This window comes from Rhinatrema bivittatum, chromosome 2, assembly GCF_901001135.1.
Source record: "Rhinatrema bivittatum chromosome 2, aRhiBiv1.1, whole genome shotgun sequence".
In the NCBI taxonomy this organism is placed as follows: domain Eukaryota; kingdom Metazoa; phylum Chordata; class Amphibia; order Gymnophiona; family Rhinatrematidae; genus Rhinatrema; species Rhinatrema bivittatum.
Window position 1 is genome coordinate 414,189,964 of NC_042616.1, and position 274,142 is coordinate 414,464,105.

The window sequence follows — 274,142 nt, forward strand, 5'->3', positions numbered from 1 at the left end:
AATGCTATTAGTGCTACTATCATAAGTGAATTTTAAGTTTTCATCCAATGTATTGATCCATGTCATAAACATGTCCAATTGTTCACCAGATACTCGCCACACAAAAAAAACATCATCGATGAACCTATACCAATGATTGATGTACCCCCACCATTCGGATGTATATATGAATTTAGCCTCAAAGTTCGCCACATTTATGGGCGCACATGCAGTTAAGGGAGAGATACAGTACAGAGAGTGAAATTCTTCTAAGCACAAAAGAAAAGTGGGATATGGGTATGAGTGTATCTGCTGATTTTAAGGTGGCCAAACAGGTGGATAAGATGATGACAAAAGCCAGAAAGATGCATGGGTGCATAAGGAGAGTAAAGGTCAGCAGAAAAATGGAGGTGCTAATGTCCCGTATAAGTCCTTGGTGTGCCGTCATTTGGAATAGTGTATACAGTTCTGGAGGCCACACCTTCAAATGGATACAGACCGGTTGCAGTTGGTCCAGAGGGTGCTTACTAAAATGGTTAGTAGTCTTCATTCTAAAGCACATGGAGACAGATGTAAAGAAAAGATCTAAATATGTATACCCTAGACCTAGAGGAAAGGCAGGATGGGAAGATATGATAGAGACATTTAAATATCTCAAAGGTTTCCATGCACAGGAGGCAAGCTTCTTTCAAAGGAAAGGAGGCTCTAGAACTGGGGATCAAGAGATAACAGTGAAAGTGGGTAGACACGGGAGTAATCTAAGGCAATGTACTAAGTGAGTCCAGTAAAAAGGTGTCACATATAGCTTGTTTGTGTTGCACTGGAGGTGGACCCTTGGCCCGAGGTGGGGTTGACGCTACCCGTAGGGAGGCAAAGCAGATTAGGAGATGGAGGCCGACTGGAGCTTTGCCAATACCAGTCCACATTTCCCGCAGGTTGAGCCCTTGGGAGCCGGGGCCGGCTGGTCTTAGGCGGGCTTCCATCAGATGACTCCCAGTGAATTTTATTGCAGGCAGCCAGGGACCAGCAGAGGTATCGGAGGGACCGAGGCAGGTCCGGATGAGACAGGTATCCAGAGACCCGGGCGCCAAGGATGAGCCGGGCACAGGAACAGATGACGCCCGGGTAGTAGAAGGCCGGAACCTGAGATGGCCAAGTCCAAGGTGATACCGAAGGCGTAGTTAAGAACAGGCTGGAGTTGGGGCAGGCAGCAGAGCTAGTCAAGGTGCAGAGGTCCAACAAAGCAAGGGTCAAAGCCAGAAGTCAGTCCTGAGTGTGGTCCAAACGTAGCAAGGGTCAAAGCCAGAGATCCTGAGCGTGGTCCAAACATAGCAAGGGTCAAAGCCAGAGGTCAGTCCAAACAAGGCTAGGTAGGAACCAGGAACAGAGTCAGGAACTGGAACAAGCAATGAGCACACGACAAGTGTGGAGACCTGTTGCCAAGGCAATGAACAAGTGGCGGGCCCTGCCTTAAGTAGCAGGGCCCAATGATGTCATCATCTGGGGCCGCGGGTTAGTTTCCCGCTGTGGCCCTTTTAAATGCCAGCAAGGCACGCACCTAGGAGAGGCAGAGCGCTGGACGGCGGTGTCTCCCTGCAACATGTGGGGAGATCCGCTGGGAGCCAAGGAGGTCCGCAGAGGAGCCAGGAACGGCCGAGGAGGCAACAGGGGTTCGAGAGCGCAGGCGGCTGTCCACTGCCACTAACAAAGACGGGCCGGGTCCTGGAGCTGGATGCCAGAGGTAAGTGGGTCTGGTTGCGGGTGGGACACGCAACAGTTTGTTGAGTCTTATTCCCACTAGATGCAAGAAATGACTGGCCCTAGTAATCGCAGCTGCATGAAGAGTAACATATATATCCAAGATGTGCTGATTTAAGGAAAATCAATACATTTTGGTGTGTACCAAGACCTTGTGGGAGATTTAAAGTGTTAGAAGAACATAAACATGATTATGGAACATTTGTTGAAAAGTGTGGTATATCCCCCCATCCCAAAAAAAAAAAGATTTCGAGTGGCCAATCTGGTCCACAGTTTGTTTATATTTATCTACATATCAAAGGAAGTTATACCTCTCATTATTTAGACACCAAGAAAATATTGATGGATAATGTTTTTGGATTAGTTACATTTATTTCTACTTGTAATATTCTGCATGTTTTAAACAAGAAAAAAAAGTAAAGAAAAATTGGTTGATACCTGCTAATTTTCGTTCCTGGAATACCACAGATCAGTCCAGACTCCTGGGTTTTGCCTCCCTTCCAGCAGATGGAGACAGAGAGAGTTTTACTGACACTGGTACATAAGCCAAGATGATGATCACACTAAAACTCATGAATGCCAACTCCCACCAACAAACAGGAGGATGGTGAAGCTGTAACCAATTTGGAACTCAAAACCAAGTAAATAAATTGTTGAGAAATCACTAACAACTCTGCATTATTCAAACCATCAGTACAAGCAGCAGACTCTCCCTCCTTCCAATGGGTGGGTTTCTGGATTTCTCTGTGGTATTCCATGAAGAAGATTAGCAGGTAAGAACCAATTTTCCTTTCCTGTTCATACCTCAGATCAGTCCAGACTCCTGGGGTGTACCTAAGCTCCCCTATACAGGTTGGGACCGGAATCCTGACATCTAAGCGATAATGCCTGGCAAAAGTGTACAGCGTCTTCCAAGAGTCACTCTGCAAATCTCTTGCAGAGATACCTGCTGTGATTTGGCCCAAGAGGTCGCCTGAGAACACATCGAATGCACCCTCAAGCCCTCAGGCACAGGTTGAGTCTTAGATATATAAGTCAAACCAATCATCTCTTTAAGCCAACATGCAATTGTAGCCTTAGATGCTTGACACCTCTTCTTTGAATCACTCCTCAGAGCAAAAAATGATTTGATGTATGGAACTCATTAGTAATCTTCAAATATCTCAATAATGCATGCCTCATGTCCAAGAGCCTAAGCTCCCTTGCATGAGATGTGGAGGAATCCAAATCCAGAAAAGCCGGAAGTTCTACAGTCTGACTAAGATGGAATGCCGAAACTAGCTTTGGTAGAAAAGAGGGTACTCTATGTAAAGATACCCCTGACTCTAAAAATTGCTGACATGGACCTCAACATGACAAAGTCTAGAACTCTAAAATTCTTCTAGACGAACAAATAGCCACCAGAAACACTACCTTATCAGTCAAGTTCTTTACGGTCTTCTCTTCAGTTGTTCAAACAGAGCCCCACACTGTCCTCTAAACACCAGATTAAAATTCCAAGACGGACAAACCTTCCTCACCTGAGTACACAAATTCTTTGCCCCCCCCCCCCCCCAAAAGAAAACATATACCATCCGGGTTACATCGACAGGAATTATACCTGTACCTTACCTCGGAGAAAGCCCAATGCTGCAACCTGTACTCTTAGAGCATTAAAAGCCAGGCCCTTGACTAATCCCTCCTGCAGAAACATCAAAATTTGCGATACAGAAGCTTGGAGAATCTAAACTTCTTTAGCAATACATCAGGACTCTAAGAACCTCCAAATCCTCACATGTGCTAAGGATGTGGAAGGTCGCCTGGCCTGCAACAAGGTGGTAATAACAACCTCAAGGTAGCCCCTCTGTCTCAAGCTTCTCCTCTCAAAAGCAAGGCTTTTAGACAAAAGCAAGCCGCCTGATCCAAAAATATTGAGCCCTGACGGAGTAGATTCGCCAGATGGCCAAACCTCAGCTGTCCATCTTTGGCCATGTTGATGAGATCTATGAACCAAGGATAGTGTGGCCACTCCAGAGCCACCAGAATCATGATGGCCAGATGTTTCTCTGTTTGCCATATCACCTTGCCCACCACTGACCATGGAGAAAACACAAAGAAGAACATCTTGAGGCCATGGTAAAACCAGAGTGATGATGCCTTCTGTCCCATTTTCTCTCTGACGGCTGTAAAAACAAAATGCCTTGGCATTCTGTCTGGTTGCTATAAAGTCCATATGAGGAGAACCCCATCTTCTGTAAATGAGATGCATTGCCATCTCTGACAGCTCCCACTCTCCAGGGTCTAGTTTACTCTGACTGAGAAAATCTGCTTGAACATCATCCACCTCAGCAATATGGGAAGCTGCTATCTGCTCCAGGTGTAGCTCTGCACAAAGAATCAATTTCTGGGCCTCTTGAGCCACAGCCTGACCCTTGGAGCCACCCTGCCAGTTGATGTAGGCCATCATTGTCACACTGTCTGATAGGACTCGCACTAGACAGTTGTGTAACTGTGACACCACCCTCGTCTCTAATTGATTGATAGACCATGAATTCTCTTTCCTCGACCATTGGCCATGAACCAACTGATCCTGACACATCACCCCCCTAGCCCAAGAGGCAGGCATTGGTGGTGAGAATCACCCAACCTGGAACTTCCAGTTGCACACCACGTTCCAGATTGGCACAAATAAGCCACCATGAAAGACAGTCCCTGCTTTTCCCTCGAGTGGAAGAAGAAGATGAAACTTCTCTAATTCCAGCTGGAGAGAAGAGCCTTCTGAAGAAGCTGCATGTGCATGAATGCCCAAGGCACTAGCTCCAATGTCAAAGCCATAGATCCCAGAACCTGTAAATAGTCCCATACTCTGGGCATTGACAGCTCCAACAGGCATCGCTTTGATCTTGTAACTTCAAAATCTTCTCTTCCATGAGAATCGAGCCCCCAGATACTCCAGAGTCAGAGAGGAAACAAGATGACTCTCTGCTAGATTCACCACCCAGCACAGTGACTGCAACTGTCACAGCATCTTCTGCACCGACTGTCGAAAGAGGTCCTCTGACTTCGCTCATATGAGCCAGTCATATAGATATGGATGCATGAGCACACCCTCCCATCTCAAAGCTGCCGTCACTACCACTATCACCTTGGTGAACATACGCAGAGCTGTTGCCAAACCAAACAGGAGAACCCAAACTGAAAATGTACCCCTAGGACCATGAACCTCAGAAACTGCTGGTGCTTCTGCCAGATGACAATATGCAGTTAAGCCTCTGTCAGATCCAAAGATGCCAAAAACCCCTCCTTCTGCACTGCCATGATGACCAACCTTAGAGTCTCAATGTGGAAGCAAGGAACCTTGAGGGCCATTTTCACCTTTTTTAAATCCAGAATTGGTCAAAATGCTCCCTCTTTCTTTGGTACCATGAAATAAATAGATTACCTTCCTGTTTGTTCCTACTGTCAAGGAACTGGCATTATAGCCCTCAGACGCCGCAAGCAGTTCACCATTCCCTGAACAGCTACCTACTTGGCGTGAGGAGTGCAAGGGATGAGGAAATGTCTCAAATGGGACAAGCAAATTCTAACGCATAGCCCTCTTTTATCACATTTAAGACCCACTGGTCCATGGTAATTTTGGCCCACTTCTCGTAACAGACCATCAAGCGCCCTCTGACGTCTGGAACCAAAGAGTGGACCATCCTTGCTTCACTGCAAGGACTTTGTTTCCCCTGCACCCGTACCAGAGTTGTCTCGGGATGGCCACTGACCACCTCAAAAAGACTGACTGCTGCGGAAGTGGACCGTTAGGCTGAGGCGGGGTTGGCATAACCTGCAGAGAGGAGTCCTGCAGGTTCCCATTGCCAGCAGGCAGAGCTGGCTGGTGCAGAGGCCCAACTGGAGCTTCACCAATACCAGCCCTCATTCCCCTTAGGTTGAGCCCTTGAGTGCCGAGGCTGGCTGGACTTAGGCACAGGCCTTTGTGGCAGTGAAGAGCCGAAGCTTGGTAGATGAGGCAGGCCAGCATTGTGGGGAACACAGATGGGTCAGGCCACAATCTGGGCAGGTGTCTGGCAGCGGTGTCTGGATGAGGCAGAGGTCAGAGGCAGGCAGAGTTCAATCGAAGATGAGGTACAGGCTATGGTCAGTGGTAAGCGGAGGTCAAGCAGCGTCAGAGTCCAATCCAAAGTCAAAGCCAGAAGATGAATCCAAGGAGGATGACGAAGAAGAGAAAGACAAGAGACCACAGGAACACGAGGAGACACTGAAGCCAGAAGGTCAGAAGACTAACCACAGACAAGGAGTGCAACACTGACCAAGGCTGAGCTCTGACTGAGGTTTGTCTCAGGCCACAAAGAATATTTGGCTGGTGAAACCTATTGTCTCAAAAATGTGCCAGAGTAGGAAAAATCTTTCTGCCCTTCGGGCCTATCTTCTGGCAACTTACGCACTTTGGAGTCTCCCCAGATGCTTCATTATCTGCTCCAGGTCCTCTCCAAACAAGACCTTGCCATTAAAAGGAAGAGAACCCAATTCATATTTAGATCATCCATCCGCTGTGCTGCTGCTCCTGATGTAGCTTGCGTTTCCTGCAATTTCTGAATCCAACACAGACATGCCGTCTGCATCAGACTGCTGTAAACCGCAGCCCTTATGCTCAGAGCCGAAATCTCAAAGATCCTTTTGAGATTAAGCTCCGACTTGTGATCTTGCACAACCCTTAAAGCAGCAGAGCTCACCACTGGAACGGTGGTCTTTTTAGTGACTGCTGACACCGAAGCATCGACTGTAGGGAGAGCTGGCAGCTACAACGTATCCTCTGGTAACTGATAAAGCTTTGCCATAGCTCTGCCACCCTTAAGCTGGACTCTGGAGTGTACCACACCCAAACTACCAATTTCTTCACTGATATGTGAAAGGGACCTTAGCTGTACCAAACAATAACTCCAACATGGGATCCGCTCCCTTTAAGTCAGATTCTTCCTGAGATACCTTGACTCCTAGCTCCTTAAGAACCTGCAGAATCAAAGGCCAGAACTCCTCTCTGCGAAAAAGTCACATCACTTCGGCATCATCTCCCTTGGTCACGGGAACCTTCTCTGGATCCCCATCCAAGTCCACTGCAAACCAGTAAAGTGCCAATGTCCGGAGAGTCCTACGTTGCTGCTTCGGGACCCTCGGCATCATCCGTGCCCCCCTGCTGATGAGCAGATGGTGAGGAATGCGCCAACATATGCCGAACGCCATCCTTATGGTTTCTCTTGGATAGAGCGGATCTGGATTGAACCATGAGCAAGAACCTGGACCTAGATTGATCCCCTGCTGCTTTTCTGCACAAAAAAGCCATGTGCATGAGAAAACCAAAATCTACTGAAAAGACTTGGGACTAATCAGACTCCTGATCTTCTGTCTCAGTCCCCCCAGTCCAGGGGAAAATTTTCAATATCTGAGCCCGGGACTCCCTAGGGTTAGCCATAGCAGGAGACATTTGCAGTGGGGATCCTGGGGCTCTTCCGATGCCACTGATAGCCCTGCAGCAGGACACAAAATGTCCAACTTTCCGCGCTGAGAGGAACGGAAGGCTCATCTGCATACTGTACAGTATCAGTAAATCTGCTGGCAGGGGTGCAAAACCTAGGAGTTTGGACTGTTCTAGGGTATGAGCAGGAAACTGAGTTGCTTAATGGATTATTCATATGCTCATTTCTATGTCAGTTTTGCTGTGACGATCAAATGAGGGCAGCTCCCATGGTCTTGGACCACAAAGGTTGGCCACTGGAGGAACTGGCTAGTAGCCATCTTCCATGGCCAACTGCTGACACCTTCCCCACTGTGAGGAACCTCATAAGATTCATTAGACATTATAGGGGCAATAATCAAAGTACTCACATTGGTGCAACAAAGCATTATTTTGAAAACTTAGCCAATATGAAGCTGGTTATTTAGTGCAAGTAGTGGGAGAATGTGAAATGTATGAAGTCTCCAGAATTATTCTATATATCCTATTTGCCATTCAGTTACATAAATCTCTCAGAATCACGATAGGATCATGTGTAGGGCTTTAGTAGCCATATTGGTCCTGGAGAAAACTGGAATTTTTCTAGGTTGTGGTATCTATTAAAAGACCAAAAAGCTTTCTATGTTTCACAGGCCACTTCTTCAGACAGGAAGGTGGTGGCATTTTCAGGACTGATGCAAGAGTATTTGGCACCCTAGTGAACCTTCGGTTATGCATCTCCTCCAGAGCAGCCAAGTTACCCAGTTCCAGGAGGGAGATTTTAGGCCAGTCCTGGATTTCTGACAACCCCATTCTGATGCATTGTGGGACCTGCAGCACTGATTTCAATTGGTAAAATCAGGGACCATGGCACAAATAAGAGAGTACTGCTTTAGAGATAAGCTCAAAACCAGGACTAGACTGAAAGTCACATGCCTGGAATTGGGTAACTTGGCAGCTCTTCTGCTTTCCCAACTTACCTACTAGTGGCATCTCTAGTACAGCCCTCCTGCTTACTGGCAACAAAGGCTCCAGCCCAGTGTTCCCTTCTTTGGCGATATTGTTTCTGGCACAGCACCTCTCTGGGCCTCGCACTGTTTGGATTTTGCCACCCCCAAAACTCTGGCTCTCTAAGCGACCGCCTAGCTTGCCTAATGGAAGCACCAGCACTTGTGGCGTAGCCACGGGGTGGGGCCTGAGTGAGCCATGGCCATCCATTTTGGCCTCAGGCCCAACCAACCAGGGCTGTCTGACACTGGAAGAGGGCTGGAGCAGCAATGCCGTTGCAGGATCCCATCCCTGCAGTGCCATCGTGGGATCCCATCTCTGCGACAGCGAAGAAGAAATCCAGAGCTGCAATGCTGCTGTGAGATCCCATTCCCGTGGTGGGGGAAGAAGGAATTTGGCTGTGCCTAATGAAAAGGCCCCATGTATATATATGTATGTGTGTGTGTGTGTGTGTGTGTGTAGGTGAGAATGGGAACTTGAATGTGTGTATATGGGTGAGAATGGGAACTTGAATGTGTGTATATGGGTGAGAATGGGACCCTGGGGGTGTGGGGGGTGAGAATGGGAGCCTGGGTGTGGAGGAATGAGAATGGGAAGCTGAGTATGCATCTGTCTGTGGGTGAGAATGGGAGCCTGGTTATACATCTATGTGCATATAACAATGGGAATCTGGGGGTGCATTTTTGGGTGTGAGAATGGGAGCCGGAGGGTTGGGGGTGAGAGCTTGTGCTTGTGGTAGAGCATATGAGAGTGAGAGATTGTGTGCATGTGTATGGTAGAGCATGTTTTAGTGAGAACTTGTGTGTGTAAAGAATGCGAGAGTGAGAGCTTGTGTTTATGGAAGAGCATGAGAGAGTGGGAGCTTGTGTATGTGTGAGCATGTGAGTTTGTGTGTGTGTGTGTAGAGAATGTGAGAGTGAGAGCTTGGGTTGGGGGAGAGCATAATGAGAGTGAGAGCTTGTGTGTGTGAGGGAGTCTGTGAGAGAAAGCATGAGTGTGTGTCTGTGTGAGGGAGGAAGGGAAGAAGACAGTAGGAAAAGAAACAGAACAAGAAAGGAGACCCTAAAAAGGAATTAGAAAATCACTGACAAGGGAAAAGTGGGAAAAAAAGAGACTGGGACTAACTGATTAGAAAAATACAAAGATCAGACCACAAAGGTAAAAACTATTACTTTGAGATGTTTAGCAATTGGAATATACCATCTTTGGAAATATGCATTACTTATATTTTTCTCTATCGTCAATATTAGTGTTCAGAGTCTAGTTTATCAGGCTATTTTATTTATTTATTTGTTTATTTATTTAAAATCTTTTCTATACCGTCGTTAAGCTAGGTACCATCACAACGGTTTACAACAAGGCACAAATATTAATGTTGGTATATGTCTTGATTTATATCCACTAAACAGGTGCCATCAAGTTACGGTAACATAAGTTTCATTATAAATACTCATTGGTGGGTGTGATACATCATGTCCTTTCTTATCTGTGACAGCTTTAAATAGATTAATCAAAATATCTTATCATTTGGTGTTGAACGAAAAAATAAAAAATACCGTACACACATATATAACTTAGGGTAATGTGCTTGGGTGTTCTACAGACCGCATCCTATACTCCTCGGGTTCTGCTCTCCATTCTCTCTGTAATACGCTTGTTTAAATAGCCATGTTTTTAAATTTTTTCTGAAGGTTTTGATTTCTCTTTGTAAATGGATTTCTACCGGCATGGTGTTCCATAATATAGGTCCTGCTAAGGAAAGTGCCCTTTCCCTCACCTGAGTTAGTCTTGCTGTTTTGACTGAGGAAATAGTAATGCTTTATTTGCTGATCTCAAGTTTTCTGTGAGGGACGTGTAAAGCGAAGGGCTGTGTTCAGCCATTCAGCTTTTCATTATGTATTAACTTATGTATGGTACATAGGGTTTTGTACTGTATTCTTTGCTCAATGGGTAACCAGTGTAGTTCAGCTAGGGTTTCGGTGATATGGTCTCTTTTGCTTTTACCAGTCAGAATTCTTGCGGCAGTGTTTTGTAGTAACTGGAGTGGTCTTATCATGGTGTATGGTAAATCTAGTAGAAGGGCATTACAGTAGTCAGTGCTAGTGAAAATCAGAGCTTGTAACACTGAACGTAAGTTATTAGTTGTTAGTAGTGGTTTTAGTCTTCTAAGAGTCATGAGTTTGGCGTATCCTTCCCTTACTTTTAAAGATATGTGTTTTTCAGGTTAAGCTCTGTGTCAATTATCACTCCGAGGTTTCTTACTTTTTCTGCTAATTCTATTTTTTTGGTTGTTTTTGATTGTGATTGGGTTTTGAATGATTTCAATGTTTTTACGTTCTAAGTGTAGGAATTCTGTTTTCTCTATATTAATAACTACCGTAGTTGCATTTGGTTTAGTAGCTGTTTGATGATATCAAGATACATGTTAGCTATGTTTAATGTTTTTTCTATTGTGTTTATTTTGGTTTTGTCTGCATGTTTCTAATTCTAATTTGTAGTCTCTTATTTCTATATTAGGTAAGGGTTGGTCTCTGTTTTGCCTGTGTGTGATTGAAGTGCACTATTTCTGCTAACATGTAGTTTCTGGGGGTCACGTGGGGTGATGTGCTGAAGAGGACGAGTTTCCCTTCAGCTCCGAGCACCTCGCGCTTCAACCACCGGCTTTGACCTAAAAATCGGCAAAGCGCACACAAATTCGGGTTCACAGGGCTCCAGCACATGTCTATAGTCAAGTACATGAACAAATCGCCGCAGTTGATGGCCTCAAAAAGCAGCCATAAGGAAAAGGAAAAGGACAAGGGAAGAGCAGGGGAGGCCAAGATGGTGGCGGTAGCTCCCGAGCTGAAACCCGGCCCGCTGAGTGCGATCACCATGGAGATGCTGAGGGAAACTATAGCAGCTACCCTAGATGAAAAGCTAGCAGGCATACAAGCTACACTTACCGAGATAAGCGAAGCGCTTTCCGACTTGGGCCCGCAGCTCGACCACGTGGAGAATAGGGTAACGATGGTAGAGGAGGAAATGGCGGCGGTAGCGGCGAAAATTCATGCAAATGAGTCCGCACTAAAAGACTGTCAGGAGAAACTTGAGCTTGAAAACAGGTCGAGGAGGGCAAATCTCCATTTTCTAGGGCTCCCAGAAGAAGTGGATGAGAGAGGTTTGGGGGACTTCCTGGAGGAATGGCTCCCAGAATGGTGGACCTGCCAGAGCTCAAGGAGGTCCTATCTATTGAACGGGCTCACAGAATGAGCCCTAGAAAAATGTCTGATCAATACCCGAGAATCGCCATCGCTAAAATCTTAAATTATGCTCACAAGCAGAGAGTGTGGCTGACTTTCAAACGTAAAGAACTGTCATATAACACTCACAAAATACGCATTACACAAGATTACTCCATCCAGGTGTCTCAGCTCCGGAGACAATTCTCAACAATTTGCACCCATCTTGTAGAAAAAAATACAAAGTTTGCACTCCAATTTCCAACGACTTTAAAGATCTGGAAAGAGGGCAAAGTACACACCTTCACTTCGCCGGAGGAGGCAAAAATTGCTTTACAACCAGGCGCCAAATAAGACCATGAGCCTGCTATGACCCTTGAATTAAACACACAGGATTACAGCTGTTGGTTCCTGGTTTGTTTTTTCTTTTACTAAACATCCATATTAACTGGTTGTCTGCCTAGCTGCAGTGGCTCCTCTGCGACTAAGGAACAACGCTGGTCCAGCCAGAGTGGGCTACAGCACTTAGGGACTCTACTTAACTGCCGTTTTGGAGGGGGGCAGGAGGCAAAGCCACTATGGAGGGTACCTTTCAGGATGTACACCCGCCACAGAGCACCAGCTATGGATCGGACACAGCAAAATCGGGTTAGGTACACCGCAGAAGTTCTGCTAACCGGACATCATGAAAGGCTGATCCAGGCTTCCACCAGTGAAAATGCGCAGCACGATCGATAAGGGGTTGCAAGGTGCCCGTACATCCGGACACTGAGCCTCAACTCCCATCTGCGTGCAGAGGGAGTAAGACTGTGTGTTGTTGTTGAACGTTTATGTTGGTTTTGGGGATGGAGGGGGGGGGGGGAGGACATAGCATGGGGCAATAGGAGGGGCACTTCTGGGACAGGAGGAATGAGAGGGCTGGGTGAAATATTAGGAGATAGGGAACAAAGGAGGGAGTTGGGAGGTGGCAGGGTTGGAGGGGTGTGGGGGCTGGGCACCCCCTCCAAATGGTTTATGGATTGCAACTGCTGGCATATGGTACGTGACATCGGTATCACGTGAATACGTTTTTTTCTTGGAATGTTCACGGCCTGGGCACGCCAATTAAGAGGAAAAAGATTTTAAATCACTTAAAAAACATGGGGGCAGAAGTAGCCTGTTTACAGGAGACTCATCTAAATGAGCAAGAGAGCCAGAAGCTGAAACGGGATTGGGTGGGGAACTGTATCTTTGCTCCAGCCAATGGATGCAAAGCAGGGGTCGCGATCCTTATCCACAAAACGTCAGACTTCCGTATAAAGCAATCGGTAGCTGACCCGGAAGGTTCGTCTTAGTAGCAGGACGCTGGAAGGGACAAATGGTGATGATATGTAATGTTTATGCGCCCAGAAACCAATTCCCATGATTTTTTGTAAAACTATTGAATGTGATAATCGTCCATGTGGAAGGCTCGCTAATCCTAGCCAGTGACTCTTAAACTGTCTACATGACCTGAGCATGGACAAATCCCCAGCGGGACCAACACAATTGAATAGAACTCCTACTGGGGTGGAATTCCTTTGCCAAATCTGGACTTAATAGATGTATGGGAGAGTCTTGCACCCAACAGAAAGGGACTTTTCTTTTTTTTCCAATCCACATGGGTCAATGTCAAGAACTGATTACATCCTCATTACGAAGTGGCTCTTTCCCCTAGTCAACAGAGCTGATGTGGAACTCCCGGTTATCTCCGACCACTCCCCCTGTATCACTTACGCTCCGGTTAGGGGTCCAAGGGACAGGAGACAAAATCTGGAGATTTCTGGCTGGCTTAGCGACGGATAGAGATTTCCAGACCTATGTACAAGAGAAATGGTTGGAATATAAATCTCATAATGAGCAACACAATCTCCTCTCCACAACTGTTCTGGGAGGCTGGAAAGGCGGTACTCAGAGGTGACATTATCGCCTATCTCAGTGCTAAGGCAAAAATTCTACAGCTCGAAGCCCAGTTGAAACACTCCAAGCAGAATTGGGTTGCTAACCCATCTGAGATGAATAAAAAAACTTATTACAGTACTATGGGACGGCTCAATACAATTCTACACACTCTGGCCTTCAGAGAGTTACAAGCTGCAAGCCACAATTTTTTCAAATTTGGCAATAAGATTGGCCGGCCCTTGGCTAATTTAGTCCGGAGCACGAGATAACACTCCCTCATTCATAAAATGCAAACTAGCATTGGAACTTGGGTCACAAAAATGGACGAAATGTGTGAAGTATTCCACGCCTTTTATGAGACTCTATACACAGATGACCTGGATCCGAAACAAAGCCAGGAGAAGGTTTTTTTCTCCGATATAAATCTCCCCAAATTATCAGAGAGCCAAAAAGAATTTCTCAATAAACCCATCCAAACATACGAAGTCCTCCAAGTGATAAAAGGGGTGGTGAAAGGGAAATCTCTAGGACCCGATGGGTTCTCATATGACTTTTACAAAATACTACAGGAGAAAATTACGGTCCCCTTAACGGATTATTTTCTGGACAGCCTCGAGAAAAACAAGTTCCCGGAGGAGTTTAATACTGCCCATATCATTGTTCTAATGAAGGACGGGAAAGATCCATGTTTCCCAGCATCGTACCGGCCTATATCACTTTTAAATAGTGACTTAAAAATTTTGGCAAAAGTCCTTGCAGTACGATTAAACACCCTACTCCCTTCTTTAATTTCAGAACATCAAGTGGGTTTCGTAAAGGGCAGGAGAGTTACAAGTCACATACTTAAACTGATAACCGCTAAGAAGATATCTCAGAGGGAAAAAATCCCGTTGTTGGCAGTAGGATTTGATTCTGAAAAAGCATTCGATAGAGTGTCCTGGGGCTACTTATTTTCTGTCCTCCAAAAATTTGGCTTTTCAGGAGGCTTTCTGAAATACATTGCTCTGTTATACGATCAACCGGTTTTTAGAATACTAGTCAATGGGAAAAAGTCTGCAAAATTTTATCTCCAGAGAGGGGTCAGCCAAGGGTGTCCTCTGTCACCACTTTTGTATATCTTATCCATCGACCCATTGTTGCGAAAAATAGAAGGGCACCCAGACATCAAGGGCTTTGTACGAGGAAGGAGGGTTTTAAAGTGGCGGCATTTGCTGATGATGTTCTGGTTTTTTTGACACATCCACAGAACTCACTCCCTACCTTGTTAGACCTTCAATCCCAATTTGGTTCGTTTGCCAGACTTAAAATTAACTGAGATAAGTCAGAGGCTTTGGACATCTGTCATCTGGTACGGCAAATGTGGTTGGGCTTGTTTCCCTTAAAATGGGCAAATGACAGGTTAAAATACCTAGGAGTCCTAATCCCCTCTGACTTGGACACGATTTATAAGATCAACGTCCAGCCTAAACTCAAGGGCATGATAGATTCGCTCACAAAGTGGAGATTGCTACCCCTATCGTTAAAAGGACGTATCCATCTTTATCAAATGGTAATTCTACCAAAATGGATATGCATTCTTCAAATGCTTCCCATCTGACTCCGATTCCGATATCTACAGGTCATAAACCAAGCTCTGTCCACCTTTTTATGGGGGGGCAAAAAGGCACGAATCTCTCTACATATCTTATAGTGACCGGAGAACAAGGGAGGCCTGGAGTGCCCGAACATTTTTAGAAATAGTCTGGCTTGCAACCTTAGAATCCTTCACGACTGGCTATATGAGGCAACGTTTTTCACACCAGGCCCCCATCTCAGGGAGTGGTACGGGGAATTTTCTTTAAATGTGCTTTTACATGTGCAGCAGTGGGAGCTTCCCCATCATCTAAGGAAGTATGTCTGCAAAAAGCTAGGGCTGAAATACGACCAAACGCCCATTGCTAAGCATTCACATAACACCCATTTTCCCCCTGGCCAAGGAACATTTGTTTTTACAAGATGGAAGAGCGGGGGATTAATATACTTGTACCAAATGGTACACCCGGTCACAGGTGTCTTGTACACCTTCCAAGACCTCCAAAAAACCTACTCGCTTCCTAAGTCAAATTTTTTTGCCTATTTGCAACTCCGGCACTTTCTGAATTCACTCGGAGATGACCAAATGTATTGGCAAAAAAACAATCTCTCACTAACCTCATGATGGCACGGGTTAAGAAAGGCCCAAGCATCTCTGGCTTCTACAGGGAATTGTCGCAGAACCCGGGCACCGATACTCTTAGACCACTGTACACCGCGTGGATATCCTGGCCTGCATTCCATCTATCTGTGAAAGACTTTGAGGCCCTTTTCTCCCATATCAAGGACATCACCGCTGAGCTTCTGAGGGAAACAAAATGTGGGCAGCAAGACGGGTCCTTTACCCACTGCTTCTGGGTAAAGGACCCAGAAAGATATTCTGGAAGGATATTATATAAACATGCACGAAGATATGGCAATGTCCACTACCAGAGGACCCCTGCTACCTAGTTGTTTGGGGTTTTGCTGGATGACTCTTCAGTTAATTCAGATCTGCTAGCATTTATAACAAAGGCAGCAATTTGGGGAAGAAAGTTATCTTGGCCGGGTGGCTTACGGATAAAGCGCCACATGTCGATCACTGGTTCCAGAGGCTGCTGAATCTCAGCTCCCACGAATATCAACTAGCTCAAAATTCAACTGCCAAAACCAAAGATAAAATGAATAAGATCTGGTTACCATTCTTCTCTCATATCATGCCGTCAGTAACACCTCAGTAATACCCTCGTATCCGTCAGACAGAAATGCTGTATCACAAGAGCTGGTAACCATGCAAGAAGGCTATTGTGAATCGCTTACCGCCAGGAACCCCAGCCACATCACTCCGCCAGATCCCAAGGGGGGCGTTCGACTGCGTGGGGTTCCCTATCTGCTTTGTCCACAATGTAGAGATCTCCTGCTACGGAATATAAAGGAAGGCCACCCTCCTACAAAATGCCAATTAAGGACAATGGGGAAGGATGGGGGGGGGGGAGGGGGCAGGAGGCAAGGGACACTAATCCCCCCCAAAGCACAATACAGGGAGTAAAATATGGTCCCCGGGGGATAGGGGAATTTCTCCGTTACGGGTTGGGTAATAATACAAAATTGAAGTTACACACGTGAGTGCTGAAAGAAGGAATGTATACTGTTACACCTTAAAGATGTATTGCTGGTATTTGAATTTCAGTTTGTGGTTATGTGTTCCCGTTTTGTAGTACTGTTTATCATTGTATGTTCAAGCAACTTCATAATAAACAGATGGAAAAACAAAGCAAACGTAGTTTCTCTGTAGTAATCCAGCTTGTTCTGTTACTCCAGTAGGTGATGTATTAATATTCTAGGGCCTATTGTAGTATTTGTATTGCTGCTTTTTCATAAGGTTGCTGTTATTTGAGTCCTAAGGGTCAGTGCTGTGACTGTTTGGTATGGCAAGGTTCTAGATGTCCCTTTTTTTGCAGGAGTTTGTGTTGTTTCAACATCTATCTGACTCCTTTATGTTGGCTGCTTGGCCTTGGGGTACACTATAAATTGTATGCTGATGACATATAATTTTTTCCCCCTCAAGGATATTTGGCATCTCACAGAGCAATTCATCCCATCATGTCTTACAACCTTTCATGATTGGCTTTTTCAAAACAAACTTGCCTTAAACATCCTGAAAACCGAAATTATGATTCTATCTTGGTTCCCTCTTTCTTATGTTCCTGAAAGAATTGTTTTAAAAAATCAAAATATACCCATATCCAAAACAGTTTGTAATCTCAGCATTCTCGTCAATCCGTCTCTCTCTTTGCATGCTCATATCAAGGCCCTTACACAAACTTAATTTTTCAAACTGTGACTCTTACGCCATCTAAAACCACTTCTGGATCCTCCTGATTTTAGAATGGTTCTTCAATCGCTTCTTTTCTCTGGTTTGGATTATTGCAATGCACTTTTCACTGGTTTGCCTGCTTCTTCAATTTACCCTTTACAGATTATCCAAAATTCTGCTGCCAGCCTTTAAAGGGTACACACATACGCAAACACATCACCCCAGTTTTGCAACTATTACATTGGCTCCCAGTTTCATTTCAGATTCAATATAAGCTTGCAGTTACTATTCATACCCTCATTCATAATATTCCTTTACCGTGGATTGCAGCAACACTAAAATTTCATACTCTGTCCAGAACATTACACTCCAGTGAGTGCCTTCCAGATACGTTCTCTCCTTCGACAATCCACCTTGAAGAGACTAGGGAACGTGCTTTCTCCATTTCCAGCCTTTTTATGGAACTCCCTCCCCAAAGAGTTACGTACAATAGCAGAACCAAAGTTTTTCCATATTGCTCTTAAAACCCATTTATTTCAAAAGGCATTTTCCATCTCAGCACTAAAAAACATCTATATTGACAATAGTTGGGTATATCACACTGTCAATGTGATTTTGTTTGATTTTTGCCATTGTTGATTGATTCTTTTGTAATTTTATGTAATTTTATTATGTGTTTTCTTGTACCCTGCCCTGAAAGTAGGAAGGGTGGGTAACAAATATTTTAAAATAAAATGTTTAGAAGTGGAGGGATATTTTTTGCTGAGGTGACACCAGAATTTGAATTTTTTTTTTTCATGTTGGTTGTAAAGTGAATTGTCCTAGCTCTGCTCTGCATCTGTTCTGATGATTAATGATAATGTATTATAGTTATGATGATTTCTGGATTTTTGCAGAGGATTCATGAAAAAATACATTGATTTTTGTTTTATTACATGTTTGATTGGATGTTTATTTTCTTTGCCCTTTACATTATATACTTGTGCATTTATAAACTGCAATAAATATAAATTAATACAGGTTAATAAGAAATATTTATGCTGGTGCTTGAAATAATCATAGCTGGGAACTCTCAGGATTTCACCCTGATTCTCAGGGAATTTGAATCAGTTGCAGGGTCTCAAGGGAAACACTAGAAATCTCAGGGACTCTCTGTATACAGCTCAGCAATTCCCCTTCCTCAGTAAGCCTGCTGAAAACAAGAGAACTGGGGTGAGTCCGGAGCAGACACTAGAAGCAGTATGTGGGGAGAAACTGGAAAGGGGCTGCAACACACAAAAAACTAAGTCTGTAGCTGTGATTCCAGGACTTGGGATGCATTCAGCCAAGGGTAGAGTGAGGATGCATAAATCATGGAGCTGAGACTTATAGGGGGTGGATGCAAAGACAATGCTGGGGTCAGGAAGAGAGGAAGTGGAAATATACTGGGTTATCTTTGGAGGGGGACAGGTGATAAGTGGTGGATGGAAGAGAGAAAAACTGTGGGGATGGAAGGGAGAAAGCTGGGGGGGGGGGGGGAGTGGAAAAGAGAAAGCTGATACATATTATTCCATTCCTCTCCCCTCCCCTCCTCTCCTCCCCCCAATCAACAGCAATCTCAGGGTGACCACAACTCAAAAATTCCCAGGGATGGAAATAATCATACCTGGGAACTTTTGACTTCCAGTCACTGAGATTACCATGCATTAGCGGGGGCAACGGGGCGAGGGCAACTGCACAGTGGGACCGGATGCTCACAAATTTGCTCTCATAAACACTCTTACATGTTCACACTTACTTTCACTGCTCATTCTCTCACATTCTCACGTCCATTTACACCTTTACTTCTGCCATTCTTCCACCAACACACACACACTCACGTCTCTCCCTCTTCCATACACACATGCCCATTCACTTTCACACCCATGCTCACTTGCACTCAGCTCTCTTCTACTCACCTACATACACTCTCAGATCTCTTCTTCCTATACAAATACGCACACACTCTCACAGACATGCTCATTCATTCTCTCTCCCCTCCTTTCAAAACACACTAGCCACACCAGACTCTAACTTGGGCTCCTGCTGCAGCAGCCTCTTCCTTCTCTCCCTGTTTCTTACTCCTCGTTTGATGCACGGGCAGGAAATTGCAATGTCGATTGGCCAAGGCAAACAGGATGGGGCAAGCAAGTGGCTGGATATAGGAAACATGGTGTGCAGGAGCAGGTGGTGTCACAAGGAAGCAAAGTTAAGAGTTAAAAAATCCAGAGATTGTAGAAATCACTGTCGAGTTTCTCCTTTTTCAGCCACGCAAGACCAATGACGTTCCTTTCTTCTTTCTGGGTCCAAGCACATTGATTTTGCTGCAGCACCCAGAGATCTCCGGCTCAAATCCAGAGAGTTCCCAGGTGTGACCATGACTCATGGATCCCTAGTGCTCTCCCTCCCTGACTGATCTTTGGCTCTCCAGTCCTTTTCCTATATCTTCCCTAGCAATGCTCCCCATTCACTTGTGCCACATTGACCAAGAGCTTTGATCCGGCTTCTTCCCCCAGTTGCCGTCCCAACCTGTGCATATGCTCATAGAAAAGGTATATGCCACTTCTATATACCCACATTTAATATTTAATTTTAATTTTATCCATATGTTACAATGTTCCTTATATTAATTGTTTAATCAACTGTTATCTTGTTACAATGTAAAAATAGGGCAGTTCCGGCTCTATTCAACCTGTTATCTGGAAACCGATGTGATATCTCGATCGAATGTCGGTATACAAAAGAAATAAATAATAATAATAATATTGATCCAGTCCTCCTCCCCAGGCCATTTATCACCATCATTAATTATCATTCATATATTCATAATCATTATTTAATCACAAATTCATCACTATTATTCAGGTCAATATCAGTATCTATATTTAATATTAATCATCAATTCATCAGGCAGACCAATGAAACCCTGAGTTGAAAGTGTGCTCTTACTGTGGTGTATATATAGTCACCCTGTTTGCCTTCTTACAGTTCTCTCTCTCTCTCCCCTTAAAGTTTCATGCATGATGCATAATGGATGTTGTAAACTACTTAGAAAGCCATTGCAGGGTGCAGTATTTGGCATTATTTATCAATAAAAATACAATTAGTAGGTCTCAGACCTGCATGCCTATAGTCCACTCAAAAAATCAGTTCTGACTACCTACTGACCAGCACTGGGTATTATGATTGATTTTTGTGTATTTTTTTAAAATGTAGTTAAGCTTGGAACCTTCACAATCGATGTTACTGCTGGCAAGTTTCAAACTTGCCCAGCTCAACCCCTTTGCCCGTATACAGCTTCCAAGGAATCTTTGGGGGATTGATTGGTCGAAAAGTTGTTCTAACACTTTCCTCTATGAAACACTCGGGCCAATCAACACAGAGCATTCCCCACGTTCTGACCACGTGTCCCAGGTGTGTTTTTTCCGCCTTATTGGGAGTAACTCCTAGCCCTGTTCTTTCCTGCTTCCATCAGATGTCGCTCTATCCGCATAATCACATCTCTGTGGTCCATTTTCTCCGTCTCTACGGCAACCCCCCCTCCCTTCCTCCTTTTCCGTTCCTGCAGAGTATCGTGAAGCGCCGTTTTGCACTTCCAGCTTCGCCCCCCCCCCCCCCCGCTTCTCTCTCTCTCTGACTCGTTATAACAGACTATCTACCGCGCGAGCCCAGAGAAAGAATTTTTTTTTCTCGAGCACCCTAAATTACGAGTGACCGGAAAGCAGCAACCGTGGCAGTCGGAAGTGACGCACGACAGTTGGTGAGAGCCGCCGGTGAGGGGTGAGGTGGGCGGCAGGTGTCAAAGTCGGTCGAATCGCGGCAGGTAAAGGGTTTAGATATTCGGCCTTTACCTGCGGGAGCAGAGGCAGCGCCGCCCGGGGGGAGGGAGAGAAAGGGGGGGGGGACTGGAGGTGGAAGAAGGGGAGGTGGTGTGCGCAGGCGCAGTTGCCACCGGTGGTGACAGGTAGAAGTGGCTCCGAGCGGCGCACGGTGAGTGTGTGGGTGATTTGAACGGTTCAGCAAAGCTACTAAGATCTCCCCCTTTTTCTGTCCTGAGTTTTATTTTAAGGATAAAACATTCAATAACTTTTTATCTAAAATTTTATTTTTTTTTCGTCTGGTATTATTTAGTCCATATAAATATGCCAAATGAGTTACTTTTCACTGTGCGGTTGAGAACCAAGCTTTGCTGGCTTTGCCATAGAATATGAAACCTTGCCGTACGTGCATAGCATATTTGCCTTATAATTTTTGTAAGTGTGACTGTACACTAGTACATAGCACACACTAATGTTTTAATATTAATATTCAAGTACATTTGAAGCAAAAAGCATATGTAGGAGTCACTTGGGCCCCTAGCTGCCCAAGGGGCAAAGAGGGTGCTCACGGGAGAAGGAAACAGCAGAAAAACGGAGTGAATTCTTTGCCTCAGTCGTTACAGAGGATGCTGGGAACATACCCATGCCTGTATTCTTTAATGGTGGAGATTCTGAGCATCAAAACCAAATATCTGTGGTAATATAGAATGTAATAGATCAAACTGACAAACTAAAGAGTGGCATCACCAGTGCTATTAATAATCTGTAATATTTCATTTAAAACAGCCATGTTTCCTGAAGACTGGAAGGTGGCAATGTAATGTCAGTTTGTAAAAAGGAAGCCAGGATGATCATGGAAACTATAGACTGGTGAGCCTGATAGTATCTGGCAGAATGGTAGAAGCCATTCTTAAAAACAAAATCACAGGCTTTGTAGATATGCAGGTAGCTTAATGGAGAAGTCAACATGGTTTTAGAAAAGGGAAGTCCTATCTTACCAATCTTTTAGAATTTCTTGAAGGTGTAAATAAACATAGATAACTATGAGCCAGTTGATATAGTGTATTTGGTCATTCAGAGAGCATTGGATAAAGTCCTTCATGAGAGACTACTTGGGAAATTATAAAGTAATGGAACAGGAGGCAGTGTTCTATTCTGGACTGGTAACTAGTTAAAAGGCTGGAAACAGAGGATAGGACTACATAATTTTTCCAAATGAAGTACCACAGGGATCAGTATGGGGCCATGTGCTATTTAACATATTCATAAATGATCTGGAAAAGGGAACAAGCGGGGAGCAATGTTGCAGTTGCGTTAAAAGCATCAAAGCATATTGGTTAAGGGTAGTAATCTCCATGCCTTCTGCTAAGGGTAGTAATCACCGTACCAGCAAGTTACCCCCTGTACTTTTTTTTTCATTTCTGTCCTCTAGCTTTTAGAGATCCACAGTTTTTATCCCATTCCCCTTTGATTTAGATTTACAGGTGATACAAAATTATTCAAATTTGTTAAAACAGCAGCAGATTGCGTGGTACTGCAGAAGGACCTTGTGAGATTAGAAGACTGGGCAACTGAATGGCAGAAGAGATTTAATGTGGGAAAGTGACGCACATAGGGAAAAATAATCCCAACTACAGGTACACAATGCTATGTTCTGTTTTGGGAGATGCTACCAAGGAATAGGACCTTTTGGAGTCCTTGTGGACAATAAATTGAAATCTTTGGCTCAGTGTGCAGTAGCAGTCAAAAAAGCAAACAATATTAGGAATGAACTGAAAAGAAATGGAGAATAAAATGGGAAATATCATATTGCATCTATATCAGTACACAGTGCCATCGTACCTTGAGAATTGTGTTCACCCCATCTTAAGAAATATATACAGACTAAAAAAGGTGCAGAGAATGGCAACAAAAATGGTAAAGGGGATGGAGCATCTCTCCTTTGAGAGGCTACACAGGCTAGGACACTTCAGCTTGGAAAAGAGGCAGCTGAGAGGTGACATGGCAGAAGTTTTATAAAATCATGAATGGGGGTGGAATAGGTCAATAAAGAATCATTTATTCTCTCAAATATTTCTAAAACAAGGGGACACTATGAAACTGACAACCAGCAGATTCAAAACAAATTATATAAAGTACTTTTTCATTCGGCGCATTATCAAGGTGTACAATTTGTTGTCAGAGGACATGATCAAAGAGACTAGCATAGTGGAGGTTAGGACAAATTCCTGAAGGAAAAGTCCATAGCACATTATTAGCCAGGTAGACTAAAGAAAGCTTTTGCTATCCCTGGGAGTGAGTAACAGAAATTAGATCTTCTTTATGTATTAGTCCTATTATTGTCATAGAAATGACAGCAGAAAAGGACCAATGGTCCATCCAGTCTGCCCATCAAGCTTCCCATGGTAGTATCTGCTGTGCTGTGTAGTCACTCCTATGTATCAGTCAGTTTTGCTTGATGAGCAAGCAAAATGTAGAAGCAATCCTGTGTGTTTTCCTTAATGTCTGAGCATCAGTACCCCAGAATGTTTAAAAAAAAAAAAAAAAAAAAGTCATGGCTTGTGTTGGTTGTCTCTGCATCCAAATTTCTCTTTCTTTTCATCCCCCTCTTTTGAAGCAGAGAGTGATGTTGCAGTTGCATCTAAAGCGTTAAGGGTAGTAATCTCATTCCTTCTGTTAAGGGTAATAACTGCTGCTCTGTGCTGGTTACCCCCATGTTCATCAGTTCCATAGATCGTAAAAGTTGGAGCTCTCGTTGGTTGCTGTCTAAATCCAATTCCCCTTTTCCCCTGCCGTTGAAGCAGAGAGCAATATTGGAGTTCCATCAAAAGTGTTAAGGGTAGTAAATGCCGCACCAGCAAGTTACCCCATGCATGCTTTCTTCATTTTCTTTAGGACTTGGCCATAGAAGTAATTCTTTACCTTTTCCCTTATGTCTAACAGTATCCCAAACCATGAAAGTTGGGGCCCTCGGTTGTCATCTGAATACAGTTCCTCTTGGCCCTCTGCTATCTAAGCAGGAAGCAATGTTGCAGTTGCGTTAAAAGCATCAAAGCATATTGATTAAGGGTAGTAATCTCCATGCCTTCTGCTAAGGGTAGTAACCACCGTACCAGTAAGTTACCCCCTGTACATTTTTTTCATTTCTGTCCTCTAGCTTTTAGAGATCCACAGTGTTTATCCCATGCCCCTTTGAATTTTGTGGCTATTTTCTTTTTCACCATCTCCTCCAAAAGGCATTCCAGGCCTCCACCACCCTTTCTGTGAAGAAATATTGGTTCTGAGTCTTCCCCCCCCGGAGTTTCGAAGTCTATACATTGTGGAAACCTTTTAGGTATCTGAAGGTCTGTACCATATTTCCCCTGCACCTCCTCTCTTCCAGGGTATCCATATTCAAATCCTTCAGCCTCTCCTCATGGGTCTTCCGATACAGACCCCACACCATTTTCATCACCCTTCTCTGGACAGCCTCCATCCTGTCTCTTTCCTTTTTGAGATACAGGCTCCAGAACTGAACACAATACTCCAGGTGAGGCCTCACGAAGGACCTGTACAAGGGGACTATCACTTCCTTTTTCTTACTGGTTATTCCTCTCTCTGTGCAGCCCAGAATTCTTCTGGCTTTAGCTATCACCTTGTCACATTGCTTTGCCATCTTCAGATCCTCAGACACTTATCATCCCAAGCTTCTTCTCTTGGGCCATGCACATCAGTCTTTCACCCCTCATCATTTACAGCTCTTTTGGATTACTGCACCCCAGATGCATGACTCTGCACTTCTTGTTATTGATTCCCAGCTGCCAAATCCTTGACCACTCTTCCAGTTTTTTAAAATCACTTTTCATTCTCTCTACTCCTTTAGGCATGTCCACTCTGTTGCAGATCTTATTATCTACAAATAGACATACCTTACCTTCTGTCCCTTCCACAATGTTGCTTACAAAGATATTGAACAGAACTGGTCCCAGCATTGATCCCTGAGGCACTCCGCTTGAGATGGCTCTCTTCAGAGTAGGTTCCATTTACCATCACATGCTGTCTCCTATTAGTCAACCAGTTTGTAATCCACAACATCACCTTGGCACACACTCCCAAGCTTCTCATTTTATTCACAAGCCTTCTATGCGGAACCGTATCAAAAGCTTTGCTGAAATCCAAGTAGATCACATCAAGTGCTCTTCCTCCGTCTAATTCTCTAGTCACCCAGTCAGATTTGTCTAACAGGATCTTCCCCTGGTCAATCCATGCTGCCTCGGGTCCAGCAACCCATCAGATTGTAGATAGTTCATTATAGTTTCCTTCAGCAGCATCTCCATTAATTTTCCCACCACCGAGGTGAGGCTAACCGGCCTATAGTTTCCAGCCTCCTCTCTGCTACCACTCTTATGAAGATGGGCCACCACAACTTCCGTTTCCAGGGATCTATTGAAAAGGTCCTTCAGCGGACTCACCAGCACATCTCTGAGCTCCCTCAGTATTCTGGGATATACCTCATCCGGCCCCATGGCCTTGTTCACTTTGTTTGCCTAGCTCTTCCATACATTCTGTTCCGTAAATGGAGTTTCATCTACTCCAGCCCCATCTACAATCTTGTCTACCAGCAACTGTCCTTCTCCAGGGTCTTCTTTAGTGAACACTGAACTGAAGTATTTATTTTAATATTTCTGCCATTTCTTTGTTGCTCTGCACACATTGTTCCTTGTTCCTTTCTATTTCACTATAACACTATGGACATTTCTTTTTTCTCTCATATATATGAGAAATGTTTTGTCACCTCGCTAAACCTATTTGGTAATCCTTTCTTCCACTTTACCTTTTGCTTTCCTTATTTCTTTCTTCGTCTCCCTCAGTTTTACCAAGTATTCGTCCTTGTGTTCCTCTTTTTGGGATTCTTTATACTTCTTGAACACTGTTCTTTATTTTTTAATCCACTTCCTTTAGAAAACCAGATTGGTTTCTTTTTCCTCTTACTTTTGTTTACCTTTCTAATATATAAATTTGTTGCCTTTGTAATAGCTCCTTTCAGTTTGTCCCATTGTTGTTCCACCTCATCCATTTTCTCCCAGGCTTCCAGTTCTTTCTCAGGGAACATTCCCATTTTACAAAGTCTGTATTTTTGAAATTCAAAATTTGGATCTTTGTGTATCTTCTCTGTATCCTGTTTGCGATATCAAACCATACCATCTGATGGTCACTGGTGCTCAAGTGGGCACCTACTTGGACATTCAAGACATTATTCCTATTTGTGAGTACCAGGCCAAGTATCACACGCTCCCATGTGGGTTCCATTACCATTTGTTTGAACAGAGCCCCTTGGAAAGCATCCACTATCTCTCTACTTCTTGCAGATTCCACAAAAGGGATGCTCCAGTCCACATCTGGCAGATTAAAATCTCCAACTAGCAGCACTTCTCCCTTCCCTGTACGTACCCAGATCAGTCCAGACTACTGGGTTTTGCCTCCCTGCCAGCAAATGGAGACAGAGAAAGTTTCACTGACACTATACATAACCCAGTGTGCCACCTGCAGGCCCTCAGTATTTCTCTGTCTCCAGAGAATAAGGAGCTAGATAGAGGAATTTGTGCAGGAGCAAGGTTCCAGGGGGGGGAAGCTACCTCAGCAGCTCGGGGAGCTCAGCAATTGGGTTTTTCAGCAGCTTTTCTGCCTGCAGAGGAGACCAGGTGTTTGCTTCGTGGCGCTGAGGGACTGTTCCCTTGCTTGCCGTTGAGATGCTGGTGGTGCTGTGGGTGCGGAAAGGAACAGCATGTGCATGCAGCAAAAGCATTCGCGGGTCTGCGTCAAGCATGACCGCACTGGTAGAACATGCTTAATGGGTGACGGGTCTAGCACTGAGGCTTTCCCCGTCAATGTGGAAATGGCAGCCATTTTTGATTCCCTAGCAACGGGAGAGGCAGGGGAATCCCCTCCTCAACTATCGCTGGCAGTTCCCTGTCCCACAAAGGCACTTACCAGAGACGACAACTCAGTGTTCTGGTAGAGGTCTTCTGCTGGTTTTATTTGCTTATGCGCAAAGTGTGTTTAGCACATTTAAAACTAATCGGAGAAAATTCTTTTTCACTCAACGCACAATTAAACTCTGGAATTTGTTGCCAGGGGATGCAGTTAGTGCAGTTTGGTGTAGCTGGGTTTAAAAAAGGTTAGGACAAGTTCTTGGAGGAGAAGTCCATTATTTGCTATTAATCAAGTTGACTTAGAAAATAGCCACTGCTATTACTAGCATCAGTAGCATGGGACAGACTTAGTTTTTGGGTACTTGCCAGGTACTTATAGCCTGATTTGGCCACTGTTGGAAACAGGATGCTGGGCTTGATGGACCCTTGGTCTGACCCAGTATGGCATGTTCTTATGAGATGCTGGCTCTTGGCCCCAGTCTCCATGGATTCTCAGCCAGTCAAGAGGCTTGAGCTGTTGAGAAGCTCTTCAGGCCGATGATTTTCAGTCCTGGATGTTAAACAGATCTGGGCCTAAATATGCTGAAGGTGCAGGTAGGTTTTAGTTAGTCGGGTGGTAGGCCACTGCAGCAGTTCTTTTTTCGCGTGTGTAGTCATGTGCGAACATTCTCAATGCATGGCGGTTGCATGTGCTGGGTCCTTTGCGCTTAAGGCCACGGCCTAGATTTGAGCGTGTACATCTGCAACCTAGACTTGAGCACTTATTTGCACAGGTACTTGAGCATGTATTTATGCGGGTACTTATGCGCATATGACTATGGCCTATACAAGTGCATATTTGTGCATGTACTTGTTCACATATGACTGCGACCTAGTCTTGAGCGTGTATTTGCATGTGTCCTGGCGAGGCGTGCGTGTACGCCCAGGTGGCATTGGTGTGTGCCAAGAAGACAGCCTATAGCCGACGTTCAGGAGAGCTAGGTGCCAGGTATGACCAGGTCCAAGCGCCTTGCTATCTGTGAGGCGTGCCGTCTGATGGTAATTCAGTCCTTGCTCTCTCTCCATTTGTATAGAGGCTCAAAGCAATTTGACTACTACAGCTTTTGCTCATGTTGGGACATCTCCTCGGCCTAGGGTGACTCTGGAGGGGGGAGACGAGGCAATGGTCAGTTCTCCTCCCTTGTTCCTGAGGGCAGAAGCTTTCCTGAGAGAGGTTGGAGAGAGCAAGGTTGGGCCTATGGACTCTGGTATAGATCCATCCTCCTCCTCCTGAGTGGAATGTTTCCAGGACCTGCAGACATTTCTGCAGGGGTGCCCAGTGAAGGCAAAGCAACCTACTATGTAGGGATCATGGGCTTGTTAATTTCTTCACCCACTTCTTGGAAATGTTGGTGACATATCAATTTCGGTTTGCCACCCTCATCCTCTAGTTTAAATGCCTTATGATGTATGATTTGAATTTTTCACTTAGGATCTTTTTTCCTGCCACCGACATGGACTCTTACTGTCCCATACACAGCCGCAACCCCTAATATATCCAAAACTTTCTTCCTTACTCCTGGTTTCCTAGCATGTAGGCAGATGGACTCAGGATCAGTGGATTATGCAACTCTGCTAGTAGATGGAGACGGAGCAAATTGACATCACAGTGTATATATATACTCCTGCAGCAACATCAACCCACCAGTATTCTCCGTCTCCAGCAGATCCCCTATGGGGATTGCTTCATATTTTATAAAAAGAGAATTAAAAAAAAAAAAAAAAAAAGGCCCACTCTCCTGTGGTGATACCAGATGGTCCCTCCACCATATTCCTTAGGTGATTTCCATGGTCTCTCAGATGTGTGCCTTGGTTCGATAGCTGGTTTTCCGCTGGCCTGGACTTAGCTGATAGTACAGCTTAAAGGCAGCGTGTGCAGGAAGTCGAGCGTGGCGGTGACAGCAGATGCCCTCTCCCCCTGCAGCCGGAGACCGTCTCTGCACTGAGCCGGGAAGGGCAGAGCTCAGGTAAGTTTAAAAAAAAAAAAAAAGTCAGTTAGTGTAGAAGGGTTTTGTAGGACTTCCTCTGGTCTCTATGCTTGGTGCTCCATTCCGACGTTCGTTCCCACTCCCGTGGGGTTAAAGGAACTGGGCAGTGGCGCAGGTTGAGGAGCCCGGGTGGGCTAGGCCCTGTTAGGCTTTTTCCTGCGCGTCGCGTGGTAGGCCACTATGGCATTTTAGCACGCTTCTGTGCATGTTTCACTGTCCTTTACAGGAACGTTGGCGTGTGCAGTGCATCTGGCTTTGTGTACGATTTGTGCTCCCAGTTTTGGATGGACTTCCTGTGCGCACATTTTTTAATCATATTGGTGGTGCACCCAGATTTTGCCGCACTATTTGTGCATTTATTTTTTTAGTGGCGCATAAACTTTGGGTGCCTAACTTTTGAACGCGTAAAATTTGTGCGCTTGAAATTTTTAAACACAAGCCAGCTGGACGCACATTATCAGTTGACTGGTGAACAAGAAATCTAAGCGTCTTTCTCTCTGTGTTGCCTGTCCTATTCGGGCATCTAGCCTGGAGTGCCCTCTAACATGTCAGCGCTGCTTAGAGACTCGGGGAGAATTATCTTCCTCTGATTTTGCTAAGCCTGGTTCTTCCCAGCCTGATGATGGTGTGGCTAAGGTTTCCCAGCCTGATGATGGTGTGGCTAAGGTTTTTGTCTGGAGGTAGGCTGGACTTTGGAACTCCCTTTACTGGTTCCTCTGCAGGAGATGGCAGCTCAATGGGCCCTGCTCCAGTACCTTCTGGTTTTGGCCTAGATTATTCTGCCTTTTCTTGGGTACAGTGTTTTCAAGGATTGCAATCCTTTCTTCAGGCAGTCTTCAACTTTGACTAATCCTGTCAGATCAGATCCTCAGCCGGTGGGGCCCCTCCCTCTTCTAGTCCTTTGTTTAGGCGCCGAAGCACACCTTGGTTAACTTTGGGTATTCCCAGTAGGAACCCGGATGGCACTGATGATGAGGCAGATCCTGACTCCCTGGAAGATGGGGAAATTCCTCAGGGACTGGAACCATATCAGAACTGAAACATGGTCCTTCATGGTGGTTGTAGGAGGATCATTTGAGAAAGGGAGTTTCCCTGACGTCGCCGGAATGGTTGATACTCACGACAGATGCGACTCTCCAGGGTTGGGGAGTGCACTGTCAGGAACTAACGGCGCAAGGGCGCTGGAACACAAGTCTCTCTGGAGCATCAATCGCCTGGAAGCCCAGGTGGTCTGGTTGGCGTGCTTACAGTTCAGTGACAGACTGCAGAGTCAAGTGGTCCGAATAATGTCAGACAACGCAATGACAGTGGCTAACATCAATCGACAGGGAGGAACCAAGAGCCCAGTAAGTGTCGCTGGAAATAGACCAACTTATGGAATGGGCGGAAGGGCATCTCCAGGTGATCTCAGCCTCTCACATTGCAGGAAAAGACAATGTAAGAGCAGACTTTCTCAGTTGGGAGAATCTGGACCCGGGAGAATGGGTGTTGTCGGACAAGGTGTTTCAGCTGATAGTGGATCGCTGGGGCTTCCGTTCCTAGACCTGTTGGTGACTTCTCACAATGCAAAGGTTCCTTGCTTCTTCAGTTGCAGAAGAGATTCAAAGTCCTTGTGTATTGATGCTCTCGTACAAGCCTGACCAGAAGACAAGCTGCTGTATGCCTTTCCTCCATGGCCCCTGTTGGGCAGAATAGTTCGCAGGATTGAAGGCCACAGGGGCATGGTGTTCCTGGTGGCACCGGATTGATCCAAAAGACCATGGTATGCGGATCTGCGAAGACTCGTGGTAGAGACTTCCCTTCGTCGTCTGCTGCACTAGAATCTGTTGCAGCAGGGGCCTGTCCTTCACGAAGATCAGACTCTATTTTGTCTTAAGGTATAGAAAGGGCTTGTTTGAAGCGTGGTTATTCTTCTGTGGTGATTGCCACCTTGCTACATGCTCAGAAGTTCCCCTCTTCCTTAACCAATGTGCAGGTTTGGCAAGTGTTTGAGGCTTGGTGTGAGGATCAAAGTGTTCTTCCTCGCTCAGTGAAGATCCCGCTCATTTTGGAATTTTTGCAGGATAGGTTAAATAAGGGGTTGGCCCTTAATTCTTTGAATGTACAGGTTACGGCTCTTGCCTGTTTGAGACCCAGTCAGTGGTGAATCCTTTTAGTCTCATCCTGATGTGGCTTGTTTCTTGAAGGGAGTGAATCATCTTCATTCCCCCTTGCGGTTACTGGTTCCCTTGTGGAGTCTTAACCTGGTGTTGGATTTCTTGGTGGGTCCTATGTTTCGACCACTGCGTAGCCTTTCCTTGTAGCTATTGACCTTGAAAATAGTGTTTCTGGTGGCAATACGTTCTGTGCACTGAATTTCTGAGCTGCAGGCCTTGTCCTGCTGGGAGCCGTTTCTTTGGGTGACTCCAGGAGTGATACAGCTGCGTACTGTGCCCTCTTCCTTGCCTAGGGTGGTCTTGGATTTTCACTTGAATCTGTCCATTTCCTTGCGATCCTTGGATAAGGGAAAAGATCCGGAAGAGTATCGCTTGTTGCATCCTTTGGATGTCAAGAGACATGTTGTGTGATATCTGGAGGTTTCTAAACCTTTCCGAAAGACTGATCACCTGTTTGTCCTTCATGGTGAAATGAAGCAGGGTGAACCAGCTTCATAGGCTACAATAGCTTGCTGGATTAAGGAGGTAGTCACGGCCGCGTATGTGGAGGCTGAAAAGCCGTTACCTATTCGGACTAGGGCTCATGGGCGGAGCTTAGATTGTCTTCTCCCATTGACATTTCTTGAGCTGCGACGTGATCCTCCTTACACACTTTTTCCAAGTATTATTGTCTGGATGTGCAAGCCTGCAGGACACAGCCTTTGCATATACGGTTTTGACTGGACCGCAGACAGCCTCCCACCCTAATCAGGAGTAGCTTGGGTACATCCCACTGATCCCGAGTCCATCTGTCTACACACTAGGAAAGGAGAAATTACTACTTAACCTGATAATTTTGTTTTCCTTAGTGTAGATAGATGGGCAGCTTCCTGCCCTTGGCTGCCGAATGGTTTGGTTTAATGGTCCTCCTGTGGGGCAGTGTGTTCCAGGGGTTTGCCGGTAAGTGTTCATCCAGTCCCCTAGATTGGGGTACATACATTTATTACCTAAGTTCACTGTTTCCTGTTGAGTACAGTAGTGATTCTTTTTAATCAAGATTTGCTAGTCTGTTCACAGTTGCTTTTGAAGAGAATACTGGCGAGCTGATGTCACTGCAGGAGTATATATACTGTGACGTCCGCTTGCTCCGTCTCCATCTGCTGGTAGAGATGCATATCCCACTGGTCCTGAGTCCATCTACACTAAGGAAAACAAAATTATCAGATAAGTAATAATTTCTCCTTTTGAGCCATGAATTGAAATTATTTATATGGCTTAGCCTATCCTTTCCATTTCCATGAACAGGTAACATTTCTTAATCTACTTGCCCAGAATCTGAAAATCTTCTGTGCGGCTTGGATGATGATTCTAGCAAGATTATTAGTTCCAAAATGGAGGAAAAGGTCAACTTCAGAGTCCTTCATTTCTTCATTGATTGCGTCGAGTATCTGGTTAGCATTTCTACCTCATGAGGAACCTGGAAGGCATTTAACTATAGCAGTCCCCTCAAGAAGATTTCCCAAATTAGTTCCTCCTGATGACTGAGTCTCCCAACACAATGAGCTGCTTCTTATGGATTTTGGTTGTGTTATGGAATTTCTGCGCACATTTGGGTTTCTTCTTTCCTTTCTTATCCCACATCAGTCTCCAGTACTAGAGCTTCTTCATTTTCCAATACAGAGAATTAATTTTGTACTTGTGTCACTTAAGAGAGTGGGTATCGCTGCATAATACATCTTATCCTACCAGAACCCACTGTAATCCATTTATTCTTGGGTTTCAGGATGCTCTGTATAAGTGGAGGAGGGCATCTGGGCTGCACTATTGTGAAGAATGGGTGACTTTGGGTCACAGGTCTTATCTTACCTGAGCCAACTGTAAACCCTTTGTTTCTGGGTTTCTGACTCTCCTATGGTAGTGGGGGAAAGATTCCTGAATGCTGTAAAGTGGCTCAGGCTTCATTGGTAGTTGCTAATTCCATTTTTTGTAGCTAATTCAGCTTTAGTGTGAGCTAACTCCATTTTCATTGAGAAGAGTTGTGAACAAAGGGCGCAAGCCTTAAGCTTTCAGATGGTTTGCATCAAGATAAAGGCTCCACAGTTATTACATTGAATAATAGTAATTTTGTTTGTTTGATTTGGTAGAGAACTCCTTTAACCTGATTAAAAAAAAAAATTAGCAAATTATCGTTACCAATTATGTACCCCGGCAAGACTATATTAGAAGAGCAACCTCTGGGGTAGGTGGGCATTTACCAATTGAGATGATCAATGATCAAAATATTCCTTAACATGCACTTATTCCGAGTTTATTAATCCACTGAAAGTTAGGGTTTTTTTTGTTTTGATTTTTTTTTTCTCAACCCCAGAAAAGCAGTCTAGATTGCATCCTTCAGTTAAAATCTTCCCCCTCCTAAAACCACAGTATGCAATTATTCACAACTTCTATACAAGGCTCAAATATATATTAAACAGTAAAAGTTCTCTTAGCGATTCTGGAAGCCTTCTGAATCCAGGATTACTTGCAGACAGAAGACTGTTCTTCTTCTACACACTAGTCTTATGGCCAGGCATTTCAATTAGCCCCACCCCCACTAGATATAAAGCTAGCAGTAAAGGTGGTTGTTTTTTCTCAAACCCAGAAAATTAGTCTTAATTTGCACACTTTTTGGTTTCAGTTAAAATCTGCCCCTCCTAAAACCAAGGAACACAATTATGCAGTTATACACAACTTCTATACTAGGTTCAAATACATACATCTATTTTTATGTAAGTTGCTGTGAACTTCCAGACTGAACCTGTGAGTTATAAGAATTTTTTAAATAAATACATTTATTGGCTCTGCCAGGGTACTTGTGTCCTGGATTGGCCACTGTTGGAAAGGGGATCCTGTGCTTGATGGACCTTGGTCTTGACCCAGCATGGCAAGTCTTACGAAAGCTTCTCCAACGAATATTTGTTTGCATTGGGATTATTTATGTTCAGGTGTGAAGATACATGGATCTGTCCAAGAAGAAGTATATGTCTGATGCTGTGTACCAAACATTTAAGGAATTTTCTCACAATAGGAGAAAAGAGTTGGTGTCTGTGTAGGGCTGGAATTTGTTTTCAGTTTCACAGACCTGTACATAAGAACATGCCATACTGAGTCAGACCAAGGGTCCATCAAGCCCAGCATCCTGTTTCCAACAGTGGCCAATCCAGGCCATAAGAACCTGGCAAGTACCCAAAAACTAAGTCTATTCCATGTTACCGTTGCTAGTATTAGCAATGGCTATTTTCTAAGTCAATTAATAGCAGGTAATGGACTTCTCCAAGAACCAATCCTTTTTTAAACCCAGCTATACTAACTGCACTAACCACATCCTCTGGCAACAAATTCCAGAGTTTAATTGTGCGTTGAGTGAAAAAGAACTTTCTCTGATTAGTTTTAAATGTGCCACATGCTAACTTCATGGAGTGCCCCCTAGTCTTTCTATTATCCGAAAGATTTAAACACCTCTATCATATCCCCCCTCAGCTGTCTCTTCTCAAAGCTGAAAAGTCCTAACCTCTTTAGTCTTTCCTCATAGGGGAGCTGTTCCATTCCCTTTATCATTTTGGTCACCCTTCTCTGTACTTTCTCCATCGCAATTATATCTTTTTTGAGATGCGGTGACCAGAATTGTACACAGTATTCAAGGTGTGGTCTCTCCATGGAGTGATACAGAGGCATTATGACATTTTCCGTTTTATTCACCATTCCCTTTCTAATAATTCCCAACATTCTGTTTGCTTTTTTTGACTGCCGCAGCACACTGAACCGATTTCAATGTGTTATCCACTATGACGCCTAGATCTTTCTTGGGTACTAGCACCTAATATGGAACCTAACATTGTGTAACTATAGCATGGGTTATTTTTCCCTCTATGCATCACCTTGCACTTGTCCACATTAAATTTCATCTGCCATTTTGATGCCCAATTTTCCAGCCTCACAAGGTCTTCCTGCAATTTATCACAATCTGCTTGTGATTTAACTACTCTAAACAATTTTGTATCATCTGCAAATTTGATTACCTCACTTGTCGTATTTCTTTCCAGATCATTTATAAATATATTGAAAAGTAAGGGTCCCAATACAGATCCCTGAGGCACTCCACTGCCCACACCCTTCCACTGAGAAAATTGTCCATTTAATCCTACTCTGTTTCCTGTCTTTTAGCCAGTTTGTAATCCATGAAAGGACATCGCCACCTATCCCATGACTTTTTATTTTTCCTAGAAGCCTCTCATGAGGAACTTTGTCAAATGCCTTCTGAAAATCCAAGTACACTACATCTACCGGTTCACCTTTATCCACATGTTTATTAACTCCTTCAAAAATGTGAAGCAGATTTGTGAGGCAAGACTTGCCTTAGGTAAAGCCATGCTGACTTTGTTCCATTAAACCATGTCTTTCTATATGTTCTGTGATTTTGTTGTTTAGAATACTTTCCACTATTTTTCCTGGCACTGAAGTCAGGCTAACTGGTCTGTAATTTCCCGGATCTCCCCTGGAGCCCTTTTTAAATATTGGGGTTACATTAGCTACCCTCCTGTCTTCAGGTACAATGGATGATTTTAATGATAGATTACAAATTTTTACTAATAGGTCTGAAATGTCATTTTTTAGTTCCTTCAGAACTCTGGGGTGTATACCATCCGGTCCAGGTGATTTACTACTCTTAACACTGGTAGAATGTTTTTATAGAGTTTCCCAGTGAAGACATTTTAAACTGTTTGTTTTTTTTAATTTTTTTGTAGGTGGAGGTTCTCAAATTGTTAGTTTTTTGAGACCAGCAAGATGTTTACCGACCCAGATTTTGACATCGAGGAAGACAAACTGTGAGTAGACTTTCAGTTTAAGGGATATGGCAATGAATTGATACTGTGTAGTTTATGTTGATGTTTCTCAGCATAGCATCTAAAACGTGCACTAATTTGCTGGATCTCGTAATCCCTTCTTTCCCTCTTCCTTTCAGAGGAATTCCCACTGTTCCTGGGACTGTGATACTGAAGAAGGATACCCAGAATTTAATTGGAATTAGTATCGGAGGAGGAGCCCAGTATTGCCCATGTCTTTACATTGTTCAGGTAGGCCTTTGGCTCCCCCTTCCATTCTGAAGTAGTTTGGCTGCAGTGTTAGTCCACTTGAATGCAAAGAAATAAAATGTTAATAAATAAAACAAAATATATATATGTATGTAAGGTAGTATGTTTTTATTGGACTAATTTAATATATTTCTTGACTAACTTCCGAGAGCTAATACTGAAGAAAATAGTATTAGTGCTCAAGAAATGTATTATTAGTCCAAAGGTGGTCTTGTTCTTTCATTTGAATTAGTTGGTGGAGCTGCCGCCTTCCAGGACTAGGATTCCAGAGAGCTTAGACACCTCGATGTCAAGTGCATCCTCCTTCGATGTCTGGAGGCTACCAATGCTTCCATTTATTGGATCACCTCTTGTCCTCTGGAGTGGTCCCCAGAAGGGAAACCAGGCTTCTAAAACCACCATTGCCCGCTGGCTAAAGGAAGCAATTTCTACGGCATACGTTGGTGCTGGGCGTCCACCGTCCGGTATAAAGGCTCATTCTCTCCGAGCTCAAGCAGCCTCCTGGGCAGAAAGCCGAGCGGCCTCTCCGCAGGAGATTTGCAGGGCGGCTACCTGAAAGTCATTACACACATTCGCGTGTCACTATCGTTTGAATCTTCAACCACAGATCGTGGGCTCCTTTGGGGCTCAGGTCATTCAAGCTGGGCTATCAGTGGCCCACCCTACTTAGGGAAGCTTTGGTACATCCCACGGTCTGGACTGATCCTGTTATGTACAGGGAAAAGAAAATTATTCCTTACCTGCTAATTTTCGTTCCTGTAGTACCATGGATCAGTCCAGACGCCCACCCTACGGATTGTTGGGGGTTCTTTGGCATAATCTTTCAGCTCGACTGTGTAATTATTTCAGGATCGGTTTGGGACTGATTAAGAGTTCAGGTTGCAAGTTTTTTGCTTAGACTTGTTTACCGTTGATATTCAATTTGTATTGATCCATCCAAGGTGTTTTTCCTTATTGCTTGGATATTCTTAATACTGAAGGTTTACAGAGGGCGCACCAGTTATGAGGGACCGCCCTCTCAGTTTTTGCTCTTGACTCCATCTGCTGGAAGGGGGACATAACCCACGGTCTGGACTGATCCATGGTACTGCAGGAACGAAAATTAGCAGGTAAGGAATTTTCTTATTCAGCTCAGGAGGTCTTGGCTTTGCATCTGTAGGCGGCGATCTGTGGCAGCCTTGTGCAAAAAGGGTCTGTCTGCACTGGATGCAGAAGGCTCAGGAGACGGAGTCTTTCCCTTCAACCGATTCCAAGCAGGCGGCCTGGTTGGAAGCCAGGGTGACCTATATGGCGGATGCGCTGTTTGATTTGGTTCAGACGTCTGCCAGGAGCATGGTCTCGGCAGTGGCAGCATGGATGCTCCTGTGGTTGCGTAAAGTGGTCAGTGGACATGTGGTCTTAGTTGCACTTGTGCAGTCTTCCTTTTAAAGGAAAACTGTTATTCGGGGAGGACCTGGAACAACTGATGAAGCACTTGGGGTAGTCTCTTGGGAATACGTTGCTGAAAGATAAGGGCAACAAGAAAGCTTCCACATCCTGCTCCTGCTTCCAGGAGATGAGGATATTTCACTCCAGCAAGAATTTTTCGGCTTGATTGCAGAAGCAGGACTCAGGAGGGCAGCAGTCCTTTTGAGGTAAACGGAGATATCCCAGTGGGAGTCTTCAGTCAGGGGGCTGGGGGAAGAAAAGCCTCACAATGCAGTCAGGCTGACCCATTTTTTCTTGGAAGCCATCGAAGGGAGTCTAGCCCTCTTTTACAGAAAATGGACCAAGTTCACATTGGATCACTGGATCCTAGAGGTGATAAGAGACTGCTATGCTTTAGTACTTTCTTGTCCGGTCAGGGTAGCCTTCAGGGTATCCCACTGCACATCCCGCATCAAACGAGAGGCAGTCTGGGATATGTTGCAGGTGTACTAGTACTGCCGAAGGAACTTGGTTGAGGGAGGTACTCGATTTACTTCGTAGTTCCTGAAAAGGCGGGTACCTAGTGGTCCTTTCTGGATCTCCAAAGGGTCAACGCGGCACTTCGGGTTCCGCATTTCTGGATGGAGACATTGCAGTCCACAAAGATGAGTTTCAGGCTTCGTTTGTTTTATTTGCACTTCCCCATACCATCAGAGCATTAGAGGTTTCTGCGATTCATGGTGCTAGGACAGCATTTTCAGTTTCAAGCTCTTCCTTTCAGATTAGCAACAGCCTCACGGACTTTCATGAAGGTGTGATGGTAGTTGTGGCTGTGGCCCTGAGAAAGGGATGTGATTCTAGTTCACCCGTACTTGGAAGACTGGCTCCTTCGGGCGAAGTCGGAAGGGGTGTCATCAGTTGATTCGGTGAGTCATGGAGGTGTTGCAGCCTCTGGTCAGGGTGGCAAACATAGCAAGAGCAGGCTAGTTCCGTCCCAGTCAGAGTACCCGGGGGCACAGTTCGATACACGTGTTGGCAAGGTATTCCTTGACTCTGAGAGGGCAGTGAAGTTGAAGTCTCAGGTGCTTCGACTACTGCAGTTTTCGGTGGCTAGGGTCTGGGATTATTTGCAGGTTCTGGGCTTTATGGCATCTATGCTGGAATTGGTGCCTTGGGTGTTTGTTCATATGCGACCACTCCAGAAGGTGCTTTTGTCCCATTGGATTCTGCTATTGGGGGAGTCTCACTTCCCTTTACCACCTCAGGGGGCATCCAGATCCAGTCTCTCGTGTGGGGGCTGTCTTGCCCCATTTTGAAGAGAGGAGTGAATCTAGAGGTTCCGGTCTCTGTGTTGGTGACCACAGATGGCAGCCTGAAAGGTTGGGGAGCTGTTTGCCAAGGGCAGACTGCTCAAGGTCTATGGTTGGCAGTGGAAGCATCCTGGTCTATCAGTTGTTTGGAAACGAGGACTGTGCTCAAGGTGATGCTTTCCTTCCTTCCACAAGTCCGAGGCAGGACGGTGAGAGTTTTCTCGGGCAATGCAATGACATAGCATATATTAATCGTCTGGACGGGACGATACTAAGTTGCTTAGTAGTTCAGGAGGCCCAGGAACCATTTGTCTGAGTGGAGCAGTATCTGGCTGGGATAGTGGCATTGTATGTGGCCTGAGTGAACAATGTGCGGGCAGATTATCTCAGCAGGCAGCAGTTGGACCCGGGGGAATGGGAATGGTCGGTAGAGGCCTTGGATTGATGGCGTCACGAGGCAGTGCTTCGGCGGCTCAGTTCTTCAGTTGCAGACGAGAGGTCGGGTCCGAGGGGAATGAAGCTCTGGTTTTTCCTTGGCCAATGGAAATCCTGCTTTATGAGTTTCTTCCATATCCCCTCATTGGCCCCGTGTTTGAACGCATAGAGAAACACCCAGGAAGGGTGGTTCTGGTGGCACCAGAGTGGCTGCGTCGCCTGTGGTTTGCAGTTCTGATTCCTCTCACAATAGAGGTCCCATCAGATTAGCTCTTCTGCAGGGGTTACTTTGGCAAGGGCCCATTTTCTCAGATCGGGCGGATCGCCTTTGTCTCACAGCTTGGCTTTTGAGAGGAGATGCTTTCAATTGAAAGGGTACTCAGAGCTGGTTATTGCTACCTTGCCTTAGGTTAGGAGGCCATTCACATCTGTAGCCTATATCCAGGTGTGGAGAGTATTTTGATTCCTGGTGTTTGGAGGAAGGTCTGGAGTCCTTGGGTGTGGACATTCCTCCGATTTTGACCTTTTTGCAACAAACCTTAGCAAACGGGCTGGCCTGTAATTCGCTTTGGATACAGATGTCTTAGAAGTAAGCTACCCCAGATGAGCCATTGGCCTGTCATCCGGACGTTGTACATTTTATGAAGGGGGCGAAACATTTACACCCACTGGTTCCTAGGATGTGTCTGTCATGGATCCTTACCTTGGTGGTTCAGGTTCTGTGTAGACCTCCATTTGAGCGTTTGTGATGGGCATCTTTTGTTAAAAAAAAAAAAAAAATAAATAAAATTTCCAATACACATAAATCACATAGCTATCTATATATCTGTATGCTGCATCAGGAAATCGTTGACAAATATAGTAAGTAGCATCAGTCAGAGAGTCCCCCATTAAACAAAACAGTAATCAACTAGGTTGTTAAAAATCGTGATAAGGATCCCAGATCTCCTGGTATTTAAAATGTTCATTTTTAACAGCAAAACATATATGTTCAATATCTGCTATTTCCTTAACCTGATCCCGCCAATGTCTTAAGTCTGGACTAGATTTCCAAAAGGTAGCTATAGTGAATCTCACAGCCAACAAAAGTTGACCTATTAAAGGGCGATATTTTCTGGGAGCTCAACAATCTTCCAAGTAAAACCCAGTGTGGGTATACTAATAGGAAAACCCAAGATATCAACAATTGTTTTGTGTTACTTGACTTCAAAAGTGGCACACACTTTGACACTGCCACCACATGTGCAAATATGACCCCACATCACCACAGCCTCGCCAACACAGTGCTGCAGCATCTCCATATATTCTCCCATAAAAATGGGGCATTCGGTAGGTTCTAGTCAACAATCAGATCATGAACTCCACATGCTTAACACAAAAGGAGCTATGGTGTGCCATCAGCCACATATCTCAAGTGAATCTTTGAGGTCTTGGCCTTGGGAGTTCGGGCGACTATCTGCAGCAGTCTCATGCAGCGGGCAAGCCTTAGGTAGGTTCAACAATTGCTCAGCACCCAGGACCTCCCGTCTGCAGAGGCAGAGCAGGCTGAAAGGTTGGTAGACGCTATAGCTTATGGGGCGGATGCTCCTCATCCAGGCAAAAGCGATGGTTTCAGCGGTGTCGGCTAGACGACTTCTCTGGCTGCGCAATTGGTCGGTGGACTCTTCTTCCAAGTCACAGTTGGGCACACTTCCTTTTAAGGTTAAGTTGCTTTTCGGTGAGGACCTGGAACAGCTTATTAAATCCTTGGGTGAGAACAAGGTTCATAAGCTACCTGAGGACTGCCCGAAACAATCGAGGTCTTTTTTTTTCCCCACTTGTTCCTGCTTCCAGGGCCAGCGAAGGTATAATAATCGGGCGCGAGGGGCTTTTTCCAGAGGAAATCCCTCCAGATCTCAGTCCTGGTCTCATTCCTTTCGGGGCCGGTGTGCCTTCCGAGATGGTAACCCACAACATTCCACCGCTAAGCCCGCCTCTCAATGAGATCCGGCTGGCCCATTACTCCATTCCAAGCTTAGGTGGTTGTCTCCCCCTGTTTTTGGAGAAATGGGTCAAAATCACATCGGACTGGTGGGTCCTCAAGATAATAGAGAACGGTTACGCTTTAGAGTTTGCTCGAGACCTGCCGGATCTGTACATAGTCTCTCCTTGCCGACACAAGAAGCGGCCTGCCATATGCCAGACTCTCGCCAGACTCCAGGGACTGGGGGCCATAGTCCCAGTCCGGGTGGAAGAACAAGGCACTGGCCAGTATTCCATCTACTTCGTGGTGCCAAAAAAGGACGGTTCCTTCCGCCCCATTTTGGACCTCAAGAGAGTCAACCGGGCCCTCAAGGTGCCCCATTTTCTGATGGAAACCCTGAGGGCGGTAGTAGCGGCTGTTCGCTCTTGAGAGTTTCTGGCCTCTCTTGACCTGACGGAGGCTTACTTACACGTACCAATCCGAAGCGAGCATCAGAAGTATCTCCGCTTCAACATCTTGGGTCAGCATTTTCAGTTCAGGGCTCTGCCCTTCGGTCTAGCCACAGCACCGCGCACATTTACCAAGGTCATGGTGGCGGTGACCGCTCTCCGGTGAGAAGGGGTCCTAGTCCATCCTTACCTGGATGACTGGCTCGTGCGGGCCAAGTCTGAGATCCTATGCAGGTTGGCAGTCGACTGCATCCTTGCTCTTTTCACCTCTCTTGGGTGGATAGTCAATTTTCCCAAGAGCAATCTACAGCCCTCCCAGGTCCTGGAATTTCTGGGGGCGTGCTTCGATACTTGAGTCGGCAAGGTATTCCTTCTGGATGCTTGGGCGTTCAAGTATGAAATCTTCTTTTGCTGCCACTCCCTACAGCCTGGGACTACATCCAAGTTCTGGGGACCATGGCTTACACTATCGATCTGGTCCCCTGGGCGTTTGCGCATATGTGACCGTTACAGAAAGTTTTGCTATCCCGCTGGAAGCCGGTGTCGGAACAGTTTCGGACGACTCTCCGCTCTCCGAATCTACCATCGCCGGCATACAGTGGTGGCTCTCACTGAAGCACCTCCTGAAAGGAATCTCCCTACGGACTCCGCAGTGGATTGTGGTCACGACAGATGCCAGCCTCCGGGTGGGGAGCAGTCTGCCAGTCTCAAGCTACGCAGGGATACTGGTCCCTAGTCCAGTGCCGCTGGTACATCAATCGCCTGGAGGGTTGGGCGGTTCGTCTGGCTCTCGGACAATTCCACCACAGTGGCTTATATCAATCGACAGGGGGGCACCAGGAGTTGCCTGGTGGCCCTGGAAGCTAGCAAGCTCTTCGCCTGGGCGGAGCGCGATCTGGAGCGCCTAGCAGCTTCTCACATAGCTGGCAAGGAGAATGTGCAAGCCGATTTCTTGAGTCGCCAGAGTCTCGATCCAGGCAAGTGGGAGTTGTCTGGGGCGATTGTCAGCAGGTGGGGTCCTCCTCACCTGGACCTGATGGCGACCTTGGGAAATGCCAAAGCTCCCAGGTTCTTCAGCCGCTGCAGGGAGCACTGCTCGGAAGGAGTAGACGCTCTACTCCTTCCTTGGCCCCGCAACATCCTTCTGTACATGTTCCCTCCTTGGCCCCTAGTGGGAAAGGTTCTCAGAAGAATTGAATTCCACAGGGGTCCGGTCATTCTCGTGGCACCCGAGTGGCCCCGCCGACCATGGTTTGCTGATCTGATAAACCTGATGACAGACGGTCCTCTTCGTCTCGGTCATCTTCCACGCCTGCTACTGCAGGGTCCCGTATTTTTTGACCAGGCAGATCGCTTCTGTCTAGCGGCCTGGCTTTTGAACGTCTGAGACTAAGAAAGAAGGGATATAAGGAGGAAGTTATATCCACTTTACTGCGCGCCCGCAAGACTTCTACTTCCCTCGCGTATGTCCGGGTCTGGAAGATTTTCGAAACTGTCTGTGCGGAATCGGGTGTGTCGGTGCATTTGGCCCCGGTATCGCTGGTCCTTTCCTTCCTTCAGAGAGGCCTCTTCAAGGGCCTACCATTCGGTTCGCTTTGGGTTCAGGTGTCCGCTTTCGGCTCCCTCTTAGGCAATCTTGAGGGTTACGCGGTTGTGTCTCATCCCGATGCTGTCCATTTCCTCAGGGGCGCCAAGCATTTGAATCCACCTATCTGTCCCACTTGTCCTTCGTGGAGTCTCAATTTGGTCCTGCGGGCTCTCTGTCAGGCACCCTTCGAACCTCTCCATCGGGCTAACCTTGAGGATCTGATGCTTAAGACGGTTTTTCTAGTTTCTATCTGCTCCGCCAGAAGGGTGTCGGAGATCCAAGTGTTGTCCTGTAGGGAGCCCTTCCTGCGTTTTTTCTGATTCAGGAGTTTCTCTCAAGACTGTACCGTCTTTCTTACCAAAGGTTGTTTCTTCTTTTCATGTCAATCAGTCGGTGGAGCTTCCGCGTTCTCTCCTGAGGATATAGTGAGTACGGTCGGGGGTGATCTTCACCGCCTTGATGTAAAATGCGTTTTACTACGTTATCTTCAGGTTATCAATGATTTCCGAGTCTCAGATCATCTTTTTGTTCTGTGGAGTGGCCCAAATAGGGGCAACAAGGCTTCTAAGGCTACGATTGCTCAGTGGTTGAAGGAGGCGATTTCTTCGGCCTATATCTGTCAAGGCCAAGTGGTCCCAGAGGGCCCAAAGGCTCATTCCTTGCATTCTCAGACTACTTCTTGGGCGGAGAGTCAATCGGTCTCTCCGCAGGAAATATGTAGGGCAGCTACGTGGAAATCCCTGCATACATTTGCTCGGCATTACCGCCTTGATGTAGAGGCACCAGTGTTTGGTTCCTTTGGTAGGCAGGTGCTTCGAGCGGGACTGTCTCTGTCCCACCCTATGTAGGGAAGCTTTGGTACATCCCACGGTCTGGACTGATCCAGGTACATACTGGGAAAGGAAAATTAGTTCTTGCCTGTTAATTTTCGTTCCTGTAGTACCACTGATCAGTCCAGACACCCTTCCCTGTATTTCTTTTCTGCCGTCCTCTCGAAGCTTTATTTCATCTGTGATTATCCTTAAAGGGAAGCATCTGTGTTGATGACTATGGATAATTATGCAAGAGCGTTCATATACAGAGTCCATTCAATGTTTTTCAATTGTTCAGCTTTTCTGAGTTTTCTCGTTACTATATCGAGTTCTCTTGTTACTTGCTTGATCTTTTCATGGTTATCTCTAATCTGCTTTGACAATGGTTATACTGAAGGGCTGTAGAGTAGGCTCTGTCCTGATATAGGATACCCTTTCAGTTTTGGGCTGTCTCCATCTGTTGGACAGGAGGCTCAACCCATGGTCTGGACTGATCCGTGGTACTACAGGAACAAAAATTAACAAGTAAGAACTAATTTTCCTTTGCTTCAGTGGTTTATAATGCAGAACTTACTATGTGTATATATGACAAGCCTTTAGGATTGAAGGTATTCAGTTTTGTTGTTACAGGGGCTCCAATTCTTTGTTTTCTATTCCCCTGGAGGGGGGAAGTTGACTTGAGTTTTGTGAGTCTCACTGTATCTTGGCTTGGGTACAGGTCAATACTGAGAAACTGCAGGTTGCACTCTGCTATGTAGCAGTGCCTGAAAAGTTTTTATTCTCTACTTCCATCTGCTGGTAGGGAGGCAAAACCCACTTGCCTAGACTACCTGTGGTATTCCAGGAATGAAAATTAGCAGGTAAGAACCAATTTTCCTTTCTGGTTAGGATAACAACGGCTTTATTGGCAGCTGACGTGTATTTCAGCAAGATGATACATAGCGCTTTGCTTTACTTCTTTCTACATTCCTATTCCCCTTTTCCTAATCACCTCTGTTGTTTTGCAGGTGTTTGATAATACACCCGCAGCCCATGACTGCACCCTGGCAGCTGGTGATGAGATCACTGGCGTGAATGGAAAGTCTGTCAAAGGGAAAACCAAAGTGGAGGTGGCCAAGATGATCCAGAATGTGAAGGTTAGCAGTGGTGTAGGGCTGTGCAGCTGTTGGGGGTGGGGGAGGGCATGTGTGAACTGTCATATTCCTCGGAAGAGGAAAGTTAGTAGAATGTATTCCTGGCCTTCTGCATTGTGAGCTTCCTCGTTGTCCTGCCAGACCAGTCCAGACAAGTGGGGTAATGTCATGTCTTCCTATATAGATTGGTGTAGTAGGACAGAATGCCTGTAGTTCTCTGCCTCTAATAGATAGGGATAACTGGTCTAGGATAGCAGGAAGAAGATCTTTTGCTCTTGGGTCAGCCTGGTGGTGGGTCTCTCACTCCTTAATACTTATTTATAAAATTTTTGAATCGCTTTCCAGATTTTACATTAAAATCTTCCAAAGTGATGTACAACAATGTACAAATGACAAAAAATAATACAATTAAAACAAAATAAAACACCCCAATTATAAAATAAACTATAAAAACATTTATCCCAATCTAATAACTTTCTACTAAGATTAAAATTAAAAACAATAATTCACTGCTAGGCCCAGCTCAGTCATTAATTTATAACTCAGAAACCATCAGTCAGGTCTTCAACTTAAAGCAAAACTGCATAAGATTAGGTTCTTTCCTGATAGATAAAGGAAGATCATTCCATAACTTTGGTATGGTCATGGAAAATGACCTGTTCTGTAATCTTTCATGACAAAAAATCCTTAATAGAGCTCAAACCATGACAGCCAGGACTTCCTTCTCTTCCTTCCTTGGAAAATCCAGTTCCCATTTAGGCCTGGTATTGGCTATTACGGTAGCTGACAATTGCATAAATAAACAAAAAAGACAAAATGCAGGCAGAAAAAAGAGGCTGGCAGCAGGAACCGAGGAGCATACTCACTCTGTTCATACCCCCCCCCCTCCTACATGACCCCACAGGTCATGATGGTTGACAGATGGTCGACACAAACCATCTACAAATCCCACCTCAACTCCTACAGGAATACTATCCTTAGAACAAAGAAAGAATTCTATGCAAAAAAAATACACAACTTCATTTTCGACTCAAAGGCCCTTTTTTCTTACGTCTCCTCTCTAACCAAACCATCTCCTCTCACGATCCCAGACCACCAAGCGCTCAACAAAGCTAACGAGCTAGCCAACTACTTCAAGACAAAAATCACTAACCTTACCCATTCAATTACATCCAATAGCCCCACCTTAACACACCATCTAACAACAGTGCCGCAACAAAACACAAGCTTGGACTCATTCGAGCTCACTTCTTCACTGGAGATCGAAAATACACTCAAAAAACTAAAACCATCCTCACACCCATCAGACCCATTACCAACAAATCTCCTCATTGCCATACCAAACACCATCTCAAAACCAATAGCAGAAATTATCAACACATCCCTGTCTCAAGGCTCAGTTCCTAACCAGTTAAAATTGGCAATCCTGAAACCGTTACTGAAGAAACCAAATGCTTCTCCATCAGACCCAGCTAACTTCCGACCGATTGCAAACTTACCACTCATCGCCAAACTGATGGAAAAAATTGTCAACAAGCAACTGTCAGAATATCTGGAAGATCATAACATTCTATCCCCAGCTCAATATGGCTTCCGAAAACGACTAAACACCGAATCTCTCTTATTATCGCTCACTGATACCATCCTCGTGAACCTGGAGAAAAAACAATCTTACCTGCTGGTTCTACTTGATCTTTCTGCGGCGTTTGATACGGTAAAACATACTACACTTATAGACCAACTAACTAATATAGGGATCAAAGGCACAGCTCTCAAATGGTTTCACTCCTTCCTAAGCAACAGATTCTACAAAGTAAGGATAAACAACAAAGAATCGCATCCAATCCTTACAGAGCAAGGAGTCCCGCAAGGATCCTCACTTTCTCCCACCCTATTCAATATCTACCTCCTCCCTCTCTGCCACCTACTCTAAACCTCAAGCTTACCCATTACCTCTATGCAGACGACATTCAAATCCTTCTCCCGATTACAGAATCCCTTCAAAAAACCATCACTTACTGGAACGAATGCCTACAGCCCATTAAGGAATTACTCTCAAGCCTCAACCTAGTATTGAATGCCAATAAAACCGAAATGCTCATTGTCTCTCAGGATCCACTCACAATCTCTTCTAGCTTCTCTCTACCAAACGCTAATAACATGTTCTCACCGGACGTCAGAAACCTTGGAGCATGGCTTGACAATCATCTTAACCTAAAAAAGTTCGTAAACAATACCACGAAGGACTGCTTTTACAAACTGCAAGTCCTCAAAAAACTTAAACCCCTCCTTTATTTCTCCGACTTCAGGCTAGTACTTCAATCCATAATATTATCAAAGCTCGACTATTGCAACTCCCTGCTACTAGGTCTACCCAACAACACGATCAAACCATTACAGATGGTACAGAATTCTGCTGCCAGAATTCTAACAAGCACTAACAAAAAAGATCACATCACCCCAATCCTTAGTAATCTACATTGGCTTCCCATTAAACAAAGGATACTCTATAAGGTACTCACAATCATCCACAAAGCGACAAACAAAATAGCTCCCATCACGTTAAGCTTTCAACTCCAACCGCACACATCTTCCAGACCTATCAGAAGCGCTTACAAAGGATCACTGCATGCCCAACAAGTAAAATCATCTCTGAGCAAAAGAGCGCTATCCTTAGCAGGCCCCCACCAGTGGAACATGCTCCCCCCAAATCTAAGACTTGAACCCAATCATCAAGAGTTCAAAAAAAGGCTAAAGACTCTTCTTTTCCAACAAGCCTTCCCAGACTCACAATCCTACCAAGACGGAAAGTCTTCCAAATAAGAAGTATCCCCTAATTATGGTCACCATACCAAGTCCTACCTTCAGGTCTCTGCAACTGGACAACAATCTTTGAGTTCTAAAAATTAATCTTATTTGTATTTTCCTCTGCAACTGGACTACAATTTCTAAGTTCAAAATTCATTTTATCTTATTATTTATATTTGGCATGGTTAATATGTCACTATATCCAAGTTAAATATTTAAATTATACAGTTTATATTACATAATTTTATTTTTTATTAATTACAAGTAAAACTATTCTATATTATTTATTATCATTATGTTAAATTGTCATCCAGTTATAATGTTCCATATGTACCACTGTTCTATGTAAAGCCCCCTTATCTCTGTTGGGCAGTTTATCATTATATGTAAACCGGAGTGATTTATAGTCTCTATAAGAACCTCGGTATATAAAAATTAAAAATAATAATAATAATAATAAATATCAGTTGTGCGGGAACCGTCAGCAGTGTTGCATCACAGGTTCATTTTGCAGAACTTGTGATACATCGGAGGCCCCAGAGGGAATGCAGATGTCACAAGAAAAGCCCACGTTCCCTGTAAGTACCCGGATCAGTCCAGACTCCTGGGTTTATTCATCCGTACTAGCAGATGGAGACAGAGAAAGTAAAACTGATACTGCTTCATATACACTGGTGCCACCTGCAGTTTCTCAGTATTTCTCCGTTTCCAGCAGATGGTGGCTGGTGAAAAAAGCCTGCAGTTTCTTTGTCTGCCCAGTTGTTTTGTTTTGTTTTTTTTCTAATTTTTTATCCTTTTGGGCCTTTCTCCCAGGGGTCGGGGATCCTAGTGAGGGATCCCTACCCTGTTTGGTTGGGGTGGACGGGCTGGGGGGTCGGTGACCCTTTTGTATGCCTGGTCCTGTGTTCGCCGTGGGGTGCAAATCTGGTGGTCCAGATTCCCCTCCTCCCCCCCACGAGGCCACTGCGGTAGCTTTTCCTTGGCTCACTCTCCAGTTTTGGCCTTTCCCTCTCCCTTTCTTACAGGTCTATCCAGTAAAGTGCGGCCGCGTTTACCCCGCTCCTAACCTGCGTTCTACTCACTTCCCGGCCGCATTAGCCCTTCCTGCGATCCACAGCCCCCTTTAACCTACTCCTACCGTGTCCTAAAATCCCCGGGCAACCCCTTCCGCACGCGGCATGTATATTGCATGCAAACGAGCGAATTAGCTATTCCCTACCATCCAGTAACGCGCGCCCCGACTATCGCTATTGTACCCTGCCGTTCCCTGTACATACCCGGATCAGTCCAGACACCTGGGTTGTGACTCCGCACCAGCAGATGGAGACAGAGCAAAACTTGACGGGCTCCCTACATATAGTAAGGTGCCACCCACAGCCCCTCAGTCTTTCTCTGTCTCCAGCAGATGGGGCAGGTCCATCCACAGTCTCGGGGATCCTTGGTTGTTTTTGGCTCGGGGTAGTCAGGGATCTATTTGTATTTAATCCTAAGTAGTTAGGGCAGTGTGTCTTTAAAAAAAAAAAAAAAAGAAAAGAAGAAAGAAGACATAAAGAAGATAGAAGTCTCCCGTCGGGGGAGCCTCCCAGGAGGGTTGGAAGGTCCTGAGAGGACCATCCCCTCCAGGTCGAGGCCGCTGCTGAGGGTCGAGGACCCGGCCTGTGCTGGCAGCAGCGTCGGGGGTGACACCGGGGAGCCCGGTTCACTCACCCCCGCCGGAGCTGAAGACTGCAGGACCTCGGCTAGCGCCTAAGTATAAAAAAAAAAACCATAGCGGTTTCTTTGAGTTTGACCTTGCGGCGCCGGCTCTCTCTCCCTCTTCGCCGTCGTTTCGCCGTTCGGTGCGTTCGCTTCGCGGAAGGGGGGCGCGGGTTGGGGAGCCCGTTCGTCGCTGCGGATGCCGAGAGGGTCAGCGTGCCGCGCGTGCGGCTCTGTGCGCGCGCGTCTCTCCCGGGACGGGGTCTGTTCCAGCTGCGTCACCGGTGGCGAGGGCTCGTCGGGGGTCGCCCGGGGGGGGGGTCGATCGCGGGGTGCCCGTTCGCCGTCGCGTGCCGGAGGCTCGGAGGCCGCGTCCTTGGATCCGTTCCCGCTTAGCGTGGGAACGGAAGCCATTTTGTCCAGTGTGAGGGATGCCATGAGGAGGGCACTCCAAGATGGCGCCCTGCCTCCCTCGCTGTCGCCACAGCCCAGGATTTCGGGGGGAGAGCCCCCGGGACCCCGTGGGTCGGGGAGCCCGAGTGCTGTGGAGGGGTCCTCCGGATCGGAGGGCTCATTTTCAGAAGATTTCTCATTGTTGCTGCAGAAACTCGCAAGGTACAAAAAGTCGCGTCTAAAGGCTGGGAAAGCTTCCGGGGGGAAGGAATCTCTCTCCCGGTCCCGGAAGAGAGCCGTTCGGACCCGGGACGCCCGGGGTGGGCCACGAGAAAAGAGACAGCCGCGTGGCGACCCACAGGAATCGGAGACGGCGTCCACCGCCTCCTCGGACGAGGAAGCGTTGTCGGGAGCCCCTGAAGGCCAGGAGGGACATGAGGACGAAGGGCAGGCCCAGCCGGGAGCCGGCAAGGGGCCGCAGGCGGCTGAGGGTGATGACCCCAAGGTCGTCCGCCTGTTTCGTAGGGAAGAACTTTCTCCCCTTATCCCGGCTATCCTGGATGAGATCGGCGTGGATCCTCCACCTGTGGAGTCCCGGCAAGGGGTCAAGATGGATCCGGTGCTGCTGGGCCTGGCGGGCCCTGCGCTTGCTTTCCCTTGGCACTTCTCGGTCTCAGATATCTTGTTCCGGGAATGGGATACCCCGGACCTGGGGCTGAAGGTGAGTAAGGCTATGGACAAGCTTTATCCCCTTCCAGAGGACGCTCTGGAACTGCTGCGCCTTCCACGGGTGGACGCGGCGGTGTCAGCAGTGACGAAGAGGTCCACCATCCCCGTTACGGGTGCTACGGCCCTCCGGGATATCCAAGATAGGAAGCTGGAGGTGCAGTTGAAGAAGATCTTCGAAGTGTTCGCACTGGGAGTGCGGGCAGCCATGTGTAGTACCTTTGCACTGCGAGCGGGGCTCCGGTGGGCCCAAGTCCTGCAAGTGAACGCCGACCTCTCCTCCGGGGAGGCTACTCAGGCGGATAACTTGGAAGCGGTGATTGCCTACAGCGCTGATGCGATGCACGATTTGCTCAGAACATCGGCCAGAGCGATGGTGTCGGCGGTCTCGGCGCGTCGGCTCCTCTGGCTTCGCAACTGGGCTGCGGATGGGGCGTCCAAGGCCCATCTGGGTTCCTTACCCTTTAAGGGAAAGCTCCTGTTTGGTAAGCAGCTGGACGACCTGATGCAGTTCCTGAGCGAGAATAAGGCTTTTAAGTTACCGGAAGATAGACCCAAGCCTCGGTCGTCCTTCTCGGCAAGAAACAGGTTCCGGTCTAACCGCCGGCAGCGGCCACAGAGGGCGACCGGGTCGAGCCAGTCCTACCGGTCCGGATCGGCTAGATAGTCCTCCTGGTCGCAGTCCTTTCGAGGGAAGAAGTTCAACAGGACCGGTGGACCCTCGTCCGGCTCGGGGTCCAAGTCGGCCCAATGAAACGAGACGGGTCCATTCCTCGTTGCCGCCAACCCTCGTACCTTACGTGGGTGCGAGGCTCACCTTGTTTTACGAGGCATGGACCAGAATCACTTCCGACCAGTGGGTCCTCGCTGTGATAAGAGGCGGTTACGCGTTAGATTTTGTTCGGCTCCCGGTGGACAAGTTCCTCGTCTCACCCTGCAAGGCTCTCGTCAAGCGCGCCGCTGTCCGGACCACCCTTCGGCGTCTAGAGGACCTGGGCGCAATTACGCCCGTGCCGCAGGATCAGCAGGGCACGGGAAGGTACTCCATTTACTTCGTGGTCCCAAAGAAGGATGGAGCTTTTCGGCCCATTCTCGATCTAAAGGGCGTCAACCGGTGCCTGCGGGTGCCGCGGTTCAAGATGGAGACGATCCGCTCGGTGATTGCCGCGGTTCGTTCGGGCGAGTTTCTCGCTTCTCTGGACCTTACGGAGGCGTACCTTCACATCGGGATTCAGCCGGCTTATCACCGGTACCTGAGATTCTGCATCCTGGGCGGCCATTACCAGTTCAGGGCTCTTCCCTTCGGCCTCGCCACGGCTCCACGCACTTTCACCAAGGTGATGGTGGTGGTGGCTGCTCAGCTCCGGAGGGAAGGGCTGCTGGTGCATCCTTACTTGGACGATTGGCTCATCCGAGCCAAATCGGAGGCTGAGTGTCGGCAGGCGATTGCCAGGGTCCTACAACTCTTGCGGTCGCTCGGTTGGGTGGTCAACTTGTCCAAGAGTCATCTGCAGCCTACGCAGCGGTTGGAGTATCTGGGGGCCCTGTTCGACACCGAGAGGGCCATGGTGTCGCTGACTCAGGAGAGAGTGGTCAAGCTCCAGCGACAGGTGCGACATCTCTTGTCCATGCGGTGCCCGCTGGTTTGCGATTACCTGAGGGTCTTGGGTTCCATGGCGTCGACCCTCGCGCTGGTCCCTTGGGCTTTCGCTCACCTGCGACCGTTACAATCAGCGTTACTTTCCCGCTGGAAGCCGGTTTCGGAGGAGTTTCATCTGCCGTTGCCTCTCACGCCCTGTGCCAGGGCCAGTCTGCTCTGGTGGCTCTCCCGAGATCATCTGTCAGGCGGGGTGTCTCTCGTCATGCCCACCTGGACGGTAGTGACGACGGATGCCAGTCTGCTCGGCTGGGGGGCGGTCTGCGGAGGCCGCTCGGTCCAGGGGCAGTGGTCGAGCCAGCAGTCGAGGTGGTCCATCAACCGCTTGGAGACCAGGGCGGTGTCGTTGGCCCTGCAAGCGTTTCTTCCGTGGATACGGGGCCAGGCGGTTCGAGTGCTCTCGGACAACGCAACCACGGTGGCGTATATCAATCATCAAGGGGGCACGAGGAGCCAGCAGGTAGCGGAAGAGGCAAGGCTGCTCATGATCTGGGCGGAACAGCACCTCAGCGGCTTGGCGGCGTCTCACATCGCAGGTGTGGACAACGTGCAGGCGGACTTCCTCAGCCGGCATCGGCTGGATCCAGGCGAGTGGGAGTTACCAGACATGGCGTATCGCCTCATCTGTGCCAGGTGGGGAACGCCACGCCTGGACCTGATGGCCACCGCTCACAACGCAAAGGCCCCACGGTTCTTCAGCCGTCGGAGGGAACGGGGCGCAGAAGGAGTCGATGCTCTAGTACTTCCCTGGCCCACGGACGTGTTGATATATGTGTTTCCCCCGTGGCCTCTGATCGGCAAGGTTCTTCGCCGAATCGAGTTACATCCGGCGGACGTGATCCTGGTGGCGCCGGACTGGCCAAGGCGCCCGTGGTTCGCGGACCTCATTCAGCTGGCGGCGGAGCCTCCGCTTCGGTTTCACGGGGCCGCATCTCTTCTTCGACAAGGACCTGTCTGTTTGGAGGATGCGGATCACTTTTGTCTCGCGGCATGGCTTTTGAAAGGGCGTGCTTAAGGACTAAGGGGTACTCTGAGGCTGTGATTGCTACCTTGTTGAGGGCTCGAAAACAGTCTACGTCCTTAGCCTATATGAGGGTGTGGACGGTTTTTGAGGACTGGTGTAGTACTCATGAGGTGGACCCTGTACGTCCCCCGGTGCCGGGGGTCCTCGCTTTTCTTCAAGAGGGCCTCTCGAAGGGGCTGGCCTGGAGTACCCTGAAGGTACAGATAGCTGCGCTTGGTTGTCTGCGCGGTAAGGTTCGCGGTGTGTCCTTGGCGTGTCATCCGGATGTGGTGCGTTTCCTTCGCGGGGCTAAACATTTACGCCCTCCGGTACGGAATCCTTGTCCGTCTTGGAATTTGAATTGCGTGCTCTCGGCGCTTGGGGGAGCACCGTTTGAGCCTCTTAAGCGGGCGACGCTGAAAGATCTTACCTTGAAGACCGTGTTTCTAGTAGCCATTACGTCTGCTCGTCGGGTCTCGGAGTTGCAGGCCTTGTCCTGTCGGGAACCGTTCTTGCGATTCTCGCAGGGCGGAGTTTCTCTGCGGACTGTGCCGTCCTTTTTGCCTAAGGTGGTGTCCTCGTTTCACTTAAATCAGTCAGTGGACCTTCCAGGTTTTGAGGTCGGGGTTCAGATGGACAAGGGGATGAAAGAGTTAAGGAAGCTCGACGTTCGCAGGATTCTGCTTCGGTATCTGGAGGTTACGAATCCTTTCCGGGTTTCCGACCATCTGTTTGTTCTCTGGTCCGGGCCTCGCCGGGGGTCTGCTGCGTCGCGGGCCACCATTGCGCGTTGGCTCAAGGAGGCTGTTAGCTCCGCATATCTTCTGCGCGGTAAGGTGGCACCTAGGGGGCTTCGTGCTCATTCCACTCAGGCGCAAGCCGCGTCCTGGGCCGAGGTATCTCAGGTGTCCACGCAGGAGATCTGTAGGGCTGCGACGTGGAAGTCCTTGCATACTTTCACTAGGCATTACAGGCTTGATGTCCAGGCGTCTGAGCCGCCGGGGTTTGGAGCGAGTGTCCTCCGAGCGGGACTCTCTGCTTCCCACCCTCGGTAGTTTGCTCTGGTACATCCCAGGTGTCTGGACTGATCCGGGTACGTACAGGGAAAGGAAAATTAGTTCTTACCTGATAATTTTCGTTCCTGTAGTACCACGGATCAGTCCAGGCTCCCGCCCGTCTGTTTGGTACGATGAAGAGAGAGAGAGTCCGCTCGTTTTGGTTATTCGTACTGCAATTGTTCCAGTTCTTGGCATAATGCCGCTTGCCTCTGGTCTGATGTTTTCGGTTTTCAGCCAGGGGGTGTTTGAATTGGTTAAAATTGTTCTAGTTAGTTAGTCGGGCACTGGTTTACTTTGACAGTTCGTTTGACTGAGGGGCTGTGGGTGGCACCTTACTATATGTAGGGAGCCCGTCAAGTTTTGCTCTGTCTCCATCTGCTGGTGCGGAGTCACAACCCAGGTGTCTGGACTGATCCGTGGTACTACAGGAACGAAAATTATCAGGTAAGAACTAATTTTCCTTTTTGCCCCGCGTTTAACCTGCTAACTTACCGCCTACCCCTACCCCTGCGTTAGAGGCGGGGTAAGGGTAGGCGGCAAACTTTCCCCCAGCTCCCGCTCTCCTGCCCTGGCCGCGTCCATGGGTGCCGGTCCCCGGGGCAGCTCCAGTCCTCTCCCCTCCTCCCGAAGCCAAAAAAAAAAAAAACGAAAAAAAAAGTTGCAAGAGAGAGAGGGGAGAGGACGGGCAACCCTACCTTCGGGATTGCCAGTCCTCCCTCCCCTCCTCCCGAGGCAGGCGCGAAAAGCAGCCTTGCTCCGGGAGGAGGGGGGAGGGGACTGGCAGTATAAAGCGACTTACTTTTGCAGCCCCCCATCCGGATATCAGCGAACGCGACCGCGGCTCCCCTCTCCTGCCTCCAGCTGCTCAGGAAGATGGACGTCACGTCTTGAGCAGCCATCAGCAGAAATGGATCGCGGCTCCCCTCCCCTGCCTCCCGGCAAAGATGGACGCCTGCACGGGGGAAAGCGGCCCCTGTGCCCGCAATTGGCCGCTCAAGACGTGACGTCACATGCCGTGACGCCAAACGTCGTGACGTCACGTCTTGAGCGGCCAATTGCGGGCACAGGGGCCGCTTTCCCCCGTGCAGGCGTCCATCTTCGCCGGGAGGCAGGGGAGCCACGATCCGTTTCTGCTGATGGCCGTCTCCTCCGGAGGGCTGCAAAAAAGGTAAGCAGCTTGGTCGCTTCACACTGCCAATCCTCTCTCCCCTCCTCCCGGAGCAAGGCTGCTTTTCGCGCCTTGCCTCGGGAGGAGGGGAGAGGGACTGGCCATCCCGAGCTTAGGATTGCCAGTCCTCTCTCCCCTCTCTCTCTTGCAACTTTTTTTTTTTTTCGCTTTTTTCGCTTTTGTTGCTTCGGGAGGAGGGGAGAGAGGGCTGACAATCCTGAGCGTCGGAGAACTGTCCACTTCCTGGTACCTGTCATTTCAAATGACATTTGAAATGACAGATACCAGCGCTCTATACAGTAAAACGGGTTGCGCGGGCCTAACGCTTCACGGACGCTTCTAAGACGCAGCTTGCATTAGCAAGCTATTTACATACAGGATCGAGCGGTAGGTGAGCTGCACTGTGCGTGCGGCAACCGCGGGTGCACCGGGCACTAACGCAGCTCTTCCTACCGCTCGGTACTGGTTGACCTGTTAGTTTGCTGAATTGAGCTGGACAGCTCTCTTCAGTGCTGGGAGCAGGGACGGTAGTGAGGCAGCTTAAAGTTTAATTTAAAAAAAAAAAAAAAGAGAGGAAACAGGTTGTCGGAGCAGGTAGCAGCGGTAAAGATGGCTTTCTCTTCCCCCCTCCTCCCAGCTAGTTTTATTTTCTTGGGGTGTTTTTTTCGGCACAGGGCTAGCAATTCTCTCACGTTCTGATAGGGAAGGGGTTGGCTTGTTGCACGTGTGGGCCAGCTTCTGTGCTGCTAAATCACCGCGGACTTTGTACTGCCTGCGTTTCGGGAGGGAAGGGACCTTGCAATCTCCCGGTGCCTGCTAAATGGAGGAAATTTGGGGCCTGCGCAGCAGCCGCGAGTTCAGCAGGCACAGACCGCATGCAGCCCTCAGTGCACATATCCGCGGGAACGGCAGCCATATTGGAATCCACGTCAGGCCTGCCTGCGCTTTTGGGGGTCGATGGGGACCTTGCTCTTCGGCTTTCCCTGGTCCACCCGGATCCTGTTGGGAGACAGGGGGGACATAGTCCTCCACCTGCATTATTACAACCGCAAGCTCTCCTCACGGCTCCTGTCCCTTCTTGCCAGAGTTTATCCTGCTCCTCCATAAGGCCTATTTCCCTGTACGTACCCGGATCTGTCCAGACTCCTGGGTTTTGCCTCCCCTCTAGCAGATGGAGCAGAGAAGTTTTGACAGACTCTGCCCTATACCCTGAGGTGTCACCCACAGTCCGTCAGTATTTCTCTGTCTCCAGCAGATGTTGGAGGTGCAAAATTCACAGTCTGTAGGGGTTTACTTAGTTGGCTTTGAAGGATTTAGTTAGAGATAGGTTTGTTGCAAAAAAAAAAAGGTGAAAATCTCTTCAGCAGTGAAGGATCCTTTAGCCTCCCAGGGGGTTGTCAGGTCTTGAGAGGACTATCCCCCCTGGTATTGCAGGCAGCTGTGGCTGGGGATTGAGGACCCTATCGCTTTTTATACAGCAGCACCTGGGGTGATATCGGGGAGCCCGGTTCACTCACTCCAGGAGGGACCAGGACCCGGAGGAGGCAAGTTGGTTTAAAAAAAAAAAAAGTAAATTTAATTTCTCAGTGCTCAAGCAGCTAGTGCTCATTGTTAATTCTTGCAGGATATTCTCCCTTCCCTCGCTGCTGCGGGTTGTTTTCGCGCCGTTGTTGTTTTTTAAATCCCTGCCTTTCTCTGTTTGCTCAGCGGCATGTCGAGACGGTCTTCCTGCTGCGTGTGTGACTTGGCACTCACGCGGATGTCCCAAGACTGCCTCTGCTCGGGCTGCCTGTCTGGAGTTGAGGGTACTTCGGCAGCAGCTGGGGGGGTTGTTTTTTCGGTCACCTTGACCTCGCACGTGTTCGGAGACTTGCCTCCTCCATTTTCTCTCCAGTTCCTGCTGAGCACGGGAACGGGTGCCATCTTGGCTCCTGGCACTTCAGCGGCACAATTTACAATGGCGGGGGGGGGGGAGATTCCCCCCACCTGCCCTATCTCTGCAGCGCCTGGCTCCGGCGAATCAAAAACATTATTAGGGCTGCAGCTTGGAGTGGTTTCTGACCCTGTTGATCAGGGAGCGGACCCCGTGGGGGATACCATTGACGAAGACTCCTCATTTTCCTCTGATTTTATTTTGTTTTTGCACAAGGCTTTTAAGGCTAGGAGGGCTAATAAGACTTCTGAAGGCAAATCTGCTGGTTTGGAGGTGCCTGCTAAGTCCAGAAAGTGCCCCAGGGCTGATGGGTGCGTGGGGGCACCAAACTCAAAGCGTCCCTTGAGGTCAGGGGCGTCGCAGGGCAGGCAGGACACATCTGATTCCACAGACACGGATGAACAGGATCTTCCATCCCAGCCCCCGAGGGGGGGGGTGGTGGAGGGGGATGGCAAACCGCAGAAGGGTTCTCTCCGGGAATCACATGGCATTGAAGGTGACAATCAGAAGGTGGTCTGGCTCTTCAGAAGGGAGGAGCTTGGGCCACTCATTCCCACCATATTGGGGGAATTGGGGATCGAGGCTCCGCAGGAAGATTCCAGGTTAGGAGCTACCGATCCGGTGTTGTTGGGCCTGAGGGGCCTACTTCTCTTTCCATTTTTCTGCTACAGACCTGCTGTTCTAGGAATGGGACACCCTGGATCTGGGATTGAAGGTCTCTAAAGCAATGGATAGACTATATCCTTTACCAGAGGAGGCTTTAGAGCTCCTCAGGGTTCCAAAAGTTGATGCTGCGGTTTCGGCGGTTACAAAAAAGACCACTATCCCGGTTATAGGTTCCACGGCCCTGAAGGATTTACAGGACCGGAAGTTGGAACTGCAGCTCAAGAAGAATTTTGAGGTTTCGGCTCTGGGGGTCTGAGCTGCGATGTGCAGCAATTTTGCTTTGAGGGCAGGTCTTCGCTGGGTGCAGCAGCTGCAGGCCAGTGAAGCGCTATCTGAAGAGGAAGCTAATCAGGCGGGTTGGCTTGATGCTGTAATTGCTTATAGTGCTGATGCCCTTTATGATTTGTTGAGGACGTCGCCAGGTCTATGGTTTCCGAGGTCTCGGCGCGTCAGTTTCTTTGGCTGAGAAACTGGGCAGCGGACGTTTCTTCCAAGGCCCAGTTAGGTTCTCTGCCCTTTAAGGGCAAGTTGCTGTTTTGAAGGAGCTTGAGGATATGATTCAATCTCTTGGGGCGAATAAGGTTCATCGGTTTCCAGAAGATAGACCCAGGTCAAGGGGTTCCTTCTCTTCGTGTTCTCATTTCCATGGGAATCGGAGGTCTTGGGCTCTTCTCTCGGCGGCTACCTCTTTTAGGCCGAACACCAGTAGACCACAGACTTGGTTGCAGTCCTTCGCGGGAGGCGTTTCAGCAGGCCGGGCGGTACCTCTTCAGCGCAGGGAGCTAAGACTCCGCAATGATGTGCGGCCGGTCCATTCCTCAGTGCCGGTCGTAGGAGGCAGGCTTTTGCACGCCGTCCCCGGCACCAGTTTTTGGTCTCCCCGTGCGGTTACACAGCAAAGCGTTGGGCGGTGAAAGAGAACTTGCAGCGTCTTCTCGATCTCGGCGCAATTGTACTGGTTCCCCCAGCGGAAGGGCCGATACTCCATTTATTTTGTAGTACCAAAAAAGGAAGGAACATTCAGGCCCATTCTCTATTTGAAGCGAGTCAATAGATGTCTTCAAATCCGTCGCTTCCGCATGGAGACTCTGCGGTTGGTCATTGCTTCCATACACACGGGGAATTTCTAGTGTCTGTAGATCTGACGGAGGCCTATCTGAACATCGGAATTCAGATAGACCACCAAAGGTTTCTGAAGTTCTCCATCCTCTGCCAGCATTATCAGTTTCAGGCCTTGCCTTTCGGGCTGGCTACTGCGCCCAGAACGTTCACCAAGATAATGGTGGTGGTGGCTGCTCAGCTACAGCGGGAAGGATTCCTGGTACATCCATACTTGGATGACTGGCTGATTCGGGCAAAATCGGAAGAGAATTGCCGGTTGGCTATACACCAGGTGCTACAGTTGTTGCAGAATCTGGGCTGGGTAGTCAACTTCGCCAAGAGTCGCCTGATTCCCTCCCAGTCTTTGGAGTTCCTGGAGGCTCTGTTCGACACGCAGTGGGGCAGAGTGCTTCTCACGGAGGATTGTATGGTCAAGCTATAAGGTCAAATTCAAGTCTTATTGTCCAAATGACCCCCGCGAGTCTGGGATTATTTGCGGGTCCTGAGTTCCATGACATCTACTCTGGAATTGATCCCGTGGGCCTTTGCTCATTCGGCCTGGCGACAGCCTTGCACACCTTTACCAAGGTGATGGTCGTGATGGTAGCGGCCCTCCGGCAAGAAGGGGTGATGGTTCACCCATATCTCGACGATTGGCTGATTCAAGCCAAGTCTGAAGAGGACTGCATGCAGGCGGTACACCGGGTGACCCATTGCCTTCAGTCCCTCGATTGGGTGATCAACGAGGTGAAGTCATCTGACCCCCTTCCTGGTCCCTGGAATATTTGGGAGGCCACTTCGACACCTTGCTGGGCGGGGTGTTCTTGACAACGGACAGGATGTGCAAATTGCAGCAGCAAATGCATCTTCTACTGCATCTCCCAATCACCAGAGTGTGGGACTTTCGGCAAGTCCTAGGGTCCATGCCATTGACATTGGAGTTGGTTCCTTGGGCCTTCGCTCACCTGAGACCATTGCAGAGAGAACATAAGAACATAAGAAAATGCCATACTGGGTCAGACCAAGGGTCCATCAAGCCCAGCATCCTGTTTCCAACAGTGGCCAATCCAGGCCATAAGAACCTGGCAAGTACCCAAAAACTAAGTCTATTCCATGTAACCATTGCTAATGGCAGTGGCTATTCTCTAAGTGAACTTAATAGCAGGTAATGGACTTCTCCTCCAAGAACTTATCCAATCCTTTTTTAAACACAGCTATACTAACTGCACGAACCACATTCTCTGGCATTCTCTGGCAACAAATTCATTAAACACATCTTCCGTCTTCATGGGATGCCCAAACATATACTATCCGACAGAGGAGTGCAATTTACTGCAAAGTTTTGGAGAGCATTATGTAAAAAATTTGACATTGCCTTGGATTTAACCTCTGCCTACCATCCTCAGTCTAACGGCCAGACTGAGAGGATGAATAGGACGCTGAAACAATTTCTGCGATCTTATGTCAACTCTAGACAGAACGACTGCGCTGAATTACTGCCATGGGCAGAATTTCCCATCAATTCACATACTGCTTCTTCAATGGGGTCTTCCCCTTTCCTATCTCAGTGGAATCCGGTGTCGGAGCAGTACCAATTGCTGTTGTCACCTCTCCAGGTCCAGCCTGGAGTGGTGGCTGTTGAAAGCCAACTTGCAAAAGGGAATGCCCCTCGACGTCCCGGATTGGGTGATCATGTCGATGGATGCAAGTCTCCAGGGCTGGGGGCGGTGTTCCTGGGTCATGCGGCCAAGGGACAATGCCACCACGGTGGCTTATCTGAATCACCAGGGAGGAACCAGTAGTCTGGCCATGGCACAGGAGGCTCACCTCCTGTTTGCTTGGACCGAGCTTCATCTGGAAGGAATCGCAGCCTCTTATGTAGCAGGTTAGGACAATGTGCAGGTGGACTTCCTTAGCCTTCAGCAGCTGGACCCTGGGGATTGGGAGCTGTCCCGGGAGGCTTGGAATCACATTTGTGCCAGATGGTGAGCCCCCCAACTGGACCTCCTTGGTGACTCGCATCAACGTGAAGATGGATCTGTTCTACAGCCAGAAGAAGGAAGTCGGGGCGGTGGGAATGGACGCTCTGGTTTGCAAATGGCCAACCGGAATCCTCCTGTATGTCTTCCCACCCTGGCTGCTGATTGGTCAAGTCCTGCGGTGCATAGAAGATCATCACGATCTAGTAATCCTGGTGGCCCCGGAGTGGCCACCGAGGCCGTGGTTTGCGGATCTGATCCAACTGGCAACTGAAAGTCCGTCACGCCTGGCTCATCTCCCGGACCTCTTACGTCAAGGTCCCATCTTTTCGGATCGGGAGGATCGCTTCTCTCTCACGACCTGGCTTTTGAGTGGCAGAGGTTGCGAATGAAGTGGTATTTGGAACAGGTGATTTCCACCCTGCTGCAGGCCAGACGGTCCTTGACTTCTATGGCTTACGTCTGGGTGTGGAAGGTGTTTGAAGCCTGGTGTGATCAACAAGGTTTTGGCTTTTCTGCAGCAGGGGTTGTCTAAAGACATCCAAGGCCTCCTTGGCTCACTGGCTGAAGGAAACCATTTGCTTGGCCTACATTGGCAAGGGGCGATCCGTTCCAGCCGGATTAGAAGCTCACTCGACGAAGGGCGCAAGCGGCTTCTTGGGCGGAGTGTCAGTTGTTGTCGCCTGAAGAGATTTGTAGGGCCGCAGTCTGGTCCTCCCTGCATACCTTTACAAGACATTACCGTCTGGATGTCAGGGCTCCAGACCAAGCGCTTTTTGGAGAAAGTATTCTACGAGCGGGTCTTTCAGGTACCATCCCACTGTTCTGGACTGATCTGGGTATGTACAGGAAAGGAAAATTTGGTTCTTAGCTGCTAATTTTCGTTCCTGTAATACCACAGATCAGCCCAGGGACCCATCTGGGTTCTACTGCCAAAAAACTAATTTACCTGGATCTTAGCCACTGTACATTTATTTATTTACCTATTTATTTGTTTATTTGCCTTATTTATGTTTTCAAAGTTGAGCTTAGTTTGTTTTCTACTTTATTATAGATCAATTGTTTGATATGTTCCATGTAAACCGCCACCCGGCGGTAGTTATCTCTGTTACCTGTGAACCGGAGTGATATGTATTTTATACAGGAACTGCCGGTATATAAAAACCAAAAAATAAATTTATTTATTTATTTATTTATTTAAGGCTTTTCTATACCGAGTTTCTTGATACAGATCAAATCAACTCGGTTTACATCGAACAAAAGTTTTAACAATAACATAGCCAAGAAACATATTAATATGAGGCAGAAATTGGCAGAGTCAAAAGTTACATTTTAACAAGGGCGAGCAACTGGGGATAAGGAAAAGAGAAAGGGAAAACAAAAGTATAAAAACGATAGGATACTTTATACAGAGAGTGAGGGTGGCTGATATAGCCAATCTCTAAGGTTACTTCTGAAAATTATGACATCTATATGAGTTAGAGGGTTATGTGAAGCGTAACGAAACAGTATTAAAGTTCAGTGATGTAAATATGGTCTAGGCGCATGGATAATAATAATAAAAATAATAGGAAATCTATCAGAATTGATATATGCCAATTTGGTGATAAGAACCGTGGTTCGGACCTGGGGTTTTCAGGTTTGAGGCTTTTTTTGTTGTTGTTTCTGACCCTTGAGGGGATTTCTTTCATGTTTCCCTTTTTGGGGTGTTAAATGGTTTTTTGTCTGTCGTTTCTTGGCTTGGGTATGGATAAATACTGAGGAGCTGCAGGTGGCACACTTGGTGTATACCAGCGCCTCAAAGTTCACTGGTATGGACTGATCTGTGGTATTACAGAAAAGAAAATTAGCAGGTAAGAACCAATTTTCCTTTCTCTGACTCCAGCAGATGGTAGAAGTGCAACCCTGCAGTCTGAGAGAGAGAAATTGAAGTAGGAGAATTTCGGAGAAAGTTCCCTGAGGTGTTAGGCTCCTTGATAGACCAACCTTCAGGTTGGGCCAGGCATCCGGGGGATTGGGAACCCTTCCTTGTGCTCACCTGCATCGTGCTGGGGGCCCTGAAAGCCAGGGAACTGATTCCCGCAGGGCTTGCAAAGCCTCTGTCTGCAAGGCCCCGGAATCAGGGAAGTACCCCTGTGAGTGTGTTTTGCCTTTGTATTTGTGATTTTAAAGTTAAAAAAAAAAAAAAAGAGAAAGAAAGGAGCAGAAAGGCAAACAGTTGGTTGCTGGGGGGGCAGATGGTACGGCCATGAGGCAGCAAGGGCTGCAGGCCTCGGCAGATAGAAGGTAACTACTGCACCGGTCCATTTGTGTCCCGGGAGCTGCAGCATTGGCCAGGCCTGTGGTGGAGGAGGCGCAATAGCAGTTGATGCAGCCACTTTTGTTTTCCCACATGTCCCTAGACTGTACTGGAGCTGGAGAGCAGTGGTCTTTTCCATGGCGGTGCCTGGCTGATTTTTCGCACCGCAGGATATGGCGCAGCATGGCTTAAAAAAAAAAATGCGCACGCCAGAGTGTCAGTTGAGGCCGGCGGTGTTTGCAGGCCACGGGGCGGCTATTGGTGCGGGAGCGCATGGTATGATGCCCAAACCGTGCAGAAAAGTATGCCGTGCATGTGGGCTGGAGTCTACACGCTTGAATTCTTGCTCCCTCTTCCTGGTTGTGCTTCAGGAGAGGAGGGTTCCTCAGCAGGGTGCATCAGCTGAGGGATTCAGGGGAGCCCTGCGAAGTGGTCGGGTCTGCAGAGGGCCATGGGCAGGAGTCCTTTTTAACTAGGGAACCCAGAGATTCCCCTCCCCTGTTTTCTCCTGTGGTTCAGGGGGACTCTGAGGGGGGATGCCGACGACAGCCTGGAGCAGGGACAGATGGCCCTCAGGGATTTTCGCCAAAATTTATCCTCTTGCTGCATAAAGCCTTCCTGGCAAGGAAGTGGGCAAAGGGGAAGCTGGCGAGAGTCAGCCCTCCCATATCCATGATGAAGAAGCCTAAGAGGGCTGTAGGTGGATCCAGGGATCTACTGCATCATCTGGGACTGCGTTGGGTGGAGTCAGAGGTGGACCCAGTGACTGTGGCACTGGGTGTGGACCCGGATGTAGCTAAGGGTGATCCAGATCCAAATGAAAGATCGGAGGGGGATGATCCTCGAGTTGTCCGTTTATTCCCCAGGTCTTGGAGGAATTGGGGTTAAAGTGACTTAGGAGGAGTCAGACAGCGAGGGGGTGAGTCCGTATCTGGATGGGCTGAGGGCCCCCCCACCCCCGAGTGCCTTTCCCTTACCTAAGAAGATCAGGTTGGGAAGCTATATCCCCTGATGGAGGAGGCTTTGGAGATACTGCGGGTACCAAAGGTGGATGCTGCAGTGTCGGCGGTCACTTAAAAGGTGACCATCCCAGTGGCGGGGGCTGCCATTTTGAAGGATGTGCAGGACCACAAGTTGGAGATTCACCTAAAGTGGATGCTTGAGGTCCCTGTGCTGAGTCTTTGGGCCGCCGTTTTGTGCCAGCTTAATGCAGAGGGCCTGTCTGTGTGGGGTGCAGAAAGCACAGGATCCACCTTCAACAGGAGATGGTGCCCTGCAGTCAGCTCATTTAGAGGCTGGGGTAGCTTATGTAGCTGATACATTCTATGATTTGGTTTGCACGCCAGCCAGGAGTATGGTCTCGGCAATGGCATTCCCACAGGCTTTTTGGCTGCACAATTGGTCAGCGGACATGTGGTCAAAGGCTCAGCTATGTCAACTCCCTTTCAAAGGGAAGCTTCTCTTTAGGGAGGATTTGGATTAGCTGATGAAGATGGGCGAATCTAAGGGTAACAGGCTGCCTGAGGATAAGTGCAGTAGTAAGAAGGTGTTTCCGCCTCAAACCCATTTCAGGTATTGGAGGAGATTTCGGTCTGGTAGGACCACCTCCAACACATTCGTCAAGCTGTCGGGCAACCGCCAGCAGTCTTTTCATGGAGATCATAGAGGCTCTAGCGATGGTGCCGGTCAGGGGGGGCCGGTGGTGGAAAGTCAACACAAGGAAGCCAGGGTGTCCCACTCCTGCATAGAAGCCGTAGGGGCATCTTGTCCAGCTTTTATGTGGAATGGACCAGGATTACCTTGGACTGTTGGGTGCTAGAGGTCATAAGAGACGTCTACACTCTCTTGAATTTTTGTGCCCAGTTAGTGAGGACTTTCTCAAGTCTCACGTGGTCTCTCGCAGCAAGCGGTAGGCTGTGTGGTGGACGCTGCAAAGGTTACTGGATCTACGTGCCATAGTGTCCATGCCACGGGAGGTACAAGGGCAAGGCAGGTACTCCATTTACTTCATGGTTCCCAAGAAGGGAGGGTACCTTCCTTCCCATTTTCAACCTGCAGAAGGTGAACAGGGTCCTTTGAGTGCTGCATTTTCGTATGAGGACACTGCACACGGTTGTGGCAGCAGTCCGGAAAGGAGAGTTCCTGGCGACCCTGGACGTGAGGAGAGGCATATTTTCATATTCCGATTCGGATGGACCATCAGAAGTTTCTTTGTTAGATAGTGCTGGGTCAACATTTTCAGTTTCGGGCCCTTCCTTTCAGACTGGCGACAGTGCCACGAACCTTCACCAAGATGATGGTGGCTGTAGCCCTACACAAGGAAGGAGTTCTGATTCATCCATACTTGGACGATTGGCTCATTCGAGCAAAGTCTGAGGAGGAGTGCGAGGGGTAGCTTCTGCGGGTGATGAGCACCTTGCAATCACTAGGTTGGGTCATAAATATGTCAGAGCCATCTGGTTCTGATCCAATCCTTGGAGTATCTAGGAGCTCTATTCCATACTAGGAAGGGCAGAGTGTTCTTGTCGGAAGACAGAGTGAGGAGGTTGCAGGCACAGGTGATACGCCTGCTTCGTCTTACATTGCCAGTGACTTGGGATTACTTTCAAATGCTCTGTTCCATGGCATCCATGTTAGATTTTATTCTATGGGCATTTGCGCACAGGAGACCTCTGCAGCATGCTCTGCTGTCCAGGTGGAACCCATTGCTGGGTCAATATCATCTTTCATTACCCCTGCTGCGAGAATCCAGGTCTAGTCTCTATTGGTGGCTGTCTCAGCGCAATCTGATGAAGGGAATGGACCTGAAACCCCCGGCCTGGGTGGTGGTCACCACAGATGCAGGTTTGTGTGTTTTTGGACAATGCGACAATGGTGGCGTGCATCAGCTGTCAAGGTGGGACGAATAGTCGGGTGGTAGCTGTGGAGGTACGGTGTTTGTTCAGGTGGGCAGAGCGCCATCTCGAGGGAATAGCAGCCTCTCATATTGCAGGGGCGGAAAACGTTTAGGCACATTTCCTCAGCAGGCAGCAACTGAACCTGGGGGAATGGGAGTTGTCCCACGAGGCTTGGAACTGCATTTGTGCCTGGTGGGGTGTTCTCCAGCTGGGCCTCAAGGCGACACTGTTCAACGCAAAGATAAAGAGGCTTCTCAGTTGCATAAGAGGTTGGTTTAGTGGGCCTGGATGCTCTAGTGTGCCCTTGGTAATCGTGGATCCTACTGTACATGTTTCCTCCTTGACCTCTGGTCGGTCAAATTCTGAGGCGCATCCAAGTTCCGTGGTGTTGGTAGTGCCTGAGTGGCCGCGGTGTCCGTGGTTTGCAGATCTGGTGCATCTGGCAGTGGTCGGATTCCTTCGGCTGGCTCATCTATCAAAGTTGCTGCATCAGGGGCTCATATTTTTGGATCGAGAGGATCACTTTTATCTCATGGCTTGGTTTTTGCAAGGTGGCAGCTGTGCCTGGAAGGTTATTCAGAGCAGGTTATCTCCATGTTTCTCCAAGCTCTTTGACCTGCCACTTTGGCATATATTCAGATCTGGAGGGCGTTTGAGTCTTGGTGACATCAGAGACGGGTGAATCCCCTGTCAGTGGAGGTTCCTCTCATCTTGGAATTTGTGCAAAAGGGCTTGTCTAAGGGTCTCGCCTACAGTACCCTTTGCATTCAAGTGTCAGCTTTGGGCTCTCTTAGGGACAAATGGCAAGGCAGGTTTTTGGCCTCGTGTCTGGATGTGATTCGTTTCTTAAGAGGTCAAGCATTTGCAACTTACGGTCCGGAAGTTATGTCCAGTTTGGAGCCTTAATCTGGTCTTCCAAGTTTTGTGTCGGGCTCCGTTTGAGCCTTTGAGGACAGCGACTCTGAAGGCAGTGTTCCTGGTGGCCTTCTGTTCGGCCAGTCAGGTTTCGGAGTTACAGGCTCTGTCTTGCAAGAAGATTTGTTAGGGCTATAATAACCAAAAATCAGTCCAGAGACCAATCCTATCACTACCAAAAGACTATATTTTTTTCCAACTGGTGGTTTGCCTTTCAGGGTATTTGGGCAGTTGTTGATCATGGTTTGGGTTTTTCTGATTTAGTTTTTGGAGGTTTTCAACTCTCTAGTTTTTCCTCTTAGCCCGAGAAATGGGTTTTGGAGTTACATCTTGGCTTGGGCACCTCAATACTGAGGGGACTGCAGGTGACACACTCTGTTATGTAGCAGTGCCTCAAGGTTTTGTTTCTCTGACTCAATCTGCTGGTAGGGAGGCAAAATCCACTTGTCTGGACAGATCTGTGGTATTACAGGAACGAAAATTAGCAAGTAAGAACCAATTTTCTTATATGTGATTGGGGGGGTGGGCAGTGAAAGGCTGTTGTACACAGACCAAGAGAGTGACCTTGGGCTTATAGTGTTTAGCGATCTGAAGATGACAAAGCAATGTGACAAGGCGATAGCTAAAACCAGAAGAATGCTGGGCTGCATACAGAGAAGAATAATCAATAAGAAAAAGGTGATAATCCCCTTGTACAGGTCCTTGGTGAGACCTCACCGGGAGTACTGTGTTCAGTTCTGGAGACCGTATCTCAAAAGGGACAGATGGAGGTGGTCCACAGAAGGGCTGCCAAAATTTTTTTTGGGGAGGGGGGGGGCCCCTCCATCAAATGACTTATGAGGAGAGTTTGGAGGACCTAAATATGTATACTCTGGAGGAGAGGAAGTGCAGAGGGAGATAGGATACAGACCTTCAGATATCTGAAAGGTTTTAATGATGCACAATCAACAAACCTTTCCCTGTACGTACCCGGATCAGTCAGTCACGAAATGAAACTCCAGGGAGGACGACTCATAACCAACGTCAGGAAATGTTTCTTCATAGAGATGGTAGTGGATGCCTGGAATGTCCTTCCGGAGGAGTTGGTGAAGACAAAAACAGTGAGAGAATTCATAGGGGCATGGGATAAATACTGTGGATCCCTAAAGGCTAGAGGATGCAAATAAAAAAAAAAAAAAGTGCATGGGGATAACTTGCTAGTGCGGCAGTTACTACCCTTAACCAATAAGCCTTTACACTGTTGATGCAGCGCCATCATTGCTGTCTGCTTCAACTGCAGGGAGAAAAGAGGAAAAAGGGAACTGGATTCAGTCAGCAACCAGCAAGGACCCTGACTTTTACGATCTGGAGAAACAAATAAGCATGGGGGTAACTTGCTGATGTGGCTGTTACTACCCTTAACCAATAAGCCTGATACTTTTGATGCACCTCCAACATTGCTCTCTACTTAAACGGCAAGAGATAATGGGGAATTGGAATCAGACAGCAATAAACAAGGAACCTGACTTTTATAATCTGAGAAACTAAGTATGGAGGTGACCTGTATAGCACGGCAGATACTACCATAAGCTTGCTGGGCAAACTGGATGGACCGTTTGGTCTTTTTCTGCCTTAATTTCTGCCTTAATTTCCATGTTTCTATGTAATTTCCTTTCTTTGAGTCCTCATAGACTAGTCTATAGCCCAACCAGGATTTATTATATTAAAAGAAAAAAGTAAAGAGAAAAGAGAGCAAATGAGAGAAGGATAAGGAAAGACTGATATAAGAAGAAGGAATTTCCTCTCTTTTTCATTTGCAGGGTAGAGTGAAGCAGAACTTCAGAGAGGGAAAAACAGAGGGCCCTGTTGTGACATTCTGGATAAGTATTCAGAATTATTTGTATTATTTTTTTCCCCCTCAGTTGAGTATAATGAGGAAAGGTCCTTTAAACCCAAAAGTAGTGAAAGCTTAGGCATCCTGTCCTTCTACATCAGTTTATATAGGAAGACATAAAGTCAGAAATAAAAGATGTTCTCTGCCTCCATCTGCTGTTGAGCAAGCATAATTCCACTTGTTTGGACTGGTTTTTCAGGACTCAAAGAAAGGAAATTAACAAATATGTTTACATTTACCATTCTCATCCTTGAGGTGAGGGATTGTGTGTGTGGCCCATTTATCTTATGGGGGTATTGATTCAAAATGAAAAGGATTTACAGCAGTTTACCCAAGAGTTTTGGGTGAAAATTATTTTGTCAGAACATTCCTTGTTATGAGATATTTTTCCTAAAAATGAGGTGTCATTTTTCCATCATGGTTTCTCCTTTATAGTCAAAGGTTCAGGATGGCATGTTTATTAAACAATAATAATTGAACTATAAATCATCAGGCTAAGAGTCCTAGCTTTCTTGCATGTCCATACCTTTTTAATTCAGCCAGGTTGTTACATGCCCTCAGTCTCAGGCTTTATTGCTTCCTTGTCATGTCAACACATCAGTGAAACATAACATGTAAATTGGTGAGAGCAGAAACCTGTTCTTGCATAATGGTGTGTAACTTGTTTGCATTAGGTGTCTGAATAGGGTGGGCCATAGGAGCCCTGGCCTTTCCTGCAGACTTGCAGGAAATCCGGGTCTGGGTTGGGAAGAGAAGAGCTGTGATGCGTTAGCTGCATCTTCCACCTCTGCAGCTCTGGGCCTGACTGCTGTTTTGAACTACATGGGACTCCGTACAGTTCTGTAGTTCAAAACAGCAATCTGTCCAGGTGGCAGACAAGGAAGAGAATGTGATCAAGGCACCATTGATCATGCTCCTCCTGTCACTGATCAATGGGGAAGGGGGATCCTAGGGGAAGAGAGAAAGGGAGATAGGGCAGAGGAATAGGGAGGGAGTGGGGAAGAGAGTGGTAGATGGGGGAGGAGAGGGTGGGAGAGAGAGACTGGTGGGAGGGAAGGGAAACAGAGGAAGGGGGTGGAGCTTGGTTGACTTGGTCCCCACAACCAAAAAGGCATTCTGCTGCCCCTGCTTGTTTGCATTTGAGGAAGCTGAGGTGCTGGAGGATGGCTTGCTTGGAATGACTTGCTTATGACTGCATACACATACCTAGGCAGAGCTGTGGTTAAAATTCAGTTTTCACTGAAGACTTTAAAGGTGGTGGTTCTTTGTTTTCCTGTTCTTCCCAGGCTGAAGTCACCATTCATTACAATAAGCTGCAAGCTGATCCTAAGCAAGGGAAGTCTTTGGACATTGGTATGTGGTTTTTTATTTCATTCCCTATCACCCTGTCCTTCACTCTTCCTCTCTGAAATTTAGTTTTTGTCATTAGTGGTTATTGTCTGCACTCCTAGTAAAGCACATAAAGATGGGTTCTAGCTTAATATCCTATTGGTTAGCACTTCACTTAGCTAGGTGAGAGTCCTAATGTAAGTTCAATGCTAGACTCTGGCAGAGCCATTTCCATGTTTTCATATAGCACTTGAGCTGTAAGTGGGAGATGACTGGAAGAAATACTGGTCATGTGTTATGCACAATCTCCTGCCAGATCTGCTTCTTGACCCTGGGTGCCCAAAGACTAGGTTGCAACTACTTCAGAGCTACTTTGTATGCTGCTTTTTCACCAACTTGGACTATGTGAGTGTCCCATGAGAGCAATTCTTGAGGTACCTGTGCCATTAGAAGCAGAGAGCAGTACAATAGCAGCACTCCTACCTGAGGAACCCAAACACTGGAGGTGCAAAGGGATTGTTGGGTTGGCAGTGGAATATAACTGAGTTTTCCCTGTACGTACCAGGATCAGTCCAGGACACCTGGGTTGTGACTCCGCACCAGTAGATGGAGACAGACTAAAACTTGTGGGCGGAGCCTTATATGCCCCTGTGCCAGTCACAGCCCCTCAGTCTTACTCTGTCTCCAGTAGATGGTGCAGGTCCGGTCACAGCCCTGCCTGACCTGATTCTGGTGGTTAGTCAGGTTTGAATTTTGAGTTAGTTTTTGTTAGGCCTAGTTGTTTTATGACCAATTTGGGGTTTGTTTTTTAATCCTTAGTCCCAGGTGCCCTGCCTCCCAGGGGAGTTGAGAGGTCCTGAGGGGACTACCCTCCCCCGGTTGAGGCCGCTGCCAGGGTCGAGGACCCGGCTGGGCTAGTGGCAGCTTCAGGGGTGACACCGGGGAGCCCGGTTCACTCACCCCTGCAGGACTAGGGCTCCAGGACCCGGGACAGCGACCAGCGTCAGCGTTTAAAAAAAAAAAAAAAAAAGTTTCCTGTTTTATTTTGTTGCGGCCGGCTCTCCGTTGCTTCGGCGTTGCTACTCCTTTGTTTTTCACGCGGGGGGGCGCCGCTGGCAGGGGGGAAGGTCGCCGAATTAGTTTTTATTAATTTTGACGCGCGCCTCAGTTTTTTCTTCCCGCGTTCGTCGGCATGCCGCGCGGTTCTTCCTGCAAGCCCGTGGATCGGCGCGCGCGCGTTTGTCCCTGGAGGGCCTCTGCTCGGCCTGAGTCCCGGGCGGTGAAGGAACGTCCGGGGCATCGCGAGGGGCTCGGGCCCGGAGCGCGCGTTCGCCGCTGCGAGGGGTAGGCCAATTAGATAGGCCTCAGGACATTTTCCCGCTCAGCGCGGGAGTGGCGGCCATTTTGGGCCACCGGCAGGGAATTCACGCGGACCGCGGCGGGCAATTCGGCTCTACCTCCCGCGTTTTCCCCGCAGCGGGGCACAGCGGGAGGGGTCGTCGCAGAGGGGCTTCGGCCCCGGGGGGATTCCGGGGCCGATTCTTCTGACTAGGGGTCGTTTTCGGAGGATTTCGCGGTTTTGCTGCGCAAGGTACTTAAGTACAAGCGTAGCAAGCGCTCCCGAGGGGGGAGGCTCTGAGGAGGGCCCCCACCAGGCCCCACCGAGAAAGCGCAAGGCAAAGAAAAGAAGAGAAAAAAAAAAAAAAAAATACCGCGGTGCGCGCCCAGGTTCCCTCGCGAGGGAAACGGCGGCCCCGAGGCGTACCCCAGGAGGCAGACTCAGAAGATTCCTCCACGGCGGATAATGATGATCCCGAAGAGTCCCCGAGGGGGGCCGAGGCGTCGGGGGCGGATGATTCCGCCCAGCCCGGCGCGGGAAAAGGTACACAGGCAGCGGACGGGGATGTCCCCAAGGTAGTCCGCCTGTTCCGCAGAGAGGAACTGTCGCCACTCATCCCGGCCATCCTCCAGGAGCTGGGGATAGAGGCTCCACCCGTGGTGGTCCGCCAGGAGGCCAATATGGATCCAGTTCTGCGAGGTCTCACGGGACCGGCGGTGGCTTTTCATTTTCATTTTTCTTCGGATATCTTGTTCCGGGAGTGGGATACCCCGGAGTTAGGGTTGAAAGTCAGCAAGGCCATGGACAAGCTCTACCCGCTCCCGGAGGAGGCGCTGGAACTTCTTCGACTTCCAAAGGTGGATTCAGCGGTCTCCGCGGTGACGAAAAGGTCCACTATCCCGGTCACGGGGGCGACGGCCCTTCGGGATCTACAAGACAGGAAGCTCGAGGTGCAGCTCAAGAAGATATTTGAGGTATCCGCCCTAGGGGTGCGGGCCGCAATCTGCACTAACTTCGCGGGCCACAATCTGCACTAACTTCGCCAGGCGAGCTAGTTTACGCTGGGCCCAAGTCCTTCAGGCGAATGCGGGCCTGTCTGCGGAAGAGACGTCTCAGGCTGTTAGATTGGAGGTGGCAATAGCTTATGGAGCTGACGCCCTCCACGACCTTCTGCGCACTTCGGCTAGGTCCATGGTGGCAGCAGTTTCAGCGCGCCGTCTCCTGTGGCTGCGCAACTGGGCAGCAGATGGCTCTTCCAAGGCCCACCTGGGTTCGTTACCTTTCAAGGGAAAGTTGTTGTTCGGTAAGGAGCTGGATGATTTGATGATTTCTCTGGGAGAGAACAGGGCATTCAAGCTGCCCGAGGATAGGGCCAGAGCGCGGTCCTCTTTTCCGGCCTGGTCCCGATACCGGGGGCCCAGGAAATCGCGCCCTCAAAGATCCGCCGGACCTTCGTATAGGCCATTTTCTTCCCAGAACACTCAGTGGCAGCAGTCCTTTCGTGGGAAACGTTACGGGAGGCAAGGAGGAGCCCCGTCGGGTGCAGGGGCCAAGCCTTCCCAATGAAGTCTGGCCGGTCCACCCCTCGTCGCGCCCGCAGCACGCCGTTCCAAATGTAGGGGCGCGATTAACCTTATTCCTTGAGAAGTGGACCAGGGTGACGTCGGATCAATGGGTCCTCGACGTGATCAGCCACGGCTACGAGTTAGACTTGCTCGCATCCCAGCGGACAAATTCCTGGTCTCGCCCTGCAAGGCCTCCGGGAAGAGGGCGGCGGTGTTGGACACCATCCGTCGGCTGGAAAGCTTGGGGGCCATATCCCCCGTCCCTGTCGATCAGCGCGGCACGGGCCGTTACTCCATTTACTTCGTGGTTCCCAAGAAGGACGGCTCTTCAAGACCAATTCTGGACCTGAAAGGAGTAAACAGATGTCTTCGCGTTCCCCACTACAGAATGGAAACGATTCGGTCAGTTATCGCTTCGGTGCGTCCGGGCGAATTTCTGGCTTCTCTGGATCTCACGGAGGCGTACCTTCACGTGGGCATTCAGCCATCGTGCCAGCAGTTTCTGAGGTTCTACATCCTGGGGAGGCACTACCAATTTCGGGCGCTCCCATTTGGCCTTGCAACGGCGCCTCGGACATTCACGAAAGTGATGGTGGTAGTGGCGGCGCAGCGGCGACGGGAAGGTCTCCTGGTTCATCCTTACCTTGACGATTGGCTGATTCGGGCGAAGTCCGAGAGTCAGTGTCGACGGGCGGTGGACAGGGTCCTCCAGCTCTTGCAGTCCCTGGGCTGGGTGGTCAATTACCACAAGAGTCGATCGGATATGCAAGCTGCAATCTCAGGTGAGGCGTCTGTTGTCTCTTCGCCGTCCCTATGGCTTCAACGCTCGCGTTGGTACCCTGGGCGTTCACTCACCTGCGGCCATTGCAGTCTTCTTTGCTGTCCCGTTGGAAGCCGATTTCGGAGGATTTCTACCCACCGCTCCCGCTTGTGGGTCCGGCACGATCCAGTCTTCTTTGGTGGCTGGATCCAAGTCATCTGTCCTGTGGCGTATCCCTTCTCATTCCACATTGGTCAGTGGTGACCACGGATGCCAGTCTCTCCGGCTGGGGAGCAGTTTGCCTAGGGAAGTTGGTGCAAGGCCTTTGGTCAGAATCGCAAGCTCAGTGGTCCATCAACCGCCTCGAGACCAGAGCGGTCCGTCTGGCTCTCCAAGCCTTCCTACCATTGGTGCGGGGACAGGCGGTCCGGGTACTGTCGGACAACGCCATCCCCGTGACCTACATCAATCGTCAAGGCGGGACGAGAAGTCCACTGGTGGCGGAAGAGGCGCAAATGTTGATGGCCTGGTCGGAACAACATCTCAGCAGCATAACAGCGTCTCACATTGCCGGGGTCGACAACGTGCAGGCGGATTTTCTCAGCAGGCATCGTCTAGATCCCGGAGAGTGGGAACTGGCGGACGAAGTGTTTCTTCTCATCTGCAGGATGTGGGGAGTTCCCCACATGGATCTGATGGCCACGTGGCACAACGCGAAGGCTCCGCCTTTTTACAGTCTGCGTCGAGAGAGGGCAGCAGCGGGCGTCGATGCGTTGGTGCTTCCTTGGCCGACGGATGTGCTGCTGTACGTGTTTCCCCCATGGCCAAGGATCGGCGAGATTCTGCGGCGCATAGAATTGTACCCGTCCAACGTGGTCATGGTGGCACCGGAGTGGCCACGCCGTCCATGGTTCGCAGACCTCATACAGTTGTCGGTGACGGCTCCCCTTCGTCTTCAGGGGTTCGCGGGGCTGCTTCATCAGGGCCCCGTCTGTTTGGAGGATGCGGATCACTTCTGTCTCGCGGCATGGCTTTTGAGAGGAATCGGTTGAAGAGAAAAGGTTACTCAGACGCAGTTATTGCTACGCTACTGAGGTCCCGGAAGCAGTCTACGTCCCTGGCTTATGTCAGGGTATGGGTAGTTTTTGAGGATTGGTGTGTGAAGCGAGGTTTGGATCCCACTACCGTTGCGGTCCCTGATATTCTGGCTTTCCTCCAGGCGGGACTGGCCAGAGGATTGGCGTGCAGTTCCCTACGGGTCCAAGTGGCGGCACTTGGTTGTTTGCGGGGGAAGGTCGGGGGATCCTCCCTGGCTCTTCACCCGGATATAGCCCGTTTCCTGAAAGGGGCTAAACATCTCCATCCTCCCTTGCGTCCTCCCTGTCCGGCTTGGAATTTCAATTGGGTTCTTTCGGCCTTATGTTCGGCACCGTTTGAGCCTTTGCAGCGCTCTACTGTCAAAGATCTCACGTTAAAGACCGTGTTTTCTGGTGGCGATTTCTTCGGCTCGCCGTCTCTCGGAATTGCAGGCGTTGTCCTGTAGGGAGCCGTTCTTGCGAATCTCCGACACAGGCGTTTCCTTGCGGACTGTCCCTTCCTTTCTTCCTTAGGTCGTCTCGGCTTTTCATTTGAACCAATCCGTTGAACTTCCCGCTTTAGCGGTCGGGGAGTCGTCTGATCCGAAATCGAGAGATTTACGGAAGCTGGATGTGCGGAGGTCCCTCCTTCGCTTTCTGGAGGTCACTAATCCTTTTCGGGTAACGGATCATCTGTTTGTCCTCTTTTCCGGCCCAAGGAAGGGTGCTGCAGCGTCTCGTACGACGATCGCCCGTTGGCTCAAAGAGGCCATAGGCTCAGCGTACATGGTACGGGGAAAGCCTCCGCTGGTGGATCTTCGGGCTCATTCGACAAGGTCTCATGCTGCGTCTTGGGCGGAGGTTTCTCAGGTGTCGCCTCAAGAGATTTGTAGGGCGGCTACCGGAAGTCATTGCATACCTTCGTCCGACATTACCGTCTGGATGTTCAGGCTGCTGAGGCCGGAGGTTTTGGGGAGAGGGTACTCCGAGCGGGACTCTCTGCTTCCCACCCTCGGTAAGTTGGCTCTGGTACATCCCAGGTGTCCTGGACTGATCCTGGTACGTACAGGGAAAGGAAAATTAGTTTCTTACCTGATAATTTTCGTTCCTGTAGTACCAAGGATCAGTCCAGGATCCCGCCCGCAGTACTACGCTAGGGTATCGGAGAGTCCGCTCATCGTTGTTTCCGTACGCTCACTGCTTGTTCGCTCTCCCGGTTGGGGAGTCTGGTTCCTGCAAGGGTTGGAATTGTTTCCATTTAAGTAGCGAGTTTGGCTAGTTAGCTATGGTTGCCTAATTGGGTTTCTACTTTGACATTACGTATGACTGAGGGGCTGTGACTGGCACAGGGGCATATAAGGCTCCGCCCACAAGTTTTAGTCTGTCTCCATCTACTGGTGCGGAGTCACAACCCAGGTGTCCTGGACTGATCCTTGGTACTACAGGAACGAAAATTATCAGGTAAGAAACTAATTTTCCTTTATTTCACATGGTGCATCCTCCTACTTCTCTCTTCTTGTACAACGTATGACCTGTTTTCCTTGTGTTTCTTCAGTGTTAAAGAAAGTGAAGCACAGGCTGGTGGAGAACATGAGTTCAGGAACAGCAGATGCACTGGGATTGAGCCGTGCCATCCTGTGTAATGGTAATGACCAACTGCTCAAAAATCAAGTGAACATGTTAAATATATAGTAAGACAGGTTATGTAGAAAGTGGTCAGTGTAGCTGAGGTCTTTTTGCCCTTATGTAATGTATTGGGTCAGAACTGCATACTGTTAATATAAGATTCATTTGTAGTGGTATCCTCAGTCATCTGATAGTATGGGGCTGAATAGGTCTCATGGGAGGAAGCAGAGGAAGGGAGCTGACCTCTTCAGCTGGAGAGGATTCAGCCATGAAGTTATTTAGAAAGAGGAGTTGGGAGCCCTCATTGCAAGAGTCTCACAGGTGGACTAAAGCGCAGCCAAAGGATGTGTCACTTAGAGAGGATCCTATCTTGGCAGGGATAAAGAAACCTACCAGGACATTTCCCATATTATCCAGGAAATGATTGAACTGAGTCGGAGAATCCAGACTTGGCACCAAGGTCTAAAAAGCCTATAGTAACTTTTTCTGCTCCAACAGAATGAAAGGGACACCTTATTTAGAATACCAAAGGTGGATGCCTCAGTAGTGGCAGTCACACGGAAGGCTACTCTGGTTGAGGGAGGCACAGTGTTGAAAGACCCTCAGGACAGAAGGGTGGAATTCTGCTCAAGAAATCATTTGAGTTCCCTGTACATACCGGATCAGTCCAGACTCCTGGGTTTTGCCTCCGCACCAGCAGGTGGAGACAGAGCAAGATTTGTCAGGCTCTGCCATATATACCAGGGTGCCACCCACAGCCTGCCAGTATTTCTCTGTCTCCAGCAGCTGGTCCGGGTGCAGATCCCACAGCCTGAGAAGATTAGGCAAAGATTCAGGGAGGATAGTCAGGGGCTTGTTTGTCTTGTTTGCTTCCTTCCTTGGTTAAAAAAAAAAGAAACAGAAGTCTGATTCTGAAGATAGGTCCTTGGTTCCCAGGGGGTTTGGCAGGTCCCGAGGGGACCATCCACCCTGGTAGAGCAGTTCTGCTGAGGCTAGAGGTCGAGGGCCCGCAGCTCGAGCTCAGCAGGGGTGTGATACCGGGGAGCCCGGCTCACTCACCCCCAGCGGGACCAATCCAGCACCTTCTGCGAGGGACAGCTCCGGAGGTATTAAAAAAAAAAAAAAAAGTTCTTGCAACTAATTTTTTTCCGCCGATTCTCTGACCTTGCGCGGTGTGCTCCGTCGTTTTTTCCCTCTCCCCTGCCTCCACCCCCTCCCCTGCCCGCGAGGTTATTTTTTTCCAACGGGCGTGCGTCTTCAGCATCGAGGCAGAGCCGGCGTGCCACGAGGCGCGACCTGTAAGGCCTGCGGCTCTGCCAACGCGTGCCTCTAGAGGGATGGGCTGTGTTCAGCCTGCATCCCCAGAGGCGAGGGATCATCGGGGACAGCTCGGGAGGGCTCAGTTTCTCGGCGCGTGGGCGCAATCGGAGAGGCCCCACCGAGAGCGTTCAGACCAGCAGCGCAGGAAAACCCGTCATTTTGTCGGCGAGCAGTGTGGCCGTGCCGATGCCGGAACGGGGCTGGAATTCCCCTCCTCCTCTCTCTCCCCAGCGCTCGGTCTTGCGGCCGGAGTCCCCGGTCGCGGCAGCAGGGGGGAGGGGCTCCTTCTCGGAATCTTCAGATTCAGGGGAATCGGTTTCTTCTTTTTCTTCTGCGTTTATTCTCGCGATGCATAGGGCCTTCAAGGCCCGCAAGGCTGGGAAACGACGCTCTCCTCATCAGGGGTCCCCAGGGGTACCTCCTCCGAAGGGGGAGATTAGACCAGCGGCGAGTCAGTGGGAGGGAGCCTCCAAAGCCAAATGGCCTCTCAGGGCCCCTTCCCCCCAGAGAGGACACATCTTCTTCCGAGGACTCGGGAGACCCCGACGGTAATGGGGACCCCTCCCCACCCCCGAGGGGGACAGAGCCCTGGCGCAGGGGGTAGCTCAGACAGGGCTGACCTCGGAGGGAGACGACCCGAGGGTTTTACGTCTCTTCCGCCGGGATGAGTTGCCACCCCTCATTCCCGCCATCCTGGGGGAGCTGGGCATTGATAACCCCCCGGTGGAGGCTAAGCGGGGTTCTGCCTCCATGGATCCGGTATTACTGGGTTTGAGTGAACCCCCTACCACTTTCCTGTTTCACTTCTCTTCGATGGACCTTCTATTTTGGGAATGGGACACACCGGATTTAGGCCTCAAGGTCACGAAGGCCATGGACAAACTCTACCCCTTGCCAGAGGAGGCTCTGGAGATGTTGCGGCTGTCGAAGGTGGATGCTGCGGTCTCAGCAGTGACTAAGAGAACGACGATCCCAGTCACGGGTACCACTGCGTTGAAAGATGTGCAGGATCGCAAGTTGGAAATCCAATTGAAGAAGATCTTCGAAGTCTCTGCCCTGGGGGCCCGGGCAGCAATCTGCAGCAATTTTGCCCTGTGGGCAGGCTTGCGCCGGGTACAGCAGCTGCTTGCCAATGAGGGCCTGTCTGAGGAGGAGGCCAGGCAGTGGTGGCGTATAGCGCATATGCGTTACATGATCTACTTCGGCGCGTTCCATGGTCTCAGCCGTCTCAGCTCGAAGCCTCTTGTGGCTACGGAACTGGTCGGCGGATGGCGCCTCCAAGTCGCGTCTGGGCTCCTTGCCCTTTAAGGGAAAGCTGCTTTTCGGCAAGGAATTGGATGATATGATCCAGTTACTGGGAGAGAACAAGGGATATCGCCTGCCGGAGGACAGGTCTCGGCCCAAGGGGTCCTTCTCTTCCCGTTCCAGATATCGGGGCAACCGTAGATCTCGGGCTCCTCGTTCTAGTGCTCCCTCGTCCTCCTTTCGTTCGGGGGGAGGTAGACAGCAGTCTCAGCCCTTTTGGGGGCGCCGTTTTGGCAGATCCGCGACCAGCTCCGCTACACCCCCGCCGGTAAGTCAGTGCAATGATTGCCCCGCCGGTCCATTCCTCAGTACCAATGATAGGGGGAAGACTCTCTCTCTTTTACGAGGCTTGGACCGAGATCACGACAGACCAGTGGGTACTTTCTGTGATAAGACAAGGCTACGCATTAGATTTTGCTCGGCAGCCCCGGCCGAGGTTCATCCAATCTCCTTGCGGGCGCGCAGACAAGCGAGAAGTGGTTTGTCAGACGCTGGTCCGGCTACTAGATCTGGGGGCCATTGTTCCAGTTCCTGCCTCGTCCTCGGAGCAGCAAAGAGGACATTATTCCATCTACTTTGTCATGACAAAGAAAGAGGGCTCCTTTCGGCCCATCCTCGATCTAAAGGAGGTCAACTGCTGTTTGTGGACCCCATGCTTTCGAATGGAGACGCTGAGGTCCGTGATTGCGTCGGTGAGGCCGGGCGAATTCCTGGCCTCGCTGGATCTCTCGGAGGCGTATCTTCACAACGGGATTCGGAAGGATCACCAGGAGTACCTCAGGTTCTTTGTGCTGGGACAGCATTACCAATTTCAAGCATTACCATTCGGTCTCACGACGGTCCCCAGGACTTTCACCAAGATCATGGTGGTGGTGGCAGCACAATTACGGCGAGAGGGTCTCCTGGTGCACCTGTATCTGGACGATTGGTTGATTCGAGCAAAATCCGAAGACCTCTGTCGCTCAGCCATCCAGAGGGTTCTCCAACCGTTACACTCCCTCGGTTGGGTGGTCAACACGGGCAAGAGTCATCTCATTCCAGTCTCTGGAATTTTTGGGAGTGTTATTCGACACCCGGCTCGGCAAGGTTTTCCTCTCCGTGGACCGCTGTCGCAAATTACGCGGGCAGGTCTTGGCCCTGCTACAGATGCAGCCATCGACGGTATGGGACTATCTGCAGTTGATTGGGTCTATGGCTTCTACCCTGGAGTTGGTACCGTGGGCCTTTGCACATATGCGTCCCTTACAGTTGGCGTTGCTTTCTCGCTGGAATCCCGTCTCCGAGCAGTTCCGCCTTCCGTCACCTGTACCGGCCGTGGCAAGATCAAGTCTGGATTGGTGGCTCCACTCGAGCAATCTGCTCAAGGGGGTCTCGCTCTTGGCTCCAGATTGGACGGTTCTCACCACAGACGCGAGCCTCTCAGGTTGGGGAGCGGTGTGCCTGGGCCAGTCAGTGCAGGGACGATGGTCCGCGGCCGAGTCGCTCTGATCAATCAATCGCCTGGAGACCAGAGCGGTACGGCTAGCGTTGAGGGCCTTTCTCCCCCTGGTTCAGGGGAAAGCGGTCCGGGACCTGTCGGACAATGCAACTACGGTGGCTTACATCAACCGTCGGGGGGAGACCTGAAGTCGTCTGGTGGCGTTGGAAGCTCGTCTTCTGTTTCAGTGGGCGGAGCAGCATCTCCTCAATATAGCTGTGTCTGACATCGCCGGGGTGGACAACGTCCACGCGGATTTTCTGAGCAGGCATCAACTCGACCCCGGAGAATGGGAGCTGGCAGACAGCGCTTTTCAACTCATCTGCGACCGTTGGGGGCAGCCGGCCATGGATCTCATGGCAACCTTTCAGAATACCAAGTCCCCACGCTTTTTTGCTCGTCGAAGGAAGCTGGGGGCGGAAGGGGTGGATGCCTTGGCCCTGCCCTGGCCAACGTCCATTCTCCTGTATGTGTTTCCACCTTGGCCCCTGATCGGCAAAGTACTTCGTTGCATAGAAAATCACCCTGCAGATGTGATTCTGGTGGCTTACAGGATCTCTGCTCCATAGTTCCGGTTCTCGCCAGAGAACTCAGGCGCGGGCATTACTTCATCTATTTCATTGTACTGAAAAAGGAAGGAACGTTTCGCCCCATTCTCGATTTGAAGACTGTCAATCGGACACTGAAGGTGCCTCGGTTTCGGATGGAAACTTTGCGCTCCTTGATAGCATCTGTACACAAGGGGGAGTTTCTGGCATCATTGGACCTGATGGAGGCTTATCTGCACATTCCCATCCATCCGGATCACCAGAAATACCTATGGTTTGCGATCCTCAGACAACACTTCCAGTTTTGTCTCTTCCGTTCGGTCTAGTGACAGCACCCAGGATTTTCACCAAGGTGGTGGTGGTAGTAGCAGCAGCCCTGCGGCGCGACTGCATACTGGTTAATCCCTATCTGGACGATTGGCTGATTTGTGCGAAGTTGGAAGCCTTGTGCAAGGACGCGGTCCAGCGGGTTCTTCAGAAATTGACTTCCTTAGGTTGGGTGATCAATCCCGACAAGAACCATCTGATTCCCAGTCCTTGGAGTTTCTGGGGGCAAGGTTTTTCTTACAGAAGAGAGACTTTCCAAGTTGGTTACCCAGGTGGGTTTGTTCAGATCAATGCTTCAGCCCAGGGCCTGGGATTATTTGCAGGTTCTGGGGTCGATGGCTTCCAATCTCGAGTTGGTCCTGTGGGCCTTTGCTCATATGCGTCCTCTTCAGTCTGCGTTGCTCTCCCACTGGAGTCCACTTTCCCAGCAGTTTCAACTTCGCTTACCGCTGATGGACTTGGCGTGTTCCAGTCTACGTTGGTGGCTGTGTCCAGACCATTTGCATCGGGGCGTGGACTTGGAAATTCCCACGTAGATCGTAGTCACTACCGATGCCAGCCTCTCCGGATGGGGGGCAGTGTGTCGGGGATCGGCGGTACAGGGACAATGGACAAAGACGGAATCTTCCTGGTCCATCAATTGTTTGTTTGGAGACCAGGATGGTTCGGCTGGTGTTACAGGCCCTTCTACCCTTAGTGGAAGGGCGGTTGGTGAGGATACTGTCCGACAATGCCACGGCGGTTGCTTACATCAGTCGTCAAGGAGGAACCAAGAGTCGCCCTGTGGCAACGGAGGTATGGCTGTTGATCACTTGGGCGGAACAGCACCTTTACAAAATTGCAGCCTCTCTCATAGCCGGGGTGGATAATGTGCAGGCCGATTTCCTCAGTCGAAACCAGTTGGATCCCGGGGAGTGGGAGCTCTCAGACGAGGCTTTTCGGCTTCTGTGCAAGCGGTGGACCAGGCCCTCCATGGATCTCATGGTGACGTACCGCAATGCCAAGGCTCCTCGTTTCTTCAGTCGGTGAAGAGAACCAGGAGCAGAGGGAGTAGGTGCCCTGGTTCTGCCCTGGCCAAGGGACGTTCTGTTGTACGTTTTTCCACCGTGGCCGTTGGTCAGGAAGGTGTTGCGCTGAATAGAGGTTCACCCGGGTACAGTAATCCTAGTGGCTCCAAAATGGCCACGGCGTCCGTGGTTTGCGGATCTTCTAACTAGCAATCGATGATTCCTCCGTCCCCGACTCTTCTGCGACAAGGACCCCTCTCTTTCGGCGAGGTCAATCACTTCTATCTAGCGGCATGGCTTTTGAAAGGAAGGTTGAGTACGAGGGGGTACTCACCTGCGGTTATCGCCCCAAACTCTAACATAGGCTCTGGAGGTAGGTAAAACCTCTACCTCCAGAGCCTATGTTAGAGTTTGGGGAGTGTTTGAATCCTGGTATTTGGAGCGTAGCATTCGTCCTTCCAAGGCAACAATCCCAGAGGTTCTGGAATTTCTGCAGGCAGGATTGTCCAAGGGTCTAGCCTTTAATTCCCTGCGAGTTCAGGTAGCGGCGTTAGGTTGCTTTCGAAGTAAAGTACACGGAGTGGCGCTGGCTTCGCATCCAGATGTGGCTAGGTTCCTGAGAGGGGTTAAGCACTTGCGTGCCCTCCAGTTCGCAATCCCTGCCCTTCCTGGAAGCTTCTTGGTTCTCCGTGCCCTTTGCATGGCCCCCTTTGAGCCCTTGAAGCAGGTGACCCTGAAGGACCTCACTTTGAAAATTGTGTTTCCAGTCGCTATTGTATCGGCGAGGCGCATTTCAGAGCTCCAGGCATTGTCTTGCAGAGAGCTTTTCATAAGGATTTCGGATGCAGGGGTTTCATTGCGCACGATTCCCTCCTTTCTACCAAAGGTAGTCTCTGCTTTTTATTTAAATCAGTCAGTGGAGCTTCCTTCCTTCGCGGGTCTAAATTCCGCTACGCTGGAGGCCAGGGATTTGCGGAAGCTAGACGTAAAGCTGGTGTTGCATTACCTGGAGGTCACGAACAGTTTTCGGCTTTCGGACCATCTCTTCGTCTTGTGGAGTGGACCTAGAAGGGGTCAGAAAGCTTCCAAGGCCACTATCGCCTGTTGGCTGACGGAGGCTATTGTATCGGCGTACCTTGTACAGGGCCGGCCGATTCCTGTCGGGCTTAAGGCTCATTCTACGCGCTCGCAGTCTACTTCGTGGGCTGAATGTCAACAGGTAGCGCATCGAGATTTGTAGGGCGGCTACCTGGAAGTCTAACACATACTTTCACGAGACATTACAGACTTGATGTCCGGACACCTGAACCTGGGGCTTTCGGAGCTAGTGTTCTCCGAGCGGGACTCTCACAGTCCCACCCTGGTTAGGGAAGCTTGGGTACAACCCAGGAGTCTGGGCTGATCCAGGTACGTACAGGGAAAGGAAAATTGGTTCTTACCTGCTAATCTTCGTTCCTGTAGTACCACGGATCAGCCCAGAGTCCCATCCAGGGAGAGTCCGCTCGGCCGGTGGTTAATTCTTTCATGCTGTAAGTTTCATATGCCCCCCTGTTCGGGGTCAGAATTATTGGGCATAGTTTGAGTTTCGGTTACATGTTCTTTTCCTCTGCTCTTCAGAGGGAGGTTGTTAAAAGACAGTTGTGAATCTTCATTATTGTTCTGCTTGGGTACAGTGGAATACTGACAGACTCTAGGTGGCACCTCAGGGGTATACGACAGAGACCACAGAAATTTGTCTGTCTCCGCCTGCTGGAGGGGAGGTAAAACCCAGGAGTCTGGGCTGATCCGTGGTAACAGGAACGAAGATTAGCAGGTAAGAACCAATTTTCCTATGCCCTTCTTGGGACAGCTCAGCTCCTGTAGAGTCACCCCTTGAAACATCAGTCACTTCCTCCATCACATTTCAGCTGGTGGAAATCCCCAGTCCTTCCCCTCTGAAGAAATGTATTTTAAATAAATGATTTTTGCTAAATAGAATGTTTCTGGGGTAGTTTTTTCTTTGAAAGGGAAAGAAGAGTCCATTTGGTACTAGCCAGGTCTTAAAATCCTGCTTTTTCTAATGAGGTGTAGAGGACTTCAGATCTTGGAATTTATTTTTGTTTGGAGAGGTGATCTGCTTAAGTCCCTAAGTATCTGTTTAAAGCAGAGCCATATTTGTCCATCTGTATTTGTAAGGAGGGGAGATGCAAGACCACAGAGCCTAAATGTGATTTCTCCTTCTCTGTATATGATGTGCTGATTCCTAATTATTTTATTCTTACAGATGGTCTGGTAAAGAGACTGGAGGAGTTGGAGAGGACAGCAGAGCTGTACAAGGGTAAGTCCCAGGATCAAACAGGGCATGCATCCTGGCTTGTTTTATATCACCAGCATGCCCTGCTCCTTAAAATTGTCATGCACGTGTTCTCACCAACCAACCCCACCTATTTAAAAAAAAAAAAAAAAAAAGGGCATCCTAACCCCAAGAAAAACTGGAGACAGTGCTGCTGTTTACACCATCCCACTGTTAGGAAGAATTCCATGTGAGGTTGGTCTATAACAATGTATTATTTTGCCCATGGTGTATGATAAGGAATTCTGTATCCATGTTTGTGTGAGTGATTCCATGTGTACTGTACATGTCTTTGCATGTAAAGTTGCCTAGGTCTATGTTACTCTGGTCTGTGATAGTGCTGTGTCATACTTGTGTCCAGTCTTCTTGTTACATTCACCAGTGCAAAGTCTAAACCCCTGCTTAGCACAGCCCTGCCCTTTTCTCTATTGTAATTACAGTTGTGTTTTAAGAGCCTTGGTGGTGGTCTTCTCTCCTTGCCTATCCCTTTCATGCTCTATCTTTTCCATGTTTTTGCTTTTTTGCTCTCATTCACACTGATGGCTTCCTGTACCTCTCTCCCCTCAGGCATGATGGAGCACACTAAGCGACTCCTTCGCTCCTTTTTTGAGCTGTCACAGACACACAGAGGTAAGCAATGTGGGCACATTTTCACACCCTGGTGCTCTGTTGGTATATAAAGGAAGAGGCAGAACCTGACCAAGATGCAGAGGTGAAGGGGCTCTACTGCATACTGGTCTCATTGCAATTCAAGAGAGACACAATGTCTGATTATCCCAGCTTAGGCTTCTACTCCTTAATCCTATTGATGTTGGAATTGCTGCTAAAATAACATTCATAGCCTATGAGTAATGGGAAAGGGGAGATGAAACCTGCTTGCACTGCATCTGTTGCTGCCACCAGTTTTTTAGCAAGCTATATTTTGACATCATTTTCTATAGCTTCTAATTGGTGGTTAGAGGCATAAGGAGGAGGAGGAAGACCAAGGGCCTGCCACCTGTTTCTTTAGCTCCAAATTAGCTAATTTACATCACTTTCCTTTAACAGGAAACTTTTCAGAAAAACTGTTCTGACAGCTCTGTTGCCTTACCATATTAAGGTTAATTTGTGACTCACAACAAAATTTATTTTTTTTGGGGGGGATTTTGTGGCTTAATTTCCTTTCCACACCTGAACCTTCAGCCAATTATAATGGGGAGTGTTGAAGTTGAGATACCCTAGGTGCTCATTTACAGCCCCCAGTTGTTTTTTTTGTTTTTTGTTTTTCTTCCCTGTTCTAGCCTCACCTGTCTTCCTTTATATAACGCAGTTGTTGCAGACAGTCCTGAGCAGAGGACCACAGACTGATGCTTGCTTCAAACACCTATACACAAGTACCCTGAGTCACACTTGTAGATGGCACCTGTATGCCATGGCTAGGACTTGAGAAAAAAATATGAGTGCTATCACTACTGGCTTTAGGAGTAGAAAAAGTGCTGAGGAATTAAGCCCTGATATCTTACTTGGCAGCATACAGCACTGCCACAGGCCAGTCCCACAAAATGTAATTTTGGCATAACTAGGGGGGAACATCTGCTTCAGATGGGGAAATATGTATTTCTTTATTTAGAAAGAATGCCCTTCAAAAGTTCCTTATAGTGACTCAGCCTGAAAGCACAAGAATGGCTCAGTAGGGTTGGAGTAAGAGCAAACGCTAGTCATCTCTCTTCTTTTGGTAGCAATTCTTTCATTTTCATATGGTACAAGAAAAAAATTCCTAGCTTCAGAGTCATTGAATACCACTAGCAATAAGGCCAGTCTATATGTACATCCATGCCTCAGTTGACTGGTGTCCATCAGTTTTGAACCGCCAAGTCTGAGGCACCAAGTGCAGACCCATAATCCATTGATAGTAACGCTTTCTTTCCTGCTATCAAACTGCAAACATCTAATCCTCTTTCTGATTTGTCTCTTTCCTTCTGCAATTTTGCTGCAGCATTTGGAGATGTTTTCTCTGTGATCGGTGTACGGGAGCCTCAGCCAGCTGCTAGTGAGGCCTTTGTAAAATTTGCTGATGCTCATCGCAATATTGAAAAGTTTGGAATCCGGCTGCTGAAGACCATTAAACCGGTAAATTAAAATAATAAACATGAGGAGTGAATTGTGTAAACATTTTTCCCTGTACGTACCCGGATCAGTCCAGACTCATGGGTTTTGCTTCCCCTCCAGCAGATGGAGACAGAGAAGTTTTGACTGACTCTGCCCTATACCCTCAGGTGCCACCTACAGACTGTCAGTATTTCTCCTTTTCCAGCAGATGATCGAGGTGCAAAGCCTACAGTCTGTGATTAGGGAATTAGTTTAAAAAAAAAAAAAAGAAAAGGTTAGGAAGTCAATTTAGATTAGTTTATTGCCATATGTATATGTGTTTGTGTGTGTGTGTGTGTGTGTATATATATATATATATATATATATATGTGTATATATATATATATATGTGTGTATGTATATATATATATATATATTTAAAAAAAAAAAAAAAAAGCTAAAGGGAAGGAACAGAGAGCTTTTGAGCCTCCCAGGGTGTTGGCAGGTCCTGAGGGGACCATCCCCCCTGGTAGTTGAGGCTGCTAGATCCAGGGGTCGAGGACCCTCCTCCTATCTGCTCCTACCCTCAGGGTGATACTGGGGATCCCGGATCACTCACCCCAGGAACCTTGGAACCCGCGGAGATCTTCGGTTGGGTTTGGGGAAAAAAAAAAGACAAAAACCCTGTTTGTTCCTGAGTCAGTGAGTATCTTCATTCTCCCCCGTGGGGGGGGGGGGGGGGGGTGTCAGCCGCCGAACCTTTTCTCCTGGGGTGTTAGTTGAGCCGGACTTGCTGCCGATGCCACATGGTGCAGTCTGTCGCACCTGTGAGTATCCTGCGACAGCCTATGATCCGCCTGCCTTCCCGGGGGGGGGGGGGGGGGGGCACAACTAAAGCCGCCAGGGGAGACGTTTTGAAGGTGCACCAAGATCCCGGGAGGCTCGGGCAGCTGCGGCTCTCTTCACCCGATCCATTCCCACTCAACGCGGGAACAGATGCCATTTTCGATTCCATTCATGTGGCGCAAGCCACAGTGGAGTAGGAGAAATCCTCACCCCCTTTATCTCCACAGCAGGCGGCCTCCGAGGGAGGCAGATTGACTGGGGATGCTATAGGCGCGGCTGAGGAGAGCCCTGAGGGGGCTTCGTACACCTCTTCATCCTCCTTTTCCTCCAGTTTATTATGCTGCTGCATAAAGCTTTCAAAGCGAGGAAAGCAGCCAAGAGACAGTCTGGAGGAAGTCATTGTTGGGTTCCTGGGGTCCAGGATCCTAAGCGTTCCAGAGCCCCGGAGGAAAAGGGGGCAAGAAAGAAGAAGCGCTCCCTGCGGTCTGCAGCATCCTGGCCGATGTAAGTTTCCTCCTTGGAGGATAGGGATCCGAGGGATAAGCCTCTACCAGGGGCGGACCCGGAGGATGACCAAGACCATACTACCAGACATGGGCCCCAAGTTCCTGAAGGAGATGACCCCAAGGTGGTCCGTCTTTTCCAGAGGGATGAGTTGGGCCCGCTTATTCCCGCGGTGTTGGAGGAATTGAGCATTGATGCCCCTCCGGAGGATTCCCGGATGGGGTCTATTGATCCTGTCATGGTGGGTTTTCGTGGTCCATCCCGGTGCTTCCCGTTCCATATTTCAGTTACGGACTTGCTGTTTCGGGAATGGGACACCCCGGATTTGGGTCTGAAGGTCAGTAAAGCAATGGATAAGCTGTATCCTTTACCAGAAGAGAAGCCCTAGCCTTCCTTTGTGTTCCCAAAGTAGATGCGGCGGTGTCTGCGGTTACCAAAAAGACCACCATTCTGGTGACAGGAGTGACAGCTCTCAGGGATCTCCAGGATTGTAAGCTTGAGATCCAGCTCAAGAAAATTTTCGAGGTCTCCGCGCTGGGAGTGCAGGCTGCCATGTGCAGCAGTTTCGCCTTGAGGGCCAGACTTGGCTGGGTACAGCTCTTGCAGAATAACACGTCTGTCGGTGGAGGAGGCCGTGCAAGCGGGGCACTTGGAAGCCGCGGTAGCTTACAGTGCGGATGCCCTTTATGACCTGTTCCGCACCTCGGCCAGGTCTATGGTTTCAGCTGTTTCAACCCACAGACTACTCTGGCTGAGGAACTGGTCTGCAGATGTCTCCTCCAAAGCTCAACTGGGCTCTCTGCCTTTCAAAGGCAAACTACTGTTCGGGAAGGATTTGGAAGACATGATTCAATCCTTGGGGGAGAAAAAGGTTCATCGCCTGCCTGAGGACACAAACCCAAGACGAGAGGTTCTTTTCCTCCTCTGTCCCGGTTCCGGGGGTCTTGGAGGTTCCACTCTTCCAGGTCATCAGGCTCCTCATCCAGACAGAGCTCGGGTAGGTAACAGTCCTGGTCCAGTCCTTTCGAGGGTGTCTGTTTGGTAGGATGGAACCCCCAGGCTGCAGGGGGGACAAAATCTTCTCAATGAAATGGGGCCAGTCCATTCCTCTGTTCCCATTGTATGAGGCAGGTTGTCTCAGTTCTACGAGGAGTGGGACAAAATAACATCGGACCAGAGGGTCCTCAATGTGATAAGACAAGGCTACACTTTAGATTTTGCTTGGCGCCTTCGCAGCCACTTTCTCGTCTCCCCATGCTCCTATGAACAGAAGCATCAGGCAGTGCGGGACACTTTACAACGCCTATGTGATCTTGGAGCCATTGTACCAGTTCCTAAGGCAGAACAGCGGAGGAGCCATTATTCCATCTACTTCGTGGTGCCCAAGAAGGAAGGCACATGCTGGCCCATTCTGGACTTAAAAAGGGTCAACCGCTGTCTTCGTGTTCCACGGTTTCGCATAAGAACATGCCATACTGGGTCAGACCAAGGGTCCATCAAGCCCAGCATCCTCTTTCCAACAGTGGCCAATCCAGCCACAAGAACCTGGCAAGCACCCAAAAACAGTCTATTCCATGCTACTGTTACTAGCAACAGGAGTGGCTAATTTTTAAGTCAACTTACCAGTACAAATAATTTTTAAGTCAACTTACCAGTACAAATCTCTCACCTCAAAATCAAAAAAAGACTATTATGCATCTAAGATTCACAACCTGGTTTTTGACGCCAAAGCCCTCTTCGCTTATGTCTCCAGCCTCACTCAAACCATTCCGCGAGAAATCCCAGGCAACATGGCACAACCCAAAGCGGAAGAACTCGCTCAGTTTTTCCAAAATAAAATCACTAATCTCTTAACACAACTGCCTTCCAATACAGCCGACCTCCAGACATATCAACAACCTGCCCACAAAAACGTCAGCTTAAACACCTTTGAACCCGTCTCTTCCACGGAGATACAAACCATCCTGAGAAGAATGAAACCTTCGTCTCATCCTGCAGACCACATCCCCTCCAAACTTCTTCTATCTATTCCAGACACAATAGCCACTTCATTGAAAAATATCATCAACTGCTCTCTAGCCCAAGGAACCTTCCCAGATGATCTTAAAATGGCCTCAATCTCACCGCTCCTAAAGAAACCCAACCTAGACCCGAAGGACCCTAACAACTTCCGCCCCATAGCTAACCTCCCATTCATCGCCAAGATCATGGAAAAACTAGTGAACTCTCAACTCTCAGATTTCATCGAAGACAACAATCTTCTCTTCATCCCACAACACGGCTTCCGTATAAATCGAGGCACAGAATCCCTCCTCACTTCGTTGACAGACCATATCTTACTGGGCCTCGACAAAGGAAACTCTTTTCTATTGATCTTGTTAGACCTATCAGCAGCGTTCGACACGGTCAACCACACCATCCTCTTAAACCAGTTATCGTCCATAGGAATCTGCGGCACCGTCCTATCTTGGTTCAAAACCTTTCTCAACAACAGAGGTTACAAAGTTAAACTCCAAAACAAGGAATCCTCAAGATTTGACTCTGCCATAGGAGTCCCACAAGGTTCTTCATTATCTCCGACTCTATTCAATATTTACCTGCTTCCTCTTTGCCAACTTCTCACTGACCTCAATCTAAAGTACTTCCTATACGCAGATGATATTCAAATCATCATCCCCGTCAAAGACACATACTCTAAAACTCTTGACTACTGGGAATCATGCCACCAAAAAATCAAACAACTTCTCAACAGCCTTCACCTCATCTTAAATTCCTCCAAGACAGAAATCCTACTCATCTCTCCCGAGAACAATACACCTAACATTATTCTTCCCACCAACCTACCTACTGCACAAGTTAGAGACTTAGGAGTGTTATTGGACAACCGGCTAAACTTCAAGGCACACATCAACAAAACAACCAAAGACTGCTTCTATAAACTCCAGGTTTTGAAAAGGATAAGACCTCTCTTCCATGCTCAAGACTTCAGAACGATCATCCAGGCAGTCATTTTTTCAAAATTAGACTATTGCAACTCCCTATTGCTAGGTCTGCCTTCTTCCTATTCCAAACCATTACAGATGGTGCAAAATTCAGCAGCCCGACTACTAACAGGCACAAGAAAAAGAGACCACATATCTCCCATCCTGAAAGAGCTACATTGGCTACCCGTATACTTCCGTATCATGTACAAAACCATATGTATCATTTTCAAAACTATACATCAATGCACTTCCCTCGATCTTCAATTTCCTCTCCAAGTATTCAACTCGACAAGACCTACCAGAGATGTTTATAGAGGCACACTCCAAGTTCCCCCTGCAAAAACGACTAGACACATTACCCTAAGAGATCGCGCCACCTCCACAGCTGGCCCCCTTCTGTGGAATTAATTGCCCACAGATCTCAGACTGGAACCTTGCCTCCCAACTTTTAGGAAAAGACTTAAGACTTGGTTATTCAAGCAAGCTTTCCAAGACACAATTTAATGACACAATCCAAGAACACAACCCAAGGACTCCTCAAAACATTCAGCCATTAATCATGCCATTTGCACATAACTTGTAATGTGACTTGTATATCGTTTAACCATTTATTCTTTCCTTCTTCTTCCTCTTCACCAAGTTCTGCCACCCTTGTTAATTGTAACTGTACTTTCGGTCACCTGAGTTCTAGTTTGATATATTTAATGCACTCCCGTTTCATGTAAACCAGCAAGATATGTTCTCATGATTGCCGGTATATAAAAACCTTAAATAAATAAATAAATAAACTTAATAGCAGGTAATGGACTTCTCCTCCAAGAAACTTATCCAATCCTTTTTTAAACACAGCTATACTAACTGCACTAACCACATCCTCTGACAACAAATTCCAGAGTTTAATTGTGCATTGAGTGAAAAAGAACTTTCTCCGATTAGTTTTAAATGTGCCACATGCTAGCTTCATGGAGTGCACCCTAGTCTTTCTATTATCCGAAAGCATAAATAACAGATTCACATCTTACCCGTTCTGGACATCTCATGATTTTAAACACCTCTATCATATCCCCCCTCAGCCATCTCTTCTCCAAGCTGAAAAGTCCTAACCTCTTTAGTCTTTCCTCATAGGGGAGCTGTTCCATTCCCCTTATCATTTTGGTAGCCCTTCTCTGTACCTTCTCCATCGCAATTATATCTTTTTTGAGATGCAGCAATCAGAATTCTACACAGTATTCAAGGTGAGGTCTTACCATGGAGCGATACAGAGGCATTGACATTTTCCGTTATATTCACCATTCCCTTTCTAATAATTCCCAACATTCTGTTTGCTTTTTTGACTGCCGCAGCACACTGAACAGACTATTTCAATGTGTGAACCGATGATTTCAATGGAGACTTTGAGGGCGGTCGTGGCGTCTGTGACAGGAGCGACAGCTCTTAGGGATCTCGGTGCACAAAGAGTCTTAGAGTCCCTGGTTCTGACCAAAGCATATTTGCACATCGGGATCCAAGCCGACCATCAGAAATTCTTGAGGTTTTCCATTCTGGGGGACCATTTCCAATTCTGTGCTCTGCCATTCGGACTTGCCATGGCACCCAGGACTTTAACCAAAATAATGGTTGTGATGGCAGCACAACTCTGAAAGGAAGGATTCTTTGTTCATCCGTATCTGGACGATTGGCTGATTTGGGCGAAATCGGAGTCTCTCTGTCGCTCTGCGGTGCACAGAGTTCTTCATCTGTTGCGGTCAACCTAGCCAAGAGCCACCTAGTTCTTTCCCAGTCCCTGGAGTTCCTAGGTGCTCTGTTCGACACGTGGCTGGGGAGGGTCTTCCTGACCAAGGAACGAATCATCAAGCTGCAAGGGCAAGTTCGGGAATTGTTATGCAAGCATCCTCATAGGGTCTGGGATTATTTGAGTCCTCGGGTCGATGGCTTCCACCTTGGAGTTAGCCCCGTGGGCCTTTGCTCATATGAGACCTCTTCAGTCAGCATTGCTTTCCCGTTGGAACCCAGTGTCCGAACAATTTCACCTTCCCCTTCCTCTTACAGACTCTGCACGTTTCAGTCTTGATTATTGGCTCCTCTCAGACAATTTGTGCCATGGGGTGGCCCTAGAAGTTCCCGCCTGGATGGTAGTTACTACAGACGCCAGTCTCTCCAGTTGGGGAGCAGTTTGTCAGGACAGTTTGGTGCAGGGGCAGTGGTCAGTGGAAGAATCCCGGTGGTCGATCAATCGTTTGGCGACCAGAGTGGTGAGGTTAGTGTTGCAGGCTCTTCTGCCGTTTCTGCAGGGGAAATCGGTCAGGGTTCTGTCCGACAATGCAACTGCAGTGGCTTATATCAACCGCCAAGGAGGAACCAAAAGCTGATGGCAGTCGAGGCTCAGCTGTTGATAGCCTGGGCGGAGCAACATCTCGTGAATATTGCGGCCTCTCACATCGCCAGGGTCAACAACATGAAGCAGATTTTCTCAGTTGCAACAGACTCTATCCCGGGAAGTGAGAACTTTCCAAGGAGGCGTTCCATCTCATATGCGTCAGGTGGTCCAGACCGAGTGTGGACCTGATGGCAATGTTTCCGAATGCCAAAGCTCCATGCTTCTTCAATCGATGTCGGGAGCCAGGGGCGGAAGGAAGGGATGCCTTGGTTCTCACCTGGCCGACGAACATCCTACTGTATGTGTTTCCACCCTGGCCTCTGATAGGCAAGGTGCTACGGCGCATAGAAGCTCAACCGACAGAGGTGATCCTGGTGGCCCCGGAATGGCCGAGGTGTCCATGGTTTGCGGATCTAGTCAACCTCACGGTGGACAGACCCTTGAGTTTTCAGGACCTCCCGAACCTTCTGCTTCAGGGGCCCGTTTGTTTGGAAGAGGCAGATCGCTTTTGTCTAGCAGCCTGGCTTTTGAGAGGTGACGACTAAAGGACAAAGGCTATTCAGACGCAATCGTGGCTACCCTTTTGCGATCAAGGTAAACCTCTACTTCCCTGGCTTATGTCAGGGTGTGGGGAATTTTTGAGTCTTGGTGTGTGCAGCACAAGATGTGAACCCTGCTTGGGTGTTAGTGGCTGATATCTTGTCCTTCTTACAGGCCGGCCTGGCTAAAGGCTTGTCGTGCAGGTACTGGCCCTTGGTTGTTTCCATGGTAAGATATGCGGGGTAGCCTTAGCCGCACATCCGGACGTGGCATGTTTTCTCCGAGGGGCGAAGCATTTGCATCCTCCGGTCAAGGATCCTTGTCCATCGTGGAACCTAAATTTGGTCCTTAAGGCTCTGTGTGCAGCACCATTTGAGCCTCTGAAGAGGGCGACGCTAAAGGATCTAATGTTGAAGATGGTTTTTCTGGTGGCTATTTCCTTAGCTCACCAGGTGTTGGAGCTTCAGGTGTTATCCTGCAGGGAGCCCTTTTTAAGGATTACGGATACGGGAGTCTCTTTGTGGACGGTTCCTTCCTTTCTCCCAAAGGTTGTATCCTCTTTTCATTTGAATCAGTCGGTGGAACTCCCATCCTTTCCGGATTTGGACCGCTCTGATCCCCAGTCTAGCGATCTGAGGAAGCTTGATATGCGCCGGGTTCTATTGCATTATCTGGAGGTTATAAATAGCTTCCGTATGTCTGACTATCTCTTTGTGTTGTGGAGTGGCCCCAGAAAAGGCATAAGGCATCTAGGACTACGATCGCCTGCTGGTTGAAAGAGGCTATTGGTTCGGCATACCTGGTTCATGGCTGGCCGCTTCCAGTCGGCCTTCAAGCACATTCTACCCATGGCAGGCCAACTCATGGGCAGTGTCAGCAAGTTTCGCCACAAGAAATTTGTAGGGCGGCTACTTGGAAATCTTTGCACACCGTTGCTAGGCATTATCGGTTGGATGTCCAGGCCCCAGGCTCTGGTGGTTTTGGTGAAGGTGTGATCCGAGCGGGATTCTCAAGGTCCCCACCCTGTGTAGGAAAGCTCTGGTACATCTCAGGAGTCTGGATTGATCCGGATACGTACAGGGAAAGGAAAATTGATTCTTACCTGCTAATTTTCGTTCCTGTAGGTTCCCCGAGCCTTTTCCCGGTACCGCTGGGACCGTTGATTCCCTCGATGCTTTCGAGACTCTCAGAGCCCATGGCCAGGGATTTACACAGGCCTCACCTGTGCAACGATGGCCTCAGAGAGGAAGAAGGACCTTACAACCCATGGGGGGATGATTCCTCAGAGTCGTCTTCTGAGATCTCTGATGACCCCATGTTGGAACCTTCACCACCAGAGGAAAGGAGTCGGTCTCCCCCGGAGGACCTCTCCTTTGCGGGTTTTGTCAGGGCCATGGCTGACGCTATCCCCTTCCAGCTTCTCAGGGAGGAGGATGCATGACATCAAATTGGAGAACCTCCAATATTTTTCAATGCTTCTAAGGAGATAATGGCTGTTCCCATTCATGGCATCTTTAAGGATCTTCTCCTTCAGATGTGGGAGCATCAGATATTCATTTCTCCAGTGAATAGGAAGGAGGATGCCACCTACCTAGTACAGCAGGCCTTAGGTTTTGAGAGGCGTCATCTCGCTCACCAATTTGTGATTGTGGAGGCTGCTCTCAAAAAGGCCAAATGCTCCGGCACCCATGCCTCTGGCCCTCTGGGGCGGGAGCATAGGGAACTGGATGCTTTGGGGAGGAAGGTTTTTCAGGGCGCTGTGCTTATTGCCTCTATCACTTCCTACCAGTTGTATATGACCCAGTACAACCGAAACTTGTGGAAACAGGTCCAGGATCTAGCCGAACGACTGCCATAACAGCACCACCATGGTACAGTAGGGTCTCAAGGCTAGAAAACACGAGGTAAGATCCACCTACAATGTTTTTTGAAACAGCGGCCAGAGTGGCTGCCGTGGGCATCGGTGCCTGTAGGATGGCCTGTCTGTGCTTCCAACCTCGGGCCAGAGGTGCAAAAGAAGTTGGCTGACCTCCCATGTACAGGTGAAAACCTTTTCGGGGGTAAGCTCAGAGATGTGGTTGCTCAATTGAAGAATCTCCATGAAACCCTTGAACAACTGCTTTGGATCCTCTATCCTCTGTCAGGAAATGTTCCAGGAAGTCCTCTTATTGGCAGCGGAAATATTACCCCCCACCTCTTGGACTTGCATGTCCCGTGCTAGCTCCAGGGGCCACCCCCCCAACAGGCCCCGGTTATGGGCTTTTGACTGGAGGCAAGGGAGCATGGGCCAACCAGTCGTACCCCTGACGTTAGATCCTCCAGCAGGAGGCAGACTGCTCTACTTCCCCCACCACTGGTCAACCATTACTTCGGACCACTGGGTCCTTACTATAGTTCGCCAGGGGTATCGACTAAATTTCAGAAAGATCCCAGAGGACTCTCCCCCATGATAGACATGGGGTCATCCACCCAGCAGATCATACTTAGGACAGAGTTCTCCGCCTTTCTCATGGTGGGAGCGGTAGAGCCCGTTCCTCGTTGTTAGCAGGGCTGAGGATTCTATTCAAGGTACTTCCTCATACCGAAGAGGACTGGGGCTTTCGCCCCATCCTCGATCTCAGGGTGTTGAACAAATTCCTCAGAAGAGAAAAATTCAAGATGGATTCTCTGGGGACTCTGATTTCTCTCCTCAATCTCAAGGACACCTACGCCCGCATTGCCATCTTCCCCAATCACAGAAAGTATCTTCGCTTTGTGGTGGGGAAGGCTCACTACCAGTACAGGGTATTGCTTTTTGGCTTGGCCTTAGCCCCTTGCGTCTCCACCAAGTGCCTGGCAGTGGTGGCAGCGCACCTCAGGCGCCGTGCGGTGCATGTCTTCCCATACCTGGACGACTGGTTGGTCAAAAGCGACTCACTTGCAGGAGCATTGAACGCTTTGGCCCTGACGATAAAGCACTGCAATCTCTGGGTTTTGTCATCAAATACCTGAAATCCCACCTCTGCCAGTCTCCCCAGCTGGACTTCATAGAAGCCAGGCTGTACACGACTCAGGCGAAGGCATTCTTGCCCCGCGATCAGGCCCTTACCCTATCTGTGTTGGCAACCGTGGTGCACAGTAGACGGAATGTCAGTGCTCATTTTCTGCTTCGCTTGTTGGGCCACATGGCAGTATCAGTCCATGTTACCCCTTTAGCCTGCCTTTGCATGTGCAAAGCGCAATGGACGTTGCAGTCGCAATGGCAACAGGCTTCCCAGGACCTCGAGGCTCGTGTTTCCATTTATTTATTTATTTATTTTAAAGGTTTTTTTATATACCACGGAACGTTTCAAACATCACCTCTGTTTACAATGAACAATAATTTAGCAACAGGCTTTACAATCAATTCAGTAAGAACAAGCATATATCAATAAACAAGGTAATGAGTCAACATATGGTACAATTGGATCCCATCTAATCTAATGGGAGAAACTATGTATAATAACCAACGGTATAAACTTAGGTGTATTATGTACAATAAAATATACAGTCTATGTATAATTAGGTATATTCAGGCAGAGGAAGGCAGATAGTAAGGGAAGGGGGGGGGGGAGAGGCTGGCTAATAGAATAGTGATAGAATGGTAGTAAAGGGAGGCTGTATGAGGTAGTATGACTGTTTGAGGAGTCTAAGGGCATTATGTATAAGCTTCTCTGAAGAGCCAAGTTTTTAAGTTTTGTTTGAATTTCTTGGGACAAGGCTCCAGGCGCAGGTCTGTGGGCATTTTATTCCAGATGTTTGTTCCTGCTATGGTAAATGATCGTTCTCTTGTGGAAACATGTTTAATTTGTTTGAGAGTGGGAGTCTTGAGTTTGGCTTGGTGCATTGTTCTTGTAGGTTTATTGGATTTGTGGAATGTAAAGTGGTCAGAGAACCATTGCATTTCTTGGTTGTAGATTGATTTGTGTATGAGGGTGAGGACTTTGAATGTAATTCTCGATGCTACTGGTAGCCAGTGGAGGTATTGGAGTACCGGTGTAATGTGGTCATGGCGATGCGCATTAGTGAGTATTCGGGCGGCTGCGTTTTGTAACATTTGTAATGGTTGTAATGAGTTTTTAGGCAATCCAAGTAGAATGGAATTACAGTAGTCCAGTTTTGACAATATTGTGGCTTGTAAAACAGTTCGGAAATCGTACGGGTGTAGGAGAGATTTGATTCTTTTTAGAGTGTGGAGTTTAAAGAATCCGTTTTTTACAGTGGCTGCAATGAATTTTTTTAGTGAGAAATAATTGTCTATGATAACACCAAGACTACGGACTTGCTGTAAAGCGAGGGGGCCAGCTTGTGAATAATTGGTAGGATTTAGGGGGATGTTGCTTTGTGGAGAGATAAGTTCTGTTTTACTAGTATTGATTGCCAGAAAGTTTTGGGTGAGTAGATTCTTTATTTCTTCAAGTGCAGAATTCCAGATTTTCAGAGCATTAGGTATAGAGTCCTTAATGGGGATGAGGATTTGCACATCGTCTGCATATATGAAGTGCGGGAATCCAAGTTTTATCAAGAGTCGACATAGAGGGATAAGGTAAATGTTAAACAGTGTTGATGAGAGAGAGGATCCTTGAGGTACTCCTTGTTGTAGTTTTCTGGGTTTGGATTGGTGGATGCCAATTTTAACACTGTATTTTCTCTCATTAAGATAGGACTGGAGCCAGCAGAGCGCAGTGCCAGAAATTCCAATTTGAGATAGGCGGGTGATCAGAGTATAGTGATTGACAGTGTCGAATGCTGCTGATATGTCAAGCAGGGCAAGGATGTAAGAGTGACCTGTGTCTAGCGTTTTTAATACTAAATCTGAAAGTGACAGGAGCAGAGTTTCGGTACTATGGTTCTTGCGGAATCCATACTGGGATGGAAGTAGTAGCTGATGTTCATTTAGAAATTCTGTGAGTTGTTTGTTTATGATTTTTTCCATTATTTTGGAAAGGAAAGGAAGGTTCGAGACTGGTCGGTAGTTAGATGATTCAGAAGGGTCCAAGTCCGCTTTTTTGAGGGTCTGTTTTATAATGGCATGCTTGAGTTGTGTGGGTACCAGACCAGTAGTGATCGATTTGTTGAGAATCTTGGAAATGGGTTTGGCAATCCTTGCTGGAGAAGAAAGGAGTGTTTTTGTGGGTATAATATCGAAGGGGTGTGTGGCTGGCTTAATCTTTTTGAGGATTGCTTCTATTTCTAGAGGGGTAGTAGTTTCAAAGTTTGTAAGGGTGGGTGAAGGTGGAATGGTTGTTTTGGGGTTATGTGTGTGAATGTTATGGGTGGGTGTAGTGATGTGTATGTTGATGGTAGAAGAATTGCCAATAAGGGGGGGGAGTAGTAAAGCGTGCCATGATGTTATTTATTTTGTCATAGAAGTAATCAGCTAGTTTCTCACACTTATTTTCATCTTCATTGTCTGAGTTAATGTTTGTTGGAGGAGTAATAATATTAGATACGTATTGGAAAAGGGCTCGTGGGTTGAATTGGTATTGATGAATCTTTGATGCATAATAGTCTTTCTTGGCTTTGTCTGTGTTATTCCGGTATTCATGAAGAAGAGAGCGGAACTTTAAAAGTAGCGCTGGGGATTGGTTTTTACGCCATTTCTTTTCCATTTTACGTAGTTCTGTTTTCATAATTCTTAATTCTGGGGTGTACCACAGTTTTTTGGCTTTCTTATCTGTGTTGATTTCTTTTGATATTAGTGGGCATAGTTTATTTGCAATATTACTGGTGATTTGGTGCCAGGAAGAACAAGCTGAATTAGTGTCAGTGAGATCCAACTTATTGAGGTCTTCTGATAATGTGACCATAATTTCTTCTGATTTGCAATGTTTGTGGAATGTTATGGTTTTCTTATTGTGGTGAGGCGTGTGAGGGGTGCATTTGATCGTGCAGGAAGAGTCAATCCCGGTAGTGGTCTGACCAGGGGATAGGGGTGCATTGTGGAGAGCTGGTTTGGATAAGTGAATTCGTAAAGATGATTTCAAGTGTATGTCCAGCTTTCTGTGTAGGGTTCGATACATTTTGTCTAAATCCAAGCGCATTTAGGGCGGCCATGGTGGCTTCACTGGCTGGTGAAAGGGGTGAACGGTCAAAATGTAGATTTAAGTCTCCTAGGATGATGATAGGGATAGAAATGTCGATATATTTGGAAATGTATTCCGTTAGGGGTGAGGGGTGGTTTTCTAAGATGCTAGGGGGAGCATAGGTTAGGCATATTTGTAGTTCCTTGGACTTAAAGAGCCCAATTTCAAGCCTGTGAGGAGGTATGATGGATTGTAGAGTAAGGTTGAATTTCTTTTTTGCTGCAAGGAGGAGTCCACCTCCTTTCTTTTTGCCTCTAGGAATGGAGAAGATGTTGTATTCTTCCATAGGTAATTGGTTTATTATTGCAGTGTCAGAATTCTTTAGCCAGGTCTCTGTTATTGCACAGATGTCGGGGGATTCGTCAGTGCTCCACTCTTCAGCGCGAGCCTGTTGCTCGGTCTGCCGCAACGCCACAGCCCTACCAAAACGAGGCCACCACAACGCAGCCAATTAGCTTCTAGCCCGCGGGGATTTAAATCCCGATCCTCTCAGGCGCCATCTCTCTTCGCTAGACCAGCTGGGGGAAAGCCTGCGTAATCGGCGCCTTGACCTGCCGGGGTAAGGCTTTCAATTGTCCCTTACCCCAAGCCGTCTCAGCGCCGCCTGCGAGCTGCTAAATTCGCCGCTGCTCCACTCTTCAGCGCGAGCCTGTTGCCCGGCCTGCCGCAACGCCACTGCCCTACCAAAACGAGGCCACCACAACGCAGGCAATCAGCTTCTAGCCCGCGGGGATTTAAATCCCGATACTCTCAGGCGTCGCGCGCTGAAGGAGCGCAACAAAGGGGCCAGCCCCTTTGTGCGCCCCTTCGTGCACCCCTGAAGGACACCTCTGTAATAAATTGAATTGCAAACGCTGCCTGACTGAACAGTTCCACGAAAACCTCCTTAAGTTGCTCTAATTTCATGCTTTCAAACTCCATGTTCATATACCCCATTTAGGAAGGTACATTGTATATGAGAACAGTCCCATTCTCTTCATAGTTATCAACTGCTACACATAAAGATATCCATTCTCTCACCATGAACCCCCAACCCATTCCTATCCTCAAATATTCTAACTTCTCATTCAATTCCATAACTAACAAATACAATATGCCATCCCACAAAACGCTTATCCCCATCATGACATCCCCTCTCACACAAATCTTGGGTCTGATGACTTCTTCTATATTACTCATAAACGCACAATCTATCATTAAAAAGTGATCTTGTGTGAATCCATCACACAAGATCTGAAGATCTCTCTGTCCTTGTGGGAGAATCTCTTCAATATAGAGCCGGGGGATTCCCTTCCAAGCTTCCCTGCCTCGAGTGGTCCCTACCACCGATACTTCTCCTTAGGATTGGGGAGCCCATGTGAACGGCCTCCACACACAAGACCATTGGACCGCTCAGGAAGCTCTCTTTCAGATAAACTTCTTAGAGCTTCATGTGATTTGCTACACCCTTTGGACATTCTGAGACCGGTTGTACCACAAGGTTGTCCTGATTGGAACGGACAATCAAGTCACGATGTGGTATATCAACAAGCAAGGAGGCACGGGGTCATTCCTCCTCTGTCAGGAGGCGGTACAGATCTGATCCTGGGCTTTGTCGCAGAGGATGTCTCTACGTGCGGCATACCTGCCCGGGACACTGAACGTGCTGGCAGACCGCCTAAGCCGCTCTTTCCAGCCGCATGAGTGGTCCCTGAACCTGGACGTGGCAGCCTGGATTTTCCACCGGTGGGAAACTCTGGATGTGGACCTCTTTGCCTCCCCATACAACTGCAAGGTGAGCAATTTTTTTGTTCCTTTTTTGCGTAGGATGGCCGTCCAGCCTCCGCCTTCACTCTTCATTGGTGGAAGGGTCTCCTGTACACGTACCTTCCTCTTCTGCTCCTCCTGAAGACTCTTCTGAAGCTCCAGCAAGAACAAGGGACCATGATCCTCGTAGCACCCTACTGGCCCAGGCAAGCCTGATTCCCTCTCCTTTGGGACCTGTTGATCAGGGATCCCATCATACTGGGGACCGCGCCCAATCTGATAACACAGAATCAGGGTGCCCTGCGCCATCTGACCCTCCGGGCGTTAGCATTGACAGCTCGGATATTGAGCGTCTAGTCCTTCAGCCCCTGGACCTCTCTGAAAACGTCTCCCAGGTGCTGGTAGCTTCCAGAAAGCCTTCCACCAGGAAGTCTTACAGGTTGAAGTGGAAGAGGTTCTCCACCTGGTGTAAGGCGCATGGCTTAGATCTATTCACATGCCCCCCTTCCCAGGTTCTTGGACTATTTGTGGCACCTTTCAGAGTCTGGGCTCAAAACCAATCAGGGTTGGTATGAGTGCGGTTAGTACGTACCATGAAGGAATCGCTGGTACACCCGTATCAATGTAGCCTATAGTAGGTCGCTTTATGAGGGGTCTGCTTCAGCTGAAGCCACATCTTTGGCCTCCTGTTGTGTCCTGGGACCTCAACATTGTCCTGGCCCAACTCATGCGTCCTCCCTTTGAACCCTTGCGCTCCTATGAGCCGAAGTTCCTCACCTGGAAGGTTATATTCCTAGTGGCGATCACTTTGGCTCGTAGAGTTTAGTGAGCTTCAGGCCTTGGTTACGTACCCACCGTACACTAAGTTCTTTCATGATCGTGTGGTCTTGTGTATGCATCCCAAGTTCCTGCCTAAAGTTGTGACTGATTTTTACATCAATCAGTCCATTGTTTTGCCCACCTTCTTTCTGAGGTCTCATTCCCATCCACGGGAACGGGCTTCTTCATACATTGGATTGCAAGAGGGCTTTGGCCTTCTATCTGGAATGCGCAGCAGGTTACAGACAATCCACTCAACTCTTTGTTTCTTTCCATATCAACAGGCTGGGAGTTGTGGTGGGAAAACACACTATCTAAATGGCTAGCAGACTGCATTGCCTTCTGCTATGCACAAGCGGGCCTTCAGCTTGGAGGCTGAATCAAAGCTCACTCTGTGAGGGCCATGGCGAGGTTGGTAGCCCACCTTCGGGCGGTACCAGTCGCTGACATTTGCCAGGCAGCAACATGGAGTACCCTGCACACATTCGCTGCCCACTATTGCTTGGGCAAGGACAACAAGACAGTGCCTTTGGCCAATCTATCCTACACAATCTCTTCCAAGTTTAAACCCAACTCTTCCTACCTAAGGCCCCTTGGTTGGAACCAGGCTGTCTCCCTACTGACCAACAGCGCCACAGTTGTGGTTGTGCCCATTGGCAACTTACTTGGTAACTGTTGGTCTTGGGTGTTGCCGGGAGCAGCCTGGAGCTTGGTATTCACCCATCTGTGAGGACTACCATCCTGCTTGTCTTAGGAGAAAGCGCAGTTGCTTACCTGTTACAGGTGTTCTCCTAGGACAGCAGGATGTCAGTCCTCAGGAAACCTGCCCACCACTCCGCGGAGTTGGGTTCTCCTGTTTTATTTTTTTGTTCATATTTTTTTATCTGTGTTACAAGACTGAAGGGGGACCTCGGGTGGACGCGTGGAGAGTGGCATGCTGAGCATGCTCAGTGTGCCAGTCAAAGCTTTTAGAAACTTTGACAAAAGTTTTCCATGCCAGGCTCCATCTGATGTCACCATGTGTGAGGACTAACATTCTGCTGTTCTAGGAGAACACTGTTTACAGGTAAGCAATTCTGCTATCTCCATATTCATAGAATTTATTTATTTATTTAAACAGGTTTTTATATACCGTTGATTAGACAAAAGTCCATCTCTACGGTTCACATTCTATACATCAATTAACATAAAGAGAAAGGAAAAAATTACATTTTTTATACATATCTAGGTCAATGTAATTTTAACTTCATATTTGTTTGTACATTGAAATAGTCCAAATAGTAAGAGCAAAAATAGTAAAAGCAAAAAAAAAAACAAAAACCAGGCTCCCATTAGTCTGTACTAATCAGAAAGTGCTTATCTCATAAATCTGTATGTAGCAAGCATAAGAAATCAGCATTATAACTCCTCCATAGGAGGGAAGCAGAAACTTAACAAATTTATCAGAAATAGCTGTCAACTTCTAGTATTTCAGCCAAGGTGGTCAGGTTTTATAATTGAATCAGCCTCTCTTGATTTATATTTTTAAACAAGGGGGTTGTTTTAGCTAGGAGTTGATTTCAGAATTGGTATGTACAACGTTCCAGTGTTCTATCCAACCTAAACAATGCATTTCTTTGGTTGGCCAATATCTCTGTGATGTTACTATGAGCTTTGTTTTGGAGCTGAGGTGAAGATAGGCTCTCGCTTGCGCTCTCTTGCATAGTTAGAATAAGTGTGGTTTTTATGTAATCAGTTTGTAGGTTTCCAAGTTCAGAAATAGTTGTAATGTAAATGCCTTTCGAAAAAAAATTCATTTGGGTTAATTCTAATAGAAGAGGATGTCAATAGAAAAAGACCATTTGGTCCCCCCAGTCTGCCCATTTGTGCCTGTTTGCTGTGCTATCATGAGTCTTACTCAGTCAGTGGGTTTTCATTCTAGACTTTCTCTCAGGTTTTAATAACCTTTCCTTTTCATGTTTGCCTCTTATCCCCTTTAATTTTTTATCCAGTAGTTTCTTCCAGCTTCAGTGGAACTTCAGGTCAATTGGAACTGCCCTCCATTGTGCTATGGAGCCATGACCCTTCATGTGCAACTATCCCAGAAATTTTGCCCCGTGTTATATCCAGTCCCACTTACCTTAACCCAACCTTCACAGTAATAGTCCTTGGCTGGGGGCCACGTACTGAGACTCTGTCTGGAAAGTGTAATGTGGGACTTGAGACCGCCTATATATGTCACTGAAAAGGGAGGGCTGAGATCTCCCTCCACCTCTAGTATCCCTAGTCTCGGCCAACTCAAGAAACAGAATCAAAACATTGAATTCAAGTTTTCTTATGACTGCCACTGAGCCACCAGGCTGGCCCTTATTCCCCTTTGTGGTCTCTGGTTCCCCGTCTCCCCAGGAAGATTGCTGTATTATCTTAAGTTCTCTCGCTGGCCAAAGGCTGCACAGGATATCTCCTCTGACATCAAAACTTTTTGTACTGCTCTGTGCCAGCAGGGTTCACCTCTGTAGAAGCAGCCATCCTTCCTTTTCTGCTTCATGGGCTTCAGTATTTAAAACAGGGATGCACATCAATAAAATTTTTGGTTTTGCTTAGTTTCCCCCTCCCTTTTAAAAAATTTTTTTTTCATTTTTTAAATGTTTTTGTGCATGCTATTCAATTTACTGCACACTATTTGAATTGTAATATTGTGTACTAAATCAAAATAGCATGCACTAAGCAAAAATTAAAAAAAAAACAATTTTTCTTGAATTTTTTGTTTGTTAGAAACAAAATAGGCAATGTCATTAAAAACAAAAGCCCACCTATAATTTAAAGAGGTTTCTTTAGACAAAATAATTTTTTTCCATTTTATACTGAATACTAAATACCAGCTGAATGAGGACATGTTGCACACGCAGACACCAATTAGAGACCTAATAGCAATGCCCAAGCTGAAAAACTGTTTTTTCTCACTAGTTTGATGTCTGCAGGGCTACACACTGCTAATTGTGGACCTAAAGTACTTTAGGTTTTAGTTCCTCAGCTGTCACTTGGATCAAAAATTTTGTATCACGGGAGTGAAGTCAAGATGGCAACTTGCTAGGCAGCAGTGTTTTTTGGAGTTCACTTTTCCTTGATCTTAATACAATGCCTCCGAAGAGAAAGTGGAAGCCCAGGCAGTTTCTGTCCATACTTGGGGCTTCAACAAACGCTAGACTCCATCTTGTGCCACAGATCGGATGAAATTGGGAGCCTTGGTTCCATTGGGGAGCGCTGTGCCCCCAATGGAGCATTCCTTCTTACCTCTGCCAGTCTCTCCCTGTGTTGTGGTGTTGGAGATGGTTTGGAAGAATGACGTGATATGTCCTCCGACAGGGAAAGCTGCAAACAGTGAAGGAATGCCCAGCTATGACGATCATTATGCAATTTAAAAACAAAAAAAAAAAAGGTTTTTCTCCTAGGCAAGCAGGATGGTAGTCCTCAATGTGGATGACATCATCCGATGGAGCCCGGCATGGAAAACTTTTGTCAAAGTTTCTAGAAACTTTGGCCAGCAGACTGAGCATGCCCAGCCTGCTACTATCCATGCGTCCACGCGAGGTCCCCCTTCAGTCTCTTCTTTTCCGCGGTGCAGTTGCCTTGCGGTTCGTGGAGCTCCACTCTTCTTTGTTTTTGCCTCGATATTCTCGAGTTGCCTTCCAATCCTCGTCAGGTGGTCCTCCGCGGTCTGTGCCCTCCCGGTATGGTAGGTCCTTTTTTGGCCTTTTTTTTTTTTTCTCTCAATCTTGCGGTCTCTTCCCGACTCTCCACCTCCTGGTGCCCGTTGGCCATTGACCGCACGCTGGGTCTTTTTCATGGCGTCAACCGGTGTTCATTTGTGCCCCCAGTACCCGCAGACTATGTCCATCATGGACCCGCACGAGGTTTGCATCCTCTGCCTGGGGGCCTCGCACGATGTCCATGGGTGCCGTCTATGCGATCAGATGAACGCGCCTTGACAAAATGGAGAAGCTTTTCGGGACCCCAAACAGCACATTAACTGCTATTTAGCCATCTGTATAGATTATGTATCTTTATGACTACATTGTATTAAATCACATTTGTTTACTTTGTAATTGATTCTGATTACAAATAAAAGGGTTTGATCTCATGTGCAACTGGTATGGGAGTAACAGATAAGTCTGTCCTGCTGCATTTACTGTTTCATACAATGTAGTTAGTGCAAAAACTAGGCCATGTATTGTCTGCTATGGAATAGGACTGTATGATCCTATAAGTCTGATCTGACATAACTTGGTTCTTGTGAAAGGAGTAAATGTTCATCCTTTGGGCATGTCAGTTTCAATTCTTTGCTTGTTTCGTTATGCAGATGCTGAACGACTTGAACACTTACCTTAACAAAGCTATTCCAGATACAAAATTGACTATCCGAAAGTATTTGGATGTAAAGTTTGAGTACTTGGTGAGTATGCTATGTTTTTGTTGTCATTAACAATACAGGCTAGAAACATGCCATATGGAAGAAGCAGACTGGGCAGGGGTGGGTACCTGTTCTCCCTTCACCTCACATCTGGTTTTCCTTGCTTTACTTTGACATCTGTGTTTCCCTGTAGGTACCAGACTGCTGGATTGTGTCTCCTTTCCAGCAGATGGAGTCAGGGAAAAAACTGAAAAGATGCCACCTGCGATCCTTCAGCATTTCTCTGACTTCAGCAGATGAGGGTGACAGAACCTGCGGTCCTGATCCTTTAAATTTTATAAGACAGACGTTTTTGGTTAAGCAGAGAGTTGTTCAGCCTTGGATATTAGAATCTTTGGCTAAATCAAGTTAGTTTAAAAAAGGAAAAGGGTGTTTGTTTATTTTTGAAGTGAGCAGTCCTGGACCTCCCGAGGCTATGTTCTTGGTTGAGGTATGGCTGGGGTTGGGGTTGGCAACCCTGATAGCCGTTTTTCCCGGAGGTGTTTGCTGATCCCGGTGAGTAGGGGGATTAACCGGTGAGCCGGACCCTCCCTCTTGTGCTCTGAGACAGGTGACTCCCTCGAGTGCTGCCTCCTGTGCCGCAATTGACTGCATTGCTTTCAGATTCTTCCCTACTTACTGTACATAGGTCCCGGGTCTCCGGAGGGGCGATTCTGCCATTTTTTCAACTTTTTTTTTCACTTTTTTCAATTTGTATTCGTCACTGACTCGCCGGGATGCCTCGGGGCTCTCTCTGTTCGGCTTGTGGAAAGCCGGTGGTCAGGCTCTCCTGAGACTGCCTTTGTGCCCGTTGTCTTCCCGGAGGTGAAGGGCCGTCAGGGGGCGGAAACGGAGCTTTTTCAATGCGCTGTCGCAGTGCAGGCAAAAATTCTTGTCGTTGCCGGGCTCAGACGGCCCCGTCCCAGTCTAGCGCGGGAACGGCGGCCATTTTGCCTGCACCACAATCTCCTGTGCTGATGGATGGAGGGGGAGGGGAAACTCCTTCTCTGCTTTCCCCGCCAAGCCTGAGCCTTGTTAGGCCTCCAATTCAGGTGCCCGCCAGCCCCCCCCCCCCCCTTAAAGGACCAGCCTTCCTTTTCCTCTAAATTTGTGCTTTTAATGCCTCTTTTTAGAGGCGGAAGTGGAGTTGCAAGATCAAGAGTCTCTGCTGGCTAAGGTTGCTCGTCTCTCGGAGGGGTCAGAGGCCCCTAGATGGAGGACAGGTCGTGCGCCTTCGGATCCATTAGGGACCCCAGCTCCCGTTCCTGCAGATCCTCCTCCCCAGGACCCACTCCTCGGGAATTTGGACAGGGATGTTGATGGATCCACCCCAGTGGAGGGGGACGATCCACAGGTTCTCCGGTTATTCCGGAGGGAAGAGCTGGATCCTTTGATTCCTCACGTGCTAGTGGAGCTAGGTATTGAGACTCCGTAACTGAGTGTGGAGCCTACCACAGTGGACCCCGTCCTCTCGGGGCTTTGGGCCCCCCCCTAAGACATTTCCTTTTCATCCTATGCTACTGCAGCTCATGACCCGAGAGTGGGAGATTCCCGAGGCGAGCTATGGGAAAAGCTCTGCCCGTTGCCAGATGAGTCCTTGGGCGTCCTTAAGATCCCTAAGGTGGACGCGGCGGTCTCTGCCATCACTAAGTGAACGACCATTCCGGTGGCAGGGGCTACCGCTCTTAAAGATTTGCAGGATTGGAGGCTTGAGGTCCTTCTTAAACGGATCTTGGAAGTCTCGGCGCTCTGCATTTGAGCGTCGGTGTGCAGTAGCCTCATGCAACAGGCGACCCTTAGATGGGTGCAGCAGTTGCTCATCGCACAGGAGTTGTCTCCGGAAGCGGAGCAAGCGGATAGAATAGAGGCCGCTGTGGCTTATACCGCGGATGCCTTATATGATAAGAACATGCCATACTGGGTCAGACCAAGGGTCCATCAAGCCCAGCATCCTGTTTCCAACAGTGGCCAATCCAGGCCATAAGAACCTGGCAAGTACCCAAAAACTAAGTCTATTCCATGCTACTGTTACTAGTAATAGCAGTGGCTATTTTCTAAGTCAGCTTAATTAATAGCAGGTAATGGACTTCTCCTCCAAGAACTTATCCAATCCTTTTTTAAACACAGCTACTACACTAACTGCACTAACCACATCCTCTGGCAACAAATTCCAGAGTTTAATTGTGCATTGAGTTAAAAAGAACTTTCTCCAATTAGTTTTAAATGTGCCACATGCTAACTTCATGGAGTGCCCCCTAGTCTTTCTATTATCTGAAAGAGTAAATAACTGATTCACATTAACCTGTTCTAGACCTCTCATGATTTTAAACACCTCTATCATATCACCCCTCAGTCGTCTCTTCTCCAAGCTGAAAAGTCCTAACCTCTTTAGTCTTTCCTCATAGGGGAGCGGTTCCATTCCCTTTATCATTTTGGTCGCCCTTCTCTGTACCTTCTCCATCGCAATTATATCCTTTTTGAGATATGGCAACCAGAATTGTACACAGTACTCAAGGTGGGGTCTCACCATGGAGCGATACAGAGGCATTATGACATTTTCCATTTTATTCACATTCTCTTTCTAATAATTCCCAACATACTGTTTGCTTTTTTGACTGCCGCAGCACACTGAACCGATGATTTCAATGTGTTATCCACTATGACGCCTAGATCTCTTTCTTGGATGGTAGCTTCTAATATGGAACCTAACATTTTGTAACTATAGCATGGGTTATTTTTCCCTGTGGTGCATCACTTTGCACTTATCCACATTAAATTTCATCTGCCATTTGGATGTCCACTTTTCCAGACTCAGAAGGTATTCCTGCAATTTATCACAATTTGCTTGTGATTTAACTACTCTGAACAATTTAGTATCATCTGCAAATTTGATTACCTCTCTTGTCGTATTTCTTTCCAGGTCATTTATAAATATATTGAAAAGTACGGGTCCCAATACAGATCCCTGAGGCACTCCACTGCTCACTCCCTTCCACGGAGAAAATTGTCCATTTAATCCTACTCTCTGTTTCCTGTCTTTTAACCAGTTTGTAATCCACGAAAAGACATCGCCTCCTATCCCATGACTTTTTAGTTTTCGTAGAAGCCTCTCATGAGGGACTTTGTCAAGCGCCTTCTGAAAATCCAAATAGACTACATCTACTGGTTCACCTTTATCCACATGTTTATTAACCCCTTCAAAAAAATGAAGCAGATTTGTTAGGCTAGACTTCCCTTGTGTAAATCCATGTTGACTGTGTTCCATTAAACCATGTCGTTCTATATGCTCTATGATTTTGATCTTTAGAATAGTTTCTTCGGGCCTCCTCGCACACCATGGCTTCGGCAGTCTCAGCTAGAAGGCTTTTATGGCTCCGTAACTGGTCGGCCGATGTTTCCTCCAAAGCCCAGTTAAGCAATCTTCCCTTTAAAGGAAAATTCTTGTTCGGGGATGATCTGGAAGCCCTTATTTATTTTATTTGGTGCTTTTCTATACCGGCATTCATGATACAATCATATCACATCGGTTTACATGGAACGGGGGTACAATAACCTTAGATATTAACAAAGCAAAGAGAAGCAGAAGTTACAATAAAACAGGGGCGCTGGAACTGGGGGAAGAGGAAGAACAAAGCATAAGTAATTCAACGGCAAGAAGAGCAATTATTTACGTTGTGCTGAATGTACAGTAATGATTGCTATGTTGAATCAGTGAGTTTCTGGAAAGGCTTGTTTAAATAACCAAGTCTTAAGCCTTTTTCTAAAAGTCACCAGGCAAGGTTCTTGTCTGAGTTCGGGGGGAATAGCATTCCATATGGTTGGTCCCGCTGTAGAGAGAGCCCGTTCTCTGGATGCAAGATGGTGTGTGGATTTGGTTGAGAGGGCGTGCAGGGATCCTCTATAGGCTTCTCCGATAGGTCTGGAGGAGGTGTGTAGTCTGAGTGGGAATTGAAGGTTGAGAGGGGCTTGGTTGTGGATGGTTTTGTGGATGATGGTGAGGGACTTGTGTAGAATTCTGAAATGTATTGGTAGCCAGTGTAGATTTTTGAGAATGGGAGAGATGTGGTCTCTTATGAAGGAGTTTGTCAGGATTGCTGGAGGACAAGCCCCGAACCTCCAGGACTTTTGGTTCAGCTCGACCTCGGATCAGGAACCAGCGCAGGTTCCGCCAGGCCAGCACACCTGCCTTTTCTCCCCAACAGCCGGCTCAGAGTTCACAGTCTTGGCCTCATTCCTTTCGTGGCCGCAGTTCTCTCGCGAAGGGGGTCCTCAGGGATTGGCCAGGGGAAAGTCGGCCCAATGAAGGTGTGCAGGCCCAATCCTCTGTTCCGGTGATAGACGGCCACCTTTCTCAATTCTTCCAGGAGTGGGACAAGATTACGTCTGATCAGTGGGTGCTAAGCATTGTCGAACATGGTTATGCTTTGGTTTTTGCTCGCCTGTTGCAGGATCTGTTTTTGATGTCACCATGCGGGCCTCATGCAAAACGAACAGCAGTAAGTCAAACCCTGAAGCGGTTGAAAGCCCTGGGAGCCATTGTCCCAGTCCCTCCAGAGGAGTACAGGACCGGCAGATACTCCATCTATTTCGTGGTTCCAAAAACGGAGGGCTCCTTCCGCCCGATCTTGGACCTAAAGAAGGGTGAACAAGGCGCTTTGGGTACCTCGTTTTCGCATGGAAACTCTCCGCTCAGTCATTGCGGCCGTGCACTCCGGCGAATATTTGGCTTCTTTAGACCTGACTGAGGCATATCTTCACATAGGGATCCGCAAGCGTCACCGGAAGTATCTCAGGTTCATGGTTTTTGGGGAGCATTACCAGTTCCAGGCACTCCCGTTCGGATTGGCGACGACTCCCTGGGTCTTCACCAAGGGTCATAGTGGTTGTAGCAGCGGGGATTTTGGTTCATCCCTACCTGGACGATTGGCTTGTCCATGCGAAGTCTGAGGAGCTTTGCAAGGCAGCGGTTCAGTCAGTGTTGCACCATCTTCGATCTCTCGGGTGGATTGTCAATTTCGCCAAGAGCCAGTTAGTCCCGTCCCTAGTTCTGAACTTCTTAGGCGCTCGGTTTGACACGTCGGTCAGCAAAGTCTTCCTCACGCAGGAGCGAACCAACAAGTTAATGGCGCAGATTTGTCGGCTATTGTCACTACCGCTACCCCGGGTTTGGGATTATTTACAAGTGCTTGGTTCTATGGCATCTACTCTAGAGTTAGTCCCTTGAGTCTTCGCTCATATGAGACCTTGGCAGAGAGCTTTACTTTCTCGTTGGGATCCGAAGTCGGAGGAGTTCTAAATCCGATTAACACTCTTGGAAATCGCCAGGTCCAGTCTCGATTGGTGGTTGATTCCAGCCCACATGCAGCGATGTATGGATCTGGAGGAGCCTCAGTGGGTGATCATGACGACAGACGCCAGCCTCTCCAGCTGGGGCACGGTTTGCCAATCACGGGCAGCACAGGGACGATGGACAAGTAAACAGGCGAAATGGCATTGCGCAGTTTTCTCCCCCTGGTGAGCCATCGGTCGGTGTGAGTCTTGTCCGACAGTGCGACCACAGTGGCGTACATCAATCATCAAGGAGGAACCAGAAGTTGTCCAGTGGCCTCAGAGGCCGACCGCTTAATGGTTGAGCGGAGCGCCATCTAGTCTGCCTTGTGGCTTCTCACATAGCCGGAGTCGACAACGTTCAGGTGGATTTTCTCAGTCGCCAGCACCTTGATCCTGGAGAGTGGGAGCTGTCCGAGGAGGCAATGCATCTGCCGACTTGTCAGTGGGGCGTGCCTCACCTGGACTTGATGGCGACTCAGGAATGCAAAGGCGGCTCGGTTTTTCAGTCGCCGAAGGGAGCACGGGTCGGAAGGGATGGATGCTCTAGTCCTCCCGTGGCCTCGTGACATTCTGCTTTGTCTTTCCTCCCTGGCCGTTGGTAGGCAAGGTATTACGACGGATAGAGGCTCACACAGGGTCGGTCATCCTCGTGGCCACGAAGGCTGTGGTTTGCAGATCTGATCAACTTAGCGGTAGACGGTCCACTCCAACTCTGTCATCTGCCGAATCTTCTTCGACAAGGTCCAGTATTTTTCGATCAAGTGGATTGATTTTGTCTAGCAGCCTAGCTTATGAAAGGAGTCAGTTGAGGAAGAAAGGATATCCTGATTCAGTTATTTCCACCCTCCTGCAGGTGCGCAAGAAGTCCACTTCGCTTGCCTATGTTACAGTCTGGAAGGTTTTCGATACCTGGTGTAGCGGGTTGAATGTGTCCCCGTGTTGCACCTCTATTGTTCATATTCTGGCGTTCTTGCAGGAGGGTCTGAAGAAAGGCTTGGCGTGCAGTTCTCTTCGAGTGCAGGTAGCGGCCCTTGGATGTTTGTGTGGAAAGATTGACAGAATTTCTCTTGTAGCTCATCTGGATGTGTCGCGTTTTCTGAAGGGCACTAAACATTTGAATCCTCCGGTCAGATGAGTGTGTCCTTCGTGGAGTTTGAATCTGATTCTCCGTGGCTTGTGTGATCTTCCCTTTGAGCCCCTCAAATGGGCCACCTTGAAAGACCTGACACTCAAGGGGATTTTCCTGGTGGCTATCACTTCAGCAAGGCGAATATCGGAGTTTCAAGTGTTGTCCTGTCCGGAACACTTTCTCCAGATTTCAGACTCAGGAGTATCTCTTAGAACAGTGCCCTCATTCCTTCCAAAGGAGGTATCGGGGTTTCATTTGACTCAGACTGTGGAGTTGCCTGCTTTCATGGATTTGGATCGTGATTCTCCTCAGGCTCGCAACTTGCGCAGATTAGATGTGCGGCGGATTCTGCTTCACTATTTGGAGATGACAAATGCCTTTCAGTTGTCTGACCATCTGTTTGTCTTATGGAATGGTCCTAAGAAAGGCCAGAAGGCATCCAAGGCCACTATTGCTAGATGGCTGAAGGAAGCCATATCTTCGATATATATCTGTCTTGGGTGCACAATACTGGATGATTTGAGGGCGCATTCAATCAGATCTCAGGCGGCATCTTGGGCGGAAAGTCAGCTTGTCTCGCCGCAAGAGATTTGCAGAGTAGCTACCTGGAAATCTTTACATACTTTTGCTAAGCATTACCATTTGGACATCCGTGATCTGGGTGTCGACTGCTTCGGCAGCAGTGTTCTTCGAGCGAGAATCTCCAGGTCCCACCCCATTTAGGGCAGCTTGGGTACATCCCAGTGGTCTGGACTGATCCTTGTACGTACAGGGAAAGGAAAATTGGTTCTTACCTGCTAATTTTCGTTCCTGTAGTACCAAGGATCAGTCCAGATGCCCACCCATGGAGCCTGGAGAGTCTGTCACGTCTTGTTTTCATTCTGCAGAATACTTCACAGTGAATAGCTTTCAAGTTGCATATGGGAGTACTCCCTCCATGTACATAAGTTATGCGGTTTTCATTAGGCACTTAATATAGCCATTGGTTCTTAAGTTTGCGGTTTATAATATGTTTCATTCTGCTATGGTATGGATTATACTGAAAGATTGCAGGTGGCACACCAGGATAAGAGTGGGGTGCCTTTTCAGTTTTTTCTCTGACTCCATCTGCTGGAAGGGAGACACACAACCCAGCGGTCTGGACTGATCCCTGGTACTACAGGAAAGAAAATTAGCAGGTAAGAACCAATTTTCCTTCCTCTGAGGCAAGCAGGATAGTAGTCCTCATACATGGGTGACATCAGATGGAACCCAGCACAGAACTTTGATCTAAAAGAATCAAGAGCTTTCAACATGCCCTACTGAGCATGTGCAGCTGTGGTCATCACCCTACCCCCTAGGCAGAGTCCCTCAGTCTTTTTTTTTTTTTTCCCGCAGAGCTATGTAGTTGCAGGAGCAGTGTGCTCACGGTATTCAACTTTGCTCTCTTCTTCTACAGACTTTGTAAGTGATTTTTTCTAGAACTGTAGTTATTTTCTTTCCTTATGGTAGTTTTCTCCTCTGTCTGCCAGCCGTATGGCAGGCCTTAGTCACTGTGCAAACTGGCAGAGTCTATTTCTTCCTTTAAAAAACAAAAAAATACTGCACCTGCAGTTTAGTTTTTGTGTCCTTTCCCTGCTCTCTGTGTTTTTGTACCTCTTGTCTGGTGCTGGTAGGACTGACTGAGTGCAGTCCATGGGTGATTCATGTAGGCCGCTGAGCCTGGGGACTTACCTGAGTTCTACCTGAACAGGAGTTCCATGTCGTTTCACTGATCAATCTGCATTGATGGAGGTCAGTCAGTGAAGAGATCAAGGGCCATTACCGTTCCTTTGGGGGGGAGAGCTCATCTTCCCCACACTCAAAGGAACTAGTGGCCATGAGCAGGAGCCCTGGATGATGTAGCCTCCCCTCCTGCTTGCCGGTGTTGGCAGTGCAGTCTCCCTGAGAGAGAGGGTGAGCAGGAGCCTGGACAAGCAGCTTGCTGCTGCACCTTTGGTGGCATGCCCAGTAATGTTTGTCCATGCACATCTGTGACCAGCGCACCGTTGATCTAATCATCGATGTCAGGACCACGTTGGGGACCAGGTTTGCCATTGAACACGATGCTCATCCTTGATGCCGTCGAGGTGCCAGGGCACCCACGAGGTCATTGAGGAGTGGGACCGCACTGGGTATCTTAAAGGCCTTCTGTGCCGTAGGAATTGATATGGCAGTAGCGGCTGGCATCAGGGATCAGGTCTGCCATTGAGCGCCATGGTTCCCCTCAATACCGTCAGGGCCGAAGTTGATGTCTATGCCCTCGCTGCTATCGACTTGAGGCCTCTTGGCCATTGATGCAGCTGCGCTAGTGACGCCATCGAGGTGCATGCATGACCACCCTCAATGTGGTCGGGGTAGGTACCTCGATGCAGCTGCCTTCAAGGCCATCGTGGTGAGTGGCCATGATGCCATCGCAAAGCGCAGCTCCGATACAGTCACGATGCAGAGCTGCCCCAATACAATCGGCGCATTCAGTGCCATCAGGCTGTGGGGCCGCCATGGAGGCCATCGGGGATGTTGGCCACCGGTGCCTTTCGTTGCTGCTCTTGATTATATCGAGCACCACTATCGAGGTGCAGGAATTGCTGCTGGATGCCCTCGTTGTCCTTGAGGCATCATCCACAGGAACTCTTGAGGGCTCTCGAGTGTCACTGAAGCCCTTGGACGATGGGTTTCTGCCTTGGACAGATCGAATGCCTGGGTCACTGTCTACACAGAGCACCCTGGTATGCCTAGGCATCCAGATGCAGCAGTCTGGCGCCCTCGGGACTCTGAGGAGCCCCGTGCTGCCCCATCACAGGCTGCGGCTATTGTAGACCATGGATGCCGATAATATCAAGGGCCCTGCGCTGATGGGATTGGAGGGTGTCAGAGGCCCCACCTGGTTTTGTGCCCTAGCAGGGTTCTTGTCTGCCATAGCTGCTGACGAAAGATGACATCGATCTCACCGCATCAAAGTCCTTGGACAAATAGATAAGCCAAGAGGGACAGTCGATGGCACTGGCAGTCTTCAGTTCCTTTGGGCATCGATGTGCTGTGTTCGGGCTACAGAGCTTCTGCCTGCATGCCCCCTGGCATCCTTGTTACCGCCTGTCCATTGATGCTTTTAGGCACTGAGTGCTTAGGTGCCACCGGGTGGTCGAGGTCCACGGGCACCTGTGGCGCTAGGGATGACGCTATACACAGTCGATCTGATCCTGATTTGGTCAAGTGCCATCGAAGCCCTGAGTGCCACATCGTTTGATTCCCTTGATGTGACCCTTTGTTGGTACCCGCGTATGGTCTATGGGCACTGTCTCCAGTGCAGGCATCAGTGGATGTGGTCGAATGCTGTGGGACATAACCGCAGGGCTCCATGGACACAGTTGGTCACCATGGACTTCGCTACTATCATTCCTTGAGGGAAACAAACGTGAGCCTTTTCCAACGCAGTTTCAAGGATTGGGTCCAGCCTCATGGAGCGTTCTCAGGGGGCGACGCCATGGAATGTCATACACTGCCATGCCCAGTGCACTAGTAGTCTGGGGACACTACAGTCACACTGTTCCTGTTCACTCCACTGTGAGTTACTACTCAGAGCGCCTCAGGCGGTGACAGCATTCTCCCTATTTGTGCAGTTTCTGCCAAAGCTGGGGTTCTGCCATAGTCACCTCACGGTCTGGGCCTCCTAGTTAGTTCTGCATCGCGAAGAGCTTGGAAGCATGGCGGGGAAGACGTCATCACACGTTATTTGCTTTTTAACAGCGCGTAGCCACCTACTCCATCAAGTGGATACCGTGCCACAGCCACAGGACATAAGAACTTGCCATGCTGGGTCAGACCAAGGGTCCATCAAGCCCAGCATCCTGTTTCCAACAGAGACAAAACCAGGCCACAAGAACCTGGCAATTACCCAAACACTAAGAAGATCCCATGCTACTGATGCAATTAATAGCAGTGGCTATTCCCTAAGTAAACTTGATTAATAGCCGTTAATGGAATTCTCCTCCAAGAACTTATCCAAACCTTTTTTGAACCCAGCTACACTAACTGCACTAACCACATCCTCTGGCAACACATTCCAGAGCTTTATTGTGCGTTGAGTGAAAAAGAATTTTCTCTGATTAGTTTTAAATGTTACTTGCTAAATTCATGGAATGCCCCCTAGTCCTTCTATTATTCGAAAGTGTAAATAACCGAGTCACATCTACTCGTTCAAGACCTCTATCATATCCCCCCTCAGCCGTCTCTTCTCCAAGCTGAACAGCCCTAACCTCTTCAGGCTTTCCTCATAGGGGAGCTGTTCCATCCCCTTTATTATTTTGGTTGCCCTTCTCTGTACCTTCTCCATCGCAACTATATCTTTTTTGAGATGCGGTGACCAGAATTGTACACTGTATTCAAGGTGCGGTCTCACCATGGAGCGAGATAGAGGCATTATGACATTTTCCGTTTTAGTAACCATTCCCTTCCTAATAATTCCTAACATTCTGTTTGCTTTTTTGACTGCCAGCACACTGAGCCGACAATTTTAAAGAATTATCCTCTGACACCTAGATCTTTTTCCTGGGTGATAGCTCCTAATATGGAACCTAACATCGTGTAACTACAGCAAGGATTATTTTTCCCTATATGCAACACCTTGCACTTGTCCACATTAAATTTCATCTGCCATTTGGATGCCCAATCTTCCAGTCTTGCAAGGTCCTCCTGTAATGTATCACAGTCTGCTTGTGATTTAACTACTCTAAATAATTTTGTATCATCTGCAAATTTGATAACCTCACTTGTCGTATTCCTTTCCAGATCATTTATATATATATCTATTGAAAAGCACCGGTCCAAGTACAGATCCCTGAGGCACTCCACTGTTTACCCTTTTCCACTGAGAAAATTGACCATTTAATCCTACTCTCTGTTTCCTGTCTTTTAACCAGTTTGTAATCCACGAAAGGACATCGCCTCCTATCCCATGGCTTTTTAGTTTTCGTAGAAGCCTCTCATGAGGAACTTTGTCAAGCGCCTTCTGAAAATCCAAATAGACTACATCTACGGGTTCACCTTTATCCACAAGTTTATTAACCCCTTCAAAAAAAATGAAGCAGATTTGTTAGGCTAGACTTCCCTTGTGTAAATCCATGTTGACTGTGTTCCATTAAACCATGTCTTTCTATATGCTCTACAATTTTGATCTTGAAAATAGTTTCCACTATTTTTCCTGGCACTGAAGTCAGGCTCACTGGTCTATAGTTACCCGGATCACCCCTGTAGCCTTTTTTAAATATTGGGGTTACATTGGCCACCCTCCAGTCTTCAGGTACAATGGATGATTTTAATGATAGGTTACAAATTTTAACTAATAGATCAGAAATTTCATTTTTTAGTTCCTTCAGTACCCTAGGATGCATACCATCCGGGCCAGGTGATTTGCTACTCTTTAGTTTGTCAATCTGGCCTACTACATCTTCCAGGTTCTGGAACTGGTATCTCCCCAACATCCTCATTAGTAAACACGGAAGCAAAGAATTCATTTAGTCTTTCTGCAATGGCCTTATCTTCCCTAAGAGCCCCTTTAACCCCTCGGTCATCTAATGTTCCAATCAAGTCCCTCACAGGTTTCTTGCTTAAGATATATTTTAAAAAGTTTTTATTATGAGTTTTTGCCTCTATGGCCAATTTCATTTCAAATTCTCTCTTCGCCTGTCTTATCAATGTTTTACACTTAACTTGACAATGCTTATGTTTTATTCTATTTTCTTCAGATGGATCCTTCTTCCAATTTTTGAAGGATTTTTTTTGGCTAAAATAGCCTCTTTCACCTCACCTTTTAACCATGACTGTAATCGTTTTGCCTTCCTTCCACCTTTCTTAATGCGTGGAATACATATGGACTGTGCCTCTAGTATTGTATTTTTAAACAATGTCCATGCCTGTTGAAGACTTTCAGACTCATCTAGGACTATGTCCTGATCAAATCCGAAGGGAAGTGGACACTGGGAGGGTAGTGTCGGGAGTCCTCTCCTACCTCAGAAGAGGAATATGTCTCTCGACCCTTGCCAGATGTTTTGGCAATCGGTTCCGAGATCGCCCTGATCCTACCCTGTTGCCCTTCCGGTTTCCTGGCCGGTGGCGAAATCCTATTAGACAGGGGTTGCACTTGCAGCAGCCTGGCTTCCTGTCCCTTAGTGGAGTATTTCTGGATGTCTTCCTTGGGGAATTCGCTCTCAGTTCAGCTGTTCCAAGCAGGCTGAAGGCTCTGTCTCGGGGGGGGGCGCGGTAATTCCCTGCTGGAATCAGCAATGAATGATTTGCTTGGGGTTGGGAATATACCACCTAGTGACTTGTGCTTACCCCGGCAGTCCAGCAGTCTACCTCCTTGTGATCTCGCTCCCTCCGATTTCCATGTCAAATCTATTTTTATTATTGCTAACAAGAAATTACAACAATATGCTGAAACACTGAAGTCTCTTGCACAGCATTCAGCATCTTCAGCTGATTACCACTAAACTCCTCACTCCAGGAGAAAGAGTTTGAATGATCGGCTGGCTGATATTGGCATTAAAGACATCGCCCTCAGCTGGTTCAAATCTTTCCTCCATAACAGGTATTACAAGGTCAAAATCAACAGTAAAGAGTCACACCCCATTTGCTCTACCCTGGGAGTCCCACAAGGATCATCATTATCTCCAACCCTATTCAACATATACTTGCTCCCTCTTTGTCAGCTCCTAACCAAACTAAATCTAACTCATTATTTATACGCAGACGATGTTCAAATTCTCATACCGATTACCGAGTCACTTCACAAAACCCTGGATCTCTGGAATTCTTGTCTGCAATCCATAAACAACCTCCTAACAAGCCTCAACTTGATACTGAATTCCAACAAGACAGAGTTCCTCCTCATCACCCAAGATGGTAACTACACGCTGTCCAACACACACCCCGCTTCTCAACCAGTTGTTTCCCCCCAAGTCAAACCTAGGAGTCGTCATGGATAATCAACTGAACTGCAAAAGTTATATCAATCTCACTGTAAAGGATTGCTTTTTTAAACTCCAAGTCTTAAAACAGTTGAGACCCTTCCTCCACTTCCAAGATTTCCGGACAGTTTTACAAGCAATCATTTTCTCTAAAATTGATTATTGCAACTCACTTTTACTTGGCCTCCCTGCTAATACCATCAAACCTTTACAGATGTTACAAAACGTCTCAGCAAGGATTCTAACCAAGACCAACAAAAGAGACCATATCACACCCATCCTACAGAACCTGCACTGGCTCCCAATCAAATTCAGAATCTTGTACAAAGTCTTATCGATCATCCACAAAGCCATTCACAACATCACCCCACTGGATCTCATGATCCCACTTCTGCCTCGCACAACCTCCAGACCGGTGAGAATAGCATATAGAGACACCCTACAGGCCTCCCCTATCAAAACTTCATTAAGGAAGAGAGCTCTCTCCACCGCTGGCCCAACGCAATGGAACTCGCTCCCTCCAGACCTCCGGCTCAAACAATGCCCGAGCACCTTTAAAAAAAAAAGACTCAAGACCTGGTTGTTCAACCAAGCCTTCTCTTAACCCAGCTATCTCATCAAATCTCCCACTAGTAGACCTCGTCCTTGGCAAGTCGCTATATGTACATACGTTCTAACAAACCCGCCGTCATAGCACCTAATCCCTGTGCCGCCGCCTTAGACACCTGGCATTACACCTAGCTAGCATTAGGCTTGCCGGTCAAGTCTCTTCCTTTTATACACTATGTTAAACCCAGTTCTTTGTATCCAAGTTTGATCATCCTGGTTCAATGTAAGGCATTCTCATGTCATGGTTATTGTTGGAATGTAAACCGAAGTGATTGGTAACTTTGTTACTTGAATATCGGTATATAAAAGTGCTAAATAAATAAATAAATGTCAAAAAACTTCCACTGATTAAAGGTCACACCTGAAACTCTGCTATCCATTTGTACCCTCTGACTTCCAGATGGAATGTCAGGGGGAAGAGAGAAAAAGCTAAGGCATTCGTGGTATACCTGTAGGGAAAGATACATCACGTTTTTCCCTATATTTTCGCCAGGCTCTGGCCAATACTGCCTTTGGCTTTCTCACTTCACTAGGTTGCCCAAAGTGCCTTTCCTGCTCACCTGTAGACAGGATGGATGGCCCTGCCCTTGACAGTATGCAATGTGGGTGAACTTCAGGCCTAACTTTTCTCCCTGCTCGGGAGTTGGGCTAGCAATCCGTTAAGGGGTTGCCATTTATCCCCTGGAACTCTTGCCGCTGTCCTGCATGGTCATCTAGATCTGGTGCTTCAGCACATAGTATCTGTCTCCTGAATATTCTCCAAACATTGCTTGGGCTTTTCTGCCTATTGTGCCTATCAGTCATGCATGGGCACACTTCTGCAGATACATTTTGTCCTTTGGAAATAGTGGACCACAGTTTCTTTCTGGGGAGTTCTCAGGCCCCAGCTGGGTTTTCGGTTGTCTTCTAATACTGAAGGAAACTGTGCAATCTTCATCCTAGAGTTCTCTTATTTTCATCTCTAGGCTTTTCCTGTACCCAGCATTTTCTAGGCCTACTTCTTTGTCAGAGTTAATATTCTGAACCCTGCTTGTTATGTTTTCCGTGATGCGGAGTGTGCTTCTGCTCACACTTGCATCATTCCTCTGCCTTAGGCGCTCCTGCCACTCATGAGGGTTTTGTGCCTCAGTCATTTCTATGGCTTTTCTTTGTAGAACCCAACTCTTCTCCAGCCTGGACCCATTGTGGGTTGGGTGCCTTACAGGCAAAATGGAGACTGGTAGTGCTTCTGCACTGTGCAGTTTCCCACTTTGTCCTGCTCAGACAGCCTATAGCTAGGGATTCACCCATGTGTGAGGACTACCATCCTGCTTGTCCTCGGAGAAAGCAGAGTTGCTTACCTGTAACAGCTGTTCTCCGAGGACAGCAGGATGTTAGTCTTCACGAAACACACCCGCCTCCCCTGGGAGTCAGTTTCTCCATGTATTAGCTATATCATGGACTGAGGGACTCTGCCTAGGGGGCAGGGTGATGACTATAACTGCACATGCTCAGTAGGGCATGTTGAACTCTTTAGATTCTTTGAGATCAAAGTTCCATGCCAGGTTCCATCTGTTGATGTCATCCATGTGTGAGGAAAAATATCCTGCTGTCCTCAGAGAATACCTGTTACAGGTAAGCAACTCTGCTTAATCCTAGCTGATATGCAGACCACCTTCAGCAAAAGATGGTGTCACATTTTCTTTCTGGTCTCCGTAGAATATTGAAACAGGAAGCACTGGATCTTATCTTCTTTGCCCCACTTACACCACCTCTTTCAGTACTAATATCTTTTGGGTAAGCAGTGGATCTGTGTTAATGCCCCCCTTGTTCCTTAGTGCACACCCCTCCTAAGTGCATTGTTCCAATGCCAGCTATTCCTCATATGTAGAAAACAAATCGCCAAGCCTGTTTCAAGAATTTCTTATATTGGACTAACTCAGTTATGCTTTGCAAAGAAATGTGCTCTTCAGCAGCTCAGTTGCAATTAGCATAACCCCTGATAGGCTGAGCCAGTCCTGGTTCTACTCCATTACATCTAGGGATTTGTAATCTACTTTCTGTAAGAAAAGCAGGTCTATGAATCCTTGGGTGTAACTGGGTCAGGGGACAGCCCTGTTTGCAGTTAACTTTCTGGAAGGAATACCTCCTGAAAGCTTGTCTAAAAAAGACTATATTCAATAAAGCTTCCTTATGCAGTTTGCCCATTTTTTTCTTTCTTTCTTTCTCCAATTTTAACGGGACTGAGGATACTTCCGCATTGTTTTGATTAGCACTTGGGGTTTCACTGTAACTGAGGGAACTGTGTGCATTGTCCTAAGCCCTGGAATGTTCTTGTTTCAGTCTTACTGTCTGAAAGTGAAGGAAATGGACGATGAGGAATACAGTTGCATTGTGAGTATTGACATGTATGTGTGTAATATACCTATAATGTATGCATATAAAGGTGAACTTTCAAAATGTTATACGTAAAAATGAGCATATACACGCATAAGTAGCCTCTAAACGTGTATTCCGGATTGAATAAAAATTGAAAATATGTGTGTGTTCATTTTCACATGTACATATGTGTAAAAGAGTGATTTAAAGGCATTCCTGTACATGGCCAACAGTTATGCATATAAGTTGTTGTTTTAAAAGGCACTTACATGTGTAGATTTTCCAATTTATCCATGTATTTTTGCACCTGCTAATTATCTGGCATAGGTGATATTAAACATGTTTCCTCTTCTTCCAGACAGGCCAGCCCATACAATTGGATTATGCACACCAATCAGCAGATGGTGACAGAAATTAACAGGCTTACTGATGTTACCTTTATATACTCCCATGCTGACATCAGCCTGCCAGTATTCTCTTTCTCCAGCAGATGGTGGACATGCATACTGTTCTGTGGACATAGGCCTGTCAGGTTTGGGATAGGCCAGGGCGCTCCTGAGGTAACAGCTGGGTCTTCTTCCCTCAGCTGAGCTAAAACCCAGTGGCAGTGGCCAGTTTACAGGGGGCAGTTCATGAGGTGATGGCAAGAGCTCTCTACCTCTGAAAAGAGCTTTGAAGGCTTTAAGAAGAGTAAGGCAGCATTTGTTTGCTTATTTCTTCTCTTGTTTCCTTTCTCCCTCCTTTTTTGTGTTCTTCATCCGGGCAAGCCAGACCACACCAGTGGGTTGTGCACTCCAACCAGCAGGTGGAGACTAAGAACAATGACTCACCGATGTCCCTCTCATATAGCTCACCACAAACATCAGCCAGCCAGGATTTCTCTGTCTCCAGCAGGTGGTGGACATGAATCCTTGCTTGTGGACTTCAGCCTGCCAGGATTGAACAGCCTGTTCTGACCTCCTTTGGTGATATTTTTGCTCCCTCCCTCAGTTGTGACAATATAGGTCGGGAGTGAGGTGAAGGCTGGCCCCAGCCCTCCTCCTGACACAGGGAGAATTCCTGTAGGGAGAGTGCTGGTAGGGTAAGGGAGCCTTGGGCTTAGCCCTGTTAATTGTTTCTCTTCCTTCTCCTTCTGTTGTGTCGTCCTCTCCCTTGCCTGCTCCCTGCCCCGGTTTCTATGTTATGCTGCAGATTTCAGCAGGACAAAGTTTAAAAGAAAAAAAAAAGCGAGAGCCCAAAAGACAGTAGCAGTGATTGTGCACTGAGGAGAGGCAGGATTGAGAGACCGTGTTGGGCCGCATTGCGAGCAGGGGCTGAAGTGACAGTTGTGGAGCTGGTCAGAGTGCCGCGGCAGTGCAGGAACAACGCGGCAGGCATCATTTTGAGCTACTACTGATACTGAAGTGCGCAAGGAGGAGAGATGACGTAAGGGGAAAAAGTTGCACGTCTGCTCTGCCTGTCATATGCGGGTAATTAGCCCCAGGAGATCGCTCAGCATTTGCTAGAAGTGTATGGATCCTCAAGGAGATGTCTCTGCAGGGGAATTTGTTCCTGCGGGGACATCAGGAGCTCCCAGTTCACAGGAGGGAAGTGTGGCCCCAGCTCCTCCTGGGGGGGGGGGGAGGAGTCTTCCCCGTCGCCTCTCCTGCCAATTACCATGGGAGGGAACTCGTAAGGGGCTTTACCTTCTCAGGGAATGGATATTTCCACCATGTCTTGGGTGGAATGTTTTTTAAAGGCCTTCAGGCTTTTTGTAAGGGGCAGGAAGGATCTCAGGTGGAATCTTGGGATCGCCCGCATCAGCGGTCTCCCTCCTCAGGATTGTGGAAGCTGTCAAAGGAGTCTGTCTCCCCGCCCCTTCTCCCACCCCACCTTAGTCGGGTAAAGTAGAGAAGGGGACAGCATGCTGGGGTAGAAGGTGAGGATGCGGACCCTTCAGTAGACTCCTGGGAAAAGTTTGGATCCTCGGTGGGGGATCTCAACAAAGCATTTTGGAGGAGGGAAAGATTCCCCCAGATGCAGAACCACATAGGACAGACCCTGAAGGCCTTGTAGTGTGAGTAGGCCTTGCCAGCTGCAGCTCATGATACGAAAAAGAATCCTGTGACTGTTAATTTGCGAAAGGCATCCTGGCTTTTTCCTCTACATGAGGCTGTTCAAGAATTGATTGATTTGGAATGGAGTTCTCCTGAGGCTAATTTTAAAGGAGGTTGCTCATTGGTGGGTTTGTACCCTATGGACCCTAAAGCTAATGAGCAGCTGCGGTTTCCTCAAGGTGGACGCCCTGGTCTGCATAGTGACGAAACATACCACCATTCCAGTGGAAGGAGGTGCTGCTTTAAAAGATGCCCAGGATTGCAAAATTGAGGTGAGAATGGCCCATACCTGGAGCCGGGAGCTCCATTGTTGGCAGATGCAGGTTATGATTTGGCAAGTACAGCTGCTTGGAGGGGAGGGGTAGCTTTTCGTGATTGCAGCCCGAAGAGTACTTTGGCTACAGAACTGGTCCGCAGATACTATTTCAAAGTTCAGTCTTACCAAGTTGCCCTTTAAGGGGTGCATATGGTTTGGTGAAGAATTGAAAAAGATGGCAGATCGATGGGGAGAGTCCAAATTTCCTTAGTTACCTTAGGACAGGAAATCTACTCCCCAGTTTTCATCTGCAAAGGGGCGATTTGGAGTGCTCGGTGTTTTCGCTCTTCCAGAAGTTCGAGTAGTCAGAGGTGTCCCGCTCATTTGCCAGCTCTCAGTCCTTTCAGGCAAAGAAGCCAGGTAAAGACGGTGCCTCTGGCTCTGGAGCTCCTCGATCCTCCCAAAGATGTTTGGGGGGGTCCATCCTCCAGTTCCGAAGATAAGTGGTTGCTTGTCTGTTTTATCAGCGGTGGGCCCACATCACTTCCGACCAGTGGGTTTTGGAAGTGGTGCGTGATGTGTACACTTTGGGACTTATCTGTCTTCTCTCAGAAACTTTTATGGTTTCCCCTTGTTCCACAGAAAAGCGGGCAGTGGTTCAGGCCACATTGCAGGGACTGCTCGCTCTGAAGGCCGTGGTTCCGGTTCCAAAGGAGCAGGAAGGCACAGGCTGTTATTCCATTTACTTCATGGTTCCCAAGAAGGAGGGCTCCTTTCGACCTATTCTAGATCGAAAGGAAGTCAATCGAGCACTTTGGGTTACCTGTTTTCGAATGGAAACTTTAAGGTCGGTCAGTCATGGCGGTACAGAGCGGAGAGTTTTTTACTTCTCTAGACCTCTTGTAAGCATACCTATACATTCCAATTCACAAACAACATCAGCGTTACTTGCGCTTAGAGGTTTTAGGCTGCCATTACCAGTTTCAGGCGTTGCCTTTCGGCCACGGTGTCCAGGACCTTTTCGATGGTGGTGGTGGCCACAGCTCTCAATAAGGAGGGAATTCTGGTTCATTCATGTTTGGACGACTGGCTAATCTGAGCGGTCAGATGCACGGAGAGTTGGGTGATATCGAGCAGGGTGGTTTAGTTGCTGCAGCACCTGGGATGGGTAGTGAATTTGGCCAAGAGCAACCTGCAGCCTTCTCAGGCCTGGGTGTCTGATTCGATATGTCTCAGGGCAAGGTGTTTCTTCCAGAGTCCCACATTCAGAAGATCTGGAGGCAGGTCTGAACCCTGAGATCAGTGGTTGCTGCATTGGTATGGTCATATCTACAGACACTGGGGTCAATGGCCACGATGATGGAGGTGGTTCCTTGAGCACACGTGCATATGTCTCCTCTGCAAAGGTCTCTTCTGGCCCGCTGAATCCTCAGTCTCAGGAGTATAATGTGCTGTTGACCTTGCCACCAGAAGTGAGATGACAGTTGCTCTGGTGGTTATTCTGGGACCATCTAGAAAAAGAAATGGATTTGGAAACTCCTGACTGGATAGTGGTCACTACATATGCGAGACTACAGGGTTGGGGAACTCACTGTCATGAGCTAGTAGTGCAGGGGCAGTGGGCTCCCAAAGAAGCGACTTGGTCCAACAACTGAGAGGAAGCCTGAGCAATTCGGCTAGCCTTTTTGCAGCTCGAGGCCCGGTTGGAAAGAAAAGCAGTGAAAGTAATGTTGGATAACTCGACAGCGGTGGCCTACATAAATCATCAAGGGAGGACTCGAAGTTGGCAAGTCTCTCAGGAAATAGATCTTCTTTTTCCATGGGTTAGAACAGCATTTGCTAGCATTGTCAGCTTCTCATATAGCAGGGGTCAACAATGTGTGTGTGTGTGGTCTATCTTAGTCATGACAAGTTAGAAACATAGAAGTGACAGCAGAAGAAGACCAAACTGCCCATCCAGTCTGCCCAGCAAGCTTTCACACCTATTTGTTTTCATAATCTGTTACTCTGACCACTGCGGTCAGGGCCCTTATTGGTAACTTTTTGGTTCCAATTCCCTTCCACCCCCACCATCGATGCAGACAGTAGTGCTGGGGCTGCATCTAAGTGAAGTATCTAGCTAATTGGTTTGGGGTAGTAACCGCCGTAATAATTAAGCTACTCCCATTTGTTTACCCTGCATGTGCAATTCAGCCATTGTTGGTTGTCTGAATAAAAATCCTCTTTACTTAATTCCCTCTGTTGCTGAAGCAGTGAGCTGCACTGGATACTTATTCAAAGTCAACTATCATGCTTAATTGATTCGGGGTAGTAGCCACCGTAACAAGCAAGCTACACCCATGCTTTTATCCCAGGACAAGCAGGATGCTAGTCCTCACATATGGGTGACATCAGTAATGGAGCCCTATGTACGGAAAACTTCTTTAAAAGTTTCTATGAAACTTTTGAATGGCACCAGAGTGCCTACTGAGCATGCCCAGCATGCCATGATATTCCCTGCCACAGGGGTCTCTCTTCAGTCTTCTTTTTTCCGCGAAGCGGTTAGCCTCGCGGTTTGATTGGAGTCTGAGGTGAAATTTCATCTCCAAAAAATTCGGAAAATTTCGAAAAATACTATTTTCATCGCAGGGGTTTTTCCCATTAGTTACCGGCGGTAACTTTTTTCTCTATCGAATCCCGGCTGGGATCGAGATATATTCGGTTTTTTCGCCGTCGACGGCCGTCCGGCGTTATGGCATCCAGGTTTAAAAAGTGCCCGAATTGCAATAGAACAATGTCGATTACCGACCCGCATTACGAATGTGTTCTTTGCCTAGGCAAGGATCACAACATTCAGACATGTCCATCTTGTGCTGAAATGACAACTAAGGGTCGGCGACTTAGGGCCGAGAAGATGGAACAGCTTTTTTCTATTCAGCTGCTGCCAAGACCGTCCACTTCGACTCGGTCGTCTCCATCGGCTTCGGTTCGCCAGCTGCAGTTAAAGAAAAAACTTCCAGCTGCGGGGGACGCATCCACTCCATCCCCGTCGATTTCATCGAGGGCATCCACTTCAGGAAGCGACAAGCAGCCCGAGAAGCATCGACATCGACGACGGAGGGAATCGGTGGCCGAGGACACTACCACAGGTACGGCCTCTCCGGCTAAGAAAACCCGGTCGGAAGCAGAGGCTCCAAGGCCTACTGACGGGCGATCCCCACCGATATCGGTGCCGGGTTCCGAACCTCCTCAGGGCTCTGAGGAGGAATCGGCTTCGCCAACACCGCCTCCCTCCACAGCTGCTCTGTTTTCTTTTTTTTTTTTATAATTGAAATTTTTTATTGAAAGTGTGCAATAAGAAAAAAAAATACAACTTTGTCATTAACAAGTCAACAAGATACAATAACGGTAAGTTATCAAAACATTCTAACGCCCAGCTTGTGGGCCTTTGCACACCAACACACTTGCCTTTCAGTACCCCTCCCTCCCCCCTCCCTCCCTCCCAATCCCCCATGTGCTTATTAAAGTAGGAATAGACTGTGCAGATGGAAAGCAGGAACTAGTGAAATCTATGGTACGATTGTTATGAGGATGAGGATACTGATGATTGTTGTCGTGTTTGCCAATCTCTATATGGCTGCCACACCCTCCTAGATGAAGCTACTTCACATGCTCTAAAAGTGTTGACACTGTCATGTAACAAACTGAGAGTGTGCAATCGGTTATGAATTTTCCCAAAGGCTATAGGACCAGGCAATCTCCATTCCAGTGCAACCTGACATTTGGCAGCAGACAAGATATAGGTAATGAGTTTTCCATGTAATATTGACAACTCAAACGGAAGATTCAATAACACCTGCTCTGGTTGGAGAACTATCGCGATCCCAAGAACTGCTCGGATGAGTATAGCCACTTCATCCCAGAATTTAACTAGATAAGGGCATGTCCACCACATATGATGGAACGTACCTTCTTCCCCACACCCCTTCCAACATCGGTCATCATAGGTTGATTTTAAACTTATGTAGTCTAGATGGTGTGTAATACCAGCGGAATAATACTTTGTACCTGTTCTCTAACAGCTGCGAATATGGTAGACCCGTTTTTGTGCAGGAAAATATCTGATCCCACGTCTCTTCCGACAGGGATCTGTGCAAATCTCTCTCCCAAGCCTGCTGATACGCTGGTTTAACCATGGGGTCCTTGTTAAGATAATTATAAACCTGCGATATAGCTTTCCGCAAGGTGTCCGCCTGATCACACCAAGACTCAAGTTGCGTCTTGCCGAGGGTTAGGTCCCCCCCCACCTTTTCCACTTGAAAAAAGTGTCTAATTTGTAAATATTGAAATATATCTCCCGGTGGTAGGTCCCCTCCCCTGTAGGGAGGGGAATGGAATAATCCCGTCAAGTCCCCACAATCGGCCAAAGTTCTTAATTCCCTTGTTAATCCATTCTCCAAAGGTTTTAGATTGCATGCCCTGTGGAAATCTAGAATTTGTTTGAAAACTGGAGCTATAATAATACCGTCTATCTCCCGCCAACTGTGTCTTCCACCGGTCCCAAACCATAAGCGTATGAACAGTCGAGGCGGTAGCATGGACCAGAGCGGGACGTGTTCTCTTGGGTTGCCAAATCAAGGAACTGAGGGAGGATACTCCAGCCAACGTTTTTTCAATTACTACCCATTGTTTCTGTTCCCTTAATCTGTGCCAATCAAAGAGAGCCCTAATCTGGGACGCCACTAGATACCACCTCAAGTTGGGAACTCCCAATCCTCCTCGTGTCCTAGGTCTGTACAAGACGGCTCTGGAAACCCGTGGAGGTCTTCTCTTCCAGATATATGAGAAGATACGTTTCTGCCACCCATTTACCATAACATCCGGAATGTGGATAGGGAGCGCCTGGAATAAATATCCAAGCCGGGGAAGAATATTCATTTTGACCGAGGCTATTCTCCCTGTCCAAGAAAGGTAAAGTTCAGACCAGCGATCTAAATCAGAAAAAATTTTACGAACAAGGGGTGGGTAGTTCAATTGATATAACTCTGCTGGGTCCTTGCTAATATAGACTCCTAAGTATTTTATTTTTGAGGACGCCCATCGGAACTGAAACTGCTGTTTAAGATCCAAGAGTTCCGAGCTAGTTAGAGTAACGTTAAGTATCTCAGACTTATCTATGTTGAGTTTAAATCCAGAAACCGCCCCAAAATTCCCCAAGGCTTCCAAGGCTCCTTTCAAAGACATGGACGGGGTTGTCAAGGTAAATAAAATGTCGTCCGCGAACATGGACATCTTATAGGATGTTTCCCCCACCTCTACCCCTCGTATCCGCGGTGTGTTCCGGACCGTGATGGCCAACGGCTCCAGAAACAGGGCAAATAGTAAAGGGGACAGGGGGCATCCCTGTCGTGTTCCCCTCTGAATATGAAATGCTTCAGAGTAAATGCCATTGACTTTTACGCGAGCCGTGGGATTGATGTACAGGAGCCTCAACCAGGTTAAGAATTTTTCCCCAAAATTCATGGCCTTCAAAGTCTGGAATAGAAACTGCCAATGCACCATGTCGAAGGCCTTCTCCGCATCGACCGAAAGTAATACCATCGGCTCGTCCTCCCTTCTAGCCCACCCAATTAAATCCACAATTTTACGGATGTTATCCGCCGCCATTCTCCCAGGTATGAACCCAGCTTGATCTGTGTGCACTAGCTTCCCCATTACACTATTCATGCGATTCGCCAGGATTTTAGCTAAAATTTTAAGGTCTATGTTGAGAAGGGATATGGGCCGGTAAGAGCCACAATGAGTAGGATCTCTGCCTGGTTTCCCAAGAATGGTAATTCCGGCCTCGTTAGATCCCGATCCCAGGGGATCACCCTCTCGTAAGGAATGAAATAAATCTTGAAGCAAGGGGACCAAAGAAGCCGAGAACGTTTTATAAAAAAAGAGGCGTATAGCCATCTAGGCCCGGAGCCTTGTTAGCCTTGAGGTCCTTGATCGCCCACTGTATTTCCAGGGATGAGATCTCACGATCCAGCCTACTCTGTTCCTCCGGCGTCAAGACAGGAAGTGTAACATTACTAAGGTATCCCTGTATCTGGGCGTCCTCGATTTGGGTGTCGGGGGAGTATAAGGCACCGTAAAATTCCTGAAACCTCTTGCGAATATCTGGGGGGGAGGTCAACAGGTCGCCGCCTGCAGCCCGGATCCCTAAAATTTGATTCTGTGTTTGCCTGCGCTTTAAAAACCTGGCCAATAGCTGCTCTGTTTTCACCAGCTGTGCGAGTGGAACTTGACTCTCTAATCCGTCAAGCGGTGCAACAGGCTATCCGAGAGGCGATTCCACCGTCGATACCGATTCCACATCCATCGATGCCCATCTCCGCACCATCGATTCCGGGGTCATCGACGATGCCGCGGGAACCGATATCGATTCCAACCCCGGTGCATTCACCAATACCGCATGCGCCCCCACAGATTCCTTCTTCGGTGCCACCGATGCCCATGCCGGTGCCCTCACCAGGAAGGCTGATTCCACCACCGATTCCTCAGGAGGATATTCCCATTCTGCAACCAGTTTTCAACAAATTGGACACACTACTGGGAATCCTAACAAAACAAGTACCACAGGATCCACTTCCAGGGCCCCCTAGGCCGCACTCACCTATAAAGACATCAGTTCCTTATCCAAGGCCACAGGATGAACCAGATGATTCCCATTCTGAATATTCTTCGGAGGAAGATTTATTCTCTGAACCGTCTCCAACTGAGGATCACAGAAAGTCTCCACCAGAAGACCTCTCCTTTACAAATTTTGTTAGGGAAATGGCTGATACCATTCCATTCCCTATACAAACAGAGGTGGATCAGAGACAAAAGACTTTGGAAGTCTTACAGTTTGTAGACCCTCCAAAGGAGATGTTGGCAATCCCGGTCCATGAAGTCTTACAAGAACTTCAACACAGAATCTGGGAGCATCCAAGTTCTGTCTCACCAGTTAACAAAAGAGCTGAAGCCACGTACTTGGTACAACCAACTCCAGGATTCCAAAGAACACAACTTCCCCACCAATCAGTGGTGGTGGAATCCGCCCAAAAGAAGGCAAAGAGACAAAAGTCCCATGCTTCAGTGCCACCTGGGAAGGAAAGTAGGTTGTTAGACAACCTAGGCAGGAAAGTATTCCAGGGTTCAATGCTGGTATCGAAAATTACATCTTACCAGCTGTACATGAACCAATACCAGAGGAACCTTTGGAAACAGGTTCAGGAACTTTCTCTTGCTCTTCCGGATCAATATCAAGAGGCTTTTCAAACACTTGTACATAAAGGCCTTGACTCTGGCAAGCACGAAGTCAGAGCAACTTACGACTGTTTTGAAACAGCAGCAAGGCTGTCAGCATCGGCTATAGCGGCAAGACGATGGGCATGGCTGAAGGCCTCGGATCTTCGCCCAGAAGTCCAAGATCATTTGTCTGATCTACCATGCTTAGGGGATAATCTCTTCGGAGACAAAATAAAAGAAGCGGTAGCGACCCTTAAGGATCACTCGGAGACATTAAAACAATTGTCGTCTCAGCCTCAGGAGTCGCAGGCCTCTTCTAGAAAGTTTCCAAGAAGAGACACTCGACGGCCTTACTATCGCCAGCGTAGATACTACCCTCCAGCAGGTAGACAAAGACCTAGCCGCCCAGCACAACGCCAGCAGCCTAGGCAAAGGCAGCCGAGAGCTCCACCGCCTCCACAAACGACAGCCACGTCTGGTTTCTGAACATCCCCAGAGAGCAGCAGTCACATCAATCCGTTCCCAGAAACACCTGTAGGAGGTCGCATTCAGTACTTCCACAACAATTGGACCTCCATCACCACCGACCAGTGGGTGTTATCCATCACAACTCACAGTTACAGGCTGGATTTCTTAACTACCCCTATAGAGAATCCACCACTTCACTCTCACTCAATAAATCAAAACTCCATAATTCTTCAAACAGAATTATCCACCCTTCTGAGAGCCAGGGCCATAGAACCAGTTCCTGGGCCTCAAAAGGGCAGAGGATTCTACTCCAGATATTTCCTCATTCCAAAGAAAACAGGAGGCCTTCGTCCTATCCTAGACCTCAGGAATCTCAACAAATTTCTCAAAAAAGAAAAATTCAGAATGGTATCCCTAGGCTCCATTCTACCTCTTCTTCAAAGGGGAGATTGGCTCTGCTCTCTGGATCTTCAAGATGCCTACGCTCACATCCCCATCTATCCTCCTCATCGCCAGTACCTGCGTTTTCGGGTACTGGATCAACACTTTCAATACAGAGTGCTGCCATTCGGCCTCGCATCAGCACCAAGAGTATTCACGAAATGCATGGCTGCAGCAGTGGCACACCTACACAAACAAAAAGTGCACGTGTTCCCTTACTTAGACGACTGGCTCATCAAAAGTCATTCAAAAGAAGGAGCTGTCACTTCCCTCAAGCTCACCATCCAAGTCCTTCATTCCTTGGGATTTCTCATCAACTACCAGAAATCCCATCTGTCACCAACTCATCTACTACAGTTCATAGGTGCAGAGCTAAACACGACGCTAGCGACTGCTTTTCTACCAAGAGACCGTGCTCAAACACTTGTCCTCTTAACTCACGACCTTCGCAACCGATTCAAGGTGACAGCTCACCAGTGCCTCATTCTTCTAGGGCACATGGCTTCCACGGTTCATGTAACTCCCATGGCCAGACTGACCATGCGACTTCTACAATGGACACTCAAAACACAGTGGATACAAGCCACTCAACCAATGTCCACTCCTATTTACATCACACCAGAGCTCAGATCTGCGCTTCTCTGGTGGACGCTACTGCCCAACCTACTCAAAGGCCTACCTTTTCAGCAACCAGTTCCACAAGTGACGTTGACTACAGATGCATCCACCTTAGGGTGGGGAGCGCATATTGGTCATCTAAAGACACAGGGCAAGTAGACACGACTCGAAGCCACTTTTCAGATAAACTTCCTAGAGCTTCGAGCTATACGCTATGCGCTGCATGCATTCAAAGACTGCCTATCACACAAGACTGTTTTAATCCAAACGGACAACACAGTAGCCATGTGGTACATCAACAAACAAGGAGGGACAGGTTCTTACCTTCTTTGTCCAGAAGCAGCACAGATTTGGGACTGGGCCCTGACACATTCAATTTTTCTAAGGGCCACCTACCTAGCGGGCATCTACAACACAGTGGCGGATCGCCTCAGTCGTCAGTTCAAACCACACGAATGGTCATTGGATCCAATAATAGCATCCAAGATCTTCCAGCGCTGGGGACAACCGACAATAGATCTCTTTGCATCCCAGCTCAACTACAAAGTAAACAATTACTGCTCTCTACTCCAACAGCAGAACAGCCTACCAAAGGACGCATTTGCTCGCCATTGGAAATCAGGCCTGTTATACGCGTATCCTCCGATACCACTTATAACCAAAACACTAGTGAAACTACAACAGGACAAGGGGACAATGATACTCATAGCCCCATATTGGCCTCGACAAGTATGGTTCCCCACACTGCTAGATCTCTCAGTCAGGGATCCCATTCGCCTGGGAGTAGCTCCCAATCTCATCACTCAGGAACAGGGTCAGTTGCGACATCCCAACCTTCAATCCTTGTCCCTGACAGCATGGATGTTGAGAGCTTGATATTACAGCCACTCAACCTTCCCTCTGCTATATCTCAAGTACTTATAGCTGCACGTAAACCTTCCACTAGAAAGAATTATTCCTACAAATGGAAACGGTTTACGCTGTGGTGCACTCAGCAGGAGTTAGATCCTTTCACTTGCCCCACTACCTCGCTACTAGATTACCTTTACCATCTTTCAGACTCTGGTCTTAAGACATCATCTGTAAGGGTACATTTAAGTGCAATCTCAGCTTACCATAATAAGCTGGACGATGCTCCTATCTCCACACAGCCTCTCGTCAGTAAATTCATGAGAGGCCTAACTCACATTAAACCTCCAGTTCATTCCCCAAGCATACAATGGGATCTGAACGTAGTACTCACTAGACTTATGCGTTCTCCTTTTGAACCCATAAATACTTGTGACCTTAAATACCTTACATGGAAAACGGTATTTCTCATAGCCATTACATCAGCTAGAAGGGTCAGCGAACTACAAGCGCTAGTCACATACGAACCCTTTACAAAGTTCCTACATGATAGAGTAGTCCTCCGGACACACCCAAAATTCCTTCCAAAAGTTGTTACGGAATTCCACTTGAACCAATCCATAGTTGTTTTACCTACCTTCTTTCCGAGGCCTCACTCTCACCAAGGAGAGAGCCTTACACACTTTGGACTGTAAGCGGGCGTTATCCTTCTATTTAAACCGCACTACAGACCAAAGGAAATCCAATCAGCTGCTTGTATCCTATGACCCAAACAAACCAGGTAAAGCGGTGGGTAAGCATACTATGTCAAACTGGCTAGCAGATTGCATACAGTTTTGTTATGACAAAGCAGGCCTTACTCTTCAAGGGCGAGTAAAAGCACACTCAGTCAGAGCGATGTCAACCTCAGTAGCACACCTTCGCTCTGTACCTATTCTGGACATTTGTAAAGCAGCAACGTGGAGTTCTCTTCACACCTTTACAGCTCACTACTGTTTAGACAAGGAAGGAAGACAAGATTCAGCATATGGACAATCCGTCTTAAAGAACTTGTTTCCAGTATAACCCCAACTCCTTCTACATCCGAACTGCTGTGATTTCGGCTGATTCATTTCAATAACGATACCTCACGGTTACTTCAGCACAAAATGACTCAGCCTCTAGCTTGCTAATCACCCATATGTGAGGACTAGCATCCTGCTTGTCCTGGGATAAAGCAAAATTGCTTACCTTGTAATAGGTGTTATCCCAGGACAGCAGGATGTAGTCCTCACAGAACCCACCCGCCACCCCGCGGAGTTCGGTCCGATACGTTTATTATTTTATTTTTGGCTAACGCTTATTGCTACAAAACAAGACTGAAGAGAGACCCCTGTGGCAGGGAATATCATGGCATGCTGGGCATGCTCAGTAGGCACTCTGGTGCCATTCAAAAGTTTCATAGAAACTTTTAAAGAAGTTTTCCGTACATAGGGCTCCATTACTGATGTCACCCATATGTGAGGACTACATCCTGCTGTCCTGGGATAACACCTATTACAAGGTAAGCAATTTTGCTATTTGTTGGATCCAGGAGAATGGGAATTGGTTCCCAAAATGTTTTGACTCATCGTGGCGTGATGGGGTTGGCCCTTTCTGGATCTGATGGCGAGTCACAAGAATGCGAAAGTGGATCACTTTTTCAGTCAGACCCGGGGGGTGTTCTAGCACTCAAAGTGGATGTGTTGGTTGAGTCTTGGCCACAGGGACAAGTTGCTTTATGCGTTTATGCCATGTCCCACGATCAGTCGGTTAATACAGAAGATAGCACGGCATCCAGGCTTGGTGCTTCTGGTGGCCCCAGATTGGGCATGCTGGCCATGGTACACGGATCTCCATCGTCTAGTGGTGGAGGATCTGTGGCAGCTCCCTCTGCTCGGGGCGGGGGGGGGGGGGGGGGGGCTTCTGCGGCAGGGTCCAGTATTTCACGACAATCCAGAACAGTTTTGTCTTACGGTTTGGCCCTTGAGGGGACATAACTGTTGAATTGGGGATATTCGGATCCAATAGTGGAAAAACTCTTTTGCGAGCATGGAAATTTTCCACCTCTGTGGCCTATATCCGGGTCTGGCGGCAATGGAGAAGGTACAGAGAAGGGCTACCAAAATGAGAAGGGGAATGGAACAGCTCCCCTATGAGGAAAGACTAAAGAGGTTAGGACTTTTCAGCTTGGAGAAGAGATGGCTGAGTGGGGATATGATAGAGATGTTTAAAATTATGAGAGGTCTAGAACGGGTAGATGTGAATCAGGTTATTTAACCGATTGTAAGCCCTCTGGGGATAGAGAAATACCTACAGTACCTGAATGTAAACCGGTGTGATATCTCAATTGAGATGAATGTCGGTATATAAAAATAATAAATAAATAAATAAATAAATAAAATAAATTTACTCTTTCAGATAATAGAAAGACTAGGGGGCACTCCATGAAGTTAGCATGGGGCACGTTTAAAACTAATCGGAGAAAGTTCTTTTTTACTCAACGCACAATTAAACTCTGGAATTTGTTGCCAGAGGATGTGGTTAGTGCAGTTAGTGTAGCTGTGTTTAAAAAAGGATTGGATAAGTTCTTGGAGGAGAAGTCCATTACCTGCTATTAAGTTCACTTAGAGAATAGCCACTGCTATTAGCAATGGTTACATGGAATAGACTTAGTTTTTGGGTACTTGCCAGGTTCTTATGGCCTGGATTGGCCATTGTTGGAAACAGGATGCTGGGCTTGATGGACCCTTGGTCTGACCCAGTATGGCATTTTCTTATGTTCTTAAGGTCTGAGTAAAGGTTTGGCCTTGAACATGCTCAAGGTACAGGTGAATACCTTAGCATGTTATCAGGGGTGCATCCAAGGGAGGCCCCTTTCTTCACATCCAGAAGTGTTTAGATTTATTTATTTATATATTTACTTATCGATATATATTTTTTGTTTATTTATTTGAAAGTTTTTCTATTCGTCATTAAGTTATTTACCATCATAATGGTTTACAAAAAGGCACATATAGTAAGAAATAGCTTAAACCTTACAAAAGGTGCCATTAATAACCGGTAACAATTAATTCATTATATACTATTTGATTTCTGACTTAAATTGTCCTTTTATACATGTCTCTTGGGAGATTACTTGCAGTTCATTCTCAGTATTTTATTGTTGTTTACTTATTCGTTGGGATAAAGATAATTTCCAGGTAGTCACTTGGAGATTGTGCTGGGTGCTCTGTGCCGTCTTATACTTACATACTTTCACTGTTCTCTTTGTAAAAAGCCTGTTTGAAAAGCCAAGTTTTGAGATTTGTTTTAAACATTTTGTAATTTCTCTGTAGTCTTAGTTCTAGGGGCATAGTGTTCCATAACATGGGACCAGCCAGTGATAGTGCATGCTCTCTGACCTGAGTTAGTCTAGCTGTTTTTACTGATGGAATGGTTAAGAGCGCTTTGTTTGCTGATCTTAAATTTCTATGTGGTACATGTACTCGAAGTGCTGTGTTCAGCCATTCTGCTTTTTCGTCATGGATCACTTTGTTTTGTGCAAAATGCTTTGAATTGAACTCTGTTCGATAGGTAGCCAATGTAGTTCTGCTAGTGTATCTGTAATGTGATCTCTTTTTTTTCTTTTGCCTGTGAGAATTCTAGCCGCTGAGTTTTGTAAAATTTGCAGTGGTCTTATTGATGTATAAGGTAATCCTAATAGTAGTGCGTTACAGTAATTCGTGCTCGCAAATATTAGTGCTTGGAGCACTGTGCGAAAGTTTGATAATGTCAGTAATGGCTTTAATTTCCTTAGTACCATTAGTTTAGCATACCCTTCTTTAACTTTAAGTGATATGTGCTGTTTGAGGTTCAGCTCAGTGTCTATTATGACACCTAGGTTGCGCACCTTCTCGGCTAAAACTATTTTTTAATTTGTTTTTGAGCATTATTGGAGTTTGTATTTTGTTTATATTCTTTCTTTCTAAGTGTAAGAATTTGGTTTTGTCAATGTTAATTACCAATTCCATTTGGTTTAAAAGCTGTTTTATTATGTCAAGATACATATTGGCTAAGCTTAGTGTTTTTTCAATGGTGTCTTCATTTGGTAGGATTAATTGAATGTCATCGGCGTAAACGTAGTGTATGATTCCTAGACCTGCTAGGAGATGGCATAATGGTAGTAGATAAATGTTAGAGTGTTGGTGATAGTGTGGATCCTTGTGGTACTCCTGTTTTTAGTGTTGTTTTGGATAAGGTGGTATTGATTTGTACTTGAAACATTCGGTTATTAAGATATGATCTAAACCATGTAATTGTGTAGTCCTGTTTCTTCTAGTCTTTTGATTAGCATTTCGTGATTTACTGTGTCGAATGCTGAAGATGGATCAAGTAATACAAGAATGTAATGTTTTCCGCTGTCAAATCCTCTTAGTATATTGTCTGTCAGTGCAAGTAAAAGTGTTTCGGTGCTGTAATGTTTTCGGAATCCATGTTGTCTTAGGGGTTGAAGCACCTTAGACCCCCGCGCCCCCCCCCCCCCCCTTTGCCTTTCCCTGTGCCTATGTGGGATTTGAATCTAGTGTTGTTTTTGGCGGGTATGACCTTTCGTCCTGTGCTGGGTATTTCCTTGCTGATATTGAAACTAAAGATGGTGTTTCTGGTTGCTATTTGTTCAGCAAGGCGGGTTTCAGATTTGCAAGCCTTGTTGTATAGAGAAACCTTTTTCGTTATAACACAGGATAGGGTACAGTTAAGGACGGTACCTACCTTTCTTCTGAAGGTGGTTTTGGATTTTTAATTTGAATCAGTTGGTGTTTCTACCATCCTTAAATAGGGATTTGGATGGGTAGGATTTCAGGAAATTGTGGCCATTGTATGTGCAGCAGCATTTATTGTGTTATCTGGAGGACACCAATGTCTTTCGTAAAATGGATCAGCTTTCTCTTTCACCGAGGAGTGAAGGAGGGGGTGGCCTCTTGTGCCATGGTGGCTCGGTGGATTAAGGAGGTGGTGACAACGGCTTATGTGGTTGCCAGGAAACCTCTTCCGAAGCAGATAAGAGCGCATTCCACCCAAGTGCAGGTGGTTTCATGGGTAGAATTGCGTTTGCTTTCTCCAGCAATGTGGTCTTCCTTGCATATGTTTGCCAGATACTATCTGTTAAATTTGGCTGCGCAGGAAGATTCAGCTTTTGCTAGGACAATGCTGCTTGGGCCTCAGGCAGCCTCCTGACCTTCTGGGAGTAGCTTTGGTACATCCCACTGGTGTGGACTGGCTTGCCCGGATGAAGAGGAAGGTGAAATTACTTCTTACCTGATGATTTCCTTTTCTTGAAGTAGGACAAGCCAGTCCACCATACCGCCCTGGGCTGCCTTGAGGTGGTTGACTTTGTGCGAGATCTTTATTAAGGAATATATTGTATGGTAAGGATCTCGGATGTGCATGGACTTGCGCTGTACCTGGTAAGTGAGTTTCGTTCTACGATATTCGTTTTACAGGTTTCTATGAGATTACTGTTGGTGGAGCTGAGTCCAGTGTTTCCATTATGTTTAAAAATAAAATTATATAATTATATAATGGAAGAAAATTCTATTTTGAATAGTGATTATTGGAGGATGTATTAACATTTAGGTAGTTTAGAATCCGCTGTTGACTTTTGAAGAAAAATACCGGTTGGCTGATGTCTGTGGTGAGCTATATGAGAGGGAAGTCAGTGAGTCATCATTCTCCATCTCCACCTGCTGGTTGGAGTGCACAACCCACAGGTAGACTGACTTGCCCTACTTCAAGGAAAGGAAATTATCAGGTAAGAAGTAATTTTACCTTCTCCTTCCTTTTCTTGTACTTTCCCTGACACCTGGTCAGTCAGGAGAATTTTCTGCATTAGGCGCCTGCTTCTTTAAAACTTCTTATTAGCCAGTGAACAATTAAAAAAAAAAAAGTGGTCTGACCACACGACTGTCTGTTTGGAGCTCTTTTGGGGAAGACTGAGCAGAGCTTAGAGGGCTAGCGTTTTCAGTGATTTTATCGCGTTTGATCAGAAAAGCTCTGTCAAGGGGGAGAGAGAGCATTGCCGGCATTTTTGCAATGCATGGGGCAAGGGAGAAAGATGGAACCAGGCAGTCAATGTAGGAAAAGACCTGTGCTGAGGTCTGCTTGCAGGCAGACAATTCTATGCAATTATACCACTATTGCACCACGGCCCGAGGGGAGGTCTCCTCAAGGGAATTTGTGCAAGCAGGAGGATCTCATTCTCAAACTATAGACCCAGTGGAGGAAGCCACCTGCAGGGGGGGGGGGCGCGATATCAGAGGCCTCCTTAGAGGAGAGCTAAATCATCCTCCTCTTTTCCCTGTCCCTCCAGACTCCATAGAGGAATGTTCTAGCATAGCCATGCCTGCTCCACTGGTACCTGGGGTGTATTTATCCACCCTTTCCTGTTCATATCCAGATCAGTCCAGACTCCTGGGTTTTGTCTCCCTGCCAGCAGATGGAGACAGAAAAAAAAGTTTCACTGATGCTGCATATAGCTTAGTATGCCACCTGCAGTGTCTCTGTATTTCTCAGTCTCCAGCAGATGGAAAAGGTGTAAAACCTGCAGTTGGTTGGTTTGCTGGATAATTTACTCCCAGGAGTGGGCAGGTCCCTGGTGGAGACCATCCCTCCTGGTCAAGTGAGGACGAGCAGGGGGTCTGTGATCCTTGGATGCTTTTGACCTTTCCTAAGGAGGATTGAAAGCCAGTGGTGCTGGCTCCCTCATTCCTCTGACTTTCCTCTCCTGGGCTGCTGCTGGCCTGTTCCTCAATGCTCAGGATCAGGGAAGTGAACTTTCTTTGCTTATTTCTTTATTTGTTGATGACAAAAAAAAAGAGTTCTGAGGGTCTGGAGCGGAACAGTCAGAACTTCAGCTCTAGTAAGGCAACTCTTAGCTAGGTTGGTAAGGTACCTTTGTAATAGGGACTGTTGGAGATCAATGGCCTGTATGTGGGGGAGAGAGAGTGACAGCAGCTGCTTGGTGAGAGATATGGTGCCAGCTTTTAGGTCACACCTTGGCAAGAAATAGTTTGCCGTGATTTAAATGAGACCCACAGCGGTTCCCAGTGGTAATGACCTATTTCATGTCTTGTCACTGCGGCTCCCACTGAGCTCAAGAAGAACGGTGAAAAGGTGGAGTTGCAGGGCTCGTGGTAGTTCCCGGCGGTGGTTAACAGTCTGAGGACTTGTCACAGTGGCTCCCGCTGAGCACGGGAAATGCGACAAAGCAGAGAGCGAGCAAAGCATTTCTTAACGCCTTGGTGCTGCATGGGGCTTGGGTCGGCGTCGACTGAAACAGTTCAGGGGCTGTTAATGTTGATGTAAGAATAAAGAAGCCAGCTGGGAGGAGGCAAGCTCTGTGGACTGCAGAGACAGGCAGTGCTGGGCTTTCCATGCAGCACGGGAGCAGCAGCCATTTTGTTTTTCATTCCTGCAGTGCAGAGATTCTCAAGGGAAGAAAGACTTATCTGTAATTGTCTCCTACAGCTAAGGACTCTTAACAGTGCTCATGAAATAGTGTGCTTAGGCTCAAATGATTTTCTGTGTTAAAGTACTGATCCTAAGGGGCCCCTGTGAGGAAGCTTCTGGTCCTCCTCTTGTGCCTTCCTGTTCCCAGGTGAAAAAAAAAAAGATAGCATAGCCTGTTTTTAAAGGGCTACAAACTGCTCACATGTAGGATCCTACTCCGGATTTCCCAGCAGCCCGAAGTAAGTCCTGCCCCTCCCGGTTCCCTCTATTAACAAGAAAAGAAAAGGATAGAGTTAAATAGGATAGACCAGGAACCAGGAGGGGGAGGAGGAAGATCATGGAGAATCGGAAGACTCTCTGGATGGATTTAAGTCCTTTAGGGCTGGCTCCGGTGAGAGATTTAGAGGAAGGAAAGATTCATCCTAAAGGAGACGTACACAGGTCTATTTTAAGGATATTTCTTGGGGTGAATTGTCAGCTTTTTTATTTTCCAGTCGCAAGTACTGCAGCTGGAGAAGAAGACAATGGACACTGCTAAATTTCCTGAAGATCCTGTAATGGTTAGTTTGAGGAAACATCTTGGCTTTTTTCCCCTGCATAGGCCATGTAAGAGTTTATTGATTTGGAATGGGCTTCTTCTAAGCTAACATTAAAGGGGGCAAGTCCTTGGTGGGCATATATCATAAGAACATAAGAAATTGCCATGCTGGGTCAGACCAAGGGTCCATCAAGCCCAGCATCCTGTTTCCAACAGAGGCCAAACCAGGCCACAAGAACCTGGCAATTACCCAAACACTAAGAAGATCCCATGCTACTGATGCAATTAATAGCAGTGGCTATTCCCTAAGTAAACTTGATTAATAGTTAATGGACTTCTCCTCCCCTAGATCCCAGGCAAAAAAGTAGTTTCCTGAGAATAGATGTGCTGGGGTACTCAGTTACTAAGAGAACCACTATTCTGGTGGAAGGTGGAGCAAACCTCAAGGATTCTCAGGATGGGAGAATAGAAGCAATCCTTAAGCAGGTTTTTGAGGCTATGGTCTCGAATCTTCAGATTGCCATGTGCTGCTGTTCTATAGTGTGGGCAGGTTTGTATTTATCTCAGAAGGAATTGAGAGAATTAAGGTCCTTCCCTTGAGTCTGGAGCAGCCTTCCTGGCAGATGCAGGCTATGAATTGCCGCACATTGCGGCCCAGGAAAACCTATGTGGTGGCTTATCTGCTTTGGTTGCGCAATTTGTCAGTGGATGCCATCTCAAAATCCAATTTGATGAAGCTACCTTTCAAGGGATGTTTTTTGTTTGATGATGAATAGGAAAAGATGGCCATAGCCTGGGGAGATGCAAAGGTTCCTCAGCTTCTGCATGATTCACCTCCTCTAGGGAGATTTCATGACTCCAGAAGATTTTGCCCAGGAAAAGCTTTGTTGGGGGGGGGGGGGGGGGGTTGGAGGATCAGAGGTCTTGCTCCTTTGGTCAGTTTCAATCCTTTTGAGTGAAGAAGCAAGGGAAGGATGGAACCTTAGGAGCCGTATCTTCTAGATCCTCGCGATTTGAAGCTCCACGATTGAAGCTCCAGGGAGGAAGATTCAGAACCAATGTCAGGAAGTATTTCTTCACGGAGAGGGTGGTGGACGCCTGGAATGCCCTTCCGGAGGATGTGGTGAAGACCAGAACTGTGAAGGACTTCAAAGGGGCGTGGGATAAACACTGTGGATCCATAAAGTCAAGAGGCCGCCAATGAAGAGTGGGTGACACGCCAGAATGACGGCTACTGCCTGGAGACAATACCCTTATTCAATAAACATACACATGCTTACTGTGACTCCAACATCGCTCTAAGCTTCAACAGCAAGAGGAAATGTGGAAAAATGGATTTACACTCACAAAGAGGGGAGTAGCTGGCTTGTTACGGCGGTTACTACCCCAAACCAAATAAGCCTGATGCTTCACCTTCAATGCATATACAGCATAGTTCTCTGCTTCCACGGCAGGGGAGAAGAAAAAAGGGTTCGCACTCACAAAGTGGGGAGTAGCTGGCTTGTTACGGCGGTTACTACCCCAAACCAATTGTGTCCGATACTTCACTTTCGATGCATATCCAGCATGGCTCTCTGCTTCAACGGCATGGGAGAAGACTGATACATCACGCATTTCCAGCATAGCTCCCTGCTTCAACAGCAGGGGAGAAGAAAAACAACCAATAAGGACTGTATAACATAGTCTGGGTAAAACAAATAAGCATGGGTGTAGCTTGCTTATTGCGGCGGTTACTACCCCTACTACCCCTAACTAATCAAGCTAGATATTTCAATGGTGGGGGTGGAAGGGAAATAGAACCAAGAGCTAAGAGAAACAGATAAATATGAGAGAAAAAAACGTGTGAAGCTTGCTGGGCAGACTGGATGGGCCGTTTGGTCTTCTTCTGCCGTCATTTCTATGTTTCTATGTTTCTATGAAGTCTTGGGGGTCCATCCTCCGATACAGGAGATAGGTGGACATCTTTCTTCGTTTTATCAGAGATGGGCCCAAATTATTTCTGATCAGTGGGTTCTCTAGGTTCTCAGACACCCTGGAGTTCGTGTCCGGTTTCAGTTGTTTTATGGTTTCTCTATGCTGAGAAGAGGGCAGACATACAAGCCATGCTGCAAAAGCTATTCATATTAAAGGCAGTGGTTCCGATTCTGAAAGATCAAGAGTGATCTGGTTGTTTTATTTATTTCGTGGTTACAAAAAGGAAGGATCCTTCTGACCAGTATTGGACCTGAACAAATTCTTGCAGGTCACACATTTAAGAGTGGAAACCTTTGTGGTCTGTGATCATGACAGTAGAGAGAGGAGAGTTCCTCACTTCTCTGGACTTGACTGAGGCATATATTCACATTCTAATACAAAAAGACCATCAGCAATTTTTGCATTTCACAGTGCTCAGCATTGTTATTCGGTCGAGTTTTGGCACCAAGAACTTTCTCGAATGTGATGGAAGTAATAGTGGCGGTGCTATGCAAGGAAGGCATCTTGGCCCATGCATATCTGACCAATTGGTTGATTCATGCAAAATACAGACAAGAAAGCCTGGTTGTGTCTTGAAGAGTAGTTCAGGTGTTGCAGGAGCTGAGATGTGTAGTCAGTCTGTCCAAGAACAGTCTGCAACCCACATAGTAGCTGGTTTATGTAGGAGGTTAATTCAGTATAGCTCAGGGCAAGGTCTTTCTTCCGGAGCCGCAAATTCTGAAACTGTGGAGTCAGATAAGAGTTGAGAATGGCCCGTTGATCATCCGTGTGGTTTTACCTACAGATGTTGGGATCCATAGCGGCAACCTTGGAGTGCATTTCGTGGGCCAGGGTACATAAGCGCCCTCTTCAGAAGGCCTTATTCTGCTGGTGGAATCTCATTATTCTATGGATTGTCTCTTTCTGCTCAGGTGAGCCAGGAATTGGGTTGGTGGCTGAAGCGGGAATAAAATTGGAGGCTCCAGTTTGGCTAGTGGTGACAATAGATGCAAGTTTCAAGGGTTGGGGAGTTCACTGCCAAGAGCTAATGGCTTAGGGGCAATGGTCTCCTGAAGAGACAAACTGGTTCGTCAGTCGCCTGGAAGCTTGTGCGATTCGATTGGCACTTCAGTTTGCAGACTGATTGATCGGACAAGCAATGCAAGTGATGTCTGACAATACTACTGCAGTGGCATACATAAATCATCAGGGAGGTACCCGGAATTCACAAGTTTTTCTTGGAAATGGAGATTCTCCAGCTGTGGGCAGAGTAATATCTTCAGGCCCTGTCAGCGTCTCATATGGCAGGCATAGACAACTTTCAAATGGATTATCTCAGTCATCATGACCTGGACCCAGGAGAATGGGAGCTAATAAGTGAAGCTTTTCAGCTAATCATTTCCTGGTGGGGTCAGCCGATACTAGATTTGATGGCAAGCAGTGCAAATGTGAAGGTACCTCTATTTTACAGCCGCAGACGGGATCTTTGGGTGGTTGGGATTAATACATTGGTGCAAGTTTGGCCACAGGACATAATGCTGTACATCTTCCCTCCTTGGACCATGGTCGTCAGAGTGCCCCAGAAAATAGCCAAACAGCCGGGACTGGTGTCTCTCGTGACTCCAAATTGGCCTCGGAGGCTTTGGTACATGGACTTTTGAGATCTGATAGTCGATAATTCTCTTTGCTGGTAAGCAATGATTTACTTTGCTAGGGGCCAGTTCTTCACAAAAATCCGTATCTGTTTTGTCTTACGGTTTGGCCCTTGCAAAGGCTCGATTGCTAAAGAGAGGGTATTCCTCAGCTGTGGTGAGCACATTGTTGAGAGCTCGGCACTTTTCTACATCCATAGCTTATATCCATGTCTGGAAGGTGTTTGAGGACTAGTGCTCTGACCGGAGGTGCCTATTAGTACAGGCATCTGTACCTTTTGATTCTAGAGATTCTACAGGAAGTTTTGGTTAAGGTTTTGGCTTTGATTAGTCTGAAGGTGCAGGTATTCAGTCCTTGCTTGCAATCCATCTCTTCACACCTGGAACTTTCAAGATTTTTGAGGGGTGTTAAAAATATTTGATGCCACTGCGGCTTCCAGGACCTCTTTGGGATCTGAACTTCTGGATTTTTTTATCAGGCTCTCCCTTTGTTCCTCTTAAATGGATTTCCTTATGGTTGCTTACATTAAAGACTGTGTTTCTGATCGCGGGCTGTTCTGCATATCAAATATCGGAATTGCAGGCGCTTTCTTGTAGGGAACCCTTCCTGATTACTCAGGATAAGGTGCAAATTCAAACAGTGCCATTTTTTCTGCCGAAGGTAGTGTTGGGATTTCACTTGAACCAATCAATTTCATTGCCTTTGCTGGATAGGTAAATTGATGAGAGCGAATTTGAACAGCTATTCCCCAGATGTATGGAGGCATCTTTTGTATTATCTCAAGGTTACTAATGAATTTCAGCATTCGGATCATCTTTTTGTTGTTCACAGGGGCATAAAGAAGAGTAAAGGAGCCTCTTGTGCCACAATGGCATGTTGGAATAAGAAAGTGACTGCCACCCATGTGGCTTCAGATTGGCCTTTGCCTATGCAGATCAAGGCTCATTCTTCTAGAATGCAGGCAACATCATGGGTGGAGTTCTAACTAGTATCTTCGGTGGAGAAATGCAAAGCAGCGACATGGTCTTCCTTGCGTACTTTTTTCAAACATTATTGTCTGGATTTTCAAGTTAAGGAGGATGCACGTTTTACGACTGCGGTATTGGGGCATTTCAGGCAGCTTCTAGCCCTAGGAGGAAGTAGCTTTGATACATCCCAGATGTATGGTATGGTCTGTCTGGATGAAGAGGAAGGTGAAATTACAAATTACCTGCTAATTTCCTTGCCTCTAGGATAAGCAGGCCAGTCCATACTCCCACTCTATGCTGCCAGGTCTTTGTGAAACTTTCAGGTTGGGGTTTAGCAGACTTGAGTGGCCTAAAATTGCCTTAAACCTGTTAAGTTTATGCTTTCTTTCTTACTGTGCTTTCCTAGATTGTGTTTGCTTGCTTCTGCTGGAAGTTTAAAAAATAAATTTTTATTTTTTTTTTGAAGTTTGATTATTGTTCAGTTGTCCCCAGTTAGCTTTTTCAGGAATAGTGGCAGGCTGATGTCAGTACAGGAGTATATGAAGGTGACATCAGCGAGTCTTAATCTCTCTCGTCAGCTGTTGGTTGGCGTGCATAACCCATTTGTATGGACTGGCCTGCCTGTCCTATAGGAAAGGAAATTATCAGGTAAGTAGTAATTTCACCTTTTGTAGTACTGACTGGGTGGGCTGAGGGGAGTTCAGGTTGAAGAACCAGGGATGGTCTTGATGAGCTGCAGAAGGACTGGGTGAACTGGTGGAGTAATTAGTAAATGTGGTAATTTAATTTACACGCTCATGTTATAAAATACACTAACTTAAGTGCTTAAATCAGGACTTATGCTGATTAGTCCTAATTGACTTTCATGCATAAAATATACGCATGTATATTTTAAAATTAGATGGGTAAAGTACACATGTTCGATGCATTGATGTATATGGTTTCAGTGCATTGCATGCGTTTGTTCATAAGCCTGTATATGTGCATATGTTGCGGGGTAGACATATGCATATTCTATAAAAAAAAAAAAAAGCACGTTAATCATACATGCATGTTATAAAATACTATAGTAAATCTATGCATGGCCACATACATGCATATATGTCGTCATGCACAGTTGTTTGAAAGTTATCCTCATGATATATAGGGTACAGAAACTAACACAAATACCCTAGTGATAGTTTACCAGAATCAGTGACAGATGCTTAGCTGCTTACAGCCAGGCAAGAAATGGAAGGACTGATTCTGACTCTGCTCATTCTCCTCGTGAGATGGGCTAAACACAAGATGACCCAAGCCAGGAGTCGTCTTTCACTTGTCTCACTCTGCCAGTACAGTATCTTGCTGCTATTGCTTCTAGTTTATTTTCTCCCCTTGTGGCCTAAAGAAACATAATAGCAGAGATTATAGATGTTGACACTTCTATCCACTGGGGTGGAGGGGGGAGGCAGGTAAATGTAGGTGTGAGACACCGTAGGCGAGATAGAGGGGAAGTAGATAGAGATGGTAAGAATATAGGTATTTGAGGTGGAGCTGTAAGAGGGATGGTTGAAATGTAGGAGAGACAGAAGTCAAAATGGAAGAGTTGGGTGAGAGAAGGAAAGGTGTGAAGGGCAAGAGAGACTATTGAAAGGTAAGAAGAGGTAATGGGTGAAAGATGAAAATGGAAGGGAGGAATTGAGAAAAAGATTACTAATATCTCAATGATGTAGCAGCTTAAACTATGGACAAACTGGACCGGGGTGAGGAAGACCGAATGGAGAAACGGATCAGAGCAGAGGTAGAGATAACATACGTAAAAAAAATAGGAAGAGAATGGTGACAAAAAAGTATGAAGAAATAAGGAAAAGAAAAAAAAACCGAGGAGACAAAACTGAAATGAGAAAAAAAAAAAAAAAGGCAAAGATAGGATAGCTAAAAATGCACATCAAAAGTTTGAAAAATTGGGTTTTAGTTAGAATTTAATAATTTTCTGTGCTGATTAGATTGAGAGCCAAATACGAGCTGAGCCAGAGAGCCCTGTGCTTGGTGCTGGCTTGACTTTTTTTTTTCTTCAGATTTTTGGCTTGCCCATCTCTTTATCAGTTAGAGCTTTTCAACTTATGACACTGTACTGTACAGCTTGGTACAGTTAAGACTAGATTCAGAGACACTGTAGTACTGCCTAAGAGGGAGGTCTCCTGCTTCCTTATGACAGGGGCAGTGTTACCCTACTTGGCTTCATTTCTGGCTTGTGGGTGCTCGGCATACCCTGTGTAGGCTCAGTTCTCACAGAGCTGTGAGACAGTGACATAATGTATTCTCTGTGCTGTGTCTAATGCTATCTGACAGGCCTTGGGTGAACCCTTGTACCGAGTCAGCACTGGCAACTATGAATACCGTCTGATTCTACGCTGCCGGCAGGAGGCCCGTTCTCGATTTGCCAAAATGAGGAAAGATGTTTTGGAGAAGGTGGAGTTATTGGATCAGAAACATGGTAAGCTTTACATCTTAGTGCTTTTTTAAGAGAATGCCTTCAGTAAGCAGCAGCCATAGGGAGCATCAAGTCGTCTGCTGAAACTTAGGCTTAGGGAATTGTTGCAAATTGTGCTCAGTGTTTCTGGTAGGTTGCCAATATAAGGAAATGCGTGGTGTTCCTTATGTCTCTTATGGCGTGAGATGGCGTCATTTCATGCTTGTTGTGGTGAGGTGTTAAGGCCATGTGCATTGTCACCACAGCAACAAGAAGGGAAAAAGGGAATGTCTGCAGCCTGCCTTGCCTACCCCTAACAATAAAAGTCAGGGCAGAAGAGGGAGAGCGATCAGGACAGGAGAGCCCTGGAGCTGCCGGAGTGAAGCAGCAGTCAGAGCTCCTGGATTTGTTTCCTGTTGGAAAGTTTCTGTTGTCCTGCCCACTCTCCCCCTGAACTTTGAGGGAAATGGCGCAGTTGTCTAAGCATTCTATCCCAGCTCTGCCATCATTGATTGAAGCCGCAGGGGCTGGGGTTTGAAAAACTGCATCGGCCCAGCAGGAATATCCGAGCATCCTGGTGGACTAATTCACCCCTGCTTGGGAAAATTTGATTTGGAAAACATAATTGATATACTGTAGCTTATCCAGCGTTTGCTAAAGCTTTTAATTCAGAGACTGAAGAGTGACCCCACATGGTCGCGTGGTATAGGGCATGCTGGGTATGCTCAGTGTGCCTCGTCAAAGTTCTAGAAACTTTGACATAAGTTTTCTGCATCAGGGCTCCATCTAATGATGTCACCCATGTGTGAGGACTAACATCCTGTTGATATCTGAAAACACCTGTTACAAGTAAGCAACTCTGCTCTCTCCATCTTGGGGTCTCTTAAGTAATTGTTTAAATGCTATTTCTTTTTTTTTCTTTCTTTTTTTTGTTCTGTGCTTGTATTGCTTTAACAAGTTCATGCTTGATACTTGAAATTGATAAATGAGCAGTTCACTGGCAGTCTGAGGGGGGAGAGATGCTGGCTGGTACTGACATCTGGGAGCGCATGATATTTTTCCAAATTTTATAAGTTGGAGGAAATGGTGGTTGAACTGTACATGCAGCAGGGTTAGGGGCCAGTGCTAGGTTGCTGTAGGTGAAAGGAGGTTGGTGATGCTGCTTTTTTTCTGTAGTAACTATGCTCCTTCCTCTTCTGTGCTCTTAGTGCAAGACATTGTGTTCCAGCTGCAGCGCTTTGTCTCCACTATGTCCAAATACTATGACGACTGTTACGCTGTGCTGAAGGATGCTGACGTCTTCCCCATCGAGGTGGACCTTGCCCGCACCACCCTGAGCTACGGGCAGAAGGACATTTTCACAGATGGTGCTGAGGAGGAGGAGGAAGACGTTGATTCTACGATAACTGAATGTAATCCGCTTTGAAACACCTGAAAGGCGGAATATTAAATAAACAAAAAAAATAAATAAATAAAGATCCACTGTGCAGGGAATCCACAGATGGACCCAGCATAGATGTAAGCACAGGAAACTGCACACGTTCTGATCCAGAAAAGTCACAGTATATGGTTTTTTGTTTGATTTTTCAAGAAATCAGAACTGGAAATCATTTTTTCTTCTCCGTCCCTGTTTTATCCCCCATTTTTTTTCTCACTTTCTTTGGTTTTGAAGGAGAATGGTTCCTAGGCTCATGGCCATGGCTCAGTCACGGACAATATTGCAGAAGTAACTGAGGCCCATGTTTTGTCAGATCCTCTGTGTTAACTCCCTGATGCGCAAATTGTGGTCCAACTCTAGATTTTGTTTCAACAGAAACAGATGGGTGGTTAGAGCTTAAGAGGAAAGAGAGCATGCACCGTGGGGTTTCTTCTATGCCCCTGCAAGGTACGTTTTAAGACTTTGCATGGGAAATTTTTACCATTGTCTCTAAAAGGCAATGATAATGCAAAAGAAAAGTTGGATCCCTAATCTTAAAATATTTTGATATTCCAGCAGTCTGCTTGCTCTGAAGGTCAACAGAGCATCCCACATCATGAAAATTATCTCATGAGCCATTCAGAGAGAGGGGATGAGTAGGAGCAAAATGGTATCTTCTACCCTTCACTAGAAAGACAAACAAAATCCCTCTACTTGAGTTAAAAGGAATCTTTGGGAGTCTTATATACACATGTATAAAGCCCTAAAGTTTCTTTAATAAAAGAAAACTAGCAATTGCGGTGGAACACTCCCAGCCTTGTGGAACGTGTTCCAACACATCAGAAACAACCGCAAACCTTGACTATTTGCAGGCAGCGGAATGGGGTGGTCAGTTCAGTGTCCAAAGTGCTTTTAACATTTGGAATGTTACAGCTGGGGCTTCAGGCAGAAGTGAGCGTGCTGCCACCACAATTCTCAGAACCTGGATTTACCTGCTCACGTCCATGAAAACCTTGATTTCTAGGATGAGCCCAAACTTCCTACCATGCTGGTGCAAAACTAAACACCAAGTTAGACTTGAATGCATCAAGGCAGGGGCAACTCAGCTTTGTAAGGTTGGATTGTACATTAGTGCCTCCTTGCCCATATTAGTACATATCCAAATAATAAGAATTGTGTATTTTTAGCATTGTCAGAAAAATCCCTGACTTGTGCACATCAGTCAAAGAATGAGAACTTTGTTTTTGTATTCTCTGAGAAGATGAACAGTATATAACGATTGGCTCCACAGTCCTATTTGAGTATTACAATGTCTGTGATTAGAGGAGGGCCATATGAAGAATATATTTTTCAATGTAACATTATAAACGGGAACTGCAGGCAGTTAAAAATATATGCTTATGAGAGAATCTTTTTCCCCCCTGATGTCTAAGTATTTTAAGTGGGCACATGGTAAAACCATTCCTGCGTATTAGTAAAGTATTCTGTTTGTAAGACTAGATGCAATATGTTCTGGAAATTCTAGAATATCTAGATCCATAATGGCAGGATTATAAAGGTAAGGAGAGATTTTAAAACATTGAAAAGTTTCATTTACCCTAGAAATGAAATGAAATCTAAAGCCTGAGGATATTACAGCTTTGCTTTATAAATCGTCCTGCATAGCTACCTCAGCTGTGCAGTTTGGTCGGATACTACCATCTTGGGGTTATGTAGTAGTAAAGCTTTTTTTTTTTTTAATTAGACTAACTTAATACATTTGTGACAGGTTTTTGAGAACTGTGAATGAGTAAACCTTGGATAAAGGCAGACTGTGAAAGTGAACTAACTTTTTGAACTTCTGAATCTCTGCCATTTTAGTTAAAAGCAGGTACAAGTTCAGGGCGATGAAGCCACGTGTGCAAAATTTAAGACCATGAACAGAAAAATGTACATTCCAGTTTGTTTGCATAGTCCTAGAAATAAGAGAAATTCTGCCTAAAGAATTATTAAAGAATGTGACCCAGTAAGCTTACTGATCCTGCAGAGAACACTGGTGCTTATGTAGTGCTGTCAACTACACTTCTGTGTGTGCTGCTTGGAAGACCCAGTCTAATGCTGCACAGAGGACTTCAGCAATGGAAAGGAATGGGAACCACACACCTACAAGTGTTGGAGCCCTTTTTGTAATTGGTTGCCTGGGCACAGCCTTATTTTTTATTGGTTTGTAATTCAAACTGCAGCTGGCAGCAGAAGCAGATGCTGTTTTTCAACAATATTTTTAAGGCAGTGACGCTCATGTTTGCTTTTCTAGTGCATAATACTATAGAGAAGCAGTAAATGTCCCACACACACAGAATCTGGGCTAGTTGAGAATGGGTAGCTAGTATGGGTTGAGATTTTAAATATAAGAGGTTAATTTATTGTAATGTGTTTTTTTTTTCTTGTGCCAGGAATATATTCTGGTTTTTGTTTCTACTTTCTGTTTTGTTCTGTGGTAAAGAAGCTGCAAGCCCTAACTTTTCTGTTACAACCTGAACTTAGTTTTATTACATTGGAAATATTTTGTTCAGTAATGTTGTGTGTGTGTTTGGTTTGCTTTTTTTTGTGTTTTCCCTCAGCCCTTAACCATTAGCTTTGCCATTGTTGCTCCTTCCTTACACCACTGCTTCACCCTGTCTCTATTAGTACCCCTCCAAAGAGGCAAATCCATTTAGGGGAGTATACTGGTGATGGTGATGTAAGATACGAGGCTTGGGAGCTCTGTGGTTCTTGGGCTTTTTCCCCTTTTGTTTACATTTTTTTTTCTCTAACCCACTTTTCCTCTAGAGGTTGCATAATTGTTGAAAGAAAGACCAGCCTCTTCATGCAACATGTCAGCTTTTGTTCATGCACCAGTGTGTGCTACAAAGTGAGGTAGCCATGGTGGTTCCTGAATACCTGGTTCCTTTGTGGAAGTGCTTGGTATTGCACACTGGACCATGGAAACTGACGTCAGTGCTATTCTGTGACACTACTATATATCTAATAAAAGGAGAAATACTTGAGTATATTGGTTGGCTGTGAATTGTTACTTTCTTGTTTTCCTTCGCAGCCTGGTTTTCCAATGAAATCTACAAAAACAAAAAGTTCAACTCCAAAAAACGATTTATCTTTGCCTACGTTTTATAGTAAAGAGCAAAATATATCATCTGGGGTTCTAGTCCTTAAGCAGATCATCTGGTGGCTGAGAACTTGCACCATCTGTCTACAGCTCTGTGCAATGAAGAACGAGTTGTCTCAGCTTAAAGGATGAATTGGCTAACATGAGAGCTGGCTACCCCCTTGTATACAACATCCAGAAAATCTGCCTGACTTGCACAAAGGATCTGAAGAATCAGGAGAAAATAAATTTAGTGGGTTCTGGTAAGATCAGACCTGTGATGCAGGACTGTTGCCAAGGGCATTGGCAAACCATTGGCAAGGCCTTAGGTAAACCTTCAGCCTTGTTGCCCTCCCTCCACCTACAGGGAGGTTGCAGTACAGTGTCCCCATGTCAAAGACTATTGAAATCCAAGTATACTGCATCTAACTGCTTTCTCCTGATGCATGTCTTTGGTCACCCAGTCAAAGAAATTGATCAGATTTGTCTGACAAGACCCGCCCCCATCTAGTGTGCCTTAATTTAAAATACAGCTTTAATCTCTGTAAAAAGATTTTTTATATGCCATTGAAAATATTTGGTGTTGGAGAGCTGGTAGCAGCAGGTAAATCAGATCAAATTCTGAAGTACAATTGCAAAGTTGTCTAAAAGGCTGGAACACAGATACCAAATCCCAAGGCATAGTCAAAGTTACTTAGATCTAAGATGTAAATTCGATATGGTCATTGTTTGGGTATACCAAAATGTCTGCTTCTGGGGCCTACCATTCTCACACTCAATTTTAAAAAATTGAAACACACAAACCATGAGATCCTTATTCAGCTGCTAGCCAGCTGAGCTAGTTAGCCAGATAAACCTATCTGGCTAACTTAGCCTGGATAGCTGCATCGCTGAATATACCCAACTATCTAAAAGTTAGGACAGGTCTTCAGCACGTCCAGAGATAGCCTGGTAAATTATCGAGATAACTCAGCGCCTCCCAGTTACACCCCTGCCCTGCCCATCATTTAGCAAGATAACTATTTAGCCAGATAAGTAGCTATCTGGCTGAGTGCAGTTGCTGATTCTGGGCAGATATTCAGCTGTTGCCACTTGCAAGATAAGTTAAAACTTATCCACTAAATAGCACTGAATATGGACCTGCATATTTCAAAAGAATAGTCAAAAAAAAAAAAAATAAGAGCAGGAAGTTCATTTAGTTGTGGCAGACTTTCTCCTTACTGAAAAAGCTCACACCAACCTTGTAAAGGAAATCATGGACTTCAAATTCAACCAATCCAAAACTTCTTTATACAATGATAACCAATAATTGTGCCACATTTACTTTCAAAACGGGGCCGGTCACAAACCTATCGAAAAGCATAAATAAAGGCTCTTCAGTTGGATACAGCAAACATGGATTTCTTCCAGGACAAGCAGGATGATAGTCCTCACATATGGGTGATGTCACTGGATGGAGCCCTATCACGGAAAAATTTTCTGTCAAAGTTCCTAGAAACTTTGACTAGCACACTGTGCATGCCCAGCATGCCATGATCCGTGTGTCCACAGGGGTCTCCCTTCAGTCTCTTTTTTTTTTCCGCAATGCAGTTTGCCTCGCGTTTAGGAGCTCTGTGAGATTTTTCTCACAACATTTCCTCACAGAAACACTTGAGGTTTTACGTCATAAATAATTTCCCTACATGGGTCTCCCTTTGCATACATTTCATTGACGCTCAGTGAGTACTATGCCCTGTTTTTCGGTCTGTTCCTGTAACCTCACTAACTGTTCCCCCAGGTTACCAACCGAATTGCGGCCTTCTTTTCACCTTTGGTCCGCCCCACGATACCCGCGAGTGTCCATACTGCGAACCTCCATCGGGGCTAGAGGGATTGGGAAGTCCACGGTTCCTGTTGCCGCCAGGGCCGTCATCGATGCCGTTCACGCCCCGTCGATTCCTTCAATGCCCCCATTGATTCCATCGACAATGCCTTCATCAGTGCCCCCGTCGATGCCTCTGTCGGTGCCCTCAACTAAAGAAGACGCTCCATACTTAGGGTTCTAAACCAGAGCCTGTTGTAATCCTTGGGTGACAAACAATGCCAAGAGCAGTAGAAGCATGGTGACCGTCCATCATTCATGGCATCTGAGCCAGCAAGGGCACCTTCCTCGGTGCTGGAGAATGACCAGGCCGAGCACCATGGGAATCATCGTCATTGGCACGGTGACCATCCGTCACTGACACCATCCATGTCATCAGCATCTTCCTCGGTGCTGGAGAATGACAGGGCCGAGCAACAAGAGAAACATCGTCACTGCCACAGTAACAGTCCGTTACCTTCGCCATTCGGGGCATTGGTGGCAGTTTACTCTGTGCTGGAGAATGACCGTCGCCGGCACCGACGAAGTTCCGCGTTTGGTGCCGGCACTGATACCACACCAGCATCAATGTCCATTGAGCCAGTTGTGAAGAGAGCCCGGGTACAAGAGTCTCCATGCTCCTCGGCACCGAGGCGTTCCTCACCAACACTGGGGCCGGGTACTGAGCCACCACAGATTCATGTGGAAGTGCAGTAACGCCTAGCCTGTCTCCCCCCTATCTATACCAGCTTCCAGGGAGGAGCTGGATATCCTCGTCCGTCAGGCTATCATCGATGCCTTCCAGAATCTACTAACACCGGAGCCATTGATATTCGCAACGTTGTGGCACCTACCAATGACAGCCTAAGTCATCAACACAGACTTATCCTTCTGAATCTCCACAGACCCCTATACCTATCCCGGGATCATCGAGGGGTGATGGGCACTCTAATCCCGCTTCGGCATCGAGACCTAAGTTAAGGGCATGTCTGAAACAATCCATTTCGACCTGGTCACTAAAAAGGACGAGAAGTTCCAGGAGGTTCTAGGTCGTAATATCTTCCAAGAACCATATTGGTGTCACAAATTGCAATTTACCAGCTATGTTTGACCCAACACCAAGGGAACCTCTCTGCCATCCACATGAAATTCGAGCAACATGTGATTGCTTTGAAATGTCCTCCCATTGTCAGCAACAGGACTCCGTAGTAGATGGTAACCTGGCTTACAGCCTCTGATTTACAGCCCGAAGTCCAAGGTAATCTAGCTGATCTGCCATGTACTGCAGATAATCTCTTCATGCACAAGCTCCAGCAGCCAGTGGCTCAATTGCAAGACCGCCGCGCAACCCTGCAATAGCTCTCTACGTTTCTTGCAAATCCTCCCTCCTCGGCTAGAAAACCAGCGAAGAGGGATGCTAGAAGGATCTTTTATCGCTTATGCTCCCGCATGAGACCAGTGAGTATCCAGATCACACCAGCTCCGCCAGTCAGGCAGGCTCCTGGATTTTTCTACCTTGACAGAGAACAGAACGGTCCACTCCACTGAGGACCAGGGCTCGGGATACTGTTCCCCGGACACAACAAGGCAGAGGTTTTAATCCCGCTATTTCCTACTTTCAAAGAAAATAGGTGACCTCCGCCCATCCTGGACCTCAGAAATCTCAATTTCTTCAGATGGAAAAGTTCAGAATGGTGTCTCTCGGCACCATGCTTCCCTTACTACAACAAGGGGGTTGCCTCTATTCTCTGGGCTTTCTATACGCTTCATAGTGAGTCAATAACATTTTCAATACCAAGTTCTGCCATTTCAACTAGCTTCGACAACTTGTGTTTTTCACCAAATACCTAGCAGTGACTGCTGTTGATCTACAAAGAACAGCAGCATTCATGTATTTCCTTTCCTGGATGACTGCCTAATAAGGAGTCAATCCAAACAAGGAGCTCTAAATTCTCTAAGACTCACTATAAATCTAGAGCAGATCTGGGCACTATAGTCGCAACGGCCTTCCTGCCCAACAACCGTGCAGACATCCTATCATATTGTTCACATCTCTGCGCGCATACAACATAGTTTCAGCCCATCAAACTTTCATTGCTGGGCCATGTGATTACATAATCCACGTCACTCCTATAGTCAGACTAGCCATGAAAAGAACTCAGTGGATTTTAAAATTTCGGTGGCTCTAAGCCATTCCACCGCTTTCATCCCTGCTCCATATCACCAATCCAATAACAAATCCTCAGATGATCTTGGCCATGGTCGCATCCAACTTGGGTTGGAGAACTCGTATCAATATCCTCCAAACCCAAAATGTGTCGACTCCGCTCCATAAAAAAATCTCAGATCAACTTCTTGGAGCTTTGAGCCATGCGTTATGCCCTTTATGCCTTCAGACACTGCCTCTCACAAAAACCTTGTGGATACAGACAGACAACATAGTAGCAATGTGGTATTCTAACAAACAGGGACGCATATGCTCTTATCTGCTCTGCCAGGAAGCCGCGCAGTTCTGGGCCTGGACCCTTACACACTCCATGCATCTCCGGGCCACTTATCTAACAGGCATACCGAGCATACTGATACCATCTCAATCGATGTCTCCATCCCCACAAGTGGTCTCTGAATCCATGTGTAGCAAGCAAAATCTTCTAGCGCTGAGGTCCACCAACCTTCGACCTCTTGCATCCGAATCGAACCACAGAGTGGACAGATTCTGCTCCCTACACAGGCATACAAATGCGTTAACCATGGGCGCCTTTGCTCGCCCCTGCAATAAAGGCCTCCTATAGGCGTATCTTCCGATACCGCTCATAGCCAAAACTCTTGTGAAGCTATAGCAGTACAGGTTTTCAATGACTCTCATAACCCCATACTGGCCTCGACAAGTATGCTTCCCCATACTTCTCAACCTATCACTCCAGGAACCAATTCGCCTGCCCATAGGCCAATCTCATAACATAGACTCACTGATATTCTCAGGTACTTGTAGCTTCACGACAACCTTCCTCATGCAAATCTTACCATTTGAAATGGGCAAGATTTACCAAAGGACGTGCACAAAAAGGTATTGGCCCCTTTTTTCCTGCCCCACTCCATTTCTATTGGGCTATCTAGGATACCTTTTGGATTCTGGTCCCCAGACATCCTCTGCACGGGTACACCTCAGTTCCATCTCAGCATACCACTAGGGAGTAGGGGATGCCCTGTTAATGGCTCAACCCCTTATGAGTCTGCTTATCATGGGTTTTCTACAACTTAAGCCTCCTCTACGATCACCAGTTACGGAATGGGACCTAAATGTAGTGCTTACAAGGCTCAGGAGTTCCCCGTTCGAGCCTTTGCATTCCTATAACATTAAATTTCTAACATGTAAAATTATTTTCCTCATAGCTACGTATCATCTCTGCTAAAAGGGTCAGTGAGTTACAAGCCCTTATTGCATACTCACCCGACAGTAGGTTCCTCCGTGACAGACTGGTCCTCCTTACTCACTCTAAATTTCTTCTTAAGGTGGACACAGCCTCTCACCTTACTCAGTCTATAGTCTGCCCACTCTTTCCCAAGGCCTCACTCTCACCAGGGTGAGAAGGTGGACTGAAAGCATGCACTTGCATTCTACCTCGACCACACTGCACTCCATATGAAATCCACCCAACTCTTTGCTTCCTTGACAAAGACAAGCTACGAGTTCCATTGGGCAAACAAATTCTCTCCAACTAGTTAGCAAACTGTATCCAAATTTGTTATGAGAAAGCAGGCCTTCCTCTCAAGGGGTGAGTGCAGGCTGTTGCACTCATCAGTCGCAGATGGCTACGCCCTCTGTGCCTCACCCCTTTTCTTTCTCTTTCCTCTCCTCTGGGCAAGATGGCTGCCTCCGCCAACCTTTCTGGCGTCCCTGGACTGGCATGGACGATTGCGTTCGCCATTCTTACACTGAGGTCACTCAGGGCACACGCGTGCCGCCCTCTTTTTTGAATATGTCATGGTGGGAACCTCAGGGGCATTCCCACTGCATGACATCACTACCTCCGGGTACTTAGCCTCCGATCTCCAATCCAGCTACGCGTTAGCAAGGATTCCGCTCCAGCTAATTTCGACTTCCTTCAGAGACACCCTCTCTGAGTTCTCGCTCCTACAAACCCTCCGGGGTTACGCTGGCTACACCAGGACGATCTAGGTACCCGCTCCTCAGGGGGCCGTATTCGCTTCTACCTACCCTCCGGGGTTACGCTGTTCCAGCAAGGACGCTCAAGGCACCCGCTCCTCAGGGGTCTTGCTTCGCTTCTATTTACTCTCCAGGTTTCCCAACTCATCAGGATCCTAGGTATCCACTCCCTGGGGCCTTGCACTCGCCTGCCTTCCTCCTGGGTTAACCTGCATCTACAGAGGATATCTTGGCTCCGGCGCTCCTGGCCTTGTATCATCTCTACCTCCAATCTGCGAAGGCCATCTCTCCTACAGTTACCAGCCTTCGTGAGTACCTTCTCTCTTCAGTCTCTCTGCCTTGTCTCACCATCTCTGTGTACTCCGCTCCGCGGACCACTACCAGATCTACCAGCGCTGACTACGTCATCTGTGACTGGTTTCTCGGCCTACCCCGTGCCGCGGACCACTACCGGACCCTTCACTTCCAGCTTCTGGTGAGACCTCTGCACTTGATACAACTCAGTGCCTGGGCTGAACTTAATCATGAGAGACCTACTCCACTGGCTGAGGAACGCAGCCTGTGCCTTGGCCATTGCCAGCTGCTGTATAATAAAGCTTCTATTCTCTCTGTGGTCATTACTGAAGAGTCAGCCTATTCCTGTATTTTCCCCATGGGAGCAGTCATCAATACAGCAACCAAGGGTCCACAAACATGTTGAACTTACAACACAGGCACATTTTGTAGGGCCATGGCAACATTGTACCAATTGCCGACATCGGCTAGGCTGCAACATGGAGCTTTCTTTACACATTCATAGCCCTCTACCACTTAGATAAGGAAGTCTGTTAAGACTCTGCCTTTGGCTAATCTGTTTTGCAGAGCTTTGTTCCAGTATAATCCCCAACTCCTTCCACAACCACCTGTTGTGATTTCAGGCTGCCTCATCATTGCCAATAGCACCCCAATTATTGTGCCTGCTGCACGAGTTGTCTGCTATTGACCTGTTGTAATATGACTCGGCCTGTAGCTTGCTAATCACCCATAATTGAGGACCACCATTCTGCTTGTCCTTGGAGAAAGCAGAGTTGCTTACCTGTAACAGGTGTTCTCCCAGGACAGCAGGATGTAGTCCTCACGAAACCCACCTGCCACCCCACGGAGTTGGGTCCGCTTACGTTTTGTTATTTTATTTTTCGCTCGCACTTTGTTACTACAAATGAGACTGAAGGGAGACCCCTGTGGACACAGGGATCATGGCATGCTGGGCATGCTCAGTGTGCCAGTCGAGGTTTCTAGAAACTGACAGAAAAGTTTTCCGTGATAGGGCTCCGTCCAATGACATCACCCATATGTGAGGACTACTTCCTGCTGTCCTGGGAGAACACCTGTTACAGGTAAGCAACTCTGCTTTATTCAATGAATGTCTTGCTTCACCAATCTGCTACATTTTTTTGAAGGGGTTAATAAATATGAATAATGGTGAGCCGTTGGATATAGTATATCTGGATTTTCAGAAGGTATTTGACAAAGTCTCATGAGAGATTCCTTGAGAAATTAAAAAGTCATGGGATAGGAGACTGTCTTATTGTGTATTGCAAACTGGTTAAAAGAAAATAGAGTAGCACTAAATGGTCAATTTTCTCAGTGGAGGAAGGTAAATAGTGTAGTGCAACAGGGATTTGTACTGGGACTAGAGATTTTTAACTTATTTATAAATGATCTGGAAAAGGCAACAAGAAGGGCTAACAAGACGGGCTACCAAAATGATAAGGGGAATGGAACAGCTCCCCTATGAGGAAAGACTAAAGAGGTTAGGACTTTTCAGCTAGGAGAAGTGACGGTTGAGGGGGGGTATGATAGAGGTGTTTAAAATCATGAGAGGTCTAGAACGGGTAGATGTGAATCGGTTATTTACTCTTTCGGATAATAGAAAGACTAGGGGGCACTCCATGAAGTTAGCATGTAGCACATTTAAAAATAATCGGAGAAAGTTCTTTTTTTACTCAACGCACAATTAAACTCTGGAATTTGTTGCCAGAGGATGTGGTTAGTGCAGTTAGTATAGCTGTGTTTAAAGAAGGATTGGATAAGTTCTTGGAGGAGAAGTCCATTACCTGTTATTAATTAAGTTGACTTAGAAAATAGCCACTGCTTTTACTAGTAACAGTAACATGGAATAGACTTAGTTTTTGGGTACTTGCCAGGTTCTTATGGCCTGGATTGGCCACTGTTGGAAACAGGATGCTGGGCTTGATGGACCCTTGGTCTGACCCAGTATGGCATGTTCTTATGTTCTTAAGTGAAGTAATCAGATTTGCAGATGACATAAAATTATTCCAAGTTGTTAAATCACAAATGGATTGTAAAGAAATTGCAGGAGGACCTTGCAAGATTGTTTCCAAATGGCTGATGAAATTTAATATGAGCAAGCACAAAGTGAGGCACATAAGAAACAATCCAATACAGATCATGTTTCATATTGGGAATCACCACTAGGAAGAGGATCTAGGTGTCGCTACGGACAATATATTGAAATCCTTGTAGTCATAAAAGCAAACAATGTTAGGAATTATTAGAAAAGGAATGGAGAATAAAACAATATCATAATGCCTCTATATCGCTTCATTGTGCAACCACACGTACTGTGTGCAGTTGTAATCACCATATGTTAAAAAATAAAAAAGGTAATAAAAGGAAAAAGGGGATAGAATGGCTTTTCTCTGAAGAAAGGCTAAAGAGCTTGGGACTTTTCAGCTTGGAGAAGAGATGGCTGAGAGGGAGATATGATAAGAGGTTTATAAAATCATGAGTGGAGTGAAACAAGTAAATGCAAATTGGTTGTTTATGCTTTCAAAAATAAAAAGTCTAGGGGACACTCCATAAAGTTACTAAGTAGCACCTTTAAATCAAATCAGAAAAAATATTCACTCAACACACAATTAAGCTATGGAATTTATTGCTGGAGGATGTGATAAATGCAGTTACTGAGCTGGGTTTAAAAAAAAAAAAAGTTTGGACAAGTTCCTGGAGGCAAAGTCCTTAAACCGTTATTAACCAAATAGACTTGGAGAAAGCTGCTGCTTATCCCTGGACATGATAGAAAAGGGGCAGCTTGGACTGTAGGGGCTTCAGGCATGCCTCTGTGGTTTGGTCCAGCCAATCACATGGTTAGTATTGGTCACAGCAACCTCATGACTTTGAAAGCGTTGTGACCAATGCCGGACCTTCAGCCATGCTTCACCCATAGCTGGAGCCTCCTCTGAAGCTGTTCAATGACTTTCCCCACAGTGGCGGTGGCTCCCTAGTCATCTTCCTGCTGCTCTTTCAGACTCTCTCCCCCACTTTCAGCTGCAGAGGTGAGAAACAGTGCAGCCTGATGAGCAAGTCTGCAGATTTTGTATTTTTGGGCTTACACAACAGGGTGAGGGATCTGTGGCAATTGCAGGGGTACGCAACCAGGATAAAGAACCAGAGGATGGCTGATGAGGCAAACTGGTGCACTAATTGGAAAAACTGGGAATGTCCCTTGCAAGAGCATGTTTTAAAATCCACTTTCTTGCGCATATTAACGATGTCGAAGATTCGTGAAATAGGTTTGCTCATGTAACCTCTTAAAATTAGGAACATCCTTAGGCACATGAGGCGTATCTTAAATCTTACACAAAAGTGCACACAACTTTAAAATTCCAGCAGATGTTTGCTCACGCCCATACGTGCGTGTGAGGGTACCTGCGCAACTGTTTTAAAATTGGCCTGAGAGGATCTTTACTAGCACAAGGTCGGAAATGAAGACAAATGAAGACAAAAATACCTGCATGGAGTGGCAGTTACTACCCTAAAAGAAATGAAAAAAACAAAAACTTGCTGGGCAGACTGAATGGACCACGTGGGTCTCTTTCTACTGTCATTTAGTATAACCAAATTTGGTAGAGGGAACAGGTTTCCAACCATTTGAATGGATGGATAAAAGGAAGACTATTAAAATTTCTTATATATCCCTGTTTTATTGTAACTATTTCACATTCTTAACCATACTCTTGTTATTGTGGTTTGAGTTCTCTCTACTTTACACACATTGTTAAATGTAAACCGGTTTGATATGATTCCTGTCATGAAAGCTGGTAATGCAAAATTAATAAATAAATAAATAAAACAAATATATGCCTTTAAAGACAGCTTTGCTAGACAATTTACAATAATCACATAACAGCTGACATCAAAATTCACATAACATGATACATCTAATCATAAAATATTATAAAATCTCATTTCATAAAAATAAAACAGATATGTTAAGGTCAGGAAAAAACCTACTTGAAAACATAAGCTTTCAATTATTTCTTAAAGAGGCAGTAATCTGTAATCTCCCACAACGGGTTAGGCAGACCATTCAAAAGAAAAGAAAAGGCCCTCATATGGGTAATTTGCACTTGTGGGTGGGGAACCACCACCAGATTTTTATCAGCAGAAAGCAAACTGCATGAGGGAGTATGTTTGCAAAGTTTAGTAGCTAGATAGACGTGGCCATCTTCTTGAAGAGATTTAAAAACTAAGGAGAGAACTTAAAAGTGCATCCTTTGGGGAATTAACAAGTCTCACCTTATTTCCTGACATGGCTAATGTACATCTGAGGACTACAGGTTCCTCATCCCTAGTCTCGGGTAGGTTGCTCTTAGTTAATTTAGGAAAAATACTAAATTAGTTAGAGAGATTTTGGCTCCAGGCCACATGATGCTTTTGGGAGCTGTAGAAGCAAGTGCCGCACTGAAGTCACATAACTGTTAGATATATAACCCGTGGGCCTATTTTGAAAAAATGCCCCGGGCTGATATTTTCCTATAAGCCATCCCTGCCCTGGAATCCTTCTACTATTTGGGATCCTGCCAAGGTACTTGTGACCTGGATTGGCTATTGTTGGAAAGGGGTTACTGGACTTGATGGACCCTTGATCTGACCCAGCACAGTGGTTGCTACAACCAGTCAGAGTTAAGAGAATGGTGGGATTGGTGTGGGGTAGAGGGATGGCTTGAAGGTGTGTATGTGACTGAGGGGGCCAGGGCAGTGGGTCAGTGTATATGGTGCATCTTTCCCTTTCCCCCATCCTTTACCTCCCCTCACTCTTCATCACTTCCCCCTACTATACCCTTCTCCTCCCCCCTCCTTTGTCTCTGGGAATTTCTCCACAGTAAAGAAGAGAGCCTCCGCCAGAAGATTTCTCCTTTGCCAAATTTATCAAGGAGAAAAGGCTGATGCTATTTCGTTTCAGTTTTAAAAGGAAGCTGAGTGGGTGTGTCTTGCCTGCGGAAGGCCCTGGCCAAGCTCAAAACAGGAACATCTTGCCCTCCCCCCCCCCCCCCCCCCCCCCCTGCTGAATGCGGGCTGGAAGGCTGATTTGCCCACTTTGGCTGATTTCTCTGTCTTGAGATCATTTAAACGAATACCTGAGTTAACAGAGGATGCCAACCTAAGGGAAATGCAATATAAAATTCTCCATCGGGCGAACCTCCCGCCTTGTTGGCTCTTTAGGGTAGGGCTTTTAGGTTCTGAATCCTGAGGTAAATGCCAGGCGTACAACAGTACACTGGGGCACCGCTTTTGGGCCTGTAAACCCATTCAAGTTTTCTGGGAGAAGATTCGGCGGTATTTATCTTCTCTGGGCAGCCCAACGGTGGTTTTCACACCGGAGGTGTACCTTCTTCCTTCCAAGTCTGGGGAAGGAATAGATGCTTTTTGATCCGTAAAGTTTGGTAGCAAAATGAGCTAACTTGTTGCACTGGTGTAAATCAGAGCCTCCCGGTTTTTGGTTATGGAGGAATAAAATTCATGCAGTAATGCAATTTGAAAATCAGTCCACTGTAATCTCTTTCAAACGTAAGCATACCTTTATGGGACCCCTATTTCCAAACACTATCCCCCAGGGCTAGAAGTGAACTAATTAATTACCCATAAATGTAATCTACATGGGATTTCATGTCTGATCTCCAAATATGTTATATTGGAGAGGGGGGGGGGGGGAGGGAATGGAATGGATTTACATGTTCCACAGTGTTAGTTATATTATTGTAGTAGGGTGTATCAGAAACCAAGCACCCTGCTTATGTATGTGTTGTTAAAGATTTTGATTTAATAAAAAGATTTGACATAAAAGGAGACTGAGCCCAGAGCAGGACAGATTGGACAAACTCCAATTCGTTAATCCCTATAAGGATTTTGTGGCAGTGCCCATCCATGATATCCTAAGGCAGGTGCGGATGAGAATGTAGGAGACACCCCTTCCACTCTGTGTCCCTCTAGTTATAAGAAGGCTGACACCATGTATTGTGTTCAAAAAGTTCCCGGATTCGAAAAACTGCCTTACCAGTCTTGTAAAGTTTGCTCTCAAAAAAGTCATTTTTGCAAAGAGCAGTAGGATTTCTACTAACGTGACACAGACTATTTTTGGTTTGTCTTGGCTCCTTGGTTGACACAATGAAAATGTCCATTTTATTACTTGGTTACAGGGAAAAGCTGTAAGACAAGATTGAACCAAGTTATCAATACAGGACAATTGCATTCTTACACTGATTGTAGAGAGGGCATGCAGAACAAATGTCTTGAAAATCTCTCCTTTGAATAGGCCCTTGTCCAAATTAAGAATTTCAAATGGATCTGTTAACTATGTCTTTTGGTGGTCTAGATATTGGACATGATTTGCTGATTTTGAGATAAAGTTGGTAGTTTTTCTTTGTCAGCTAGCACTATTGGCAGCTAAGCAAGGAATCAGACATTGATGACTAGTATCATAAATAACCACCTAGATAGTTGCTCTTTTCATCCTACAAGTATCTCTGCTCTTCCTGAAGTGTTTGACTACATTGTGAAATTTTTGCAGACATTCTTGGTGGAAAAGGGTTGGCAGAGATGGGAATTAATGAAAATTATTTTTTTTGGCATATTTTATGTTCCTATTACTTTGTAGGGGACTCTTTTGCTGCATATCTTAGGAATGCATGGAATATAGAATTGCTGATAGAGATGTCAAGTAAGTACTGATAAGCAAAAACTAAAGTTGAGGGTAACTTGGAATCTCTAGAATTTTGGCAATAATTTTAAGGAGGGTTGTATAGAGATTTGAAACAATTTAGCACAATCAATCAGAATAGCCATCATGAAGGCATAGGGTTTGAATATGCCCATGAAAAGACTGCTTTTACTTAGAGGTATGCAGATTCAAGAAACACATTAAAAAGATAAACCTTTATGTCAGAAAAAAAAATTACCCATATATATTTTCTGCTTTTAATTAAAATGGCAAATGCAGATGGATTTGTAGACATACAAAGCAATAAGGGAGGGCAGATACATTTTCATTAAAGTAAACCTTGACAATGTCATTTTTATGGTTACTAAAGTATATACTCTAAATACAGAAGTTGATTTTTTTGTGTGTGTGTGTGATCCCTGTAAAACTAGCAGCTTTATATTCATTAATACTGAGAAGGGGGAATTCCAATTTGACTTTATCTCCCTTTTTAGATAAATCTTCACATGGTAGTTAGTCTGCAAAACCTAAGAGAGTCAAATGCAAGCAATTATTTTAAATTTGATTACATGTTCCTCACTCCTTTATACATAAGATTTGCCATACAGGGTCAGACCAAAGATCTATGAAGCCCAGTATCCTGTTTCCAACAGTAGCGAATCAAGGTCACAAGTACCTGGCAGGATCCCAAGGGGTAGATAGATTCCAAGGTGCTTATCCCACCTCTGTCCTGTCATTTTTTTTACGGGATCTTCTACCAGATGACAGTGTCAGTGAGAGAACTCTAATCACAGAACAAGAGATCACAAACTGTAAATCAAATCTCCCAATTTGTTGTTACCCACATGTTCTTTTCTAAATGCTGCATACCAAACACAGAGGAAGTCCCTAGCTCTGCTTGGTAATTGAAGATGCAAAGGCTGGAGCACAGCCATGGCTCTTTCAAAGGTTTGCACTACATTCTGTTTAACTCTGTTACCTACAACAAGTAATGAGAAACAAGGACAGATACAAGGACTTTTCAGCTGTTGTGGATTATAACATGGGGGTTACACCCCCTGTGGTGTTTTTTAGTCTTCCCTCTATAAAAAAAAAATACTAGGAAGAACTATTGGAAATAATTTCCTGCTGATATTGCTCATGCATTAAAGTCTGAAATGTTTTCAATAAAGGTCCCTGCTTGTTTAATGAACATTTTAAATGTCTGTGGATGCTTCAACAATCCTTAATGAGAAATCATTTAGCAAGCAATTGCTTATAAATTTACAGTAGTTTTATATTTTTAAATATATTTTTGTGTCCCACATGGTCTGTGCTTAATCTCTACCTAAATCTTACTTAATCTCTACCTATAGAAAACCTATAGAAAACAACAGACTGGATTTGTCTGTTGGGGTTGTGCCTTTAATTCTTGATGTCAGTGGTGAGTTTTGGTTATATAAAGCAGAGGTCTCCAAACTCAGTTCTTGAGGGCCACAACCCAGTCAGGTTTTCAGGATTTCCACAAGGAATATGCATGAGATCTATTTTCACACATTGAAGTCAGTGCAAGAAATTGATCTCATGCATGTTCTTCTAACAGAGGAGAACGTTTTACCTGTCTGGCAGTGTCCCCTGTAAGCAGTGCATGTTCACACGGGTCTTGAAACAAGAGCACACAGGAAAACAGCATGCACAATGCAAGGAAAATAGAATGGTGTTTCAAAAACACCATCCACAAATCTGTACACTGCGTTGCACATGAGAACTTTTTTGTGCACACAGTCCACAAAAAAATTAGAGGGAACACTGCTGTGCAGTAAAAATCACTATGCCTGGTTCACTACCCCATCTGCTCAACCATTTTCCAAGACCTCCAGCGACCAGTGAAAGGTTTGGACTCCCAGCAACTGGTTACATTTTATGTACCCTAAGTTGAAATTGCATGGGTAGCTTTGGTTTTGAGGGGTTTTTTTGCATGATTTTAAATTCTTTAAGCAGTCCCTGAAATGGGCATTTTAATAAAACATGGCTACCTTGAGCTGATTTTAAGGTATCTTTTAGAAGTTTTATGTTCAGTATACTTTTGTATAATAAAACTTGTGAGATTTGATTTGTAGTTTGATTGATCTATGCTCATGTAATCCCCAAGGGCGTAATAAGAAAGGGAGAGTATATGAACTGTCAAGGGACCAAAGAGGATAATGTCTTCATCACTTTTCCTCCAATCACAGTCACACACAAAAAAAAACTGCTTCTCTGCGATGACTCCTCATACCAAAGGAGCGTGGCAACTGCTCCTTATCCTCCAGCAAGCGAGGAACCGGGGATTCGCCCCACTTACTGGCCAGCTTCTCCAACTCACTCCCAAACAAGAGCGAGCCTTTAAAAGGCAATTTCGTAAAGTTAGCTTTGGAAGTTGCATTGGCCGAGCAATTCCTTAGCAATAACTGGCGTCTGGCCATTATTATCAAAGCCACTCCTTTGGCTGAGGTGCAGACCAAATCTCAGCTAAGAAGGCAAAACTGCTCTGGAATTCACTCCAGAGTCATCGACCTCCTGAGAGCGATGTAAACAAGAGCGAGCCACCAGGGACCAATATGAAGCTATCAGCAAAGTCATTGCCACTGCTTCTAATGCTTGCTTAAGGATGGCCTCAATGCTTCTATCATGCACATCCTTCAAGGCTGCTTCTCCCTCCATGGGGATGGTCATCCATTTAGCAACGGCACAGACAAGTGCATCTACTTTCGGAAAATGTAGACACTCTCTCACCACTGGATCCAGGGAGAATAGGCCTTCCAAGGTCCGACTTTCTCAGCATCTTCAATGTTTGAGAATCAGGGCCGGCAGTTCATCTATAGTCCTAGACGGTTCCATTCCTGGAGGAATTTCCCCATACTCCAGAGAGTCAGGAGCTGCCTCGTCCTCTGTGCCCTCCAGATTCCTGTCAGGAAAACCTGCATCTTGAGGTGTACTTCGGCCCTTATACATAGTACTGGAAGAGGGAGAGGCCACCGCCTGAAGAACTGACCTGATAGGATTGGACGGGGCTGCGGACTGCGCCTGAAGAAAGGATTGCAATCCCTGAAAAAAATTATACTCAAGAAATGATAGAAGGATCCATGCCAAAACCAGGAGGCACTTGTGTGGCGCCCACTGAGCTGCCGTCCCCTCCTGAGGAACCGGTCAAGGGAGTTCCTCCTGACCCATCTTTACCCAGAACCTCATCAGGCTGGGAAGAACCAGACTTAGTAAAATCAGAGGAAGATAATTATTCCTGAGACTCTAAACAGCACTGGCACAAGTTAGAGGGACCAGGCTGAGGCGCCCAAATATGACAAGTGGCACACAGGGCAAGGCGCTTAGGTTTCTTAGCTATAAGCTCCATTTATTCTTTCTAGAAGTCCCAATTTAAGTGCACAGAAGCGTAAGCCCAATTTGTGCGCACAGAATAAGCATGTGTCAAAACCACACGATGCTATAACCTGGACGCCCAAGCCAATGCCCAACTAAGCATCCAAAAGTTGGACACATAGCGAGATGCACCAGCTGAACCAACGTCCTGTAGAGGGCAGCTGAATGTGCATGCAAAAGTGCGCAAAAATGCTGCTGTGTCCTACTACATGGCGCGCAATGAATAAGCCTTGGTGCGGGGCATAGGCAAAAAAGGCTGCTCGATCCACCAGGCTGCCCCCGTCCCTAACCTCCCTCAGGGCAGGACGAATGTCGGAACGGTGCGCCAAGCACAGAGACTGAGGAAGAGGAATCCCTTAAACAAACTCTTCTGTCTCTCTAATTATTATTTTTTTTTTTTTAACTTACCTGAGATCAGCCCTTCCCGACTGAGCACAGAGATAGTCTCCAGCTGCAGGGGGAGAGGTCACCGTCACTGTCACAGCTTCCTGCACCCGCTGCCTTTCAGCTGTACAATCAGCTAAGTCCACGCCAGCTGGAAAAGTAGCTACCGGACCAAGACGCACACCTGAAGGAAATCACCTCAGGAATTCTCAACTGAGGGAGGGGCCATTTGGTATCACCACAGGAGAACGGGGGCGAATGTTTTCGTTTGTTAATTCTCCTTCTAAAAGCTGAAGCAATCCCCAATAGGGAGATGCACGTCCACCATATGCTGAAGAAGGAGAATACAGGCAGGTGGACGTCACTGCAGGGGTGTATATACTGTGATGTCAGTTTGCTCCGTTTCAGTCTGCTGGTAAAGGTGCATAACCCACTGCTTCTGAATCTACATGCTAGGAAAAGTGTCATTGGGATTCAGTGGCCCCTCTACCCCATTCCCATTTTCCTCTAAAACTCATTAGAGGTTCAATGCCCCCCTCTTCCCCCATAGTTGAGTTTTAAAAAAATGGTCTGGCCCAGGCCCACATTCCCAAACCTTATGACACCATCTCTGGTCCCTTGGTGGGGCCAGGGCACCCCCTCACACCCAGCCTGGTCAGTGTCATTTTTCAAAATGTTACCAACCAGCCCTTGCCTCAGCTATGTTAAAGGGGCAAGGTCCAGGGGTTGGACCTCGGCCATGAGAGGGGTGCAGGAGGGGGAGGCCTGGGACAGGATCAGACCTCTTCTTTTTAGTTCACTTTTGGAGGGGTACTGAACCCCCAATGAAATCAATTTCCTTTGGGTGGGAAGGAGGAGACAATGGAGGGGGGCACTGAACCCCAATGAGTTTTAGTGGAAAATAGGAAGGGAAGTGGAGGTGGTGGGGCACTGAACCCTAATGATACTACTGCTACACCTTTGGGAGAAGGGGCAAGGGCCATCACAGCACTGACTCGTTGTGGTTTTTTACTTGTGGGGAGTCAGGGCCTCCTCATGTGGCAGCTCCGGGTTGAGCCAGGACATTGACCCTCCCACTCAATTTCCCCAGTTTGTGGTGAGACTTTTTTTTTTTTTTTGCCAGTAGCCCTTTAAAGCAATGGCGGTCTCTTGACTTTGGGGCTGCCATTGCATTAACGGGCTGCTAGCTGCATTCTTTTGTCCCACAGTGTTTGCCTGCAAGGCAAAAGAATGTGCCGCAGAGCCGCAATGTTTTTCTCTTGGCAAACAATTCCTTTTGCTCTCTGACCAAAAAACTACATTTTTTTTTCTCACTAGCTACAGTTACACTGATATGCTTCTTGTCCTCTAGATGTCTCTCTCCATTCTGTCTCCAAAGTGGTTCCTTTCCCTTGTGCAGAAGCAATAAGCTAGGGGCACTGCTCAGCAAATTGCTTTCTTTTCTCCCCATCCTCTTTGCCCATGTGCTTTTATGTTTACTTTTCCTTCCTGTAGAAGGTTCTACAGCTCATCAAGCAATTCATTAAAAAAAAAAACCACAGGCTCCCTCTGTTAGAGCTAATGTAGCTCTGTGTCCATCTCTCTCACAGGACCATTCTTCAGGCCCAGGCAATAGTTAGTTATTATTTGTTTAACTCTTAAACATATATTTATCTCATTAATATTGCCAGTAATCCTTAGGGTTCACTATTTCCTATCACTCTTTTTCTGTACAGTTCCCCACTGTGGGGGACCACCTCTCTTGTTTATTTTGTAGCTAGGTTGGTGCCAGCAGGCTACAACTCTCCAGAAACCAACCAGGTTGGTGCCTACAGGTTGGTGATAACTAGGTACTGCCACGAAACCCTCGGGAACTAAGAAGCTGGATGTTCAGGCAACTGTCTCCTAGTTTTTGTAGCTCTTTAGATTATTATAAACCTTGGTGGTAGGAGCTGGGATCTTGTCTGCTCATCTGTCCAGTATGGTAGACACCAATAAGGAAGACAACAAAAAAAGACTTGAATAAGGAGCAATATCGGGCAAGTGATCAAGTTTCTACAGCTGGCAGGAATAGTTGGAGAGACTAGTTATCCATTTTTTTTTTTTTTGCCATCCACCTACTATGTTACAAAAAAAAAAATCTGACTTGGATACAGTTACACTCTGTGGCTGGCAGCTGGCATAAATCCTTAGCAGAGGTAGATAGAAATGGCTATGCAGACTTGATGGGTAGGTTGGTCTTTTTCTGCCGTCATCTACTAAGTTACTCTAATTCACCAGCTCTTATCCTGTTGGTCAAAATGGAGGGATGAAAATGTAACCAATTTGGCACATGACTGATCAGCCAGTTAGGAACAGGCAATGCTTTATGAATGCCCACAGAAATAGGCATTTTCCTTTTAAAACTTGGTATGTTGTTGGGTGGTTCTCCTTTACAAATAAAATGCAATGTCCAATAATACTTTTAATAAAAAGGTTTAATTGTCTGTTACAAAAAAATGCACAGGAGTAGTTACAAAATATATAGTTCAAGCAGTAGAAAGATATAAAAGTTACAGAGAATAAAGCAAGTGGCTTTCTTATATCATTCAATAAAAGGGATATTAATCAGGTTTGTAGGAAAGAAAATAAACAACAAAACTTGGCCCTTCTTTTCTGTGCGTTATATTATTGTGAGTTAAAATGGATGTGGACTTGAGATTTAATGTTGCAGGTAATGATACATCAGACTCAGATCAGTCACGTCACCTTCCAATGCATGAACACGTTTCCTGGCTATAACTTTGTTTACTGGTGCTCCGATGGGTTTTTGCCAACTTTTAACCATCAAATTTCCAAATACTGAGAGATACTGTTTCATATCTTGCCTGATGGGTTTATGCACATGCAACTTTTCTTGCCTCTCTTTACCATTAGAAAACCATAAAAATATATCCTGTAATAGCAGATAAGGCCCCATCGGGTCTGCCTAGTTTACTTCCTGCAACAGTGCCATAGATCCCAGTTGAACGTTGATTTGCCCCTCATTTTTTTGCAATTAATGATCCTCTGTACTTTCCTGTGCTTTTGTGAATTGTTATTGCTTTTGCCTCTATCTCCCATCCATCCCCCACCCTTTCTGTGAAGAAATATTTTCTAATATCATTCCTGAGTCTACCTCTTTGGCAGCTAGATCTTTGCTCCAAAAAAGGTTTGCTTTAACCAACCTACTATGTTGTAAAATTTTGTAGATATCTGATTAAATCGTGGACTGACTTCTATGTAAGTGACACAAAACAAATGTATCCAACATCTGGGGTTAATTTTAAAAGTATTGATCATGCTCAAAAGCCCATCTATGCAGGAGGCCAGACTGTTTCTTAAAGGCAAAATGTTACTTAAAGGGTCGATCTTCAATGATCTGGTGCGTGGGCAAGAAAACTGGTTCATTTTAGCCAGGTCTCATCAGGCAAATTTTCAGCTGACCCTAACTAGCTAGGTTCTGAGCCAAAAATTCACCTAAATCTAGCCAGACAAGGTTTGCATGGCTAGATTGAGGACTGCTGTCTGTGTGGTTGGGGTTGCTGTTTTAAATAAAACTGAAAATCGCGCGCACAGGCCAGTGTCCTGTGCGCACGATTCAGTAAACCAAAATATTTAAATTAGGGCCCATGGTAAAAAGAGGCGCTAGGGACACTAGTGCGTCCCTAGCGCCTCTTTTTGGACAGGAGCAGCGGCTATCAGTGGGTTTGACAGCCGACGCTCAATTTTGCTGGCGTCGGTTCTTGAGCCCGCTGACAGCCACGGGTTTGGAAACTGGACGCCGGCAAAATTGAGCATCCAGTTTTCAAGCCGCGGGCTGATTTTAAATTTTTTTTTTTTTTTACTTTTTTTAACTTTTTTTAACCATGATATTAAGTTAGAGGGTGCACAGAAAAGCAGTTTTTACTGCTTTTCTGTGCACTTCCCCGGCGCCAGCAGAAATTAACGCCTACCTTTGGGTAGGCGCTAATTTCTTAAAGTAAAATGTGCGGCTTGGCTGCACATTTTACTTACTGTATCGCGCAGGAATGACTTATAGGGCCATCAACATGCATTTGCATGTTGCGGGCGCTATTAGTCTCAGGGGGGTTGGACGTGCATTTTCGACGCGCTATTACCCCTTACTGAATAAGGAGTAAAGCTAGCGAGTCAAACTGGGTCCAAATGCCAGTTAACAGTGCGCACTGTACTGTATCGGCCTGTAAGTCATAAAATGCACAGTAGTACTTACAAAATATATAGCTCAAGCAATAGAAAGATATAAAAGTTACAAAGAATAAAGCAAATGGCTTTCTTACACCATACAATAAATGGGCTATTAATCAGGTTTTTAGGAAAGGAAATAGAACCCAAAACCTGGCCCTTCCTTTCTGTATGTTAGATTACTGTGAGTTAATATGGATCTGGACTTGAGATTTAATGTTTCAGGCAAAGATACAACAGACTCAGATCAGTCATGTCACCATCCAGTGCATGGACAAGTTTCCTGAGAGGCTTCTAAGAAAGCTAAAAAGTCATGGGATAGGAGGCGATGTTCTTTTGTGGCTTGTAAACTGGTTAAATAACAGGAAACAGAGAGTGGATTAAATGGTCTGTTTTCACAGTGGAAAAAGTTACAGAGGAGTACCTCAGGGATCTGTATTTGGACCAGTGCTTTTCAATATATTTATAAAAGATCTGGAAAGGGGTATCACAAGTGAGATGACCAAATTTGCGGATGACACAAAATTATGCAGAGTAGTTAAATCACAAGCGGATTGTGATAAATTGCAGGAGGACCTTGTGAGACTGGAAGATTGGGCTTCCAAATGGCAGATGAAATTTTAATGTGGACAAGTGCAAAGTGAGGCATATAGGGAAAAATTACCCTTGCTGTAGTTACACAATGTTAGGTTATATCTTAGGAGTTACCACCCAGGAAAGAGATCTAGGTGTCATAGTGGATAATATTTTGAAATTTACGGCTCAGTATGCTGTGGCGATCAAAAAAGCAAACAGAAAATTAGGAATTATTAAGAAGGGAATGGCAAATAAAATGATGGATGTCATGATGCCTCTTTATTGCTCCATGGTGAGACCGCATCTTAAATACTAGGTGCAGTTCTGGTTGTCGTATCTCAAAAAAGATATAGCTGCACTGGAGAAAGTGCAGAGAAGGGTGAGCAAAATAAGTGGCATGGAACAGCTGCCCTATGAGGTAAGGGTAAGGAAATTAGGGCTGTTCAGTTTGGAGAAGAGATGACTGAGAAGGGATATGATAGAGGTCTACAAAATCATGAAAGGACTTGGAAAAGTTATGTAAATCAGTTATTTACTCTCTAATAGAACTAGGGGGCACTCCATGAAGTTAACAAGTAGCTCATTTAAAACAAATCAAAGAAAATTCTTTTTCACTCGGTGCGTAGTTAAGCTCTGGAATTCATTGCCAGAAGATATGGTTTGGATAAGTTCCTAGAGGTAAAATTCATAAACTGTTGTTAATTATAAACAAGAGTAGCATGATATTTATTTAATGTTTGGCTACTTGCCAGGTACTTGTGACTTGGATTGGCCACGACTGGAAACAGGATACTGGGTTTGAAATGCCCTTGGTCTGACCCAGTATGGCAATTCTTATGTTTTATGCCCCATTTTAGGTCTGGCTAAATTTGCCTGCTATGTGAATTTAGGGTTGCAAATTTAGTCAATGTTGGATTTTTTTTTTTTAATTGACCCCAAAGAACTGACCAGGTCCAAGAAGTGTCTGTTCTTTGCTACCTCTTTTCACAAGTAAATTACATAACACTGTGCTCCCCCACACTTTACAGACTTCAGAGCAAATTGGTACTGAGGGGGTGACAATGGGAGATGGTGTCAGGTGACAATGCTTACTGAGTGGAGAGAAAAGGAAAGTATAAAAGGAGGGAGGGAGTTATTTATTTATATTTTTATATTCTGCTTTTCACACTTTTTTTTCTGTGCTTCAAAGCAGATTACATTCAGGTACTGTAGTTTTTCCCTATCCCCAGAGGGCTCACAATCAAAGTGCTGGATTTTCTGTCTTCGCACACCTTCCTGAATCCCGCGGTAATGGGGGCGCGAAAGCCGGCGGCGATCACACCACCGCGGTGTGATCGCTGCCGGCTTTCGTACCCAATAGCGCCACCGTGAAAGGTGGCGCTATTGGGCGCGCGCTACTGGCAGCAATAAGGGGTCTTACCTTATCACCACCCGTGAAGTTTCCACAGCATCTGCCCCGCCTCCTCCTCTTCTGGTGCCGATGCTGCCCCGACTCCACCCCTGACTAGCTATCGCACGTGAAAAGTCTCTCTTCGCGTGCGATAGGGATAGAAAATGACTCCCTAAGTTTGTACCTGAGGCAATGGAGGGTAAAGTGACTTGCCCAAGGTCAGATAAGAGGTAAGATGAAAAAGAAGGGGCAAAGAATGCAAGGGACAGGAGAGATGATTGTTCCGAGGAAAGACTCAGAAAGGGGAGATCTGTACACCAGACATTTTCTGGTAGTGATAGGAATGAACGTGGAGAATTTTACAGGGGGTGGGGTGTTGCTAAAGAATGGGATAGCGATGGTTTCATGTGCACTCCTGCTGTCCTGCACCCATAGAAGTATTGCTCAGAAATGCACACAGAGGAAAGGGGTAGCGAGATGGCATCGGACTGAGCAGACCCTGTGAGTAAGCGCCCACCTGCCTGCCTTAATTTTACTTCTAAATAATATTCTTAAATGAAAGGGAGGAAAAGGAAAGGCAAAGCCAAATCCTAACCTGCAGAGCCATAATTGGGCCTTTGGAGTGGTGGGTGGACACGCCAGCGAGACATCAATCTGGAGCAGCTCTAGGATGGATTCCTGACAGAGGGGAGCGCATCTCCTCTGAGCTGCAAGAGTTTTCTCAGCCCCGAGTATCATCCCGCTGCCTAAGGACTTCCTCCCTTTCAACAGTATGCGAACAGCATCTCTGGATTTGATTGGCCATGGGGGTCGCTGAACACTGAGTGCCCACTCCTGAGGACTCAGCGGGAGAGAGGCTCCAAATGCATGAAGGCGCTTTGGTTCTTCCAGTCTGCCTCGCCTTGCTGAGAGAGATGGGGATGGGGGAGGCAGACTGATCCCAATACAGCCTCCAGAGGATGGGAGATGGGCAGGGGGTAAGGGCCACAGGCAAGTTTTCTGGGAGGACCTGAGGAAGTCTTCAGCCTTTTTGGACAATATCCTGTTGCTATGGTGACTAAGGACCTCATTTGCTAAGCATTTTTCCCAGAGCCATAGAAATGGGAGAAAACCCTTAGTAAATCAGGCCCTAAGTTTGAAGTATATGAGTCCCTGTTCAGACAGGATTTTTCTCTAGCCATATTTCTTCACTCCCAGCCTTAAATGCTGTATTGATAAAAGTTAATTTATTTCTATGGAATGAACTTTAGTCTCTTGAAAGCAATTCTAGATACATGAATCTATGTTTTAAAATTTTTCCAAGAAAGAAATTGTCGCTTTATGATATGGCTAAAACTATGTTCCTGAAAATTTAAAAACTTCTCTGCAAGTGATGCTGCCATTATGTAAAGTATCTTTGAAACAATCACTGATTCTGCAAGAGTATGCTATGGAACCTTTGGTCTCTTGTTGATGTCATTACAAGAAGATATTACAACTAGAGGGGTTTTAATACTCAGCTTTGCTCTAGAATAGGACAGAGGCTTGAAAATGAAGCTCTAACCATGTTGCCTGTGCATATAAACACTTTATGAATGCCAGAGGCGGCTTCTTTGGCATAATGTAGCTATTAAGAAGGATAGCAGCAGTAAATTTGAGACTCCAAGCTCTTACTCATCATACCCTGGCTTAGGTGTGAGGTTCATTCCTATCATGGTATGCAAAAAAAACTAACCCATTTTGAAGACACTACTGCCATGAGAGACCTCAACATCTGGATCAAGTCTGCAAACCCTGAGAGACACTTTATTATCTCGTAGCAAAAACAAACCACAAAGAGTCCTGCCGCTTTTATGCCAAGCTGGGTAGTCTCAGCAGCACCTCAAGCCCTGCCCTTCTTGCAAGGCTGTGTTTTAGGCTCCGGGTGCAGCATCTGATACTGCAAATATCCCTTTGATACAGGCTGGGTAGCCTTCACACTCATAAGGTTCTGCCTGTCCTGCAGGACTGTGTTCTAAAGGTAGAGATTGACCCTTTCCAGGCACAAAGCAAATCAGCATCTAGATTTCAGCTTTGTGTTCCTCAGGGTTGTGCGGATAGCCAAAGCTTAAACGGCAGAGTCCAGCCCTTAAATTTTATCAGGAACAACAAAGCAAAATAAAGACTTACAATGAGTACTGAGCGATGGAGAAACCAGTGACGTGTTTTCAGGTCACCCTCTGTCTTCTAGGGATGTGCAATCGTTTTTTGACAATTAGGAAATTCGTATGATATTTCCTAAATTGTCATGGATGGGGAACCGATAAAACGATCGCATTTTCCCCGAATTTTCGTTCAAAAATCGTTTTTTGGGTTAGCGTGCACTAACTCCTGTTAGTGCGCACTAAGCCGAAAAACGATTTTTGACGGAAAAAAAAATTGCTGATCCGCGGGAAAACAAGATTTTCCCGCGGCCACACGAACCTGAAAGGGAAAACGATGGGGCACTGTCTTCCCATAGCTGCTGGTTTATTTTAGGAGATTCTATCTATTCTTTCCAGTCAGTAGTATTATACTATAGACATCTGGATCTCCCTGTGGCAAGCATAGCCTCTGCTTGCAGACTTGGTCTGGAAGTTCTTAACCTCTTCCCTGCCAGACCATTCCTCTACATGGTCTCAAGAACATTTCTTGAAAGATTTAAAACTTTGCCTCAAATGATTTTTGCTTAGCTTTACTCTCCGCACTGTCCCATAAATGCAAAAACCCCATAGAGCTACAATGGTATGGTCCGATCCACTTTAGCAGAAAAGCATAATATATAATTCAACCATTTCTGGCACAATTCATGCGCTTGCATGAATCAACTCCTTTATATTGTGATTGTAACTTGTTAGTAACCGGTAGAGTCACTAGTGCCAGATTTTCCTGGTTTCTCTGCAGTCTTCCTCCAAAAAAAATCACAGTAAATTACATTTAGGCATTCTACATCTATAAGCTCATAAACTTTCGTATATATATATATATAAAAAACAAAAACTATTCTGGAATTGATTTATGAACTTCCAAGATCCAGGCTACTCTTTCTTGTTGGCTTTATAGAATTTTCAAGGCTGTTCTGGAATTGGAATGGGATGACCATCTTTGGCCAGCCAGACATCAGTGTTAAGTGCTTTCACTTGGTCAGTGACATCACAAACACACTTTTAGTAGCCGCAATCCAAGCAAAACAGCCCATAGTAACTACACTGTGGCAAAAACAGATCTAGAATACACAATTGTTGCCCATTAGACACAGGATTTATTTTCACTTCATGCACCAGCAGAGAGCATACAACCCTTATTTAATGGGCACCATTAAGCTATTGTACAGCAGACAGGAATGGCAGCTTTGGTCATGTGGCGATCCCCCCTCCCCCTCTTGGGATTCCCCACTAGATTTAAAAATGTATATCACCTTGGTTCTTAATGGGAAGAAAGGCGGTTTTATCAAGTGAAATAAACCCGCCCGCAGCCAAGGATCTGGGTAGAAAGTGTAGGAGGGGAGCATACCACTTTGCTACAGCACCCTTTGTGTGGAGGATGCAGTGGGAGGCTCCTCCCTGTTAAATGCAGGCAGTTTCAGAGATCCGAGTGGCATTTTGAGTTAGAATCTGGAGGAGTAGGATCTGTTTTACTTTTGTTTGCTTTTCCCTATTCCTGTGAGCTAGCTAGGCCTCAACTCTCTGCCCTGGTCACCCAGAATAGGAAGGAGGCAGGTTACTCTTCCAGTACATAACTTGTCTGCAGGGGTCATTTCACATTTTGAGTTAATAAAAGTTTTGAAATTGACTATTTTGGAGTTTTCTTGTGAATCCCTAGTCCTGGCTCTGAAAAGGAAATTCTCTACCTCCGGAAAGACGGGCAGAAAAGACCTGATGACCCCATCTCATGCCCAGCGGATGGCCAGTGGTGACTTGCTGCAGGGGAGCTCCAATTTCTTTTTGGTCTGAGGATTTTTGCTTTTTGGTTTGGGAGGAAGATGTTGCCAGCACCCTTCCTGCCCATAAGTGGGGAAAGAAAGGACCGGAAGTGTCCTCCTAAGAAGATTTTATGTCACCATCTAGTACTTAGCATTGTTTTGAAGAGGACAACTAAACGCTTGTTCATCTGGAAACCCCCATCGGAGTCTTCACCCACAGATGAGGAAAAAGGATTGGGAGATGTGAAGTGTTGGAGAACCCTTGACATGGGTATTTACAGGAAGAGGAGTCTGACAGCATTAGCCCATCCTGGGATACTTATTATTTCCATGCCCTGCAGGGTAGGACCTCTCAGAACCCAATACTGAGGGCTCATTCACAGACGCAGAGACGTTTGTGAGTCTGACTTGAGAAATGGATGTAACAAAGAACAAGCAGGCATGGTGCCAAATGATTACTATTGAGGATCTGCAGTAATGAAGTTGAATTTGGAAGATCCATCCAGTGTCTCATCTGGCTATTTAGCAGTTGCTTCTATCCACACTTCCCTTACTGAGATCATCACCCACAGAAGAGTTTCTTCCCCTGCATTTTGGGACCTGAAGGTATAGCCTTCATCCCAGCTGTGAGCGAGTGCGCAGGGACTTAACCTCCGGACTGTGTGTGGCCTCTGCCTTCAAAGATAAATATCAGAAGAGGGGGCTATATTCATATTCACTTTGGAACACTATCAGGGTGGTTCAGCTCTCTGCTGGTTTATTTTTTCACAATGCTAAAGATAGATTTTTGGTTAGGGAAAGCTTTGGCCACACCTGCTTTATATTCCCCTCTTGATGCAGTTTCGTTCCTGCACTGCTTTTTCCAACTGCAAGGACACCAAAACCGCAAATCATTGGGATGTAAGCTCTAAAATCAGGACTGGCCAAAAGTCTTCCTTCAGAAACTAGAACACATCCCATCGGTGCAGGACTCGCACCAAAGAGACTTTTCCAGCCTGAGATTAAACTGTAAGAACATGAGAACTGTCATACTTGGGTCAGACCAAATGTCCAGATAGCTCAGCAGCTTCTCTCTGACGGTGGCAATTACCAGGTGCTTAGAGGACGTGGATAAGACCGTGGGATGTGCAGAGCTGTCCATGCCCTGTTAGACCCCCCTGCATGTTCTAGCTGACATGGTTTTAGGATGCATCAGAGCCAGGCCGACATCCCTGGCTGTTCTGCTTAACAGCCTGTGATTTATGTCATCCTAAATTTGTGTAATCCAATATTGGTCGACGGATTAACTATGTGAAGAAGAGCTTCCTTTTTGCTGGCTTTATCCCTGCTCTATCCCCTGCTAGTTTCTTCGGGTACCCCCCTAGTTCTTGTACCATGAGATGTAGTAGATAATAGTTTCTTATTTAGTTTCTCCACATCTTTCATGATTTTGTATACCTGAGGTCTTCATTTTTCCCCAAATTGGAGACCTAGTTTTTGGATCCTGAACAGTTATTCCCTGCCCCTATTCATCAGGCCGATGCAATAATCTGTGGATTAAAACTGTGTGCTGGAATCCAATGCAGGTTTTTTAATGTGCAGATTAAACATTTTTTTAAACTCACAATGTAGCAAGCTAATGCTACGCTAACATGAGCTGTTATTCTAAGAGCAGAAGGGGGACAGGTGGGAGAAAGCTCTGGCCTGGTCGATGCTTGACCGGGAGAGGATTAGGAGAGAACATAAATGACCAAAAGAAGGCGGTGGTGGCTGGACCCTGAGAGGCAAATGAAATTTAAAATAATCTGTGGTGCCAGAGCCAAGAAGTATGGATGGCACCGTGGGGGCTGGCACTGGGAAGGCTTCTGCAAGGCAGCTAAGGGCCGGGGAAAAGATACTCAAGACAAATATCCTAGAAAGCAGCAACAGGAAGTTGCTGTCTGCTCCCAAAGCCTCTCCCGCTCCCTCGTGCCACATCCCACACATGCACTGGAAACTTTTCTCCATCTCTGACCGGGGTAAAACTTCCAGCACTAGGAAAATCTGGGTCAGGCCAGCGAATCTCTCTGCACTGCAGGGTACTGCTGAATGCCCTCATTTCCATGCAAGGGCGCTAAGCAAGACATAGGGTCTGGAACGCACAATTTGTGGGAGGAAAAACACTTTCCTGCGTCGGCACTAATGTTTACGTGCACAAAATGTGCATTCAAGAACAGGTTAAACTGTGCGATTGACTTAACGCACTTTACTGCCTCGGCCTTCATAGTTGTTGTTCTTCTCTAGCCTTTTTGAGGTCTGCTACAGGGGTAGGCAATTCCAGTCCTGGAAAGCCACAAGCTGGCCTGGTTTTCAGGATATCCCCAATGAATATGCATGAGAGAGATTCTCATGCACTGTCTCCAACGTGCGCAAATCTATCTCATGCTTATTCATTGTGCATATCCAGAAAACCAGGATATGCACAATGAATGTGCATGTGGCTCTGCAGGACTGGCATTGACTCCTCCTGGTTTACCATGTGCTTTTTGCACAGGGTTGAGCAGAATTCCACTTCCAAGATGTGGTTGTGCCAGTCACTAACACTATCCCCATGTATTTCTCTAAGCAGAGGTAGTAGGAAGGGTTTTGAGGTTTGGGATTCCTCCCATTGCTATAACCCCACCTTTTTGGAGAAAAGGCTTCTAGGGGTATATAATCCCTTGGAGCATGCTCAGTGGTTTAGAGGGTTGCAGAGAGCTGGAAAAGTGAGTTAGGAGGCAAGTTAGTTGGTGAGCTGAAGATTTCCCCAGAAACTCAAAGCGAGGTGGTTGGAGAACTAGAGATTCGTCTAGGATCTCAAGGAAATTCAAGCAAGAGTTTTTGAGGAAAAGATCTTTGAGAAGACTTTTGGATTTGATTGACCAGTGCCAGAGGGAAGGGCATACCCCCACTGTGAACCATTTGGATATTTTGTGTGGGGATATTTTTCCATCTGAACAGTTTATGCTGGAGCTACGCTCTAGTTACCCCACTCTCACTGGTAAGGATATATTTTCACTGGTGAGATGAAGGTGCAAGAGCAGGGAGAGAAGTTAGAGGGAAGAGAAGGACAAGGAAACAATCTGTTTTGTTTTGGTGATTTGTTTGATGCTGGTTCTTATTTCTGTGATTCTGGCCTGGATACTTTTCTTTAAGTTATTTTTTCTTTATTTCTTTATTTCTTTAATTGTTTTCTATACCGGCTTTCAAGACCAGTTGCAGTAAAACTTTACTTTGAACACCACGTTTGGACTCCTCCTGATTATTTCTTACAACCGTGGTGCAAGAACTGAATGGATGGACACTGGTCTGAAGTTTTCTTGGTTTTTGCTTACTTACTCCTTTTCTGGACAATTTGTCACCTTCTGGAAATCCTAGAACTAGAAATTGAGTTGTGATTGAGACTGTGATAAATAGTGCCAGAGGCCCCAAAAGAGAATTCTTTCTCCCCATCTACTCTTGGACCTGGACCCATAGCATCCCTGGTTGTGACAAAACCACCCAAACAGGGGACAGGCTACAGATATAGGGGTACATTTTAAGAAACAGCGCACGTGTGAACAAAAGTACGCTGGATTTTATAAGATACTTGCGTAGCCGCGCATATCTTATAAAATCCGGGGTTGGCACGCACAAGGGGGTGTACATTTGTGCAACTTGCACGCGCCGAGCTCTGCGCGCACTGCCCATTCCCTCCGAGGCCGCTCCAAAATCGGAGCAGCCTCAGAGGGAACCTTCCTTCCGCCTCCCCCCACCTTCCCCTCCCTAACCCACCCCCTCGGCCCTATCTAAACCCCCCCCCCCCCCCACCTCTGTTGCAGAAGTTACGCCTGCTCTAAGCAGGCGTAACTTTGCACGTGCCGAGCTGGCTGCTGTGCGCCATGTTCGGGTCCGGGGACTGGTCCGGAGGCCGCGGCACTGCCCCGGATGACGCACCGACCGCATCACGCCCCCCGACGACGCGCCGTCTGCATCACGCCTCCTGACATGCCCACCCCAAGAAAGCCGCAGGACTTACACGCGTCCCGGGGCTTTGCGCACGCCGGAAGCCTATGCAATATAGGCTCGGCGCACGCAGGGCCATTTTAGAAGGGTTACGCGCGTACCCCTTTTAAAATCCGGCCCAAAATGAGCATTTCATTTCCAAATTCTTTCAGAAACAAACAAAAAACACACTTTGAAATGTCTATATGTCAATGCCAGAAGTCTAAGAAGTAAGATGGGAGAATTAGTGTACAACACTGAAGAGAGAGACATAATTGGCATCTCATAAACTTGGTGGAAAGAGGATAACCAATGGGACATCATGATACCAAGGTACAAATTATATTGCAATGGTAGGAAGGAGCAACTTGGTGGGTGGATGGCGCTTTATGTCCGGCAGGGTATAGAGTCGAACAGGATAAAGATCCTGCAAGGGACTAAATGCATAATAGAATCTTTATGCATAGAAATCCCATATGTGTTGGGGAAGAATATAGTATTAGGAGTATACTACCATCCTCCTGGCCAAAATGATGAGATGTATGATGAAATGCAAAGAGAAATTAGGGAAGCAAGCCAAATTGGTAGTGCAGTAATAATGGGAGATTTCAATGACCTCAATATTGACTGGGTAAATGTAACATCTGAACATGTTAGAGAGATACAATTCCTAGATGGAATAAATGACAGCTTTATGGAGCAATTGGTTCTAGAACTAATGAGAGAGGGAGCAATTTTAGATCTAATTCTTAGTGGAGTGCAGGATTTGGTGAGAGAAGTAACCATGGTGGGCCACTTGGCAAAAATGATCACAGCATGATCAAATTTGAATTACTGACTGGAAGGAGGAAAATAAGTAAATGCACAGCTCTAGCATTAAACCTTCAAAGGGGAAACTGATAAAATGAGAAAAATAATTAAAAAAAAAAAAACAAATCAAAACTGAAAAGTGCAGTTACAAAGGTTAAGAATGTACAACAGGCTTGGACACTGTTAAAAAAACAAACAAACCATCTTAGATGTGTAATAAAGATGTATTCCATGCATTAAGAAAGGTGGAAGAAAGGCAAAACAATTGCTGGCATGGTTAAAAGGTGAGGTGAAAGAGGATATTTTAGCCAAAAGATCTTCCTTCAAAAAATTGGAAGAAGGATCCATCTGAAGAAAATAGAAAAACGTATAAGCATTGGCAAGTTAAATGTAAAACATTGATAAGACAGGCTAAGAGAGAATTTGAAAAGGAGCTGTCCACAGAAGCAAAAACTCATAATAAAAACTATTTTAAATATATCCAAAGCAGGAAACCTGCAAGGGAGTTGGTTGGACTGTTATATGATCGAAGGGTTAAAGGGACCTTAAGGAAGATAAGTCCATAGTGGAAAGACTAAGGGCCTCATTTTCCAAGCACTTTACCGCGTGCGAATTAGTCATTTGGTATTCAGGGGGCGGAGCATATGTAAAGCGGCGAAACAGCCGCAGTGTTAGCGCGGCTAATAACTACAACTCCAACCTCGCGTTATGGACTGCGTTACAGGCCTGAAAAGGATTACCACCATCCACGATAGTCCCAGACAGCGTGTTTAGAGAGAGAGAGAGAGAGAGAGAGAGAGAGAGAGAGAGAGAGAGAGAGAGAGAGAGAGAGAGAGAGAGAGAGAGAGAACCATACTATAGTGCCTATGCCCTACATAGGTATTTTAACCCCTATAGGAGGGCCACCTACTAACTCGGGGTGGGGATTAGGTATGAGCGTCGGGGGTTGGGGGCCACTTTCGCATTCCACATGAGACCTACGGACAGAACAGTGGTCTCTAGTGCAGATTTGCTGGCCGTCGGAGTGAGGACGCTCACTCCAAGCGGAGATTTGGCCAACATTCTCTCCACCTAGCATGTTGTTGCCCAGGTAGAGTGTCCATCAAGCTAGGTAGAGAGAACGTTGCCCAAACCACTTCTTGGAGTGAGCGTCCTCACTCCGACGGCCAGCAAATCTGCACTAGAGACCACTGTTCTGTCCGTAGGTCTCATGTGGAATGCGAAAGTGGCCCCCAACCCCCGACGCTCATACCTAATCCCCACCCCGAGTTAGTAGGTAGCCCTCCCATAGGGATTGAAATACCTATGTAGGGCATAGGCACTATAGTATGGTTCTCTCTCTCTCTCTCTCTCTCTCTCTCTCTCTCTCTCTCTCTCTCTCTCTCTCTCTCTCTCTCTCTCTCTCTCTCTCTCTCTCTCTCTGCAATTATCGTGCACCGCGATAAAAAACTTAAAGAATCATCGTGCAGTGGGAAAACATCATGTGTGGTGCTAATGTTTTCGCGAATGGCGAAAACATCGCCGCACACGATGTTTCCCCACTGCACGAAAGAAGCCTCATTTGCATTGGTAACACCCCCTAATGCGTTACCAATGCGATATTGGAAAATAAGGCCCTAAATTAGTTCTTTGCTTCAGTGTTTACTGATGAGGATGTGGCGAAGATACCCGTTCCGGATATGGTTTTCAAGGAGGATGATTCAGATGAACGGAACCAAAGTACAATGAACCTGGACGAGGTAGTAGGCCAGATTGACAAACTGAAAGATAGCAAATCACCTGGACCAGATGGTATACACCCCAGGGTTCTGAACAAACTCAAAGATGAAATTTCAGACCTATTACAAATAATTTGTAACCTATCATTAAAATCATCTGCTGTATTTGAAGACTGAAAGGTGGCCAATATAACCCTGAGCATTAAAAAGGGCTCCAGAGGTGATCTGGGAAACTATAGACCAGTGAGCTTGACATCAGTGCTGGGAAAAATCATGGGAATTATTATTAAGAATAAAATCACAGTAAATATAGATAGACATGATTTAATGGGACACAGCCAGCATGGATTTACCCAACGGAAGTCTTGCCTCACAAATCTGCTTCATTTTTTAAGGGGTGAATAAACATGTAGCTAGAGGTGAACCAATAGATATAGTGTATTTGGATTTTCAAAAGGCGTTTGACAAAGTCTCTCATGAAAGTCTTCTAAGAAAACTAAAAAGTCATGGGACAGGAGGTGATGTCCTTTTGTAGATTGAAAACTGGTTAAAAGACAGGAAACAGTAGGATTAAATGGTTTGCTTTCACAGTGGAAAAAGGTAAATAGTAGAGTGCCTCAGGGATCTGTACTTAGGCCAGTGCTTTTTATTATATTTATAAATGATCTGGAAAGGGGTATGATGAGTGAAGACATCAAATTTGCAGTTGACACAAAACTATTCGGAGTACTTAAATCACAAGTGGATTGTGATAAAATGCAGGAGGACCTTACAAGACTGGAAGCTTGGGTGTCCATATAACAGCTGAAATATAAAGTGGACAAGTGCAAGGTGATGCATATAGGGAAAAATAACCCATGCTGTTGTTACACAATGTTAGGTTCCATAATAGGAGTTATCACCTAGGAAAAAGATCTAGGTGTCATAGATGATATTACATTGAAATTGTTGGCTCAGTGTGCTATGGCAGTCAAAAAAGCAAACAATGTTAAGAATTATTAGGAAGAGAATGGTGAATAAAGTGGAAAATGTTATAATGCCTCTGTGTCACTCCATAGTGAGACTGCATCTTGAATACTGTGTGCAGTTCTGGTGGCCTAATCTCAAAAAAAGATATGTTATACTGCAGAAGATACAGAGTAGGGTGACCAAAATGATAAAGGGATGAAACGGCTCCCCTATGATTAAAGGCTAAAGAAGTTATGGATGTTCAGCTTGGAGAAGAGAAGGCTGAGGAGGGATATGATAGAAGTCTATAAAATCATGAAAGGGCTTGAATCAGTTATTTACTCTTTCGGTTAATAGAAGGACTAGGGGGCACTTCATGAAGTTAGCAAGTAGCACATTTAAAACAAATCAGATAAAATTATTTTTCACTCAATGCACAATTAAGCTCAGGTATTCATTGCTAGAGGATATGTTAAGGCATTTAGTATAGCTGGGTTTAAAAAAGGTTTGGATAAGTTCCTGGAGGAGAAATCCATAAACTGCTATTAATCAATAGGGAATAGCCTCTGCTCATTGCCAGCATTAGTAGCATGGGATCTATCTAATGTTTGGGTACTTGCCAAGTACTCGTGACTTGGATTGGCCACTGTTGGAGACAGAATACTGGGCTTGATGGACCTTTGGTCTGACCCAGTATGGCATTTCTTGGGTTCTTATGTTATATTCTTAGATTCAGAATAATTTCTAACCTTTTTTTTTTGGACCCAGAAGTTTCCGCCTGCTCTTTTAGGCCTCCAGCTCAGTTGCAACAAGGGTTAAGAACCTGGTGCCATAAGCCCTTCTTTGCAATCATGGGCTTTAGATCTGGTATGTATCACCACTGTGACATGACTATGACTCCCTATTATCCTTTTTGATAGCCTGTACACACTAGGCCAGGCTTAGGCAACGCCGGTCCTCAAGTGCCACAAACAAGTCTGGTTTTTAGAATATCCAGTAATGAATATACATGAAATATTATGTACTGCCTCTATTGTATGCAAGTCTGTCTCCTGCACATTCATTGTGGATATCCTGAAAACCAGGCATTTCAGAACCTCCACGTCTACCCTTGCACCGGGGCAGTATTTTAAAAGAACTATGCACAATGCCTCTATGATCTCTTTCCTTAATGAAATGGTCATGGGTGAGGTCATTACTGGGTACAAGAAGTATGAACTGACTTTTTTGTGCATTGGTTTGTAATTATCACTGTTGAAATTCTTCTGCCACATTATTGTCCACTCCTGGTCATTGCAGTGTGCCTCAAAAAAACAGCAAACTACTATTTTTTTATTTATTTTACCATGCCAATAAATGCAGGGGAAACTAATAAAAAAATAAATGACACTAGTGAGTCTACCAGTCACTCACAAGATAAGGACAAAAACATTTTATCTTCTACCAATGCTTCCCCTATATTCTTTTTGGAATAAATGTTGACAGCTACTGCAGAAACTAAAGGCTGCTAATCTCAACTGTCTGGTCAGAGCTGACATCCCCGTCTGCATCCTCCTCTTCCTCTTGGGTGGATGCTCCCTCCTTTAGTGGGTCTTTCCTTCCGCCTCTTCTGTCCTCTGCTTGCGGTGCCATGGAGCAGTTCTGCTCCCCACCATGCGGCTCAGGAATGTCGGGCTCCTCTGGGGGGTCACTGATGTCTCTGCAATTCCCTGGCGGTGGGGCCTCCTGCTCCTGCCTCTGCCGCAGGCAGCAGTACGTTGCAGTGGCCAGGAAGAGAGCCGACAAGACCACTGCTGAGCCAGACACGTAGAAGATCAGCTCGTAGTTTTTGTATGTGTCCACCAGCCGTCCTGGGAACAAAAATAAAATCTGAAATCAATTCAGAAATGCAGGCTCGTCTCTTCATTTGTGCAAGCATGGTCTAGGCCTAAGCCCCTGGCATCAATAGCAAATGGATCTTACTTTTATAGCTCTGTTTTAAGTTTTTTCAGACTAAAACAACTCATTGCTATGGAAGGAAACATGTATTTTCTAATTGCTTTTTCTCCCATGGAACATCATGGAAGTCAGCCCGTACTACCTTCTCTCAGTTTAATTGGGCTGGAAAAAGAAAAAAAAGCATCCAAATTTTACAACAGATAAGTTTTGCAGCAGTTTCTGGCTGCTTTTAAAGAGACAGTACCGCGATCACCTCAGTACATTGTTGCACTCGTCGATTTAAAAAGCATTTTTCTCAGACCCTATCTACTGCATAAGCATCTCGACACACTGAGGGGCCGATGCTTTATTAAGCGCGGAAAGCGGGCGCTGACGTTTTAGCGCCCGCTTTCTTAATGTGCGCATGGCACCCGCAAGGGGGGCACCATGCTATCAACAAATTAGGAGGTCGTGCTAGCAAGGAGGCGCTAGGGTCGCTTGCGCGACTTTAGCGCCTCCTTGCTAACGCGACCCCGCCGCAGCTGCCGGTTATGAAAACCGACACCGGTAAACTCGGCATCGGTTTTCATAAGTAGCTTGCTGCAGTCTGATCTCTGTATAATCAGCTAATCCTGCCAATGTACTAAAACTGTACTAACAGTAATGCAAGTGATAATGCGTGATGATCGTTATCTAATGCAAGTGGTTAATGCACATTAACAGTACTGTTAACACACATAGACTAGCTTGCATTAGTGTTAACACCATCTATGCTAATGAGGTAATGAGATGCAAAAATATGCTTCATAGCTCACTAACAATTAGCATAGCAAAAAATGTGTGGTAAAACGTGGTTCCAGAGATAAATCTGTATCAATCACGACTCCAAGGCTACGGACCTGCTGACGAACTGGAATGCATACGTTATTAAACCGAAATTTGGATGGGGCACTGTGAAGAGGGAACTTGCTCGATATGATATCTGTCTTCTCAATGTTTAATAAAAGCTTAGTATGAATAAGCCATGTATTCACATATTGTAAGCAAAGGGACACAAATGTGAAGGTATCTGACCATGAAAATGTGAAGAGCACAAAAAAAAAAAATGGATGTCATCGGCATAAATTCTGTAATTTATGCTGACACAAAACAATATTGTGCAGAGGGGAACCAAATGGATATGAAATAAGGTTGCCGATAACTCAGACCCCTGTGGAGCTCCCATCTTCACAGTGCTCCAGTCAGAACAATGCTGACCGACTCTGACCTGCTGAGATCTACCAGTATAGAAAGGATTGGAACAGACTGAAAACGCATCCTGAGATTCCTTATGTTAAGAAAGTAAACAAAAACAGAAAGGAAAAAAAGATGAGGCCAATAGGATTTTTGAAGAAGGTAGCTGAAAAGTGAAGGCACAAATATTAGCATTCAAAATAGACATAGGGCCTCTTAAAGAGGAGCACAGGGAATATCTGATAATGCTGAAAGCATTGGGGGAAAGTGGCCACGATGGCAAAGGCGAAACAGGGAGAAAAGATTGCTAAAGAGGGAAAGCAAAGAGACGAGAAATTTCCCGGTACGTCACGGAAAGAGGACGTTCAGAGGTGGGATCGTAAGACTGAGAGGAGAAAAGAGAACTGTGAGGCAGGAGAAAAGGAAAAAGCAGAATTGCTAAGCAAACACTTTTGTCCTGTATTCACTGATGAAGGGATTGGAGAAGGGCCACCAACTGTTGGCAGCAAGGGTACCTATGGTAGGCTGGTAAATGGCACATTATTTCTGAAAGACAGTGTTTGCATGGAAGAGACAAACTGAAAGTGGACAAAGCCATGAGGCTGGAGGGGATACTCTAGGATATGAGTTACGACTAAACAGAGCAGAGGAAACATCTTACTTTAAAAACATACCTTTTTGCTGTCAAAATTTGAGTGGCATTTTCAGGGGCGGCTCTATAATGAGGCAGGGTGAGGTGGCCGCTTCAGGCGGCAGAATTTTGAAGGGACATAAAGTGCCCCTTCAAAATTCTGCCCAGCCCCCGCCTCACCCTGCCTTAACCCCCGTTGCGCCACCCTCCCAACCCTCCCCAAGACTCACGAAAACCCCTGGTGGTCCAGCGGGGGGCCTGGGAGAGATCTGCTGCTCCCGGGCCATTGGCTGCCACTAACCAAAATGGCGCCGGTGGCCTTTAGCCCCTACCATGTGACAGGGGCTACCGGTGCCATTGGCCGGACCATGTCACATGGCAGGGGCACCGGATGACCGGCGCCATTTTATTGAATCATTTTAGTGGTAGTTTTACTAGATGGTTTATACTGACCAGGGGTTTATTTGTGTCTAGAGATGCCACTAATACACATGCCTAATGCCTTGCAACAATGGTGCAAAACGTTTGTAGACAAAGCACCCTTTATAAGCAAGGGTGCTTTGTCACCGCATGGACTGAGTTTGGTAAGAGGCAAGTATGGGGAGAGCTGTGGAAGACCGCCTCCCATCCCTTCTGGGATTGAATGAATGCGGTGGTTTCCCTGTCACAGGTCGTATAGGACAGCTGCATGGGGGCACAGAACAAAGATTATGCAATATTTAAAAGTGTGATGTCCAATTCTATGTTTTTACAGAAAAGGATCTTTCTTGGTGATCAATTATCAATATTTTGGGGGGAGGGGGCGGGAAGGGAAGGGAACACTTATGGGCCAGTGATCCAGGTCTTTTAGGTACCTAGCAACACCTCTGAATGTGGATTTTTTTAAAATCAGTTTCCTTTTTTTTAATTTTTTTATTTAGGCATTTATATGTGGCCTGAAACTAGGATGCTGTGCAAAGAGTTGTGTGAAGGTCAGCAGAATGATAGGGAGCGCCCAAGAAAAGTCGGGGAGAATATAATTGCAGCTTTAAAGCTTAGGACACGCTTCCTCAAACAGATAAGGTTTTGCAGCGAGGACAAAAATTTGGCAAGGATGAAGTGTTTGGAATTTCAGGAGTGAGATGGTTTCAGATACTTGGAGAGAAGAGACAACAGCAGGAAGATTACAAGATAGGTAGGGACCTTCATTTTTGTTTATTTTTTACATTTTTCCTGGGAATTCATCAGGGATTATTATGACAAGAACAAAAAAAAAACCAGGAGAAAAATCAAAGGAAAAATGTCTCATTTTTTTTCTGGGTAAACGTCAGAATTTATTTTGGTGGACAGAAGCCAGGAAAATAAAACAATATTGAGCAGATTCTCCCACTCACCTACTCGGCAGCATCACTAGCTCTACCCCTAACCCCTGCCTGGCACGTCCCTATCTTTCCCCACACTCCCAAGAACTTCCCTTTCCCCGCACACTGCACCAGCATTCATCCTTACTAGTGGTGGCTCCAGGCTTCTCCTCTCTCCTTCAGCAGCAGCAGTTACTGAGGTTCCTGCACTTCTGCTTTTGTAGGGGGCCAGGGGGCCTGCTGGGAAGTGCTTCTGGTGGACTGGGCCTGCTTCAAATGCTGCACTGGCGGCACCAAACAGCAGGCACACTGGCTGCCTGGAGGGGAGAGGGGGAGGCGGGACGTGAAATTCCACAATGTGGACAGTTGAAATGCTTCCACGACCCTTACTCACCCTCCCCCACCCACCAACCACCCCACCCCCCCCCCCCCCTCCCTTTCCCAATTACAAAGGATCACTCAGCTTAACGTTCGATAAGTTTATTGGTTGGAATAAATAATGGCCGCAGCCCTTAAATACAAATAACAGCAAAATATATCATACATCAACAAGCAAACATAGCCTAAATAATACAACTTGTATAACTTTCTATAACTTAAATACTGAATTGGCTCTTGGTGACCAGCACTACCCCTTGCAAGGAAGTGTTAAGCTTGAAAATCGGGCGGCTACCTCAGACACCTGGCCGTCGAAGCCACAGTGTCATTTGCCTGGGACCTGACCATAAAAGTCAGAGTCGTTCGTTCTAAGTGCCTCGGCTCCCTCATCCTCTAGGCCGTCAAAGCGTCAAGGATCTGCGCGAGATCTGTTGGGCCGCAGGCCCCAGGGCTGTGCCCTACTGAACCATATGCAGGGGTGTGACTAGGCTGGTCACCGCGCAACACCAAGGGCTGCGACAAGTAGAGAGTCACCTATAATGGGAGGGCGGGAGGGACAAGATAGAAACAGCGCCGGCCGATCCTCGGGTGAAAAGGGGATCGCTCAAGCCGTGCGTCCCCTTTTCAACCCGGGGAACACCCGCCAGGCCCAGCCCCTCATCATGCCCACCCGACCCACCCTGTCTCGTCTTCCCTGCCTACATCATGCTCGCTTCCCCGAAGAGTCGCGAGTTCTTTATCAGCGGCACTGGTGGGCAAACACTGTTGCTGATGGGGGGACAGGATCTGAAACACTGCAGGTGCTTTGGCCCGTACCGGCTTCCAGCAGTTCCCGGAGGCCTTGAGATACCGCATCTGCAGCTTTGGAGCTGCTCTTTAATCAGTCTAAAAATTAGAGAGAAAATCGGTTTAAACTGGAAACAATGGATCCTAAAGATATGATTAAGTGCTGGGCAGGGTCATAAATCAAAGATAGTACAGGCACACACATTTAGTAACTGAGGAGCAGATGCAGGTAAGAGCAAGGCTGTAAATGGATCTGAAGGTAAGAAATATCAGTCTGAACAGAATTGTGTAATTTCCACACAAAAAAAAAAAAAAAGAGTTGCTTGGGCAAGGCCAGCAGATGTAAAAGCAGCCTGGCAGCGGGGCTCTGAGCGATGCGGAGTGGGGGTAAAGCCCAGTCTGGGAGGGTCGCCAGGATGCAGTTGGCCGCCTCTGATCTGGAAAGGAAAGAGGAGTGCAGGAGTGTTTGGCAGGACTCGCATGAGAAGGAGTTTCACATTTTTGTGATATTCAGTAACTGGAACCTTTGTGAGGAGAGGGGCGTTCGAAGAGGAGGGAATCTTTTAGCTAAATGCCAACACGAGCTCCAGGAAGATGCTTAAATTCATGGCCATGGAAGACAGGCTGAGAGGTGCATTTTCAGTAGTACCAACAGCTGGGCAGAGGCAGTGAGGTGGCAGGATAGTGTGGTTAGTAAAGAACAAAGACAGGGTTCAGTGCTGGTGGGAGTGGGTGGGATAGGATTGCCAAGTCTTTTTTTTTTTTTGGGAGGGGGGTTGAAAGAGAATCGCCCTCATTCTTTCTTCCCTCTCTAAATCTCCTTTCCAGCACTCTCCCTTTCCTTGGGGTCAAGCGCACTGTATAACCCGCAGTCGGACGTGGGATAAATAGGCGCTAATCCACCCCCTAATACAATAGGGGGTTAGCGCCTATTTAATGTGCGTCCAACGCAGAGTGAATGCATGTGAATGAGCCTATTACTCATTCACTCCGAATGCAAAAAGTGCCAGTCAAGAAATGTTTTAAGTTAGTGCAACGGAAAGGTATCACCTTTATATATTTTGCTGACCTTTATTTCTGCCAATAATATCTCAAATTTTAAATGAGAACCACTTTTGAAGTCTAAATTCCTTTCTATTGGTGCATAAATTAATGTCTTTTTTTTTTAACAACTGTCACTTCTCAAAACCGAGACCCTCTAGAAAGGCGTGATTGAAGGAGGACAGCAGGAAGGAGCAGGAAGAATGGCAGATGGGAAGGGAAAGGCTTCACAAATAAGGGGGCCGATGCAATTATGTGCGCTGAAAGCGGGCACTGACTTTTCAGCGCACACATGGTGCCCGCAAGGGGGGGGGGGGGGCGCCATGCAATATTCAAATTAGGGGGTCGCGCTAGGGACCTGCCGCAGCTGCCGGTTATGAAGACCGACGCTGGTAAACCCGGTGGCTGTTTTCATTACTAGCGGACAGGCAGAAATAAAGGTCAGCAAAACATATAAAGGCCCGCAGCGGGAACCTACTTAATGAAGACGTCAGCGGAGTTCCGGTATATAAGGCCGGGCCCCGCTACCTCAGATTGCCTTTGCAACAGGTCCCCTCGCTTGTCGAGTGCTCGTTGCTTCTGCTGTTCCTACTTCCTGTTCCTGAGTATCCTTGTTCCTATTTCCTCATTCCTGTGTTCCTGTTCCTTCATCTCCCCTTCGGACTGCTGACCTGGTTTGACCTCTGCATCTCCTGACTACTCCGTTGCCTCTCTCCAGCCCCGGACCTCTGCATTGCCTGACTACTCCGTTGCCTCTCTCCAGCCCCGGACCTCTGCATTGCCTGACTACTCCGTTGCCTCTCTCTAGCCCCGGACCTCTGCATTGCCTGACTACTCCGTTGCCTCTCTCCAGCCCCGGACCTCTGCATTGCCTGACTACTCCATTGCCTCTCTCCAGCCCTGGACTTCTGCTTCGTCTGACCATCCACTTGCTTCTCTCCTCATCCAGACCTCAGCCTTGCTTGCCACCTCTTCCAGATTGCCACCAGCCCTGAACCCAGCTTGCTCAACGACGCCTCTTCAGCCCTTATCCTGGACATTGCTTATTTAGGCTTCGGCCTGCTCTTGCTCGGATGCCCCCTGTCTGACTGTGTTCCTAATGATGCCCGGGTCTCCGGGATTTCACCTCGTCCAGTATGGACTGATACCCTCACCTGTTGCTGCCTCTGGGCTGACCTCGATCCATCCATCGACAACCACCGACGGAGGCCACCTAAGTCCAGCTGGCCCCGGCACCCAAAGGCTCAACCCACAGGGAACAAGGGCTGGTATTGGTGAAGCGCCAGCCGGCCTCCGTTCATCAGCCCACTCTGCCTGCCGATGGTGGTGCCTTCTTTCCAATTTTCTTAATGTGTGGAATATATCTGGACTGTGCTAGACAGATAAAGTTACTGGATGGAATAAATGACAGTTTTATGGAGCAATTGGTTCAGGAACCGATGAGTGAGGGAGCAATTTTAAATCTAATTCTTAGTGGAGCACAGGATTTGGTGAGAGAGATAACGGTGGTGGGGTCACTTGGCAATAGTGATCATAATATGATCAAATTTGAATTAATGACTGGAAGGAGGACAGTAAGCAAATTCACGGCTCTAGTGCTCAACTTACAAAAGGGAAACTTTGATAAAATGAGAAAAATAGAAAAAAACTAAAAGGAGCAGCTACAAAGGTAAAATGTGTGCAAGAGGCGTGGTCATTGTTAAAAAAATACCATCCTAGAAGCACAGTCCAGATGTATTCCACACATTAAGAAAGGTGGAAAGAAGGCAAAATAATTCCCAACATGGTTAAAGGGGGAGGTGAAAGAAGCTATTTTATCCAAAAGATCTTCATTCAAAAATTAGAAGAAGGATCCAACAGAAGAAAATAGGATAAAGCATAAGTGCTGGCAAGTTAAATGGACTGGATGATATACACCCCAGGGTTCTGAAGGAACTAAAAAATGAAATTTCAGATCTATTAATAAAAATTTGTAACCTATCATTAAAATCATCCATTGTACCTGAAAACTGGAGGGTGGCTAATGTAACCCCAATATTTAAAAATGGCTCCAGGGGCGATCCGGGTAACTATAGACCGGTTAGCCTGACTTCAGTGCCAGGAAAAATAGTGGAAAGTATTCTAAAGAACAAAATCACAGAACATATAGAAAGACATGGTTTAATGGAAAAAAGTCAGCATGGCTTTACACAAGGCAAGTCTTGCCTCAGAAATGATTCACTTTTTTGAAGGGGTTAATAAACATGTACATATAGGTGAACTGGCGGATTGTGATACATTACAGGAAGACCTTGCAAGACTGGAAGATTGGGCATCCAAATGGCAGATAAAATTTAATGTGGATAAGTGCAAGGTGATGCATACAGGGAAAAATAATTCATTGCTGTAGTTACACAGGAAAGAGATCTAGGCGTCATAGTGGATAATTCTTTGAAATCGTCAGCTCAGTGTGCTGCAGCAGTCAAAAAAGCAAATAGAATGTTAGGAATTATTAGGAAGGGAATGGTTAATAGAATGGAAAATGTCATAATGCCTCTGTATCGCTCCATGGTGAGACCGCACCTTGAATACTGTGTACAATTCTGGTCGCCGCAACTCAAGAAAGATATAGTTGCTATGGAGAAGATACAGAGAAGGGCGACCAAAATGATAAAGGGAATGGAACAGCTGCCCTATGAGGAAAGACTAAAGAGGTTAGGACTTTTCAGCTTGGAGAAGAGATGAGGGGGGATATGATAGAGGTGTTTAAAATCATGAGAGGTCTAGAACAGATAAATGTGAATCAGTTATTTACTCTTTCGGATAACTGAAGGACTTGGGGGCACTCCATGAAGTTAGCATGTGGCACATTTAAAACTAATCAGAGAAAATTCTTTTTCACTCAATTAACAATTAAACTCTGGAATTTGTTGCCAGGGGATGTGGTTAGTGCAGTGTAGCTGCACTAACCACATCCCCTGGCAACAAAAGTGTAGCTGGGTTTAAAAAAGGTTTGGATAAGCTCTTGGAGGAGAAGTCCATTACCTGCTATTAATCAAGTTGACTTAGAAAATAACTACTGCTATTACTAGCAACAGTAACATGGGATAGACTTAGTTTTTGGGTACTTGCCAGGTTCTTATGGCCTGGTTTGGCCTCTGTTGGAAAGAGGATGCTGGGCTTGATGGACCCTTGATCTGACCCAGTATGGCAATTTCTTATGTTCTTATGTTCTCTCTCAATGGCAATTTTTGACATCTGGCTAGGTAGTGGCTTTGCTGCTACAGCATGCCCTAGGTAATTTTACACATATTTTAGAACTTACATGCATTGTATACTCAGAAGTTATAAAATACTGGAGCAAGTTTTGGTGCGCCCATATGTGCGCGTGCGCGCATGTTTTAAGGTTATCCTCCCTAGTTTTATGCATAAAAATAAAGTAGAACTTACTCATATAAATCAGGATTTTTGCATAGAAGCCAGTATATTATAAAACATGCGCGCATAAGTGAAATTAATCGGTTTTATCCAGGAGCGGATTGGCCTCTCGGGGCTTCGGACATGCAGCGGTGGGCCGGTAAGCAAGTCCAGGGTCATGTGACTGGCCTGACCATTGTTGATCGCAGTGGCCCCATGGCCGCAGAGCGGCTTTAATTAATCCTGGCCCGCAGCAGCTGTTCTCGTGGAGTGGGAGCCGCCAGCGAGACTCTCTGCTCATTTCTGTTTGTTTTGTTTTTTTCTTTTATGGTGGCTCCAGCCGTAGTTCCATCGCTTTTAGTTTATTTTTTGTCTCCACGGCTGCAGCGTGGCTCTGTGGGCCTGCATTTTTGTTTTCTTTTCTGTGGTTTTGCTGAGCTCTGTGGGATTGCGCCCTGCCTCTCCCTTCATCACTGCAGTGGCAGGAAACATTCTGAGGCCTTCCCTCACAGCAGCAACCTCGCTTGTTTCCCACGAGTATGAGCTTCTTTTTCTAGCGATTCGCTTTTTTTTTTTTTTTTTCCAATTTGCGGGTTGCTTCTTATTGGGTGTTTTTTTTCTGTCAATCGTATTTTTGGGGGCTTGGTGGAAGGGATTTGTGCCCAGCTGCTCCTGTGATTGGCTGCTGCCGCCAATCAGGCCTGTCCACCGTCAGAGGAGCACATGAGCAGACAAGCACTGACTGCAAGCAACAGCATCTGGTGACCAAAGAAGATTTTATGCAGCACAGCAGGCTTGAACCCCAAAAGGAAGTGAAACACTCAGCTGGCAACAATCAAAAAAAAGTTACCTGGATGGGAGGAATGAGTGTGCTGGGAGGGGGAATGAGTATGTGGGGGCCAGAGATGTGCTTGGAGGGGGTGGGGAGGGGGAATGAGTGTGAGAGGCCCTTGTTTTTTTTATTTTTCACTTTGAAGGAGCTACAGAGTTCAGTGGCTGAGACTAGAGTGGTGGTGCACCAGTCAACCGTACAACTGGCCTGCATGGGAGGGTGGCTAGATAGAAGTCATTACTGAATAATGAATTGTGAGTTTGAAAATTTACTTTTAGCGTATACTGTCTGGAACAATCTGACTCCACAATGTACTCCACAAAAATCTGATGGACATTTTAGGGGATTAAATACTATTGCAAGCCACTGTATTTCCTCCATTACACTCACAAAATTATTTTTTAATTGTTTTCTGTGTATAAATATCATCTAATAAAAGTAGTTTTAATCTCGTGTTTTGGGCTTGTTTTTTTTGGAAAATAGTGCTTGTTCTTTACCTTGCAGCCCTATTCGCTCTCTTTGTCTTGCAAGGCAGCCAGCAGACCTCCTGCTGCTGCCTCACCAGGGCCTCAGGCTCTGACTGATGGCCTCTGATTCATTTCTGTCTACAGTCCCTCCCCTATGTTGGGGTTAACTCCACCCCGCTGCATTGGGCCTTTCTACTTACCTCTTCCCACAGCAAGGCCATCAGCTGGTATCCCTGCATGGATCCCTCCTGCCCACCAGAGTAAGTAAAGTTCTTTTTTATACATTCAGAGGTCGCAGGGGGAAAGAAAGAGAGTGGGAGTGTGCAAGGGAGCATGCATGTGTCAGTGGGTGCAAGGCAGTGTATGTATGTCAGCGGGTGTGACTGAGTGTATGTGTGTATGTGCGTGTGTCAGTAGATGCATGCGTGTGTGTATGTGTGTGAGAGAGTAAATGTCAGTAGGTGCGAGGAAGTTTGTATGTATGTGTGTGTGTGTCAGTATGTGTGTGAAGGAAGAAAAAGTTTGTGCGCTTCCTCACCCCCACTAATCCAGAACAATCTCAGGGTGACTGGAAAGTATAGAACGTGGGAAGATTTTTTAAATTCCTACTGGTTTTAATTATTAGATATTATCTGATGTGTTATGCTCAGGTTGTGAACCCTTGGGCCGATGGGAGGATGGTATTCCTTAGAAAGTGGATCCATAGGTTCTCCCGTCGGGTGGCGAGGCAGAACAGAAGATGCGACCAGCTGACCCTCGGCACTGGAGACTGAGGCGACTATGGAGGCAGATGAAGAGTTGTGATGTCAAGAAGAGGAACGGAGTCTTCGCCACTGGAAGTCCGCGGTCCCCCCAGGAGGAGCCTGTAGGGACCCGGGCCGCTGGGACTTAGGTGGGCCCTTCGAGATGATGGTCCAGAAGAAGTCCGAGGTCAAGTGCCAGAGGGTCGTCGTTTACCAGTCCGAGGTCTTACATCAAGGGGTCGCCGCTTGCCAGTCCGAAGTCACACACCAGGAATCACCGATAGCCAATCCGAAGTCAGGAACCAGGAACACCAAGACGAGACAGGAACAAGGATCCAAAGTACAAGAACTCACCGAAGCTAGCAGACCTGACTATGTGGGACGTTGCCAAGTCAAGGAATGGGCAGAGGAAGCTTCCCTTTATACTTCCTCTACTCTGGCCCATTAGAAACAGCTGTGAGTAGTTAAGGGGCCTGGCCCCTTTAAATCTATGGAGGAGGCATGGCCTCGCGCCTAAAGATGGTGGCGGCCATCTTGGATTTCCTCCGTAGAGGAAACACTGCCGGACGATGCGAGGGTGGAGCAGGGACGGCTCCCCACCCGGCGGCCATCTCGGGGACCCATGCAGGAGCGACGGGCACAGGGTCAGGGACTTCCCCCCGAAGCTGCCACGGTGGTTCGCCGTTGCGGGCAAGGTAGGGGGCCCTGGTCGTGGCCTTCCATGGCTGCGGAACACAACAGTACCCCCCTCTTTAGGGTGTCTCCCCGGAGGTCTGGGCTTAGACAGATGGTCTCTGTGGAATTGCTCAAGCAAGCTCCAGTCTAAGATGTTGGCCAACGGCTTCCAGGTGTTTTCTTCGGGGCCGAACCCTTCCCAAACTAAAAGGTACTCCCATTTCTTTCTATGCTTTCTTACGTCCAAGACCTCTCGGACTTGATAGGAGTGGTCATCTTTGGAGGCAATAGGTTGGGGAGTCGGAGGCGTACTGGAAGGCCACGATAACACCAGAGGCTTCAAGAGGGAGACATGGAACATGTTGTGTATCTTGAGTGAAGGCGGAAGACGAAGCTGATACGATACGGCACAGACCTGTCGAATGATGGAAAATGGCCCAATAAATCGCGGGGCCAGTTGCGCTAATGGCAGCTTCAGGCAGATGAACTGTGTGCTTAGCCATACCTTTTGGCCCGGCCTGAGAGGCGGGTATGGTCTTCTTCGCTGATCGGCATATCTTTTTGCCGCTTGACTGGCTTTGATCAGCGCGCGCCGTGAGGAGATCCACAGGCGGTGTAACTCGTCTGCAGAGCTACTGAAATGGGAACTGGCAGCTACTGAAATGGGAACTGGCAGCGGTGGGCAGCTACTGAAATGGGAACTGGCAGCTACTGAAATGAGAACTGGCAGTGGTGGGCGCGGCTGCTTCCCATACACTATCTAAAATGGCGAAGATCCGGTAGCTGTGGAAAGATGAGAATTGAGTGCAAATTCCGCCCACGGTAGCAGACTTGCCCAGACATCCTGTTTCTCATTAACATAAATACGGAGGAACTGCTTTAAAGTTTGGTTCGTTCTCTCCGCAAGACCATTGGTCTGTGGATGGAAAGCAGACATATAGTCTAAGGTAACATCAAACTTCTGGCAGAGAGCCCTCCAGAACCTGGCAGTAAATTGAGGGCATCGATCCGAAAGGATACTTCTTGGTAGACCATGTAGTCTGAAGATATGCTGGACGAACAGCTGGGCCAGCTGAGGTGCGGACAGCAACCCTGGAAGTGGCATGAAGTGCGCCATTTTACTAAACCGGTCGATGACCACCCATATGACCGTGTTGCCACTGGATGACGGCAGGTCAACCACGAAGTCTGTTGCCAGATGGGTCCATGGTTCTGAGGGAACTGGTAAAGGCTGAAGCAAGCCTGGAGTCGCCCCTGGATCCTCTTGTGATGAGCACATGACTGACAGGACTCTATATAAGCCCGGACATCTTTGTTGACCTTAGGCCACCAATAGTATCGGCGCAGGTTCTGTAAAGTCCGAGATTGTCCTGGATGGCCGGAGCAGCGGGAATCATGAGCCCACGCCAGGACTTGTTTCTGCAAGTGCGGCAGAACCAGAGTTTTCCCAGGAGGGATGGTCATGGTGGCGGACAGCAAGATATGTCACGGTTCGATGATGAACTGTGGTTCATCATCGAATAGATGTGATAAGGCGTCGGCCTTGATATTCTTCCCGGCAGGTCTGTAACGAAGAATAAAATTGAATCGGGTGAAGAATAAGGCCCAATGTGCCTGTTGCGGGTTGAGTCGTTGTGCCCAATGCAGGTACTCAAGGTTTTTATGGTCTGTGTAGACCGTAAACTAGTGTTGTGCCTCCTCTAGCCAAGGGCGCCACTCTTCTAAGGCTACCTTTATTTTTATTTATTTATTTAAAAATGTTTATATACCGCCTTTACAATTCAAAAGAATTAATCAAAATGGTTTACAACCAAACATACATAATGAATAAACTTAAAAAAATAAGACAAATTAAAATTAACATTAAAATAATAGTACAATAAACATTCATGCCCTACGAGTTTAAACAGTAAAATTGGATTGAATGTAAAGTATTATTTCTTATGGATATTATCTGTTGAAGGTAGATAGTGACAATGTGGGAGATAAGTGAGTGTTAATTTTATGAATTAGAGAATAAACTATAGGCTTTCTGAAATAAGTAGGTTTTTAGTGATTTTTTAAACTGTTGTGTAGAAGGAGTAAGGCGGAGGAAATCTGGGAGTGAATTCCATAAAACAGGGCCTGCTACTGAAAAAGCCCTTTTTCTAGTTAATTCATGTTTTGCAAGTTTGATAGTAGGTACAGCTAATAAATTTTTGGAGAGAGATCTGAGATGTCTATAGCTAAGAGTTCCTTGTCGCCTATGCGTAGTTCCGCTCTGCTGGAGAGAACTGGTGGGAGAAGAAGGCACACGGGCGTAACTTATGACTTTCAGAAGTCTGGCTCAGAACAGCCCCTATGCCTTCTGAGGACGCATCCACTTCGATGACAAACGGCCGCTGCAGATCCAGATGCCGAAGGCACGGTTGTTGCAGGAACGCCTCCTTGAGGCGATGAAAGGCGGCCTCCGCTCCCGGAGGCCAGTTCTTGGTATCCGGCCAGTTCTTGGTATCCGCGCCTTTCTGGGTCAGGGCTGGCATCGGGGCGATGATGGAAGCATAATGAGATATGAATGATCGGTAATAATTAGCGAAACCCAAGAACCGTTGAAGTGCCTTTAGTCCGGACGGCTGCGGCCATTCCCGAACGGCCTTCAGCTTTTGGGAGTCCATACGGAATCCCTCGCTGGAGATGATGTACCTCAGGAAGGGAAGGGACTCCTGCTCAAAAAGGCACTTTTCAAGTTTTGCATACAGTCTGTGTTCTCGGAGGCGTTGCAATACTTGGACGACGTGCTGACGGTGAGTGGCCAGAGAGTCCGAGAATATGAAAATGTCGTCCAGGTACACGACCACGCACTGATACAAGAGGTCACGGAGTATCTCGTTCATGATGTTCTGGAACACCGCTGGGGCATTACAGAGCCCAAACGGCATCACTAAATACTCATAGTGGCCGTCTCGGGTGTTGAAGGCCATCTTCAATTCATCACCCTCCTTGATATGGATCAAGTTGTAAGCCCCTCGGAGAAGATCCTCACACCTTGCAGCCGATCGAAGAGCTCGGAGATGAGGGGCAAGGGCTAACGATCCTTGGCCGTTATAGCATTCAGGCCCCGGTAGTCAATGCAAGGGTGAAGGCTTCCATCCTTCTTTCCGATGAAGAAGAACCCGGCCCCTGCTACGGGCTGTTGACTTCCGAATGAAGCCCCTCTCCAGGTTCTCTTTGATGTACTCCATCATGGCCTGCGTCTCCACAGGCGAGAGGGCATAGAGGCGACCCCGAGGAGGTTCAGTGCCAGGGAGGAGGTTGATGGCGCAATCGAACGATCGATGAGGTGAAAGTATCTTGGCCTTTTGCTTTGAGAAAACGTCCGCGTACGAGGCATAGGAGGCCGGCAGGCCCTGAAGACTGGTGGAGGCAATGGAACAAGAAACTGGAGTCACTGATTGGAGGCAATTGTCGTGACAATTCGGCCCCCAGCGAAATAGCTGCAAGGCCTTCCAGTTGAATTGAGGAGTGTGCTCCTGAAGCAGGGAAGGCCCAGGACGAGCGGATGTATAGAATACTCCAACACATAGAATGGCATCTGCTCCCGATGAAGGATCCCAACCCTCAACTGGACGGGAACCATGGTGTGTGTCACACATTCCGGAAGAGGTTTACCTTGGATCAAGGAGATGACCAAAGGAGCTGGAAGACGAACTTGTGGGATCTTTAAGTGTTCCACCAGGCTCTTCATAATGAAATTGCCGCCGACGCCGGAGTCCACCAGGGCTAACGTGTGGAACTCACCGTCCGCAGAGGTTAACGCCACTGGCAGCGTTAGTGGAGGTGCAGGTGAAGTACGGCCCAGGAAGAGACCTCCTTCAGGTCCTAGGCCCGGATGTTTTCCCAACAGCGTCGGGCATGTGGCTAATTGATGGCCCGCTGCACCACAGTAAAAACAAAGTCCTGGGGAGACCACGTGACCTGATGAGCCGGTAAGCTGCGTGCAGACCGTGCTCCTGGCTCCCCCACCACCTCGCAGCGAATATTGACATCGAATTTTTGAGCAAAGTGGCGTCCCCGACAGAACAGGGAACACAGAAGCCGATTACAGCTTTTTTTCGTGCCGACGAAGTCGCCATGTCCGCGAAACCGCAGAGAAAGGACAAGCTTCCCACACGACAGAGTGAGGCCAAAATGGCCGCCGGCCCCCCGAGCCCTGGACCCGCGACGGGAACGACGGATCTCGTAAGTGAAGTGACCGGGGCAGTTGTCAAAGCGCTGGAACCAAGGTTCAGTGACTTGGGGCACAAAATTAATCTGGGTAATGAAACGCTTTTGGAAATAAAACAGCAAGTAGCTGATACCCAGCAACGTGTGGCTGATGTGGAGACTGAGACGCAAAGTCTATTACAAAAACAGGGCACAATGCTCAAACAAATCACAGACTTAGAAACCAAAGTTGAGGATCTGGAAAACAGATCACGAAGGAACAATCTAAGATTCGTGGGGCTGCCAGAGTCCGTGGCAGATAGGGAACTTGCACGCTTATTAGAAAAATGGCTGCCGGAAGCTCTCAATCTGCCTCATCTAGTGGGCAAACTTGTTGTTGAAAGAGCGCATAGATTGGGGATGAAAAAACAAGATGCCCCTAAACCCAGAGTGGTGATTGCACGTCTCCTGAATTTTAGTCAGAAAGCAGAAATCATGCAAGCATTCCGCAAAAGTGACTCGCTGCACTATGAGACTAATAGAATAATGCTCTTTCAGGATTATTCCGCAGCTCTGTCTGCTAAGCGCCGGGAGTTCTCACCCTTATGTGCTGATTTATTCAAAAGGAAACTGAGGTTCAACTTACAATATCCAGCAAAACTTCGCATGGAGCATAATGGAGTTTGGCATAGCTTTGAGTCAGTGGCGGAGGTGAAGCAATTTTTAACTGATGCCCGCTGAAGCGCTCCTCTTAGGGCCGCTTCATGGCTGTGCTAGATACATGAGGAGTGACAGGCTCGGCTCAGTGCCTTGGCTCTCGAAGGGGGAAAATCTTTTTCTTTTTCTTACCTTATTTCTGAAACAAAATGTTTGGTTTGTGATGTTTCTGTTCATTGTTCAGTCATATAATGTTATAGCACTGGACATTGTTGGTGGGGGAGCTGGAGGGAGGTAGATCAGGTGGTCTTTCTCCTCCTATTAATGGAGGACACGAATTTGGGTTCTAGGTGGGGAAAGGGAATTGGGGGATGGGGGGGGGGATGTTCGCTATGGCCCCTAGGGCTTTTGATATTGCACCACATGTTGAGGCTTGAACATGCATGTACAGAGCACATACTTGTTGACGTATATGTGATTTGGGGGTCTGATCAAGGGTCCTCCCTAGGCTGGGAGGGTTGGACCCATGGGAGTGCACAAGCTTTTGTTCTGTTGAGGGGGAATGCCCACTACTCTCTAGACTATGGCTGAAATCCTACGCTGCATTTCCTGGAACGTAGCGGGTCTGGGTTCTCCCATAAAACGAGCTAAAGTGCTTCAATCTTTGAGGCGTCAGAAGGCAAACATAGCACTACTGCAGGAAACGCACCTTACTGAAGGCGAATGTCGAAAATTAAACAGAGATTGGGTGGCGCAGGTATTTTTCTCGCAGGCGGTAGGTCGGAAAGGAGGTGTTGCAATTCTTATTGGGAAAAATGTGGTGTTTGAAGAAGCACAGAGTTTTTCTGATCAGGAAGGGAGATATGTTTTAGTCACTGGCAAATTGTTTGGGACGATCGTTACACTATGCAGCGTATATGGCCCTAATGTTTATAGCCATGATTTCTTTCAGGACCTGATACATTTTATCTCTCTCCATCAAAAAGGGTTACTTTTTGTAGCAGGGGATTTTAATCAGGTGATGGATGGCGAGTTAGATAGATCCACCAGGGGCTCAGGTCCGCAGCAGCGGAAAGACAGAGGTTTGCCCTATTTTTGCCACCAGGTGCAGTTGGTAGATCCCTGGAGGATTCTACACCCGGAATTGCGTAATTATACTCACATAGCACGAGCCCATCCTATGATGTCTCGCCTTGATTATATACTTGTGTCTCCCCAGTGCTTTAATACGCTAAGGCTGGCTGAGATTGGGCCGGAAGAGTGCTCCGACCATACCATGATTTGGGTGGAGGTTCAGTTGGGGGGCCCTAAGCCAGATCAGCCCCGATGGCGCTTTCCGGCGTACCTATCGGAAGATGTGGGATTCTGTTCCTTCCTCCAGGACAAGTGGCGCGAGTATACCCTTAATAACGCTCAGCATATGGACACCCCAGCGTTGTTTTGGGAGGCGGGAAAGGCCACCATCCGGGGTGAGATCATAGCCTATGTCATACGACAGAGAAGGATTGCCAATAAACAACTTATGGACATGGGAAATGCAGTTCCTAAGGCTCGGGGGTACCTTACCACCCATCCCTCCCCACAGGCTAAACGTAATTACAGGGACTTGCTTTACACTTTAAACTGTTATATTCACCAAAGGACGCAGAGGGATCTATTACATCAGGCACACAAGCTGTATAGGTTTGGGAATAAAATGGGGAAACTATTGGCAAACCAGGTCCGGGCCCAGCGGGGAATGACATTTATTCCTGAGTTAACAGATACTTCAGGTACCAGACATACCAAGGGTGCCAGGATTTGCGCCATCTTTCGGGCTTTCTACGAAGGCTTATATACCAATGACACACCTGCACAAGCACATATAACCGAAGCGGATTTTTTTCGCCATTTGACCCTTCCCAAAATAAGTCCTGCCCAATTGGAAGCGGTGAATGCCCCCATCACAACGCAGGAAATTTGGGACAACATAGGTGACAGTAAGGCACATAAGGCTCCAGGCCCGGATGGGCTAAATGCGGATTTTTACAAATTGCTAAAGATGGAGGTTGGGGAGCCCTTACAATGTTATTTCCGCAGTATACCCACAGTGGGGTTCTCTAAAGAGGCCACAATGGCGTATATTACTGTACTCCCAAAGGGTGGTAAGGATCCCCTTAATCCGGCGTCTTACCGGCCAATCTCCCTACTGAATTATGATATTAAATTATTTGCTCGGATTCTGGCTAATAGACTTAGTACGGTGTTACCAGAACTGATCTCCATAAATCAGGTGGGCTTCGTGAAGGGGCGGAAGGCCAGCCGACACCTTCTGAGTTTGTGGATGGCGATGACACATTGTTCGACCCATCGCATTCCGGCCTTAGCAGTGGGTTTTGATGCCGAAAAGGCATTCGACCGGGTGGCGTGGGACTATCTATTTTCTGTTTTGCAGAAATATGGTTTTCAGGGCACGGTCCTCAACAGCATTGCAGCTCTTTATCACCATCCTCAGTCCATGATAGTAGCCAATGGCCTAATGTCTGCCCCGTTTGAGCTATGCCGCGGAGTTCGGCAGGGTTGCCCTCTCTCACCCCTGCTCTACATCCTGTCCCTTGATCCTTTATTAAGAACAATTCAGGAAGATTCGAGGGTGGAGGGTCTGCAGTTGCGGGGGTCTCAGTTTAAAATAGCTGCTTTTGCAGACGATGTTCTGATCTTTGTGATCAACCCAGTTGCTTCTCTTCCCAGAGTCCTAGCACTTCAAGCCCAATTTGGGGTTTTTTCGGGATTAAAAATTAATAGAGAGAAATCGGAAGCTATTGACATTCTTGGTTCGGTGAAGGGACTCTGGCCGGGGGTTTTCCCACTGCGATGGGTGACCTCTGAGATGAAGTATCTGGGTATTAGAATACCAGTGAATGTTAATAATCTATATGATGTGAATATTCTGCCATTGTTGAAGAATACGAAACGGAAACTTTTGGACTGGATGAACCTGCCACTGTCCATCACGGGACGGATACAGCTGTTTAAAATGATTGAATTGCCCAAATGGCTGTATATCATGCAAATGTTGCCCTTGTGGGTTAAGAAGTGTCATATACAAGAGTTGAATGCAGCTCTTCGGACATTTATTTGGCACAATAAGAAGGCCAGAATTGGTATGCCTATGCGCACCCAACCAGAAGGAGGTCTTGCTTGTCCCAACGTGCATCTGTATAATGTGGCCCTGCTCCTCTGCCATCTACAGGACTGGGTACGAGGTACGAGTCTTTTCATTCCACGTGATCTACTTCGTGATTGGTGTCACCCGCTGGACATTTGTAATTCACTTATTGCCCCCAGGTCAGCCTTGCCTAAGCATGTGAGGGACTTTCCATATATCGGGGCGTGTAGGAAGGCCTGGAAGAGACTGTGCTCTCAGCTTTCGGTCCCTTGGAGGACGTTACAATTTGCTACGGTATGGGGTCTTCCACAGTTTTCCCCTAGTTGGGACCCCTCTGTTTTTCGTCAATGGTCTGAGTTGGGTCTTACTCACATTGAGCAGCTAATGAATCCCGCTGGACCCGGATTGTTGCCTTTTGCTGAATTACAGGTGCTGTATGGCCTTCCACGGACACATTTTTACGCCTACCTACAGATCCGACATTTTATCACCACTTGGGAAAAAACCACGAAGATAGGAGCCGTGGGAGAGCGGCTAGAGCCGATTTTCCCTATCACTCCTCAACGGATTTCTTGTGCCACAATGCTTCAGAAACTTACCACTTTGAATTCCACATCCTGGTTGAACCACCTGAAGGACCGCTGGAATGAGGATCTGCACGGTCAGCTTTCCCCAAAGCACCTGGCAAATTGCTTCCGCACCATTGGCTACTACACTGATAATGTACAATTAAAGGAAGTCCAATTCAAGCTACTCCACAGAATTTATGTTACCCCGGCTAAAGCCTGCCAATGGAAGATGACCACCTCTTCCGCTTGTTTTAAATGTGGGTCGGAGGGGGCCAATCTCTGGCATAAGTTTTGGGATTGCAGCTTTATCAGCATCTTTTGGCAGAAAATTTTGGCCTATGTGGGGAGGCTGTGGGATTGTGTTATTCCTCGGGACCCGCAGCTGTGCTTACTCCATCTCTCGTCCGACCCAAGGTTGGGGTCGCATGCTAGCGCACTGGGACGTTTCTTGCGCAAAAGCTTTCTCTTAGCCAAGCAAGTCATTCTGTCTCACTGGATGGATAAAGACCCGCCCACCTTTACTCAATGGCGTCTAAAACTTCATCAGATGGTGGTCTATGAACAGTTAACGGCGAAGGTTGCCCTGTCGTCTACCAAACAAGACCAGTTTCTGGGAATCTGGAACCCATATCTCTTAACCTTACATCAGCGAGCCAGGAGCAAGATTTTGGACTTCTCCTCCTGAATTGGACCCTCTCGGCAAGTTCCATCACCGTTTGAACTACTTACTTGAACTTTTTTTCTTCTTCTTTTTTTGGAGTGGTTTTCTGCCATGGGTATCGCCACTAGGCTACATGTCTATCTTACATTTCATGTATGCCATGTATGTTATGTCATGTATTTCATGTATTTCCTGTACTTCATGCAGTTCATGGTAATGTATTTCCTAGTAATGTATATTGGTACAATAGCTGTTCGCAATTGCTTTATGTGTATTGCTTGGTCAGGGGTCATAGCGGAAAGGGGGGGGTAGATGGGGGTTTGGGTTGGGGTTGGGAGGGATGGATGGGGAATGTGACCGTTTGATAATCTGCACAATGAACATGCTCGTGGTTGTACTGTTAAAATGTTATAAATAAAGGTTACAAAAAAAAAAAAACAAAGTCCTTCCTTAATTTGCCGCTGGCGCTCCTGTGGAAAAACTCTCCCACGGCCCAACTCCATGGGCTCCTCGGCGGGTTTTCGAAGGGCTCCCGATGTGCGCTTGGGGGAAGGCGAGGGCCTCCTTGCTGCCTTTACTTCCGGAAGGCAAAACCGCATGCGACAATCCACTCGATTGGACAAATCTATCATGCCATTGAGATCGTCCGGGAGTTCTTTTGCTGCTAGTTCATTCTGAAGGCGTGAGGCTAGCCCCTCTAAGAAGATCCCATGGAGGCAATCCTCTCTCCAGTTTAGCTCCGCGGCCAGGGTACTGAACTCTGTTGCGTATTCGGCCACTGTCCGAGTACCCTGTCGCAACTGGAGTAGTTCTGAGACAGCAGTAGGTTTGCAGACAGGCTCATCAAAAATCTGTCGGAAAGTGGACAGAAACTGGTTCAAGTTTCCAAACACCGGGTCTCTTCTCTCCCATAGATGAGAGGCCCAGATCAAAGGCTTCCAATCGAGCAGGGACATAATATAACTGGTTTTGACCAGGTCGCTAGGAAATTGTGCGGGCAACAAGGAAAAACGGACCTGGCACTGGCTAAGGAATCCCCGACACAACTTCGTGTCTCTGGTGTATAGAGAGGGCGCTGGGAGTTGCGTGGGAATCACTTGCCCAAGATTGCCCACGGTGACTTGCACAGGGCCCTGACGAGTAGAGCAGCCCCCCCCCCCCCCCCGGAGCCACAGGCGGGGACATCAGAGTGGGGTTCATGGGCCCTAATGTCTCGATGCATCGGTTCAGGCCCTCCACAGCAGAGAAAAGGGCATCCAGGGTCTTTTGCTGGTCCATCAGACGCTGGGCCATTCCCAGAATGGCCTGGTGGGCAGATGCCGCCGCCGGGTCCATGGACTTGGCAATTTGTTATGCTTAGGTTGTGAACCCTTGAGCCGATGGGAGGATGGTGTACCTTAGGAAGTGAATCTGTAGGTTCTCCTGTCGGGTGGTGAGGCAGGACAGAAGATGCAACCAGCTGACCCTCAGCACTGGAGACTGAGGCGACTGTGGAGGCAGACGAAGAGTCATGACGTCAAGAAGAGGAATGGAGTCTTCGCCACTGGAAGTCCGCGGTCCCCCCAGGAGGATCCTGTAGGGACCCTGACCGCTGGGACTTAGGTGGACCTTTGAGAGGTCAAGGAGTAGAGAGTTCAGTGCAAGGGCTAACTGGAGCTTCACCCCTGGAAGCCAGCGGCCCCCCCGGGAGGAGCCTGTAGGGACCCGGGCCGCTGGGACTTAGGTGGGCCCTTGGAGATGATGGTCCAGAAGAAGTCAGAGGTCAAGTGCCAGAGGGTCGTTGCTTACCAGTCCGAGGTCTTACACCAAGGGGTCGCCACTTGCCAGTCCAAAGTCACACACCAGGAATCACCGCTTGCCAGTCCGAAGTCACACACCAGGAATCACTGCTTGCCAGTCCGAAGTCGCACACCAGGAATCACCGCTAGCCAATCCGAAGTCAGGAACCAAGAACACCAAGATGAGACAGGAACAAGGATCCGAAGTATAAGAACTCACTAAAGCAAGCAGACTTGATTACGTGGGACGTTGCCAAGTTAAGGAATGGGCAGAGGAAGCTTCCCTTTATATTTCCTCTACTCTGGCCCATTAGAAACAGCTGTGAGTAGTTAAGGGGCCTGGCCCCTTTAAATCTATGGAGGAGGCGCGGCCTCGCGCCTAAAGATGGCGGCGGCCATCTTGGATTTCCTCCACAGAGGAAACACTGCCGGACGCCGCGAGGGAGGAGCAGGGACGGCTCCCCACCCGGCGGCCATCTTGGTAGGGGCCCGCGGTCGTGGCCTTCCACGGCCGTGGAACACAACATGATGTCTACTGTTTTAAAACATTTTATTGGTTTTTGGGAAATTTTTAAAAGTTTTATATGAGTTTAATTATTGCATGTTCAGCTGTTTTGAAATGTTTATTATTTTTATTAGTATGACTTTTTGATTATATTGCTTGATTTAATTATTTTATATTTTATGAGGAATGGTAATGTATCTCTTTTTCCATTGTTGTACTTTATACAGCATCTAGTTTGTTGCGGTTTCAAATTCAGTTTTTATCTGCACACTTCTATTTATGCTTTATGGTCTCTACTCCGTATTTAGTGAGGGTCAATGTATGTTCTGCATGTGTGACAGAGGTGAAGTATTCTGCTGGCATGTAGATTCGTGCAAGGACCTATAGTAGCTTAGCTTGTTCTGGTTTCCAAATTGGTGTTTTAGACCCTGGTGTAATATTTTAGCATTGCCTTCTCATAGGTAGGGTTGTCACTGTTTGAATGCTGGCTGTTATTGCTGTTTTGGTATTGGAGTTTTACTACATTTCAATTGTAATTAAACCCAAGGCTTTCTGAGAGCCAAGCCTATACTCAACATGTTACAATAGGCTTAATGCAATATGGGATCCAAGTGTCTCTTTATTTTTTATTTTGTAGCGTTTTCTGGTTGGCAGCACAGCAGTGCATGTAAATATAATGTACATGCTGTAAGTGATACTTTTACCTCATAAGACTGTACTTTGAATGTCCTTTTTAATGTAAAAACAGCTATAAATGCATCATTTTTTTATTGAGTGTGAGGAGGAAGGGAGAGGCTGGGGTTCAAAGCCGCCTAATACCCCTGGATGCACTGGATCCATGTGGGAAAGCAGGATTCTGGAGCTGTACTGTTTTGGATCCTGTGGATCTTTCCACACTCAGTCAGGGCTTCATTTTTCTTTTTAAGTCCTGGACGAACAGATATAGGTCTGGTCACCCCACCCCTCCCCTGGAGTAGGTAGGCCCTGCAGAACCTAGGGAACCATAAAAGCAGCAGATTCTTTAGCACTTAGCCAATGGGAATGCACTGGAATGGTGGCGTGGGGGGAGGGGGGCAGGGAGAAGTAGAGGCCAGCTACAGTCACAAAAAGGGATGGGGTGAGCCAAAAATGCCTGTGCAGTGTTAAGGAGGCTTCTGTAGGCTGGTCTTACCTTCTGAAAGGGTTAACTAGCTACGGAACCAGTGAGTCTCCTGGAGTGAGGGTGCCAAAAAGGGTGGAGGTGGGAATGAGAAAGGAAGAGGGCTGATGCAGGCTGGCAGCAAGCAAAAATTTTACATAATGTTGTGGCAGTACTAGAGCGGGGGCACTCACTGTATAAGCATATGAGCAGCAGCACAATGACAGAATGTGTGTCAGAGAGAGAGAGAGAGTGTGTGGGTGTCTTTCTCCCTAATACAGAAAAATACCTATACACACTCTTTATAACACACCCAAACACTGAGAGTGAGAGAGTGTGTGTGGGTGTCTTTGTGTCAGAGAGAGAGAGAGACACCCTCTGTCAGACACAAAGTGGGTGTCTGAAAGTGTGTGTAGGTAGTTGTGTCTGAGAGATGGTGTGTGTGTCTGACACTGGCTGGTAGTGTGGTTGTTACATTACTTGGTAACTGGTTTAAGAGCTGATTGGTTGGCAAGAGACTTTAATACTGCTCATGAATACAAGATATATGTGGAGAGATGTAACTAGACATGGGGGCAGATGGCAACTGATTGCATGGTTGGAAGAGGACCCACAGCTCTGTTTGCTCAGCCCTGGTCTAGGGCGTGTTCTACTACTTAGTTATTTAGGGAAAATGTAAAATTTATGTTGCAGATATTTTGGCTCAATTCTGCTAGGCTCCAGGGCACATGATGTATCTCTGAAGGGTCAGTTTGGTGTGCTTTTGGGAAATGTTGAAAAACATGCTGTGGAGAAAGCGCATAAGGGAGTCAGGCAGATACCACGTGGGTCGGTTTTGAAAAAAATACCCGACTGATATTTTCCTGAAATCCATCCCTGGTTTTACCAATTCCTCCATCAGTTCGCCCAGTCCTTCTCCAGGTCATTGAGACCCTCCTGGTTCTTCAGCTTGAACTCTCCACAGTTCACCCGGACCTTCCACCCGACCAGGAGTACACAGTAAACACATGTAAAATAACATATATGAGAGTAGATGGTACTTACAGTCTTATGTGCTCATTTTTATGTGAAAATTCATCTCACAGTGTTTTCTCTCTAAAAAGTGAATTTAAAAAGCCACCCGGATATGCGCGTAAATGCTGCAGCATGCACATCTCGAAAGCTTTCACAAAGGGCCAAGGTGTGGGCGTGGCATGGGCATTTAGGGGCGTGAAGCCGAGATTATGCGCGTAAATACTTACGTGATCCAGCGCACGCCAAGGCCCCCTGCTGCGCAACTTTACTTCTGCTATGGATGCTGTGTAAGTTATAAAATAAAGATAAATAGGCAGATCTGTGGGGTTTTAAGGGTCTGGGATAACTTGGGGTAGTAAAGGCTATTAAACCAGGGGGGTTGACAAACCTGGCCAAGCATAAATTGCACTCCATGGTCCTTAAAGGCCACATTGGCGACCTGGGATAAGTGGAAACGGAAAATAGTGGGGAATCATGCCTACTATCACCAAACACATCTGTATCATAATAACGAATTTGCTATTGGTTATCAATCCGGGACCTTTAATGCTTGGCACATGGCAGGCATTATCACTATTGGTAATATACTTCAAGGAGGAACTATCATGACAATGGGTCAGTTACTGGACACATACGCAATACCCTGGCATTCCTGGCTTCCTGGCATATGCGCAGCTAAGGCATTTCATTCAGTTGATCTGTAAACAACAGAAATTGCGAAGTACACGGTCTCTCTTTGAGAATTGGTGCCTTGCAGCTGACATATTGACCAAATGTGTTTCCAAATTATACTGCCTACTAAGTACCTTACTAAGTGGGAAACTGACCTCGGAGAGCCAATTTCTCCTAAATTATGGAAAAATATCTTTCAGAGAGTAAGTGCTCTATATCGGCAAGATTACAGGAGAATAGTTATAAATTGTTATATCGATGGCACTTAGACCCTGCAAAACTACATAAGATCTTCCCAACAATGCCTCCTATCTGCTGGCGAGGGTGTGGAGAAATCTTGTCAGGAAGATGGTTGACATGGCTTGTCAGGAAGAGGCCTCCATTGTTCTTCCTGACAAGATGGTTGAGACGTCTGGTCCCGCTTGAATGGTAATGGACTCTTGCTAAAGCATTTTTGATGTGCCCCTGATGAAGCTGAGTTAGCGAAACACCGGCCTGTGTAGGGCGATAACAATGTTTGAGTGCTAAGAGTCTGAGTCATTTTGATGTTTATAGATGGAGGACTATTTTAATCAATAAGAAGAAAAAAACTTTACAAAAAAAATTTTTTTTGACAGTATTAAAGGATGATGAAGGTGGATGATTGAGAAGACCGGTTAGTGTCTATGCTAAAGACATATAACGTCAGGCTTGCTGACACCTTCTTAGGCTACAATTGAAAAATATTTTGGTTTCCACATTTTTGTTATTAGATAGGATTTATTGGCCCAAGATTGTCAGTCATGAAAATATGAATTCCATATAGAGGTAAAGTCCCTCAAACAAGAGGGACCATCGTCAATTTTATTCTGGTTTATGGATTTCATGCTATCACAATCAGAAAGCACAACCCAATAAATCCCACTCACAGGTAGGGTTTGTGAACCCATCACTATCTGTTCATCTCCAGTTTTAATATGCTCCATATACTTTGTTACCTCCAGAGACCCAAGTTAAAAATTAGGCTTTTCGTCATAATCTGATTTTCCTATTCAATACAAGTAAAGAAAGAAACGCACGTACCTGCTGAAGGAGGACCTATAAGCACTGCGATTGCTTCGATGAGGAGCACCAACCCAATGGCGCTGGAGAACTTCTGAGACCCCACAATGGCCATCAGCACCTCAAACTGCAGTGCCCCAACCATCCCATAGGAGATGCCAAAGAAGATGCAGAATATTATCAGTTCTGTGTAGTTAGAAGCCTTGGCGCTGCAGATATCAGTCAAGCCATTGAACAGCATGGCAAAGCTGAATAAGTAGGTAACCAGTGGCCGCACCCACTTCAACCCAGCAATAATGCCACAGGCGGGACGGGCAAAAATGTCAATGAAGCCAATGATAGAGAGGAGGAAGGCAGCATCAGTGTCTGGGATCCCTATGTCTTTGGCATAGTTGACCAGTAAAATAGGTGGCACAAAAAGCCCGAGAACTAGGAGGAACTTAGCTATGGTGTAAATGACAAACCCTCGGTTGGAGAAGACAGAAAAATCGAGCAGTTTCTTGGATTTCTTTTGCTTCTCTTTCTTCTTCTTGGTGGTGTCACTGGTGCCATCTGCAGCGCCCTCTTCGGCCTTGCCAATGGCCAGCATCTCCTTGGCTTCATATTTGTCTTCAGTCTTGTCTTTTCTTTTGGCCTTCAGCGGTCTCATCACTGCTCCACAGGTGCAGCAGTTCAGGAGCATGCCGCCCGTAATAAGAAAACCCCCTCTCCAGCCAAACTTTTCAAGCAGAATTTGCCCCAGGGGAGAGAGGGCAGAGAGGAAAACGGGGCTCCCAGCTGCCGCCAGACCGTTTGCCAGTGGTCTTCTCTTATCAAAATAGGCTCCAAGCATTATTAACGAAGGTTGAAAATTCAATGCTAAGCCAAGGCCTGGATGAGAAAAGGAACATAAAACAGAGGGAAACATTATATCTGAGAGCAAGATGCAGCAAAATCAGTTTTATGCCAATAAATTCTCAAGCCAAGTATATTTCGAGCAGTCAGTGGTAACACTGTGCAGCAGCATAGCGGGGGTCATGGTCGTCCTTCTTGACTTGGGCCACATAGCGAGCTTTCAGCAGGCAGTACTCATTGCCCTTGAAAGGAAGAACCATGTCTAAACTGTGAAACAAAAACCTGGATAATCTGAGAGTGGTACCGGGCAAGCCCTAAAGGAAGCCACGCCTTTTTTTCTAGGCCACATAGATTGCTCTGATATTTTGTGTAAATAGAGTGGGGTGACAATGCATGAGAAGAAAGACTCAAAGATTAGTTTGGGGCACCCACTTCTTTCTCCTAATAGCTGCCATGTGAACGATGGACACCCTAAGCAGTCAATGCAAGAACAATCAGAATAGCATGGATGATGAGTGGTTACACATGGTTCTGATAAGTTCCAAGTAGAGTAATAGAACGATGATGGCTTTCGGTCGAAAATTAATAAAAATAACATACATGCTCACATCTGCTTTACATCTATCACCACTTTACTATACCTTTTGGGGGTAATTTTGTAACTTTCTGAATTGCTGCAAAGCTGATTACTTGCAGGTTTTGTACCAGTTTTCGAAACGGAAGCAGGTGCTGACTTTGACTTGCAAAATTATTCCGGAAGAAATACCTGCAAACATTTACACCTGCTAAGGGTTGTGCGGCAGTTTTCCCAAGAAAACACGCATGCATACTTTGGCAAATTCAAAACTATGCACGGAAGGGCAAACCTTTCCTCAGCTCCCCCGCCAGGGAATGCCACTTCACAGTGCAAGGAAAGTTATGCACGTAGTGGCGCTGTGCACATACGTTTACCCACATTGCGGGGGGAAGGGCAATATTCCATGGGTAAAGTGCTGTTTTACCTGTGTTTAATGGCTTTGAAAATTACTTTCCCGGGGGCTGTTTTCAGACTCATCACCATTCATTTTGGGACAAACACCGCAAGAACTTTTGACCCCCCCCCTCCCCCACGAACGTTACAACAAGATTCTAAAAAAGCACACCCATGCTTTCCCTTCCAGACATGCTGCAGGTATAGAGCGCCCGCAAACCTTTGCACCAGCCTTATGTGTGGGTAGATTTTCCATGGAAAATAACAGGCATAGACTCAAATACAATCTTTGTGGGTAATTTTCAAAGGGATTTACACATGTAAATGCAATTACTATTGAAGCAATTCTCAAAGGCCATTTGCACATGTAAAGTGCACTTATGTGTGAATATCCTATGGACAATTCAATGCCATATATTGTAGCAATTTTCAAAAGCCCACTTACACAGGTAAAGTGTATTTACACGTGTAAAACCCAGTTTTAAGCATGCAAATGCATTTGAATTTCAGGCCCTAAGTGTGCTATTTCCTGATTCTGCTCAAAACACGCACCCAGAAAGCTATCCCCTAAATGTGGGTAACAGTAACGCACATTGTGGAACACCATGCATGCTCTCAGGCATATTGAGGGAGAGAATTTTCAGACAGCTAACTTAAGCACTAGGAAATCTGCTATTCACTCACATAAGTAGCATTTAAATTTTTCCTCATAAGCCTAAATATATTGACACTGGTTGCTATGATTTTATGATTCTGCTTGTTAATGATTGAGTAATTGCAGTATGCCTATTTTTGTGACTGAGATGTAATAAATAGCCTTGAGCACAGCTGGAATCAGTAAATATAATTCAGAAATGCGAATAATTAAATAAAAGGTAAGCAGTTATATACATATCTACGTATGTTAGAGGTACACAAAGTGCTGAAAATCCTCCATTTAAAAAGTGTAAGATCATAGATGCCTAAAAGTAGTTCATTTTCAAAGTGTTAAGACACTTGGTGGTCAATATTCAAAAGCCATTTAGACAGTTAGGGCCTGATTTTCAAAAGCATTTACATCCTTAAAACTGGGTTTTACATGTGTAAATGCACTTTAACCATGTATTATTTTATTGGAATAAAGTCTGTCTGCATCACAAAGAAGACTGAAAACCATTCCATAGAGGGTTCTGGTCAGCTTTATGCAGTGAATACTTCACCCCCGATCCAAAACATCATCTGATTGACCATAACTAATAAATCTGATGCCAGTCATGGCTAATACCCTTCAATACCCCGGTTATACAAATTAGCACCTGAACAGGAACCAGGGTGAAAATTGAGCAGTACAGTAAGTTTTGAACAAGTGGCAGTGTTTTTGTGATTTTCTGCATGTTTTTGATCTGTTAATTTTTGTGAATGATGTCCCATTGCAGCAAATGGGCAAAGATGGTTACCATCTGGTGACCTGCATGTGGAACTCATGAGCCCAGAATCACATCAAAAGGATCAGAGAGAAGCTCTTTGGGCATGTGCCTGAGGCAAAGTGCACGAAGAGGAACTGAAAGGTGGACTTTTGTTGAAGTGTGTGTAGGCTCACTACTTACATACCTGGGGACTTTATGGATTTGGCCCAGAGATCTCTGGGCAAACACCAAAAACTCTGGGTGCTGCTGCAGAAGCATGGTAGGGAGAAGTAGGCGCATCAACCAAGTAACCCGCCTGGTCAGAAGAAGGAGCTGAGGCAGTGTCGGCCTGCGCCGCCAGAAGAAAGAGGAGGAATTTCATTGGCTGTGCAGGCCTGAAGAAAGAGTCTGCTGCTGCTGGTGGTGGATGTGGGGTGAGAGAGAATGAGTGACTATGAGAGAGAGTGTGTATGCGTATTTGTTGGGGACAGAGAGAGGGAGAGAAGTGAGAGTATGAGGAGGCATATGGGTGAGAGGGTGAGTGTGAGTGGACGTGTGTAGAAGAGGGAGAGAAGTAGGAGGGAGCATGTAAATGATAATGAGCTTGTGAATGAGAGAAAATGTATGTGTGTGTAGAATGAGAGGTAAGAGTGAGCATGTGTGTGAGAATGAGCAAATACGTATATGAGAGAGAGCAGGAGAGTGAATGTGTTTGTCTGTATAAGAAAGGAGAACGTTGGTGCTCCTACCTACTACCTCCCCCTGCTAATCTAAGATCATTTCAGGGTAACTGGAAATGAAAAATGATATTCTGGTTTGAGGATGCACATACAGTCACTTGTGCATCTTTAGTATAAGGAGCACCTTAAGAGGAGGCAGATTCACATCAGATCCTTTTGCAGTCTGAGAGGCAGCGGTAGTAAGCTGTCACGGCTTGCTCCGCCGATGGCAGGCAAGAGGCATGGGCCGGTTCTATAACGAGGCAGGGTGAGGCGGCCGCTTCAGGCAGCAAGATTTTGAGGCAGCAAAATTGCCCCACTGAAACTTTTCTGCCACAGCTGCCTCACCCTTCACTCAGGCAAACTCTGCCAGCAAAAAGAAGCATTTTCCCTGCAACCAGCCGGGCACTCAGCCAGTCCTCGGGGCCAGCCCTCGGCTGCATCCATCTAGCCCTCGGTTCTTCCCCCTTCCACGGGACTAAACCGAAACAGCCAGCCCGCCTCCCTTCCTTCCTTATAGATAAGATGGCAAGTTCAGCCCCCTCCCTTCCCTGCAGGCGGGCAAGGAGGCTCCGCCGACCGGGTCAGTCTCATTCTCAACCAACAGGAGCCTGCGGCTGCGCTTTCCGCTCTCCCCACCCCACTCCCTCCTCCATGCCCTGGTCTCGCACGCTTGAACCGGGTGACTCCCCTGGGCTGCCGGCGAGATTCATGAGCCCGCGGGAGGGAGAGGGGAGGCGCCGGCGGCAAGACGAGCCACAGGGGGCATGGAAGGGAAGGAGCAGGAACAAGTACAAGGCTCGGGAAGGGGGAAGCAGATAGGGGAGACTGTCTACAAGGAACTCTGGGATTGGAGGAAAGGGCGGGAGAGCTGGCATGAGGGGAGGGGGAAGAGGGCAAGAGCTTGGAGACTGCATTGAGAGAGAAGGTAGGGATCGAGGGCTCTGAGATTGAGCTGGGTAAGGGGGACAGCAGCAGCATTGGTGATTGGGTGGGCGGGGTGTAAGAGGATGTTGGGAAGTGAGGTAGAGAGGTGTCCAGATATGATATGGAGAAGTGTGAAGGGAGTGAGAGACGGAGGAAAGGGTTGGTCTGTGAAAGTGGTGAAGGGCTAGGGTACAGGTGACAGAGGAGTAGTGGGAGGCTGGGTAGAAGGTAAAAGAGAAAAAGGTGAGGAATGAGTGACAGGAAAGGATATGAGGCTGGTGAGGTGAAGCGAAGCATAGGAAAGTAGTTGTAGGCTAGCGAGCTGGTTAGTACGGAGTAAGGATGTGCAGCCAAGAAAATCTCATTTTTGTGTGGGGGGGGGGGGGGGGATTTTTCCATGTCATTTTTCTGTTTCTGTTTGTTGCAGTTCGCACTCAAAAATTAGAAAATTAAATGTGCATTAATCGAAATGAACTGAAAAATGGCAGCACATCCCTAGTACAGACAGTGGAAATGGAGGATTAGGGATTGGGTGAAAGTTGGAGGAGGAAATAGACTGGGGAAGGAGTGAGACAGGGCGGGGGGGGGGGGGGGGGGGGGCTAGGAGGGCTGGAGAGAGGGTGAGAGAGAGGAAGATGGGATGAGGGTAGAAAATGGAAAGCAGATTCCCCCGCTACTTCAATTAGAATTTTTAAGTTCGCATTGAGAAAGGAAAATAGATCTACAATTAGATTAGGCCTTCACCCTCTACTGTCTAAAGTAGGATATCTAAAGCACTTAGACTTCGAACCTGGCATATTTTAAAATTTGTTCAATGTCTAAAGTACGGTTCTGTATGTTGATAGCCCTGAAAATGCAAATCTTACACATCTAACTTCTATGCAGGCTTTGGAAAACGAAGCTTAGAAAAATTTTGCTTTTACAGTCTCAGGGCACTTTGAACTAATGTTTGTTCTTTACCAGTCCATGTTTCAATCTGGGTTTAGTCTACGCATTCAGACTTCCAACTTGCCCAATCACTAATGAGTGAGATTCTTCTCACTAAATACTTCATGATGGTATTATTTTGATATTAAGAGGATAATGCTGCTGAAATCAGTAGAAATGATTGAATTGCTTGAGAGTTATTTGATATAAGTGTGTGACAAAGGATCTGACCTGCTGTGAGAGTGTCACTGTCTCGGTGAAGGCAAATGGAGGACTATGGCATTGCACAAACATGACTTCATTTCCTGTCATAAATTGGATGCCTCTGTGAACAAATGGAGGATAAATGTATACTGGGATATCTTCAGTGCTGCTGCATAAGAAGATTTTTCAGTGGGTCCTCAGATGGTGAGAAATACAGCATACCAAGCAACCCAGTCTAGGGCCCTTATTCAAGAAAGAATTTTTCCACAGGCAGAGAATAGGGAAGTGTCCTTTCTGAATGAGGTAATGCGTCACATTTTTCATACCTGTCAGCATGCCTGCTGCCAGATATAGCTCAATAATGTTGGTACAGAAGGAAGCAATGATCATTCCAGAAGCAGCCAGCAGCCCTCCAACGAGCATCACAGGGCGACAACCAAACCGATTCACCAAGATACTGCAGATGGGTCCTGAGAGGAAAGGAAAAGGAACAAAAATACATCACTGTACTGGCTCGATACGTCCTTAGTTTCCTCGCATTTGGTGCTCGATCAACATAACTGATTCTCTGGAGCAGAAGCCTAAGGAGAAAGATCATGAAGCAGAGTCCCATCATCTATGTCCAAGGTGACTAGAAGGGCTCCATAATCACTAGAGTGCTGCTATCCTGAGCCATAGATTCATAAAGCATTCTGGGATGTGTAGTTCTGCTTCTCAACAAAGCAAGATTATAAACCCCAGAAGGCTCTAAAATGAGAATTTTCAAAAATGGGTAGAATTTGCAACTTTCCATATGAAAAAGTAGGGTTCTTAGCTTTCTGGTAATTTTTTAATGTTTCTATATCTGCATTTTTATTCACATCAGTTTATAAACAGACGTTTCTGTACTCTTTCACCTTTTTTTTTTTTTTTTTTTTACATATATCTCTATTTTTCCACATTTATTTCTTTATGTTTTTGTTCTTTGGTCAAGGACATTTGACCACAAGGATCAATGTACATAGATCCTAAAAAAAGATGTTCTTTACCTTTTATATTTTTAATTTTTTTTTTTACATTTTCTGTGTGTTGCAGACATATGGGCCCCGCCCCGCCCCCACCCTCAACTCTGAACTCCAAACCCCAGCCCCAATAACTTCCTTAATTGCACTCATATACATTAATTTATCATTTGTTTTCCTGGATAAATAAGATAAGTACAGATAGAATTACAATTTTTATTCCATCTGCATTTATCCATCAAAATGGAAAACTGGAAGTCTTAACTTATAACCCCACCCTTGTTGAGATTCATGAGCTGTGTACAGAGTGCTGCAGGTTCAGCTGATCCTTGATAAACTTGTCTCAGGTCTGGTGCATCACTGCTGTGACATCATCAAGCATTATTACAGATATGCGCTGCTATTGGTTCTTGCCTCAGCAGATATGCAAATTAAGACTGCCAAATGAAAACCAGATACTACTGCACCATGGTGATGTCATCCAGCATTGTTAAGGGAGGACTACCACACACAGATGTTTGTTTTGTTTATTAAATATTACTGTGAATGGACACTATAATCACGTAATACAGGAGACTGTGATTTTGATAACAGCGTCTACTTAAACAACAGCCCTTCATTTTATATTTTAATGGAGTACTGAAAAGCCATGGGGAACCCTGCTTTTAATGTTACTGCAGGCATGAAACTCCTGCAGTGACGTTGCTGCATTGACACTGTTGCACTGCTTGCTGAATAGTCACAAGCACCAATTTAAAACTACAAGAAAGGGTAGCTGGTAGTGTGTATTTCGAACTGTATATGTTTCTATTGACTTGCTCAATAAAGGTTAAATGGAAAAAAAAAACCTACAATAAAGGGAAAGCATTTATTTTCAAACAGATTCTGTTTCCAAAACTCACAGGCTCTTGTGATTACATGATTCATTTCTAATAATACTCGTTAAAAAAACCCAACAATTCCACAGTTGCATTCCCTTTCAGGCTGATACAGAACGGTGCGCTTGGCCGAGCGCACTGTTTAGCTCCCGTTTGACCGTGCGTTTTACATGCCCTATTATTACCCCTTATACTGTAAGGGGTGATAGCGTGTGGGATTCGTGCAGCCAACCCTCCCCGAAACTAATAGCGCTCATCACATGCAAATGCATGTTGATGAGCCTATTAGTTATCCATGCCGGATACTGAAAGTAAAATGTGCGGCTTGGCCGCACATTTTACTCTCAGAAATTAACACCTGCCCAAAGGTAGGCGTTAATCACGGACAACACGTGATATTAAATGATATTAAGTCAGAGGTCCCAAAAATAAAAAAAAACTTTAAAAAACTTAAAAAAAAAAAAAAAGCTGTCCGCCAGCCTGCAGGTTGGAAAACGGACACTCAATTTTGCCGGCATGGCTGTTAGTGGGTTCAACAACTGACGCCGGTAAAATTAAGCGTCGGTTGTCGGACCCGCTGACAGCTGCCGCTTCTGCTAATAAGGAGGCACCAGGGCCCTAATTTAAATAAAGAATCCCGTGCCCTAGAGAGGGGCCTGGGCACGCGTCGAGAGAGAGAGAGGGTGCTCAACACAGAGCGCTGGCTCTCCCGCAGAGGTTTTTGAATCGGCCTGAGTGCAAAAGGCAGCCAATATGGAACTTAGAGTGCTGCCATATTACCACATGATGCATCTGCTATCCCAGTCAGAATATGGGCTTTTCCTCTTGTAACTATATACTGTATTACACTTTATCCGATACCTTGCTGGGAGCATGAAGGATCCTCACCTGTGCCATACAACATAGCCAGAATAATGGAAGAGATCCAGGCTGTGTCACTGTATCCCACATGGAAGTCATGCATCAGTTCTTTGAAATAGACACTGACAGCCTTGGGGAAGGCATAGGAGAAGCCAGTGATGACGAAACAGCCAATAAGCACGATCCAACCCCAGCCGCCATCAGGAGGCTTGACCCTGTCTCCCGAGGTACTGTCTGGGACAGGGATACCCATCGTTCACCTGGCAAAGAGTCAGGTAAGCTTAGGCTCGCGGACCAGTTGCACCTCCTGCAAAAATATGAGCACAAGATATAATTAATGTCTTTTACATTCACAGGCACATGAGATTCTCCAAAAAATGATCAGACTGCACCAGCAGCTCCATCAGTGTGAGGCTGAATTGGCTACAGTGCACAGCGTACACCTCTGTCTTCTGGATTACCCAACATTTCCATAAACCAATCAGATAAAAGCTGGATTTGATGAACCAGAGCCGCGTGTATTCTTGCAGCTTAACCAAATATGTAATATTGACAGCTGGTTTAATTAATAACTTTTTGTTTCAATTACTACGTATGGTAACTTTTTATTTGTTTTTTGCTGTTACTTTGAAAACACTTCTGCACAGTGCAGAGGGAGTCCCTGTATTACGAAAGGGGTCTACAGTAAGCCTCGTGCCATGACAACAAGATTCTGCGGCAAATGCACTGCAGGCTGTGCTACTCAGTGACCAGGGACTGTGCAAAGAGATCTTCCTTAAAAAGTGCTGTGCAGTGACAGGGTAAGCGAAATGCAGTAACCAGCGACTCCGCAGGGAAGGTCACGCAGTGCTGGGGGATCCAAACGTGCCCTGCGTTATCAAGGGATCCCATGGTCAAGTTCCACACAGTGGCAGGGTATTTCATAGCAGTATGTATTACAGGGTTTCCTTTTTATAAATGATTTTTGGTTTTGCCTTTTTTCTTCAATTAAAAAAAAAAAGCTGAACAAACTGTGGTTCACAACAGATTGCCTGGTGGAAACCTACTAAGAGGTGAATTAATGTGAATAATCACCATCAGATGGCAAGTTAATGTAGTTATCAGCTATTCAGTTCTGTGCCCAGGTGACTTCTGTGCAACTTAAAATCCTGCTTAATCCAGGACTAGGTATCCCACATATTGGTACCATATATTATTGAATGGATCAGGAGATACATGTATTTTTTTTTCTGTAACCCATTACTACGTTATTTCTTGAACAAACTTACTTTTAGTATTGGTTTTCTGTTTTATATTTGGGCTCCCTTTATTGGTTTTATTCTTTTATAAGATTGTAAATAATGTTATTGTGATTTTCTGTTTTTGACTTGTTTTAAGAACATGCCATACATAAGACCATTAATATAATATAAAAAAAAACTGCTAATATGATGTAACACTTAATACATTATCACTAGAACATCATATAAATTCTGGAAACTTCAAATTAATTTTCTTTTGTGAAAAGAGATCTCGTATATAGCACAAGAGAGTTTTTCTTTATGTGGCTCTCACTCTCAAATGTGTGGTTTATTTTGAACATACACCACTACAAAGTAAGTAGCACAGTATATTACTGTGTTTACTCTTTTATAATCATTGGTCTCTGTTTCACTGGTTTTGTAAATTTTTTGAAATTGATTTTTTTTGCTTTTTTTTCCGTAAAGAGAAAATGACAATTATCGTTTCGTGTTGAGCGAACACACACTGAAGGAGCAATACACAATGACCTACCCAACTCGGCTCGTGTTTCTTTAAATGCTTCGTTAGGAGCAATGACCATTTCTTTTAATTCTCTGCATAAGAACATGCCATACTGGCTGGGTCAGAACAACCTTTAGCCAAAGCAGTATGGATTTCTTTTAACTTAAAAACTACTTCATAAACATATGAGGGGAAACTGTAAAATACAGTGAAAGATTATTTATTAATTTTTAAAATCCCAGGAATCGGTATCAGAGTATTCAGTGCTGCAATCTCCTGGGCTCTTTGCCCACAAAGGGCTACAACCCCTCTCATTTATTTGCACTTGTTATAATGTCATTTACTTCTTCCCGTGCATTATTTTTGTCTATATGCCATAAGTGAAATCTGCTCTAAAGATTACCCTTTTAAAATACCTTTCAGTGTGTGTCCTAATGAACTAAAACAACTTATCTTATTTCTACTACTTCATATCTTGAAACAACTTATCTCATTCTTGGTTTTTACTACTGCTTTCGCCGTCTCTGTTGCTGTTTCTTATTCGTGCCTGCCCAAGAATATCATGGTGATATTAAGTCGGAGGAACCGAAAAAGGAAAAACCTAAAAAAAAAAAAAAAAAAGTGTGCCGGCCGTCAGCGGGTTAGGAAAACGGACGCTCGTTAATTGAGTGATCCTTTTCCTAACCTGACTGCCGGCATGGGCGCCCGATGCCTCAGAAGTGCTAGGGGCACGCAGTTTCCCCTAGCGCCTCCTTTTTACCACAGCAGCCCATTTAAATATTACACCAGGCCCTCCGGAGAGGTGCACCAGTGCGCGTTAGGAGAGCGGGCACTCAGTCATGAGTGTGCATTCCCCCCGCGCTGATTTTGCATTGGCCTGATTGTCTTTGCACAGTGCACCTACCACTGTTCAGGGCACCACTTAGTAGCCACACAATAGTGTGACTGATTGAGACAAGCCTTTTAGAGAGAGAGATAAATGCACACATATAAAACAGACATGTTTCAGAAATCCTCCTGCTCTGTTTGTTACTTGTTGCTATTTCTTGATTTCCCCTCCCCCCTCTCCTGTTCATTGTATTTTCCATCTGTCAGTTCTAATGTAAACCGGTATGATGTTGCACAACACTAATGTTGGTATATAAAAATCTCAAATAAATAAATAAATCATGCCATGGGGCGGATTTTCAGGGCCCTGCTCGCCTAAATCCGGGCGGATTTAGGCGAGCAGGGCCCTGCGCGCCGGTGCGCCTATGTTCAATAGGCGCACCGGTGCACGCAGACCCCGGGACTCGCGTAAGTCCCGGGGTTTGGCGAGGGGGGCGTGTCGGGGGCGGGCCCGGTCGGCGCGGCGTTTTGGGGGCGTGTCGGCAGCGTTTTGGGGGCAGGCCCGGGGGCGTGGCCGCGCCCTCCGTACCCGCCCCCAGGTTGCGTCCCGGCGCGCTAGCGGCCCGCTGGCGCGCGGGGATTTACGTCTCCCTCCGGGAGGCGTAAATCCCCCGACAAAGGTAAGGGGGGGGGGGGGGTAGGTGAGGGGAGGGAACGGGGGTAGGCTGCGTGGCTCGGAGCGCGCCGGCTATACAGAATTGATAGCCTTGCGCGCGCCGATCCAGGATTTTAGCGGCTACGCGCGTATCTACTAAAATCCCGCGTACTTTTGCTTGCGCCTGATGAGCCAGCAAAAGTACGCCAATTTGCGCGGTTTGAAAATCTACCCCATAGTGTCTGATGAATGTATCATCTCTGACTCTGGGAACAGGACTGCAAATAAAAATCAAGAAATACATAAATGTGTAAGTTAAAAGAAATCCATACTGCTTTGGCTAAAGGTAAACCGCTGAAATGCCTGGCTGGGCTGAACTAGGATGTTCCCCCCTTATCACTCCACAAAAAATACAAAGAGCAACACCGCAAACCTGTTTGCTCAAAAGAACCAATCACTACAAAAGGTATCGCCACAAATCTGCTCCAAGCACACTCTTCACCATCTCCTGCAGAGTCTATTATAAATAATATATAGTAAAATGGGACCGCATCAGCAAGCCTTAGACGATGTGCTCGGTGCAACCGAGCCGTCCGGTCTTCTCGATCACTTGCGGCCCGTTAGGTTTTTTATAGGATTCAACCATCTGGTGTTAACTCAGAGTCTTATTTTTAGCCCTTCGCCCCTTAAAAAAGTTAAATGACACTGTTAGCTCGTATACAAATGATATTCTTCATAGCAGGAGATGGTGAAGAGTGTGCTTGGAGCAGATTTGTGGCGATACCTTATTGTAGTGATTGGTTCCCCCTTATTACTCCCCATACAAAAAAAAAAAGTCACTTCTGATTTCCATTCAGTAACAGCAGATCCTATACAGCAAATCTGCATCATCATTACAGCCCTGTCCTTTTACTGTGACTGCAGCTGCTCTTACGTTTGCCTAAAGGTTAAAATGGGACCTGGAGCTGACTGCAGAGAATCAGTGAGAGGTGAAAGGAATGAATGGGGGGAGCAAGACAGATGAAGCCACAGAGTGAACCTGGAGGAAAGCAGAACGAAGCAGAACTGTAAGGACGGGCGGGGGAAAATATGAGAAATGAGAGAGGGCAAGAAGCTGCAGAGAAAGAAGGAAAGGCTGACCCAAGAAATGAGTCCAGGCGAGTTACTTTCTTGAAACAAAAAAAAAGTATAAACGTGGATTACAAAAAAAATGAAACCCGTGCTTTTTTGTTTTTGTTTTTCCTGAGAGAGGAACAGCGATAAAGGTGTCTATAGCCTGCCAGGAGAGGTAACCTCTGTGCCTGGACCCTGGTTATGTGACTTGCTGGTGGCTGTGGGCAGAGAAGAGAAGCAGAGGAAGCCTCCGCCCCTGGCTCCCGGTGCTTCCCTGGAGTCTCTTCCTCCCGGATTCCGGGTGCCTGTGTGGAACCAAGAACTCCTCTGTTACCCCCCCCCCCCCACATCACCATAGAAAGCAAAATGAAACCAGCCTCTGCCAAGAGAGTGGGAGAGAGAGAGAAAGAAAGAGAGAGAGAGCGAGCGGAGGACTGGAAAGAGGAGCCACACCCAAGAGAGATGGACGAAAGATGCGTGAGGAACTGGAAGAGAGAAGAGAGGGCTGGAATAAGAGGGGAGCAGCAGGAGAGAAGAGGGAAGGCGGCGTGAGGAAGAAAGTGAAAAGAGAGTAGAGAGAGAGAGTTGGGGGAAATTGAAAGACATCAAGGGAGAGAGACACCCCCCTCCCCCTGTATTCCCGCTAAAAGTATTGGAATTTTCGCACCCAACCTAACCTGATACCTCGGCCCTTCCTCCCCCCAACATGAAATATTAGCTCTCTAACTGGGCACCAGCTGGATTTTACAGCAGATTTACCAGGAAACTTTCTTTTTTTGTTGTCTTATTAGGCCAGTGACCAGTTCGGAATGCACTTCTGCCAGACTGCATTCTTTCGAGAGCTCCTAGCCAGCCTGAAAGTGGTCTGGGTAAGGCGCACAGAGCAAGATTACCAATAGCAAGAACAACAAAACCCAACACATCCCAGCAACTCTACCACAGTCCTTGGGCTTACTCTCCCGCCCTCTCCTGTTTCTCCAAGTTGGGGCTGCTTCGTGGCGCCTCAGTCACTCTCTCCTTAGGTGAGAGCCAGCATTTGGTTTTCCCCAGATGCTGTTTGTGCGGTGAGAAACATGCAGTACATTAAAAAAAAAAAGAAGAAGAAAAAGGTAAGAAAACAGAACTGACCGCCTTGAAACTCAGATGAAATAAAAAGTACAAACTCCGGGAACGTACATAAGTGACTGGTACCAGCAGCTGAAATTGATTGGTTCCCAGGATTCAGACACACGTAGCCATGGGGCGACTCCAGCTCTGCGCATTCTTTGCCAGGTGGCAGTGTCATGCGCTGAAAACACCCCGGGCAGATCCTGATTTTCTGTGTCACTGGATGCTTTCCTGATATATCATGGGACAGTTGTCATCTTTTTAAATATTGTTTGCACTTACAAAGCACAGTCATTACAGGGGCAAACATCTCTTCCACCTCATCCATAAATGCTCTTGGTGAACACAGAATAATGTAAAGAAAACATGATCTGCATTTCAGATTTTGTACTAGATATTAACATTGAGCAAATCAGGTCATTGTGCAACTGTTAATAGAAAACATATTCATACATGACTTAAGATATGGGAACGACGAGTGAGGTGATCAAATTTGCCAATGACACAAAAGTATTTAAAGTTGTTAAATCACAAGAGGATTGTGAGAAATTGCAAGAGGACTTTACAAGACTGGGAGACTGAGCGTGTAAATGGCAGATAACATTTAATGTGGACAAGTGCAAAGTGATGCATGTAGAGAAGAGCAATCCAAACTATAAGAACATAAGATATGCCATACTGGGTCAGACCAAGGGTCCACCAAGCCCAGTATCCTTTTTCCAAAAGTGGCCAATGCAGGCTACAGGTTCCTGGCAAGTACCCAGCTACACCATGCAAGGTTCCACATTGGGAGTCACCACCCAGGAAAAGGATCCAGGCATTGTCATAGATATGTTGAACGGCAACAAAAATGTTAGGGGTCTCCATCAAATGGCTAATGAGAAGAGGTTAAAGGACCTAAATATGTACACCCTGGAGGAGAGGAGGTACAGGGAAGATATGATACAGATCTTCAGATAATTGAAATATTTTAATGATGCACAATCGACAAACCTTTTCCATTGGAAAGAAATCAGTAGAACTAGGGGTCATGTAATGAAATTCCAGGGAGGATGACTCAGAACCAACATCAGGAAATATTTCTTCATGGAGAGGGTGGTGGATGCCTGGAATGCCCTTCCGTAGGAGGTGGTGAAGACAAAGACATTGAAAGATTTGAAAGGGGCATGTGGATCCTTAAAGACTAGAGGATGGAAATGAAGAAAAGAATGCATGGGGGTAACTTGCTAGTGAAATGGTTACCAATAAGCCTTCATACTGTTGATGCAACTCCATTATTGCTCTCTGCTTTTATGGCAGAGGGAAAAGAGGAAAAGGGGAATTAGATTCAGAGAGCAACCAACAAGGACATTCAATTTTATGGTCTGGGAAAACAAATAAGCATGGAGGGAAAACAAATAAGCATGGGGGTAACATGCCTGATAATTTGTATGCAACTCCAACATTGCTCTCTGCTTCAACGGCAAGAGGTAACAGGGAACTGGACTCAAGCAACCAACAAGGGCCCTGGCTTTGACGGTTTAGGAAACTAAGTAAGGGGGTGACCTGAATGGCACAGCAGATGCTACCATAAGCTTGCTAAGTAGACTGGATAGATTGTTTGGTCCTTTTCTGCCATCATTTTCTATGTTTCTATGTCTATACCCATAAAAATTGCAGCTAGCAACATCTTTTTACTGGGTGATGAGCTTTCTTGAAAATGTAGACAGTGCTTCTTGACATACATTGCTTATGGACTTGGCCGTAGAAGCAATCCTGTCCTTTTTCCCTTATGTCTGCATATCAGTACCCCAGACCTTAGAAGTCTGGCCCTCTTGGTTGTTCTCTGTATCCTATTGACCTTTTCCCCTGTCACTGAAGTGGGGCGCATTGTTGCAGTTGCATTAGAATCCAAAAGTCATATTGGTTAAGGGTAGTTATCTCCATGCCTTTTGTTAAGGATAGTAACTACCGCACCAGCAAGTTACCTCTCTGCATGCTTTTCTCATTTTCATCTCTAGCCTGTAGAGATCCATAGTGTTTATTCCATGCCCCTTTGAATTCTTTGACTATTTTCATCTTCACCACCTCCTCCGGAAGGGGATTTTAGGCCTCCATCATCCTCTCTGTGAAGAAATAATTCCTGACGTTGGTTCTGAGTCTTCCCCCCTGGAGTTTCAATTTGTGACCCCTAGTTCTATTGTTTTCTTTCCAACGGAAAAAGTTCAAAGTATGTGTATCATTAAAACCTTTCAGGTATCTGAAGGTCTGTACCATATCTCCCCTGCACCTCCTCTCTTTCAGGGCATACATATTCAGATCCTTCAGCCTCTCTTCATGGGTCTTCCAATACAGACCCCATACCATTTTGGTCGCCTCCTTCCTGACTTTGTCCCTTTTGAGATATGGACTCCAGAACTGAACTCAGTACTCCAGGAGAGGCCTCACCAAGGACTGTACAGGAGGATTCTCACCTCCTTTTTCTTACTGGTTATTCCTCTCTCTATGCAGCCCAGCATTCTTCTGGTGTTAGCATTGGTTTGCCATTTTCAGATCTTCAGATACTATTATTCCAAGATCCTGCTCTTGGTCTGTGCACATCCGTCTTTCATCCCCCATCATATACATTTCTTTTGGATTAATGCACCCCCAAATGCATGACTCTGCTATTACTCTATAATACAATGAGGTGTACTAGTAGGAAGGCTGCCTACTAGAGCACCTACTTGCATTGTAGGGTAATAACTGGATTGGCTTCCTAGGGTGCCAGTCCAACCTCCTGTTAGTCAAAAACAGGCATTAAGCTTCCTACGGTAGAAACAAAAGCAGGAAATAAAGTCATGTCGTGTCAGGCTGGGCTCGGGTCTGGCCAGTGGGGAGCATCCCTTCCCAAACCCCCACTCTCACCTTAAAAACAATTTGGTCCTTCCGGAACTCCCTCTTACCTTGTGCCATCCAAAATCCCCTCCACCCCCACCCCCAGGCAGCTCCAACCAGAGAAATCTTACTTCCTCTGGCAGGGCTGCTCACTCACTGACAGTGGATTGGTCCCTCCACTGTCAGCTGTCAGTGAAAGAACCAATCCCCTTTCAGAATTCTGAAAGTCATTTTTTTCCACTGATTTTTTTTGGCTATCACACTGAGATTCCCAGGCTAAATAAATTAAAAACTGAAAACGAAGGTCTCTACATATAGTTTAGCTATCTGGATGTTACATTCAACAAAATCTGATCAAGTTCACTTATGATGGTGGAAGGACAGAGGCAGTCCACTCTTGTGCTCCTATGCATGGAACAGGCCCACTGTGCACTGCAAGAAAGCATGAATAAATAAAGTTGGAAGGGGAAAGTCTGACCATCACCTGCCTGTAGAGCTGGGATTGGCCCATTACCCTTAGGGTACCTGCACGGAGCAGCAGTTACAAAACCTTGCTGAGCAGACTGGAAAGTCCATTTTTGTCTTTATCTGCCATCATTTACTATATTACCAAATATAATGGTATGTAAACGAACAGACTCCTTGTCAGGATCATTGCTATCTTTGCTGTGATTAGTCTGATCAAATGAGCACTAAAAGGCATTTAAAAGCTTGTCCATGAGCAGCAGATATTTTGCAGGGCCAAGCCTCCCGGCTTGTCACAAAAAAAGGGAGCACCACCAGACAGAGGAGACATGGAAGAGAGGAAGAGAAAGAGAGAGAGAGAAGAAAGTGACAGACCAACACATAACTGAGCACTTCAAAAATAAATCTGCCTTTACATACCACAGATGTATTTCCAAGCAATAGGTTAGCAGAGGGCAAAAATCTTTGCTGTCATTGGCATCACTAGTGTGGCCAAAGACAACAGTAGGCATTCAGAGATGTGAGATTGAAGGAGCAATATGAGCCTTAAAAGCTTCTACGAGCTCACCAATTGTTTTGGTACAGAACTCATTTCTGTGAGCTTTGAGGCATAAGAGGATTGTGTGGTCCAGCCATTTTGATGTCTACACTAAAGGGTGGTCACAGAGGCAGGAATGGTCAGATACTGGTGCCCTTCTGAGTCAGGGTAGCCAGAATCTTCCCTGATTACCCCCCTTCCATTCCCCCTTTTATTTCCAACCACGTGTTGTCACATAATTCTATGATGACCCTTAACACAGAAGACAGATGACTAAAAGCATACACTCAGGTTAGCTTTCATGACACTCTTCTCCTTTCAGTTCCTCTCTTGGAGACTAGTAGTTCTCCCACTTCCCAGGCTTACTTGTATGCCCTTTGGAAGCAAGAAAGAGGAAACAGAACTAAGCATGCTTAGATTTGAATTATCACACTTCTTAATTTCCCATTGGTAAGAAATTTGGTCACGTTGTTTAGCCCATGCTTTTCCGGGTTCCCATGCTTGTTAATGATGTGACTATTCAATGCCAAGAAGTGCAGAGTCATGCATGTGGGGTGTGGAAATCCGAAAGAACTGTATTCGGTGGGGGGTGAAGGGCTGATGTCCACGGAGCAGGAGAGAGACCTAGGGGTGATAGTGTCTAATGATCTGAAGTCAGCAAAACAATGTGACAAGGCGAAAGCTGGGCTGCATAGAACAAAGAATATCGAGTAAGAAAAGGGAAGTGATTTTTCCGTTGTACAGGTCCTTGGTGAGGCCTCACCTGGAGTACTGTGCTCAGTTCCAAGGACTGTATCTACGAAGGGACAGAGACAGGATGGAGGCAGTCCAAAGAAGGGCGACCAAAAAGGTGGATGGTCTTCATCGAAAGTCTTATGAGGAGGGATGAAGAATCTAAATATGTACACCCTGGAGGAAAGGAGGAACAGAGGTGATATGATACAGACTTTCAGATACTTGAAAGGTTTTAATGATCCAAAAATAATGACAAACCTTTTCTGTTGGAAAAAAATCAGCAGAACCAGGGGTCATAATTTAAAACTCCAGGGAGGAAGATTCAGAACCAATATCAGGAAGTATTTCTTCACGGAGAGGGTAGTGGATGCCTAGAATGCCCTTCCGGATGAAGTGATGAAGACCAGAACTGTGAAAGACTTCAAAGGGGTGTGGGATAAACACTGTGGATCCATAAAGTCTAGAAGAGTGGGTGGCTCAAGGGAATGTCGGCTACTACCAAAGATAATACCCTTATTGAATAAACATGCACAGTTAATGCGACTCCAACATTGTTCTAAGCTTCAACAGCAAGAGGTAATGTGGGAAAAAAAAAAAGGATCTCCATTTACAAAAAAGCAGGGAGTAGCTTGCTTGTTACAGTGGATACTACTCCAAACCAAATAAGCCTGATACTTCACTTTCAATGCATATCCAGCATAGCTCTCTGCTTCAACGGCAAGGGAGAAAGACTGATACTTCATGCACATCCAGCACAGCTCTCTGCTTCAACGGCAAGGGAGAAAGTTTGATACTTCACTTTCAATGCATATTACTCTCTGCTGCAATGGCAAGGGGGAATGAAAAAAAGTGGATCTATATACAGACAACAACCAACAAGAACTGAATTACATAGTCGGGGTAAACAAGCATGGGTGTAGCTTGCTTATTGCGGTGGTTACTATCCCTAACTAATTAAGCTAGATATTTCACTTAGATGCAGTTCCAACACTGCTCCCTACATTATGGAGGGGGGAAGGGAAACAGTACCAAAAAGGTTACTAAGGGCCAAGAGTAACAGATAAGAATGAGAAAAAAAAAGTGCGAAAGCTTGCTGGGCAGACTGGATGGGCCGTTGGTCTTCTTCTGCCATCATTTCTATGTTTCTATGTTTCTATCCTATAGAGGACATTTTTTTTTTATTGTGCACACTAAATATTACTGCATCATTTCTGGTTGACCTTATATAGCAACTAGCAGCAACCACTGCAACAGCCTTACAAGGGGGAAGAGTTTCTGTGAAATAGATGGCATGCTCCTCTAATTCTCCTCTACTTGCCTAGTCTTTCTGCAAAACTGTACTTTAGGAGGGATCCCAATGGGGTCCTACACCTGAAAAAATTATATAAAGGAAAAATAAATTCATTGTGTGCAGAAGTGTCACTGGTAGATGAGTACCTGAAAGGATTGAGGACATCAAAAACAATGAGGAAAATTCAAAATTTGAAGTTGAAACACGCTGCACTAACAGAAGATCTTAAATTCATATACACTAATAAAAAAATTGAAAATAGCAGCAGAAGCACAAAAGCAGAAGAAATATTAAGAAAATAGAATGGTGGGACATCAAAACAAAATATTTAGACAGAACCCAAAGCAATTCTATAGGGAACTGAGGAAGAACATTACTGCAGTTAAAACACCATCAAGCAAAGCTGAAACAGAAAATTTCTGGAGAAATTTATATGATGTGGTCCCTGTTTGGCCACTAGAGTATATCAGAGTGTGGTTTTGGTTTATGTTTTAAAATGAAGTCTCTTCCAGCAGTGGGAGGTTAACTAAGAGTTCAGAGGTGTCTGGAAATGTGTTCTATCTTTTAACAGGGGAATCTTTCAGCAAAATACATTCAGTGCTCTCTGACGCTGGGACCCCTGGCCAAGAAGGAGGTTACAATGGGGATCCTGCAGAATATAATAGAGAAGCAGAATGGCTACCCAGCATATAGGCAGGCTGCAATTTGGCATAGTAACAAAAACAACTGACTCTGGTGCCAAATTTTGATAGGTACCAGAGAGTTGCCAATGCTGCTGTCATCCAAGCCTTCTAAATGCACCAGGAACTTCAGCTAAGAACATAAGATCATACGAAATTGCCATGCTGGGTCAGACCAAGGGTCCATCAAGCCCAGCATCCTGTTTCCAACAGAGGCCAAACCAGGCCATAAGAACCTGGCAATTACCCAAACACCAAGAAGATCCCATGTTACTGATGCAATTAATAGCAGTGGCTATTACCTAAGTAAACTTGATTAATAGCCATTAATGGACTTCTCCTCCAAGAACTTATCCAAACCTTTTTTGAACCCAGCTACACTAACTGCACTAACCACATCCTCTGGCAACAAATTCCAGAGCGTTGCGTGAAAAAGAACTTTCTCCGATTAGTCTTAAATGTGCTACTTGCTAACTTCATAGAGTGCCCCCTAGTCCTTCTATTGTCCGGAAGTGTAAATAACCAATTTACATCTACACTTTCAAGACCTCTCATTATTTTATAGACCTCTATCATATCCCCCCTCAGCCGTCTCTTCTCCAAGCTGAACAGCCCTAACCTCTTCAGCCTTTCCTCATAGGGGAGCTGTTCCATCCCCTTTATCATTTTGGTAGCCCTTCTCTGTACCTTCTCCATCGCAACTATATCTTTTTTAAGATGCGGCGACCAGAATTGTACACAGTATTCACCATGGAGCGATACAGAGGCATTATGACATTATGACAGCGTGAGGCCTGTGAGCCAGCACACACGTTGACAGACCCAACTGCAGCACTGGCTTCCTGTTACCAAGAAAATCCATGCGAGGGGCGGAGCACCACAGGGTCTGTGAGCATGTGTGCTAGCTCACAGGTCCCATGCTGTGCATTGCTGAAGCTCCTGCTGCAGTCGGGTCAGAAGGCCCTGTAAAGAGAAAATCATTGCAGGCTGAGGAGTGAGGGGAGACAGACACAGAAAGCAAAGGGGAGAGGGAAAAATCTGGGCAGGGTCCCACACACCGCAGTGATTCCTCCCTGAACTTCCCATCCCAATGATTTCGGTAATGAGAGAATCTGCCATGTGAACGTCCAAAGTGATGCACACAGGGAAAAATAATCCAGACTTCAGTTACACGATGTTAGCTTCTACATTAAGAGTCACCACCCATGGACATCATCATGGACAATACTTTAAAATCATCAGCTTAGGGTGCAGTGACAGTCAAGAAAATCAAACAGAATGTTAGGAATTATTTGGAAAGGAATGGTGTATATAATACATTTGTAATCACTCCATGGTGCACAGCGATGTTCATACATTTATACATGTTTAAATACTTATGTTTCACATAAGTGCTAATATTCACATCTTCTATAACATACGCATTCAAAGATATTCCCATTCCCATAATAATACCCAATAATATTCACATTCAAAAATATACCTTTAACAATGCTAATATGAACCACACTATCTTTTACATATGTATCTACTCCCTTTCTTTCTTTCTTTATCATCTGTCTGATAAGAATCACATGCCCAATATTATCAACGCTCCCAGTCCTGTTCAAAGAGGTTCACTTTCCCATATTGATATTTATTTCACATGCCCGATGTTATTTACATGTCTAAAATTACCACCATTCTCAAAATTTATTTATGATCTCATATTCTGGTACCCGATGATGTTCATGGTCCGGTGTTCACATTCCCTACAAGGCACCCTCGTTTCGCCCGTTTGGGCTTCGTCAGGGGAAACGTATGTGTCTTCTCAAGAACTTTGGTCACATATAGGGGCAGATTTTACAAGCTGCGCGCGGGTGCAGATTTGTTTGCGCAACCCGGCACGAACAAATCTACGCCCAGTTTTATAACATGTGTGCGCAGCCATGCGCACACATGTTATAAAATCCAGGGTCGGCATGCGCAAAGGGGGTGCACAATTGTGCAACTTGCGCACACTGAGCCGCGCAGCCTGCCTCGGAGGGAACTTTCCTTCCGCTCCCCCCCGCACCTTCCCCTACCTAACCCGCTCCCCAGGCTTCCTAGAACCCCCCCCTTACCTTTGTTGAAGAAGTTATGCTTTTCTTCCGGCAGGCAAACTTACGTGTGCCGGCCAACGGCCGGGCCGCGATCCCAGGCACAGCAGCAAATGGCTGCTGTGCCTGGAGGCTCAGGCCATGCCCCGCCCTGGACTGCCCACGCCTTGCCCCTTTTTGCAAGCCCCGGGACAAACGCGCGTCCCGGGGCTTGTGCGCGCCGCTGAGCCTATGCAAGATAGGCTCGGCGCACGCAGGGGCAGGCAGAGGCAGCTTTTCGGGGGTTGAGCGCATATCTTACGCGCGTAACCCTTTGAAAATCTGCCCCATTATGAACAAGAAAAAAGCAAACGCCCAAGAAATTACACCAAAATAGTGGAAAAAGGAGAAAAAAAAAAAAAAGAGGATAAGGAGAGGCCATTAATTCATTCTAAGAGGATTCAAGGTAGAGAGAAGTCCCCTGGGAATTCTGGAACACGAAGTCTTGCCCTTAGAAACAATTTTATCACCTAAAAACAGAGAAAGCTGCCTAGGGTCAAAAAAAATATAGGAAACATTCACATGTTCTCTATACCAGTTGTTTTTTTTCCTTTTCATGAATGAGATTAGCACCTACCCCACTTCAGAGGACACTGCCAGATCCGATTACATTTCCAGTGCATGGCGTTTATGCTTAGTCTGAAACAGCAACCCTTTCCCCACTAAGTCACCTCTCTGCAATGAAATGCCATACCTGGAAACGTATCAGTTGTGGTCAACCTGAAATTCGGTGTGGTTTGGGGGAAGGGATGCGTGCATCAGCTTTCTCTCTTCTCTCCCCTTCCCCTGCTCTCTCACACACTTAGGGCCTGATTTTCAAAATCATTTACGTGCTTAAAACTGGGTTTTACACATGTAAATGCACTTTACCCGTGTAAGCGGGCTTTTGAAAATTGCTGCATATATGCCATTGAATTGTCCATAGGATTTATCTTGTAAGTGCATTTAATGTGGTTAAATGACTTTTGAAAATTGCTACACTAGTATGTTACATTTGCATGTGTAACTCCTTTGAAGATTCAACTGGTCTCTTTCTATCTGCTCCCCCCCCCCCCCAAGACTAAGCCCACTACTGGACCCCCTCCCTAGACGTAGGCACCCAAGGTTTGTGCCTCTCTCAGCAGAGAACAGCTCTCTGCTGCCTGCTGTTGCCTCTCCCATCCCAGGCAGCTTACAGAGAACAAGAGTGGGGAGACATGAGGCAGAGGCTCGAGCAGTAGTAGCAGAGAAGAATAAAGCCACTCTGCTCCCTAATTCAGCTTCTCCCCTCCTATTGTTTCTTCCAGGTAGCCTACAGACACACAGATGAGCCCTTCCAGTACAACACAGAAACTAAAAGAGAGGGCAGTGGAAGCATCCATTAGATTTGGGAACCCTAAATTGGAGGGAGTCTCTAGCTGCATGGCTCAGGGAGTCCCTATTTTCAAAAGGGAAATAGCTGGGACCCCAGTCTCAGAGATGAGAGACTACACACATGATGTCTGAATTATTTGTTTATTTATTTATTTATTTTTACTACTATGGCTTTTACCAAGGAGTAAATATATCATCTGTCAGATTGTCAGTATTGAACAAGTGCCTCAGTAAAGGCTATGTTGGTTTAGAGGCACTGGCTAGACACTGTCATGAAGGAAGACAAGGGTTTGATTCCCAGCTCAGATTTTCTGCTCCCCCCCCCCCCCCCCCCCCCCCCCCGTGGGCCGAGAAAGCATTTAGATGGCGATGAAAGGGGACACTTTTTAAAGGATTTAGGGTCCTAGGGGTAGATATTCAAGTCTTGACCGGCTTAAGCTGCTTAAGCCGGATAACACTAATCCGGCTAAGTTACAAGGATATTCAGCAGCACGGCTATGCTGTCGAATATCTGTGTATAAAGTGCTACTTAGCCGGATAAGTGTTATCCAGCTAGGTCTAGACATGCTCAATTGCAGGACTAGACTTCGCTGATTAACTTATCCGGCTAAGGCTCAGTATCCCCACTTAACAGGATTATTTATCTGGCTAAGTAGCGCTGCCCCAATCCGCCCACTGCCCGCCCCCAAGTTAGCCAGCTAGCCATATAGCCAAATAAGTGACACATCTGGCTACCTAGCAGCCACTAATGTAACCGGATATTATGTGGTCGCTAGATAAACTGGATTAGTCCTACTTATCCAGCTGTCTGGCGTATGAATATTGGGCTTTTAACTTTTGGAGTTAGGCACCTAAATTGGCCCTTCTGAAAATTTACTATGGCTAAGTGTCTAAATCTAGGACCTTAGTTCCATTAGGATCTTAATTTAGGAGCCTGAAAAGTGAATGGCTATGGGGCGGAGTTAGGTGGGGAAACAAAATGAACAGCTTAGCACTGATTTTCAGAACTAGGCACTTAATTTAGGCTCCTAAATCTGGGCAAATGAACAGCAGGACTAAAGTTATGAACCTAAATTCTAGGCCCTTGAATTTATGAGAATTTTCAGTTGAAAACATTAGGCTCCTAAATTTGGCTGAATTAGGTACGTGACTTAGGAGCCTAATTTAGGGACCCGGCTTTTTTGGAATATCAGACTCATTGGGGTAGATTTTCTAAATCTACGCGCGCGCGAACAAAAGTACGCAGGATTTTATAAGATACGCACATTTGTGCAACTTACACACGCCGAGCCCTGCGCGCGCTGCCCGTTCCCTCCGCTGCCCATTCCCTCCACCTCCCCCCACCTTCCCCTCCCTTCCCCTACCTAACCCACCCCCTACCTTTGTCGCAGAAGTTACGCCTGCTCGAAGCATGCGTAACTTTGCGCGCACTTGGGCCGGCTGCTGCGCGCCATGTTCCGGTCAGGGGGCTGGTCCGGAGGCCGGGGCCACGCCCCCCGAAACGCTCCTAGGTCGAAACCACGCCCATGGTACCGCCCCTGGATGACGCGTCGACCGCGTCACGCCCCCGACACGCCCCCGATGATGTGCAGACCGCGTCACGCCCCCGACTCGCCCACCCCAAGAAAGCCCCGGGACTTACGAGCATCCCGGGGCTTTGCACGCGCCAGAAGCCTATGCAATATAGGCTCGGTGTGCGCAGGGCCATTTTAGAAGGGCTACGCGCATAACCCTTTTAAAATCCGGCCCATTGTTTTTATAAAATTAGTGAGTGTTTATGAATGAAGCTTTTGGGAACCAGTGCATATGGAAGGGACTTTAGCAATCTCGGATACTATGGATTTTTGGGGTATTGTAAGGAAAAAAAGGAAGAGGGGTAAAATGTTTGGAAATATCAGGATTTTAGCCCTCCAGCTGCAGGTTGGGAAGGGAGGCCAAAGCTGCCACTGGACCTGCTGCTAAGCAGGGAGGCACAGGGAACCATGTCTTTCTGGGAGGAGGGGAGAGGGGGACACTGCTGAGAGGGCCTGGGGGAGGACATGAAAGTAAGAAAGACAATTGGGGGAGGGAGAGAGCTGAGACACGGAGGAGAGAGGAGAAATGCTGGAAAGAGGGGAGACAATGGAAGAGGGGAAGGACTGGGAGGAGTTGTTGGGAGAAAGGGGATGAGAAAAGTGAAGATGCTGGAGGAAGGAGGATAGGAAGAGGCGAGATGTTGGGAGAAGAGACCCTCTCCCTACAGTGTTCCCTTTGGTCGCTGCTCTGTCTTCACGGTGTGTTGGGTACATTTATTTTGTGTCACTTGCGTAGACATCAGTCCAGGATTTAATCAGAGGTCTAGAGTTTTTACAAAGTAGTAGCTTGGCCCCGGGCTAGTTAAAGCAAACCTTTTTTTGGAATAAAACAGTTTGAGACCTAGCTGCCATAATATGAGACTCAGGAGTAATATTAGAAAATATTTCTTCATAGAAAGGGTGGTGGATGCATGGAACGGCCTCGTAGTGGAGGACAAGTACAAGAGAGGACACGTACAGAGGATCATTAATTGCAAAGAAATGGACAAGTCAGAGATCGGCTGGGGTCTATAGCACTGTTGCAGGCAGTAAACTGGGCAGACTAGAAGGGTCCTTATCTGCTATTACAGTCTAATGGTGAGGAGAGGCAAGAAAAGTCACATGTGCATAAACCCCGTCAGGGAAGCTATTAAACAACATCTCACAGTGTTCGGAAATTTGATGGTTGAAAGTTGGCTCTCTCTTTTCTATTTCAGAAAACTATTTTCAGTTAGTAGTGCTGGTTACAAAAACCTAGTTGCATGTGCTGAAAAGTGTCAAAAAGCACCCCTCAAAAGTAACAAATTAAATTCTACTTAATTTTCAAGAAAGTACAGAGTAACCAAAAATGACTTGAAAAACAGGTATCACAAGGGATAATAAAGATGAATTTATTATGGATGTATTTAAAAGGAGGGGGGGGGGGGGAGGGGGAGCCAATTTTGGGCATTGATAAGAAAAGAAATCAGGTTAAAAATGAGATCATTCTCAGAGCCATTTCGGATTTTAGAAGCGTTTGGTTAAGGGCTGCCCCTGAATGTCTCATGCTGAGCGGCATTCTGTGCTGGAACTGGAAAGGTGCATTGTACAGAAAGGGGGAGTTAATTACGCATTGGAGCGACTCCTAAAATAGTAATCTGGCACGCTGAGGTGCTGCAAAATAACTGCATCCAAATAGCTCTAGCAGTTACCGTGCTTCAAAACTCAGCTCTTGGGAGGCTGATACCGCCGTGCACGCTCTGAGGAGCAGAAATAGAAGGCATTTGCCCATTCTTAACGGCAGTAACAGGTCTGATGCTGAGGGAATAACTTATGTTTGCAGAGACGGTGGCTTCTAGCACAGGAAAATCAGAACATCTTTCCTGGGGAAGTGCGGGTTTCTGGGATTCGTGAGTCAAGGAACAACTCTCCCCCCCCCCCCCCCCCCCCCCACTTTTACCATTAACATCTTTCCTAGGATAGCTGCCTCAGGCAGTTGTGAGGGTCTCTACAGAAAACACATCCAGGCTGATGTGATAAAGTATGCCCGGCCCGGCGCCCAGCTTCATGAGCGCTTGGTCACGCGTTTTGGAGGCGCATCCATAACCCCCCCCGATGCAATAAGGGGATCAGCGCATCGAAAACACGCGTCCACGCGTCACATGTAAATCCCGCGTAGATTTACATGTGATGAGTGGACGCGTGTTTTCGCGTCCACTCATCACATGTAAATCTACGCGATAAGTTATCGCTCACCCAGCGCGCCCGGCCCCGAAGCTGTCGTTAAGCCTCGCTGCACGTCGAGGGCTCACAAAAAAAAAAAAAAAATCCTGCTTTCTCAGGTGCTGCCCCAGGGGGAAAAAAAAATTCTGGGTGCACCGTATACAGGCTCCAGGTCGTGTATCCTTGTGCACGTACATTGTGCCGGCAGCAGGATAAAACGGACGCTCGCATTGAGCGAGCGCTTTCCTAACCCGCACACAGCCACGTTTCCTGGGGGCCCGATGCCAAGGACGCGCTAGGGACGCACAAACTGTCTCTGGCGCGTGTCCCTTTCAGCACGGCGACTCATTTACCTCTTGCGTCGGGCGCCCACGAGACGTGAACGTGGGCGCACGGTTTGGACGCACATTTTTTTACGTGCACTTTACTGCATCGGCCCCCTCGTGAATGAGACTTAAAGACATACCTTGAAGAGCAGGCAGATGAGGACTCCTTCCCCTTTGCTTAAAGACAGGTGCAGTCCCCTTGTTCTTTTCTCTGTCAGCGTTGCCTCTGCCCCGAGACAGGACTGGGACTGTCTTACCCCGAGCAGTCCCTGCGCCTCACTCCATTGTCCTCCTTCAGGTCTCCCCTTCCTCTCTGGTCTCCTCACAGTCCCCGGCTTTGCCCCCCCAAGAATGCCACACCTGTTGAGAGGGTGGAAGGAGCACCTCGGGTGCAGACTCTTCCTTGTGAAGGAGGGGAGTTCTTACGATGAAGCCTTCAGTCTTTTGCTTCTGGAATCCAGGCCTGGATGTGGTCTCGGAAGCAGCTTCTGCCCCGGCTGCCAGGTCAGAGCTGTAACCTGGGCAGACCTTCCTGCAATCCTCGAGCTGTTGCTCAGACCTTCGGCTCACAGGTGCTGATTTAGCACGATCCGCATCTCTTCTTCTTTTAAGAAGCTTTTGCTCGGGTGGGTAGGGGGTGGCCCTCCTCCTGCACCATCTGCCGGGGTCAGAATTTAACTGGCAATCTGCCTCTTGTCGGTGCAGCTGGCGAGAGCTGCAAGCAAGTCTGGGGAACCTGTCTTTCTGATGTCATGGTCTCCCCCCCCCTCCTCTCTCCCTCCTCCTCTTTACTCCCTGAACTGTGATAATGTTGTCATTCCAGCATGGTAAGAAGGAGAGCACAGAGCCAGAAATACTGATCATTTTTCTGACTGGGGGAAAAAAAAATGGAAGAAATACCTTAGTGCATATTTAGGATGCTTCGTTTTCAGTTTAAACCAATTTTCACAGATAAATCCAATCAGTTTAAACTGATTTGTCACCCCCTAGTGTGTCATAAACATAGCCTCGGGGGCATCTCCGCCCCCTAAAGGTCCGACAGTGTGACATGTGCAGGAACCGGACCCGAGCCACACGTGGAGCAAAATATTATGAGAGCAGCGGGCGCCTGTGTGCTGCAGCCACTGCCACGTGCCCCTGCCGCAGGAGCAGGAAGGATCCGCTGCCAAAGCCAGAGGCCACAACTGGAGCTGCACTGGAGGATGGAGGCCAGAGCTGCTGCTCAGGCGCTTGCCAAGAAGGGAGTCTTTAGAGGTGCCATGGGGCAGGAAGGCCAACGCTGCCACTCGAGCTGCTGCTAAGCAGGGAGGCACAGAGAACCGCTTCTTTCTGCCAGGAGGGGAGAGGTGATAGGCTGAAGGGGAGAGGAGAGATGCTGGGAAGAGAGGAAGGATTGAGAGGAGGTGTGAGAGAAAAGAAGTTATGTGGCCTTCTTCACAAAAGGTTTGGGTATCCCTGCTTGAGGATCCAGTCTGCGGAATATATATATATATATATATATATATATATATATATATATAAATTATCCTCGCTTCTCTCCAGTCTGCGGATCCAGTCTGCGGAATATATATATATATATCCTCGCTTCTCTCCAGTAAAATCAGCTCTTGTAATTTACCTGGAAAAATAAGAACATAAGAAATTGCCATGCTGGGTCAGACCAAGGGTCCATCAAGCCCAGCATCCTGTTTCCAACAGAGGCCAAAACCAGGCCACAAGAACCTGGCAATTACCCAAACACCAAGAGGATCCCATGCTACTGATGCAATTAATAGCAGTGGCTATTCCCTAAGTAAACTTGATTAATAGCCATTAATGGACTTCTCCTCCAAGAACTTATCCAAACCTTTTTTGAACCCAGCTACACTAACAGCACTAACCACATCCTCTGGCAACAAATTCCTGAGCTTAATTGTCTATTGAATGAAAAAGAATTTTCTCCAATTAGTCTTAAATGTGCTACTTGCTAACTTCATGGAATGCCCCCTAGTCCTTCCATTATCCAAAAGTGTAAATAACTGATTCACATCTACCCATTCTAGACCTCTTATGATTTTAAACACCTCTATCATATCCCCCCTCAGTCGTCTTCTCCAAGCTGAAAAGTCCGAACCTCTCATTTTTTTCCTCTGATTTTCTCCCGGTTTTGTCCTTGTGGTAATAAACACTGATAAATTCCTGGGAATAAATAAATAAATATAAAATAAAAAATGAAGGCCCCCTATACATATTTTGCCCTTAGCGTGGAAATTAAAACCCTGTCTCTCTACTCTCAAGAAAACCAAAGGATTCTCCTCTCTTACTTGCTGGGATGTCTGAATAATATTGTTATCAAGTGTTTATTTGAAAGTTATTTGGAGTATGCAGTTTTTACTGTTTAAAATGTATGCTTTGTCATTTGTTCTCTTGTATTGTATTTTATTCTGCTGTAGGCCACCCTGGATTGTTTAGAGCAGTGGTTCTCAACAGGTGTGTCGGGACACACTAGTGTGACGCGAGGTCACGGAAGATGTGTCTCAAACCCAGCAGAAGGCTGCTTCTTCCTCCTCAGTCTGGACAGGAGTTGGCTCTTTTCTCCTTTATTCGGTATGAAAGGAAGCTGCTCTTGCTTCCTTCTCCTCTTCCTGGCCCAGTGGGAAGTTATTCCCTTCTCTTTCACCCAGATCAGAGCGAGATATCACCAAGTCCTGTTCATATGTGCCTGGCGGGACACCAACTTTATCTTCCTCTGCCTGGCCTGGCAGGGAGGCTTCTGATGCTCTCTTCACCCCATGGTGGTCTGTAGATCCACTGCTGCTGTCTCATCTTCTTCCTCTCCTCAATGCTTCTTGCTCTCAGGTGCTGCTGGTAAAGCGGGAGGGAGACTCTGGATTGGAGTGAAGGCTTTTCTGCTGGCTGGGAACCAGGAGGAGGGGGAAATGTGCTGGGTAGGAAGGCATGGGAAGGTAGGGAGTTAGGAATCTGCTGGGTAGGAAGGGGTGGGGGAAAGGAGGGACTGGGGGCTGCGGGACATTGAGGAGAGATGGAAGTGGAGGGAGAGATGGAGGTGTGGGGCCTGGGTTGGAGGAGAGAAGAGAGGTCAGGGGATGTTGAGCAGGAAGGGGTGGGAAAGAGGAGTCAGAGGTATGCTGGATAGGGAAGAGGAGAGGGAAGGGCAGGGAGAGTTGAGCAGGGGAGAGAGGGAGCACGGGGAAGAGGATGTGGGGTGGGGGATATAAGGGATGTTGGATAGGGATTCGCGCATGTGAAGGGACAATTGAGTAGTTGGGAGATGTGAGGGGTGATGGGGGCATGGAGGGGAGTGGTGGGATACAAGAGCCTTAATGGAGGGGAGTGGTGGGATACAAGAGCCAGTTTTGAGAATATGCTTTTCTTCTATCTTTGTACTTTGTTTATTGTAGGAGGAAATATATTTGTTTCTAGTTTCCCAGTTTTGCACTGCATGCAGAAAGTCTTCTTGGGGTTTCCATTCCAGTTTTAGTTCTGTAATTTGTGGTATTTTATTCTATATTAGGTGAAGGTAGGTCTGACTGTTCTGTGTGTATGTGACTGAGATGAGGTACTTTACTAACTTGTAAGCATTTGTATCAGTCGTATCTGTTGTATTTTCTCCATATGATCTTGCACTGGTGGTGAACTGCTGCCTTTTCATGGGTAGGGCTATTGCTGTTTCATTTCTTGGAGTTAGTGCTACTGTGGTATGGCAGGTGATAAACATGTACAGAATGGGGTTTGTTTTTCCAGGTTTTGTATTATTTTACAATGCACCTGGTAGCAGAGGGAGTTTGTGATGCTGTTATTGAGATGACACCAGAATCAGAATATCTTTTTGTATGGTGAGTTGTACAGGGAAAAGTCTTAGCTCTGCTCTGCACTCATCAGGAAGTGGGAGATGCCTGTGGATGCAGAGCACATGCTTATATTTAGTCCTATGATGGTCATGTGTTCAGTGTATCACGCATGTGAGCGTCATCTCTCAGGTGTGTCCTGATAGAAAAAAGGTTGAGAAACACTGCTTTAGAGAAGAGACGGGGTAAAATTGAAATTGAAGAGATATTAAAGGAACATCACAGATTCTATATTATAGCACCGACATCGTGTAGGGGTGCAGTGAATGATTAACAGAAATCACCCATGTGGAAAAGGCAAGAAAGTTCCTTTAGCCCAGCAACTCGCTGTGCGATGGTCTCAGAAGGCCGGAATTACAGTTTCTAAAAGGATGTACGCCCGAATGCAACTTCAAGGCTATAGTTGCCAACATTACACATGCACCTACACCAGTTTGATGTCCAGGGCCAGACTGCATCACCTCCATGAAATACCCCAACCCCCCCCCCCCCCCCCCCCCCCCATTTGCTATAACAGACAATAGAGAACCCAGGGAGAATAGAAACAAAAAGGACAACTGTAATAGAGTCAGAGATATTTGCATGAAAAGCACAGATGAGGACTATTCACTCATGTTAGCAGTGATGTAGTGTATTTGGATTATCAGAATGCGTTTGACAAAGTTCCTCATGAGAGGCTTCTAGGAAAAGTAAAAAGTCATGGGATAGGAGGTGATGTCCTTTTGTGGATTGCAAACTGGCTAAAAGACAGGAAACAGAGAGTAGGATTAAATGGACAATTTTCTCAGTGGAAGGGAGTGGACAGTGGAGTGCCTCAGGGATCTATATTGGGACTCTTACTTTTCAATATATATATAAATGATCTGGAAAGAAATACGACGAGTGAGGTTATCAAATTTGTAGATGATACAAAATTGTTGAGAGTAGTTAAATCACAGGCAGATTGTGATAAATTGCAGGAAGACCTTGTGAGACTGGAAAATTGGGCATCAAAATGGCAGATGAAATTTAATGTGGATAAGTGCAAGGTGATGCATATAGGGAAAAATAACCCATGCTATAGTTACACAATGATAGGTTCCATATTAGGAGCTACCACCCAAGAAAGAGATCTAGGCGTCATAGTGGATAACACATTGAAATCGTCAGTACAGTGTGCTGCGGCAGTCAAAAACGCAAACAGAATGTTGGGAATTATTAGGAAGGGAATGGTGAATAAAACGGAAAATGTCATAATGCCTCTGTATCGCTCCATGGTGAGACCGCACCTTGAATACTGTGTACAATTCTGGTCGCCGCATCTCAAAAAAGATATAGGTGCGATAGAGAAGGTACAGAGAAGGGCTACCAAAATGATAAGGGGAATGGAACAGCTCCCCTATGAGGAAAGACTAAAGAGATTAGGACTTTTCAGCTTGGAGAAGAGACGGCTGAGGGGGGATATGATAGAAGTGTTCAAAATCATGAGATGTCTAGAACGGGTAGATGTGAATCGGTTATTTACTCTTTCAGATAATAGAAAGACTACGGGGCACTCCATGAAGTTAGCATGTGGCACATTTAAAACTAATCGGAGAAAGTTCTTTTTTACTCAACGCACAATTAAACTCTGGAATTTGATGCCAGGGGATGTGGTTAGTGCAGTAAGTGTAGCTGTGTTTAAAAAAGAATTGGATACGTTCTTGGAGGAGAAGTCCATTACCTGCTATTAATTAAGTTGACTTAGAAAATAGCCACTGCTATTGCTAGCAACAGTAACATGGAATAGACTTAGTTTTTGGGTACTTGCCAGGTTCTTATGGCCTGGATTGGCCACTGTTGGAAACAGGATGCTGGGCTTGATGGACCCTTGGTCTGACCCAATATGGCATGTTCTTATGTTCTTCTGTCGATTGTTCCAGTTCCTGCCTTGCCTGGTTGTACCCTTGTCCTGCTCTCTGTGCCTTTCCCATCCTTCCTCCTTACTCCGGTTCTCATTGCCATGTTTTGTCAGTCTTGCCTGTCTTGTCTGTCAGTGTCTCATCTTTGTCCATCTTGTCTGTCTTGGCCCGTCTTCCCGATTCTGACCCCTGCTTTGGATTCTGACTTCTCTCTGGTTTGCTGCCTACCCTGACCCTTGGCCTGGACCCAGACTCCATCTTCTCGCTGCCTTCCCTGACCACTGTCCATATCTGAACTTTTCTCTGACTGCACCTTGATGGACACTCACCTAAGCCCTGCCGGACCCTGGAATCCAAAGGCTCAATCTGCGGGGAATGAGGCTTGTGCAAGTGAAGCTCCAGCTCTTATCCCAACAAAGGCATGTCCACCAACTGTCAGCATGGGCCTAGTGGGTTTGCCTACTAGGCTGCGTCAGTCATGCCACAGCCTAAGGGCTCACATCCATGACACCTTGTCTGCCTTGCCTCGGTGTTCCTTGCCCTGTCTATCCTGCTTGTGTCTTGGTCCCCTGTGCCTTCTCTTGTCTTGTCTGTCTGTCTCCGCCTGACTCCTGGTTCTGACCCTTGCTATGGACATCCCTTCTGGACTGCCACCTGCCGTAACCTCAGCTTGGATCTCGACCTGCCTGCCTGCTGCCTGCCTTAACCTTGGCCTGGATCCGCATAACATTTGCTCGCTGCCTGCCCTGACTGCTGCCCATGGCTCGACTACATCTGCCCACTCTTTACAGGACTCTGGCCTACTTCCTGCTTTCAGTGCCTGGTGGGCACTCCTCACCCCTTCATGTAATCCGTCCCTCAATAGCAACATAGCTCTTGTTACCTTTATGTTGTATTTTCTTTGTTTCTCCTGGTTATGCACGTTACTGAGAACCCTTGCTTTAGATAGAATTTGTAACACCTTTGTATCTTTTTGGATGAAAGACTTCTCTCTTCCAAAGGTTCAGTATGCTGACTCCCAGGTACCATGGGTTAGCAGCTCCAAATGGAAAAAAATATTAGAATCAACCCAGAAGGGAATAAAATGTCCTTGCCTTCAAACTGAGGAGATAGTGCAAAAGACTGTTAATGCAAAAATATCGTTCCTCTGCATTGGGTCACCAGACAGCTTAAATCTTCTGGAGGAGAGACAAAAGACTGCCAGACTGCGCACACATGTTATAAAATCGGGCGTAGATTTGTGCGCGCCGGGTTGCGCACACAAATCTACGCCCGTGTGTAGGTACGAATATCTGGCCCTAAGTACTTAGCCAGATAATTCAGGAGCGGGAAATGGGCAGATCAGGAAGGAATTGAGTTAGCCAGCTAACTCCAACATTCAGAGTTAGTCAAATAACTTATCTGTCTAACACTGGTCCAGCCACAGGGCTGTCTTTTTTTTTTTTAATTTAATCTTTATTACATTTTCAAATATACCTACATAAACATATGAGAAGGAAAATTAATAAAGTGCTCTTAGAAGAAAAAAAACATAATATCAAGGAAAAACGAATAACTCTTAGTTGCAAAACACTTGCCATTAATCAAGTCCATGTTCAAAAAAAGGGGAGTATAATACCATGAAATATAGTTCTGAATAAAGGTAAATATATAATATATCATGGAGAAGATGAGAACTGGAGGGCAAATATTTTATAAATCAGCCTAACCAGCATTGATAGCTACAGCCTCTTCCTGAACCACATCCCGATTCGTGTTAGAGATAAATGTTTCCAAATGTAATGGATCATAAAATACAAATGTATTATTTCTGGAAGGCAATCAAGCACTTGCACGGAAATTTAAGGAAAAAGGTGGCACCAGTGGTCAGCACCTTATGCCTCAAGGAGGGAAAAATGTCTCCTCTTAGTTTGCGTTACATGACAAACATCTGGAAATATTTGTATTTTATTTCCACAAAAGGAAAAATCTTTATTCTAACAATACTTAAGGAAAACAGAATCCCTAGCCTTGTCCAAACTGAAAGATACAATTAATTTAGCTAGTAGGTATTATATCAACAGATGCTTCCAAAGAGGTCGAGACACCAGGGCTCTATCCTCTATGTTAAATACGCTTTGTCGTGCAAATAATATATTTTTGAAATACTAAAGGGCTGATGCACTAGCGTGCTGAAAACAGGTGCTAGTTATCTTAACGTGCGCGCAGTTACATCCCCTGGGCACCTGATGCAATATTTAAAAGAGAGGCAGCATTAAGAAGGGCACCGTAACGGAGAGTTGAGCGCCCATAGTGCTCAATAGTTTATTGCAACGGGCGCTCGGTCCGAGTGTCCGTTTTCATTCCGCTTCTTTTCTTGTTATAATTCACTTCAGCAACCTCAGCAAAATATTAGGTGCCCCTTGCAACGGACGTCCAAATTGCGTGGCAATAGGAAAAGTGGGTGTTTATTAATGAAGTGAAAATATGCAATCATTTTTCTCCACCAAGAGCGGTAAATTAAAGTGTCACAATGATACTAAGGGGGAGGACAGACTTATCACAACCCAGAAAAACTATTTTTGAATGTTTTTCAAGAGTCCTTGACTGCAAGCTGAGTTAAATTTTCCGCCATTAAAATGTGTACATTGGGCGCCCAGCGCTTTCCTGCATCGAGGGGTAATAGCTGCTAATGCCCTCATCTACATGCAGTTTACATCTGACGAGCACTATCGGGTAGCATTTATTAAGGTGTGCGTTTTGGACGTGCTAATCTCCTTACTGCATCCGGCGCTAGACTAGCGCGTCCAATACACGCGCCCAACCGTGCATAAACCCCTGTGCTAGGCTGAGCACATTTTATTGCATCAGCCTCTAGGCATTTTGTCCTCTGGTATAGAAAGAACCTCATTAAGGAATTTTTTAAACATTTCTACTGGGGATATTAATCTTCTAAATGGAAAATTAAGGAAACACAAATTCCTAGATCGGAAAGAGTTTTCCAAAACTTCCAGTCCATTATATACAATTAAACTATCTTTCATAGAGGATAACCCCGCATTCTGTAATGAGGTTACACAGGTACTGAGAGTAGATAACTTCCCAAACCATTTAAACAAGTATCCTGCTCCTGAAATGTAGCTTCTTGTTTCAGAAGAAAAAAATACAGAGATGGGAAGCAGAATGACTGAGCTTAGCCTCTATCTTCCAGACATCCTTTAATGTCACAACACTCAGTTCCTCACTGAGATTGGATATAACAGTTGGTAATGGATCCCCGACAGTTGTGCTGGAAGAACAGCGCACCCCTTCAATCCGATGGGGAAGAAAAGAAAAAGCAGCATTTTGACTTCGTCACCGGCTCCTGGGAGAGTTCGAGGTCCAATGGACAATCACATTCAGCATTTGGGTGAGTTGCCGTTGCTGGACCGAAGTACTGAAACCTCTATTGCTGAAGTTTCTCTAAGTCCTGGCGCCCTTCAGGCACCCCCTCAACCAGCAGGAATATTACAGTCTACTCCCACCCTGAGAGGAGCACATTCTCCTAATTCTAGTACCGATCAACTTGCAAGTCTATGAATACAGCTGTGGGTCCTGCTATCTGTTCTTCCAACACAGGGCTGTCTTAAACGTAGCCGGGTAAATTTATCTGGTTAACTTTGACTTAGCTGGATTTATTCAAGGGCGCTGCTGCACAGCTGAATATCCTGGCTAAATTTATTGGGCTAACTTCCCAAACCACACAACAGCTGTATGTACTTCCACACCCCTGGGAACACTGCCCCCTGCCCTCCCCCCTGCCCAGCATTTCCAGTCACCGAAAGGATCTGACATGGCCTCCTCACTCAAACCCTTCTCAGTAAGCAACTCAGAGGGGCTTTCTCCCTGTCTTCCTCCCCCACTACCCCCAGCTCAATAAACTCTGATGTCACCCCTGTGCCAAAGGACCGGCTTCCCAGCCTTGAGGAGCAATGGGCTAGCTCAGTCTCTCCAGGCATTGTGGGCTGAGGGTTAGGACACTCAGCAGGGCCCTGACTGGGCAGAGGACAACTCTCTCCTAACCCGATCCTCCGTAAACTCCAATCTCCACTCTGTACTTGTGCTTCCAAAAAATAGAAGATTTATTTTCAAACACAAACTAGCATCAGCCACAAGTTCTTGTCAAGATCACAGTCCAAATAAGTAATCACTTCAGTTGCATTTTGGCCAGATTACATAAACATCGCAATAATTTATACTCCTCAGAAGTCACTAGTTACTCTTCTTCTTTATTCCCAGAACTTCTGTAGTCCTAGATTCATCTCTCAAAAGTCTTTTCTCTCGCAATAATTCCCCAGGGCAGTATCCCTCACATTTACATCCCACTTCATCTTCTCATAATCTTTCCTTTCTTTTAGGATCCTAGGTGGTGGTGGTGGTGGGGAGGGTTCCTGGATGTAATTTTCTGACACAGAGGTCATCCGCTCTGTACTCACACTCAGGGCCAGTGCAAGAGTATTTGGCACCCTAGGCGAATCTTTGGTCATGCACCCCCTCTCCAATCTACCTATTGGTGGCAGCTCCAGCACAGTGCTCCCTCCTAGCAGTGGCAGTGGCAGTGGCTCCAGCACAGTGCTCCCTTCTTTAGCAGTATTAGATCTCGCACAGTGCCCTTCTATGCCTTGTGCTGGCATGATTTTGCTGCCTCCAAAACTTTAGGCAATCTAGGCGGTCTCCTAGTTTGGCTAATGGAAGCACCGGCCCTGCTCTGCTCACACTTTGGAAGCTGACTGATATCCCAGCTTCCCACTTCTGGAGCAGCTCCAAGGACAGTACACCCCTGGTCTTTGGGCACAGTGTCTGTCCCGAGCCCCTCGCTGAAATAACCAGCTGGTGCCTCTCTCCTAGGCCCAGCCAGCCTCTCCTGCCACAGTTCCTCTGTAAAACTTCTAAATCCAGACTCTCTCTTTCCTCCAGGTGTGCACTCCTCACTCCTGTTTTTCCAGATATACTTTTTACTCTTATTCAACTTTAGGGCTGTTGGAAGCACCCAAGCACTCCTCTCCCACACCACCAACTTGTAATCCACAACTTGCCTCTCCTTATACTTCTGTAACTCACTGTCAGATAATAATACCACTTTGAGGTGAAGCACACATTGGGGCCGAAGCAAAAAAAATGCGCCGAAAGCGGGTGCTGAGTGTTCAGCGCCTGCTTTCCTAACGTGCCCCTCAGACACCTCTTCTGGGGGCACCGTGCAGTATTTAAATTAGGGGGTCGCGCTTTCAAAGAGGCGCTAGGGTCGATTGAGCGCCCCTAGCATCTCCTTGACGGAGGGTGCCTGGAAGAGGTCAGCTGTCTGCGGCCGTCCGCTGGTTAAGAAAACGGAGGCTGCATTTATCGGCGTCCATTTTCCTAATCGGTGCACAGCCACAGGTTCGGAAAATGGACGCTGGTTAACTGAGCGTCCATTTCCTGAACCTGACCGCCGGCACTTTAAAGAAACTTTTTTTTTTTTTTTTTTTTTTTTTAATCTTTCGTTCCTCTGACTTAATATCGCCACGATATTAAATCGGAGGATGTACAGAAAAGCAGTATTATTTTCTTCTTTTCTGTACAACATTTTGGGGGCGCTGAGAAATGTGTGTATTGGACGCACATTTTATTTTTGAATTTAGGGTGACTAACTGATAGCCTCATCAATATGCATTTGCATGTGATGAGCGCCATTAAGTTTGCAGCGCGTTGGACGCATGTTGTGGAGGCGTTAATCCCTTTATAGTATAATGGGCTGTGGATGTGCCTCCACAACCCGCATCCAGGGCCGGTTCAAGGGTATTAGGCGCCCTAGGCAAAACGTCAGCTATGCCGCCCCCCCCCCCCCCCCCACACACACACAATTAACTTACATTGTGCATTAATGAAAATAACGAAGTCTGTATTTATAACAGAACACTTATTTGACATTTTTATGCCATGTAAACCATTGAGATGATTTGTCTTATCGACTGTATAGAAACTCTTTTATAAATAAATAAATAAAAATAAATAAAATAAACATAAACCAAAGCTATACTTGTTGCTCAAACAAAAAAAGCAGACACATCACATAATATTAAATAATTAAAATGACAGTCAATCAAGAAAAATAAACTTAAAAAGCCATCTTTACTTACCCCCTCCAGCAGCTCTCCTACTCCTCTTCCATGCAGGCTGTAGTACACACCAGAAGCAGCAGTAGTGGCTAAGCTCTATACTCATGGTCCTCTTCCTTAGGGCCCATGTCTCTCACACACACACCATATCAGTCATGCCCCCATGACCAGTTTCTGTCTCTCACACACCAATCACCTCCCAAACAGTCTTTGACAAACACACCAGTCACCTTCCTGAACAGTTTCTCTCATGCCATACACACACAGGCTTCCCACGCCCGTGTTCCACTTACATATATGGGCTTCTCCCTCTCATAATCACTTTCTCTTTCTCACACACACTCACCAGTCTCTCACTCCCATGCTTGTTCTCTCCACATGCACAGGCTTCTCATTCCCATAATCACTTTCTCTTTCTCACACACATACCCAGAGTTCTCACTTCCATGCTTTTTCTCTCTTTCACACACACACACACACATCAGTCACATCCCTGACTGTCTCACACTCTCACACATCAGTCATCTCTCTGAGCAGTCACTTTCATTGTCTCTCACATATACACATACATCAGCTCTCTGACCAGTTTCTCTCAATCACACACACATGCTCTCGATCAAATACATTCTCTCACTTACTCACAGGCTCTCAATCACACACAGGCTAGCTGGCTTTCTCTCACTCACTCCCCCCCCCCCCCCCCCCCCGAGAACAAATGGTAGCTGCCGCAGCCTCCTCCAGCCCCCACAGGCCAAGAAGGAAGAATCCCATCGGCCGCAGGAGGCTCGTGCTGCTGACTCCTTTCCCGATTACCGGCTGCTTCAATTGCTCAGGGGCCGATGCTGCTGTCGCCGCTATTTTTTTAATGCGGCACGGCTCTTTCTCCTTCCCGCCAGTGGCGTAGCCAGAATTGATTTTTTGGGTGGGCACAAGGTTAACATGGGTGGGCTGTAGGCATGCAGGTCTACTAGTTGTTTTATTACTGATAAATAATGCCAAATTATGCAGCATAGCATTCACATCTACGCCTAAGTATGAGGTTTACTTAATGATACAAACATAATTCACGGTGATTTGTGGTACTTTAGCCTTCTTATTATTACGATTTTATACACGGCTCCTACCTGTCCATAAATTTTGAGAGAGCGGTTGTGTTGCTTATATTTAAATTGCTAACATCTCAAAATATAGATATATATTTTTACCTTTGTTGTCTGATCTTTGTATTTTTCTAATCAGTTGGTCCTGGTCTCTTTTACCCATTTTTTCCCTTATAGCTCATTTCCTAATTCCTTTTCAGTGTCTTTCTTCTATTACTGTCTTCTTCCCTTCCACACACACACACACACACACACACACATACACACACACACACACACACACACACACACATACACGCTTTTTCTCACAGACTCCCTCTCACACACTCAAGCTGTCACTCTCATATGCTCTCCCCCCCCCCCCCCCACAAGCTCACATTCAAGTTCTCACTTTCTCACCCCTCCCCAGGCTTATATTCTTATGCACACACAGACGCACATCCAGGCACCCATTCTCACCCACACACATAAACCCAGACTCCCATTCTCACCCACAAACCCATGCTCCCAGTCTCACCCACACATATTCAAGCTCCCATTCTCATCCATACATATACACATTTAAGGTACTATTCTCACCCACACATACACACATTCAAGCACCCATTCTTATCCACATATTCAAGCTTCCATTCTCACCCACACACACAAACCCAGGCTCTCATTCTCACCCATATATACACACATTCAAGCTCCCATTCTCACCCACCCACAAACCCAGGCTCCCATTCTCAACCACACATACACACATTCGAGCTCCCATTCACCCACATATTCAAGCTTCCATTCTCACCCACATACACACCCAGGCTCCAGTTTTCACCCACACACACTCCCATTCTCATCCACACATACACATTCAAGCACGTGCACAGCTTCCGCTTTCTCCCCCAGAGCAGGAAGATCAGCTGCCTCTCCTGCTGCCACCGGCCTCCTGCTATCTTCGGGCGTCGGGCTGTACTGCCCGCCGAACTTCCTGTCGGGGGGGGGGGAGCGGAAGCGCAGCGCACAAAGTCCGCTTCCTCCCTCCCCCCCCCCCAAGCAGGAAGATCGGCGGGCAGTACGGCCCGACGCCCGAAGATAGCAGGAGGCCGGTGGCAGCAGGAGAGGCAGCTGATCTTCCTGCTTTGGGGGAGAAAGCGGAAGCTGTGCGCGGTGCTTCCGCTCCCCCAAACAGGAAGTTCGGCGGGCCGTTTGGTCCGAAGATAGCAGGAGGCCGGTGGCAGCAGGAGAGGCAGCTGATCTTCCTGCATTGGGGGGAGGAAGCGGAAGCTGCGCGCGGCGCTTCCGCTCCCCCCCCCCCCCCGAACAGGAAGACCGGTTGGCCATACGGCCGCAGCAGCGCTTCCCCACGTGTGCCGTGATGGCGCGCGAGGCGTGGGTTCTCTTGTTCGCTGTCGCGGGAATGGGATCCCGCGACAGCCTTGCAGTTCCGGTGCCAGTTGGGTGGGCCTGGGTCTAAGTTGGGTGGGCACCTGCCCACCCAGGCCCACTCGTGGCTACGCCACTGCTTCCCGCGCATCACTTCCTGTTCCGGGTCAGGGGGGGGGGCGGGAAGAAGAAAAGGGCAGCCGCGGATGCAACAGCTTTTTTTTTTTTTTGCACCGCGGGGCAGGGGCGGGCTGCCGGCAGCGGCTCTTTTATTTTTATCGGGGGGGGGGGGGGCGGCGGCTTAATGCAGCTCTTTTATTTTTACCGAGGCAGGCTACGGCTCTCTTAATTTTACCGGGGCAGTGCCGCCCCCGGGAAGCTGGCGCCCTAGGCGACCGCCTAGTTCGCCTAGTGCTTCCGCCGGCCCTGCCCGCATCCAACTGCGGGGTAAACAGTGCGCACTTCATTGCATCGGCCTCATTGTTTCTCCTTTCACATCTTGTGGCCTGGACCAGATACTCTTACTCCATGAGCTCCTTCCTCAGTGACCGGCCCTTTGAAATGAGCAAAGATGCTCTTTTATAGCACTGAAACTGTCACAGCCATTGGCTACCACCACACAAACCACTCATACCACTCTCTCACACCTACTGGGGCCATTCCTTGAACCACTCTCTGGAAGTTTCCCCAGTATAGATAATAAGTTAAAATTTTAACTTAGAAAAAATCCCACCAGACTAACCCCTTGAAGGAAGGCCTACAAATATGTCTCCTCCTACTAGCCATTCCCTTTTTATAACCTCAGGATGACTCCTTGTCCCCAGAATGTTCCTATAGTAAACTAAAGAAATGAATGTTTAAACTCCCAACATTAAAGAGAAGTCCATTAAAAGCATAGCCCCTTAAAAACAGAGGACTAGTGCACCATCGAGTGGCACCCACGCCACCCTAAGAATAATCTTCCCCCCACTCCCATCCTCCCAGGCCCTTTTGGTGATTTTAAATGACCCTTATCGTGAAACGTTTGGGACATCCTCGTCAGAGTGTAGGGTGACTTGCTGAAGTTGGTGGTGCACCAGAAACTTTGCTGGTGTTATGTGCCCTAGAACACAGTCCACCCTCCTACGTTACCCTGTGAGCTCTACTTTCTTTGGTGCAAAAAGCCTATCAAATTTATGCTCACAGCAACCCAATCCCTAGAGGGAAAATGAGCTAATCCCTTAAAATAAACACCTGATCTAATAACAGCAGTTACAATAAAATATGTGAATGAAAAAATATTTTCTGCAAGAACATTCAAAACCGACGAGAGAGGGAGCAATTTTAGATCTAATTCTCAGTGTAGCACAGGATTTGGTGAGAGAGGTAATGGTGGTGGGGCCGCTTGTCAATAGTGATCATAATATGATCAAATTTAAACTAATAACTGGAAGGGGGACAGTAAGCAAATACACGGCTCTCGTGTTAAACTTTCAAAAGAGAAACTTTGATAAAATGAGAAAAATTGTTAGAAAACCCTGAAAGGAGCAGCTACAAAGGTAAAAAGTGTGCAAGAGGCGTGGTCATTGTTAAAAAGAAATACCATCCTAGAAGCACAGTCCAGATGTATTCCACACATTAAGAAAGGTGGAAAGAAAGCAAAACGATTACTGGCATGGTTAAAGGGGAGGTGAAAGAAGCTATTTTAGCCAAAAGATCTTCATTCAAAAATTGGAAGAAGGATCCAACAGAAGAAAATAGGATAAAGCATAAGCGCTGGCAAGTTAAATGTAAGACATTGATAAGACAGGCTAAGAGAGAATTTTTTTAAATTTATTTTTTATTCAATTTTATTTAAATCAATTTAAACAAAATATATAGATAGCAATTACAGAAACATAATTATCCATAATTCTCAACGTAACATTACTATATCTGCAGTTGCAGAACCCATAATTGGGGGAGAGAAAACATAAATATCCAATATTAACAAAGATTCAATGAGAGAGATTTATCTACTTTATTGGACTTCATTACTTCTTCCTTCATTACTCTTATCCTGCAAAAAAGTCTCCAAATGCATAGGATCATTAAAGCTAAACTTATTTCCTTGATATGTTATAAGATGCTTTGCATGTGAGACTGAAGTGAGTTACTCTGTTAATGTGTAGTTTCTATGTAGGGATCTATAGCAGCTTGGATTGTTCTGTTTCCCTGATAGGGATTTTATTACTATTTTAGGCCAGGTATAATATTTACAGTATTAACTTTCATAGGTAGGGTTGTTGCTGTTTGAGTGGTTCTCTTAGGGCCATGCCCATGCCCATGATGCATTACAGTAGGCCTAATACCATAGGAGTTCCAAGTGTCTCTTGCTTTTTTGCAGGTTTTTCTGGTTGGCACCTCAGCAGTGCATGTAACTAGTATATACATATTGTAAGTGATATTTTTACCTCAGAAAACTGTGCTTTGAATGTTCATTTCATATAAAATCTATTATAAATGCATCATTTTTAATTGTGTGTGAGGAGAGTGTGATAGGGTGGAGGGTGCACGACTGTAAGATTTTCCTAGGGCCTCTAATACCCTTGCAGTACCCATGGGCATCGCTGTACAAATATTGAACAGTCTCCCAACTCACGGTATAATGGGAGAGGGCACAGTTTTTCACTTGGCCATAGGTGCCAAATTGCCTGGCTACAGCTCTGTGATTAATGGATGTATTCACTTTTATTTCATAGAAACATAGAAATGACAGCAGAAAAGGACCAACGGTCCATCCAGTCTACCCAGCAAGCTTATGGTAGTCTCTGCCATGCCATACAAGTCACCCCCATACTTTTCAGTTTCCCAAACTGTCAAAGTCATGGCCCTTTCTTGGTTGCTGTTTGAGTCCGATTCCCCGTTATCTCTTGATGTTGAAGCAGAGATTAGTGTTGGACGTGCATCAAGGGTTTCAGGCTTATTGGTTAACCTAGCAAGTTACCTCCATGCACTCATTTCTTCAATTCCATCCTCTAGCCCTTAGAGGTCCACAGTGCTTATCCCATGCCCTTTTGAAATCTTTCACTTTGGAACAGAAAGGTGGAATAGAAATGCATTAAATAATAAATGAATTCTTCTCATGGCTGTCTTCAAACATATCCACATTAGTACTCTTCCTAGCACCCTGGAGCCATTCAGTATCCTCTCACAGTGTCATAGGAACACTCCTGGGGACGATAAGCAAGGGGCACCCAGTTTTCTAAGCTTCAGCCCTTCTGGACTGCAACCCTCCATGAATTGTGAAGCCCCCTACTCACTTCTTAGGTCTTTGGGACCCACTCTTGTTCCTCTGAATAATTTCCCCCTGAGGGAGAAAGTCCCTGGAGAGCTATTTCTTTCAGGAGGGTGCGCTCTGGCACCTCAGGCTCCTGGTGTTTATGCTGGGCCTCCAACCCCTGCCAAATCCCTGAGCACAGGTTTATAAGGACCTCACGTATGTTCCCTCTAGCACAGGGGTGGGCACTTCCGGTCCTCGAGGGACACAAACCAGTCTGGTTTTCAGGATATCCCTAATGAATATGCATGAGAGAGATTTGCATGCACTCTGCCTCCATTGTATGCAAATCTATATCATGCATATTCATTAGGATATCCTAAAACCTCGACAGGTTTGTGGCCCTCGAGGACTGGAATTGCCCACCCCTGCTCTAGCAGATACTCTGCCCATGTCCAATTAAAGGGGGATACAAAATGCAGGTCAGATATATCCATTCCCATTAGTTGGCATATACCCAACCGTAAGTGACACTCCAAACAATATAGTTCCAGGGAGCCATACATACACACACACACACAAGCAATCATGATCACATTCTCAATCACACACACACACAAGCATACATGCTCTCGCTCACATTCTCAATCACACGCGCACACACGTTTTCTCTCATATGGACAATCACACACACACAAGCATACATGCTCTTGCTCACATTCTCAATCACACGCGCACACACGTTTTCTCTCATATGCTCAAGCACACACAGACAAGCATATGTGCTCTCGCTCACATTCGCAGACACGTTTTCTCTCATATGCTCAATCACACACACTCAAGCATACATGCTCTCACTCACATTTTCAATCACACGTGCACACACGTTTTCTCTCATATGCTCAATCACATACACACACAAGCATACATGCTCTTGCTCACATTCTCAATCACACGCGCGCACACGTTTTCTCTCATATGCTCAAGCACACACAGACAAGCATATGTGCTCTCGCTCACATTCGCAGACACGTTTTCTCTCATATGCTCAATCACACACACTCAAGCATACATGCTCTCGCTCACATTCTCAATCACACGTGCACACACGTTTTCTCTCATATGTTCAAGCACACACAGACAAGCATATGTGCTCTCGCTCACATTCTCAATCACACGCACACACACGTTTTCTCTCATATGCTCAATCACACACACTCAAGCATACATGCTCTCGCTCACATTCTCAATCACACGCGCACACACGTTTTCTCTCATATGCTCAATCACACACACACACACAAGTATACATGCTCTCGCTCACATTCTCAATCACACGCGCACACACGTTTTCTCTCATATGCTCAATCACACACACACACACACAAGTATACATGCTCTCACTCACATTCTCAACCACACACACACACACACGTTTTCTCTCATATGCTCAATCACACACACACACAAGCATACATGCTCTCGCTCACATTCTCAATCACACGCGCAAATACGTTTTCTCTCATATACTCAATCATACGTACACACACACAAGCTCTTGTTCACATGTGCTGTCTCTCTCTCTCACTTCATACACACACAAGCATACATGCTCTCGCTCACATTCTCAATCACACGTGACCACATGTTTTCTCTCATATGCTCAATCACACACACACACACAAGCATACATGCTCTCGCTCACATTCTCAATCACACGCGCACACACATTTTCTCTCATGTACTCAATCACACATACACACACACACACTCTTGTTCACAAGCGCTGTCTCTCTCTCTCACATAATACACACACAAATATACGTACTCTCTCTGATATGCTCAATCACACATATACACGCACACATTTATTCACACGCACTGTCTCTCTCACATCACACACACACAAACATACATGCTCTTTCACTCGTTTTCCCTTCTGGAAGAACAAGCGACAGCAATAGTAGCAGCCTCCTCCTTCAGCCCGCATGGCCACCAGATTCTTCCTCTTCCTTCCAGCCTCGGGCCCTGCTGTTCCTGCTAGTGACTGTGGGGAAGGGGAGAGGGAGGCCGCTGCTGCTTCTGGTGGCTATGCAGGCAGCGTTCGTCATGACTGCTGAGATGGGAAAGGGAGGAGGGAAGCTGGCGCGGCGTCTTGTGGCTCTGTGGCTGCTGGGACAGTGGAAGTGGAAGGCCGTTGCGATGCATTTCTCCTGATTGCTGGGGGGAGGGAGTGAGAGGAAGCCGATGTTTCTTTTTTCGGCCCCAAAGGCCATTCTGCTTCTGACTGCGGACAGAAGGAGGAGCTGCAAAGCTTCCTCTGAGCTTGGTGGCAGCATTGGCAATTTTTTTGTCTTGTTTTGAATTCCACCCCCACCCTCCTCCTCCCTTTCAAGGACAGCCCTGAGGGTAGGTGGCACAGCAGCACTTCTTCTTGCCCAAAAGTTGTATTGGGTGGAGGGAAGGTGGCTCTTCAGTCAAATTGTTAGAGAGATGGCGCCTCTGGTCAAGGCCATATCAGCCATAGGCTATCCTCAGCTCTGTAGATAGTGTGGTGTATCTCATTCTCATCTTTCCTTCTTCTCTCTTCCCCTCTCTTCTGCTCCTTGCAGGTTCTCTTCAATCTCCTTCTTTGACAGGTTCCTCTCTTCTTAAATTCTCCCATTTCTCTCCCTCCTCACGTTCTTCCTGTCTCCCCCTCCTCTACCTCAGGTACCTCTCTGTCTCCCATCCTCTTTCCCATGTCCATCTCCCCCTGCTTCCTTTCCGTTTCCTCTTCTCCCCACAGCCCAAGGTTCCTCTCCATCTCTTCCTCCCTTGAGAGGGCCCTCTTCATCTCCTCCTGCTCCCGGCTTCCTCTCACTTTCTCAGTTTATTTACCTCTTGCCTCTCCCATCTCCCCAGGTTCCTCTCCATCTCCCCCCTCTTCTCCAACAGGTTCCTCCCTGTTTCTTGAGGCACAGTGATATGGGCAGAGTAGTGGCAGCAGGCCAGCAAGGCAAGGACACGACAAACGTGTGCTCCCTGTCTCCTTGGCTGTTCTCCCTCCCTCCCTTGCTTTCCTTTGTAATCAGGAAACACGAGAAGGGGAGGAAGAGGCACCGCAGAGACTGGGAGCGCATTGCTCCTGGGTCTCTGCGCCGCTGGCCTGATGTCATTGCTGCTGATCTGACTGCCAGGGAGACGGGGACGTGGAGGAAAGTCGGTCTTTGAAAGCCGGCAATGTTTGGTACGGCTGTCGCCACCTTATTAGCAAGGCCCAGTTAACCAAAAGTGTGATGCGTGCATTTGGAATTCAAATGTCTTAGTCCTGGAGGCTCAATAATTTCTCCTGTGCTTCAAGACACAGTCCTTAGGCGGGAAAGCGTGCCTTGGGCTTTTAGACAGCCTTGTTGATTTTTAAAACAAAGCCTCTTACTTGTCTTGTCTATCTTGATTAGATTGTAAGTTCGATGTAGAAGGAACTCTCTCTTATGTGTATCATCTTTACAGTGTGGATATGTCTTATAGTGCTAACTGAATTAGAAATAGCTCCACATATCTAATGCCCCCTCCCCCCGGCCCATTACCATGACTGCCCTGGGTTAACGCCTTTGGCTTTAGCCAGTATAGACTGGAATGTGACGGGAGGTGCCCTTTAGGACAGCTCCTTCCTTTGAAGGTGCTGGAATGGCCGTCCTCCTCTGTGGGTTTTATAGGCAGCTCTCAAGAGAGAGCTCTGGGGGCAGTAGAGTTTAGTTGGAGGAAGTCTGGAGGTTTTTCCCTTTGTTGGTTTCTGGCCTATCTGAGGGCTCAGGCGCCGTCCTGCCTGTGGTCCTTGGACCAGGTCAGGGACTCCAGTGCTGTAGCCAACTCCTTAGGTGGAGGACGCTCTGTCCTGTGTTGCATTTTGGGAGTCTCTTGCTTTTTTTTTTGTAAGAAAATTATGAGACCCCCAGGGAGAGGTCTTGGGGAAGACCTGCCCCGCTGTTCCCTGTTCAGGAAGCAGAGGAATGGTGGTCACCCTCTACAGTGTCTTCCAGTGTTTGGAGCAGTTCGGGGGAAACGGGACCGTCTTTGGCTCAAGAGCTGGGAGGGAGAGCTTTGCTGTCCCTCTCCCTGCACCCCAAAGGAACAGTGAGAGCTGCAGCGCTTCCCACAGGATCCCTCTCGTCAGGGGTTGAAAAGAGATAGAGAAAGAGAAAAGGAAATAACAAACGAACTGTGAATAAAAAATATCCCACCCACCTGGACTCTTCAGCCCCTGGGGGGAGAGAGAGAGAGAGAGAGAGAGAGGATTTGGACTCTCTGTGCAGTAGACGGGTTTGCCTACCTTTTATCAGTGTTGGAAGAGGTTTTTCCTGCCTGAGGATACCCTGGAGACCTCACTTAATCCAGGCCTTGGAAGATGAAAACCCAGCTGGATTCGGGAAGCCCTGGTCTAGGTCCCATACTGACATTCTTCAGACTACAGCAGCACAACAGTAGAATTTCTAGGGCTGGAGCAGGACCTCATTAAGGGTATTCAAGCCGCAGAGCCATTGCAGCTTTGTTCCTTAAGACAAAGACGAATCACATGCTGTAACACACTTCCTTTTAGAAGACTGATGATTCTGAGAATTTGATTGAACGGTTGTCCTTTAATAGAGAGAAGAAAAAAAGGACCGATGCAGATGGTTATCCTAACATTATGGTGGTACAAGGAACTATTCTTAAATGGAATGCCAGAGGATAACATTTAGCCAGAGCCGGAAACAGATGTGACTCATGGCGAATGTAACATGGAAACCTTGGAATAATCATCATTATCAAATCATTGGAAACTGAATTAAACAAGTTAATGCATCATTTATTAAATCCAGTCTAATTTATTTTTCTGTGTATGGCCATATTGAAGGACAGGGTAATTGTGTGTCCTTGTCTTGCTTAAGCAGGCTATAGGACAAATTCCTTAAAAACAAGTACTGTCCTATAAAAAACAGGATATCTGGCCACCCAACTTGCTAGCTTCAAAACCTGAAACAGTAAATGTTAATGCTACACTCCTGAACTGGGCTCACCGTCAACTGTGTTTTTTTGGCGTCGCTGAACTCAGGAAAAGTGGACACTGCTGGCCCCTACTGGTAGAAAAGTATTTTGCACTTGACATTGATTTTTCTTTTGACTGTGTAAGTGAAACATAAGCTGTTTTCCTCTTTCTTTTGGGCATTATGCCTTATGGTGGTCTCCAGGCAAAGTAATAATTCCAGTCACGGTGAATTTTGTCTTGTGCAGTTGTCTTTCTAGAGCACGCACAGCCCCCCAGCGGTCTTACTGGGAGGGAATGAGGGGAATGGAGCCATCGATGGCGCTATTCTAAAGGTTAACTGAAGAGGCAGCCGTTACCCTCAGCTGCAGCCAGGATCCGCACCAAACCCAGGGCCTGCGGCACTACCAGAAGAAAGGAGGGAGGGAGGAGGAACTGTCCGAGGAGCAGAAGCGCAATAACGCTATGTCTGGCTTTCCTCATTTCATATTTCTCCCTTTAAAATGGGTGATTATTTTAAATTATTTTTCAAGACCTGGAAACCGAATAACTGATACAAAATTTAAAACTAACACAGTCAGACACACTGAGGGCCGGGTTTTCAAAAGGCGCTACCGGCCTTACTCGCGCCGGGCCTATTTTCAAAAGGCCCGGCGGCGCACATAAAGCCCCGGGACGCACCTTAGTCCCGGGGCTTGCAATAAGGGGTGGGGAGGGGGAGAGGCGTGGGCAATCCGGAGGCAGGCGCAAGAGGTACAACAAAAATTTTGGGGGGGTTAGATTAGGGCTGGGGGGAAAAGTTAGGGGAAAGGGGTGGGAAGGTCAGGTTAGGGGGAAGGGAACAGGGGAAGGCAACACGGCTTGGCGCGAGCAAGTTATAAAATCAGGTGTACACGTACGCCCGCACGCACCTTTTTAAAATCTACCCCTAAGCTTTCCTGATTAAAGTTATACGTAGCATTCTGTGTATACATGATAAAAACTTTTGTGCTAGGTGTCACTGTTGCTCCTTGCTCTCAGGCATTGCGAGTGCTGACTCGGGGGGGGGGGGGGGGGGTATCCCCAGCCGGCCCAGGGAAGGGGAAGACCTGACATGTGAAACCCCAGGTCCTCTGCATGGTAGTTTGCAGCACTAGCACTGAACTGGCTTTAAGGGATAACTTTTAAAGAATTAACTTATGTATCAACATTTCAATTTCCTAATTATCTAACATAGGACAGATATAAAGATAGCCGAGCCCACTCTTCCAGACCTTCTAGGAGACTTCGGGCACCCTGTCCTCCTTCCAAGATTCCCCTATCGAGTCTCCCACTGGAGGCGCAACTTAGTGGTTAGAGCAGCAGGCTGGGACGCATCAAATCCTGCTTATTCTGTTGCTGCTCCTTGTGACCCTGGGCAAGTCACTTCATCCTCAGGTAAAAACGTGGGGTCTCATTTATGAAGCATTTTTCCCATAGATACAAAATAGGAGAAAACCTTTAGTAAATGACTCTTTTAGGGCCTGAACAATTAAGGCTTTTTTCCCCCCCTCCCCCCATTCTGTGACTATGGGAAAACAGCTTAGTGAAGCAAGCCCTTAGATTGTAAACCCTCTGGGGACAGAGAAATACTTACAGTGCACCTTGGTTTTGGAAAGGTGAGTACTTAAATCTAAAGAAAAAACAAATCCCATCCATCCAGCAGCAGCCATAGGAGGAGTAGGAGAAGTGTGGCACAGGACTGGCGGTAGCAGTGCCACCGGGCACAGATGCAGGAGTAAGGGTATCACTCTGTCATGGAGGAAAAAGGAAGGGACAGTTGCAGCACAGGATAATAGCAATGCTACACTGATTGGTCCCCACCGTCACCTAATCTCTTTCACCTCCGCAACGGAGCACGCCTTCTGTCTGGACACATTGGAAGAGGGGAAGCGATGGGAATACCTTTTAATTTACTGTGCTGCTGTTGCTGCTCTTCTGTCTGTAGCCATGGAGAAGAAGGTCAAATTAGTGTCAGAGAGGCGATAATGGGGGGGGGGGGGGGGCGGTGTTTAGAGAGCCAGAGTCGGAGAAAATGGAGGATACAGACCAGGAAAAGAGTCAAAGAGAGAGAGAGAGAGGCAGCCGGAGTGGTAGAGACTGGTAAGAGAGAAGATGGTTGGGGCTTGGGAGAGAGAACCAGAAAGGGTGGGATGGCGAGAGGGGTGGAGGGTGTCGATGAATGAGAAGAGCCAGAAGAAGGAAACTAGGGGAGGAAAACCAGTGAGAGATTGATGAGGAATCAGAAAGGGAATGATGGAGGAGGAAAGAGAGACAGGGGGGGGGGGGGGGGAGAGGATTGATGGGGCAAAATCCAAAAGGAGAGAGAGATGCCATGAGATGGAGATGGAAATCTGAGAAAGGTGAAGAGGTGGGGACTTAAAGGGGTAAGAAAGAGAAACTGGAAGGGTGAAATATAGAAGTGGCTTAAGTACTTTGGGTTGCAGTACATTTAGTTTGGAACTCTCCACCAGAGTGTGCAGCGTATTCTTTAAGAGTCAGCGGTGCCCTAAAGCAAGGACAACCCAAGCGTGAGTGCAGCTGGGAGAGAAACAGCGGAGAGGACAAGAGACCGTGTGTGTGTGTGTGAGGTGCCCACCCCTGTCAGCCTAGGGCCCCGAAGGTTAAACCCTCCTCCCCGGGGCCAGGGCACAGTTCGGTGTGAGGAAAGAGCAAGCTGGGAGAAAGCGAGCCCGGGGACAGCAGTGCACCTCTGCAATCCGGACGACCAGCAACGAGAAGGTTACATGAGAATGATCTAAAACCGCTGCACGCCAGCTTCCCAGACTGCAGCGGTCCCTTCTCCAGAGGGCATCTGAAGGAACTATCGTTATCCAACAACTGCTCCCTCTTTCCTAAAAGGAAGTAATCCGAAATGGAAAACTTGAGAGTCTGCTTTCACTTACATCTGAAAATTCCTTCGGTGACTGCATCCGAGGCCCAGCGTATGATAACGGACCCTAGTGGTTAGTTTTGCTGCAAAGAGCTGCTTCACTCCCCTGTGCAGGTGGGCATTTTGGGGCAGGGTAGAAATTAGGGATGTGAATCGTTTTAGGACGATTAAAATTATCGTCCGATAATTTTAATATCGTCTTAAACCGTTATGGAACACAATACAATAGAGATTCTAACGATTTATCGTTATAAATCGTTAGAATCGTGAGCCGGCACACTAAAACCCCCTAAAACCCACCCCCGACCCTTTAAATTAAATCCCCCCCCCTCCCGAACCCCCCCCCCAAATGACTTAAATAACCTGCGGGTCCAGCGGCGGTCCGGAACGGCAGCGGTCCGGAACGGGCTCCTGCTACTGAATCTTGTTGTCTTCAGCCGGCGCCATTTTCCAAAATGGCGCCGAAAAATGGCGGCGGCCATAGACGAACACGATTGGACGGCAGGAGGTCCTTCCGGACCCCCGCTGGACTTTTGGCAAGTCTTGTGGGGGTCAGGAGGCCCCCCCCAAGCTGGCCAAAAGTTCCTGGAGGTCCAGCGGGGGTCAGGGAGCGATTTCCCGCCGCGAATCGTTTTCGTACGGAAAATGGCGCCGGCAGGAGATCGACTGCAGGAGGTCGTTCAGCGAGGGTTCCGGCGCCTCGCTGAACGACCTCCTGCAGTCGATCTCCTGCCGGCGCCATTTTCCGTACGAAAACGATTCGCGGCGGGAAATCGCTCCCTGACCCCCGCTGGACCTCCAGGAACTTTTGGCCAGCTTGGGGGGGGGCCTCCTGACCCCCACAAGACTTGCCAAAAGTCCAGCGGGGGTCCGGAAGGACCTCCTGCCGTCCAATCGTGTTCGTCTATGGCCGCCGCCATTTTTCGGCGCCATTTTGGAAAATGGCGCCGGCTGAAGACAACAAGATTCAGTAGCAGGAGCCCGTTCCGGACCGCCGCTGGACCCGCAGGTTATTTAAGTCATTTGGGTGGGGGATTTAATTTAAAGGGTCGGGGGTGGGTTTTAGGGGGTTTTAATGTGCTGGTTTTGCGATTTTACGTTTTTTCGATTTTTCACGATTTTTCACGATATTTTACCCCCCCCAAACGGCAACAATACGATTCCCTCCCCCTCCCAGCCGAAATCGATCGTTAAGACGATCGAGGACACGATTCACATCTCTAGTAGAAATGTTGTAATCGCTATTTCAAAAGTCTGCAGAGCAAGCAGTAACACTCATCCTGTGGATCAATGCAAATATG

The 274,142-nt window shown here is 46.7% G+C and overlaps 2 protein-coding genes across 4 annotated transcripts; one reads left to right on the forward strand and one right to left on the reverse strand.

The window, feature by feature from the left end:
* The first annotated feature begins 20,701 nt into the window (after positions 1–20,701).
* PICK1 (protein interacting with PRKCA 1) lies at positions 20,702–155,877 on the forward strand. Of its 3 annotated transcripts, none has more exons than XM_029590150.1 (13): positions 20,702–21,068; positions 35,922–36,002; positions 36,140–36,251; positions 45,241–45,369; positions 70,824–70,890; positions 77,162–77,251; positions 85,480–85,533; positions 86,116–86,178; positions 87,524–87,657; positions 107,875–107,967; positions 124,339–124,389; positions 151,309–151,453; positions 152,638–155,877. In XM_029590150.1, the coding sequence occupies exons 2-13, from the start codon at positions 35,962–35,964 to the stop codon at positions 152,853–152,855; spliced, it is 1,197 nt and encodes a 398-aa protein (XP_029446010.1). In that variant the 5' UTR covers positions 20,702–21,068; positions 35,922–35,961; the 3' UTR covers positions 152,856–155,877. The 3 variants fall into 3 exon arrangements, with proteins under 3 accessions (XP_029446010.1, XP_029446011.1, XP_029446012.1); XM_029590151.1 differs by having other exon boundaries at positions 20,702–21,005; XM_029590152.1 differs by lacking the exon at positions 20,702–21,068 and adding an exon at positions 21,142–21,235.
* Positions 155,878–190,996: 35,119 nt separating this feature from the next.
* On the reverse strand, positions 190,997–248,093 carry SLC16A8 (solute carrier family 16 member 8). Its single transcript, XM_029590153.1, has 5 exons — positions 247,516–248,093; positions 227,841–228,120; positions 225,400–225,543; positions 219,129–219,977; positions 190,997–192,153 (listed from the first exon to the last, which is right to left on the reverse strand). The coding sequence occupies exons 2-5, from the start codon at positions 228,064–228,066 to the stop codon at positions 191,801–191,803; spliced, it is 1,572 nt and encodes a 523-aa protein (XP_029446013.1). The 5' UTR covers positions 228,067–228,120; positions 247,516–248,093; the 3' UTR covers positions 190,997–191,800.
* Positions 248,094–274,142: the final 26,049 nt, after the last annotated feature.

Bases quoted from the DNA above. Each gene is read 5' to 3' on its own strand.
- PICK1 (XM_029590150.1), top strand. From the start codon at position 35,962: ATGTTTACCGACCCAGATTTTGACATCGAGGAAGACAAACT. The intron at 85,534-86,115 runs GTAAGTCCCAGG...CTCTCCCCTCAG, and splicing joins GACAGCAGAGCTGTACAAGG to GCATGATGGAGCACACTAAG. The intron at 86,179-87,523 runs GTAAGCAATGTG...ATTTTGCTGCAG, and splicing joins GCTGTCACAGACACACAGAG to CATTTGGAGATGTTTTCTCT.
- SLC16A8 (XM_029590153.1), bottom strand. From the start codon at position 228,066: ATGGGTATCCCTGTCCCAGACAGTACCTCGGGAGACAGGGTCAAGCCT. The intron at 225,544-227,840 runs GTGAGGATCCTT...CTTTCCTCTCAG, and splicing joins GGCTATGTTGTATGGCACAG to GACCCATCTGCAGTATCTTG. The intron at 219,978-225,399 runs GTATGAAAAATG...TTTCTCATCCAG, and splicing joins GGCAGCAGGCATGCTGACAG to GCCTTGGCTTAGCATTGAAT.